General features: G+C 35.9%; 30 protein-coding genes, 2 long non-coding RNA genes and 1 pseudogene across 51 annotated transcripts; 18 read left to right on the top strand and 15 right to left on the bottom strand.

Moving 5' to 3' along the window:
• Positions 1 to 8,626: 8,626 nt before the first annotated feature.
• Positions 8,627 to 10,281, bottom strand: LOC136417802 (uncharacterized). Of its 2 annotated transcripts, XR_010752871.1 has the most exons (2): positions 8,898 to 10,281; positions 8,627 to 8,638 (listed from the first exon to the last, which is right to left on the bottom strand). XR_010752871.1 is itself a non-coding variant. In XM_066403645.1 (1 exon), exon 1 carries the CDS (start codon positions 9,649 to 9,651, stop codon positions 9,244 to 9,246), a length of 408 nt encoding a protein of 135 aa, XP_066259742.1. In that variant the 5' UTR covers positions 9,652 to 10,281; the 3' UTR covers positions 8,704 to 9,243. The 2 variants fall into 2 exon arrangements, 1 of the variants encoding a protein (XP_066259742.1); XM_066403645.1 differs by lacking the exon at positions 8,627 to 8,638 and having other exon boundaries at positions 8,704 to 10,281.
• Positions 10,282 to 10,408: 127 nt separating this feature from the next.
• On the bottom strand, positions 10,409 to 10,810 carry LOC136413546 (uncharacterized). The gene has a single exon (XM_066397166.1). It carries the CDS (start codon positions 10,808 to 10,810, stop codon positions 10,409 to 10,411), a length of 402 nt encoding a protein of 133 aa, XP_066253263.1.
• Positions 10,811 to 12,153: 1,343 nt separating this feature from the next.
• On the top strand, positions 12,154 to 13,524 carry LOC136408925 (polygalacturonase-like). Its single transcript, XM_066390150.1, has 4 exons — positions 12,154 to 12,455; positions 12,515 to 12,726; positions 12,775 to 13,099; positions 13,160 to 13,524. Exons 1-4 carry the CDS (start codon positions 12,155 to 12,157, stop codon positions 13,423 to 13,425), a joined length of 1,104 nt encoding a protein of 367 aa, XP_066246247.1. The 5' UTR covers position 12,154; the 3' UTR covers positions 13,426 to 13,524.
• Positions 13,525 to 15,710: 2,186 nt separating this feature from the next.
• crq (croquemort) lies at positions 15,711 to 26,577 on the bottom strand. Of its 2 annotated transcripts, none has more exons than XM_066392669.1 (9): positions 26,100 to 26,577; positions 24,330 to 24,461; positions 18,833 to 19,141; positions 17,854 to 18,063; positions 17,584 to 17,795; positions 17,288 to 17,449; positions 17,037 to 17,234; positions 16,690 to 16,977; positions 15,711 to 16,632 (listed from the first exon to the last, which is right to left on the bottom strand). In XM_066392669.1, exons 2-8 carry the CDS (start codon positions 24,456 to 24,458, stop codon positions 16,728 to 16,730), a joined length of 1,470 nt encoding a protein of 489 aa, XP_066248766.1. In that variant the 5' UTR covers positions 24,459 to 24,461; positions 26,100 to 26,577; the 3' UTR covers positions 15,711 to 16,632; positions 16,690 to 16,727. The 2 variants fall into 2 exon arrangements, with proteins under 2 accessions (XP_066248766.1, XP_066248770.1); XM_066392673.1 differs by lacking the exon at positions 26,100 to 26,577 and adding an exon at positions 25,501 to 25,656.
• Positions 26,578 to 27,071: 494 nt separating this feature from the next.
• frtz (WD repeat-containing and planar cell polarity effector protein fritz) lies at positions 27,072 to 33,245 on the top strand. The gene is made up of 8 exons (XM_066399543.1): positions 27,072 to 27,269; positions 27,326 to 27,987; positions 28,045 to 28,283; positions 30,773 to 31,043; positions 31,132 to 31,334; positions 31,396 to 31,597; positions 31,651 to 31,886; positions 31,961 to 33,245. Exons 1-8 carry the CDS (start codon positions 27,187 to 27,189, stop codon positions 32,642 to 32,644), a joined length of 2,580 nt encoding a protein of 859 aa, XP_066255640.1. The 5' UTR covers positions 27,072 to 27,186; the 3' UTR covers positions 32,645 to 33,245.
• Positions 33,246 to 34,867: 1,622 nt separating this feature from the next.
• On the bottom strand, positions 34,868 to 40,658 carry LOC136415165 (WD repeat-containing protein 26). Of its 2 annotated transcripts, none has more exons than XM_066399623.1 (10): positions 40,286 to 40,658; positions 38,776 to 38,989; positions 38,500 to 38,656; positions 38,264 to 38,439; positions 37,967 to 38,201; positions 37,748 to 37,907; positions 37,519 to 37,694; positions 37,269 to 37,447; positions 36,966 to 37,182; positions 34,868 to 36,659 (listed from the first exon to the last, which is right to left on the bottom strand). In XM_066399623.1, the coding sequence occupies exons 2-10, from the start codon at positions 38,931 to 38,933 to the stop codon at positions 36,477 to 36,479; spliced, it is 1,641 nt and encodes a 546-aa protein (XP_066255720.1). In that variant the 5' UTR covers positions 38,934 to 38,989; positions 40,286 to 40,658; the 3' UTR covers positions 34,868 to 36,476. The 2 variants fall into 2 exon arrangements, with proteins under 2 accessions (XP_066255720.1, XP_066255713.1); XM_066399616.1 differs by having other exon boundaries at positions 38,264 to 38,448; positions 40,286 to 40,656.
• Positions 40,659 to 41,500: 842 nt separating this feature from the next.
• LOC136411346 (probable phosphorylase b kinase regulatory subunit alpha) lies at positions 41,501 to 49,558 on the top strand. 6 transcript variants are annotated; one of them, XM_066393998.1, is made up of 20 exons: positions 41,501 to 41,870; positions 41,952 to 42,111; positions 42,175 to 42,441; positions 42,495 to 42,683; positions 43,173 to 43,325; positions 43,382 to 43,555; positions 43,607 to 43,777; positions 43,831 to 43,983; positions 44,453 to 44,600; positions 45,548 to 45,712; positions 45,763 to 45,933; positions 46,165 to 46,215; positions 46,738 to 46,940; positions 47,643 to 47,793; positions 47,848 to 48,040; positions 48,110 to 48,393; positions 48,447 to 48,499; positions 48,612 to 48,764; positions 48,888 to 49,145; positions 49,202 to 49,558. In XM_066393998.1, exons 1-20 carry the CDS (start codon positions 41,569 to 41,571, stop codon positions 49,427 to 49,429), a joined length of 3,627 nt encoding a protein of 1,208 aa, XP_066250095.1. In that variant the 5' UTR covers positions 41,501 to 41,568; the 3' UTR covers positions 49,430 to 49,558. The 6 variants fall into 6 exon arrangements, with proteins under 6 accessions (XP_066250095.1, XP_066250335.1, XP_066250014.1 ...); XM_066394238.1 differs by lacking the exon at positions 44,453 to 44,600 and adding an exon at positions 44,119 to 44,266 and having other exon boundaries at positions 46,801 to 46,940; XM_066393917.1 differs by lacking the exon at positions 44,453 to 44,600 and adding an exon at positions 44,119 to 44,266.
• An 8,171-nt stretch (positions 49,559 to 57,729) lies between these two features.
• Positions 57,730 to 71,290, top strand: LOC136415123 (uncharacterized). Of its 3 annotated transcripts, XM_066399574.1 has the most exons (7): positions 65,409 to 65,894; positions 66,804 to 66,936; positions 66,985 to 67,549; positions 67,605 to 67,885; positions 69,888 to 70,337; positions 70,393 to 70,769; positions 70,813 to 71,290. In XM_066399574.1, exons 1-7 carry the CDS (start codon positions 65,885 to 65,887, stop codon positions 70,851 to 70,853), a joined length of 1,857 nt encoding a protein of 618 aa, XP_066255671.1. In that variant the 5' UTR covers positions 65,409 to 65,884; the 3' UTR covers positions 70,854 to 71,290. The 3 variants fall into 3 exon arrangements, with proteins under 3 accessions (XP_066255663.1, XP_066255671.1, XP_066255654.1); XM_066399566.1 differs by lacking the exon at positions 65,409 to 65,894 and adding an exon at positions 57,730 to 58,067 and having other exon boundaries at positions 70,393 to 71,290; XM_066399557.1 differs by having other exon boundaries at positions 65,410 to 65,894; positions 70,393 to 71,290.
• A 122-nt stretch (positions 71,291 to 71,412) lies between these two features.
• On the top strand, positions 71,413 to 72,816 carry LOC136409763 (uncharacterized). Its single transcript, XM_066391518.1, has 4 exons — positions 71,413 to 71,529; positions 71,583 to 71,732; positions 72,218 to 72,350; positions 72,401 to 72,816. Exons 1-4 carry the CDS (start codon positions 71,455 to 71,457, stop codon positions 72,562 to 72,564), a joined length of 522 nt encoding a protein of 173 aa, XP_066247615.1. The 5' UTR covers positions 71,413 to 71,454; the 3' UTR covers positions 72,565 to 72,816.
• A 6,317-nt stretch (positions 72,817 to 79,133) lies between these two features.
• LOC136412752 (bombyxin B-3-like) lies at positions 79,134 to 86,840 on the top strand. Its single transcript, XM_066395933.1, has 3 exons — positions 79,134 to 79,480; positions 85,821 to 86,019; positions 86,354 to 86,840. Exons 2-3 carry the CDS (start codon positions 85,821 to 85,823, stop codon positions 86,581 to 86,583), a joined length of 429 nt encoding a protein of 142 aa, XP_066252030.1. The 5' UTR covers positions 79,134 to 79,480; the 3' UTR covers positions 86,584 to 86,840.
• Positions 80,411 to 82,795, bottom strand: LOC136412757 (uncharacterized). The gene is made up of 4 exons (XR_010752436.1): positions 82,310 to 82,795; positions 82,007 to 82,239; positions 80,888 to 80,997; positions 80,411 to 80,573 (listed from the first exon to the last, which is right to left on the bottom strand). It is a non-coding gene; the product is annotated as an uncharacterized lncRNA (long non-coding RNA).
• Positions 86,841 to 97,844: 11,004 nt separating the features above from the next.
• LOC136415289 (helix-loop-helix protein 1-like) lies at positions 97,845 to 101,163 on the bottom strand. Its single transcript, XM_066399808.1, has 3 exons — positions 100,973 to 101,163; positions 99,211 to 99,338; positions 97,845 to 98,755 (listed from the first exon to the last, which is right to left on the bottom strand). The coding sequence occupies exons 2-3, from the start codon at positions 99,279 to 99,281 to the stop codon at positions 98,509 to 98,511; spliced, it is 318 nt and encodes a 105-aa protein (XP_066255905.1). The 5' UTR covers positions 99,282 to 99,338; positions 100,973 to 101,163; the 3' UTR covers positions 97,845 to 98,508.
• Positions 101,164 to 107,508: 6,345 nt separating this feature from the next.
• Positions 107,509 to 108,613, top strand: MAGE. Its single transcript, XM_066390594.1, has 4 exons — positions 107,509 to 107,857; positions 107,978 to 108,164; positions 108,218 to 108,432; positions 108,492 to 108,613. The coding sequence occupies exons 1-4, from the start codon at positions 107,633 to 107,635 to the stop codon at positions 108,594 to 108,596; spliced, it is 732 nt and encodes a 243-aa protein (XP_066246691.1). The 5' UTR covers positions 107,509 to 107,632; the 3' UTR covers positions 108,597 to 108,613.
• A 100-nt stretch (positions 108,614 to 108,713) lies between these two features.
• On the bottom strand, positions 108,714 to 110,526 carry LOC136415185 (charged multivesicular body protein 7). The gene is made up of 2 exons (XM_066399650.1): positions 109,588 to 110,526; positions 108,714 to 109,280 (listed from the first exon to the last, which is right to left on the bottom strand). Exons 1-2 carry the CDS (start codon positions 110,404 to 110,406, stop codon positions 108,798 to 108,800), a joined length of 1,302 nt encoding a protein of 433 aa, XP_066255747.1. The 5' UTR covers positions 110,407 to 110,526; the 3' UTR covers positions 108,714 to 108,797.
• A 339-nt stretch (positions 110,527 to 110,865) lies between these two features.
• On the top strand, positions 110,866 to 123,433 carry Mekk1 (mitogen-activated protein kinase kinase kinase 4). 2 transcript variants are annotated; one of them, XM_066399503.1, is made up of 18 exons: positions 110,866 to 111,241; positions 112,571 to 112,689; positions 113,039 to 113,213; positions 113,266 to 113,458; positions 118,584 to 118,753; positions 118,806 to 119,031; positions 119,103 to 119,727; positions 119,795 to 120,176; positions 120,227 to 120,371; positions 120,421 to 120,582; positions 120,635 to 120,755; positions 120,815 to 120,952; positions 121,303 to 121,528; positions 121,631 to 121,854; positions 121,982 to 122,169; positions 122,226 to 122,517; positions 122,772 to 122,878; positions 122,932 to 123,433. In XM_066399503.1, the coding sequence occupies exons 1-18, from the start codon at positions 111,126 to 111,128 to the stop codon at positions 123,130 to 123,132; spliced, it is 3,810 nt and encodes a 1,269-aa protein (XP_066255600.1). In that variant the 5' UTR covers positions 110,866 to 111,125; the 3' UTR covers positions 123,133 to 123,433. The 2 variants fall into 2 exon arrangements, with proteins under 2 accessions (XP_066255600.1, XP_066255609.1); XM_066399512.1 differs by having other exon boundaries at positions 120,815 to 120,956; positions 121,307 to 121,528.
• A 142-nt stretch (positions 123,434 to 123,575) lies between these two features.
• Positions 123,576 to 124,417, bottom strand: LOC136415265 (protein Abitram). The gene has a single exon (XM_066399786.1). It carries the CDS (start codon positions 124,379 to 124,381, stop codon positions 123,773 to 123,775), a length of 609 nt encoding a protein of 202 aa, XP_066255883.1. The 5' UTR covers positions 124,382 to 124,417; the 3' UTR covers positions 123,576 to 123,772.
• A 292-nt stretch (positions 124,418 to 124,709) lies between these two features.
• On the top strand, positions 124,710 to 127,507 carry Cog7 (conserved oligomeric Golgi complex subunit 7). The gene is made up of 9 exons (XM_066392593.1): positions 124,710 to 124,801; positions 124,879 to 124,968; positions 125,023 to 125,326; positions 125,377 to 125,577; positions 125,631 to 126,047; positions 126,097 to 126,385; positions 126,443 to 126,905; positions 126,968 to 127,214; positions 127,269 to 127,507. Exons 1-9 carry the CDS (start codon positions 124,799 to 124,801, stop codon positions 127,436 to 127,438), a joined length of 2,184 nt encoding a protein of 727 aa, XP_066248690.1. The 5' UTR covers positions 124,710 to 124,798; the 3' UTR covers positions 127,439 to 127,507.
• Positions 127,508 to 127,838: 331 nt separating this feature from the next.
• Positions 127,839 to 129,980, bottom strand: U4-U6-60K (U4-U6 small nuclear riboprotein factor 60K). The gene is made up of 5 exons (XM_066399636.1): positions 129,351 to 129,980; positions 128,787 to 128,968; positions 128,520 to 128,726; positions 128,248 to 128,466; positions 127,839 to 128,194 (listed from the first exon to the last, which is right to left on the bottom strand). The coding sequence occupies exons 1-5, from the start codon at positions 129,929 to 129,931 to the stop codon at positions 127,857 to 127,859; spliced, it is 1,527 nt and encodes a 508-aa protein (XP_066255733.1). The 5' UTR covers positions 129,932 to 129,980; the 3' UTR covers positions 127,839 to 127,856.
• Positions 129,981 to 130,529: 549 nt separating this feature from the next.
• LOC136411775 (WD and tetratricopeptide repeats protein 1-like) lies at positions 130,530 to 134,651 on the top strand. 2 transcript variants are annotated; one of them, XM_066394490.1, is made up of 12 exons: positions 130,530 to 130,658; positions 131,946 to 132,151; positions 132,205 to 132,316; positions 132,374 to 132,555; positions 132,614 to 132,806; positions 132,867 to 133,163; positions 133,215 to 133,336; positions 133,390 to 133,570; positions 133,624 to 133,819; positions 133,870 to 134,066; positions 134,115 to 134,207; positions 134,293 to 134,651. In XM_066394490.1, the coding sequence occupies exons 2-12, from the start codon at positions 131,949 to 131,951 to the stop codon at positions 134,335 to 134,337; spliced, it is 1,821 nt and encodes a 606-aa protein (XP_066250587.1). In that variant the 5' UTR covers positions 130,530 to 130,658; positions 131,946 to 131,948; the 3' UTR covers positions 134,338 to 134,651. The 2 variants fall into 2 exon arrangements, with proteins under 2 accessions (XP_066250587.1, XP_066250578.1); XM_066394481.1 differs by having other exon boundaries at positions 134,115 to 134,651.
• A 768-nt stretch (positions 134,652 to 135,419) lies between these two features.
• On the top strand, positions 135,420 to 136,154 carry LOC136412828 (dihydroorotate dehydrogenase (quinone), mitochondrial-like). Its single transcript, XM_066396004.1, has 3 exons — positions 135,420 to 135,437; positions 135,497 to 135,706; positions 135,768 to 136,154. The coding sequence occupies exons 1-3, from the start codon at positions 135,420 to 135,422 to the stop codon at positions 136,152 to 136,154; spliced, it is 615 nt and encodes a 204-aa protein (XP_066252101.1).
• A 255-nt stretch (positions 136,155 to 136,409) lies between these two features.
• On the bottom strand, positions 136,410 to 137,662 carry LOC136415257 (cell cycle checkpoint protein RAD1-like). Its single transcript, XM_066399775.1, has 4 exons — positions 137,509 to 137,662; positions 137,217 to 137,458; positions 136,764 to 136,992; positions 136,410 to 136,706 (listed from the first exon to the last, which is right to left on the bottom strand). The coding sequence occupies exons 1-4, from the start codon at positions 137,578 to 137,580 to the stop codon at positions 136,458 to 136,460; spliced, it is 792 nt and encodes a 263-aa protein (XP_066255872.1). The 5' UTR covers positions 137,581 to 137,662; the 3' UTR covers positions 136,410 to 136,457.
• Positions 137,663 to 137,927: 265 nt separating this feature from the next.
• mgr (merry-go-round) lies at positions 137,928 to 139,420 on the top strand. Its single transcript, XM_066399796.1, has 3 exons — positions 137,928 to 138,090; positions 138,680 to 139,077; positions 139,134 to 139,420. The coding sequence occupies exons 1-3, from the start codon at positions 138,016 to 138,018 to the stop codon at positions 139,222 to 139,224; spliced, it is 564 nt and encodes a 187-aa protein (XP_066255893.1). The 5' UTR covers positions 137,928 to 138,015; the 3' UTR covers positions 139,225 to 139,420.
• Positions 139,407 to 141,300, bottom strand: LOC136415283 (c-Myc-binding protein homolog). The gene is made up of 4 exons (XM_066399804.1): positions 141,057 to 141,300; positions 140,888 to 141,009; positions 140,516 to 140,658; positions 139,407 to 140,109 (listed from the first exon to the last, which is right to left on the bottom strand). Exons 1-4 carry the CDS (start codon positions 141,081 to 141,083, stop codon positions 139,967 to 139,969), a joined length of 435 nt encoding a protein of 144 aa, XP_066255901.1. The 5' UTR covers positions 141,084 to 141,300; the 3' UTR covers positions 139,407 to 139,966.
• A 540-nt stretch (positions 141,301 to 141,840) lies between these two features.
• On the top strand, positions 141,841 to 144,083 carry Su(fu) (suppressor of fused). The gene is made up of 6 exons (XM_066399673.1): positions 141,841 to 142,002; positions 142,086 to 142,243; positions 142,553 to 142,824; positions 143,065 to 143,293; positions 143,344 to 143,567; positions 143,622 to 144,083. The coding sequence occupies exons 2-6, from the start codon at positions 142,092 to 142,094 to the stop codon at positions 144,002 to 144,004; spliced, it is 1,260 nt and encodes a 419-aa protein (XP_066255770.1). The 5' UTR covers positions 141,841 to 142,002; positions 142,086 to 142,091; the 3' UTR covers positions 144,005 to 144,083.
• An 8,401-nt stretch (positions 144,084 to 152,484) lies between these two features.
• On the bottom strand, positions 152,485 to 174,326 carry LOC136415239 (dentin sialophosphoprotein). Of its 4 annotated transcripts, none has more exons than XM_066399751.1 (7): positions 174,190 to 174,326; positions 163,246 to 163,387; positions 162,963 to 163,020; positions 162,574 to 162,645; positions 161,335 to 161,465; positions 160,642 to 160,834; positions 152,485 to 156,614 (listed from the first exon to the last, which is right to left on the bottom strand). In XM_066399751.1, exons 2-7 carry the CDS (start codon positions 163,369 to 163,371, stop codon positions 156,421 to 156,423), a joined length of 774 nt encoding a protein of 257 aa, XP_066255848.1. In that variant the 5' UTR covers positions 163,372 to 163,387; positions 174,190 to 174,326; the 3' UTR covers positions 152,485 to 156,420. The 4 variants fall into 4 exon arrangements, with proteins under 4 accessions (XP_066255848.1, XP_066255832.1, XP_066255858.1 ...); XM_066399735.1 differs by lacking the exon at positions 174,190 to 174,326 and adding an exon at positions 169,669 to 169,792; XM_066399761.1 differs by lacking the exon at positions 174,190 to 174,326 and adding an exon at positions 169,618 to 169,741.
• On the bottom strand, positions 157,542 to 159,036 carry LOC136415293 (uncharacterized). Its single transcript, XR_010752597.1, has 2 exons — positions 158,558 to 159,036; positions 157,542 to 157,704 (listed from the first exon to the last, which is right to left on the bottom strand). It is a non-coding gene; the product is annotated as an uncharacterized lncRNA (long non-coding RNA).
• A 1,314-nt stretch (positions 174,327 to 175,640) lies between the features above and the next one.
• LOC136419685 (very long chain fatty acid elongase 4-like) lies at positions 175,641 to 179,986 on the bottom strand. The gene is made up of 8 exons (XM_066406215.1): positions 179,811 to 179,986; positions 178,127 to 178,239; positions 177,886 to 178,073; positions 177,750 to 177,830; positions 177,497 to 177,668; positions 176,148 to 176,275; positions 175,825 to 175,974; positions 175,641 to 175,770 (listed from the first exon to the last, which is right to left on the bottom strand). Exons 2-8 carry the CDS (start codon positions 178,203 to 178,205, stop codon positions 175,675 to 175,677), a joined length of 894 nt encoding a protein of 297 aa, XP_066262312.1. The 5' UTR covers positions 178,206 to 178,239; positions 179,811 to 179,986; the 3' UTR covers positions 175,641 to 175,674.
• Positions 179,987 to 185,569: 5,583 nt separating this feature from the next.
• On the top strand, positions 185,570 to 186,574 carry LOC136413539 (uncharacterized; annotated as a pseudogene).
• A 522-nt stretch (positions 186,575 to 187,096) lies between these two features.
• Pi3K68D (phosphatidylinositol-4-phosphate 3-kinase catalytic subunit Pi3K68D) lies at positions 187,097 to 208,209 on the top strand. 3 transcript variants are annotated; one of them, XM_066399488.1, is made up of 27 exons: positions 187,097 to 187,569; positions 188,091 to 188,331; positions 188,505 to 188,880; positions 194,145 to 194,193; positions 194,274 to 194,515; positions 194,563 to 195,036; positions 195,092 to 195,191; positions 195,326 to 195,537; positions 195,590 to 195,713; positions 195,769 to 195,979; positions 196,031 to 196,204; positions 197,487 to 197,611; positions 197,713 to 197,878; positions 198,205 to 198,375; positions 198,509 to 198,734; positions 198,882 to 198,923; positions 199,402 to 199,563; positions 199,622 to 199,781; positions 200,088 to 200,303; positions 200,573 to 200,728; positions 200,785 to 200,935; positions 200,993 to 201,140; positions 201,196 to 201,443; positions 201,678 to 201,878; positions 206,460 to 206,653; positions 207,032 to 207,267; positions 207,375 to 208,209. In XM_066399488.1, exons 1-27 carry the CDS (start codon positions 187,416 to 187,418, stop codon positions 207,549 to 207,551), a joined length of 5,136 nt encoding a protein of 1,711 aa, XP_066255585.1. In that variant the 5' UTR covers positions 187,097 to 187,415; the 3' UTR covers positions 207,552 to 208,209. The 3 variants fall into 3 exon arrangements, with proteins under 3 accessions (XP_066255585.1, XP_066255568.1, XP_066255577.1); XM_066399471.1 differs by having other exon boundaries at positions 193,896 to 194,193; XM_066399480.1 differs by lacking the exon at positions 198,882 to 198,923 and having other exon boundaries at positions 193,896 to 194,193.
• On the bottom strand, positions 202,071 to 203,752 carry LOC136409412 (uncharacterized). The gene is made up of 2 exons (XM_066390895.1): positions 203,345 to 203,752; positions 202,071 to 203,286 (listed from the first exon to the last, which is right to left on the bottom strand). Exons 1-2 carry the CDS (start codon positions 203,478 to 203,480, stop codon positions 202,391 to 202,393), a joined length of 1,032 nt encoding a protein of 343 aa, XP_066246992.1. The 5' UTR covers positions 203,481 to 203,752; the 3' UTR covers positions 202,071 to 202,390.
• A 4,561-nt stretch (positions 208,210 to 212,770) lies between the features above and the next one.
• CrebA (Cyclic-AMP response element binding protein A) lies at positions 212,771 to 242,213 on the top strand. 2 transcript variants are annotated; one of them, XM_066399714.1, is made up of 8 exons: positions 212,771 to 213,242; positions 221,862 to 221,918; positions 238,169 to 238,382; positions 238,535 to 238,731; positions 238,783 to 238,894; positions 238,961 to 239,148; positions 239,310 to 239,453; positions 240,319 to 242,213. In XM_066399714.1, the coding sequence occupies exons 1-8, from the start codon at positions 213,150 to 213,152 to the stop codon at positions 240,520 to 240,522; spliced, it is 1,209 nt and encodes a 402-aa protein (XP_066255811.1). In that variant the 5' UTR covers positions 212,771 to 213,149; the 3' UTR covers positions 240,523 to 242,213. The 2 variants fall into 2 exon arrangements, with proteins under 2 accessions (XP_066255811.1, XP_066255819.1); XM_066399722.1 differs by lacking the exon at positions 221,862 to 221,918 and having other exon boundaries at positions 212,781 to 213,242.
• An 11,438-nt stretch (positions 242,214 to 253,651) lies between these two features.
• On the top strand, positions 253,652 to 274,430 carry LOC136415141 (uncharacterized). 2 transcript variants are annotated; one of them, XM_066399595.1, is made up of 12 exons: positions 253,652 to 253,786; positions 263,089 to 263,242; positions 263,297 to 263,459; positions 263,511 to 263,696; positions 263,754 to 263,947; positions 264,613 to 264,744; positions 265,626 to 265,826; positions 265,894 to 266,021; positions 266,407 to 266,596; positions 266,729 to 266,788; positions 267,208 to 267,380; positions 270,919 to 274,430. In XM_066399595.1, exons 2-12 carry the CDS (start codon positions 263,131 to 263,133, stop codon positions 271,168 to 271,170), a joined length of 1,791 nt encoding a protein of 596 aa, XP_066255692.1. In that variant the 5' UTR covers positions 253,652 to 253,786; positions 263,089 to 263,130; the 3' UTR covers positions 271,171 to 274,430. The 2 variants fall into 2 exon arrangements, with proteins under 2 accessions (XP_066255692.1, XP_066255684.1); XM_066399587.1 differs by having other exon boundaries at positions 266,392 to 266,596.
• A 4,203-nt stretch (positions 274,431 to 278,633) lies between these two features.
• LOC136408885 (esterase FE4-like) lies at positions 278,634 to 281,359 on the top strand. Its single transcript, XM_066390094.1, has 11 exons — positions 278,634 to 278,751; positions 278,814 to 278,951; positions 279,012 to 279,143; positions 279,198 to 279,360; positions 279,416 to 279,601; positions 279,653 to 279,858; positions 279,906 to 280,089; positions 280,138 to 280,295; positions 280,343 to 280,472; positions 280,525 to 280,684; positions 280,737 to 281,359. Exons 1-11 carry the CDS (start codon positions 278,710 to 278,712, stop codon positions 280,927 to 280,929), a joined length of 1,692 nt encoding a protein of 563 aa, XP_066246191.1. The 5' UTR covers positions 278,634 to 278,709; the 3' UTR covers positions 280,930 to 281,359.
• The last annotated feature ends 348 nt before the right edge of the window (positions 281,360 to 281,707 follow it).

Here is a 281,707-nt window from a genome sequence, read left to right as displayed (position 1 = left end):
TTAGAGAGAAAAGAAATTTTTTATTGGACACCACATATACTTTTATGCCCTTCGGTCCTACAAGTCTTAAAAAAGAGTCAATGTATAGGGCATTAACATGATCATGGTGCAACTTTTGAGGGTAGACATGTCTCAAAAAATTATCAAAAGAATCTAAATAATAAAATGTTTGTAAACGTCTCATTTCCATAATAGAGAATGTGAAAGCTTGGAATTCGATTAACCTTTTTTATTAATTTGTCAAAAAAACTCTGTTACTCAAAATTTGTTGCTCGGTGCTTCGCATTAATTTAAAAAGTGCAATCATTGGTAAAATGGGTCACAAGTCAAGAATTGCCTTTTACACAATTCACTTTTTTACGCATAATTTTTTATTGCACTTAGACATCCTGTATATTATAATGTTTTTCGGTCATTCTACTCTTAACGAATAATCAAGCTATATGTAGTTAAATACCGTTCTTTAGCAGTTTTCGAGACATTATTAAACTTATGCGAATAAAACTTAAAACTACTACGAAGACCTGTTTCAAAATGAAGTTTTTGTAAGACCTTCAAAGCAAATAGAAAAGTTTTCAGACACATGTTGACATCAAGATTTTGTCATAGTTTTAGTGTACTAATTTCGAAATGGAATGTATTGTGCCTAGCTAAACAATTCATCTGTAACACCTGCAACTTTGCAGGATTCCATTGTGCCTACTTTCAAATTAGGATTATAAACTTGTGTTAATGAAGCAGATCAAGGTGAAAACACAATGAAATCAGGATATTGCTGGAACTTCCGCTTTTGATAGATGATTTTAATATGGTACTTATTTTGCATGATTTCAGTGTCATAGATTAGTTTTCATTCAATCCTACTTTGTGCTTACTATTCGATGAAACACCTTATCCCCGTTTGAGTAATCTTTCTGGGAATCATTCAGTAAGGAATTATACTTAAGATTTCTATACAGAGTAATTCCTATGTAATAAATTAAATTGTTATCGTGAAGTTAGCAGATATATAGGGTGGTCCACGCAAGATGGTCCACTACCTTATTTCAAAAACCGGAAGGTTTAGAAAAAAGTTTCGTTTAAAAGTTATTTAGTTTTGCACAGAATTTTATTTTTTAATGTTTACGAAGTGACAGGTTGGTCTAGAAAACCGCGGCGTGAAAAAAATACTTTTTTTAATGGAATACCTTATATTTTGCTACGGACGCTAGTTCTGCTTGTAATTATAAGTATTTTTTGTTGTTACAATAAAATATGAGAAATTTTTACCGGTTTTGAGTTAATTGAATTTAAAGTAAAGATCGAAGAAAAAATAAACTTCTAAAAACTCTTAATAAATTCATAAAGTATTAATTGAATGGTTTGAAAACTTTTTCGGTTAAAAATAAAGGGTTTTTATATTAGAATATACTTTTAGTTTTTGAGAAATTTTGTATAGGGCGTAAAAAAACATCAAAATTTTTCACATTTCAAGCTTTTTCTGCATTAAATCATGTAACATATTCCTATTCTTACATAAAATTTTTTTAAAACTATTTGAATTTAAAATTTCAAAATTTAAAAAAATTCAAAACATACATACTTAACATAAATTGCCTTTTAATCCATACCGTAAATATAAGGGGTCCCATTTGAAGAAAATGATTTCTTGGCATTTTCGTATTGGCTTAGTTCAATTTATTTTGCAGAGAGATAAAAATCGAAATGGAGAAGAATGAAGTGCAATGTTTTACTGGTAAAATTTTGTTGTTCTATCATTGTTCGTTCCACTATAACAAATTGTTTTTACACAGAAGATAGCCAATTTTGACATAAAACAATTATTATCTTCGAAAGTTAAGATTTTAGGGTAGCAGTATGCTACATAAAGTTGACCTGAAATTCAACATAGAATCATAAAAAAAACAAAAAACATCATCGTTCAATTTAAAATAGCGAAGTTGTTATCAATTTCCGGTATTTCTGGAAGTGCCGTCATTTTGAAAATATTTTCAATCAATAGATCTTGGACTCAAATAGCCACATGCCAAATTGGAACTTTCTAGCTTCCGCGATTCTCTAAATACTTCTAATGGGCATTCAGCTAAAGAAACCCTGTATATGTACATTATACATCTAAACCGAAGAGATCTCTCATGCTTAGCTAATTAATATTAATAATCACTTTTTTCCTATTTAAATTACTAATTACACATTTATCTGGTAATTTATTAGTAATGTATCAATCTAGAATGTAGTTAAAGAATGGAATTTTATAATTGTAAATTAATTTAATGGTAAATATGTAATTAGCAATTTAAATAGAAAAAGTAGTGATTAATAATACTAATTAGCTAAATATATAGGAATTCTTCTGATTTTACGCGGACCACCTTGTACATCAACCTGAACTAACCCATCAATTGACAATCTTCCTGCTCGAAAACAAGCAATATTGTAAATATGTATCTTTTTAGTTATTATCAGCATGCTATTGTTTAAAATCGCACGCAACATCATATCGAAAAAACTCATGAAACGAAACTAACATCATAAATTAAATAGTATTGCATGATTTTTCATAACAAGGTCAGACGTTGAGTTTATAACAAAGGACAATGTATTGATTTTCATATTGTGGACGGAAAGACATTATTTCGGAATTATTTCGTGGGAATAACAGGAATTTGCGGCAATTACTGTTAAGTTTTAATAATGCTGATACGAAACTCGCCTCTTTAAGACTTAATTTGTAACGATAGACAAAGAGTTATGTGGTATTAAATTTGCACTTTTGTGGTGAAAACACTTACTTTCGATTCTAAAAATTACCATAACTATGTTAATTGATAAGTCTTCCTATTCCTAACGAGTAGAAAATGGTTTACATTGATGTAAAAGTCATCAACCTTACAAGGTGCTCTTGCCCATTTGCGAAAAAGGAAAAACATGTACAACGCGATATTACACATATCAATATGTTTTCTAGTTTGCGGTCAAATGAAATCTAATACTGTTTGTTGTTATTATTAACCTTATTTGAAACCACGTAATATTGGTTTGATGATCGATGAAAAGTTTTACACCTTGTGAACGTTATTGCTCACTCAATCCCTTAAGAGCGCATATCATCAACAAAAAAACCGTGGTTCAGGCTCTCACTCCATCTAGCCACAGATCCCTTTCTAGTGTTGCTATCCAAGAAACTAATCCATCATATAAATAAGCTATATATAAATATGAAGTCATTTTACCAGGTGAAATCTGGATCAAATAAGACACCCACTGTATCATTTCCTCTGGGCCTGAAGGGTCTGTCAAAGGAGAAACTTTTATGATTTTCATTCCATAACTCTCATCGAACGACCTCAGATTTTTCTAGCCCTTATAGATTTGGACCGATTATCAGCATTAAAATCACTTTATTTCGAACACCCTGTATATACAGGGTATTTTAAAAAGGGTTTAGGAATGAAGGGTGTGATTCCTTGGCCCATTCTAAGAAAAAGGTTCCTATTAACATGAGTCCGCAAACGCACCGTTTTCGAAATACAAAGTGTCAGTCTGGATCCTTTTTTTAAAACACCCTGTATATACCCTGGTATAATAACCTGTATGTTATATATATCCCAGAAAAAACAAAGAGTTATTTATGTATTTATGTAACTATGTAGAAATCTTTACTATAGTTTTAAGTCATTCTGCTGGCGTCTCTCTTGCAGAATATTTAATCGCTCTTTAACAGTGAAGTTTGTTATGTATTAGAATATTTAACCCTTACAGGAACGTCAGAAAATTTAGTTCCGGTACCTCATATCACAATACGTTACCTGTTGAAAAATACCTTCAAAATATTTTCACTGGAAAAGTAATTTACAGGGATTCAAATATTTTTTGACCTGCTAGATCTCCTGACTTAACTCCTATGGATTATTTCTCCTGGGGTTACTTAAAACAGAAAGTCCACCCACACAGGCCGTTTCGATATGTTAATAATTTGGAGATGATAATTTCGGAAGGATGTCAGGAAATGATTCCAAATATGATAGTGAATGTATTCAGGGAATTTGGCAAAAGAACGATTAAATGTTTCGAAAGAGAAAGTGGCTATGTCCAGACACTAACGGAATAACTTAAGCCTAAAATAAATAATCCTACATAGTTACACAAATTATTAACTCTTTATCTTTTCCTATTAGCAAAATAAATTATTGTTATGCATTAGTTACGTGTTTAACTTATGCAATTGTTATGAAAACGTATTAAGAGACGAAAAGTTATCATGTTTCTAATAAACAAAAGATAAATGTGCATTATTGAAACTAGCAATAATAAGAAATGATGCAGATTTTTATAGAAAACGACTTTTTTCGCAAATTAACAATAAAAACATTCCCCATATACTTGCAATTTAAGTAGACGCACTATACATATAAACAAATGGGACCGCAAATACGAGGCAATCTTCAGCTCAATCCGAGCGAAAATTGTACATAATCAAATAAAATCTCTTTCCCAGAATTTACCACTGATAAAAAAATTTGCATATTTCCTTTCTTAAAATTTTCAATGAAATACAGTACAATTTGGAACACAGTCTCTCAAAACAAATGACGTCCACCAATTATAATGTAAACGAATGGTTACCAACTACGTTCGAAACTCAATTTTTGTCTAACCTCGAATCTTAATCAAAAATACGCAGTATTTTTAAAATATAATTCATTATTTTTAATCTTCTAAGTATTTACCTCGGAAATTCTTTCAATTGAAATAATTATCTAAAGGCAGTTTCCTGTTTTCGGTGTTTTTCCACGAAATAAAGGAGTTCTGAATATTCATGGTTTAAAATTCTTGCTATTCAAATAAACTTCAAGTTTATATTATCCTTATCTTGAATGAAAACAGTTTGCATTGTTCAGAAGGCCTTAAGTCACGGCACAAATACACTCAAACAAGCGTAAAACTTTTATGGCTTTCTATAGAAGTGTATATTTACATACACATGTATTTCTATAGAAATCTAGAAATGACCTTATAGGTCATTGGTAACTAAATACCGGCAAAACCGATGAAAATCCGTTGAAATGAAAACATTCTCATGTTTTTCTGTCATTATTCCCAGTATCTAAACCCACTTGTGTATCTTGTTTTTGACTGGAGGTGAAATAAAGTAATATATATGTATATATTTATTTAATAATATATTTAATACTATTTATTCGATTTTCTGCTAAACAAACTAAAATAGCGCCACAGTCAATAAACAGCCATAAAGCATATTTGGTCAATAGAAACATTAAAAAAAAATGTAAATAAACGATAAAAATAAATGCACATAAATTCCGAACTAAAGCAATTTTGGCAAGAATTCGTGTTTCCATTAAAACATTTCGTTCCAAATTCCAATTTACTAAACAAAAAAAAATTCGTTACGTTGTGTTCAGATCATGATGCCCTGGAGGTGGAGTCTTCCTTGTCATACTTCTGATTGAGTTCCTCCTGGAGTAGGTACTGTTGCTCCTCGATTTTGTAGACTGATAGGAAGCCCTTCTGGTCAAAGTCCTTTGGGAGAAATTGGGCAGTTCCGACTCCAAAGACACAGAGAGAACACTTTCCGAAGGTGAAGAACTTCTATTCTTCCTTTGGTCACTTCTTTTGGCATGCTTCATCGGGCGCTTCATCTTGAATATGTCCCAGTTTCTTTTAACTATCGGCATCATAAACGCCATCCTTGATGATCCAATAAGAGATATTTTTAAAACTTCGATATGGAGAACTTGCCGGTTGCTCTGATGGATCAGCACTAATTCACTACGGAAAATTTTTTGGATTGAGCCGGGTTTTTGTGTGACCAATTTAGTAACCGTGGTCGGAAATGAAATAAATTAGAATGTGCCTAACAATAATCATAAAGCACACAGTACTATCGTGATATGATCGTCACACGTTTTGGCTATGAATGAATGAACCGTGATTGCTTTCGGGTTTGTGTAGGTAAACAAACCTACAATGGAGTAAAAAAGTTATTTATTTATGTTGTTAAACACTGTATCTAAAAAAAACCGAGTAAATTCGATAAGTTTGCATTATGTCGATTTTGTCAGTGTGGTGCAGAGAATATTCAATTGATTTACCCTCTGGAAATTGGAAATTTTCAGGAAAACTAGATTTTTTTAAGTCATGTTTCAACAATTTTAAACCTGTACATATGTACAGGATGTAACTTAAGTGATGTCATTCATTTTAAGGAGTGATTCCTTGTCATATTTTGTGAAAAAATGTTCACATAAACATGTGTCCTAACTTGCACCATTTTCGAGATACAGGATGTCAAAGTTCTATTAAAAAATCGATTTTTTATTAATTATTCAAAAAGCTTTGCGCCCATTTTAATGAAACTTGGTATGTTTGTTGGCGTTAATAAGGGGCTACGTTTGATGTTATTACATTTTAAATAATAATTCCAGTGGCGTCGCAAATGGTTAGCTCATTGATATTTATGGTGCGATTACTGTACGCCACCGTGTTTTTCTGAATTTGGTATTTGTATCAATTCAGTCAATCATTAAGTTTCTGTGTATATTTTGGGAAGAACGGTCAAGGAAGAAAACGTTATGGAAAGAAAAAATTTGCGATAAGAATCCATCATTCTTGACCATTCTTCCCGAAACATAAATAACCCTTTAATAAGCAAACAAGGACATATTAGAAAATTTTAAGATGTACGAGTTTCACTTTGGTATACTGTACGTATATGCTAAAATTCAGCAGATAGCGTATTTGAGGAACCTTGAGAAAGCAATTTAAATCAGTTGAGGAATCAAAGTGAATGTAAAATCATAATTGTCATCAGGAAGATTTCTCCGATTACAATTATGCAATTTTAAATTATTCGTACATTTGGCATATGCATAAACACCCGAAGCTAAAATTTAACAAAACGCGCTTAGGAAAACCGATTCACTCATTATAATCTCGACAAATCGAACATTTTTGCCCTTTACCCGGGAGTTTATGCATTTTGATCGAGATCCAAACAACATCATTGTTCCTACGTTGGTTCGACCTTATTTGTGCTTACAAAATATTTAAAATTTGTTCGGTAGGTTAGATTTGGATATCTGACCCTGAACCTAAGCTTGAATGATTCCTGAGGCATCTTCACTAGTGGAATATATACGTAAAAATTTATAAAAGTGGTAATACTAAAGGAGCAGTAGAAGTTATGAAAAGGGGAAGAGTCTCCAAGAAGGAGGCTGCAAAGTTCTTCCAAAGTCTACAGCTTAATTTCGAAAGGGTCATAAGCTCATTAAGAGTTCTATTGGCCCAGAACCTTTTCTTTCAAAGGAAGGAAACGTATGTCTGATTACTTACTGCAGTTGTAAGTCCAAGGAAGAAGGAAGGTCTTCAACAAGCAGCTTAAAATCTAGAAGAAGAGAACTGCGAGTTGCTATCATCTAGTCAATAGGTCTTCTGCCAGCTGCACTCTCTTCACGTGGTGCGATTTCAAACATCCCTGACCACTGTCTTTTCTTCGGTCCTATTGTACTTTTTTCGCTCTTCGTGTAGTTTAGAAGGCTTTCCTTCTTCTGGGGCCTCCATATACTCGATTTTGTCCCTTCAGGTTACTGGGCACTCTTGCTCTTTCCAATCACTCCGTCTAGGTATACTACATTAGGAATTATTTAAATTGCGCATAAATTTGGTACGAAAAAGTTCGTCATAACGTCACTTATTATGCATGATCCTCTGCATTTATGAACTGGTGTAATGGCGCTAAAATGCACACACAAATAAAACTTGGAGGTCGGAACATTAAAATTTTTATTCAAGAAGAAAATATTCGCAAACATAAACATCTTAATATTGCAGCAGTATAGATTAATTATCAACATGTAGGTACCACAAGCATTATATGCAGATTATTACATTATTATATATTATAAATTTTAATACAAAGTCAAAGGAGTCGAGGGCTTATCAAAAATAACAAATCTTCAAATAATACAATAGAAAGTTTATTAAGTCTACATCAAGTGCTGATATAAAGATTCGTTACATTTTAGTCTGGAATGCGATTTATATATTGAGAGCAGTGATGCATGTTTTGGCGGCAAGGCCCGCCAAATCTACTGTATTGTCCCTCATGTTCAGTGACCATAATCAAGCCTTTTTATTATGAATGGTAGATATAATAAATATATTATTTCACTTTTACAATTATTTCTTTTAAAACTTTATTTGAGTTGACAAACACTTTAGAATATTTCGTTATTAATATTAATACTTAAACTACACTTACTGAAAAATCTAACAAGCAAAAATATGTAAAATTAGATCATCTGTTATTAATATCCTCCAACTAACCAGTCTTTCGAAAATTAAGTCAATCTGCCTCGAAAAAACGAGGCGAAAATTTGCATTCAAATAGAGTGACAAAATGTACGTTTCTAATGGAAAAGACAGTTATTATTGCCCAAAAAGTGGAGATCGTCAGCGGAAGCTAGAGTTGAAGCAAACACGCTCGGGAGAGTCGTTTTGCGCCTCGAAATCGAGGGCGATCCAGCGTTTTGGTTCCGTAAGTCGGGATTCATCAATTGCAACAAGAAGCCGAGAACGGCAATTGCGTCCGAATCTTCGGCAACTGCGTCCGAATCTTCGGCCGTTGCTGATGCCGTTCAAAAAAACGTTTTGTTCGGTTATCACAGAAGTAGGTCACCATTACTTTCTGACAACGTTCCTTAATGGTGCTGCCTTCGTTATCAATCGCTCGAATATTTACATTAAAAATTTTGTCACCCTACGTAAATATTAATTAATAAGCTATACACATGACCAGGCGGGACTAAACGACACTCTAATCTAATCTAAAGCATATGTCATGACACGAGTTGAATCGGATCAAGCGCCTAGACCTTCTAGAACATTCTCCGAAACTCAATTTCTACACGAAATTTAACCGAAGAACCTAGTTCGTTGCATGACACGTTTAAGAAACTGAAAAAAATTACACACCTCAAATAAATACATCCAAAGACCTACAATCACAGGTGATATATCATCAATTTCGCTCTCACGTAAAAATACCTCATGTGTGTATTTACCTACAGTCGCTATAATAGACATCTAAAGCTATACACGCCCCCACATATAGTGCCCGGTCAAAAATAAAAGCCCGCTTTAAAATGGAATTACTGGTCCATTCTTCATGTCCCACTAGGAGGTTCCACCACTCTTCCCGTCTTTGGTGCGCTCCTTGCCTCATGAGTTGGTCCTCTCGTCGTCCTTGCCGCTCTTCATGGTCTTCTTCAACTTGTCCAGCAGCCTGTTGTGGAACTTGTTGAGACTTGTCGAGGAATTGTTCTTCGGCGGCGACGAAGAAGCGCTCTTCATCGGGCTCTGAAAGCTTTGAGAGCTCGCTCTGGAATAGCTCGCAGAATTCGAGCGAGTGTACTGTCTCGAGGACATTCGGTCCGGGACAGAGCGATGAGGAGACGTTATGAAATCCGATCCCGGAGACGTTGACATGCTGCTTGGACCCTCTGAACGGCACTCGGAGACCTTTCTAGAACGACAGGAATTCGTGTTGGCACATTCCGATGTTCTGCGAGAACGATTGGACTTGTAGATGTCCCAATCGTTCTTCACTACCGGCATCATAAAGGCCATGTTTGTTTTGAATCGTCCCGAAAATTTGTATGAATCGAACACCACGACCGCTCACGTATGCGCTATCTCTGTCGCGTGCTGCCACTAGAATGAACTTTCCGGCAAGACCGAAATATTTTGTGGTCGTGTCGGACGAGGACAGCGGAGGGAAGGGATTGATGATTCAAGTTATAACTCATAAGTTTGTAGTATTCCATCGGCTTACGTGCAGTTTAAAACATAAGCGCGAAATGATTCGCAATCAAAACAAACAGCACGTGCTTTTGTTGATTCCATTATTTAAATTTTTAGATTGTTTTCGGGTTTTTTAAGTCCAAGAACCCGTGTTGCGCAGACTGGCGTTCCATGTTGGAAATTGCGCTTACACAGGCACGACCTGGAAACTAGATGCCGCTGCAGGGCCGCGTTGATCAATAGGAGCGTCCCGCGCAGTTGAAGAAGAAATCATTCCCGACTTGCGCGGAGATCTTCAATCACTTCACAACTTCTGTCACAGATGGCGCCACAACGGGGGAAGATCTAGAATGTTATCTTCAATTCTCAAAAGTGTGGAATCCAACACCTGCGAAGCTAAACTCACTAAAACTAAAAAAGTACTTATTGTGATCCGTCCTCGTCCGACTTTCTCTCGTTCTTCGTGAACTTCTTGAGGTTATCCATCTGCCACCCAAATTATGGACAGAATCTCCTTATCAATTTACTGTTCAGGCAGATTTGCGTCCAAATCGGAAATTAAACGCCCACTAAGACTGCAACACTATTGCAACCTTTCCTCCTCTGACTTCTTCCTGTTCTTCATAAACCTCTTGAGCTTATCGAGCCACCCTCCACCATTTGTGGGCTTCAGGTTGCTAGCAGAAGCCGACACGTTTCTCTCCGAAGGAATAGAGGTTTTAGCCCTGTTGGGTAAGTGCTCAGAACTAGTCCTGGATCTAGACGTGAAAGCCCTGGATGGCATTCTATCTGGTACGGAATGGTGTTTCGGAATAGGTGCTTCCATCAATCTGTTATTAGAGATACTTCCATGTCCTTCCGAAACACACTCCGATATCTTTCTAGTGCGGCTGGTGCAAGAGGTGTTGCATTCGGAGGTCTTCCTGGATCGATTGGACTTGTAGATATCCCAGTCGTTCTTCACCACAGGCATCATGAACGCCATGACTGGATGCACTTTTGCGATGTTTATCAGCCACGAAACCTCTACGAACTGAAACTTTTGGGAAATTACCGGCTACTTTATGTAATTTTGCCGTCGAGGTGACGTACAGACATGGGGAAGATGCTATTTTGAGATTAAGTTTAGCCACGGACTGAATTAAAACCGTGGAAAATAAAGTCGTAATTTACGACTTGGAAATAATAGCACATGATCTTGTTGACAACATTACGACTCACTATTTACTTAAACCAAACGCCAGAGATATGATTAATTTATACAGTTTTGTTGCAACATTCTTGCAATAACAATTTGGAGGTTAATCTAGATGCAAGGTAAAGAGAGATAATTAAAAAACCTTTAGAAGGGATTCACACATCAAAGGCAAATCGTGGATAACTTCATTTCTTAATCTGTTGCCAGTCTACAGAGGAGGACCTCTCAGTTGGCCAGAACGAAGTCCCGATTTAACCCCATTGGATTTTTTTCTGGAGTTACATCATTTTTCTGGTCTATGAAACCTCTATAGTCACCCACGAGGAGCTGTTAGAAAGAGTGATGGCCACCTGTCTTTTCGTGTAACAAGATCCGCACATGCTACAAAGGGGCACGATTCTATGATTCAACGGATAAGTCTATATAACGAGGCGAAGAGTCACCATTTTGAATTATTATTATAAACTATTGTTTTTGTTTTGTTTTTAATAAAAATAATTAAAATATCGATGTATTTTAGTGTTAATAAGAAAACATTACATTTTTAGCTAAAATTGTCCCAGAATCAAAACGGTTCATTTTCGATTAAAGATTTGTATGCAAAAATGTTCTACGGCAACATGCTCTATAATTTCCTCTAGTTTGGCATCACCTTTTTGAAACATCCTGTACAATACGTGCTTAAAAATATCTAAATCCGATCATTTTCATAAAACACACATAGCACTTCTTGTCATTCTAGAAAAGTTTGCAAATACCGCTCGGAGAGCTCAAATCTCAACGTCGCACCTCCTCAATTGTTGGTCATATTTAGCAAAATAAACTTAGTTACCGAAGTAATGCGTTGTTATTACTTTCTTATACAAGGTGTTCTATCACAACGAGAGGAAGATAAACTCCGATACTGAGCTAATTGCACTTAGGTACCACACTTGTCCTTTATCTCGATTTAAATACTCTAAGTAGTTACACCGTTTTAAGGGATAAATACACGACACGCACTCTTACAAATACTTTACATTGACGTCAATATGAACATTAATAATTTATCTGCCCACGTACCACTCAAACTGGTACTACAAACTCCTTCATAAAGGATAAACATACTTATTTTCAGCCTTGAGCCAGAAAATGACTATTTCACACCTCCTTTTCATTAATACCCTTCTAGCCACTATAGGACTCATTGGTGGGGTCAACGTAGACGCTCAGTGCATTATAAAGCAATACGAAGATGTAGAAGAAATGGTAAAAAGTTGCCAAGATATTGTGATAGACGGCGTTATTGTACCTGGAGGCGAGCAGCTTCAAATTGCCCTTAATGAAGGATCAACATTGACCTTTAGAGGGAGAACCACTTTTACTTTCTACGAATGGAGTGGTCCTCTAGTGTCAATATCGGGGAACGGGATTACAGTTAGAGGGGAATCTGGTGAAATTAAAATTAACTAGTAAGTAAGTAAATAAATACTAAATAAAATCCTATTATAGGATCCTTACTTGATGGACAGGGCCAGTTATGGTGGGACGGCCAAGGGACTTGGGGTAACGTCACCAAACCAAAATTCTTCAGGATCCAGGCCACTAATGCACTGTTTGAAGGGATAGCTCTTCACCATTGCCCTGTAGGATGTACCTCAGTGTCTTCCTCTGAAAATGTTACCATAAGGAACTGGATAATTGATAACCTGGCTGGAGATGAAGTAAGATCGCGTTACAATAGATGAAGACGTATTGTAGTTCCACTCTAGGGGGTAGCTCCTACTGATAAATTTGGGCATAACACTGACGGTTTCGGCATTAGCAGTAGCCGGAATATTGTCATTGAAGACTCTAGTGTGTACAATCAGGATGATTGTGTAGTATTTAACAGTGGAAAAAACATAACAGTGAGAAACATGTTCTGTCACGGCAGCCACGGCTTCTCTATCAGTGTAAATTCTTCTGCAGTGGAAGATACTATTGTTGAAAACTCTATAATTTCCATGTCAGAGAATGGAATTCACGTTAAGACTCATGTGGATGCTGGGGAGGGTTTGATAAGGAACGTTTTGTATAGAAACATTACAATGTTAGGTAAAACTTCCTTCGTCAACCAATTGTATATCTATCTCTCCTAACGAACCTCCTTTTTAGACTGCAAACAGTACGGCATAAGTGTTGAGCAAAATTACAAGAATTTGCCTGCTGGTCAACCCCAGAATGGCCCTCCAAACAACAACATTCCCATCCATAATCTCACATTAGAAAATATTTTCGGCAATGTATTGAATGGAGCCATGCCGGTGTTTGTGTTGTGTGCACAAGAAGGATGTTTCGATTGGATCTGGAAGAATGTCAATATCTTAGGGACAACTGAAAATAACTGTACTAATTATGCGCCGAAAGGATACAAATGTTAATTTTAATCAATTAGATACTTATTATTGGCTTTCCACTGCCCTCTCTACTGAAGTAACTACGACGGATAATATTTGTTTTCACTACTTTAATTCTTATCACCAAACCTATCAATAAATACTTACATTCATTTCTTTGTAAATTAGTCTCATTTTCCAAAAAACGTTGCTCATTTTCGGTTTCTCGCATCTTGGCTCGTTTTTGACTATTCACATTTCTAGTTTTGCAGCTTGTCTTCATCAATGCAGATCAGTGCGTTGAAACTGAGTTTGATCAAGTCGATACCTGAAGCTATCCAGAGTTGTAAGAATATTGTCCTAGATGGGCTCAACATACCTGGAGGAGAGCAGCTGGTGCGGTATCTACCGCCTAAATCTTCAGAGGCAAAGCGACTTTTGGATTTAAGGAGTGGACGGGTCATTTATTGTCTTTAAATGAAATCAACGTTACTGTTAAGGGCGAGGAGGTAGGTATTTTAGAAATAATCATTGTCACAGATACAGAACTATAATGTTTAACAAAGGTTTGATGGTCAAGGGCCATTGTGTATTGGGATGGATAAGGCACCCATTTGAACAACAACAAACCCAGGTTTTTCGAGATATCTGTCCAGGATTCGTGGCTGGAGAACATCAATGTCAAAAACTGTCCAGTTTTATGTGTCCTAATTAGGTCTTCTAACTATGTGATAGTGCGGAGCTGAACTATTAATAATCTGGAGGGGGAAGAGGTATTGTAGAAATTGAAAAAATCCTATTCATCCATTGATATAAACAAACTGTAGGATGTGCACGTCAAGAAATAAAAAATTTTGGCAACTATTGAGGAATACGGCTAAATATAAGTCGAGAAAGATATGTCGTGAATCTTTTAATATTTGCGTCAGCGATTTTTATATTGGAAAACAGTGATGAGGTCATATGCTATCAAAATAAAAATAAACTCAATATGTTGCACTCAAATCCTCAAAATTAACACTCAAATTGTATATTTCCGGAGAGTGGTACCAAAAAACAATTCCGCCCATTGATGGTTTCAACATTGAAAAAACTAACAATACACTTGTAGAACATTCCACAATCAAGACGATTGTGTGGTGGTTGCCAGTGATACACCATTCCAAATACATTGCTAATTCCAAATACGTTTTTTCTATTATACCTGCATATTCCAGGCAAAAATGTTACTGTAAAAAACATTTTTTGCCATGGAAGTCACGGATTTTCAACCAAAGAAATTGGGGCTGTTGTCGAAGATATTTCGCTCTCAGTTTCCACTCTTACAACGGGTGAAAACTGAATTCGCGTTAAAGCCGCTACAAATGGTGGTGCAGGTCTGATTAGAAATGTTACATATCATTTGAAAATGAACTATCCAAAATATCTCTTAACTGGGAGGAACATTCAAAATAATTAAAAAAAGTTTATTTAGGGGAAAGTTTAAAATGACTTATTTGATCTTAATAAGCTGTTTACACTAGTATAAATGTTTCCTTCTAACTTCTGACTCCATTAACCAGCTTTAGTTTTGTTGGTACAGTTACATAGCAATTGAATTCCGCTTGCAATGGTGTATCACTTGATGGGGGGATGCCATTTGAAATATCAAAGTGACGGTAGCTGGAGGTGAGAGAATGACTAATACTAGTACAATTCTCTCTAACGTCAAATTAAACTTCCTAGATTTAGAATTAAAGAGAATTAAGACCTAGAAGAGAATTAAAAACCTAGATACCTAAATAGATAATTTTTTTGTTATTTTAAATTTTCCCCTTAATTAAGAGATATTTCGGGTGGTTCCTTTTGAAATGAACATCCTACATTCCAAAATAACGATATTGAGTGAGGCTTTTTCATAATTTCCTTTAAAACCTCAGTAAACACTTCCATATGTAGACGCTACAAAATACGAGGCAAATATCCGGCGAAATTATCCAGAGGATGGTGCCCTAAGCAGTAACATTCCCATAAGTTACACCTACGCAATATTTATGAGAACGTTCTGGATAGTGCTGTTTCAGTTTTCATTAAGTGTGCCGAAAAGGATGTTTTCGAGGGTGTGACGAAGGGATTTCGAAGAAATTACGATTTTTGGAATGCGCAGTAATAACTACACAAATTACGTTCCCGAAGGCTGTTTTAGTCAATGCTAAAGAAATGTTAATAAACTTTGATTGTAATTTAGCGGTAGGTTTATTAACGCACAAATCATAATTTTGGAAAACTTTTTTCTTCTGAGTCTTTTAATTACGGATGGGATTCAAAAAATTAAAACAAAACTAGAGACATACAAATTACTGCATATTTAGTCAATAAAATAATGATCATTACATAATAATATAAAATTTAATATTTTGCAAAAATTGCATCTACAAACAATAAAACAAATCTTCAAAATCATTCTATCACAGTATCAACGACTTCTTATTGAGAATTCGAAATCAACAATCTCAACAATAATGACGAGATATTTATTAAAATAGGTGCAGAGCGTCAGAGATAAGAAGCCCCTCTCATCAATACACGTCCATCAGCGCGCGCATACACACAGGATAAATACGATGCACGATCTAGTCAATCTGTGATTTCAAATATCGACAGGTGCACAGAAGATCACTTTGTCCATTGTTTTTGGTCATATTCACCGCAGATGTAAACGAATCATCAGGGAGACTTTTCCTTTGACCAGAGCTTCAAAACCTTTAGAATATAATTTGACTCACTGTGAAAGCTTTCATAGTCTAATTTCAATTATAATATGCTGATAAATTAACTATTACACCTGTATAACAAACACCTTACAGTAAAACATTTCCCTCTGCTACTCAGCACTCTTACAATTTTTTTTCAGTATACCAATAAATAGATCAGAAGTTTATTATAACACACAAACATGAGATTTAAAGACATACTAGACATAGGACTAGAAAAAGTACGTCCATATATGGAAGAGGCACAGAGTTTTATTTCTAAGATACTACATGAAGGCTTGTTGATTAATTAGCAAACCTGAATTTGGATACTCTATATAAAGCACACTTTGATCTCTACTGTCGACTCATAATTTAAGAAAATAGGCTAAACACTGGCGAATACCTATCTTACTTAAAATTCATACTAAAAAATACTCTACAACTTAATAACAAATTAAAGACCCTTGAATGGTTTCCTATGAGAACTGGCAAAACTCACCCCAAAAACTTGCAACAACTACATGAAAAATCACGATAATATATCCCTATTAATAGTCTTCTCAAGAATATCTACCTTCCTATAATAGGCAGCTTGAAAAGAAAGGTTTCATGTTAAGAATTATTATCGATCCCGGGTATTAGAAATTCTTCCTCACTACTTCGCCATCCGGCTTTGTATATTAAAACGCCGAATATCAACACAAACAAGACTCCAAGGCCGATCAGCCCGAAGCCCGTATAGGTGCCCAATTTGCTTCCAATGAGCATGAGTTTGACTGCACTAGCAAGATCTGAAGAGAGTTCAGCTTTTTGTTTGAACCACAGGCAAGGCATTAAGGTGGTTTTTATTTGGGAGAACATGCTGAAAATTGGTACAAAATGTCCACAAATTAATGAAGACATGAATAAATTAATACTTACTCTATACCATCTACTTTACTCATTAACAAATTCAACTGGAAACCTACAGAAACCACTAAGGGCAATCCTGTAGTTGGTTCCAGCATTAGTGTAGCCGTATGCTTTTTCGGCTTCGGATTCATTCCATCTACATCGTGCCGATATATCGGATCGGCTAAATAGAAGTGGGGAAAGGACATGTAGGCAGGAGCGTTAAATCTTAAAAAAGTCAATATCTCTGATAATATATAAAGATGTGAAATGAAACGTACTTGCAAGCTGAGACGCTTCTAACCCCTGTGGGCATACCTGAAGCGAAACATTTAGTACTTTCAAAATGTGTCCCATTGTCAAAGGCATCTACCATTCCAATATAATTATTACCCTCGATGCCTTCGTGAATTCCGCTTCCATTTCGCCGTAAAATTACATTACTAAAATTAATTTTCTGGTAAAGTAAAATTTACTTTTAACCTTCATTGGGTGTTTCAGTTTTAAATACATCCTAAATATACAAGGGCAAGCAGCCAAAATGCTGTCCTGAAACACCTTGTATATTTTTCTGTACCTGCACATATCTGAAGAAAATATAGGCACTTTGTCATCATTGTGAGGCGGATACCAAAGCTCTCCAGAGCTTCCGTTTACAATTGCACATTTTCCAGAGTAGTAGGAAGTGACATGCTCATAGTTCCACTCTGTTATTAGACCTAATTTTTCCAAATCATCCCCCCCGTCATACATGTTATACACTCCCTCATAGGTCACGCTATTGTTTCTCTTAAAAATAAGATTCGAGTGAATATAAGGAAGTCATTGGGGTATAAGCTATGCTTACTTCCGAGAACCAGCCAAACTTTTTAAAGGGAATTTTGATGCTAGACATGTTGAGCTTTGACATCATATCTACCAAGGGATCATCATATCCTTCAAACAATAATTCCCGAACCGGTTTTCGGACATAAATCAGTTCGCCTTTCTCTTCAAAGAACATATTAATTGCCTTTTTAACAAGATAATGCTCATCCTTTACAATATTTGCCACCACCTATACACCAAAAAGTTGTCAACTTTTAATTATACAGGGCGTAACATATAATTATGGAGATATTTCGAGGGACGATAGTACTCTGCAAAATAATGAAATAATGCTAATAGACCCATGGTCAAAAACGCACCATTTTTAATGTACAAAGTGGCAAAGTTTCATATTTTTTAAAAGACGTTTCCAACAGTTTTTATAGGTTTATTTTCATTTAAATTCATTTCTATTTTCAGAAATTTCATTAAATGTTATCAATTGCTTCAGATAGTTGATTACTTAGCCGGATAATTATTTTTTTTTTACTTCCTTTACATTCTTAATTTGCATCAATAGATATTTTTGTAAATTCTAGGAAAACGGTGAAAGATACGAAAATTCTTGCAAAAAACCAAAAAGATAAAGAAATGAAGAAGAAATTTAAATTTGGCATCAGAATTAATATAAGGCGTTCCAAAAAAAATAAAAAGCCTAAAATAGTACATGACCAAAAAAAACATAACACCCTGTATATAGTTATCGACGATTTTAGCATTTTTTTGTAGATAGCCTTAAAGAAAATAAGTGTACAAAACTTCAGATTTTAACTCAAGGTACCAGTGAGAAAAACGCAAAATATGAAACTTTGCCACCCTGTATATTGAAAATAGTGCGTTTTTGACCATAGGTCTACTAACATTTTTTATTACTTTACACAGTACTATTGCTCCCTAAACCATCTCTATGACGATATGTTACATCCTGTATATAAACCAAACTGAGGACGAACACTCACAGCGGCAATAGGGTTTAATGTAGTTACTAAGTCGTCCAGGCTACCACGTGACATATCAGGCTCAAACATCCAGGTTCTTTTATTGAAATAAGTTAGAGTGTGGTTATCATTGAAAGTAACGTTCTCTTTTATGTGGTGTTCATAGAACACATACGGCCCCATCTCGACGAAAATGGGTTTAATGCCCGGATATTTGTCAGAAAATCGGGCATTAGTCCAATTGAACATGTAGATCTCCAGGTACATAGCAATTGGAGTCTCTTTCCACATCTTATAGCCCTTGGTGTTTCTGCTTGATACGGATAATTCCTATAAAAGCAATAATGTTTTCCAAAGAAATATTTTTAGAACGCGCGCCTTATGTATATTAAGATTGGCCTAAAATGCAGTGAGACGTTCTCGTTGTCAATTCAAAATTTTTTTGGAAATACACTGCAGTATTATCCTCACTAAAAATCACGATAACATTTAAAGGATGAAGGGTATGAGGTCGATGTTTATATGAAAAAATTTCCTATCATTTGGCATACATATATTCTATATAGGGTGTCCCAGGTCAAAGTGCAAATATTTTAACCATAGATTCTACTAATGAAATTAACAAATACGTATTTTTTGTTTTTGTCCAAAAGTTTGTCATTTCAGCTCGAAGGTTCTTTGAATATGGGGCCTCATTTGGATAAAATAATTTATTTTGGAAGTACCCTTTAACGGATTATTATGAAATTTGGTGTACCAACATTCTCGTACTAACTCACGTCAACGATGTACTAATTCAAAAATAAAAAAATAAAAATTACAGCTTTGTCATAACATAGGTATAAGGACCGGAGTATGAGTATAGGGGCCTCTATTTATTTAACAGTTAAATGTTTTAATCAAGCGGATACATTACTTGGTTCTACATTTCATTTAGAACCTTTTTTGTCTCTTGGTGATTTTTCGTAGAATGCGTCGCTTTCTCGTAGTAGTTACTTTAAAGTATTTATTACATATCTTACTCGAGTTACATTGTGTCTGTCTAAAGTTATTTATTTAATTATTTAAAACAAAATACCATAGAAACCAAGAATGAAATTGTACCCTACAAAAATTGTTCAAAATGACCATGTTGTTCAATACATTGATGAAGACGTATCTCCAAGTGATTAACAGCTGCACGTAGTAAGAAGTTGAATTAGTACGATCAAAAAATGTTGGTACACCAAATTTCATAATAATCCGTTAAAGGGTACTTCCAAAATGAATTATTTTATCCAAATGAGGCCCCATATTCAAAGAGCCTTCGAGCTGAAACGACAGACTTCTGGACAAAAACAAAAAATACGTATTTGTTAATTTCATTAGTAGAATCTATGGTTAAAATATTTGCGCTTTGATCTGGGACACCCTGTATACAGTAGTCTCCCCCTACAACACGGTAGATACGTTCAGTGTTACATGAATCCGTGTTGTACGAGTCATTTAGATTATACGAATTGTTACACACGATCAATGGTGCAAGTTTTATTCATGCAAAAGTCTTAGCCCAATTATTCACAAACCTTCGGTTGCAGGAGTCGCACCGTTAGCAACCTTCGTTATCGGATTCTACGTGTTTTTACGCTCAGAACTGAAGAATGAACTATTTGCTCTGAACCAAATAATATTACATGTATATTAATTACACCTTATTCAATTAAGATAAATAATTTGTGATAATTATTACCAAAGTTAATCATAAAAATAAAGAGAACAATAGTAAACGATAATAAACAATAACTAGGTATTTTATACACTTAATTAACACATTGAGCGCCGGCGGCCTAAGAGATATTTAAAACCCAAACGCCGGCTCCATTCGCTGTTTCTGATCAATGAATAACAAAAAAAATGTTTTATTGCATATTCGACACATAATTTAACGAAAATGAAAAATAGAAACAAAACCGAAATGTTTAATTTATAGCTACAGAAAAAAGACAGTTTTTTATTTCATGGTGAATTATTATACAAATATAACATAAACAGAAAACAAAAATATTAATATTTAAGGCAAGTATGGTATTTCCCGAAACATTATCCAAGATGTAAGGGTACCAAGCGTTCAGCACACATAAAGCCACTCTCGCTTCTTTTCTTACTAGAAGAGTAAACTTTACACGAACGTCGTACATATCTGTTTGTTTTCCCTGATCCAACAATTCTGGTAACTTTATGTTTCTTCATATCACCTGAAAGCCTCTGGGGGCGATCAAATTTTGGTGCGTGACATTTTGACTTTTTCTTCCCCTCACTCATCTTGTCCTTATTTTGCTGATAATAAATGTTGGGTTTATTTACCATAAATTGAAACAAATCATCACCAATAAACAATTCGACGACTTCTTTTATGCTTTTCTTATCAGTAGGAAAAATCTTTGGACCGGGTTCAGCAGTAAAATCTGGTATGTTAGGAATTTTCTCGACATCTGACCATAATTCATTGTAATTATACGATTCTGTGGACATTTCACAATCACCGGAATCATTGGAATCACTTGAATACTGTAATGGGACAGCTCTTGATGTTCTCCTTGAACCCACATCACTATCACTGCCCTCGATTTCTATATCAGAATTTTTTGAATGTATCGATTAATCTGATACAGAGTCAGTAATATATTTATTAATAATTTCATTCATATTATATGGGTAAAAAGCTACAGAATAATAAGACTTGTTATATTGTTCAACCAAAAGCGTAAGCGTACGAAAGATATATTGTCTGAGGAATACACTGATCAAGACTGATTCTTGCTTGGATTGTTTCTGAACCATCGTATACGTTTTGTTTTTAGAGTATAACAAATGAAGATTGACGTAACAATGACAAATGAATGTAAATCGATACTCATACCAGAAAAAAAAAATTCGCATTATCGCGGGGCCGGCACTCAATGTGTTAATTTATAACATAATACAGTAGACCCCCCTACAACGCGGATTCGTATATGATGGATTATTGGAACTTTCATATCGTACGAAATTGACTTTATTTCACTTAAATTTGAGGAAAAAAGTTTTAGGAAAATAAATCTTTGCGAAATTAAACCGGAGTTCATCTATAAGAAATAAACATCGGTACATACTGCGTGACAAAGAAAGGTAAACACCCATTAAAGATAATTTTATTTTGATAATTTTTTTTGTACGTGTTCAGTACCACATACTTATTCAATGATTACATTTTCGGCAAGATCAGAGGAAGAACTTCATTTTTTTTCAATAGTGTGTTGCGCATCCACGGTTCCTTATACACTCATTGATACGCCTGGGCTCGGATCTAATAAGATTGTCAATGTCTTCTTGAGGTATCTCATTCCAGGCAATCTGAACTTCATGAGTAAGGGCTGCTAAAGTCTGTGGAGGGTGCTGTAAATTCAACAGTCTGCGGCCAATCATGTCCCAGACATGTTCAATAGGAGACAGATCCGGCGATCGAGGTGGCCAGGGTAAACGGTTGATTTGATGTTGATCCATGAACGTTATTGTTTGCCTAGCAACATGAGGTCTAGCATTGTCTTGCTGGAAAATAGCGTTCGGGATAGTTCGAAAATATGGAATCACATATGGCTCCAACACTTCTTGGATATAGCGTTGGGCAGTCATGTTGCCTCTAATGAAAACTAGGGGTGACCTGCTACCATATGCGATAGCACCCCATATCATAACGCCTACAGTACGGTGGACATGACGCTCTCTGTCAAATTGTGGATCTCGCCTTTCACCCCGTCGCCTTCTCACCCTTGCCCGACCGTCGTTCATCCCCAGACAGAAGCGGGATTCATCACTAAAGATCACCTGAGTCCATTCTTGGTCCCACTGAATCCTCTCTCTACACCATTGTAAGCGATTAGATCGATGTTCGCGAGTGAGAGGCAGCACCCAATGCGGACGATAGGACAAAAGGCCAAAACTTCGTATTCGGAGATATACTGTAGGCATACCAACCCTATTCCCATGTTCTTCAAACCACTGATTTGCAATAGCTCGACTGCTGTTAAATCGATCTCTAAGAGCCAAAAGTCGCAATCGACGATCTTCGCGCTCTGTGGATCCTCTGAGTCGCCCAGTGCCTCTGGCTCTGTGCCCACGGCCTTCCTGAGTCCACGCCTGGTAACACCGCACTATGGTTCCTAAGGATCTGTTAGTTCTTCTAGACACTTCTCTGACCGACAGACCAGCTTCGCGCAACCCAACAATCCGCCCCCTCTCAAAGTCACTAAGCTGACGGATCTGTTCAATTCTACGCACTCTAGGCATAATGAGTAAAAATTACGACCGATTGCAACACACTTCACAAAAGTTGCGATGGAAATGTGAACAAAAATGTTTAAACAAAATTTTATTTTTTTAAGGAACGACCCATGGAAACTAAACAAAAATTAACAGATAAACTTGAAATTTTGATCATTTCTTTCTTTTTTTAAGATAAGTCAACATGCAAAAAATTATCAAAATAAAATGGTTTTTAATGGGTGTTTACCTTTCTTTGTCACGTAGTATATAAACGGATCATCTATGTACTTATTGCTTCGATTCATTACCGACTTCTGCCTGCGTAAAGATAAAAGTTGCAATTGCAACATCAACAATTATTCTGCTTTAGAAGGGCAGACTCATTTACAGTAAACTTCAACGATAATTATACATAGATTAATAAATTAATTAATCAATGCACTTTTTACCGAACTACCGATTCTGATAATATCTTAAAATGATAAGCTAAAAAAAAAGTTTTATTGTGGAGTAGACATTTCGTAAGTTTCAAAAATGAAAATTTACAAGCTTGTAAGATGTAGAATATTAAAATTAATGTATATGAATAATAATATATGTCGGAGTAACTTGAGAAGTATTCTCCATTTTTTTGTATTTTGTATCTTGCTTATTTTATTAACAGAAAAAGAAAGATAGAAGAGACAGACAAACCAGTTCACTATTCCACGACCGCTCTTCTTCCCATCAATCTATTAACTGCCCGTTCTTTGTCTCTCTTGTCTTAACTTTCCCAGTTCTGGTGAGTCCTTCAGAACCGTGGGAAAAGTACCTGCTAGTCCCTATTACAAAGGAACCAATAGTTTAGTGTCACCCAAATAATTAGCACACATGGCCACTTAAGCGCGCCGTGGCAATAGTGACCTCGTTCGACAGTGCTTTGTCTTCAGATGGCCCTGTCAGCCTGCTCTTCATCTTATTGTCTATCCTAATGTTACTTTTACACATCTTAAAAACTAATAAATCTCCGACATATATATGAATGTAATATATGAATATTAGGCAGGAACATCTCTTAACTATTAAATACTGCGATTCTTTGTTCATAAAAACATGGGCTAATATCATTTTATGGCTTTTATTCCCTTTTAATTTACGAGTTATAATTAACAACAGGTACCATCAGTAAGTTTCAGGACCATTATTCATTGTGTTCCAAACTCACTATCAGCTTTGACGAAGAAAAGTGCATACTTACATGATTCATTATCTTCTGAAACAGTTTATCCCAAAGCACAGCTAATAGAATTCCCAAAACTAGGAAAACTAGAGACAAAGTTAATGTGGTCCATTTGGCACAATTCGGGCTGCAACAACACACACGCATCTTCTGTGAAGAAACAAGCGCTTGTTACTCTGTGCAGGATGCAAATAAAAACATATAAGTATATGTTGCCCAATAAGAGCTATTTCTATTTGGCAGACAGATATAATCTTAACAGATAGTAAAAACAAATAATAAAACACTTGTAAAAAAACAAATTTAAATATAATAATGTTAATAGTAGGTTCGCCTTGCTTCGCATATCTCAAGACATCTGTACATGTAAATGCAACCTGGAAAGGAAGGAAGGCAAAAAAGAAAGAACGACAAGCAGGAATTAGCTCAGTATTTTGTTGAAATTCTCAAAGTTGCCTCAATTCTAGGGATCCATGACAGCTTCGCCATGGGTATCTGTTGTGATTATCACCGTTACGAATGTTCAAAAATGGAAAAGTTTTGGTTCTTTTTTCCTGCCACTTTAAGGTTCAATGAATATAATGTTTTCTAAATTTACATGGAAATATTTCCTGAGGTCAAAAAAATATCTATTGATGCAAATTGAGAATGTAAAAAAAGTAAGGAAAAAAATAAACATCCGGTTCAGTTATCAACTATCTGAAGCAATTGGTAACATTTAATTAAATTTCTAAAAATAGAAATGAATCTAGACGAAAACAAACTTATAAAAACTGTTGAAAATGTCCTTTAAAAAATGTGAAATTGCCACCTTCTACATTAAAAATGGTGCATTTTTGACCATGGGTCTATTAGCATTTTTTAAATTATTTTGCAGAGTGCTATCACCCCCTGAAATATCTCCATGAAGGTATGTTACACTTTGTGTTATAACCATCAGTAAACAAAGTTTTGTTTAATGCTGCTGCTAAAATATCTTCTTTAGTTCACTAAGATGTATGATATCGAGTGTCAAACTCAAACAGAGAAAAAATCTGGAAAGTTCTTATTCCAAAACTATGCTATATATTTTTTGGGATGACATTCTACACCTAAACAACTGTTTGAAATTTACATGGTTAAATTTTGTCCTTATATTACAAAGTTCCCTTCTTAAAATTGTACAGCTAATTCTACCTTAAATACTTACCTCGTGCAGCTCTGAAATAACTATAAAGGGTATTCAAGATTAGGGGTTAAGGTCAGAACTAAAAATTTCTTGCATTAACAATCACCATATCATTATATATAAACAAATATGCCTATCACAACTCCAATATATTATTTTATTTCACTTTTCATATGCCAGAACACACTAATAACCTCACTAATAACTAATACTGAATAGGTCCTCTTTAATTCGCTGTCAATGTGCTAGTTAAACAATGAAGAAATCAGACAATGCACCAAACAACAGACTGAATTGGACTTTGCTATTTTACTATCCAATTATAAAACATATAATCACTTGTGATTAATAATAAAAAAAATACATAGATATTTTCAATTAATTATCAAGTTGAGTCATCTATTTTCTATCACTAATACTTTGACTCAGGAACATGGATTCTTTGTATTTAATAAAGGAAGTTAAAAGTCAATAGGTCACATTTCTTTTTAGCTATATCAAATAGTAATAAAAACTACGCAGTTTTGTGTCCTTTATTGGAAAAAGAATAGACTTTTTGATAAGTATTTCATGTTTAATTAGACTGTACCTAACATATCAAAACAACAAAAAATAATTACCAATCATTTGTTGATGTTACTTTTGCCTCCTTATTTGTTAGGTATGGTACATCTCAATTAGGTATAAGGCTGAGCTCAGGCTTCAAATGGCATAGGTACAAGGCAGACAATGATATAGGTCTCAACAGTAGAGTCAACATAGCATTTTATAAAACTACGATTGATATTCGAAATCAAGCATAAAACTCTGGACAAACCACTGGTATAAGTGCTATTAATAATTGACTTAGGCAAATCCAATTAAGAAGGAAAGTTTCTGACGAAATCTTATGAAGAACGCCACTAATAAATGTATTGAAATGCAAACTTTCTATTCCTAAAAGGAGTCCGAAGAGTTGTTATTATTAGGTAGAAATTATCAAAACACGAAAAATGGTTCTTTTTCTCTGTAAATACAAGAGAATAATGATAAGTAAACCTTCAGAAAAGAAAAAGAAATATCTAAAATTTAAAAATAAAAAAAATATTTGTTATATTTCTGGCACACTGACACTGACAATTCACTCATCTTAATGACGTATATCAAGGATAACAAACAACAAATGAAGAAAATGACAGATCCTACCATCAACTTTGCAAATTATTACCAAAAATTCATTAAATAGATCTAATTATCTAACTAACCATACTAAATTAAAGTAATCAATTAAACATTCATTGACTTATAAATACAGTTCATGTGATACAGAAAATCTAAAGTTTCTAAAAATGTTACAGCAAAGCCCAACTAAATTACGCATCTCAATGACGCAATTTATAAGTCTTCAATTGTAAACGAGTGATTGACTATAATAACTTGTTTTTTTGTATTCAGTTTTTTTTTCTTGATTTTATATATAATTTGAACGTGTTTATTTTTTTTTAAATTTAAAATCTTAAACATTTAGTATCGAATTAGTTAAATCAGTATTATTATTTTCAATTAGTATTCCATCCAATTCTAGTAATCTACAAAATGTTTGCTTTACTAGATTACTTGAATAACTAATTTGTGCCCCTTGAAGATTTCTTATGTTGTCTCTTGCATTAATTGTGCTTTCACCTAGAGTTTCCGCTAATTAATAGATTTCCGTCTGAAAAACTTAAAATGTCCGCCTTTTTAAGTGATATTCACTTTTGGACCACTCAGGAAGACATTCTAATTAAAGAAACTGACTATGGGTCATTCAAGTTAGTACAGTACTAATCCACTGATGTAAAGTACTATCATTGATCTGATCTTGTAGGTATTATCAAAAAAAAGAATCCTGCCTGTCCTCCAATGCCTTGGCAAAACGAACATTCTGTGAACAATCTGGTATTACTTCCATTCCAAATAACAAACGGCCAGATAAGCTGAGAGAAAGATTAAAAGAACTAGAAGAGTATTTGCTCCTCAATAAAATTGTGTATTATTCTTGGGATGACACAAAATTAAAAATCCTAATGTCCACTGGTTTAATTGTTAATTTAACCATTAATTATAAAACTGGCGATCTCACAAACATAACTTTTGATAAGCAATTATTTCTCAAGTTGCAAGTGAACATTATTTCGGATGGCACTATTTTTGGCTCTCAAGTGATCTGTGTTTGCAATGATGGGCATGTGCTGGGTTTTGGAGCTCCATGGAAAGATGGTTGGGTCTTGGATGGGGGTCCTAGGAGAAGGTTACATTACCATAATGACTGGTTAGTGGTTTATGGGAAATCGGAGGTGGAACACCCACAACCTTGGAGCCCTTTAACAAAAGACCATCAAAGAGCCAATCTGCATTTGTATTGGATAGGATGTAGAGACCCTGAACTTTTAGCCTATAGGAAAACAGATGGGGAACCTTTGCTGATTATAGTGAGCAAAGTTTGTAGTAGAACTGTTATTGTAGTGGAACAAAAAGTGTCTCAAAAAGGTTTTTACTGTTACACAAATTAATTAATAATAATATGTCATTACTGACCAATTCTAGGGGCAGTTTCAGTTGAAGTTAGCAATTTTGAATTAATAGGCAACACACTTAAAAGGATGTCAATTACATCAGTGCCATTGCAAACCCAAGTGAGCTGCAGTGCTTTGAGCGAGAGTGAAGAAAGGCTTCTTATAGGTTGTATTGATGGATCTTTGGCTATTTTGGATAGAAATAGAGGGTCTACTAGGATTGTGAAAGCAGCTTTTATAGCAACTTTGGCTGCTTGGCATCCAGAAGGGGTAAGATTGATTGTACTTATAGTTGTGACTGTCTCAGATTGAGGGAATGATTTTATTAAAACTTCATAGGACAAGAGACGGGCCAAATTGTTAATATGCTATCACCTTTAACTATAGAATAATTTCCATAAAAATATTAAAATAGAGCTTACATATTAGAGAGATTACATATTTTTTATTAGCTTGATTTTAAAGTTAATAGCACATTAATAGTTCAGGTCTATGGATATTATACAGGGTGTCCCACAAGTGTTTCATTATATTTCAGTGGGTAATAGTATATTGAAAAATAATATGACTCCCCATATAAATCATATTCCAATAATGCTTCATTAAGAAGGTACAGGGTGTTAAACTTTACTTAAAAAATCCAACTTTTATTGATATATTCAAAACCGTTTGAGATATGTAAGTGAAATTTAACACGTTTTGAGAGTTAATATAGACGCATTTATTTATGTAAAAAGGCTGTTTTTCATTTCACCAGTGGCGTGCGTACAGACACCTCTCAGCACATTTTTAAAGAAAAAAATGGTGCGCCACTGCTTTTTATTAAAATAAAAATTATTTTTAGAAGTTTAATTTCATTTAGAAGAGAAATGCTGACTTGACTCTTTTTCGCCCGACGCATCGTTTGCCAGTAAAAAATTGAATACCGTCTACATGCACAAATACTATGCATATCCGCAAGTTTAACTAATAATAACGATTGACTTAAATCCAGATAGCTGTTGTCAAGTATTTGACGTATTATGATATGCGTTGTTATGACTACCCTACAAATTAATGTATTGTCATTAAGTAACAACTTTTTATAAATATTTTATTGAATGTATCATTTTTTTCAATTGTGTTAATTTGTTTAACTTAATAAATTAATTATAATGGCTCAATTTACATCAGCTGAACTTGCGGATATGCATCTTATTTACGGAATGGCAAATTGTAATGGAAGAAGAGCTTCGCGATTGTATGGAGAAAAATTTCCAAGACGAGTCATTCCGCATGAAAGTATCTTTGCTAGGATTCATAGTCGTGTTAGAGAAACAGGCAGGCTACAACATCGCAGACGTTCAGGTCACTCATTTTCAGCGAGGACTGTTGAGCTTGAAGAAGCTGCTCTTCTACAAGTGGAGGTAAATCCTTCCACCAGTATCCGGGCTATTGCACATAATACGAATACTGCACGATCTACAATTTGGCGTATTCTACGCGAAGAACAACTTTTTCCATACCATCTTCAAAAAGTACAAACTTTAAGCCCAGAGGACTACCCATATCGACGACGTTTTTGCCGATGGTGGTTACAGAAGCATTTGTGGCAACAGAATTTTGGTGAACAAGTTCTCTTTTCGGACGAGGCATGCTTTATGCGAGAAGGCCTTTTTAATAGCCATAATAGTCATATATGGAAAATGGACAACCCTCGTGCTATTGCTTTTCGCAATAATCAACAGCAATTTTCCATAAACATTTGGGCCGGAATTTTAGGTGATAACATAATTGGTCCTTATCTGCTCCCACCTCGTCTAACTAGCCATATTTACGAACAATTTTTAAGAAATATTTTACCAGTGCTTTTGGAGGATGTGTCACTAAATGTTAGACAAAGAATGTGGTTTCAACAGGATGGAGCACCTGCGCATTTTTCCCTGCTTGCTCGACAACATCTTGATCAGGTTTTTCCTAATCACTAGATTGGCCGAGGCGGACCAGTAAATTGGCCGGCGCGATCCCCTGATCTAAACCCTCTGGATTTTTTTTTGGGTCATGTAAAAAGTTTAGTGTATGAAAGACCTATTGACAGTGAAGAGGAATTGCTAGCAAGGGTGTTGGCAGCTTGCACACAAATCCAAAACACAGCTGGAATATTTCAACGTATCAGAGTATCAATGAACAGGCGAGCTAAATTATGTCTTGAACAAAATGGCCACCAATTTGAACAATTTCTGTAATATTACGGCAAATAAATAATATTTAAAACACACTTAATATTATTAAAACCATTTAGAGAATATCGTGCATATAGACGGTATTCAATTTTTTACTGAAAAAAGTTAAGTAAGTATTTCTCTTCTAAATGAAATTAAAATTCTAAAAATAATTTTTATTTTAATAAAAAGCAGTGGCGCACCATTTTTTTCTTTAAAAATGTGCTGAGAGGTGTCTGTACGCACGCCACTGGTGAAATGAAAAACAGCCTTTTTACATAAATAAATGCGTCTATATTAACTCTCAAAACGTGTTAAATTTCACTTACATATCTCAAACGGTTTTGAATATATCAATAAAAGTTGGATTTTTTAAGTAAAGTTTAACACCCTGTACCTTCTTAATGAAGCATTATTGGAATATGATTTATATGGGGAGTCATATTATTTTTCAATATACTATTACCCACTGAAATATAATGAAACACTTGTGGGACACCCTGTATATAATACAATGTTGGATATTACAAAATGAATAGAAATACATTTTTTGTTTAGGTAATAGTTGCAGTGGCCAATGAAAAGGGCTATATCCAGTATTATGATACAGCTCTAAATGCAATTAAGAGTCAACTTACCAGTGAAGATTATACACCTGCTGCATTGCTTGACTTGAGCGGATACTTTAACACCCAGTTTAACGTCGTTTCCTTAAACTGGGGCCCAAAAGACCTAATTATTTCATTTGAGCAAGGCCCACTGGCCATTTTGATTCACACAGAAGGATCTCTGAGCTTCAAAGCTGTCTCACAACGTTATCTCACATCTGGTGAGCAAATTTCTTTCTCTCAAACTAATGATTTCACATCCTTCATAAATTTGTTCTCAAACAGATCTTGTATTAAGGAATTTTTTAGGCAAAATTGAACAGGCAGTTAGGTTACTTCTGAGTTGGGATTTTAGTGATAAAGTATATTTCGTTTTACATCAAATAACAATGCAACTTTTAAGAAAACCTTTAACACAAGATGTTGCTCAATATCTTCAGGAAGCTTTAGGTTCCTTTCACAACTCACCCACACCATTACCATCACAAATCAGGCATAAATTTGGCCACCAAGTAGGTGTAGTATAATTAGCTCGTGAAAGACAGTTAAAAGAATCGCAAACTTTCGTTTTAGGTCATGTGTATCACCAGGCGGTTCTTTCACCAATTGGTGCGAACTGGAATGTTTGAAACTGCATTTTTATTAGCAGTGGATGTGGGACATCATGATTTGTTTATGGATTTGCATTATATAGCTGTTAAATTAGGGGAGACTGAGATGGCTGCTGCTGCACGGGCTCAAGCCTCTGCTTTGTTAAGCAGGTGCTCTAGTGAAGGTAAAGGGGGAAATATTTGCTTCATTATGCAGTTGCTTAAGATTTGTTTTTAGCTTCAAATTGCTCAAGATCTCTGTGTTCTCAATGCTCTGATAGTGAGAGTTGCAGTAGCACCACAAACTATGAAGAAAACGTGAAAACTTCTGCAACTAAAGCGGATTCTGAGAATGTAATGACCACTGATTTTATGCAACCAACAACTTGTAAAATTGAAGAAATTGAAGATAGATATAGTGAGATACCTAGGAAGCCATGTCCACCTCGAGCAACTTATGTTAAAGCTCCACAGGTATTTTTTTCTCTTCACACATTTTTAATAATTTTCTGATAAATTTTAACACTGTTAATTTTTTTTCTTTTTAGGTTCCCTCAGATTTTAGAAATCCAATTCAGGCAGCTCCCTCAGTACCCCCATTACCATTTTACAGGTCCCTGGGAGTTTCATATATCCAACAATACGTAGAAAACATATCACAAAAAAACAGAATTACCTCTTCAGGTGATTTACCCACAAACCAAGACATGGACCATAATATTTCGGGATTACCCCACTTGAACAGTTTTAACCTTTTTAAAAGCTCCACTCACAATTACATGCCGCTGAGCAAAGAATCTCCACCCCTTCCCCGAGTTTCTAACATGTCTTCAAAACTCTCAAAAAGTTGTCACAATCTGGAAAGTGCCTGCAAGACTTTTCCACCGCCCCCAAAATTTCTAAATGTTCAAAATCACACGTCTTTCGACAATCTTATTGACTTTGACGAGCCAATTACCTCAAAGGTGTCTCGGAAAGTGACAACAAAAGTGAAATTTTCCGATACTGTGACTGCGTTTATCGTCCCTGAAGTAAAGAGATCTGTAAAACCGCCTTTACCGTCGCATATAACTGATCCTCAAAGAGAGCTAGCAGAGAGTTTGCCGTTGTGCCATCCGAATGAAGATTATTTGAAAGATTTTACGCCTGTTCGGAAGGACGGGGAGGGAGGGAATAGTAGTGAAGCTAGTGCGCCTCCTAAGATTAAGGTGGTTCATTTTGGAGTGGTTTGAGGGAAAAAGAATAGTGTTAGTGTTACTCACTAACAAAATTGAAGTACTTACTGTTGAGGAAAAAGGTTTCATAATGAACACAAAGACAATGCATGATTTGGGCCATTAATGTTATTAAAACTAATCACAGCTGTTCATTGCATAATTATTTAAGTCTTTTTCTTGTGAGAATAACAAATACATTCAGAAATCAAAATTGTATATCTATCATCATTTATTTCGCATTGAACCTTTGTTGGTTGGTATTTTTGTTTTTGTCGGAAGTAAATGTAGACCTTTGTAAAAAAAGTTATGTAACAAAAAATGGTGTATTGACCGCGTTGAACAGATACGGTTGTTTACTTAGTCAAACAGATACTTTTTACTGCGTCGCACATGCAACAGTGCCCTAGCTAGCAGCACAATGGGAAGATTCTTGGTAATGTGAACAAGGAAATTTCATTTTGTTAATGGATATCAGTTAAGTCGGAATTGTTTTACATAATCCAAGTTTTGATTTTCCTCCTATCTGATAAATTTTTAGATAATTGTTGTAAATAATGTGATATTTTGATCTGATATTTTTATAAGAATTTTATTAATATTTAATGACCATTTGTCATATATCGATAACTTGTATAATCCTACTATGTAGATCCAAATGTAATAAATATATATTTATTTTAATATAATTTATACCTACTATTTCATGTGTGCATGTGAGATGCCTCTAAATTTCCTCAACGCGCCTGAAAAAAACAAAGTTATCCATATATAGGGGGGTTGATTTGAAAATTTCCCACCCATATTATTTCAAAATAGAATAGATTTCTGAAAAATTGGCGGACCAAAATTGAAAAAGCTGTTGCCAAACGATTTTTATTTCGAGCTAACTCGAAGATTAGTTAATTATGTATTTCGAATATCTTGTTTGTCATGCTACCACTCGGCTGAATTATCTAAGAATCGATATCTTTTGCAAAGGTTCGAGTCATAGGACGAATGATAACAGCGACACGATGGCCCCCAAACATTCAAATAACTTTACACTTATCGACTTAATCATGAAAAAGATACTCGAAACGAAATAACATATGGTGTGTGTATGCTTGAGGAAGGACGTACAGGGCGACGAAAATCACTTAGAGTGGTTACCAACACAAAATATAAAATTAAGCGAGGTTAAACTAGGTACAATGATCAAACACCGATCACTTACCACAAATAAACCTTCTAGAATTATGATCCGTTTCGATTCTTATCAACAAAAACTGTCATTCCTCAGCCACTGAGAAGAGTGATTTCAGTTACTATTTATTTCCGACACAGCACGTATTGCACTGTTCGGTCTCACGTCCGACTCTGGCTTTTTTCTTTTAAGTCGCTGAAACTTTTCGACTCAGTTTGAGCTCTTTCCAAATATGCTACTCAGTGATCGTATAGTTTCAGAAACCCGAATGCAACCGAGACGATATTCCCGGAAATGGTAAATAAAATCGGATTTCAAAAGTGCGATTTTTATCCGTTTTCAACCGGGGGCAATCCAGGCAGGATAATATCAACATCTATCAACACAACATTCCATTTGCAAAAAAAACTTCGTGTTCTAATTTTATTAGATTAATAAACATTTGCTTCAGTGATTAATGCATTTTTTCTTTTGATGGTGAATTGATTTATTACAAGAATTTCCTAATCATATGTTTGAATAAAAAAATTAGTTTCAACGTTATCAAAACCCTTAATATAAGATACCAAAATGTAGAGAATGAAGCCATTTAAAATTATGTATAACTAGACTCTCTTTACCATTTAAGGTATTTGAGAGGGTAGCTCTGCGGGGTAGAGGGTTGAAAGAGGCGAGTACATAAAGTTCTTCCTCGATAACAAAATGGACATGTTCCGGCGATTTTTAGAATTCGAAATCTATTTCGTTTCGGCATAATAGGGATTGGGAGTTTTAAATTGTCAGCTTGTATGTAAAACAGTGTTTTCAAGTTCTGCTTCACAACTCGATCGCATTCGATAAAAAATATTTCATAATATACGGACGCTCTTACATGAGCAACAAACTTTTGAACATGTTTAATCGTACAACCGAGCAAGACTTCTGTGCAACCCTTCAAATAAATTTAAATGGGAGCCGATGTAGTTTTTGCTCGGAATTTCAAACGGTTGTGCATCAATTCTACGATTGTTAAATGTAACCTTTTTTGGGCAGTCGAAAAAAGAATAAACAACTAATTATTTCCTCAATCATCGCTTTCTATATTTTCTCTATAACAGACCATGATAAGGACACATTGTATTCGAAAATTACGTAATATAAAATACTTAAATATTATTGCATACGTATCAGCACAAGTCGTGAATTCAAAATCATTATAGGTATACTTAAAAATTTACTCCACATAAGTTAATTATTCCAATTCGTTATAATAGTTACCGTTAGTTTGTATTACATTTTATAAAACTATGGACCCTAAAGAAACTAGAAATATATTTAGGCGAAATTATAAAATTGGGACGTCTAAGGCAAATCGCTGAGTAATACACACATACGACATTTGTTACGGTAATGTGTATTTTGTTAAATCACACGCTTGAATAAGTTTATCTCCGTAAATTATTATTAAAGAACACAATTGTACGCTCTTAATAGTAGAAACTTGGCAGTCTTATATAAAAAGAATATAATTTTCTGTCAGCTACTTTAGTCTAGTGTAAAGCTAACCTGTTGACGCCAAATCTTTCACAAAGAGGATACTGAAACGTCACCGCTATACATACGTGAGACGAAAACTCTACAACTAAATCCGTGTAGGGAAACTCGATCCATACAGTCTACGAATCTAATTTGTACAGACAAAACGATTCCGTTACTTGTCAGACGTTTAAAATTAGCTTGTAAGAGGCACTGATTAAAATCGTATTCGATATATCAAATATAAACAAGTTCAAGAAAGTATGACAGTCCGAGAAGAAATCGAGATGAAGAGGCTTTAGCTGGGTAACGTTTTTCTATAAACTTAATGGAATTTTTAGTGGGTGCCTTGCAATTCATCCTTGTATCAGTTTAAATCTTGATAATTATAGTGATTTCAAAAAATCCTTCAAACTCAGTACTTAACATTTCTCCTCTTCCTGATACGCCTTTATTAATATTTGTGATTATCAAGATTTTATCTTGAGGAATACACATACATTAGACCTCAACATTGACAATTTTCACGGTTCATCGAACACTGTCTTGTCTCTTTGGCTGCTTGTTCTTTATTGAATCGGCTTTAATTGAAAGTAATTACAATCTACTTTAGTTCGAGCGACTTTCGATAACTAGAAGGCACACTGAGGGAGCTATTTTGAATGATCTGAACAAATAATAATGCCACTTGAAACATTTTTGAATAAACTCTGGTGAAACCTGTATACTTAACACAGATGGTTTTCATCCATCTACATGCATAAAACATTGAACTGGCGAATTATCTCTTTCCCATTTGCCGAGTCAATCAAAGCCACCTCTACACAGATTTCTGCAGGAAAACTACACCCAAATCACAGACAACCCAAACCAATAACCTACACCAGGGTTGGCAAAAAGTTTAACGCGATCATTGAAGAATAAAAAATAATAAGAAAGATTTAACTTCGGGGTCATAAATACTATCTATCATACTGTGGGGATAGTCTAAACAAGAAAACACACACCCACCAAAAGAAAAAACATACCTTTCTGTCAACCCTGGACCTACACACCTGACAAGTAAATATTAATCCTGGCCACGGCGACTTACTATCCAGTATTTGAATGCACAATAATGTCCGTTAACACGTCGTCGTCCGGCGTGTATTAGCTGACTCCTGCTGGCTTTGGCACTTTGCTTTTGGGGCCCCACACCCGAATGGTGAAGTCGTCGGAGACGGACACCATCATGTGGGGATATACGGGGTTCCAAGCGACGCAATTTACAGTACGAGTATGGCCTTGAAGGGTGGCGATCGGTTGCTCGTTTCTGATATGCCAAATGTACACCTAAAAATTGAGAAACAAAGCCTAGCGGATAATGCCAAAAGACTACAAAAGCTTTTATTATTATATTCATTATTATTTATTAATATTAAATCTCTATTGTCTATGTCCCTTATTCAATATTTAAATTACAAACTCACGTTATTATAAATAAATTAGCTTTTTAAGTTGAACGCTTCTCCCGTGTTCATCAAGTCTAATTTTTAAATGTATAGAGCATTTGTTTTATCTTATTTAATAACACAAAAAAGTATTTTTACTGTTGAATTTACTTGAGAGTTGAGACCAATATTAAAAAATTTTGCCTACCTGATGATCCTCACTTCCACTAGCAATAAAATCTTGATTAAACCCACCAAAGGTCGAATGGATAGTGAAGTGCCCTTGCGTAACACCTTGGTAACGTCTAACCAAATTTTTATCGTTCAGGTCCCACAGATGCACTCCCTGCGTAGCTACGTTTAAGAGAGCCAACCGATCGTTCTTATCGATGGTGAAGGTCATGATAGGATGGTTCTCTTGAACCCTTAAATGAAATGATCTTATAGTTCAAAAAATATTGGCGGGAGCTCATTTCTGTTAGGATGAGCAAAAAAAGGGAGTTTTTCTTACAGCTCTTGATCAATCATATCGTCAAAATCATAAGCCTTTATCCTATAGTGAGAATCGGCTGCTAAAACAGTTCTTCCATCGCTGCGATACCATAAGCCACTGACTCGAACCCCTTCCCAAGATTCAAGAACTGTGCCCTCCATGTTACATTCATAGAAATGTCCTCTAATTCCGCCTACCTGTAAATCAAACCAAAACATCTTGTCAGATCGATCAAGGGTCTAATGTGAGGTGATAAGAGGGTCCTTACGACAAATTTGCTGCCGTCTTTATGCCACGCACAACATGTTAGTGCGTCTTCCGGAGATTGCGTCACCTTCAAGTATTTCTCAGTCTCCAAATTCCACAACCACACTTCAGGACTATCTTCAGGTCCACATGCTATTAAATGTTTAGAATCGGGGTTCCAGCTAATATAGGCTACACCTGTGTAAACCTCATTCTCAGTCAAAATGCTAATTACCCAATATTTTTAATACCATAATTCTGTCCTTCTAGAACCTTCCTTAAGGTAAGTTTGCAGGTGTCTGGGTTGACATCCCATATAATAACATTTGTATCCTTTGAACCAGTTGCTAATTTTTTACCATCGGGAGAAAATGCGCAAAACCATACTTCATCACAGTGATCATTTAAGACCTAAACAGCGATAATACAGTTTTTTTAATTTCTTGAATTTTAAGGGTATGAGAACTAGCCTGAATTGCGTGTACGGGAAAATCGTCTTTACCGCACATGTGGTCGGATAGCAGAGAAACATTTGCTAAAGTTACTTTATCCTGAGTGTTGTGGTGCGTGCAATAAAGCGTTTGCCGTTCTAAGGCCTGCTCCAAAAGATGCCGCAGGCGATTTGGAGGTAGCATAACATTAGGGGGCAAGAAAGCCTGTAGCTTCTCCATTAGTGCCAGTCGAGATTCTTTGCCTTTGCCCTTCCTTCAATCATTTTACGCGTGCATATTGAGCCTTAATTATGTGTTTATAAATGAAATACTTACCAATTAGTTCTTTCATGTAGTTCTTCATTGTTTGAACACATCATATAACTAGAAAGTTGATGAACCCTGGTGGTGTTATGCTGTAAGGGCGTCAGTTCATTTCTTAAAACATGCAATGCATCTAAAACCCTGCCATCTTCAAGATATTCCAGATATTTCTGTTCAAGAAGCAAAAACTTCATGTCCTAGAAAACATTTTTGACAACACGTTCAATTTATCTTGTAATGCCTTGTACCAAAATATTGTTATTAGCTCCTAATAATGGTCTAAGTTCTTGTAAATCATGATCTGCTTTACTCCAATCTCCATCCATTACGTGAAGTTTGAATTTAGTGGCTGCCGGATGATCCAATCGGCAGCCTGATTCAGTCATTAGAACATCACAAGTGCGACTAAAATTTTATAACATTTCTGGTAATTTATATATTTATTTTCTTTGTGAGACATTTGTTGATTTGAAATTATCTTTACAAAAACGTTAAAAAAGCTAGTAATATTTAAAAAATCTCACTTGAGTCCTTCACTGCTGAGATATTGTCCAATAATCCGCACAATATCTTGCGCGCTACTAGTGAGTGTGACACCATTCGCAGTGACATCACTGCAGTGTCCATTTGAAGAGCAGGAGGCGCCATTTTCTACAACTCCATTGCTGGTGGGTTGCTGCATGTTGTCAGAGGAAGTTTGCAGGGTCCGGGCTTTTTTTTGCGGAGGTTCAGAACCACCTGACCAAAAAAGGTCAATAATAACAATGATGATAACAATAATAATATATGTCTTTGGAATGTACATGGAGGAAACAATTATCTGACATTGCATTCCAGGACAAAAAGTTAACAAGGGTTTTCATTTGAAACCTTAGCAAAAAAGTGCATGTTATACTTATTTAGTTTTAAATGAGAGTAGTATATAATTCCACAATTTCAACAACCCTTACTTGTGTTTGACATGGTCTTCCCAAAGAAAAAGTAAACAATCTGCAGCAAATGCATATATTTACAAAAAAGCATTTTATGACGTATACACCCCTTACATATATCTTTTTGATGGTGAACTAGTGCCAGAAAATTGAGACCTAAGTTAAAGTATATAGGAAAAGACACCCAAGCTCCTTAGAATATGTGGAGGAGCACAAACTGCACTCATTTTGGCTATTTCAGTAAATAATAATAAAGGCACCACATTTAACAACAAAGGACATTTTAGTTTACTACAAAGGTTTTAACAAAAAAGTCAAGGCAGTAAATAACATGAGAAATAAAAGTTGTATAAACATACAGGATGTTCCACTCCACCATATTTATACCAATTTTTGGTTGTTTTATTGGCTGACAAATTCTGACAGCTCAGACTACTTTCACCTACAGTGGAAAATGGTTGAAAATGGAAGACAATGGAAACAATCAACTATTTAATGTTCTCAATTTGATTCATTTAAAATAGATTTCCAGGATACATTCTTTTCTGATTTTAAGGTAAAATGCTACAATCTTGTGAATTTTATGGTAAATTTGGGCATCCATAAAGTGTGCATTAATAGCGGACTTTTTCCACTTTCTTTGTTTTATTATAACATTTTATAAAGTGTCACACTGATACAGATAACTTTTGGTGACCCAATTGCTGCTCTGACTGTCCCTTTTTGGAAGACCAAATATGCCATAAGTAAACATTTTTTTAGCTGTTCAAATAATTTGTTTTCAAAAATATAAATAAATATATAGAGAATCCCTTTAGGGACCCAAGATAATTTATGTCTTAAATAACTGTGAGGTAGTCACTAAAAAATAATAAAAAATTGACCCATAAAGTCTTCTCCTTTGAACAAAGGAAATTGTTGTTGGTTTTCATTTTGAAAAATTACGAAAATTTGAACAAAAAAAAAAAAAAAGCTAGTGCGCATCATCAATAAATAATGAATCTTGAAACTCCATCTTGTTATGTTGAAATACCTACTTACTTATGGGTATGAATTGAAATCAAGACTTTTGGAACTAAACATAGAAAAAAATGTTTCTTACCGTCGTCACCTGACGAGTCACTGTCCAGAGTTATTTTGACAGCGCAATTGGCCCCCTTACTTTCCAGATTTTACCGTTCCTGACTTGCAGAAAGCAAGTTCTTTGTTTTTCTGGCTATGGCTATTGCTATTACGTCATTCGCAATGAGAAAATCGGGGTCTAGGCTAACGCAGCGGATGCTTAATCGAGAACACACATTTCTCTATATTAAACCCAAAAGGAAAAACGTTTTTTAATTAGTCGTGAGCTCTCGTTATGCATGTTACGCGAAAACAAATAACAGCTGAAAAATCTTCGGAAGGTGGAAGCTTGGAGAACAGCTGGAAATGTTTTGTTGACCTCGAAATGTTTTTTTTTGTGAGAGACGTCAATGTCAAAGTCAGGTGTTTTTCTAATGGATTTCGTCATTACCACTAGAGGGTGTCCTAGTTGCTCTGAAAAATTCAAAAATCCAGAAAGTTGGTTTATTCTCTCTATTTCTAATAGGTCATAAATTTCAAAAGAAACATTCATAAAAAAAATCATGTTATATAATAACCAACGTATGCAGTGACGTATAGCCATTATTTAAACTACAGTGTTTTAGTAGCGCCATTAGAGCACACAGAACTATTAAGTCAGAACACAGACCCAACTAACTCCTAAAAATTGGTGCACTGACCCGCCGTCGGCGGTGGTGGAGCGTAGTTGCCGTTCTTGGCGTCGACGCTGTTGTCGAATTTAACCAATTTTCCCTGATAACGTACTCATCCCTATAATCGCGAATAATGGGACGTTTACAGGATCTATTTTGAGGGCTCACTTTATTTAGCCGTTGATAAGATCTCATGAATCTCACTTTTCCCGATGTCTTGGCCAAAAAATTAATAAAATCGCACATTGTGTGAATCGAAAATTGAACTTAAGTTAACCAAATTGGCCAAGGCGCTGTTTAAATTTAAGTTTATAATCATTTGAAAAGAAATAAGGGATGCCAGTTAAGATTTTTCTGCGTATTTTTCATTGCGAAAATAAGTTCATGACCAATTAAACGCGTATCGCGTTACCATACTCATACAATAATCAGTCACGTGATTTTTCATTATAGATATCGAGCAGTTTGTAGGACGAAATGTTAACGTACAGCATTTAATGAAGTCACAACACTATTGACATTGACTTGTCATTGAAATCCTAACCTCAATTTTTCTTAATTAGTTAATTATTAAGATTATTAATTATTTATTTCTCTAGATTTTTAATTCCACCATTATCAGTGAACATTCTCTAGTGAAAAACCAAAAATGCGTAGCCGAAGCAATTCCGGTGTTCGGCTGGACTATTACCAGCGAATTGTTCATAAGATCATAATGTCCAAACAGAACCCCGTAACGGGCCTGTTTCCCTTGAATGACCACAACAATCACGCGTGGATCAGAAATAATGTGTATTGCATAATGTCTGTGTGGGGCCTTGCCATGGCATACAAAAAGATGGCAGATCAAGATGAGGATAGAGCCAAAACTTATGAACTTGAACAGGCTTGTGTGAAACTTATGAGGGGGCTTTTAATGGCCATGATGCAACAGAAAGATAAAGTTGAAAGGTGATAATTTTATGAATAAGAATATTATTGAGTTTTCTGAGACTTCTTCAATAACATGAGAAATCATTCTGTTTTTTTCAGATTTAAACAAACTCAAAACCCTTTAGATTCATTGCATGCAAAGTACTGTTCTGAAACAGGTCAAATTGTAGTTGGTGATAATGAATGGGGTCATCTACAGATTGATGCAATCTCTTTATATCTTCTAGTTTTAGCTCAAATGACTGCATCAGGATTGCAAGTATGATTTCTTTTTTTAACAAAAGCCTTGTCCTACATATAGTTTTCTTTGGTGGTATTACAGATCGTATTTAATTTAGATGAAGTCTCCTTTATACAAAATCTTGTATTTTATATTGAATGTGCATATTGCACTCCAGATTATGGGATATGGGAAAGGGGGGACAAATCTAACCATGGCCTTCCAGAGCTGAATGCAAGCTCAATTGGCATGGCCAAAGCTGCATTGGAAGCCATGAATGAGTTGGATTTATTTGGAGCTAGAGGAGGCCCTTATAGCGTTATACATGTGTTGACTGATGAAGCTCAGAAATGCCAAGCTGTTTTACAGGTCAGTTTGTCCATTTATATTCTCAAAACATTACATCTCAATTTTTTTTTCAGTCAATGTTACCAAGAGAATCAGGTTCCAAGGAAATAGATAGCGGTTTGCTTTCAGTAATTAGTTTTCCAGCTTTTGCAGTTGATGATCCTAATGTTATTAATATGACAAAGGAATGTATTATTGAGAAATTGTTAGGAAAATATGGATGCAAGAGGTTTTTGAGAGATGGTTATAAGACTCCCAAAGAGGTAAGACATACCAAGACTTCATGTTTTTGTTTACACATTATGATTAAAATGAAAATAAATTGAAAAGGTTTAATATTTCATTTATTGTGTAGCTTCTTACATGGACTGTTCCATTGAGTCAAATTATAGTTTTCTTGAAGCATTTGATATGCCTCTTGGCTCTTGGCTCTTGGCGTGCACATTTGAGAGTTGAATTTGATATAAAAAAATGTTTAAAGCCCTTTCAGAGCTGAATAATGCTTTATGGATTCTTATATTAAAATCTATGGACGTCCCTATGGAGATTAAAGAATTTACCGAAGTTTTAAGCATTTTTAGATATTCCAAAGATTGTCATCATATGCTCCTCAAGGTTGAACTAAATTGAATTACTAAAACTGTATAAACGAATACTGAAAGCATTTTGGATGATAAAAAGGATTTCTTAATCTTTTAAATTTAACTGTCACTGTTTATTATCTTAGGATACTTATCTATTCCGCATTTTAGGACCCAAGAAGGCTATATTATGAGCCTTGGGAACTTAGGATGTTTGAAAATATTGAGTGTGAATGGCCAATGTTTTACTGTTATTTAATAATCGACGCTTTGTTTGCCGGCGATAATGAAGCGGCAGAGGAATACACTGAACGTCTAGAGGAGGTAAAACGTTGCCCCGCTGAATATTATTGTGGGAATTAAAGTTTTTCTCTCAATAGGTAATGATAAAGACTGAAGATGGAATGAAACTTGTACCTGAACTATACGCGGTACCTGCTGAATTAGTGGTCGCCGAATATAAAGAACCGGGCTCGCAACATAGAATTCCTTTAGGACAAAGTCCATTTCTGTGGGCCCAGTCATTATACATAATTGGAAAATTATTGCAAGAGGTATGTTAAAGGTTTCTAAAGTTGAGGATATCATTAATGGGGGAATTTAAGAAATTTTTAGCTCCAGGTGAACTTGACCCTCTCAATCGACGCCTTTGCGCCGAGAAGAAACCAGATGTAGTGGTACAAGTTGTTATTTTAGCTGAAGATGTCGAAATTAAAAATAAACTCGCAGAGCATGATATTATGGTGCAAACTGTGGCTGAAGTTGCTCCTATAGAGGTCTGTATTTTTCTATTTTACTGGTTTTTCAAACTTAACAGAGACGGCTGCAGGTACAACCAGCACGAGTTTTATCTCATCTTTATACTTACTTGGGGCGAAACAAGAAGTTGGGCTTAACTGGGAGAAAATCGAAGGATGTAGGGATTTTGAGTACAAGTAAATTATATTCACTTGGGGATAGAATTTTTGCCTTTACACCTCAGGTGAGTTTCTTGTTACATTCGATTAATTTGATACAATAGGCGATGAAAAATTGGGATTAATAATAAAAATCAAGAAAAAAAATCATGTTTATACAGAGTGTAATTGCAGTTTTAACATGTTTTTTATTTCTTTAGTTTACGGACTTATCGCACAATTACATCGCATCCGATTACGAACTAATGATAGATATTTGCAAGAGTGAGATTAATTTTCTGAAATCGAGCTGGCAAAATATGCTCGGTCGGCCGCTCGTCACAATTTTGTGTAGGAGATTCCAACTAGGTATTTATCATGTGTTTTGAGTTTTGCCCACTAACAATCGGCTTTTGTTCTGCCCCAGTAATATCGCCTGTTGTTATAGTGATGTGATTTTTCTGTGTGTAGCGTCTTTAATCGGTAAATAAAAATAATAAAAATTAAATTGTAAATTGAATTTTGTTTTGATCGTGAATATCACCTGACTTTTAGAATATCGATATGAGTGAATACTATACCAGTTATGATCTGGCACTTCTGGCCGACAAGTTAACGACCCACATCGCCTTCTTAACTATCACTTGGCGTAACCTGTTGGGAAGGCCTACGGTCACTCTTGTAGCTACACGTCATTATTTAGGTAAAATGTAAGCTAAAATTTAGGCATGCCCAGTAATGATTCAGCATTTTAATTTTCGGTGCTTACAGCATTTTTCACCTTAAAAGTAGTAATTCATTATACTTATTATTATTCAAGGTGAACGTGGGCTTCAAAGAAAATTATAACATTTACTGTGGTAGCTATTATACAAGATGTCTCTGAAATTATTATACAACGCTTTTTTTTTAAATTCTTGAATCAAAAATAAGGTGTTCTAGGCAAGTTTACCTTTATTTATTGTTACTTCATTTTGCCGTTACAGGGCGTCAAAATTCTCAAATTAATATCATTTTTTGAAATAATTACTAAACGCTTTTATTGATTTTCATTATATTTGGAACTAAAAGTTACTACATAAATTGGCGTATTTTGATATGAGCGGGATCTTTTTTAATGCATGGAATTATTAAAAATGGCTCGTGGTTCGTAAATAAAAGATTGTATTTTTGTTACCCCCTGTACGAATGATTTCAATTTTTTTTTAAGCTACTGTTCCCTGGATCTGTTGTAATTTACGATGTTTTTTTAGCTTGTTTGCATGCAATTTTCGTACGATGTATGTTGTATGTAAATCTAACATTAGCACTAATTAGAATTGTAGAATAGGGGTTCATATCACATTAGAGCTAGAGTATAAAATTGTCAAAACAATGCTTGTGGTCTCTTATAACACCCTCTACGTATTATGGGGGTTAATCAGATAGTTCCTACACAGGGTGTCTCATTTAAGAGTGTAAGAGCGTAATAATTATTTTGTCTTTTGTCTGATTTACATCAAACTGATTCCGTAAATAAACCTTGGGGAACCTATCTTTTGGCGCCAGTTTAATCTAAATCAGACGAAACAAAAATTATTTCTTTGTTCCAATGTTAAATAAGACACTCTGCATAATTTCATCTGAAAAAAACTGTTTCGCATTTTGCAGAAAATGGGAAAATTCCATTAGCAATGATCACCACAATGAAGAAACTGAAATCTGGCTACATAAACGGAACTCGGGTTACTTTAGGACATTTAAGTGAATTCCTGAGCACCAGTTCTATAACGAATTTGAGCTTTTTGGGATGTCACGAAGATGGAATCCCTGATAGTATGAACAATACCTTTAGTTGGAAATAATCACTTCACAAGCAATTTCAGAACTTAATCCTCAAGTGTACCATTACCTAGAAGAGCATTTGCAGAAGTCATTGTCTCATAAATCGTCACTACTGACATCTCCCACTCCCAGAAGCAGGAATCGGCATTTGCTAAAGCGAAGAATGTCAGTTAGAGGCGCGGTCAAGAAAACGCGTTCTATAAACGTTGATGGTGAGCATTTGACTAATTTAGAAATTATGCCAATTAAGACAGTTTATCTAACGCCTGCTGGTCGAGTAAGTTGGGTATAAAAATTTAATAATACCACTATTTTTGAGTTTTTAATTTGGTCTTTTCTTATTTTTTTTTGCACATCTTTGTTACTAATTTCTGAGTTTTTTTAATCAGTATCATAGTTTGGTTTATCATTTCTATTTATTTAATCGCACTTTTTTGGACCAGCTCTGAACACTTGGATACGAAGCCCGTCGGGTTCGAAAGGTAGTCCTTCAGGTAAGCCTCCTTATTACCTTAACGGCTCTGATTTGGTATCTTCATGCGTCAATCAAACCTGGTCTGGATGTTTTAGGTCGGTGGTTTTTGTTTTGGTTTTACTAATTTTCTTCCTCTTCTCAAATTTCTTATGTCTAACAGGTACATTCTTCCTCGCATGTAGTTTAGTGCGAGTTGTGATAAACTTTAGGTTTAACGTTTTGTTACAGGTGCATGTCTTTTTTATCTTCTTTTTGAATTGGAATTAAAACTTGTCTTTTTTGCGTCTTACCCAGTTCTAACAATATCCATATGTCCGCATTCATTTAATGTTATTTACATAACTTTTACTTATTTTTTTATTTACTTCTCATACATGCTTAACTGGATCACGAATGAATCTTGCACATAAAAAGGTAAGTAAGCATCTATTAGCATTGTATCAGATACTGAAGCTTATCTAATATATCATCTTAATTCCTGTTTAATCGAAGAACTTGAAACTCTTGTTATTTCTACTTTTAACAGCAGTTGTGTTTTCAGCTGAAACGTTAGGCATGGAGAGTAATGCCACTCTGGAACGACGCGGGTCTATATTTTTTTCAGCCGACGCCGTGGACGCTTCTGACGCCAAATTAGAGCGAACTTCCAATGTTTCATCTCCGGAAAAAAAGAGCGAAGTGCCGGTTTTAAGTGTTCCGAAACATCGGACTCAAAGCGAAAGTCAGCACTATGCCGATACAGAGGTGCGCAAATAAATTTTTACACTTAACTTTCAAGCATAATTATTTGAGTGCTAATTTGGTCAATTTTAACGCGCTTGGCAGAAATAAAATGCTTATTTCCTTCCAGTTTGAAATCTGACATAAAATTTGAATATATGAAAGTATGCATGATGTAAACAGTATGGAAAGAGAACCACATCAGAAGTTTTAACTGTTAACAATTTAGATTGATTAATCATCATGACTTCCGTGTGATAAGGAAGCACTCATATTCAACCAATTTAGATTCTTTTTCTTACTACTATTATTTCGCTTTACTACAAGTAGATGTTTGAATGTAAACAAATGTGTAACTATTTTTCATGATCTTGTTGCTTTCTAAAATTATAAAAATCAAAACTTATTTTCTGATCAACATGGTGAATGTAAATTTGTCTGCTCTTCTCTGACTTTACCACACAGGAAATATGAGTGGTTAGCTGACTCCCCAGGAAATGTCGCCACATTCATATTTTTTTGTTGCCTTGTTTATTCGCTTAAAGCGATACTTTTTCTGATCAAAATGGTAGCGAGAATTTTGATCTCTAAAGTTCCACCATTGTACATAGGTGTGTACATATAAACAGAAACTAATTGATTTTGAATGTTTTCAAATTATGTTTGTCCTTTTTTCTTCCACCATCTTTGTCTTGAAATAAAATTATAATCACTAAATTCCGTCAGGTCGATGAGCTTTTTGCAATGCTGCGAGAGTCTGACTCGTTAGATGAGCAAGGCGACATCCTCCAATTCTTGGTAGCTTCAAAAGGCCTGGATTCTAACACTGACATGTTAGAAAACGGTCGAGTTGTGACGGTTAGGGACTTACTGAAGGGTGCGTTTAATTATAATTCTGTCTCCAAGCATTGGTTTACTTTTTGATATTAAGGACTCTATGAGAAAGCTTGCCAACAGAAAATGTGGGGTCTGGTGCGACACACTGCAGGCATGCTGGGAAAAAGAGTAGAAGATTTGGCTAAGTCCGTGACTGATCTATTAGTGAGGCAAAAACAGATTACTGTGGGAATGCCTCCTAATAATGAACATACTATTACCGCTCCTTTGCCCGAGAGCGAATTGAGGTCAGTGTTCAAGCTTAAAAATTAATTAGTGCACATTTTGATATTAAAATATGAATTCATTCCCCGTAGATTATTGATTCACGAGGCCTATGGTCAGGACGACAGTACGGCCATGCTAACGCAGGAATTATTGGTATACCTCGCCATGTTCATTCGAACGGAACCTCAGTTGTTTATGGAGATGCTGCGATTGAGAATTGGATTAATCATTCAAGTGATGGCCACTGAACTTTCCAGAACTCTCATTTGCGACGGAGATGAGGCTTCGGAGCATTTGCTCAATCTCAGCCCGTTTGAGATGAAGAACTTGTTGTATCACATAATTAGTGGCAAGGAATTCGCTATTAGCAGCGGTGAGAGGTTATTGAAGGAGTTCAAAATTACATATTATTCTCTTTTATTTTAGTGGGAAGGGGTAATTTTTCGATTGTCAGCAACAAATCCAGTCGTATTAGCAAGGTATATAATGAAATTTTGAAAGAAATATTTTTGTTAACTCTTTGATGCTCGATGTGTTCTTCCTATAATTGATCTGAATTCGATTCGATTGATTCTTTTTGTATTTTTATAGAAAAGTCACATAAGTCTATCAGCTGATGCAGCTGTTGATGATTTGATTGAGCCCGATAGACAGGGTCAGTGGTTGCGCCGAAGAAGACTTGATGGGGCTCTTAATAGAGTACCGAGAGATTTTTATCCCAGAGTGTGGAACGTCCTTGAACGTGTAAGTATAAAAATAAATAGAGAATAAAATTCAGCATAAATAGCCACAAAATGAAGCGAAAAGGATTATAAATACAGATCGTGGGTCAGGTTTTCATTGACTGAACCAAATTGCAATTAATAGTGCCATGGAATAGACATCGCCAGTAAGGTCTTGCCTCAATGTTTGACCCAAGAAATGACCCCGGGAGAGCTTAAATTCGCCCTTGCAGTTGAGACGGTACTAAATACAATTCCCCAACCGGAATATCGTCAACTTATCGTGGAAGCCTTGATGGTACTCACTTTAGTGGCCGAATATAACGTGGCTCCATTTTTGGGCGGTATCATCGAGATTGAGTATTTGGTCCATAGGGCCAACGAATTGTTTTTGGCTGACCAGGTAATTGAAAAACAGATTTAGGGCCCAACTTTTGTGATGACTTATTTTATTTCAAGATGAGTTGTAATGGAGACGCAACTCTATGCTGCGCCAAACCTAAAGAGCAGCGTGAAACCACCAACTCTGGAGGTTTGCTATGTGGCGGAGCTGCTTACATTTGTCAACATTTCTATGACAGCGCTCCCAGTGGGGCCTATGGAACCATGACGTATTTGACTAAAGCCATAGCAATGTACCTCGACTGCGTCCCCAAAACCGGGGAGTTAGAATGCAGCATCTGCTAATCAAAACTGTGAAAAATTATTTTATTGGGTTATAACCTCTTTTAGGCAGCTGATAGACAATTTATTTATTATTCACAGTGTTTCTATATATTAGCTTTATATTATAATTTCAAGGTATATTCAAATAAAGTTTGCGTTATTTAATAGACATTTATTGGTTATTGATAGATCTGTAAGTCAATAGAAGCCTAAAACAGCCTTAAAATTTCAAGAAGGAAATGAATGATATAGCAGAATCATTGCCAATATTCCCACCTACGCTGAACTGGTACTGGTATCTACTTTACCCAACACGCGGGTACTACCCCCTTGTCTCCTCTTCTAACACGTGGTTCGTGCCTTCATATATTTCAGGGACATAGCAAAAATTCATGTCCTCACCCGGTATATTCGTAAAAGGCATATCAGGAATGTAAACTAATGTACTCTGTTAGGTAGATGTTTTCTCGTTCAGAACCGGGGGCGACGTATTCGCGGAGGTGGTGTGTGCTATGTTTGGGCAAAAGGCGAGTCGAGTGGAAAACTGGAAGGTCAGCTGAAGGAATCGCGAAGATTTTTTCATCTTATTTGTTCGTCCACTGAATACCAGAACGATTTTTTGCGCCGTTGTAAAGCGGCTTCTGGTTAGGTGGTTTTTGGCAAAAAAATCTCTACTGGGTGGTCCAGTGTGAGGCTCAGAAATGAAACTATGCAGAGGTGTTTCTTGGTTTATTAAGGCAGTGAAGTTTCAATTATTCTATATACATAAATCATAGTTTTCTATGCATTCGACATGCACATACTACGTACATACACCTCGAAATCCCGATACCGAAAATTTTTCGTTTATTACACGGGCTAAGCTGAAAACAAGAACACTGGTCTTGCTATCTTAAGTAGTAAAAGAGTTCTGGATGCAGTTTGAATGTACGTTGTGTGTTGAGTCTTCGTTTAAGGGGTGTAGCAGAAAAGGACGATTGCACCATGTTACGCAATTAATGGTTGCTTTGAGTTATAATGGAATAACAGTGGTGGCAAATGAGAGTTTAAACAGACAAAATAGGAGATTTCTTTTCATTTTTATAGTTTAATATCGAATAATTTTGGTCATTAATCTTGCCTGTTCGGAAATGATTTTTACTATAAAGTAAATATTTAATGTTAATTTTTTAGCCTTCGCCTTATCAACAAACCTTCTATTACATATTGCAGCTTCGCTTCTGTAAAAAATCAAAGAATGGAAACTTCTCAGCGATAATGTCGTGAACTATTAAAATTTGAGCAGAAATGACCAAAATTCCCCGCATACATACCGGATGATGAATTAACGGATGACTTATCCTATTCGAATGTATTGCACCTAACTCGCGTTAGACCTACGGGTAAAATTCCTCAAATCAGTTTTTACACGGTGCATCTATTTCACCTTTTTCAGTAGATACTGAAAGAAAAAACGTTGAAAACGTTTCTTTTGAGGATTCAGCAAAACAAAATTTCGGACATAAAATTGCATACGTCCATAACATGCAGAGTTCGATTTTCGGGGGTTCACAGTTGCTTCTAAATTTTTACGCCCCCTGTATGATCGTTTAAACTTGACGTTCACATATGGAAATTTATTCCTACAAACAGCTGATGGAATCGTTGCATTAATAATCATTAAATCATGTGCAAATTGTATTAATGACGCGCACCTGCTGGCTAGTCATGTAAATATGTACATACGTAGCAAAGTTCAAAAGTTTTCGTCCTAACATACTTTTAAGAGCGCTAGAATAAAACAATTTTTTTTATTTTCCAATATGATCTCTTTTTATTTCAATCCACTTTTTAGGAAGACTAACTAACATTTCTACGCTCTTAAAACAATAATCAGAAATTTTTGTATTAAAATGTTCTAAAACTGCTGACTTGACTTCTTCATGATTGGAAAATTTCCTGCCATGCCGGTCAAATTTTAGTTTTAAGAAAAAAGAATAATCACTGGAGGTCAGGTTAGGATTGTAGGGTGGATGGTCCAGTTCTTGGAAGCCGCATTCGAACACTGCAGCTTTTGCAACGGAAGTCGTGCATTTGCAAAATTCAATCAGCACGTGGACTTCAAAAATTTCGAACTAAATAACTATTTCCTCGATTTGGCTTATTTCTACCCCTTAAGTAGATAAAGGATTAAAGTATGTGAACAGAGTTTTGTTACTCCCTAAACAAACCGAAAGTGTGTCAAGACTACTACATTCATAGTGAATTGAAATACATGGTTTCATTACTATGGGACATATAACTGCATATCAATAAGACTTAATGATTATATAATGTTTTATTGGTAAATTACAAGTATCTTAAACTAAGTAATCTTTACTGCCTCAAGGCTGTCTAGCATCTACAAAGCTTTGATTGGCTTAACCAATGGCGAAAATCGATGATAAATGATGGAAACATTAATAGCAAATTATCGTTATTAGACATGACACAAATCCTTCAAGCAAAGGCCCCTATTTGGGATATGAATAATGGTAAATTAAATCGAATGATAAGCTTCATCATAGCCAGAAAAACAATTATTATTGAGCGTGGGCGTTACATGTAGAGGTCAATGGTACAAAGCATCAGGTGTAGGTACTACTTAAGTAAATGGTGTTTTATATAGATAAAACACGATGCTCTTGTCCAGTTAATTATTTCTGTATCAGTTTGGAAAATGTTGGGTGATGCCAGAAAAGCCTCCGGCATATAAGTGTGCGATGAACCAAACCCATGAGGCAATCACGCCCATCGTGTTACTTCTTTTCTCTACAACTTCAGACAGTCGATAATTAATTTGCTGACTTGTACAGTTAAACTAAGTATAAATCATAATTAAGTGTTTACTGCCGTTGTCCTTAAAAAAATTGGGAGCGTCTATTAACATTCTTCGCGACATTTAGTTAAATCTTCAACCCACTGATGTATATCCAAAAAGCCTAATCTGTGTGTCATGCAGGTCTTTTAGCTTCGTTTAATAAAAGCTTGTTCTAAGTGGATTAAGGTGTCAAATGTCTCATAATTGAAGTGGTCTCATGAGCATCTTCGCATAAACATCAAAGTAACGGTGTGTTAAAATATTGGATAGACCACTTCGTCATGTACTGGAGTATTACTTGCATTTATTATTAGTTTCTAATCCTACAGGTGACATTCTGCGGAGAATTTATACATTTTCTTCACACTACATTCCATCAGGCTAGAAAAATCTTCACCATTTCAACGTTTTTGTTTAATGACATTTTTCAGGAACGAGCGTTGCTTTCCTTAAATCTCCAATTTGTTATTCCATCCGGCAACGTGGCGTAAAAAATCTTTGAGCATATCTGTCAAAGTCAGCCTCAGTTTGACGTGGGCGTTGAGAAACAAATGCCAAACGCTGCGTTGCCATTTCAATCTATTTTTAAATTACTGCCTGGAAATTATTTTTTTTTAGCTAACCCGAATTAACCTGAACTGAACCTCGAAACTGACCGTTTTTTTTCTAATTGTCAACCATTATGTTAACACAGTGGTTTGTCTAAAGTAGGTGCCCGATTTCGCTTGGAAGGTTCAGATTTATTGGTTTTATTCGATTGATAGACACACTGTCTTGGTGTGCCGCAGCTGTTCCAACATCGAACCTGCTACCGGATTCGATTGATCTGCTAATTGGTATTCACGTAACTGTACAAGTGTACCACTCACTTTCGAATATCGGTACACATATATGTATCAATATTCTAATTCAACACCTCCAGATTTATCAGAATTAATAAATAACCCATAGAAATCGACAATTTATACGTAAATAAAGATCTAAAGCGCTCGTCGCGCGTTTCAGAGGAAAAAGAGAATCCTACGACATTTCTACCTATAAGGACTATCTCCGAAGCATATAAATAATTGCAATTTTAGAACTGGTTTTGCACCGGCCCACACCGAATAATTGTTTACTTTTTGTTATATGTAAAGTGGCTTGGAAAAATCGATCTAGAGAGTGGGCTGAGGATTTCTTGCTTAGGCAGTAATTTAAGTCAGACGTACACTAGTTAACTGGATTAAAAGTGGGTATTCAGATATGGTGGATTGGGCACTTATGGGTTCTGGTACCGCTTAAAATGGTAAAGAATGTACCCGCAGCATAGTCGAGGAAATAATCACTCACTAACGCCTCCAAAATGAAATCCTATACCTCGATTGTGCCTACCACTTACGTTTGAAGAATAAGGCATCTACAGGGTGAATCTTAAGCAGAATCTTTACGTAACATTTTTTGGAAATCTGTAAAACAACCGAACTATACGCGTATGAAAGAAAGTAAAAAAAAGTACGGGACTTCTTAAACAACCAATTTTCTAACAGGTGGATAGGACTCAATGGGCCAGTAAGATGTCCTGCGAGATCACCAGACCTTACATCATGTGATTTTTATCTATGGGTGACATGAAAAGTTTGGTGTTTACGACTGAAGTTAATACAGCGGCAGAGCACCGTGAACGAATAGAAAACGCTATAGAAATAATTCAAAAAAGAAGATCTAACAGCATATACGGAGCTGTAGATGAGGTGAGCGACAATTTGTGGAAATGAAACCAATGGCGACAATTTACAACATTAGTCCCAGAGTGAATCATAATTAAAGGTTTTGATATTTATTAAAACTTTTATACGTGCCCGTTCCGGATGTTTTTGAAATTCCGAAAAAATGTTACATAAAGATTTTGTTCAGTTTTTTGAGATCTATGTCATGTTAAAAGGAAAACCTGTATTTAAGATTCGCCCTGCACAGTTAGCATCACAGGATAACAATGCATTAATTAAATAAACCTACAGGGAATAATCGTGAAGCAATTACTTGGTTTTCAAATTTTTGGGGCCTTTTTATTCTCCTATGTAAAGCATGAGTATTTCTATAAGCAGGGCCGGCTGTAGCAAGTTTGGCGCCCTGAGCCGTCGCCCGACCTCGTCCCCCATAAGACTGGTACTGTCTGTAATTCTAAGAAATTCTTCCAAATCGGTCATTTCCACCTGATTGATTTGTCAGTCAAATTAAGGTAAAAGTACTGTGCGTCCAAGAAAAAAATGCACTCTGCAGTTATTTCAAAATCAATATAAGACCGAGTGATGATGGTGTTCTCGTGAATCACCTCAAGGAAGTATAAGGAATTCAGACTCTCATAGTAGAACTATTGGAATTTGAATAAATCTCTCCATGAGAAATCGGCGAAAGTGAGCCGGAAAAACTATATCCATAAGGTTTTGACTTCTAGTGAAATTGCTGAAGATTTATTTCAGATGTAAATATAGTTAATGTCTGAATACGCGCAGGGTGTCCCATATTAATCATTTTGAATAGAATATACACCCAGTACCAGTCTTCTAAAGGGGGAGAGGGGGAGGCAATGGTCGAGGGCGACGTACTTTCCTGGTCAGCGGTTTTCCTTGGGAGTAGGGAGGCGGTGAATAAAAATTTCACCCAAGGCGCCAGATTTGCTAAGTTCGGTCCTGCACCCTTCATATTATTTTCCCTTTACATTTCGGGTTTAGCATAAAGGGTGTTTCAACTCAATCTTCTAAGGGCAAGTTTTCATCATTTAGTCTTACCCAACAGAGATACATTTTGGATTGACAAGAACATAACGGCCGAAGGCCGAATTTTTTCTTCGATAATTTGATGGAATTACTCGCAACGGTAAAAATAGGGTCAAGTCTATAAGTTATTTAAATTTGAGAAAGCAGGATTTAGGCTGTTTGAAAAATATAGCATGTGATATCTTCAAAATTCCATAATGAACCTCAAAAAAACTGGGGGAGCTACGAGCCACGATAGAAAAATGATTAAACCTTTATACGGTCTTTTCTCTCTCGAGAATGAAATATTTGTTGATGTATCCAGTTTTCTCTCCAGATTTGAGCCCTATCGCCTGCTAAATTTCCTCGATTAAAATCTAGGACATTCTGTAGCATTTTTGTGTGTAAGTCAATACATCTTTGACCTCTGGTGATTACTTTTATTATGCTCATTCAGCCTTTTTTGTCCCTTCATAATAGCTACGTTAAGGCATCTAAGTCTCCCGTTTTCCAGCCTGAAATTTCCCTCATTTCCCAATAGCATCGAATTTTCATCGACACATATTCTGATTAAAACGGACAGAAACATTTCTATAGGAAAAACGCCAGAAAAAAAAAATTAAAACCGTCTTAAGCGTCTACCTAAAAAGTGGCAAAAATTCAATTCTTTTTTAGGACATCATATGTGGTAATGAGCCTCATAAACAAATCATAGCGTTGCATCAATGTACCTTTCAATTTAATGCTAAACCCGTACAATAAGACCAACAATTCATCTTCATGATGATTAGGTCACAGTTGTCTAAAGATATCAAGAAATTCATTAAGTCGCTAATTTTTCACATTCCTAACATACAAGCCAAATATTTGAATTGCCTGCGTGGAGGTATCTGCAATCTGTTCATTCTCAGACAAGCCAAAACCAAGTCCTACGATAACCATAAATGGCACAATTGAATGAAATTAGGATGTTAATCATAATTAGAGGTGCCGACCTACGTTTATTAGGCAGGTACAGGATGTCCCAAATTCGAGCGCGAGCATTCACAGATCGTGAAAATCGTAAGAAACACAAGGACAGTTAAACTGTGGAAAAGTTCTGCGGTTTATTAAATTAAAAATTGCACAATTTTCCCGGAATTTCCCCTATAGTGCGTCTCTACCTGTTTCCAAGATGCCTATAGTGATCCTGGAATTTAGGCGCACTGCTGAGTAATTCCTTACAGATGGTTCTACAAGCATTGGGAGCTCTAAATCTACTTTAAATACCACTCCCTTTGGATGACTCTCATGTGAATGGACTTGCGACTTCCTGCTGATCGTCTCACTGAACCATAAGTAGAGACTTAAAAACGCTCAAATATGTTTTTTTTCTCATCCGTCTGTATGTTCACATATGGAATAATGGCAATAACTTTCCAAATCATTTTTCTATCAAAGAAAGTTTCAAGTAAAAATTAAAAGGCTAATTTATTGTCACCTTTTAATGACCTTTAACTTTTTTTCTTGCCCCATAACATTCCAACGGAGTCCAGTTTTTCAAATATTACCTTCTATTTCTGAACTGTTTTATGGAATCTACGCTTATTTACGCATACGGAGATATCAAATTTTATTGGTGTTTATAAGGAAAATTCCGAGAAAAAAATTACTTTCCTTATTTTATTCAAAAAAATTAAATTCAATCAGAAAAGCACAATAATAAGAACATCCTCTGTACTTTTTAAAAGTCGAGTAAATGGCATTCCGAAAATTCCAATTTTTAATTAAAAGATAAGAGCATTACCAATTTTTCGCTCGGTGAAACAAAGCGGCCAGTCCGGTTACCTGATTTAAATCCCTGCGACTTTTTCTTATTAAATTTTTCTCATATACGTGACGGATCCTGTAATTGAGTGTCTGTAAACCACATCCACAAATCGAGCCAACTTCAATTTTAATAAACCATTCTGTGCAAAATTGCACTTGAACTAGGCAATGCCGACATAAACCTTTTTTTCTGCATACCTAAACTTGTGGAGTTCACCAAATATGGTGGACTATTACCATATGAAAGGTGTGAAGAGACAAGCTCGGTTGGCGCACTGTCTCTGCATCATTACCGCTAAGGAACTCGCGGATATGGGGGGACAAAGTGGGGCCCCGATGGAAGCACTTTGTTGGTCCACCCACGTGCTAGCTGCGATGGGTCCACGCAACTTTTAGGACAGAGGCGGGTGCTCGGGATGGTACTGCAGAACAAGCTTTCTAAATATAATTGATGAAACTTTTATAAAGAGAGCAATAGTATCACTCAAATGGTACGCCATCGTAGTGATTGTCTTTGTTATCGTCTAATTTATCGCAAATTGCGTTGTGTTCTTCAAATGCAGGTACTTGAAACAGCTAATTGGGGATTGTTCAGCTCAACTATCAACATTTTACCCATTGGAAAGTGTTGGTTTTTATTTAGATAAATTAATTTGTATATTTACTCATGATACGCTAATGAAGATCTGCAAGACTAATACCACGCGAAGAATTAGGCTAATAGCAAACTGGACTTACAAACGTGCTGCAGTTGCATATTCACATATATATTTTCCTCTCGAAATTATACAATTTTAATCTCAGTTTCTGACTGTTTATTGGAGACTTTCCCCAAAACACCTCTAACGCTGAGGTTTACTGGTTAATGCAGAGTCCCCCCTCCCCGCGGTTTCTTTGGAGGAATTTGTTGGTACCCGTCTTCAGCCCGCCCTGAATGAAATCCTACACATTCTCAATCTATTTACGTGATTAATACAGTAAATGGAAGCATGTATGCCGAGAAACACTCCTGGTCCTTACGTCTCATATTCCCGACCTAACGCCAGAAAGAAAATGCGGAAAGTCTCCATTCAAACTTTGGTTTGTTGACATGTTCGGTAAACGGAAGTTGAATTTCTTTGTTTTTCAATAAATTTACCTTAAGCCCAACAATCTTTCCTTACTTCAAAGTGTGCCTATACTATGTGATATTAATGAGTAGTGAGTGATTGAAACAGCATAATGATTTAGCGCCTGGCTGCTTAGTTACAATGGATTACCTTCAACCTTTCTTGAGGTAAGAGCTTTGTTCGTTTTTATAAAAAAAATTAAAGTCCTAATTTGCGGGGGATTAATCTAATATTCGCATTTTAAGCTGCATTAAAAAGAACTATTTTCTCCGAAAAAAATCCGAACCTGCAATTTTTTGTTCCATCTGGCAACATTGCCTATCAAGATAACTGTGCATATCTGTCAAAGTCTGACGTCCATCTTTAGAAACAAACACACATCGCGGCGTTGTCACTCTCCCAGTTTAGTTACAACGCAATACATGGGACACTTTTCCGTCCAAATATTTGCAATGTTTAGGCATGTTGATATTCATTTTTCAAAATGCATAGAAAACACTTATAATATAGTAAATTTTCAAATTTGTAAATTTTCTCGCCTTGCCCCCCAACTATGTGTCATTATCCGTTTAACAGCAAACAGTGAGAGTGATCGATACACCAAGAAAAATATGATTTAGTCAAATATTCAAATACCAAACCGCATATTACTCCTTCTGACTAATCATATAGAAAAACAGTTTTGTAAGGATTTACACTGTTCAAGTCCTATAGGCGTCATTTTGTGGAGAATTTATGCATTCTTCACACTACATTTCATCGGGTGAAGATCTTCACCATTTCAATGTTTTCGTTCTCTGAAACCTTTCAGGAATAAACATCGTTTTCCTTGAACCTCCAATTTGTTGTTCCATCTGGCAACGTGGCGGAAAAGTATCGTTGAGCATATCTGCCAAAGACAGCCTAAGTTTAACATGGGTGTTGAGAAACAAATGCTAAACGCTGCGTTGCCATTTCAATCAATTTTTAAATTACTGTCTAGAAAATTATTAACTTTTTAGCTATCCCAAATTAATCTGAACTGAACCTCGAAACTGATGACTTTTTTTCCATTTGTGTGTGTGTGTCTGAAGTAGGTACTTTCGGGTTAAATTGCCAAATACACATATGGTGCCCCAATAGTGTGTGATCGGTAAGTTTGTAGCAAAAAGTCAAATGAATATACAAGGTGTCTGAAAAAAGCGAGGCATTGAGCCCATCGTCATCTACCCAGTTGCAAAAAATAACAGTAAAAAGCCAATGTTCCATTGGTATATGCCGGCTAGTTTCTGGCATATTTCAATAATGCCGCACTGGCCTCTTGCAGGTTTTACTGCACCGGGCCGGCGGCCTATCATAAATCGCTCTCTGGTAGAGACTCTGTACTTATGAGTCTGTTGCGGAGCATTTATTTCATATTTGAAATTTGAGTTGAAATGTTAAAAATGGTCAGTTCTGTGCCGAAATTAATAGAGCGAAATACCGCTGACTGCGTTTCCGGACTCGGAGAAAGGACAAATATTTTGCCCGAAGCGAAATAAATCGAGGGCAAATTTTTTGGAACATTTTTTGGAAATTTTAAAGGTGCGACTTCTCAGCTAAAGTGTGGCAATTTTCTCTCGACGTTTTCCCTGTGGATCGATCACCTAATAAATTCCCCGAGTCCTCCAGTTTTATCTGCCCACAGAACCAATTTCTGCCAAAAGAAAAACTGATCTTTTTCCAAAGTAGGAAATTTAGTCATCGCCGTAGGTTTGATATCACCATCAGTAAAATCACAGATTTATAAACCCGAGGACACGATTAACTTTTAAAGCTAATTATTCTTCGGTTTGAATATTAATAAATTCCTTAAAAGGAAATTCTAAATGATTTACCTGACTGCTGTAAGGTAGATTTGCTTAATATAGGTGTGACATAAAAGAATCCTGTTTTGTTGAGAAGCAAAACGTTCGTGATGGGTTAATTATACGAGGAGCGTTCCAAATACACGGGAAAGGCAAAGCATGCGCTTTCTGGTCTTTATGAATGGGTTTCACGTTAACGCCGCCGCTATTGAAGCCAATATCGATAAATCCTCGTATATCATTCTTGACATCTTCACTATTATTGTTTTACGGCTATCATAAAGTTCATATAAGGAAAATGAAAGACCGAAGCTTCCTACGCGCTTATGCTATAATAATGTGTGTGTATTTGTTAAATAAGTTTGCTATGTTTGAGAGAAAACGTTAGATTTCACTTTGTAACACTTTGCATATCATTGTGAGATAACTAACAACTGCAATTATCATTTTTCGACTTTTCCGTGCGAGCTGATAAGTAGCCCAACTGAGTTATCTTTCCCAACATGCCATCATAGAGAGGTATTTGGGAGAGATAGTACTCCGCAAAATAGTAAAAAAGTATTAATAGACTCATGAACAGAAACCCACCATTTTCGATATACAGGGTGGCAAAGTGCCACATTTTCTCTTATATTTTGCGTTTTTGTCGCGCAAGTCTTGAGTTAAGTCTTTAAAACTTTGAACCAACAAGCGAACCTTCCAGTCCTGCCCGAAGAGGTATCAATTCTTTGCAAAACCCAAATGTGACTTATGCATCATGGTGCGCCAACCTATTTCGCTATGGAGGTGAGGGAGTTCCTGAACCAACATTGTAACAACCGTCGGATAGGTCGAGAGGGACATCAGTCACGGCCTCCTAAATCGCCCAACCTGAATCGTCTGGACTTTTTTTGGGGGGACATCGGAAATTACTGGTATACCAGGCCCCAATTGAAACAGAAGAGGAATTTCGAAATAGAATAGTGGATTCGTGCAACGTCATCCGCAACAATGGAATATTTTAGAAAGTCGGTTCTTTTATGAGGCAAAGAGTGGAGCGCTGTAATTTAGGAGGACATTTTCCACAGTTTTCATCATTTTATTTTTGCTTAGATTTTTTTATTTTATGAAATTTAACTAAATGTTACGGATCGTTTCAGATAGTTGATAACTGAGCGGGATGATTTTTTGTCTTCGCTTCTTTTATATTCTTCATTTGCATCGAGAGATATTTTTGCTAATTCTACGAAAACGGTGAAAGATACGAAAATACTGCAAGAGGCTAGAAAGCTAAAGGATTTAAGACGGAATTTAAATGTGTTGTGGGAATTCATACAGGGAGTTCCACAGAAAGATACAAAGTATAAAATAATATATGACCCAAAAAACATCACACCCAGTATATGGCTATCGGCGATTTCGACATTTTGTTGTAGTGAGTCTTAAAGAACATACGTGTATCAAATTTTAAATATATTACTCAAGGTATATGTAGGTGAGAAAAGTGGAACTTAGTATATAAAAAATGGTGTGTTTTTGACTATGGTCTATTCGAATTTTTTTATTATACTACTTATCATAAAAATTTCAACTCCTAGAAATAATGCACGTATTTTAATGAAACTTTCCAAATGTCTTCACAACACTATATAAAATAAGTAATATAACTTTCGAGTCAACCGAAGTCCAGAAAGTCTTCAAAAATCCTAATAACATGAACCTTGTGAATTTGCACGCTCGGCAACTCGTTTGGGCATGCTTCTAAACAAATAGTTGATGTCCTCTTAAGATAATATATCTCAGGCACGTTAAATTGCATTTGGTAACCCTGCTAAAGGACGTGGTGGGTTCTCCAGGGTGATAACTCTTCTTCCCATTATGTGCCATACGTATTCTATGAGGAACAGTTCAGGAGAGCGTGGAGGCCAAGGGAGAACGTTAACATTGCGATGTTGTAGACGAGTCGTAGTTACTCGAGCAACATAGCTACTGGTTCAAATACTTCCTGTGTTTGTAAAATCTGATCAATTGTAGTACTATTACGAATTTGATGCGTTAATTCTAGGTATTGCAATTTTTGTGGTACGTAGTATATTTTGCCGTATACTATCGTCCCGTGAAATATCTCCGTGGTGATGTGTTACACCCTGTATATTGAGGATGAGCGTTTCAAATTAGGGTTTGATTATTTATAAAACGATTAATTGATGCTGAAAGTGAAACCATGTTGTGTAAGTACCAGGACGATGAGCTGCAGTTGATAATATTGCATTGACTAAAATAAATTGGGTGATAAATATAGAATTTGCGCTATTTCCGGATGTGCTGCCGAAACCAAAAGTAGTGGACATTTTGCCAAAAAATGCCACTTGTTTATCTAGGCGATATTCGGTGTTTCGTCCGCATAAATCATGTTAAACGTGTTAGAGGTTTATCCACTCCACGTGAAACACATTTGGCGTTTTTTCCTTTTAGTGGGGCGGCTATTAATACATTCCGACAATTTGCAAATGTTGTCTAGAACAATGCCCCTTTTCCTGATAAATTTCATACCTCCTTCTCCCTCCTCTCTATATTAAGCCTCTTCCGTCTACCATCGATCTCGTTAATTCTAAAGGATTAACCAGGTTCGGCACTATCAATTTCGGAAACGTAAACAAGTCCGCTTTCGAAATTTTTGCAACTGCTTGCTGGAGAAGTCCGAAAATAGTCCAGATTCCTACAAAAATAAATCCATGTCAATATGAAACACGCAGTTGTAGCTACTTTTAGGTGTTCCTGAGATGCATAACATTTGGATAAAAATCAGTGGCGGATCGAAAAATTGGTCCAAATATTTCCAGGATTTGAATCCCGATCCCTGTCTAGCTAAGTCCATTTTTTGCGTTTAAAATCCCACTAAAAGCCCCTGTAGCTCCTAGAGCTCCTGGTCCATGAGCTACAAGGGTTTTTATAACTACAAAACCCGCAATTCATGTGGTATAGCTTTCGACTTCTTTGGACAACGACTCCTTGCCCTTTTTGATTCTCAGACGGTCACTTCAGGGCCTCGAGATATTTTCAGCTCCATTTTTGGGCATTTTTGGTCCCATATCAGCAATTGCAGTACTAGGACGAATGCCAGTCAAGAACGTGATTTTGGAGTACATTGTTGCAACAATTGCAAGTGCATTGGTCAAAACAAAATTGCTCCAAAATTGCAAAAACGCACGAAAAATCCAAGAAAATGCCAAACAAAACTGTCCCAGTCACGACCTTTCTAATAAAAATAGGGAAGAAAATTTTACTTACTGCCCTTAGTGGGAAGATAGACATGAGTGCCATATTCACTCAGGATCACACGTGTGATTGGACTAAAGTCCAGGGAGCACATGTGTGATCGGACCACACGTGTGCGAATCAACCAGCACTGCAGTATATCTGATAAACCGATCTCCTACCGAGGCAAAACTCCATACGAAATTTCATGTGGGTATAGCCAAATTTGAAACATCTCGGGGTACTTGGATCGAATGCTTAAGCCCGCCTTATGGGGGCGGCGAGGTTAGGAATAGCGGGACGGTAATTAAAAATTTTGCCCAGGACGCCAGACTTCTAAGGCCAGCCCTGGCCTGGTTTCAGATGGGAAATGGCATAACTTTTAATTCAAAAGCAAGAAGCATCTTATTGTGGGGTAATGAGAGGATAGCAAAGCATATACAGGGTGGAACAACCAAATGGAATAAATTCAATATCTGCGTATATCGACGTATGTGAAAGAAATACCGAAACACGTCAATTTCAGATTATGAAATTACATTCTGTAATGGAAAAATTTTATATCTAAATTTCCCTCTTTTTGCGTGACCAACTAATACTATTTCTTTATTGATAATGTAATAAAATAGTAAAACAAATCAGTCTCAGTTTTCTATGAGATGTTAAAAATGCAAGCCTCGAACCTACTGGCAGTAGCTTAAGCGTAAATAAAAATGTCTTTCAACATTAATGAACATCTGAGGCGTAACCGATCTAATCGCAAGCGTTATTCTTCCTTTTAAGCCACCTAGATTGCGTGGTTTAGTTTTGTACACCATACTCTTCACGTATTTCCGGTAAGAAAAACTCTAATAGAGTAAGATCAGGTGATCGTGCTGGCCATTCTAGCGTTCCCTGTCCACCGATTTGGGAAAGTTAAGTCGAGGACATTGAGATTGATTTGTTTTGTTATTTCATTACATTATCAATAACGAAGTGGTATTAATTAATAAGCTTTTGGTTTGTTGTAAAGAATTTCGCCAATTATATCATTTTTTTTATTATTCTTTCAAATAAGGTTTAAAACCGTAGCAGTTTTGAGTAGAGAATGAAAAGACCTTTCAAATGAGTTATAACAAACCCATACTTTTAATTAAAAAATTTGAGGGTTGCAATAGTTACCCAAAAGGAGGGAAATTTAGATATACAATTTTTCCGTCACAAGATGTAATTTCATAATCTGAAATTGACGTGTTTTGGTATTTCTTTCACATATGGCGAAATATGCAGATATTGAATTTATTCTATTTGGCTCTTTCACCCTGCATAGTAATCCATTTAATTCTTCGAAAACAAGACCATCATCTGGCGGATAAAGCACCTGAGATTTCAACTCTAATTCTTCTAGAAGTCACCACAGAGAAGTCTGAAACCGGTGATGAGATTCTAGAAGATAATCTAGAATCAAATACTGATAACGACTTAATGAGTGGCTTTCCAGAGGATACTACCTAGAGTGTATTCCAGAAGGGAATGCAAATCTCGGATTATATAGGGCATCTCGTGGTGCATTGGCCATGGCTTAAGAGTGTGTTGTGAAGCAATTTTAACTAAAATAGTGAATTTTTAATTACTTCTATGTCGTAAGGTATAACAGCTAAAAAGGGTGGATGTGGATTGGGATTATTTATTGCAATAAAGCACAACTTATCAGTAACCATGGCTTATTAATAAATCACGGTTTATCAATAAATAAACACCGTATGTTATTATTAAATTAACAATCAACTAAAAACTAGTTACAAAAGAACCATTTTATTGTATTAATTGTAAATATGTTTTATGTGTGTGAGGAGAATTATGTTTTTTTTATTGAGGAATAACGCCTCACACGCTCCCTCCCACATGCTCCAACAGCCCTTACACCCCCCCCTAGAGCATTACTATAGCACCTACAGTAGGAGTCATATGTGTGTAGGGGCTGTTGGAAGGAGGGTGTAACGAAGGCTTTTGAATACCTCATGGGGGCAAGAGCAACGCTACAGAGGTGGTGAAGACCCTGAGCTACATTATGAGAAGTAAAAGTTAGGAGGAGACGCTAAGTGAGCCAAGACAAGGATGAACTATAATGAAAGCCCTGTAACACACCTCCGACCTGAAGAAATAGTTGTCGGTGGTGAAGGGCAAGAGAAGGGCTGAGGAGTGAAGAGAGGGAGAGGGTGTCTTTTTAGTGGGTCGGTTCTTCAGGTTAGTTCAGGTTGGCGACTCCGACAGGAGTTTCGGATCGTCAACAAATGATGTCGAAAGAAAAGAGGCGCAAATTGAAAATAATAAAATTCCATTGTACAATAAAAATTGCTGGGCATGGACGCACCAAAAATTTCCTTACAAAGTGAATAGTTTTATTTATTTCTTGTAGACGCGGAAGCTTTGGAGAATTTCATACCAAATGAAGGCGCCACTGTAGAAAAGGAAAACCGAAACGAAAACGAAACAAAAATAGAGAGTTTTGAGCTTGCCGCCAACACTGGCGTGCCTAATCAAGAACCATAGAGCGGCGGCAACCTAAGAACGCCCGTACGGGTTAATTATAACTCGGAAACGGGCATCTAGTGCCAAATATGGTTCAATCTCGGGTTTCACGACGGCCTAATCGAGAATAAACCGGGATACACGACGGCGGGAGAGGCGTCCCGACGCCCAAAATAACTGGCCACGACGCCAATATCGGCCTTGTACGGCCAGTACGCGCGGGCTTTTGGCTTTTACTCACTTTTTACACATTTATTTCATGTTGACACTATCAATAAGGTTTTCGGTGGAACCTTCCGATGGCACTTCTTCCTAGTTCACGACTCTGGATTGGATTTTCGGCCGAAGAACCATCAGCAAGTAGTGACGCTTAATGTTGACACCACTGTGATATTAATTAGTTCCGAAATATGATTGAAAGTAAGTTATGGCAGTTTGTGTAATTTGCTTTGAGCTTTTTGTGCATTGACCGAAACTCCCTAGAATTGCTCAAGAGGGGAAGCTGAGGTGCACTTTTGCTGCGGTAGGTGCGCACTGCCTCCTTGGGCTTTGTGGAAATTCTTTATTTTTACGTTTTTCATTTTCCAATTTTGCTTGAGAAATTATGCCAATCCAGATGCGATTTTAACAAAAACTCCCTCCAGAGCTTTCTTGAAACAGAGGCAGAGGAGCAGCTACCCTGAACTAGTCAATTCTCCCGTCGGGCGACTAGAAAAAGCAAATGGGTTCTTCCTCCTTATTAATTTTCTTTCACATGCTTTCGCACAGGATTTTCTTCTCCTTATAGCATAGAGCAGGAGAAGGGACTCTATTTTCATTATGTAACATGCATGTTTGGAGTTCTTTCCCAGCCTATTTCCTCCCTGTTCTCCGGGGAATCTAGAGTGAATGACCCCTTAAAGGGGAGGCTAGAACAGCCTACATTTTGGAGCAATTTTATTCAAGTTTATGAGAGATTTTCAAATGCCGCCCATAACATGTATTTCTTATGCAATTTAATACCTCAAGCCTCGTTGTTATAGTTCGGAAACCATGATAGACATGTACCCAATTAAATTTTGGTGTCAAATTCCTTTGATCTCTCTTCTATTTCCAGCCCATTTTAATGCTTGTTCTATTAAACTACCGTCTCTTAAACTTAAAACAAACCTGTGAATCAGAGTCATTAATGGAAACAGCGTTGCGTAAAATTGTCTTTTATTTTTAGCCTCAACAAGTAACACAAATAGTTTTCGACTGTGAAGATATTTGCATCCAAGGATGCCAAACATATTGTAAACTTTTACCAGGAAGTGCAGTAATATAAATATAATAGGGGATTTCTTGCAGAGACGTCAACGATGCAAGCGGAAGAAACTGAGGAAGCCCTAATTAGCCCAGGAACTCCTTCATCGGATAAAATAATGACCTTCACTAAAGCCAACCCTGTAACGGAGAGTTTGACCAAATCCGAACTTCCTGAGTAAGTATTTCCAGACCTTATTACCTCTTCAGTCAACCTCCAACTTAGGTGCTCCAGCCCTACAAAATTCATCAACTTAGAAGATGACATTGAAAAGGTTGAAGTGGACACCCGAGAATCCTCTCTTTCCTCCTCAGACAATGACGTTGCATTTGAAGACAAACCTGAATTCATCCCCGTACCGGACTTTTCCGCGATTCCTCAGGAGAACCCCACCGAATCGGTTAAAAACTGGCTAAAGAAAATCACCGAAATCCAGAATGGTGCTGTGAAGAAAACCGCTACCCCCACACCCCCTCCATCAAGGGTGATAAAGTATCAAGATTTACCCTATATGGGGGAGATAACGTTAGATAACTCCAAACCTAGACGAGGGAGGAAGCCCAAGAAGGCCGACATTTGCCATTTGATATACAAGAACTATGGCACGATTTTCCCAGGAACTCCCAATGCAAATAGCTACTTGGAGAAGCACAGTTCTACAGCTGCGAAGAAAACTTCGGCTCTGGAGAAGCAGCAGGAGGACTTGGCTCAGAAAAGTGACGTGCAGAATAAGATCATTAGCAGTTTACTTGAGAAGAGGCTTACCCAGGAAAGCAGACGATCTCTAACTGTAAGTTCTTGCCTGTTATGTCTTCCTGGGTAATTTAAAGATTTTTTTGCTCTAGGTTAAAACGAAAGGGGATCAAAATGAGCCCCTAAATCTCTGCATCAGAGACTTGAACCACTTGAACATAAGGCTGATAAGCAAAGATGAGGAGGCTGTTACTCCGGAAATCAAGTCAGAACCCCCTTCAGACGATGACATAGAGCAGATTGTAGAAACCCCTTCGCCCTCCGAGGTTGTTAAGGCTGAATTGAGGTTTCCTTCAGTCACTCCGGAAAGTTTATCCACGTCTAGTCCTTCGGACCCTCCCAATACACCTGAAGGTTCGTCGGGTCAAGGAAGGTACGTAAAACAACTCATTTCTACTTGAACTCTCCTCCCTAAACTACTTGATTTTTCCAACGAGTTCAGTAAACAAAGTCCTTGAAAATCCTACACTATAAGTTAAATGGCAACAACGCGGCATTCTTTTGTTTCAAAGCCCTGCTATTGCGGCGTGGAAAAATATTAAATTACGCAGACACATGTTGCCAAACTTTTATAGTTTTCTTTGGGTTTCCGATATGTGGTGATTCTTAATATCGATTTCTGTTCTTTTCTCTTCAACAAGTGGGTATTACATATCCATCATGTGGATAGGAAACCGTGGGCATTCTTGTTCTGTGATGCCATTAAAATTTCTCTCATCTTTTTCCAGTTGGTTCTAGGAGCATTCTTCTAATAAATGAGGATTTAAATTTCGAAATTTTCCAGGTTCGGACCATAATTAGTAAACACAACAATTGTTTAAAATCTACGACTCTGCAGCAGCTCCGTTTACTTCATCCAGGAAAATAAATCTGCACGTGAAATATGTTTTTTCGAGCTGCTTCTTTAACTGTTTGATGCAAATAGAAGATGTTTTTGCTTCCTCAACGATTACGGAAAATGGAACTTCCCTAATTTTTCCGGCAAAGTCCTAGATTCGAGTCCCCATTCATTAATCAAAACGGTGCATCAGATCAATGCAAAAAATATACTTTTTTCTGTCTGTTTCCAATCTCAATTCCTTCCTTGATTATCACGATTGAGCCGTGATTCCACGTACCTTCAGACCGTATAGTTTGAGATGCAAAAACGAAAACGTGTCAATCCAAGAAAAAGTCCAAAAGCTGTTCTGCTCGTGTTTCACCCTCAAAATGCTCCTAGTAAATGTTGATTAATTAGCTAGCAAAAACCATAATTAATTTTTATATAGATACGATAAGTTGTATTTCCACGTATCTGATTTAGTCACGCGAAATAAGCTCACGCATTTTGTTGAGACCGTTTTTTGTAAAAGAAAAATTGTAGCGGATCCACATTAGCTATTTCTAAAATCAGGCGAGGGCAGAGTCACTTGCTTAGTTAGAGATTTAATAAAAAAGAGGAATGCAGATATGCATTTAATCCTTTGAACAGCATCACGTAAAATATTTAAATGTTATGATTATATAATTTTAAAAATAATATCAGGCTGGTGACGTTCATTATGCCCAATACACTGCGTTAACCTAATTCGGAAGTTTCGTTCAACTCTTTCCAGCACATTGACGGGTATGTTACCTTGACAAATAATGTTCTTCAAGTGAGTCAGGGTCTTAAGACGAACTTCATAAACAAGCGATTTTAGATAACCCCATAAAAAATAGTCACAAGGGGCTAAATTAGGCGAGTGTGCTGGTCAATGCAGATCGCCCTTAAAGGATATAAGGCGTCCTAGGAAGTGTTACCGCAAAACAGTTACTGACAAACGTGTTGTGTATGCTGTCTTATTGGAACTGCACATCTTTCTCAGTGTTGGCGTTGAGGGGATCGCAAAACAGAAAGCTTTACCATGTTAGTTTTAGAGTGACCTTGCTGTTCGTGGAAGCCCAGGTTTTTTTTCTTTACATCATCAGTTTCCTTGAAGTTGTATATTGGAAATAAACAAGTTGCTCTGTCCCACCCTGTATATTGGACCTTTAATATTGACGTTTTCATGTATGAATGATTTTTGAAATGCGGTATTTCGTGGGTGTATTGTATAAGCATCTCAAGTACCCAATTTAAAAAAGCTAAATAAGTAATAGACCTAAGGCTGGCAAATGCAAAATAGCGAAAGTGTGGCGACTAATTAACAAGTGAATAGTGGTTACGTGAGGTTATAATTAGCATACCCATCAACTTAAAACAGTAAGCCCGAGAAAATAATGTATTTTACCAGTTCTAAGAGCGGCCTATTTCTATTAACGTTAGGAAATCTGCATCACCAATGAGTACAGCGCACTTGAATTTAATTGCAATGGAAAATTCTATACGAGAACATTCCCTCATTATCTTACAGTTACGTGTACTGGCCCAACACGAGCCTCTTCATACACCCCATGGCCCTCCAACAGCAACTCATGATGTATCAAAGACTGGCGGGAAACATGAATTACACCCTCCCTAGTCACAGCCCCAGACCTCCCGGTTCTGCCGACTCGAAGTCCGAAAACGCGGAACCATCCAGAAGAATCGCGCCCAAATCTTCGAAATCGCACGAATCTTCATCAGACTCCGCCCGCAGACACCACCATGAAAGTAAATCCAAGAGGAATGCGAGTGGAAGCTCAAGCGACAAGACTCCTGCGAAGAGGAAGAGGTCGGCCATATTTATCCCTCCAATCCCTCCTGAGAACGCCACCAATCCTGCCACTGAGGTCAGCATTTGCAAATTTAAGTTCACCGGTGGGGCCAAGCCTACCTTGCAGGAGAAAAAGATGCTTTCTGTAGACTCAGGAGGAAACTTTAGGTCTTTAAGATTTTTTTTGAATTTGAATGAATTTTTATCCCATTTGTCTCTACAGATACTACAGTGGCACTGGAGATAAGAGTATGAGAGGCTACGAGTTCTTCCCTAGAGAAACCTTGCAGCAACAAGCAACCAACAACCAAGGTTCCAGCACTGGAGCCTTCCTCCAGGCCAGCGGAGAAAAGATCTACCCAGCCCCTCCTTTGGAGTTCACCGGTGGTTCTTCAACTCAAGACTTCCTCCTCACTCCTGAACTGCCAGGATCCAGCATAGCAGCCATTCAGCAGGAGGTCACCAATAGCACAGCCCTCCGAAACAAGAAAAGAAAGTCCAGGAAATCGATCCAGAGAGAAAAACTGGAGCAGACTTTCAAGGAGAAGGGGTTTCTAATCCAGACTCAGCAATTGGAGTCTGCGGAGGGGGCCACTTACTGTAAGTTCAGGCAGCTGAGGAAGTTCACGAGGTATCTGTTTAGGTCTTGGAAGGACTATTTGCCCGGGAATGTCCGGGAGTTAAGTGAGTCTGAGCAGAGGGAGTTGCAGCAAGCTGAAAGGGCACAACTACCCATTGAAAATTTGGATGAAATGTCTGTTAAGTCTGGCGATTTGACCAGAAGCTCATAGCATTTTTTGTCTCAAATTTGGGGTTTGGTGTACGAATCTCTGTAGATATTGATAACACTGTTAACCAAAGAGATGTATTGTAAATATAACCGCTTGGAAGTGCATAAAGACACATTTGACAGGGTCAAAGAGGATGCTAACAATTTGGAAACGAACTACCTAATATTAGCCCTGTGGGCTTAAGTTTTTGTATATTTTCTTTGTTATTGTAGATGAGTACGTCATAGGTTTATTGGTCTAATCTAGTCGGTATTTTAGAGCCTTATTGTTACATGGTACTGTGTACTTTTAATTGTAATTGTTAATTTAATAAATGGCAATTTGTTCTTATACACATTTCCAAGGAATAACCCTTTCCACGATCCCTTTCAAGGCGCCCAGTCGTCTGGCGTCTGAACGTGCCCTCACATTTTCCACTTTCCATGCAGTTTCTCCGTCTCCCTGTGCCGGTCCACATTCGCATTTTTTTGTAATTTACTGCAAAATACAAATAAATGTTCATAAAGCCCAATTGGTCATGTTACATCAGCTCCAAAACCTGGGCCATGATTATGGCCCTAAAAAACATGGTAAGTGTTCAATCGATTCCTTATGATAGGGGACATTTTCAACCACTTTCTAGGCTCTAGGTTTGTCCATTATAGTCGGTGGGAGCATCTATCAAATCAACAACCACGTTATGATTGACTTTAAGACCTACTTTGCTTGTGGGGTTTTTATCGGGATAATAAACCTTGTTGCCGCCACTGTAATGATTTTAGCTCTGGTGAAGGTCAGTAGAAGAAACTCTCCTCGATACAGTGTGCCTCGGCGAAAACGATGCAGAGTCATTTTTGGGGTATCTGCCGATTGAAAATGAAAAATCTTTGAAACGTGAAAAGTGAGTTAGAAAGGGGAAACATGTTCTGATCCCCGTGTTCAACCCCTACGCAGGGGTTTCATTGTGGAAGTAAACTAAGTTTCAGTTTAAGTTGCAATATTTCGTAAACTCTTGGACCAAATTTGCAAAATTAAAGTGATTTGGAAAAAAAGGCTTTAAATACCTTTAAAAAGAGGTACTGTTCGATGGGTTATTTCATTTAAAATTTCAAAAGTTGATTAGAAAACATGCCCAAAATGTTGCCCCCTTCTTAACTAACTTTACGTGATTCGATGATTTTTCATTTTTAATCAGCAAATACCCTAAATTTTCTCCTTCTCTGTTTTGTGTTCGCTGGGACACCCTGTGTGTTGCAACATTCAGAAGTTTCCTTTTAGGGCAAAGAAAACTTAGTTTTGCTCTACATTCTGTTGGAGTTTATAATTTTGTTCACTCTTTCCATATTCACTGCTATGCACACCATCAACCCAGAATTTTCCATAATTTTCCTGATCTCTTTCTTCCTGTGCCGTAAGTATGTTCAGTGCTTAGATTGACCGTGGGGAAAAAATGGGTTTTAGTGTTCATTTGGATCGGACTATACAATATCTACGGATTTTACTTGGAGCTGCAAAATTACAACAACAGTGCAGTGCAGGCTGGATTCGCTGAGATTGCTTGCTATAGCAATCCGAACCCGCTGAACACGTTTCCAGATAAGGCAGTAGATACTACAGTAGTTTAATTAAATTATATTAAATACCATCATTAAATAATGAATTAAACGTAATATGCTACAAAGTATACAGAGTCCTAAACGATTTTTCTCAAAATTTGAAGTCTCAAAAAAAGCCTTATTGTAGAGCATATAAGTATCAATAATATAAAACATAAAAAGCTGAAAGTATTAATAAGTTTTTGATCATTTGCGCCTCACTAGGAACAACACAGAGAAACATCAACTAAGATCTAGCTGGTCACACTCACATTGCGACACATCCATGGTGAATGCCATTACTTTTCTCAGAAATAACCTGAAATGTTGCCATTTGCTTGCTCGATCCCTTACTATATCATGAAACGACTCTCAAGATTTGCCTCATATCACAGACGAGACTTTCAACATTGGAGCTTTTCTTCCTTTTGACTCCCTTACTAAAGCGGCACGATGTGATCCGGCGGTTTTAATGCAACATTGAATCTGCCATGCATCGTTTTATTGAACATCACTCCCTAAATCAATGAGAAATTACTTAGTTGATCTCGAATATTTTTTAGTTTTGACTATCGTGCTAAATTCGCTCCAATCACTTATTAAATCTTGGATTGGGGTTACGTCATTTTCCTTGAAACAAAGAGGAAATTCACTACTCCAGGTTTTTTCTGTTTCAATTGTCATGTAAAGCATATGACTACTTATTAAATCCTTATGTTAAGTATATTGGAAATAGAAAATAAAAATAATTAAACCTTCATGATTCTTTTTGTTGCTTTCCTCCAAAATGTTTGGTTTCTAAGCCGGTACCAAATAGCCTCACTTCACCCAGTCAAAAAAACGGGGAATTTTCAATTTCACTTACTAAATTAACGTAAGTTCTGAATTAACGATAAGCGATTTTATTTTAAAAAACCCTAGAGAGCATTTACTAAGTAAAATTTGTTCGTTTTCGATCCTAAGCGACCTTTTCCATGTAGAATTGTCCAGCCTAATGAGAAAAAATATTTCCGCGAAAAAATGTCAGTGGCGTCCCACTTTTTCGTAGATAATATTGGAACGCATGTATGCAGTGACGCCGCTGGTTGAGCAATAGTACAACTTTTCTTATTAAAATACGACGTTTTATGTCCTATTAACAACATACATCAAAACTGAAAGTCATATCTAAAGCACTTTCTAAGAAATTCAAAATAACAATTTGGAAAAAAAGAATTCAACACCCCGTAGCTAAAAATGTGGGCCGTTGCAGGCATATGTTCATATAAACCTTTCTTCATAAAATGACCTGAGGAATCAGACCCTGAAATATGAGCACGACGTTAAGGGACATCCTGTATACATCTAATCCTTCGTAGAATTTTAGTTATTAACCATGCTGGGGGATTGTTTATCAGCTTATCTTTATGCAAGATATAACTCAACAGTGTTGAAATATCAATAATTCTAACGATTTAGCACAATTGCTTTTGGGTTTGAGTTTCAGGCAACTAAGAGTGAAAACGTAGGAAACCCGTATTGTATCCCAGCTTGGAGTCGATGTGCCCTTTGGCATGGTAATTTAGATATCTACTCGCACCATGGTTGAGAATCCCATCACATATAGAAGGTAAATAATGAGATTATGATAGCAAACCCAGTTTAGTATGCTAAATTTTTTAATATTTAAAATAGCATTGAAAAGGCAGTGCCAGGGTGTTTCAGCATTTTAGAAACTCAAATGATTTTTTTCTGAGGATGCCCTGTGCCGGCCTTACGGGGAGGCGGAGCTGGGCCACTGCCCAGGGCGGCAGACCAGGAAGGGCGGCGGACTTTCCTGGTCGGCGGTTTTTCTTGGCGGCAGGGGGGCGGAGATTAAAAGTTTCATCAGACTTGCCCTGAGGGTACCCAAAGTCCTTTTGATTAAGACCAAAAATGGGGTTTTCTCTCTTTGCTGGTGGTATCTTTAATGCAGTAAAAGTCTTCACTGTTCATGCGCACCCATCTGTAGGTGATTTTACTAGGATACAACGACATGATATTTTAGACTTAGCTGGCCCCATAGTATTCTCAATTTCAATTGGAGCTCTCTAAGCAGCAGCAAAGAACTTCTACTCATAGCATTAATACATTTGGTAAGGTATGCTCATCACTCTCTAACACCAAGCGTATCAACTTCTCTTTACCTCTTCTAGATCCTCACTTTATACGGCATATTCCGGACCATAGACCGGCTTATCAGAGAGAACGATCCGCTAACCCATTACGAAATGACTTATTACAGATACGTAATCATGGCATCCACTTTATGTTGATGGGTTTCCTCATTTTGGGAACATTAAAGGTAAGGTGATCAATTACAATAATAGTTGATAACGAAATTTCTCCAAAAGGCCAAGATCGGGGCAGTGGTAGGGCCATCGAGAAAGTAATCTCTATAAGAGGCCCAGAATACTCTGTTTTATTATTTCCAACAGAAATAAGAAATCTTCAATAATGCTAATTTCAGGCCATTCCATGGAAGTTACTTTTCTAACCGGAATTTTGTTTGAATCCGCATAAATACGATTAACTTAAAAAAATCACATGAACGTGCGTTATGATGGTGATAGTGCCCTTTTTCTTTTAGGCAAACCCCTGGTGGTACACTCCATGGCTAGTAGCCTCTTTTGCAGCATTTACGGCAGTCAGCTACCTTTGGGTGGAGTCTTTACAGCGTGAGATGATAATGCTGTATGCTACATTGTTAAATATTATTGTACTGGGTAAGTTGAAGGAAGATTGGGAAGAAACAGCCCTTAAGAAGTTTCGCCCTTTAAAGTGTTTTTTATCACGAGAAAAATCTTTGAAAGACACCCCGCGGGTTCGGTGTTTTGTCGGAAGGGTAGTGTGGGCTAAAAACCTCGAAAATGGAAAGAGAACCCTTTTCTCCGACCCGCAAAACTGTCCCTGAGGAATATATCGTCCTCAGTGTCGGAGAAGGGAGGGAGTGAGGTGGAGTTCTGTGCCAGGTCTTCCGCTGTTTCATGTTGACCGTTTTTATTGGTCTCTGACTTGAATTTTTTACTCGAGAGCAGGTTGTTTTTTTTGTGGTAATACAGAAGGTCACGGGGGCATTCTTCACCTGTGCAGTCACCCATCCATTTGTCAACCACCCCTGATGTCGCCCTACTTCGGTGATCGGACGGGGACCTGCAGATTAACGTGGTACGCTCCTAGCTACGCTTTTGAGGTCTGCTGGATTAGTAAAATTCTTATATGAGTGTGTAGGTTCTTTAAATTTACAGTTTTCGACTCATAAATCCCACCTGGCTTATAGCAGTTTTAAGACCAAAATTTCTAGAGTACCTAAACAACCTCGAAAACTTCTTAACGTACTTTCGCTGTCTTCAGCCGTTTGCTTTAAAGAAATAGTTTTAGAATTTCCACAAAATTTCAACATATTCTTCAGGTTTTAACAGATCATGGAAAGTTCTTACTTGATCTAATTCACATTCTCAGAAACTTCGTTGCGTTCCAAGATATTTAAAGTTTATATAAAATTAGCTGGTTTATCTAGTATTCTATTGCTCTTCTTTGTATTTTCGCATAATATCTCCAGAGTTCTCGCTGTGGATTAATTATTTTTATCCCTGAATATGGATAATGTCGTCAGGGCTCCATCTCGTAATTTTTTACTCGCCCCATGTTTATCCATGAAGCGTCTGGATCGCTCTGAACAGAGTTTCTTCCCATGAATGAATGGGTCTTTCTGGAAAATGAAATTCTTCCCACTTCTTCCCTCATCTTGGGAATTTCAATTAATTGAAACCCCAAAACGAAGTACCTCTATGTAAAAGTTTGCAGTACTCGAGAATATCGTTTCTGAATTTTGGATCTCTCACTATGATGACTTCACTGTTTCTCAAGGAATTCCCAGTTTCAATCTGCAAAGGTTCTGGAAATGCACGTTGTACTGTTCTTCTAGATAAATATTGCTGCAATCGTATTAATCTTGAACTAACCTTTTCTTCTGAGGTCGAAGGGAATCTGCTAACCAGATATCGTGGCCTTGGTTCAAGGCGGTTTAGTTTGTCCACTGTGTCGGGTTAACTTTTTTTATTCAAGGATCACCGACCCACTAAACCCTCTCTCATGCAGGGCCCCAATGAAGCGTTTCTTTAAATCGAGTTTCGGTTTTTCCATTTCTCAGTTAAGCAGTTCGTGGGCTTGCCCTATCCGCCGCAATGCATTACTTCAAAGAACGTAAGAGTTACTACTTCCTATACGTCCTATCTTCATACTGCATGTGTGGACTCCTCAACTACACTTGTTCCTCCCTTTTCCGTAACTTCCCCCCTTTTTTTTTGGGGCAGACTAGGTCTGTGTGTTTCGCTTCTCCACAGCTTTCCTTCTGATGATATTTTTCACCATCTCCTTGAAATTCCGCCAATCCCCCACACTCTCAGTCAGGTCTCTTCCAATCGCATTTCGCTTCAATTTCAGTCCCTCCCTCTTTTTTCCCAGTCTCTCCATTTCTCACTCTGGACACTCCCGCAGGGTGTGTCCAGAGTAAGATGAGCCCCCCCCTCCCCCCTCCTGACCGAACTAGTAGAGGTCCTCCTTCTCAACCCCTATCTTACTTAGGAATCCCCCCCCCCCCCAATGCCACGTGAGTATCTGCGTTATTTCGTAATTGCTTTGTGTCCTCTCTGCTTCATGCCATTTCCTCAGTTTCAAGATGAAATCTTTTGTCGTACTTCTCCCACATCCTTTTCCATTCACACATTATTCTCTTCCTGGCCTCTCTCTTTCCTTCCGACCCATTCTCCAATGCTTGCCACCTCTTTCCCACCCACGACCTGAACTAACTTGCAGGGAACTGAACCGATTACCTTACTGCTGCTGGGGATGTAGATCTGCTGTCGAAGTTCATAAGAAAATTATCATTCTTAATCCTTATCATATATCACAATTTGTCTTTTTCTCTATAGTTTTGAATAAGGTTTTCCTTCGATCGGACGTGTTCACCTCGCGAGAAATCTAGCGTTTTTGAATTTACCATGTTGGAACTCCTCTAATTTCGATAAACATTTATAGTTAAATTGGGTGCCTCAGTATTACAGTGATACGTAACAGTTATATCGTTTAATATTTCTCAACTGCTTCCAGAGATCCTTCCAAGGCATTTTTGGCATTTTTCTTCCCATGTTCCCTCTACCCAATTGATGGATAATTAACCGTTCATCAGAAGTACAAATTTAGTAGCTACCAAAATCCACCTATTTCCCTTCCAAAGCCCTCTAGAATTTCTCGCTAAATCTAAAAAAGATCTCAGTTGCATTTTTTCATTTTAGTACTCGCCTGGTACAGCTGGTGAATCGTGGCCAAAGCGTTGGTGCCAACGAAGAAAAGGGATTGCCACAATGAGACTAATAAACGAGAGCGAATTGTTGAGAAAGTTTGGTGAAATACCCTTGAACTGGCAGGAAACCGCTTCCACAATATAGCTCTTATAGAACTGATTGCTTATATAACGAAATTCTGTTTTAAAACTTGTGTTTAACGATTTCTGGATCCACAACAATTTTTGCTTATATGTGCACAACTAAATATAGACATGTAATACGTAGATGCCTCCAATATGGAAAGATTATGATAATACTAAAGCAAAAATGATAATGTCTCAGGCCAGTCTGGCGCGTCCATTTTTGTGCTTCTATAAATACCCATACTCTACTTGGTGATTTCTTCTTTCGATTTCTCGAGTTGCCTTCAAATCAACGACCTCATGCACTAATTAAATTTGCTGATAACTTTTATGTCTTTTAATACCCAGCGAATTGATTCTGTGTAATACCGCGAGCGCAACTTCTTTTATAGAATTCTTCAGAGCTAAGAGGCAAAAGTATTGGGAATGCTCTAGGATGTCGCAAGATAGCCAATCAAGTCTGGGTTATTCCTCTGTGACTATATTTATCTTCTAAGTATATTTATATATTATATCGTCAATAATGTGATAATGAATTTATATCTCTTAAAGTATTAAGGTTAACAACTGTACTGTTGATTAAAAGAAATATTTCTTGGCATGCCTAGGAGGAGGAGGAGAAGTGCATAGTAATTTACCCGAGCCCTGCAATAGAGGTTGATTTTGTTGAATTCTTCACATGGCCAATGAGGCCATTGGTAAGCGACTTGCCGGTTGATGGTTCTGGTACTGCGGCTAAAGTCGATTCCCGTACGTCGAGATTTCGCTACAAAAAGCCGCGATATTGACCGGAGTTTTTCAACAGTGACTAAAAAAATAAAAATAGGTGTTTGCGGAACCGTTGACATTTTGGAAAGTTTTAAAAATACATCTGAGGGGTGCCGATGACCATCGCAAATTTATAGTTTAGGCTTACATGAAAGTATTTTTGGCAGTTAGAATGCCAACGGTTCGGTGACGTAAATTCCCAGTAAAAAAAACACTATTATGCAATAATTGGCCATTAGTTTATAAATCTATCTAGTAAAAATAGCGTTGAAATGGCTATCGGAATAGTTCTAGGTCGGCGCGAATCCTTTAGCGCCTCAAACCGCCCGTGGACGTCACAATGACCACCCGCCAAAAATCCGAATCCAACAGATAAAAGAACGACAACATATCTCTTACATTCTAAACCATAAATTATTATACATAACATAATAAAATGGCGATCGATTGTTCAGTTCTTAAATTCCTGTTGAACAGATAACACGTCTGCAGTTTACAAGAATGGTGATACTGAGTCCGTTCATGTATCACAGTCAAACAGTTAGGTCCATGTTAGAAGAGATTTCAAGCATAAAAGTTCGACATTGATCATTTCCGGGGTCATAGTGTCTAGTCTTCGAAACTCGGTACCAGGGCCAGTGTCAGTTTTACTGAAGAAGACTCTCCCTCCTCAGCTTACGTAGAGACACCATTTAGCTCGAATATTTGAACGAGTAGCCTCAAGCCAAAGTAAGTACCCACCTGAGTGTAATCGCATCATTGTCCAGAATCGGCTGCTAATTTTTTCAATAAATCTTACGCCTAATGGCGTGCTAAGGACAAAGAATAGCTTGAGCCATGTTCAGGCCTTGTGTTTTCTGTGTAGCTTCTTGGTTCATTTGGCACTACTGGAGACTACTGGTTAGCCCTCCTGGAAATGTCCCGGGGGCTGCGATTGACTAAGTAGGTGCGGTGAATGTGAAATAAATGGAAATTTTCGAGCAGTTCCTGCTTTGCGGACATTGTTACCGATAGGTAGAGACGAAATCGAGCATAATCCCAAAATAAAGCGGATAATTGATGAAATTTAGTGACAAGTGGGATTGGACCCGCTCCGGCCAAAAATCGGTAATTTTTTTAATCCATTGATCTCACATGTCGACTTTGACTCATATTTCCAAGTCAAACTTAATTTTCTCCTTTACCTTCTCAATCATCTGCGGCATTTCGTGACTGTTTATGCTCAATTTTATTCTTTATCTACCTGAAGTAATCAGTTGCAGCTAATGGAACGGGCCAAAATTTCGTTGCAAACTTCCATTAGGCAAATTTCCATTGCACCTACTCCTTAATGCATAAAAGCTAAAAATTATACGTAACAAAACGTTCCAAAATTAAATTTAATAGAAACTAAATCTTCCAGCCAATTCAGTAACTACTACTAAAGTCCTTTCTTCCTCCTGTCCTCCATGCATTCTGGGGACCCGTGAGGCCGAGTGAAATTTCCGGAAACGTACTGAGTGAATAGGGAAATTCCTGCCTTTCTGGCAAAAAATGCCTACCTTGTCTTCGCCCCTTTTCGATTTGCTTTTATAAGGGAGTTCATTCGGAGTTAGTTCTTATGTAACTTTTAAAAAAATTTAAATTCTACATGGTTTAAGTTGATTTAAGACGCGTCTGGTGGTTCGTTTAATTGAGGGATAATCGCGTGTCCAAAGCAGCAAGTAAGTACTACTTTGAGGGGTGGTACTCGCATACAGAGTAGTTAACAATTTTTTCTACTCAAGATATTTTGTTGTTGTTATTTAGATTCCCTTCTCGCCAATGGGGTGTCCAGAACAACCTAAAAACGATAAAATTGTAGCAAAATTGCACTCTAAAATTAACATGGTAAATTTTCGGTATAATTCTCAGTAGTTGTTTTAAATGTAGCTTAAAGAACATTTTTTATTAATACTTTGGCTCTTGTTCACGGAAGTACTTATTGTGCCATGGGATTTTTAAGTAAAAATTCAATTTTATTAAATTAATAATTATCATCCTAATGATAGGCGAAAGTGTGTGTAGCTAGGACTGGAAAGCACACTTGACCATAATAAAACAATATTTGCAGTAATGATTTTTATACATATTGCAATTAGGTAAATATACACATACCTAAACACCTTTTACTTCACCTTTCAAGTCCGGCTACCTTATATTCCATTTTTTGGCCTTTACTCATGGATATCCTCCAGCATTTTTGCCCAGAGCTCTTCGAACTGTTACTGAAAATATAAAAAGAGTATTTTCTACAGGGTCATTTTTCTACAGGATGAGTCGTAACGGGACCGACAAATTTTGAAGGAGAACGGGAGTTTTAGAATTAAATTTGCTATTAAATTTTGTGGTCCGTTTGGCAGTTACTTTACAAATTAAAAAATCTCAATTACCCCCATTACAAAAAAATTTTTGTAGATCTTACCTCACTTCTAATCCAACCCTCTTTGAGCATCTAGCGATTTCACTAATTAAAAATATTGATGAAAATAAAATATGTTCCAAATTTGATTGCGTTGTAATGACGCATTACTGAAGTATGCCGTTTTTTACAAATTTACAAGCGAATTTAATATTTCCTCAACTATTACCCGTAGAAAAAAAATTTAACAAACTGTCGTATTTTGAGGCCCCCTAAACTCACCATCTGTGTCAATTCTGTTACCATTCACCCTGTATAGAGAAACAGAACCTTAATTCAAACCTAAACTACCCTGACAATTGAGATAAGTTTCCTGAATTCCATGTTAAATTCTAATTTCTTTTATGATAAGACTATCAACGCATACTCGAGCATATTTGTGGTTTCAACATGGATTAGGATTTTTTGCACCAGTTGGCAACGCGGCACTGCTCTTTTGTGTTGACCAAGTCACTGAATTCAGAATTAATAATCTACTAATAAACAGTTTGCTCTATTGGAGAAAATTCAGTTCAGCTCTAATGCCTATATAACACTTATGCCTATGGCCAAAACTAGGGAAACTTTCGATATTGCTGTTCTTTTAATATTCCCATTGAGCTAACGTAGTTTTATATATAATAATATATACAAGTAAATAAAAGAAGCATACTAACATATATTACATATACAATAGTTTGTATTATAAAGAAAACAGTAAATCATTTAATATAATATAAAATAGTTGGAAAAAACTAAATAAGCTCTGGAAAAACTAAAAATAAACAACATTTGTGATAAAATGAAGTCAACAAAATTAGTAATGCGTAGCTTACCCTTTATTCTTAATAACCTCTGTGCATTTTTGGGCATCGATTTAAGAAAAGTATTTATTTTGGACATATCTATATTTCTTCACATGTTTTGACTGGATCGCATTAAATCTTCCTTATTTGTGCCATTGTATTTTTTAATTTGAACTTTTAATTCTTTTCATAAATTTTCAATTGGGTCCAAGTCTGGGCTTTGTGCTGGCCAATCCAAAACAACGATTTTTGATTCATTGAGCCTACAGATTGTTGTTTCATGATTGGTGATGGTAGTCACACTGAAATATCAAACTGAAACTGTCAACCTACCAAATCTGGTCGTGCCCCAGCAATCGTTTTTAAACGCCTGTCTAGGTGTTTGGTCGTTTTTCTTGGCCTGCCACCACAACGTCTGTTAGACATAACATTCCCTCGTGTCGTGCACCTTTACTATGTTTTCCCCAAACAATTTTATTGTTGCTGTTTCCTCTGCTTTTATTATGCATTACTCCTCCGTCCTATTTTCTCCGGTACGATAAGAACTTCAGTGCGGCAAAAATGACTCAAGAAGGTCATCAAAGCAACATAAATCCCACGTGAGGCGAAAATAACATGAGTTTCTCTCTAGAAAACGTAGGCGGTTATCACTCAAGTTGCGTCACTTGGAGATTGTGTCTGTTTTGGACAAAAAGAGAACAACAAGAGTGCGTTTTGATACAAAATAGCAAAAGTATTATGCACTTTCTCGTGATTGGCCCGGAGATATCCGGAAATAAAAAGCCGTTTTTTGGGTCATTCACAGGACACTGGAGCGAACTAATCCCCAGCTATTATTTTGATCTCCTATACGCCTTTGACCCTCGGCTTGTGCCACTCCAAAGCGAAAAAATGATAATGCAGATGCCTGATGGATACCGAAAAATAATTAACTCGTAACCGCGTATTTTGTAATCATTGATAAGCGTCGCTTTACTAAATCGTGGAAATTTGTAGAGCCATTGCGATATCTTATTATTTAACTGGTTACGTAAGTGAATCCTTAAATTGAGCAAAATTTCAAGTAACCAACCGAGGGGTACCTCAGAGCGCTAAAAAAGCTTCTTATAAGTGTCTGATAAAGGAGTATTAAAGTCTACCACGACCTTATCAGGGAAAAATTTAAATTTAGTTCGTATCGTATTTTTTAAACCAAACGAACCGAAACCCTAAATATAAGATACGAAAGCACTAAATTTGTTTAAAAGACTTTTAGCGATAGATAATCTTGTCAAGTGACATCATTCAAATTTACTGCACAGCTTATGCAGACTTAAAGCCGACATGAGTTATTAACACCAGCCTCTGATGCAATCAAAATTTGTCACGAACAGATTTTTCAACAGTGATCAATTTTGAAATTTTATTGCTTTTCATTCAACAGGGCTTACTTTCCTAAATAGCGCAAATGCATTTCATAGAAACGAGATTAGAGCGACAAAGACAGACGGGCGGAACACAGAAAATGACGAGGAATAAGATACAAGAAGAGAATTTTTCAGACAATTTGAAAATGAGGGCAAACGATGCAACTTGAGGTTGAAAATTTAAATCGCTTAAAAGGGCTTTTTTCACGAAGAAAATCTTCAAAAGACATCCGACCTGGTGTTCTGTCGGGCGGATGGTGTGGGATTCACCGGAGCACCTACCCACCAAAATCCTCAGGATTTCTGTGATTCTATCCTATTTCGATCCGGAACTGTCTCTGTAGGATTTATCATCGGAATCGAGAAGTGTCTATGATTTGTCCTACTATTTCTTGCACCCTTGTATCCGACTAATGTCCCTTTGTTTCGCCCTTAATTTCTTTTCCTATAATATACAAGGTACTTCAGGAAGGAAGGATCTTAGGTTGAGGGTGGACAAAACGTAGTTAAATGCAGCCAGAAAAAGGGCCATAGCCGGTCCCTTTTTCAAGCATAGGCATTTTAGTGAATTTTGTCAAAAACCCGATTTTTTATCTAAACCTACTATTTCTCTACTTTTTACCAATCAAAACACACATATAACCAATTTTTAAAATCCACATTTTATTTCCTATAAGAAGGGATGGTTATTGATTATAAATGTGCCTTTTCGAACCCATTGTAGCTGCCTGAAGAACGGAAAAATCTCAAACTCCATATGTCTCAGTATTACTCAATAGTAGCTCACGCAATGAATTTCCTAGTTACCTCTTTAGGATTTCATCAAAGTTGCCCTATTTAATATACGTTTAAACGGCGTACCCACTTTTAAGATTCCAAAATCTTTTCGTTGGAAATACCCCGTGAAACAGCTAAAAACAACAAACACAACACATAAAAGTGGATATATCCATGTTTCTTCAAAAATCATTTGCTTGGATATATGTATCTATATTTTTTGGAAAACGATTTTCAAAATTTGCTAGATGATTTTCCCTTAGATGTTTTTACGCAATTTGAATATTTCCAACAATATGGAGCTTTCGCTCACCGCGGTCGACATTGCGTGACGTTTTTAAGCAACTTTAAATCTAACCGCTCGACAGAAAATAACGGCTCAATATTATGGCCTCCTCGTTCTCCCGATATGACTCCAATGGATTTTTCTATTTGGGGAATAATTAATGACCAAGTTTACAAAACCACACCAGAAAATATTAACGGCTTAAAAAATGAAATTTATCCTTGCCTGTCAAAGCATTACATTCAAATGCTTAGAAGTATCTAGAAAAAACTTATAAATAATGCACGGTTATGTCTAAGGGAGAATGGGAGACACTTTGATCATTTAGGATAATTATAGATTAATAAGAAAGTAAAGCATGTAGTTTAGTTTAAAAGGGTCAATAAAAAATAATCTTATGATTAATTATTCAGGCTAAAACGTTAATAAATGCAAATAAATTATACATGAATCTGTAAGGAATAAAAAACACTTTCGAAATATGAAATAAGAGTTCCAGGTCCGTAATTAAAACAATGAATCCTATAATCAACTGTAAAATATATAATATTGAATATAAAATAATAACTTATAATAAACTCTTAAAGTAAACAAGTTAATTAATAATTATATAATAATTAATTTATATAATTAAATAATTATTTTAATCGACAACGACTCGTCTGACGACAAAATCGTAAGACACCTTTTTTACGTAAAATTAATCAAAAAAAATACTCCCGCGAAAAAACGTCAGTGGCGTACCACTTTTTTCGGAAATAATATCGGAAGACATGTATGCAGGGACACCACTGATTGAGCAACAGGATTATTTTTCTTATTAAAATGCGGAGTTTTACGTCATATTAACACACATCAATATTGAAAGTAATATCAAAAGTACTTTCTGAGAAATTTAAAAATAACGATTTGCAAGGCAAAATTTCAAAACCCTGATATGTTAGCACGACATTAAGGAACACCCTATATATGTTTCATATGGTGCATCAGAGCTCTAGGTTTTTATAAGGTATAAGGCATGATGTAATGTTTAATATGAAAGTACCTTTTATGCAGCTCATAATCCCCCCCCCTCCACGCAGCTGCATAAACAACCCCTACCTGCCTTATTTTTTCTGATTGTTCATGATACATTCGCATCATTCGTTAAACTAGCGCAATTTGAGACTCATTTATACTTTTATTTTTACACTAATCAGTATTTACTTTTCATTATATCTGCAATCAAAAGACATTTATAGTATCCAACCACTGACAATGTTGTAAAGGTCATCGTTGCACCAAAGTCGCGCTATATCTGTGAGCTTGCATTATTGCGCTGAATTTTTTTAACCCCATCAACGGGAATTTAACGTAATTTTTCGTATTATTTCAGATGAATCTTCAAACCCCCATCTGGGTAGCCATTGGTATGCTGGTATATGCCATTTGGGCTTGCGGGGGGGCGCCTACAGACGGGGGAATGAAAACGACCACCGATCCTTCATCGGAAATTCGCAAAGTTTACTGCGGACGTCACTTGATGGATACGTTAACGACTGTGTGCCAAGGGAACTACCATACAGTACGACCAGGTAATGGAGTAACCATTGAAAGTGATTGCGACTTTTTCAAGAATCCCGGGCAGCACTCGTTCCCTAAGTGATATCTAGCGAATATGTAAATATGATAAGGGCACTTTTTAAATTTTGGAGTAAAATAATATACTCCAAAGTACATAGGTTATGTTTTCGATTCTCCAAACCCCAATTAATAAATTGTTTACTTTATGCAAAATTAGAAATATTTTGACCACATTGTTGGGTCGAAATGTTTGGTCTTCGTTGCTAGAAGAATCGCAATTTGCACTTTAGAAAATTCACGAAGAAAACCGAATGTATACAATGTAACCAATACATCCTTTTGCAGTGACCATTTCTCGGCGCTCCAGGACCACATCGATCCACAAGAAGCTCACCGCCACAAACCCTCTACTGCAATCCCTCCCCCAAACCACCCCATTAGATGGTAAACTTAGGAGAAGAAGGGGGGTGTACAATGAATGTTGCGAACGGGCCTGCACCTTTGAAGTGCTCAGGACCTACTGTGGTGAGCCCACTACAGCCTCATCGACATCAACAACTTCAATATCCAAATGATGGTGATCCCTCGTCAAATGATGATATTATGGCGTTGATGGATAAAATTACCACTGAATCAGTTGCAGAGAGTCAACGTTAGGTAATGACTATTGAGACCTTTGGGCCTCACCAGTGTATGAGGGATGATGACTAGTGCGAATCATCAGAATATGTCAATTACTTCATAAAATCTTGTGAATTTAAAGCCTCAGCACCAACTCAAAGTTAGAGTTAATTGGTTGTTTGAATGAGTTTTTGACAATAACTTCCTTCTTTTTAGCGTCGAAACTTACACTGTTTTTCCAATCGACTACCATCTTTAGTTCCTTAAATTTCCAATCAGTTAGTGAATTGGTGCAATACTTATATTTGCAAAATGCGATAACACAAAATCATATTTTTCCTATTTTTGGCTTTGTTTGTTTTGCACAAATTTATCAGCGAAATGTCTTACCTAATTTAAATAGTATTGAGCTATTTGAACTATCTTATAGTTTCTATGCATATCGGACTACTACATGGATTTAATGGTCAACTGAATGTAAATGTTGTTAGAGTGGAACGAAACTTGGGAAATGTCGATTTTTCGATTGAAGGGAATCATTGGGAAAATAACTTGACGCCGCCACTGGAACCCCCAACTGGGGTATAATGTTAGGGGAAGATTAATTTTCTGGAAACATATGTTCCAGTGATGCTTTAGTTACGAATTTGTTTCTTTTTATCAATAAAATTGTGAACAGTCGTTTTTTAAATTGAAAGCGTGAGGAAAATTTATTTGGAGCCGATACTGGAATCCTCACCTGGGGCAAGTTTTTCGCGATTAGTGTTTTTCTTAAGACAAGTGGCATAAATTCCAGTCCAACAAGAGCTTTTATTTCAAATTTATAATTTTCTCTAAATTCAGAGAATTTTAAAAGCTTGGTTTGTTAATTGAAAAATTAGCAAAAATAGCTTGGAGCCGCTACTGGAAATCATAATTATTTTTATAAAAACCCCTTTTTGGCGACATAAATTCTAGTAGCGCAGGTGCTTTCATTTCGAGTTTATATTTTTCTAAACTCAGAAAAATGGAAAGACTAGATTTTCCCATTGAAAAGATGAGTAAAATCAGGTTGAAGCACCCCCTAAAACTCACAAATGGAACATATTTTCATCAAACAAAGTCCTGCTAAAAGCACTACTTTTAGTAATAAAAATTGCATTGATACTAATGTATTAATTTCAAATTTACAATATTTTGGATGCATTGAAATTTTTAATACAGAAAAACGTAGGAAGAAAACTTGGTACCACCACTGGAACCCTCAGCGGAAACATTTTTTTAGCAAAAAAACTTTCTAAAGATTTGATGGTGTAAATTGCACTTTCATTCTAAATTTACCACATTTTTAATTTTGAAATTTAAATGATACAACTAGAAGTTGCCACAACTATAATAGAATTTCCAACTTTTAGGCATTGAAAAAAATTGGAGCTGCCGCTGGAGTCTTCAGCTAAAACATCTTTTTTTTACTTAAAGCCCTTTTTATTCTATAAATTCCAGTGAGGCAGGCGTTTTCAGTGCAAATTTAAAATATTTTAAATCCAGAAAATTGGAAGAATTGTTGACTACAAGCTTTGTAAAAGATAATTTGGGGCCGTTATTGGGGTCCTCAACTTCATTTAACAGTTAAAGTCCTTCTAAAGAACCGCATTCTTTTTGGCGATGTAAATTTCAGGGGCGTACATACAGTCGTCCTAAATTAATTTTTATTTTAAATTTGGAAAATTGGAAAATTTGATTTTTCAACAATTGGAGGCTTAATAGGAAATTGTTGCTACTGGAACGTTCAGCTAAGAGCTGCTCTTAGAAATTAAAGCCCTCTAAAGACTCTTTTTTGCTGATATAAATTCCACTGGTGCGTTGTGGTGCGGTTGGTTCCAGGCGCTTTGCTTTCAAATTTATAATAATTTTAAATCCGGACAAACCTTTTTCTTTCAAAAAAACACTGCTTTGTCGCTGGTTCTGTAGGGTAGTCGTTCTGCAGGGAGTATGCTCTTACCGAATTTCTCTTGCTTGTCCTCTAGCCCGTGTTCATGCCCCTAAAGCTTCATTGGAAAAACGATGTGTTAAACACTTGCTAGTAATAATAGTGATCATCGATTTTTGGTATCCAAAAATCAAAACCTAGAGACATTCATCGACACTAGTGCTAATCTTAAGTCTGTCCCCTTTTTTGGGGACTTAGCGATGTAAGTGAAGGTCACTAGTGATCAGGGCACGTGAACTCGAGAATAGGAGAATGCTGTGAAATGAATGAATATTGAATACGAGTATATTTGTTCGAACATTGTTGCTTATTTTGTTGGGATGTTTATTTGTTAATATCGTTGTTTCGATTTATTGTAGTCAATAAGGGAAAGAAATGGGAAATTTAAGAAATTTATTCGTTTTCGGCAAAGAAACGTTTCTATTTGGATTTTTTGTTCATCTTCTAAAATTGCTGGCAGAATGGGATTATCGTCGTTCAACACGAAAAATACCTCAAAGAACCATTGAACATGAACTCTCTGAGGTCATGATTAATGCACTTTAGCAGATTACTTAATTTTGGAGGCAATTTAAAACAAATTGATCTGTTTTATCTCAATTCCAAAGATGTTCCATTAATGTGTGATATCATTATTATTTCTGCTATATTTAGTACCTATCTACTAGCCACTCCAAAACTCTAAAGGTTCTGGGGTTACGATAATCTAACACTCGGCCCAGTGAAAAATTGTCTAAGAATGATGTAAGAAAATTGTGATAGATCATGTTGTTATCTAACAAACATAAAATAGTTTTGCAATTTCAGAAGGTTTGCATACGTATACAGTGTGGAAGTTTTGGATGGGACAGTCCATATAACTAAGATGCCGAACATATGTGACCAAGATCCTCGGACACGTCGATTTTTATTTTCTCTTGCGGTTTCTTTGATAGTAAATTCATGTATACAAGGTAGTCCAAAAATCAAGTACGACCACCAACTTTGTTTTTTCAAATGGAAACACCTATTTTTTATTTAATTTTTGAATTCTACGCAAAATTCTAAGCGTATTTCATGTACTATGTCTTATACCTAAACGCAACAGGTCTATACTCTACTGTCGCTATCGGGCGCCCCAGAATCCTCATTAGATGATGGAGGCCCACACTCAATTTACAAAGAAGGTAAATGTTGGGGCCGGAATAGTTGGCAACAGAATTTTGGGACCCTATTTCATTGACGAAACATTAACGGGTGAAAAGTGTTTAGAATTGCTCATAGATCTTGTTGAGCTATATCCAAATGAGAATCACCTGATGTTCCCAGTGATGCTTTATGGTTTCAACATGATCGAGCACCCCTCATTACCACGTTGATGTTAGGGCTTATTTAAATGACATTTTTCTGAACGCTGGATTGGGAGACGAGGGGTAATTGAATGGCCGGCACGATCACCTGATTTCAAGCCTTTCGATTATTTTCTAAGGGGTTATCTTAAGAGTAAGGTGTACTTTAACTAACCAGCGACTATCGAAGCCTTAAAAGAAAGAATCCGTAAAGAAATAAGAAGTTTCTATTTGAAAAAACAAAGTTGGTAGTCGTGCCCGATTTTTGGATTATTCTGCATACATGAATTTGCCATAAAAAAACCGCAATAAAAAATAAAAATCGACGTGTCCGAGGATTTTGGCCGCATATGTTCGGCATCTTAGTTATATGGACTGTCCCATCCAAGACTTCCACGCTGTATGTCTTCAGTCCGCGCACGTACGTACACATGATCCGGATCATTGGATTAAATACTAATAATTAACATTTGTGATTTTGCATCGATAATCGGGTATATATTTATTAAATTAGCGTATTTATGTATTGTAATAGTAAGGCGAAATTCTTAAGGCCTCCTTAAGGTTACTCCCCACGTGCGGTAAAGTAAGAGATCTCACTAGGTTTTATATAACTGGAAATAGTTAACCGAACACCAGAATAGGATAATTCAGTCTAGTTTGTAATAGTCTTAGCAATACCAATGCCGTGTGATCTGAAAGAAATATTGTGCTAGTGATATGCAATATTGTGATAGATTTAGATTTTTAACTTAATTTTAGTAAATAAATTATATTTCTTCTACAAGGGGTTTTTCTCAGGAGGCCCACTCCCGGGTCTAGCGTTGCTTTAAGTTCAAAAACTAAGTTGGAGGAGTTGAATCTCACTTATCTAAACAAAGTGAAGAGACCACTGCTCCACTTAATCAATAGAACTTATCCACCATCCGAAGACTCGAGCGCACTCACCATTCTTCCGGGCTTCCTCTATAGCGTTCCTCGCATGGAAGAGTTAGATCTGGCAATCGTATTCATGCTAAGACCTATACCTTCCACCTGAGGATCACTATGCTATCTTGGTGTACCGATGAGGAAATACGCTCTTGGCAGCGAAGCTGAGCGCGTGTCCCTGAAAGTAACGAGTCTTATCCATATCACTCACATGACTGATCATGATACAATTTCTACACGTAAGTTACCTGCGGGTAGATAATATTATTTCAAAATTTTTAACAGCAAAATAAACTCTCATCAGTAAGAAACATGTCACAGTTATCTTATCTTTTGTAGGTTTTAAAAACAAATTCTGAGTATTTAATTAGTGTTTAGCTTAGAAGTATAAAACTTGAGCAAACACTGGCGATGGTTATTTGATTCAATTTTAGAATTTTAGATAAAATGTATTAAAAAGATTAAGTGGCCTTTATTCCAAATGATGATTCATGGCTACACATCTACGTGCGAGCTTCGTTCATATGTACTTTATACGTATAAACGAAATATATATAGTTTATACATATGCGAGAGGACGTTTATAAAAAAATCCAACGTCCCTAATTAAGCTGCAACAGCAATCGATATTTTGGGCTCTAATCGTGGCTAACACTCAGATAGCAAATTAATGTTTGACTTAGATAACGGGAACGTATTAACTAAGGGGTGCGTTTTCATTACCGCACCTGCTGTCGTCATTCAGTTGCCATGTTTTTAGTTGTTGCGAAAGGTAAATAACGCATTAATTCTCGTAGTAATAATAGTTCATATCGATAATAATATATTTCGCCTCAAAAGACGTCAATTTTTGGCCGCTTGGCGACTTCCGAAGCAGGTGATTTTCCAAGGGAAGGCGGACGTCGCTCGGACGTCACAAGAAAACGCAACTTCGTTGTAGTCGATGGGACGTCATATTTAGGTCGGTGTATAAACGAGCCTCAAAAGGCTCTCCGTCAATTGTGCAGTAGTGTGGTAAAATAGGCCACTCTGTATAGTGAGGAAATAATAATTATTGTTCAGAGATCAAGATTAAAAGTAATGAAGGACAAACTACTATGAAGTTTCCATCCACTCACAATGACGCTTTGACGTAATTTTACGTGCTGATCAAGCTTTAAATTGCAGCAAAATTTCTTTAGGTACATTTGAATCACTAATAAGTAGGGGAGGATGGGGCTAAAATAGCATAGTAAGATATTCACTTCAGCGAGGAAATTGGAAGAGTTATCAAAAAACAAAAATACCTGTTAGATAGCTTGATCATTAAGCTACAATTTTGAATCACTGAAATGTGTTTATTTTGGTTTTTTTTAGAAACTGAAGTTTCAATCATAATTTTTTTCCATTTTTACTTGCTTGTCATGTTATTTTTTAAATTTGAATTTCAAAACCACTGTGTTTTACTACCTCAATGACTTTAGATAAAATCTCGTTATCGATTGATCGTATTGTTTGCCTATAATTACGAACCGTCATGCCTGAAGCAAAAAAAATTAACTGCTATTTTTTTCCCACGATCACGTTTTACTCGTTTTCAATGATTTTGACTAATAAACAGATGGTTTAGTGCAAAACAAATATCATAATCATGTTCGGCACCCTATTTTACCGTTTAATTAACTTACTTTACTAAATTTGTAACTTAGATACTAGTGTTAATGGCGCCGTCTTTCGTCTAGCCGTTTAGCTATCAGATTGAATTACCATCTTTGCCTCACTCTCCCTTACTTAATATCACAGAAAGAAACAACGGAGTCAATCGCGGAATGAATGATTTCTGATGACAACAATTAGCAGCTTGATGAACGTTTTTAACGTCGAAACGTCGCTTTGATTTAATGGAAGATTCATAGTAGTTTGTCCTTTATTACCACCACTTTTTAATCTTAAACTTTCTAAGAAACTCACAAGAAATATTAAAATGCGATATCTAACGCCTGCACTTAGAGGTACAGATAATTTTTTTTTTGCTCCTTTAATACCCTGTTAAAATGTTTTTTTAACTTAAATAATATTTCCTGAACACTTTTCGAGGGTTCACTCAATTGGACGGCCTTATCCTTCAAGGCAAAGGCCACAGTGAATCTATCAACTTCATTTCTCCTAATCGTTTCCGTGCCAATTTCAACTTCCTTTTCGTCATGTACCTCTTATTGGCGCTCTAACACACTTTGACCCTAAATCCAGCCTATTGGCTGGTTTCTGGGGCACAAAAATGTATTAAAGACACACTAACAAATAACGCTCCACAAATTTCCTTAGTTTATTCTAATTCAAAATGATGGCACTTGATAAGACCACTCTACCGATCGGGGACTTCGACATATCAGAATTATCGGTCAACGGTGGAATGCTCAGAAAAACCCTTGTGTCAGTACGGTATCGGTGGAGTGAGATATGAGTTGCCTACAGAATCCCTGGGATCAATGTAGAGATGGGGGAACTATCCGAAAAACCCGTGATATCAATGTGTGGGCAAACCTCCCAGAGAGTCCTCAATTTCCACAATAACGTCCTGTACTTCATGCCACACATTTTACAGACCCTTAGTAAGCAGCGAACATAGCTATGGAGTAGTAAGTATTTTCCTCCTAGTAATATCCATTCTATCATTTTTGAGTACGATCTCGCTGAACATTTAGAAAATATTGATTTAAGTACCAAACCAAAGATGCGGTTGATGCAAGATTGTGCACCACCTCACTTCAATTTAGTTGCCCGACAAATCCTGGATAACTTCTCTTCCAACTTTGGGAGAAGAAGAGCCGGGCCGCATGCTTGGCCTCCAAAATCACCCGATATGAGTCCTTTAGATTATTTTTGTGGAGTCGCTTGCAGTCACTAGTCTATAACGCAGTTATCCATCGTGAAGATCCAACGAACGTGATGGTTGAGCCGTGTGCTATTATCAAATATTCACAAGGATATTCGAAGGAATTGGCCAATCAATTTTAAGGAGAATGATGCATGTGTTGCGGAAGGCGGAGGTCACTTTCAACAATTTTATTTAATTACGCTATTTTGATAGTTCTGTTGCTCGATTGATTCTGTTGCTTCAGTTGCTGGTAAAAATTCAAGCTTGAAGGCGGTTTTTCCAAGAACAGCTGCTTTAGAGGAAAAAACTTGAAATCAGTTATCAGTGGAAAAGAATGGAGAATAAGTTTTTTATGTGTAAAAATGACACATGATGAGCTAAAAAAATGCACGACAGCTTAAATTCGGGTATATCATAGAACGCAACACCCTATATGGGTAAACAAGAAACTGAGTAAATATTTGAGTTTCCTATCGCGAAATTCCTGCCACGCAAAATTTCTTAGGAACGTTGCGTCATTGTCCAAAAGCATCCAAAAGTATGGTGAGAACTCAGGCGTTACGGACCTACGTTAATAAGACTTTTTTATTCAGGACTTCTTTGAAGATTTGCCTCTTAAAATTTATCTACATGCGTAATTAACACCCTGTATGTTATCATTGGGTTATTATTGATTTCATATGGAAAGAGCAAAAATGTAGCCTGCGCGATTAAAATGTATACAATTTACAACATTAATAATCCACATACAATTAACTGACTTAACCTTTTATATCAATTTATGGTTGATGTTTCGAATTGTTCATCCAATTATTATTTAGAAAGCGAACTGCAATTAAACACACAAGCGATATCAGATAACATAGGGGGATTTGCACTTAATGATTTGTAACAACTTGTTACATAAATGGTGGCTTTAGACATTTTCAAACTTCGCTGACTTACCCACACTTCTAACGTTAAAGCCGGAAGAAAGCCATCACCAATTAACACCTCACTTCAGAAAACCGTACGAAAACCATAAATAAGTGGATTATCAGTAGTATTTATACCATGCTCTCCTTACCTCTCCCATATTGGTATGAGATAATAGATAACGTTTTTTTGAACTCCGATGTTGACTTACGATATACCTGTGCTACATCAAACAAACTATTCGTCAAAATGCTCAGGTAGGCATAAATAAATAAAAACCATTCATAGTTTTGATAAAAAGTTGCGGCTATTTTTGTACTTCGGCAATGAAGAATGGACCGTTTTAATTTTGGAAAAAAGTCGCAGCAACAACAATTCGCAATTGAATTTTACTTACATAAAGATTTTGCGATGTAAACCCATGCTTGCGAAATGATAAAATTCTTGAGAAACGCAAATATATTCCTGGATTGCGGTATCACTTATTTGAAGAATTTAGGACGTTACGTCAGCGCCTCATACTTAATTCCGCAACTGATTTTTCGGCATTTTTAATGTAGATCTAGCTACCCAAAAAAGCCCCTCTTCCCCCGCTCAAGAATGTACCCAAACTGAGCTCAGGTTGCGCAAGCCTTAACTGGACACGGGATATTTGAGAAGCACCTGAACAGGATAGGGAAACTGCAGAGTCTTTGGCATTGAGAAGATATCACTGAACACACCCTACTTGCCCAGAGTGTCTGCAAATGACGACGAAACATTTTGGGAGATGATTCTAGAGGTTAAAACAATAAAAAAGTTCTTATAAGCATACCTCAAAAATTGCTTCTTAAAAGGGCTAGAACCCCTTAAGTAGGGAAGTCTGAAGATGGTTTTTCGCGATATTTTCGAAACGGCTTGCGCTAAGATTATGAAATTCGGCATACTTTAATAAGTTGGAATGCGATTTTTGTGTTAACAATTGCAGATTTTAGTCAGGGGCGTCACACACAAGGGGTGTCCTACGCGAGTGTTGCCCTAACTTTTTTGTTTGCGATATTTTTGAAAACAAATTACTGAATCGCAAATAGTTTTAAGTAAAAAAGGTCCTATTATTTTATCTCATTAGGATAGACCATTTTCCAGGAAAATGAGTTTTTATAAACCGCTTCAGAACTACATGGGCATCGACATGCATCTTGATAAGCATAGTAAGCATCCTCGTAATAGAATAGTTTTTCATTAGCCAGCAATAACAAGACTAAAGTTATTAAAGATTTATCACTTATTCATAACAAATGTTGAAAATGGCCTATGCTCATCTCTCTGCGTCCTCTAATTCTTTTTCTCATAGCATGTTCATGTAATCGTGCATCGGTTCATAAAAACCCATTTTTCTAGAAAACGGCCTATCCTAACGAAATGAAATAAGAGGACTTTTTTACTTAAAAATATTTACCATTCAACAATTTAATTTCAAAAACTAAGAAATGCCGCAGAGAAAACAGTTAGGGCAACATTCACGTAGGAGACATCCTGTATCTGACGCCTCTGCCTAAAATCTGCAATTATTACCACAAAAAAAAAATCCCATTCCAACTTATTAAAATATACAGGATTTCATAATTTTAATGCAAACCGTTTCGAAAATATTGCGAAAAAACCATCTTCAGAGTTCCCCACTTAAGGGGTTCTAGTTCCATTAAAAAGCAATCTTTGGGATATGTTTATAAGAACGTTTTTTATTATTTTAACCTCTAGAATTACCTCCCAAAATATTTCGACGCATTTCTGAACACCCTGTATGCAAATAATGGGCTGATGAGAGGACAAACGCCGAAAACCAAATCGGTTCTGCAGTGAACAAGGAAACCATTGCGAACCCGTTCTTCAGTGATCCCGGACTGGAACCAAGCGGTACCAAACGGACATAAAAGACTGCATTTTGTAGAAGTCTGTATGCAGATTCCCTCAACCTAAAACTTGTTAGTTCAGGTTCCTCAGAAGTAATGCTTTGCGACAATCTTAGTGGGAGAATGGGGAAACCCGAAGTGTTTTAGTAGGTATGTGCACTCTTGCTTACGTCACACTAGGCCGAAGGCAATGGTGGAGAGTACCCGGGGCAAATCCCACACTACCCGATCGATAGAAGACCCAGCTTAGAAGGACCCCATCTCGTTAGAAAAAAAGGTTAGTTCAAGTTAAGAGCCAGTGGATATATAAGTAGCAGATAAGTATGTAAGATCTCTTATGTTTAGATATGTAACATATACATATCTTTTGAAAAGGAATTATTTTCAAAAAAAATACAGGGTGTCTCATTAAAAAATCGGGTTTGAGGCTCTTGAAATGTGAGAAATTTGGATATTTTTTTCGCACCCTGTATAGAATTTCTCTAAAATTAAAAATATACTGTAGTAGAACCACCTTTTGTTTTTAATCGAACAGGTTTTCAAACGATTCGACTAATACTTTGTGAATTTATTGAGAATTTTCAGAAGCTAGTTTTTCCTCCGATTTTACTTTAAATTGAATTAGCTCAAAAACTGCTAAAATCTTTCATATTTTGTAATGGCAAAAATATTTATACAAGCAAAATTAGTGTCCGGAACACAATACAGGGTATTCCATTTAAAAAAAAGGTATTTTTGTCACGCTACGGTTTTCTGGACCACCCTATAACTTCGAAAATATTAAAAAATATAAATTCATAAAAAAAAACTAAATCGTTTTTAGATTAAACTTTTTTCTCTAAACCTTCCGGTTTTTGTGTGTTCAAATTTTGCAAAATAGAGAACGAGGGCGGAACTGCTGTCCAACGTTCGACCGACAAAGAAGGATATCGCGGAATTTTTATTAAAGGATGCAAAATGCTGGTTACCGATAAGGACACGGAAAAAGGTCATGAAAAGCAAGGAGAACGAAAAGCATAGAAGAGAAAATTTGTAGGGAAGACGAGAAAGCTGTGCAATGCTGACGTGGCTCTAGGAGGGACCTTCCGAGTTAAGAGAGGGGAGGAGTTTTCGGTAAACGTTAGTTCAGGTTAGTCAAGTCACTATTGTACCTTATCACCAAAGCTCACTAAATTGCCCTCATGCGAATTTGAAAAATGTTGTAAGTTGAGCTCGGAAAGCGAAAGTAACTCGTACAAACTAAAGGTTTCCTCAAATTTTTGAAAACTGGAACGAAGGGATTAAGTCGAAAGGTATGTACTTAAGATAAGTAAATCACACGTAATAAAGTTTTTGTCTTCAATTTATTGATGGATTTAATGTTCATGTACAAATGCGTTATCTGATAGATGAAGTGCTGCGGCCTAAAATACAACATTTTAACTCTAAAATTCGAAATAGGTATTAACTAATACTAATAAGTAAAAACAATACTCTATGTATAACGGGCTTGATCTCCTCGAACAGCTCTCGCATGGAGTTTTGCAATATTTGCCCACATGTCTGGAGGTTTTTCCATCACCAAGTGCTCGCATTAGGAACTTAAGTCTAAGCATAATATTTATTTTTCATCGAAAAAACAAACACAATTTGGTGATGAACAACAAGGATTTCGATAAATTCGATACTAAGAAAATTGATTGGTTTATTAGTTCCAAAGATAAGCAAGTAAATGATGTTATTTAGGTGTTCACCTTCGCTCTTATTTGTAGAGGTTTTATCTAAACAAACACCGTGTTTTTGCTCGAGCGTTTTGGCCCATATTCTCGAACTCCATTACCAAACCGATTACCACGTACCCGACTCAAAACTACTTAATCCAGACTAAGGGGTGTGCAATCTCGGCAGCTACATGAGTCAGAATTCAAGCGACTATCCCTAGCAACTAACCCATAGCAATATCACAAAGTAAAGAGATCACTTCAGTGCTCAAATATCTATGAGGAATATTAAGATTTGAGAACGTGGTTGAGATACGCGATGTAGCAAATGGCGAGCCGGAGGATTTCTATCTTGGACAGCTTCTTGTCGGGCGGTAGAGTCGGGAGGAGCTTCCTGAGCTCGGCGAAGGAGACGTTGAACGCCTCCACCCTGATTCTTTCCCTGGTGGCATGTGCCGTCCGGTACTTCTGAGTCGCTCTACGACGGCGCCTCCGTTCCTCCCTGCTGAGCATCGACATGTCGTTGCTTTTCTCTCTGAAAAGTAGTCCGAAAAGGTCTAAAAACCGGTAGGAGGGCGATCAGAGCAAAAAAATCTTTGACATACAGGAACCAAGGTCTAAGCCGAATCGCAGTGCCGTTAACGCACGCTGAAAGCTCTAAGTTGTCAAGGATTCTGAGCCTGTCCCTGCTGATCCCTGCCAACAGGTGAAGAGCACCTTTCGAAATTGGGCAAACAAAAATTAAGTTTTATTGCAGGTGTTTAAGGAATTCTTATCTCTGTCAATAGTCAATAAAGCTCCGCGTATAAATACATTGAAATTGATATCATTGTGTTTGCATTTCTTCTACTTTAAAGCACTTCTCGAAATCGCAACAAAATGATGCGAAAATAAAATAATCGAAATGCGCAATTATTGGCTTTGAATTGCAGAATTTCGCGTTGAGTAAACATGAAGCGATTCGAAGCCCCAAAACGCAGGAGCACTTACTTCCTTTTATTGACTACATTGGTGCAGGAAGTAATGGCCTGAAGGACTTCTCTATTTTCCATGTTCATCATGTCATTATCGCAGGAGTTGGAGGGCGAGTACAAGCTCTCTAAGATCCTAATTTTGCCCTGAAATAAAAGGAAATTGTATTTTAATAAGTTGCCGATAAATAATGCATTGAAAATGCTCAAGTAAGGCCCCATCATGTTCCACAACACAATTATTTTCCCACACAATCGACGACCGCGCTGCAGTAATCAAATTACAATTTTCCTCACGATTGATATGATTGTAATTTGGGGGTGTTAACTTGAGGCACGCGGCCCCCCGACGCCCGAGCTGCGACAACGTTCCCCCTGGGGAGCCGCAGGTCCCCGTTCAATTCGCGGAAAGTGGCCTTATATGTTTCGATTTGGGGGTGTTTTGTAAATTATTCATCAAATATCGATTGCGTCCTGTCAAAGTTTATGAAAATATGATGGTGAGCAGTGAATAAATTATTAGGTATTGCAGTATACTGATAGTATCACCACAATCATGAAGGAAGGAAGGGGAAAGGAGTAATTGCAGATTTGTGTGAGTATTTCAGATTGGAGGTGCAAGGGGAAATATATGGGGAGCATCAATTTCTACGAGCAGTTGCTGAAAATTGAGCCTGGACAGAGCCTTGGAGGTAATGTAAGGGTGAAGTGGCAAGGAAGAGAACCAACAGTGTTTTTTTGGCGTCGGCATAGGTTCTCTGAAACTTGAACTACGTCTTAATTGTCAAAATATTTCTTAAGTATCTTTCGAAGTTGTTAAACAACGTCATTGCCGTTCAATTGAGATTGTCAAAAATCTCAGTTCTATCTCAATCTGTCAAAATACTGCCCTCTTAATAACAACTTTTTGACATTGTCAAATATCTGATTCGCGTCCTTCTCAGAGCGATTTCAGTTAGTGCAAACTGCAGGAAAGAACGTTGGGTGTGTCAAGAACGATCTCTTAATTAAAGAAAAATTATATCTTTTGAAAAATCTTATCAACGTCAACTCGAGTTCTCAGAAATTTCAGTTATATTTGAATCCGTCAAAGTATTTCCCTCTTGATAAGAAATTTTTGGCATCGTCAAATATCTCATTCGCTTCCTTCTCAGAGCGATCCCGGTTAATTTAAAATGCCAAAATTGTTTTGGAAATTATCAAAAGCTTCGTATTAATTAAACAGAGATTGAACCAACCCGGAAAGCTCAGTTATTTAACTATAGAATGTGGAGCGAAGTATTTCAGGAAAGTGCAGATTCTTGACTATATTTTTTGACTATTTAATAACTTACCTAGGCGATATTAGAAGAATGAAAAAATTAGAATTGCAAGAGTTTTCCAACCAAGAAAAAGGTGTTAAAGTTTAGGAAAGGCTCAATTCTTTTTCTCGTAAAATTAAAGAAATCATTTTGTATACAGCGCTTATCAAAAGTCGCAACCAATGTCTACTAAAATTTAATTACAGGGCGAACCGCTTCAAATGAAATTTTTCGTTTTTTAATCATTTTCCTATAGTTTGAGTAATTTTCCTTCTTATTTCCCCCTATATTTTCAGAAATTTCCTTACGAAAAATCTGAAGGAAGTCCCAAAATAAAATAACCTTTGGCCAATTGACCCTGCTAGAGGTGAACGAGTTCAGATAAAATTTCAAAATTCAACAAAACTCTTAATTTAGAGCCACTTAAAAGAATATTACTCTCCCTTTCACTCAAAACTTACTACTAGTTGAACTACCTACCTCAATTCAATCCACAAACCGAAAACAATTTCTGGTTTCACCACTTTACAAATTTCACCCTCAGATCCACCTCGACAGGCAAACTTGCGAACCCAAACTGAGATCTAAATCAGCGATAAGGGCAGATTTCACAAGTTCTCTCCAGGCCCAAAACACACCCCCAAGTCCAATGGCATTTTAGCCTGGTGTAAAATCCTCCCCTAATCAATAGTTCCCTTTGTAGTCGCTGTTAATATTTCGCCAAAGAGGTGGAGTTTCAGATGACAATTTTAAGGGTAGTTTTTTGTGCGGTGTGTTCCGTCAATAATGATTCTTGATTGGGAGAATGGGCAAGGTAAAATAGTAAAATGCTAAGAAAATTTTGACAAAATGTGATATAATTTAGACTATGAGCCTTCTGGCAAATTTCCCTGGACGTTAGGTTCAATGGAAAAATGCAGCCAATCAGTTTCCAGTGAAGTTATAATCCCCCCCAGGTTAGTTACTGTTAATGCTGGTTATAATTATTGCACGCGTAATTCATCAATGGCTAAAAAGACCTTAACTACCTTTCTATAGCCACTAGTTAATTATACTAGCAACTTTACCTGGAAGATAATTTCCATGGAAACCAAGAAACTAACCAATTACCTCATTTCATCGTTTATATGGACATCGTCCCCTCGATAAAGTTATCTAGACTTAGCTTTTCAACACCAACCAGATCTTAAACCCAATTTTTCAGACTCCTGGTAACTTTGCCAGCATGATAATCTCCATAGAAATGCCCAAATCAAAGTAGATCATTGGTCGATTTAGCAATTTCCACCGTAACTACGAAGTCAGAGCATAACATTTAACATTTTTTTCCCACTTCAAATGGAAATGATCTTGCTACCAAAGTTGCAAGGAGTTTGAAAATCCTAAAGGCTCTAAATTCAGAACTGTTATCAGGAAAGTGGCAGGTCGGAAACTGGCCAGTGGCATGAAAGGCTGTTTAAAATTATTGAACGTGGACATGTTATTTCCTGCCATCGTTTAATCAATCAAAACTTTATGACTTTTCATTTGAAAGGCCACCGCACGCGTAAACCCTTCACAAAGGGCTGCTTACGCAATATTGTTCTTACATACAAAGGGTTGACGGCGTCTTTTGTAGCTTTGTCCGGGTGCATGTTGTGGTAAAGGGGGTGGTTTGTTTGTCTGTTTCTTTTGGTAGTAAGTTGGCTCTTTACGAATTAATGAGTAATCGCATAAATCACCCTTCGGTTGAAGTATCTCTAACGGCCTTCAAGATGTTAAAGCACGAGTCTTTATTTCTCTACCCACAAGAAAATTTGCTGCTTTTACTATTAAAATTATCATTTCGTACCCCTGTGTCAATGACACCATATTATAATTAGCCTGTCTATCCTTTTTCATATAGTCGCCTTTGTTCATTATATGAGCTTAGAAGAAGACGAAAGCTTTGACAATGATTACGTCACTGTAGCTACATAGTCAAGTAGATTTTGGATGCAGTGTACATGGACGTTATATCTTCTGCCTTGATTTAGGAGTGTGTACTAGACAAAAATGGTCATATAGTACGCAACATGTAATAATTGAATTGAGTCATAGGTCAATCCGAATAGTGGGGGCTAATGAGGGTTTAAGCGGGCAAAACTACAGATTTTTCTTTAAATTTAGTGCAATATCGAATGGTTGATAATATTTGTGTTTTTAAATATGTTTTTATACAAATTTTTTATTTTCATTTTCTGAGCTATTTATTTCGGAAATAATACATTTTCTGCTTATCAACAATTCACATTCCTACAATTATAGCTTTCACCACTCAGTACACAAAATAATGCATTTCCTAACTGCTTATATAAATAGCTATTATGTGATAAAAGTAGTCAGCATTGCTGCAAAAAATGCGAGTAATTAATTAAATTGAAAGAGAGACGGGTTTTTGATACATTTCTTCCCTGATGCTAAAAACTTAATTTATGCTATACTCAATGCACTTACTAGAAACGCTTTGCTTTCGTATCATTTTATTATTATATAATATTCGTCCAGGGTCGAACTGGAGACCTCTAACTATTATAGAAAAGACGGACGGTTTGCGATCTGAAGGATCTTTGGACACAACAGCAAAATTTAGTTGAAACTCGTTCAAATTCGCAAAAAATATTGAATTATTGCGTAATAGAACTACTTATATCATGGTTAGATACCTTAACTGTTATCAAAAGTCCTCTTACAAATTCTTATAATGTACCCGCTGTATAAACAAAAATTTTATGAAAATCACACTTAGTATTTTCCTAAGTTATAAATGTGATGAATAATGTTGTAATATTTGCTTTAGATCATGGCCATTACTTGGAGTGTTTTGTGTACCAATTTGGCATTGCTACTTTTTTTAGGGCACAGTTTATTTGCAAAACGAAATCTGATTGAATGGGCGAGTATGTGCTTTGTATATAGTTTAGGAACCGGAAATAAATCTTAAATACGTTGCAATACATCTATGATAAAATAAGGTAAAGCGGACACTTTTCACACCTCGTACACCTCTGGTATACTTAGTGACTTACCTTACGTTAAGTCATAGGTGTGCGCCTAATATAGTCAGAAAATGGTGTTTGCTAGTGCTTTATTTGTTGTTATATTATATTTTGATTATATGTATAGAGCGACAATTTAAAAACGAAGAGCATTTAATATTGCTCTAACTGTTGACAATATGAAAATTTGGCAAAACAAACTACAACCCAAGAATTAGAGGATGATGACCCCAAGAGACGTATTGAGTTCTGCGAAATTATGACTAACAAGATTATTTCTCACTTCCAGTTAATAAAAAATAACTGCTTTAGTAATAAATGTACTTTCTACATAAATGGCAAAGACCTTTATCCTCACATATTTATATAGTTAGAGGAGGGCGTGCAAAATGTTCTGAAAAAATATACGTTTGGGCGAGCATATTGAATGATGCCATCATTGATTCTCTTCATAGATGGAAATTTAAATGGTGAAGTTTGATAGATGATAGATACAAGTATAAAGCCTCTTATAATTTATGAAGTGGAAAACTAAAAGAACGTCAATAGAAATCTTACTTTAAATAAACATTTGTCGCACTTGCAACAAGACGGAGTAACACCTCATTGTGTACGTTCAGTGAGAGAGTGGTAGGATTATCATTATCTAAGAAAGTGGATTGGTAGGAGAAGAACTATTGAACGGCCACCTAGATCTCCAGATCTGACCCCACTTGATTTCTTTCTTTCTATAGAATCATTTGCAATCGGCAATGTTTAAACTTTTTCAAGATGAAAATAATAATTACTAATGACGATCAATCCATTTGTTTATTCATGGCAACTGCAATTTGTAAAAATATCCAGATTTTTAAACGCAAATGTCGCGAAACAGCTAAATCAAATGTCATTATGTTATATATTTTCGAAATTTAAAATAAAGGTCTATTCAGTTTTTACAGGGTGTTCCATTATAAATTTGCCGGCTTTGTGTCCTTTTTAAACTTTGCAATATTTATCTGTTGTGGGAAGATTAGACATCTGGAAAATGGTTATAATTTGAACATTTCCCCAATACAACAACTAACTCCTCGTGTCCTGTGTAGTTAACCATATCCTAATACTTAGAAAACCCCTTTGCTTTCCATGAAAACAGGCGAAAGCTGGATACACAAGAATTTCCAGGCGCTTCTGGCTCCAAGCTGTTTAACCGTCAAATTAAATAACTGGCCTTCCCGAACATCTGGGACCTCGCCCGTAAATCTGCATCCCGAGGGAATACCGACTATGCGCCACAGGAAATATTTCTGGATGGCGATTTGCATTATTTGTCTGCTTATTGCAGAATAAAATATGTGGTAGTTACCCGGTGCACAACTAGGTGTGAGTACATTTGAATCTGAGCAGCATCGCTGGTAATAATTTAATCATTGATTGTAGAACACCCTAAGTCACAAATAGCAATTTTTGAGATAACAACAAAAAAATCATTTGATTTTCTAAACCCTGTTTTTATCAACTTAAAAACTGACTGCAATATACAACATACTAACTTATACAGTATGAGAGAATGCATGAAGTTCGCATGTTAAAAAATGCCAGAAGGTTAAATTTCGCATGGACTTGGGTTATTTCTGCATCAAAAGTCGAACAACTCTGCTATGTTTATGAAGATTTTATAACAAAAAGAGAAACCGGAAAGAAACTACAGCAAAATATTGTTAATGCATGTACATATATGTATATAGTATACAGATATCACCAGTTCAAGTGGAAACGTAGGAGTTGTGCAAGTGGGAGAAGGATCGCACAAAGTTTAATGCGTCCGACAAGGACCGACGACTAAATGGGTGGAGTCAGTACCGCCGGCGTCTCCACTTCGGTGTTTAGATTAGTATCGATTCCGCGGCCTTCGTAGCGATAGAATTTTTTTCAAATATCAGAGCAAAAAGCGTTGATGTAAACAAATAAAAAAACATAAACATCTTAACTCCGCTCGTTAAAATCGAAATTTTTTACATGCTTTACCTGCACTGATAAATTTGTTTAATTCTCGTTATTATTCTATTTCTACTACAGCCAGTGTTGGCAGTTTAGGCCCACCAAAAGATCATAAAGAAATATCAGCGAATTCTAACCATCGAATTCGTCAATGACGCACCTAAGTCATGCTATAATGGGAAGATATACAATAATTTATGAATAAGGAAAAATTTGAAATTAATTTAATCCACTAATACTAAATCACTATTAGAGAACTTGTCAGTAAAAATTCTGAAACGGTGAAACATCTGGCAACTGGATCTGGACTAACTCCGCCCACTTTAGGCGCCAGCTCTCAACCCACTTCGTTGATCTTTGTCTCAGGCATACTAAACCTTATGCGGTCCTTCTCCCACTTGCGCAATTCCTATGTTCCGACTCGAACTGGTGGCACCTGTATACGATAATGGTAATTTTTGAAGAAATTGGAACTTTTTCACCGGGTATAAAAAAATGTTCTGGAAACTCAGTGTTCATTATCAGTGATAATAGCAAAGGAAATAAATTAATGCGCAATCCTGCGATGAATTCTTTGGCTACAACATTTTTGACTTTGACTCACAAACAGCTTTGTTTTTGAATTGACTCGGCTTCATCCCGTGTCTAACTTAACTATGTCAAAAAACGGACTTAGGGTGCTTCTGAAATCAGTGCTTCCATGAATTATTAGAACTTTTTTGCCAGAAGATTACGTAAATTTAAAGTTGTTTCAATTCCAAACCAATTGCACGACACCTGTTTAATCCCCTAAACACCCAATGGATAAAGGCGATAACAAATCATGTTAGGGTAATCCCTTTAAACGGCTCCAGTCAGCCCGACAAAAAGGGATGGGACCTGACCAATTAAAAGCGCCCCTCTGTTGCACCCAGGGAGCACGAAAATAACAATACAGACACCGTCTGTTTATATCCAGGGATAAAAGTGCCATATTTCATGGTATTAATAACCATTTCTTGAAACAACCGATGGCTAAATTTAGATTTTGGTCTGGAAGAGGTGCCTCTATGCTCAAATGGATCTATTCCCTCGTTCATCTAGTTAACATCAATTTCTAAAGGAGAAATAACGAGATTAAAAACTAATCCGACTGTGCCCTATTTGCCTCGAACTAACCCCTCTTTGGCGCCCTTAACACTTGTAATGATGCCCGGACACAATTGAATTTCACACTATCACACGTGCTTCTATTATCCACCTCGTCGGTAATGGCACATAAGGGAGGCTGCTCGATGGATCATGAAAAAAACTACTAATGCCCCTTCAATTGTTAGTATCAATTTTCCATGAAAATCGTAATTGAATTCACTCCGACAACGAAAAAATTATTAGATGATTGAAGGTATGGAAGTCCCTAAACTTCTTTTAATCCTTAATATATCCTTTTCAACAAGGGCGTATGGCTTAGAGGGTGGCAAGTGCATAAACTGTACTATTGGTAAAACCATTAATCATGGGGTATTACATGAGTTGTTTTAGATTTGAACAGAAGCTATACTTCCCTGTTGACTTAAAAAAATCTGTATGATTTATATTGTCCCTTAAATCCCTTAATTCCCAGCTTGGACGCTGATTTATAATACTCCATATGGCATAATCCAACCAGGTGTAAGTCTATATTTATACCTTAGTGATTAGTAATATAGCATATAGTTATACATGTGGATTATGTATTAAATATACTTAAAGTAGATACACATATACACATCATGTAATTGAAATTATTGTAATTATTCCTCTAAATCACTTAAGAACGTGAATTATATATGTAAAATTTCAGGACAGATGCAACACTGTGTCAGACATAGTTGTCAGCTCCAATAAAGTGGCTTGGTAAATGCGGAAAGCAGGCATGCAGTTTAAAAAGAATAATTGTGACAGATTGCTCTATCCTTGTCGAAACAATGAGAAAACATAAGAACAACCGCATGCTGTGACGTTAACAAGGAAATTTTCAAATTTCTAACCTCAATCAATATTGTTTTTAAATCTCTTTAAAAAAATTCAAAAGCTTCATTAAATTAGATAAGAATTTACGCTTTTGGTAGTCAATCACGCTTTCAGAAATAGTTATTGTTTTTTCTTGAATTGAGGTCCAGTAATGTCCCAGAGAAGAAGTGGTAACCGAACTCAGAACAACCAATCTCAGTCCCCCAAGGAGACTGTAGACACACAAGAGGTGGCCAATGAAGTTGTCAGATACCTTATTTGTCGAACCGGAGATCATTTAATCATTTCCAAAGCAGAGCTAAATCGAAATGTTATCCATAAAAGTGGAGGAAACTATAACAAGATCATTGAGAAAGCCCAAGACATCTTAAGAAATGTGAGTATTCCAACATTGAAGTATCTTGAATTGGTAGTCTTAATTCTTAACTATTTATTATTCATATTAAAAATTACACTATACAATTAGGTGTCTACTGATATTACTTGCATTCTTCAGGTATATGGATATAATCTGATATTGTGCGATAAAGGTAACAGCAAAGAGAAGTACTATATTCTAAGTACCATACTTCCTTATATTAAGGATTCATCAGAAACAGAAGAAAATCTTGATGATATTCATAGAGTTTTAATACTTCTTGTTCTATCCCATATCTTTATGTCCAACAACAATGTGTCTGATAGTAAGTTCAAATCATGTATGGCAATAAATCTGCAACTGTAGTAATTTTTATAGCTTCTCTCTATGCATTTTTAAATAACTGTGGCATTGATGTTACTTTGAAGCATCCATTGTTTGGGCAAGTTAAAGACTATATTAATAAAGTTATGGTCAAAGAGCAATATTTGATTGTGGAGATTGATAGTATTACTAAAAAATCTATTTTTAAATGGGGGATGAGGGCTGAAAAAGAGATCTCAAAAATGGCTGTCTTAAACTTTGTTTGTGAGGTAAGGACGTTATTTTGTGACTGATTAATTTGTAAGTAAAATTTTAAAAAACGTTCTAGATGTACAAGAATAAGCAACCAGAAAAGTGGGTAGAACAGCATAAAGCAGCTAAGGAACAACCATATGAAAATTATGTGTTGGGCTCTAGTGAGCAAAAAGGATAAGGGCAGAAAAAATAAACCTTGTAAAATAAAATATTTAAAATGTCATGCCTTTTTTATTTCTTCCCAATAAAGATTTGTTTAAAAAATTAACAATAAATAGTAATAGAAATTATCAATTATTTTAAATATTTGGTCATAAAACAACATACTTATTTAAAAGGCATAAGAAATAAGTCATTTCAAAAACCTGTACACCTATCATTAAATGTAATCAAAAGCTTCATGTAATGATACATCAGGACTACTCTCTGGAACCTTAGGCAAATTAATGCTCAATTTTGCAAAACTCTTATCAAGATCATCAGTTCTGCCACTGTTATCATTGGGTGGAGGTTGATCTTGATCCAGATAATCTGACTTCATAAGGTCTTCTAATTCTTGCTCCAATGCTGTGGTGTCTTCTTCTACTGTAGGAGATCGTACTAATGCAGATTGAATATCTTCATGAATATCCAATGCTTCCCCAAGTTTTAGCATGGTATCATCCACTGCCTCTTCGCTAATTCCTGTGCTTTTGTAAGTGGCATTAAAGGCATCTAAGGCATTCTTGTAAGCTTCCCACACATGGGCATTGGTATGAGTCCCTTCAAGTTGTTGCAAGCAGTTCTGTATGTTGTGCAAAGCGCTAACTTTCTTTTCTAACTGTTTTTCTAATTGGTGTTTTTTGACTAGGCAACTTTTGGCCTAAAAGGACACAGGCAACCTTATTCAACAGCTGTTAAAAGTTTATGTAATTGAGAAACACATAGTATATTTATTTTGACATTTTATTTATCTTCTAAAGCAAAAAATAAATAGGGAATAAAATTTTACAAAAATAGCTAGGGACAACCTATCCTACTTATTATCTGAGATATCATTTATCTCATCACAGTATAATAAGAAGTGAGAAGAGGTAAGAATTCAATTTACAATTTAATTCACCAATTGTGTCAATCAACACTACCGTTATTGAAAGTATTGTGGATCAAAAAAATACCATTTTGCTTACCAACTGTTTATGTTTCTTCTTCAAGTTATTTTTTGCTTCCTCAATACAGGTATCAATTTGATTTTCCAAATTCTCAACATGTTTAGAAATCACTTTCTCATTTTGTTCCAAGGTATGAATTCCTACATCTATATCTGTAATTGGAGCCACTGTGACACCATCTCCAATTTTTAGTAATAATGTATCTTGCTCATTGTTCACATTATAATTTGCTAATACCTTCACAGCAATTTGCTGTTGATTTTCTAAATAATGCAGCAGCAACTTTAAATTTTCAACACTTGGGACATTTTTATTATCACTAAGAATGGTTAAAAGTTCTTTGAGGCTTAAAACCTTGTTCTTGCAGTTCTCAGGGATTATAGACAACAATTCAGTGCTTTTTTTTCTAACCACTTCCAAGTGAATGTATTTCCCATTCATAGATGGAAATATAGTCTTCTTCATGGTGTTGTAAGACCAACTTAAAGGCCTTTTAATGACAATGTCTGTTAGCCAACCACTCCAAGTATGCGCAGCCTTCTTTAGGAACACTTCCATGATTTCCACTTCTTTATTCTGTATCATATCGTTCAAGACTTCTCCAATACAAGGAGGAGATCTTCCATGCCGAACAAACGTTTCATTTAATAACGACAAAGTTAAGGAAAACTCATTATTGGCTTCGCAGTACACTTTGATTATGGACTTCCAAGTGGAGATCTTGTCCTGCCAGTCTTTGGGATTGACACTTCTATTTCTTAAGGGAGCGAAGAGGACGTTAAGACGACTTTCGTCTTTTAATACGTCAGGCACTTTGTCTTCAGCTATTCCAAACATTATTGCATTGATTAAAACTGTTTTAAGCGAGAAAAGAGATGTGTGAAGTCTTAAATTTACTAAGGTTTGTTAGATATACGCATTATTTTTTTTGCCATTAAGGGTGAATTAAAAAATGGCAATGATTAACGTTTAAACAAAAACATATGACATCCGTTGTTTTACTAGAAAAATGTCTTACACGCCGTTGAATAAAGTTCTCAAATGAGTTCTAGATACTCCATTCCTTTTATAGAAAAATTATTTAATTATTAATGGCATCAACTATTAACAAAATGTGAATCCTATTTCCGTACTCGTTCCAACAAATTTAATATTTTCCTATTGTTCGTAGTAATTTACTCTCATTTGGTGTTTTGTCCTTACTTTACGTACTCCTAAAGTTCTTAGATAAATGTTCCAATGACGCATCTAAATGCCATTTTTGAAGTTTGTTTTTTGTTTTGTTTTGGTTGCAAATGTGGAAAGTCTGAATTCGTGGAAAACTTTTTTAATGGAAATCGGCTTATCTCCAATATTGGTGATTAATCTCCATAATTTCAAAAGTAAAAAAGTGTTAGTGTCATTTGTAAATACATTCATATTATCTAAATTGCAAAAACAAGGTATCGATCTTCAAGTGGTAAATTTCGTAATTTTTCCCAACCCTTCATTACCAGCACAATTCAGCTAAAATGTATGTAATCATCATAACTTGTAAAAAATAAAAAAAAACTGCCATGGAGGAAGATCTAAGTCCAAATGAAGATATCAGTGTATGGGACATTTATGGAAAAACGCCTCCTAGAACGAAAATATCCAGGAAGACTCGAGAAAAAAAACAAAGATATTCAGGGTAAGATCATTCAGAAACTCTTAGCAAACGCAGACAAATAAATAAGTATTCCTTTGTCGAGAACTTACCATTGAAACTTGAATGTTTTATAACCTTCTTTTAACTATCCTCCTTTGGTTTTTTTTCATAAAGTTACTCAACCTTTGTCAATCACTTACCCAACTATCTGCTGTCTCTTAGTTGTATACATTTGAAATTTTAAGTTCAAGAATAGTACAGAGATTACATGTTGATATCAACTCAGTGATGTAGTTAACATAAACTTTAAAAAAAGGAAATCATTAACATGCATATAGAAGAAACTAGAACTCCCAAAACTCTCTGTAAAATACATATATTAACCCTACCATCATCTGCAGACTCTTTAAAACCTCATTAACTGTGATTCACCATATATCGTTAGATCCTTAAAGCTATAATTCTACAGCTTTCCCAATATTGCCTGATGACACAAATTTGAATGCTTTAGACAAGGCCCAAAACAACTGCCACAAACTCTTCTGATTGAAGGCCAATGTAGGGATCATCAAGGCAAGGGAAAAAATTATCAACAGTACTCTTATAAGCTTAAAAATCATACTGGAAGCCACACACATGCACTATATGACCTGTATTTAAATGTTCCTTGAAGTTGGGCTACCACCATGTAGTTGGTAGTTACATAACTAGTAAAGACTGATAAGAATCGAAGATTTAATTTATCTGTTCCCAAGAGTTTCTCGGGAACAGATAAATTTTGTATAATACCTAATTCTTTATTCCAAAGCTATCTCATACTGAATGTGTACTGGCAGAACTTTTTAAAAGAAAGATATTTAATTTCTCCAATAATACTTGGCTTGGATAAGGATTTATACTTAAATAAAGGGCATATCAAAAATTGCTGGTCAGAGAGAGTGATGTGGGAAAAAAAAAGTAATTATTTATGAGGGAAATGAGTCAGTGTGAAAGTCCAATGTAAAACTGAACTTGACTACGCTACGCATGCAATATGACGTATATGCCAGTAAACAAAATTTGTTTTGAATCATTCTTGACCTGGAATTTTTTGATACACTCGTCACCTGCGTTAAAAGCTTAATGTCTCAATTATTATATTAGAAGAGCAAGGGACTTTACTTACCCATTACTAGTGTATCATTATATTGAATTAATAATAGCCTGTTGGTTATCTTTATACTTACATATAATTTCTATTTGCTTGTAATGGAAGTTGCAAAGGCAATACCATTATAGACAAGTTTCCTAAATTTGGAATTAAAAAATCGAACTTAATAATGTAGAATAAAGGTACATTTGGTGCCATTTTCACATAGGGCTATTATTCAGGTCCGACATGGCCCCATCAAGAGGCCAAAAGGGACGAAGTCCATTAGTGCGAAGAAATACAGAAAGTTCAATGTATGATGAATTCATAGCTAATACTGATAAATCAGATTCAGAACAAGGTAAGCTGCAATGATACTAATTCCTTACACGGTTTCAGTTATAATTTACAGGCGTTCTTAAATTTAAAAAAATCAATAATGAAACTTGAATTCATAATAAAGCGGACTGAAAGCTTTTGCTATTAATAGTGTGTCCTTTCTCAATTTAAAGCTCAATTTAGAAATGCCGTGGTTAATATTTAAACATGAGCCTGGCGCTTGCTCTTCAGTAATTTGGTATTATTGATTTATAGAAAAGCGGAAGAGTCACAACATTAATTATCTTCCTCTTTTTAAATCAGGATAAAGTTATTTCACAGTGAAGAAGCATTTTTTCCCTATTCTTATTATTCCAATTTTTTCATCCTAGGTGGAAGCAAAAGGACTAACAAACGCCATTTAAAACTCCTACGAGGTTCCGAAAGAGACTTAAAACTGGATATAGCAAGCGCCCAAGCGGCTGCGGTGCCTCCCCGCAAACCTGGTGGGTGGCACCATGGTGGGGGGCCCAAAACGCCTAGCTATTCAATTGAAAGTTGCAAAAGGTAAAACTTAAAAATTGTCAACAGTTTGAGTACTTAAAATAGAATTCTGCAGGTTCATGTGTTTAATGGGTCGAACTTTGCCTTGCCACAAACAAATCGAGGGCAAAATTGAGGATGAAGAGCAAGGTATAAATAAGGAGGTTGCAACTGTGGAATGTCCTCAAAGTCGTGTTGATTTTTTTCGGACTTTAAGTATGTTGATTAGGATGGGGGTTGGAAAGGAGGAAAAGAATCCTAGAAGAGGAGTTAGTATTTTTATTACCATTGAATGTTTGCGTTTGTAGGATATCGGCTTTAGAAAATAACACGATTATATAGTTTTATATGATCTATTATCTGCTAAGACCACTCGGAAAGCAAGCCCAAGACGCACTACTATACCATTTTCTATCATCCCTATATGTAAACCATACGACCCCACTAAGGGGACATTAAACCCGTCAACATCACCTTAAATCTCATAAATAGTGTCTATTCTCCACTTTAAACCTAAATATAATAAATCTAAAGCTTTATTTTAGTTATAATATTGATTGAGTTTTTGTCGACTTTAATAGCTTTAGTGTCCATAACTCAACACGCCCCCTCAAAAATTCAATCTTTTTTTTTTTTAATAGTTTTATAACTAAAATAAACTATATAACAAAATAGATCTATCCTTAATATGTACTGATGGTATAGTAGTATGATTAATAGTCAAACTTTCCTTGTGTTTTCTGGGAAAAGTTACAGTAATGGCCCAACATTCGTTGTAAAAGATTAGGGAAAACCCAGAAAAACCTAATCCAGCCATTTAGTTATTAAAATCTACTAGACCTAGTTCTTCTCTGAGCCTTTGAAATTTGACTGTTGGTAGTGGTTTAGTCAATATGTCTGCTATCTGGTTATCTGTGGAAAGATATTCCAGTTTTATTACACCTTTTTCTATCTGTTCTCGAGAGAAATGGTACTTTACACTTATGTGCTTTGATCTTTTGTGACCAGTTGGATTATTTGCAATACTAATACAACCATTATTATCTTCATAAATTAAAATTGGCTCAATAATATTTAAGTTAATACTGGTTGCTAATGACTTTAACCAAAGTGCCTCTTTGACAGCTTCAAATAGAGCCATGTATTCAGCTTCAGTAGACGAAGCTGCTACTGAACTCTGTCTTCTAGTATTCCAACATATTACACTATGATCAAATAGTTTAAATAAATAACCGGTTGTACTTTTCCTGTCTTTGTCATCATCATCCCCCCAATCGGAGTCAACATAACCACACAAAATATTATCAAAATTTCCTCGGCTGTAAGGTAACTTTAAATCCATTGAAGCCTTAAAATACCTAAGAATTCCTTTTAAACTTTGCCAGAGTTCTTTATTATTTTTATTTTGATATCTACTCAAAATATTAACAGCTGTGCTTAGATCAGGTCGAGTACACAACATCACATACATTAAACAGCCGATGAGGCTTCGACAAGGGCTATCATATTTTACTTCAGAATTTAATGCTGTATAATTTAATTTACTTGGTATAGGTGTACTAGCAGGTTTGCAATCATACATTTTAAATTTGTTTAAAATTGTTTTTATGTACGCAGATTAACTCAAAGTTATCATATTATCTGTTCTTTCAATTTTAATACCTAAGAACAGCTTAATGTCTTTTAAATCTACCATATGAAATTTATTTGCTAAATAGTTTTTAAAGTTTTGCATTATTTCATTATTAGCTGTGGCAATGACAACATCATCCACGTAAAGTACAACATAGATATTTTTAGAAATATCTTTATTATCTAAAATATAAATGCAACGATCAACTAGGGAATTTTTAAAACCCTTTTCTTTAAGAGTCCTTTCAAAGACTTCGAACCAACATCTTGCAGATTGTTTTAATCCATATAGAGCCTTATTTAATTTACATACTTGGTTAGGCTCACTCGTGACACCTTCGGAAATTTTCATATAAATTTCTTCTTTTAGTTCTCCATTGAGAAAAGCAGTTTTTATATCCATATGATGGATTAAAAGATTAAACTGATTTGAAAAAGCAATGATGAACCTTAAGCTTGAAATTCTTGCAACTGGTGAAAATGTCTCATTATAATCTTTTAAATATTCCTGACTAAAACCTCGAGCCACAAGTCGAGCTTTGTATTTTGATGGGTTTCCAAATTCGTAATTCTTAAGAGTAAATACCCATTTACAGTCGACTATGTTTTTATTGTCAGATTTTGATACTATAGACTAAGTATTATTAATTAAAAGTGAATTTAGTTCATCTTGAATTGCTTGTTCCCACTTAATTTTATCATCACAACTTTCAATGTCTTGATATGAAGTAGGAATTTTACACATTATAGACTGAGCACACAAAAGACAATCATTTAAGAGACTATCTTCGTTGTTAGAAATAGGTGGGAGATCTTTAATCCTATCACTCCTTCTGGGTTCAGAAGACAACGACAATTTGTAATGAGTATTTCCAGGTAAAAATAAAGGCTCAGAGGGTTTATCTGCTTCAACGACAGATTTATTATTGTTCGAATTATCTGTTTCAATTACAGATTTATCAGTTTCTTTACCTGATTTATCAGTATCTTCACCTAATTTAACCATTTTATTAGGTTTTGCCCCTAACCTGAATTCTAATATATCTGATTTAATACTATCAGATTTCGAGTCAGCTTTACTACTGCCCATATTAGAGGTTTCCAAATTAACCCCTTCAGATTTACCAAGAGGTCTTGTGACTAGAAAATTTGTTTCATCCACAATAACATCCCTCGCTATAGTAAAATTTTCAGTTTCCACGGCCCACACTTTGTAACCATTTGGTTCATATCCAACCAGAATACCTTTCAAGGATTTCTCTTCAAATTTTGTTTTTCTGGTTTTGTTATGTACATAAACAGTAGAACCGAAAACCTTTAAATATTTTATTTGCGGCCTTTTGCCATGCCACAATTCATATGGTGTTTTGAATTGTTTTAAAGCTTTAGTAGGTGTTAAGTTAATTAAGAATGTTGCAGTTAGAACTGCTTCCCCCCAAAATGTCTTGCTTAACTTGGCACCGAATATCATTGCGCGAGCCCTTTCAGTTATTGTCCTGACCATACGTTCTGATACACCATTTAATTGTGGGGTTCGTAGAACTGTCAAATGATAACTAATGCCTTTTTGTACACAATACTCTTTCATTTCAAGGGATAAATATTCCCTTCCATTGTCACAATATAAATTACTCAATTTTAAGTTAAAATGTACTTCGCTTTTTGCAACATAGTCTCGAAACATTGAAAATACATCTGATTTTCGTGTAATTAAATATGTAACACAATAATGTGTATATTGATCAACGAAAAGAACAAAATAATTTTTCTTATTAACCGTTGTAGGAGTGATTGGACCGCAGACATCCGTATGAACGTCGTATGAATGGTCGTTTTACATGACTTTTATCTTTTGCCTTTTGAAATGGTAGACGTGCTTGTTTGCCATTTATGCACGCTTCACATAAACTATTGTCATTTGGTATAATTTGATCGATTTGACAGATATCTTCGACCATTTGTTTGTTTTTCAATTCTAAAAATTTATATTTTCCAATATGGCCTAAACGTTCATGCCACAGTTTATAATTATGTAGATTTGAACTGCAATTTGCTTGAGCAATAGCATTTATTGCATTAGTATTGACCATAAACTCAACGCCAATTAAATTGTTCAAAGACTTACTCCTTATTATGGTATTACCACCTTTGTTTATAGTTACACCCTTTTGATTAAAAGTAATAGTCATTCCAGATTCTTGCATTCTCCGTACGGAAAGCAAATTGTGCAGAACATCTGGACAATGAAATACATTGTCCAGGATACCTTGAACACCCATGTTACTGATCACCTTAATTGTACCCCTTTTGGTCGCACTTATATAAGTTCCATTTTTTGCTACAGAAATTTTTATAGGCACTTGTAACTGGACAAAATTGTCAAACAAGTCATCTCTGTTTACAAGATAGCCAGATGCTCCAGAATCTAGTAGAAACGTTAATCCTTTTTCATCCTTTCTTTGAAAATCTCCAGCCATGAAAGCAAAACCAGTTGTGTTATCCGTATTTGATGCCGATGGCTGGGATAATTGTATATTCTGAACTGTTCTGCTTCTGTCCATATTTTGGTATTTCGAGATCCTTTTATAATAATAACAGTTCTTCCTAATGTGACCTTTTCGGCCACAATGATAACATCTACTATCAAAAGTATTCTTTTGGGTTTTAAACTGCTTATTTTTGTGTCGCCCTTGGTAGTATATCTTCTTTGGGCAAAAGTTCCCTTTTGTTACGTCTTTGACGTTAACATTAAGAACTTTTCCACTGGTATCCCTATTTTCACTTGATATTTTGACTTCATGGTCCAGGAGTCTTGTTTTTACGAAAGCTAGTGTCAGATTATCTTCCGATAATGTCTCTAATGCAGTTATTACGCCATCGTATGATTTTGGAAGAGTTAGCAATAAGTAGGATACCTTATCTGTCTCCTCTAATTTTATGCCTGCTGCTGATAATTCTGAAATTAAATCTTTAAAAGTTTTGAAGTGTTTAATTAGCCGTGTATTGCCTTGAATCTTTAATTGCAGTAATTTCTTTTTAAGAGCCAATCGGGTGACGACACTTTTCCGTTCGTAAACAGCATCCAAGTCACACAGAATGTCTTTTGCACTATTCTCGGGTTTTACGAAACTGAGAAAAGAATCCGATAAATATTTCACAATAGCGTTTTTAGCGATACAATCGGCTTTAGTCCATTCATCGGTCAGTGGTTCCGGAGTCACTTCGTCAATCACTTTTAGTACATTAAGTTCACTTAACAATGCTCTTAGTCTAAATTTCCACACACCATATCTATCACCATCAAAAGGTTTAATGTTTCTTTTGACTTAAATTTTCCATTGTCACTATATAATAAAGAAGAAACGAAAGAGAAAAAAAAAAGTTAAACACGGTAATTAGCTATACGCGATGTATCCTGGGCCCATAACCTGTAGGATATCGGCTTTAGAAAATAACACGATTATATAGTTTTATATGATCTATTATCTGCTAAGATCACTCGGAAAGCAAGCCCAAGCCGCACTACTATACCATTTTCTATCATCCCTATATGTAAACCATACGACCCCACTAAGAGGACATTAAACCCGTCAACATCACTTTAAATCTCATAAATAGTGTCTATCCTCCACTTTAAACCTAAATATAATAAATATAAAGCTTTATCTTAGTTATAATATTGATTGAGTTTTTGTCGACTTTAATAGCTTTAGTGTCCATAACTCAACAGCGTTCACCGATTTACTGAAATTTTTTTTAAAGATGAGTAGGGAAGAATCTTTGTGGCAAACGGAGCTAAAGGATCTAATATGGTTAGAATTGCAAGCATACCATGCTGATCGCACCCCAATCGAAGAGGATGAATATCTCTGCTCCGCTCGAGAAACTGTTGAACCCTTGTTACAAAATATCATGAATTATAGGTTTAAAAGGTCAGTTCTGACGATTGTGTAATTTATGGGTGGCATGAACGAAACCTTTTAGACATAGTAGAAAATACAGTTCGCAAAATAGCGATAGTGGCGTTGAAGACGATTGCCCTGGCTGCAATTCTATTTACTGTTATTCTTGTATGGAAGCTCAAAACGAAGCTTTGAGGGAAATTGAGGGCTTGATGAAACGACTTGAGGACGCAGAGTCGTTGTTTCCGTCATCGAAAGCTTTTGCAGAACTCTACCCGTTATACAATAGTCCGGAGTTTGTGTCTAGGGTACGTACAATAAAATCAATTTTAAATTTGAGAGAAACGATTTTCAGCACTCTGTATTTCTTTGCTTATAGGTAAAAGCCATAAGTTTATGGTTCAACATGACGGCAATGCAAAGACTGAAACTCAACATCCTTGCTCGTTTAGTCCTATGTCTGGAATCTAAATCAGGGAACTGGACTGTAATTTCAGATGACGTGTCGTCAGGCTCATCTTCTGATAGCAATAACAGTGTCGGGTCGTCGATAAGCGACGCAAGTGCTTTGATCAAAAACGACAAATACAACATAGTGCCTTTGGCACTGTTAATCTCGAAGAAAGACCATAATAACATTTCTCCTTATCGAAGATATATCGAGAACATTTTAAAAACCAGGGCATTATACAAAAGTCTGACCTTTTTGGAGGCGCTTCATAATAATGTGCTGCACAAGGTAGAGCTTACCTTGGATAAACCTAAAAGCATGGAGATATTTTCAAAGGTGGTTTGTGACTCTCAAGAAGAGGAGCTGATTCGATTTGGCAGTTGGAGTCCTGAGGCCAAGAATTTGGACTTGCCTTCATATCGGTCAATGTTTTTGTTTCTAGTCAGTGTGCCACTGGAGGTGATCAAGGAATACTTGCAAATGAGGTTGGAACAAAAACCAGAGAATCCATCTCCGCTCAGTGTGAGGCAGCTTATGCGAGAGTTGAAAGAGGGTGAGTTTTTCAGAAGTTTAATAATGTTAGAGAAGAACGTGACCCAGCTACAAAATGCCTTTTACAGGTTTAAGAATAGCAGCAACAGAACGAGAGCGCATCGACAAATACATAGCGGCAGTAAAATCCGGGACGGACGCTCTCCCCGAATGTAATAGCGATATCCTTGGCACCTTTGAAAAATGCATGACCAAAGTTTTCAAAGACTACCTCGATTATCTTGAACAATGGGTGTTGTTTCATCACAACACCTTCCAAAAAAACCTTCTAGAAGAAGAATTTATTTTCTCTAGAACCATCGTTAAGTACATTGAAAGCGGAAACGAATTACTAAGCAACAAATACGCAAATATTCTTGGAAGTATATTGGACCGAAGCGCTTTGAGACTGTTGGAAAAAATCGACGAGTTTTCGCATGAAATTAGCAAAGAAGATGTGAATACTTTGAAGTAAGTTTTGTTACCTGATTGAAGCGTTGTCAAAAGGTGTTTGTTTGCAGACAAACGATGTTCAACGTCTGCAGGGAGTTACAAAGCTTATTTAACGATGAACGGGAGATGAGCATGAAAACAATGGCCTTCGTAAAAATGTTCAAATCAACATGTAACAAGCACATTAGTTTCGAAAGCTCAGTGTTTTTAAAGGTACTTGAATAATGGGTTTAATACTAATACATTTTAAACAAAATTACAGAATTCTGTGGTAGCATTTAAATGTATAATACCTAAGGCAATAGCCAAAGTACAAAGCTTTTTCGATTATACTACAATAGACGCTTTCGATGAGGCTGACAGGCACGCTTTATGCAGTCGGATTAGAGAGATTTTAATGCAGATTTATCGGTTCGGTTTCGAGGTAAATCTCTATTTAATTCAAAACAAAAATGAAATAACTAAGAATTTTTCAGTTTTATAAAGAAATGACTGACGGTTTGCCCGAGGAATTTCGATCCAGACTGGTTTATAGCATGGTCCAATTTGCCAAGTTGTGGATGTTATTCGTGACGGAAAGGTGCGAAAGGGGTAGAGGTATTTTGATATCAAATATTGAAAAAAAGTTGCTATATTGTATTTAATGTTTGATTCAGGGATGAGGCCTAGATGGGCCAATCAAGGAATGGAATTTCTACTTACGGTGTGTGAGCCAGCCAATACAAAGCATTTAACAGAAGAAGAGTTCGAGGATCTGAAGAAGAGTATGGACGAATGTATATCTCATTTAATAGGTAACTTGAGTGATTGCAGAATTTTTGTGTACAAAGCCGTACTTCGAAAATATGTTTAGGAATCTCAATTAATCAAATCTCAATAAAATAGTCCCTTTAATATTTGAAAAACTCAGATTAGTTTAGAGATACGAAGCAGAAATTCCGGAGGAGAAAATTCAGCTAAACGATATTAACATAATGCAAAAAATGTAAAGCAAAAAAGTGTTCTTTAAATTCAAAAATATTGTTTTAAACTTTGTAGGAAAATTATTAGTTGATCCTCATTTCTGCCCTTTTTATATATGTTATATACGTTTAATTCCTTGAAAATTTCAAATGTTCTCTGACAAAATTATACATATCGACAGGCACAACCGCTCCTTCGACACCCGAAAGTGGCTTCTATTCACATTCTGCTTCTCCCAGAATGTCTTTGGAACACATAAGATCGAAATCCAGGGGCTCATCTCCTAGTCCGAGACCCACGTATAAAAGCCAAAGATCGGGACCCAGCAGAAAAACCAGTGTGGAACAACAATCGCCTAGTGGTGACTCTTTAGACAACATAAACAGTAGTTTTACTTCAAGCCCCACGTAAGTTATTTGTTCCCTATTATAATTTAGAAAGAGTAAATGCAGAATATTAAATTGGGTGTTTGTTTTTCTAGGTAATTAATTAATTTCTATTATTTTCAGATTGAAAAAAGACGAAAAAAATTCTAGTTTGGTAAGGATAAAGCTGCCGCCAAGGTCGTATGGAGAACGGGTGCAAGAGGCTATAGAAGCTCTGGAAAATAAAGTTGACGAGCAACTACATAGAGACAATCTTATTGGCAAAATCCTTCAGTTTAATACAGAAAAAAAAAGCCATGTTAGAAGGCGCAATGTTACATTTTCGTGGCAAAGAGGAATTAAAATCGGTAATAACAAATATATAACAAAACATTTCGAGAAATTCCCAATGGCGTATAGTACAAAAAGTTTCCATCATGTATTTTTTGTTCCCCTCTGATAATACATTGATTCGATTTCGATTTATTATTTTAGGCCAAGGCCGTTTTGGCAAGGTTTATACAGCCGTGAATAACAAAACAGGGGAAATGATGGCAGTAAAGGAAATACCCCTTCAACACAACGATGCGGTTACTATAAAACGGGTTTCAGACGAAATGAAAATACTGGAAGGCATTACTCATAAAAATTTGGTGAAATACTATGGCGTTGAGGTTTATATAGTAAGACTCCATATCATTCTTAAACTTTTGCTTGATGAAAATCGACCTTTTATTAGGATAAAATGCTATTATTCATGGAATTCTGTGCTGAAGGCACTTTAGAGAACCTCATTATTGCCACAGAAAATGGTTTGCCCGAGCTGCTAGTACGGAAATATACATTTCAGTTGTTGAGTGGCGTAGCTTGCCTGCACGAACATGGCATAGTCCATAGAGACATTAAGCCGGCAAATATTTTCCTCACCCTTGAAGGAAATTGTCTAAAAATTGGTGATTTTGGATGTGCCGCTAAGATTAAAAGTAACTCGACAATGCCCGGAGAATTGCAGGGTTTTGTTGGAACTCAGGGTTGGTAATCTTTTGAAAATGTTTAAAAGTTGCATTAGGATTCTAGACTATCTAGAGATACAGAGTCGATCTAATGGGGGAGTATTTCATGAAAAACTCGTATAGTTTCTGAAAATTGATGTATCTCTTAACATTTTGTTGAAAATTTTGATATTTTTTACTCAGGTAACCGATTCTGTACTTCTCCATTTGACTCAGACCTAATACATAACAAACTAATTTAGTTCGACTCACTATATATTTATTTATTACAGCATACATGGCCCCGGAAGTATTTACCAAAAACATGAACGAAGGACATGGTCGGGCGGCTGATATTTGGTCAGTCGGATGTGTGGTGATCGAAATGGCCTCTGCAAAGGTCGGTGTAAATACCACTGGCCATTTCACTTAATAATAGAGATTTTTTTGTAGCGTCCTTGGGCTCAGTATGATTCAAACTATCAAATCATGTTCAAAGTGGGCATGGGGCAGAGTCCAGACCCTCCAGAAGACATGATAGATGAAGGACTTGATTTCCTAGATTTGTGTTTCAAACATAACCCCAAAGAGCGTGCGTCTGCCGAGGAATTGTTAGCCCATAACTTTGTTAAAGTAGGAGATGATTTGATATGAAGTAAGTACAATTATTAAGTATTATCTGACAAGATTGTTATATGTGTTAAACTTCTGCAGAGTAGATGCATTACGAGGTTTTAGGCAATTTTAGTTGTCGCGTTAATGATAATCTTGGTTTAAGGTTTACTTAGTTGGTTTAAAGTGCAGTGAAGTACTATTGTGATGTAACTATTGTTATATCACATTTTAAGTATTTTATGTGGTGTTAGTTGAAGTACATTTAGAGCTCAAATTATATAGATATTTTTGTAATTTTAGGAGTAGTCACAAAGATCGTTTATGGCAATTGGATATTTTATGGTACTTTACATTAAAGTGTATTAAATTTTAGAATGATTAGAAAGCTATATAGCTGGTAGTATGTATAGTTGCAAAAAAGTTTTTTTTTGTTAAATGACTTATTTTAATTCATAGTTGTTGGTATTTTATTCCAATATGCAATTACAGAGTGTTTACCTTTATTGAAGACACAATTTTACTTCATAAAATATTGAAAATTTCAATGGCTAAATACCTTCATTTACTATGATACTTGATTGTTAGTGAAATAAAAATTCAATCAATGATATATCTATTTCATTATTCCTCTCCCTTCTGCCAATATAAAAAATATAACAAATTTTTATCTTATGAATTATCAAGCACCTTTGGATTTCAAATAACTTTCATATTCATCCTCAGAAAGCAATTTTAAATTAGAAATCAATTTATCAATGAAATTTGCATTTGATCTGAATCTTTCAGGGTTCAAAACTGCAATGTATCCCAATTTTTGATAATCTGTTACCAGCAGCTGGGGATTTTTATTTATAAGATGGTTCACTTCAATTAACGAGGCAGAGATACATGTATTCACAGGGTATTTTTTGTCATCGTCTTTACACTTAATATAACATAACACTGAGTCTTTGGCAAGCTTCTTTGCGCCAGCCTTTTTCTTTCCTGATATACTGATATCCGACATGTCCTTTCCATTAACACTAAAGTCCACTTTTTCTATGATTTTCTTTTGACGAATGATATCATGGCCTTTGGCAATTGATATAAGGATTAACTTATTTGTGTGGATTCGAAATATAATGTCGTGGTTTTCTGATTCTGTGTTGTATGTAGTGCAATACCAGTTTGTGAAGTATCTTTGATGATAGGGATGGAATTTCTGGATCTCTTCGGAGGAAATGCTTTCCAAAATTGGGATTGAGAGTTTTTCGATTTCCGTATTTATTATAGTTTCCGGAGTTTCCATTTCGGGTAATTTGATTAAAATACTAACGAAACTGTAGTTCTTTAACGTAAATTTCTATGAATTTAATGTAAATTTAGTTTTTTCCTAGATATCTTCAGTATATCTGAACTTGTTTGTTAAATTTATTTTCATATTTGAGGTTATAAATACACGGCAAATTTGAAGCTGACAAATACATGCGTTATTGCCAGATGTTTTTTTTAACCGTTACAATTTTCAAAAAAAGGAGTTTATTCGCATTCTGAATTTAGATTCACGATATTTGGGGAAAGTAATAAATCTCAAAATAAAATAATAAACGCTGCCAAAAGGAGAGGAAATTACTTAAAATCAATTGCTTATTTGGCAACGTTGGAAGCATATGCCCCGCTCCCCTTCGTTTAGGCCAAAACACTAGAGCCGAAAACGTCATCAAAAATGGTAAATTTTCATTATTTTAAATATTTTTTCATTTTCCCGAAGCAAATAATGAAAAACATCCACTTTTCTCTTACTAGGACATTAGTTCATTTTCAAACGACAACTTCGAAATTAAAGAATGGGTGAACGAAACCCTAAAAACTGGAGAGACACAGGATAAAAAGGACGTAAGTAAATTCTCATTTTTAAAGTATTTACACACACAACAAGCTTTATTGCAGGCCAACTACACTATGGGTCTAGTGATGAAGCTTCAGTTGTATGTCCAGCAAGTGAACAATTCTCTAGAAAACAGCAGTCAACAGGTTTTAGCATCTCTTCCAAAAATTATTCGTGATGCCAAATTACTACAACAGGAAGCTCTGGTTTTAAAGGAGAAAATGGGGCAGGTGAAGCAAGAAATTATTCAGATAGAGCAAGATACAAAAAAGAGTATCAATGCTATTGAGAAGTTAGATAAAATGAAAAATAAACTAACAGTAGCAAAGCAAGGCTTGCATGAGAGCGACAATTGGACAATATTAGGTTTTGTTTCAATGGTTTTTAGCACAATTTTTGCAATAAGAATATTTTAGTAAATGATTTGGAAGAAATATTTGACTCAAAGAACATAGAAGCAATTTCAAACAAAATCCTGGGAATGCAAAATTCCTTAAAACTACTGGTAAATGTGGCTGATTATGAGGATAGAAAGCTACAATTGGAAGGGTTAAAAAATCGCTTGGAAGCAATTGCTAGTCCTGTGATAGTTCAAGCCTTCACGTCTTCAGATACAGGTAAGTATTTCCTAAACTGTGTTCATTTAATGATAAGTAAAATTTCCTTTCAGACCAATCTGCCAAATTTGTTTACATCTTTTCATGCATCAGAAGAGTCCCTGAATTGATGAAATATTACCATAATTGCCACAGAGATGTTTTAGTGAAAAAATGGCGAAGCCTGCTTGAGACTGAACAGGATGAAACCATCACCCAATTGCTTTGTAACTACTGCAATATTTTGGTCTCTAATTGGCATACACAGACCAAATGGTTCAATCAAGTGTTTAGTACTGAAAATGCCACTAACACTTTAATAGGGATTTACATAGATGTCCTGGGTTCTTTAGATCCTTCCTTAAATGAATGCATTGATGCAGCTTTAAAACAGGTGCCTGATAAACTGTCACTTTTACAAGATGTTAAGCAAGTTACAAAACAATTTGCTGAAAATATGTTTAATGTTATTAAACAGACTTCCAATGAAGGTAAAATTCATTGCCTAATAAGGGGATGTTATTGTATAATAAATTTCAGAAAAGAAGGTTGAGCAATTGTTGAAAGCAATTTATGATCACATGGTGGTGTATGTCTGCAAATACTCCACATATGAGCAGACAAATTTGATAAAACAGTTAAACTCGTTGAATTGTATGAAAGAGGAGCTTCCAGACACAATCCAGTCCCTGGGCCTTAGCGTAAATCAGATCTTGGATTATGCTTTGCAAGCCAAAAAAAGGTGTCAGCAATTGACTGAAAATTGTGGTGTTTGCGGATTGTTAATTGCCTTAAGGGCATATTTTTCTAGTTATGCAGGACTTTACAGGTATGAACATCTTAATATTGATTGTTGTTTCTTGCTTGAATAATTTTATGGTTTAAGAGTGGCATTACGACAAATTGACCGCTCCAAACGTTTAAAGGAAAACTGGAACACGTTTCAACTTTGTTTTTCCCTTCTGCAATACTCGGGAGAGGTGCTCCTCAAGGTCCAGCAGCTGGAAAAAGAATTAACTCTCATAGTTTTGGAATTGAACAAATCCACTGGTTTAGTAAAATTTAAGAATTTACTGCTGGATAAAGAGAGTTTAAAAGAGTATGAATCCTTAATAAAATGCGTAACAGAAGGCACACAACTGTCGCTTTTGGATTATGTTACCAAGGAATTTAATAAGCTTTGCACGGATATCCATCATACCACTTATCAACTGGTGTTTGCTCCAATTTCCACACATCTAGATACAGTTTCAACAGCAGATACTTGGACTCAGTTTGATGGATCTAGTCTACATAATAATACAGATATGCCCGATTACAGTTTTTCACCACAGGAATATATTACACAAGTAATTATTTATTAGGGTTTGGCAAGTTTCCTGCAGTACTTATAAGATTAATTTTGCTCTAGATTGGTCAATATTTAATGGAATTGCCTCAGCACCTTGAACCATTTTTGTTCAAAGAAAATCCAGCTTTAGCCTGTGCTCTTAAATCTATTGATCAAGAGTATTTCGATGCACCGGACACTGAAGGTGCACTGGCACAGGTTTTTCTACAAATAGTGGCGCGGGGTACCTGTAATAATTTTTGCGATAAAATTTTATCGATGGCTTCGCTAAGTCAGCCTGCTAGTCGTCAGTTGGCGCATGATATAAGTAAAATGAAATTTAAATAAGAACATTGCCTTGTGATTATCAGCTTGATTTTAGATTACCTGAATAATGTGTTACAGGATTTGGGAGTGAGTATATCGGAGAATTTAAGACAGATTTCAGCACTGCTGAAAATTCCTTCTGATCAGTATCAAGTGCAAAGTTTGGGATATTCGGCGAAATATGTATCGACTATTAGACAAATTCGCAATATAACATCAAATTAGGATTAACTGTGCAAAGTATATTTAATGTATGTTTGTAAATAGTAAATAAAATATAATTTACTTATTTGGCGGTGGAAGTGAGTTTCGCCACTTTGGAATTTTCCTTCTATAAATAACCGCAAGTGTTTTAAAATTAAACCAAATCCTTTTTGTATAATCTGTGAGAAGTTGATACTCCTAGACTGTCTCAGATCCTGATATTAACACCCAATGCGGATGTCATCCTCTACAGTTCCAGCCGTGCATTGTACCCCGTTTGTGATTTTCAGTATAATCCGCTTTTCTGTTGGATCCACCAGCCGAAATTTAGCGGATAGTGTTTCCAATGCAGGCTATTTAAAATCGGCCACTGGTCGTTTAGCGACCAGTTTATAAGGTATGGATTAAAAAACAATATATTCAAATTACATTTATTTATTCAATATTCAGGTGCCCACAGTTTAAATGTTCTATCATACGAACTGGTGGCGATATAATTATCATCTGGAGAAATGTCGCATGACATGATTTTCCCGTCATGTCCAGAAAGAGTTTTCAATGGTTGCCAAGTTTTACTGCGCCATATCTTCACTTTCCCATCATATGAGGCAGTCACCATATAACTACCTTCGTCTTTTTGATATTTCACGTCTGAGATTAAATTGTTATGAGCAGGAATGGTGTAAAGAGATGATCGTTTTCGTAGATCCCAAATTTTGCATGTGTCATCCTCGCTTGCTGTGGCTATGTGATAGCCATTGGGAGAAAACTCAATTCCTAAAATATTCTGTTCACAGAAATGTTGCTTGTCATGAAGAAAAAAAACTTGCCATAAATAGACTTCAAGTGGCCCTCCATAAACATGATACAACGACCTGTTCTTAAATCCCACACTCGTCCAAATGAATCCAGCCCTCCTGAAGCACAAACGGATCCGTCGGTTTGGAAAGATATACAATAAACTGGTTTCACATGACCTTCCTGGTGCAGCACTTCAGTACATTGTTGTAAATCCCATAATCTCCAGGAACAGTCAAAACAACATGTACCTAAAGTTAAAGCAATAACAAGGGAGGCTTAATGACAAAGAAAAAAATCATGCCTAAAAATCTTCCTGATGGATGAAAGGCAATTCTAGATACTCGGTGTGGCATATGACCTGCAATATCAGCTATAGGTTCTTCACTTTTTAAATCCCACAGCTTCACAGACCCATCAACTGCACAAGAAGCCATATTGCAAATACTATCTTCATTTGTGATTGTAGCTTTGGGATGAAATACTATGGCGCCTACATTACATGTATGTCCTGAATATATGGATAATAATGAAATCATGAGCAGATATTTAGTGGAAAGTACAATCATACCTTTAAGTGTTTGCTGTAATTTGCAGTCAGGCACAGACCAAACCTTACATAAGCCACTCCAGGATGCAGTTGCTAGGAGCTTTGAATTAGGTGAAAAAGAGCAATAAGATATTGGTCTGTTGTCCCCAACTTGAGAAGAATATATGGACATTTGGTGTATTCTCTTTTGCACCTCCTGTGTCCTGTGAGATTAGTTATTTCTGTTACAAAACCAGAAAGTAGTTTTTGGTGGTATAATGTATAGGGTGTTTCAAATTAAAAATATATCATTAGAATTTTGTGAATAGTAAAAAGTGCAGATTTTTTTAAATAGAGTAAAAACAAAATGTTACTTTCAGAAAAATAAGTTGGACAGAAAATGCATTTGGCTAGTTTTAAAAATAAATAATGAAACAGTCACCCATTCACAGTTGGTACCAGGCATATGCCCAGTGTATCTGGCAAAGCAGTTTGAATAGTTAAGAACTCTTCAGAATGCTTTGGAAACTCAATACATTCTCTGAATGTACTTGGTATATGCCTGATCATGACTGTGAACACAACTCTAATCACTTTTAAACTGACCTCGCTGTTTTTGCTGTTGAAGGCAATTCCTGTAGTCTTTTAGCTTCAGCAAGTCTTTCTTTAACCCTAGGTAAAGAATACTCAGCTATCCACAATCTTGCAATAATCAAAGACTCTGGCCCTTCATGGTACCAAGTTTGCTCTTGGTCTTTTTCAAACTGTTTCCTCTCTTCTTCTGCTTCCCTTCTAATGACTGAATCTTCCCCCAACCGACTTAAAATATCCCTCAAACGACTCCTTCTGTCTGCAGGCCCCTCCCCAAATAAACATATAGGTTCCCCCAATTGTCTTAAGTTACGTTTCACTTCTCCATCGTCAGTGGAAACATTAATGGAACGAGCTTTCTTGCGCCTCTCAAATTCTTCGAGTAATGCTTGTTTGTCCCTAGACATTGCTTCCTCAAGTTCCAGATATTCATTATGCTCTTCTGGGGGAGGCGGCGGAAGAGCCGGCTCAACTTCTGAGTTGTTTGAGTCCTCGTCATCTTCAGCGGCTTCAATGCGGGCTCGTTCCGAGTCTTCCAGAGAACCGTAATGAATGGTTTTCGTCTTTTTAACATAACTTATTTCATCGTCAGACATAGTGAGAGCGGATAAGGTAATACAGAGGTTATGTTAGAGACTTTAGACCACTGAACGTGAGAGAAAAGGGTAATTAAGAGGCCTCAGTATAATAAAAACATTCATATAAATAAATATTAAAAATAAACGAAGGTTAGGTTAGATATGTTTTCTTCCAAGAGCGTACAATTACCTGATTGGGTAGAAACATGAGAGTGAAAAAGAAATTTCTCAACGTTGATTGGTCAAAAATTTAATCGACGACGCTGATTAGTTGAAAAAGTCTATGCGCATTGTCACATTGTTTCTATAGAATTAGGATCTCTCAACTATACTCATTTGTAAGTTGAGTTTGGTACATATGGGAGTCTATTTTTGGATGCTTCCTACATTATTTTTGTTATTTTTTTATTATAATAATAGGTTTTTAATACTTTGTGAAATTTGCCCGTATCTTGTGTCAGATTTTATCCTATTTATTCCAAGAAATAGGGACGATTTCGTAGATCTGGCAGCATTGCACAATTTCCACTGACTTCTTCATCCCTCCTCTTCTTATTTGTTTATGGATTCCATCGAATTGCTTGCATGAATAAAAAGTGTCCAAAAAAGTTTATATTCCTAATCCTTTCCATTAATAGCAAAAAAATGCCTTTTTTATCGAACGCCACGAGCGATCTGGTATGTGTTGAACGTGAAGTCAAGTTTTGGAAGGTTTTTAAAGTGTTTTGTTGCAAAAGAAGGTCCGGTAAGTTTGAAAATTCATAGTCAGCCCGCTTACATCACTATCTTGCGCAATGCTTACTTTTTCAACGCTTTTGCATGGCCCTGATGCTAAATTCGTGACATATCAGGGGTTCCCTCAGGCCTACATATTACATAGGGCGTTTCATAAACGCACGACACAACTTCAAAGTAATATGCCTTAGTTCAAAATAAGAAAAAAAAGATCTTACAAACATGTGCCCGAAAAGGTTTAATTTTCGATATAGAGGGTGAAAAAAACATTCCTCTTTTTTCTAGAGTTCGCCCCGGTGACTTAAAAAGAAAATTGGACTCATGTATTCCATTCATTCTAATTCTTTGATTTATATTGAGCTGGTTTAAAGATGTGCAAGCCTTTATATTTTAATTTTAAACTCGAAAATGAGACATACGCAAAAATATGCCAAACTGGCACTGTGCTGAATTGTCTCGATGCGAGCGCACGTGGAAAGTTCAGAATAAGATACCAGTTTGGCTTAAATATGATAAATTCTATTTCGGCACTGCCAGAATGTGGAGGGCAACTTTGAAAGATTACACATGGATTTAGGTCTAATGATCTTGCGGGTCATCTGATTGGTCCTTTACGACTTATTCATCTGTTAGAAAATTGGTTATTTAAAAAGCTCCGTACTTTTTTCATGCACTCATATTTCGGTTGTTTTTGAGATTTCGAAAAAATGTTTACATAAATATTTTCCTTAGTTTTTGAGGTTTGTGTCATGTTAACAGCAAAAAACTCTACTTCATATTCACCCTGTGTAGAGAGCAATGAGTTCCAGAATATGAAAAGATCCTTGGCATTAGGAAAATTTGCAGAAGTACAGATGTCTGAATAAACTAATAGAGACAAACCTGAAAATTTGATTACCTTTAAATTTTTGCAACAGGAAGAGAAGGGTGCAATAAATTCAGCAGGTCCAAATAACGATCCGCACTTATGCAAAACTCAGGCTAACCAAATTATTAAAAATTCATGCATTAATTAATAATGTACATTAGACCGTAGTTAGGAACTGTAAAGGTCTGATCAACCCGGTGGGATGCTGGAAGAAGCCATCATAATTCTCAAGAAGAAGACGTAAAATAATAAAAATAAATTCATACAATTTATTTAAAAACTGAAACAATACTCAGTTAACAAAACTAAGACAATTTACCAAGCAAAAAAGTTGAAAGAACAAGGATTCAAAAACCTCAAATTTTCAATTAACAACCCTATTTTAATTATCTTCTAATCTTTTTCTTACTAATTATCCTTCACATTCAGCCCATGGAAAAGAAAATAAAAAAATCTAATATACGCAAGAATATTGTGGAGCTCCTACAGCATAGAGAAAGCAATATTGAAGGCCCCAAATATGTGAATAGGCATCGTCAGTTTTCCCACGACTTAATAAGGCGTTTAGGAATTGAATACGAGCTGCGAGGCCATGAGGGCCCTGTTAATTGCCTGCAATGGACTCCTGACGGGAGGTGAGTTAAAACGATCTTGTCCATGACAATAATTAATCTCTACACTTTTTCAGCCTTTTAGTGTCAGGATCTGATGACACTGAAGTGATGATTTGGGACCCCATGAAGCATAAGAGAGTTCAAACCTTGCTTACAAATCACATTGGTAAAATATTTTCGGTTAAGGTATGTAAGGGGATAAGGCGGTTACTTCAATGGCTAAATACAATTGCATTTGAGTAGTTTTTGGGGACAAATAACAGCATTATAGTCACAGCTGCCAATGACAAAAAGGTGAATGTACAATCCATACAAGGGGATCGATTATTAGATTGCACTTGCCATAAAAGTGTTGTTAGAAGTTTGGCCAGTTCGCCAATGGATCCTACAGTATTTTGGTCAGCAGGGGACGATGGAAGAATCATGTTTGTTCTTTTCTCTAAGAGTGTTCCTAACTAGTGAACAAAAATAATTGTTTTGTAGGCAGTATGACCTAAGAGAGCCTCACGAATGTGATTCTGATAATGCAAATGTACTTATTGCCTATCTCGTGATCACCGAAATAAAATGTATTGCAGTAAATCCGACGAAACCCCATTATTTAGCTGTAGGAGTAAATGACAATTTTGTCCGCGTTTACGACAGACGCCGTCTCAAAACTTATCCGTTATCAAAAGTAAGTTTTCTTACTGTTCTCTGTTAGCTACAAAGTACTGGATTAACCCCATAAATTTAGATTTCCGATCACCAGTTTGCATACAATCCAAAAAGCGGTCTGAATGAAATAAATAAATACGCCCAGTACTATGCACCTGGGCATTTGGCCCTTAACAATATAATCGGAAAATATGAAACCAATTATATTGCTTTTAATTCGGCGGGATCGGAGATGCTGGTTAATATAGCAGGTGAGGCAGGTGAGCAGATTTATTTGTTCGATGTTAATAGGGAGAGACAGATTAGTGAGATTCAGATTCCTAACCTTAGGAATTCCAGGAGGAAATTGGAAGGAAATAAATGCGAGTGCACTTTAGTGAGTATCCAGTATTATTATACAATATAAATAATTATCATTTTTAACTAGGATACCTATGATAATTGCTATTTTCCCAATAATTACGACCTTAAAAAGCCTATAAAAATTCCTACTGAATTATGTACTTGTTTCTACATGAGACGCGCTTTTCATTTATACAAAAGAAAATGGTAAGTTCGGGTAATGTCATAAAAAATCAATTCAGTTTTGAGAGATATTCCAGGATAGGCGATTTATATGGAGCCGCTAGAGATTATTTGTCTGTAATTGAGAAATGGCCCAAAGAAACTAAAGCTTTTATTGGGTTGATTAAGTGTTTGGTCGCGTTGGGATGGGCCCGCGAGGCCAAGTTATGGTATGAACACTTTTGTGAAATTATGCCGGAATTTGCCTACCATGAACAGGTATTTTTGCCTAAAGTAAGATTAAAAAAAGGTGTTTAATATTGTTTATTAAGGCAAAAAAAATCTACTCGGGACTTGAAAGTCCTGAAAAAAGAACGATAGAGATACCTAACCGCAGCAAATTTCCATTTGCGAGCGTAACAGCGTTTGAAATTGAAAATGAAAAACGTTTAAGTGCTAGGGATTACGAATTGAGGTTTATGGGACATTGCAACAGAAACACACACAGAATGGAAGCCAATTTCTTGGGTAACTCAATTAAATATTAATTGCTAAACATCCAAGATTGTTCCTTTTAGGAGAAGATGGCAATTTTATTTGCGGGGGATCGAGTGACGGAATAATTTTTTTGTGGGAACGGAAGACTCAATCGATTGTTAATGCTTTGATCGGTGATGAACACCCAGTAAACTGTCTCCAGCCTCATCCGAATACGTGTTTGTTAGCCTCAAGTGGCAAAAATTCGGTGGTCAAGTTGTGGTCTCCCATGGCTGAGGTACGAGAACGATAATTAATATTTGTGTAGGTAACTTTGTTTCTTTAGGATGGAACTGGGAATATTCATATGGCAAAGAATCTTGAGGCAGCAGTGCGACTTAATCAACAGTTGTTGTTGGTTAACCCTGTTGAGAGATTGGTTAGGCGCTTTACTCTTTTCTCAACGTGCATGCATAACACTATTTCGCAACAATAGAGAATTTGGAATTAATATTTTATTCTAGAGCCCATCCGACGACTATAACATTTGCATTTGCGTCTCTTCTTAACAGTCAAACCAGATTGTTTTGCTCAAAACGTTTGAACCGAAGATTAATATCAAGTCTACAGGATTATTGCCGTGTTTGAACTTTGTTCGTTAGTCACCGATTTGGGTGTTGCAGGTATTGTTGTAGAAACTGTGACAAAACTCTATTACTTAGTGTTGCTATAGCTGAATAAGGAATTGCGTTTTATGTGAGTCCATAGTTTTAGTTTATTGCTAACTTAAAGGACTCGTCCAATAATTTAAATATATATGTATATTTTTTTAACTCAAGCTTGTGCATGTTATATATTAATGTTATACTTTAATAAACTGCTATGTATACTGGAAGTTTGTTTTCTGATTCCCACCATTACGACCTTAGTTATCTTCTAGAAAATAGTGATAATGACTTCCCAGATATAAATTTGACTTAAGAATTTGCTGATGCATGACAATTTTGTGAAGCTGATGCATGGCAATTTTGTGAAGTCGCGTAATACAAAGCAGACTCTGCGTGGTCCCTTTCTTGCTGCAAGTGGAGCTATTACTCGAAGCAATTATGTCCGGTACGATTATAGTGGTGTTGGCCATAATAAGTGGTATAAATGAATAAATTACTGAGATGCTATAAATGTAAATCAATATCTCTGTGAAGGGACCTATCATATAGAGAGGAAATAGGTTAAATTTCCAAGAATTCTTGTTTTCCCGGCTAAATTCGACTTTGCCACTGTGTACTTTATTCCCTGATCCCTTTCGACACGAATCGCTTCGTAGCCCCATAAAATAAATGATAAATAGACGACTGAATGGCGTTATTCGTTGACACGGCATAATGGCCCGTTTGTGGAAGCCCGAAAGTTAACTCTGACATTCGATTAGGATTACTGAATTTATTGTGCGGTTAGAGGGCAACTCGTGTACACCATTTCATCAAGAAGAATTTACTGTCGATTTGAGATTCAAGCAAAATGTTTTAATTTTACTATTTATCATTTTCACAAAACTTTTACTTGTTTATTTACTGAATGTGATAATATAACACATATAAATTTTTATTTAGAAAAACAGTAGTTGCTAATAATCTAAGGTTTAATTACAAAAATGGGTCTCTTTTCCCGAGTAGAAAATTCATTTTGTTGTTTCACATTCATATAGAAGTAAAATTGGTCAACTTTCAGGGCAAAACCAAATCTTTACTGTATGTGGTAACTAGCGCAACCGGACTCTATGCTGGAGTGTGCATTTACAATGGGAACTACAAGTTCTATAAGGACATTTTAATGCCCTTAGTCCGCTTACTTAATCTTGAGAGAGCGCACAATTTAACAGTGTTTGTAAGTCAATACAGACTTCTACCAAAAGTTGTCTTCAAGGATCCTGATATTTTGGTAAAAAGCCCAAAAATCGTATTCAAATTCTATTAGCCACACAATATCATTGACATTTTAGCGAGTACATGTGCTTGACAAAGATTTTCCAAATCCTGTAGGCATAGCTGCGAGTTTTGACAAGGATGGCAAGGCTATAATAGGTTTAAAAGATATTGATTTTGGGTTTGTTGAAATAAGTTTAGTTACACCTTTGCCACAATCCAGCAATGATAAACCAAGAGTATTTCGGCTGTTAGAGGACAGAACTGTGATAAATAGGTACGATTTTAATAGCCAAAGGCATGTAGAGGTCTTGCATAGGGTAAAAAATGTTAAACGCAATACTGAAACTCCAGTTATTGTGGGAATCAATTTGGGAAAGAACAAAACCTCTGATGATGCAGTAAAAGACTATGTAGAAGGGATTGAAAGGTTTGGAGGAATTGCAGATTATTTTAATCATTGAAAACGGTTATAAATTAATTACTTACATTTTTTAATATAGCAATTATTTAGGTGAGGGGGGTGTATCCTCAGGAAAAGATGCTTATGAGAAAATTAAAGCTGGAGCAAGTTTGATACAAATTTATTCAGCACTACTTTATGATGGACCACCTTTAATCACCCAAATAAAGAAGGAATTAGCCGATTTAGTTGCTAAAGATGGTTTTAAGAATATAAGTGAAACAATTGGGAGAGATCGGTGATAAATAAAAAAGTCTTTGTAACAAAAATATATTTAAAAAATAAAATGTGTTTTATTTTAACTTTAATCTTGAGTCATGTACTGAGATGTAACATAATGTTCAACATACATCTGATTTTCATCTGCATTAATAACTAATTGTAATCCTAGAAGTCCACTTTCCCCAGTGGAAATAGATACTTTACTGGAATGATGTAAAACTTTAATAATATGCTTTATATTGGAAAAAGTGTATGTGAAATCTGTTTTCTCCTTGCACTGATAATTAGTCACACAATCTGAGTTTTTATTGAGGCTTACTTCAGATTCCCCCTAAAAGCAGCTAAATGCATAAACCTAAGTTACAGAGAATTGTTAACTTTCACTTACAGAGAGACTTCTACTTTGTAATACGAAATAGGGGTACTCTGGGCTGAAAATAATTCGTAGTTCATCTGCCATGTTATCAAGGCTCTGCAGTAGCTCACAAAATATATTTGCATTTATCACAATTTTATTTAAGTTGCATTCTTCGGCCAAACTAAGATTTCCAAATTCCTCCATATTCATAGTTTTAATTTCACAATCCACAGTAATGTTTTCTTCGCTGTGATTCATTCTTAAAATTTTGTTTTCAAAACTACTAAAATCTACAAATGCATAATGTAAGGAATTCATGCAAAGGCCTAAACAAATATAAGAATATACTGATTAAAAGGTGGTTTTGGTAGGCTTGAGCCTTCAATAACACTTGACAAAAAACAGGATATTCCTCATTATTGTAAGTGGCCTAATAAAGTAGTATTGTATATTAAATGATTAAGATAAGACTTGTAAACTTACATAACACATAAAGGTGATCCACTAGCTTTGAATGTTAGTTTCAAGCTGTGGTTACTGTCATCCCCAAATATATTGAGGATATCAGTAAATGTTTTTATGCTTATCTTAAATAAGTTGTCTTTGGTGTTAGTTACATTATAGAGGGAGAACATGGTTCGTGGAATGTATGCCGATGTCTCGATGTATTTCATTTCATCCAGGGTCACTTTGAGACCCTCTTCCATGGGGCGAAAAATTGCGTACTAGAAAAATTACTTTTAATTTCGCTCTTTTGCCGTTAATTAAGTATAACCTCTTTAATTGCTATTGATTTCAGTACGTTATACACCACTTTCACTTCAGTTAATTCCGCACAGAATAACATGATAATGGGGAGTATATAATTGCGTTATTTTACATTGGCAGAAATATAAATATATTTATTATTAGTCCTTAATTATTATTTAACATTGTTGGAGATTTTATGGAAGAAAACTGAACCTCCAAAAATTCAAATCAAGATGACAAATTACAACCCGGTTAAGTATTAATTTCCGAAAGCTCGGAGCTAACTTTTATTTCCTTCTTATCATTATTTTTGGCAAGATGGAGTGAGATGGACTGTTATCCGGAAACACTTGATTAGTCTTTCACCTCAACAGTTCATGTCAATTACCATTTCACTTTTTTAGGTTAGGAATTGGATTTTGCAGACAGACAAACAAGTAAAAAATTTAAAAATAAATATTCAAATACACGAGATTTTTTACTCACAACTGTGGACATTTTTGGAAATAGTGGATAAATATTAAATTACACAATGGAAAATAATAGTGAAACCCTTAGTTTAGGAGATAAGAAATCGTATGCAGGCATACCAGAAGCTGAATTCGTGGTAAGAATAATTTTCTATCCTACAGTTAAATACATATCGTACATTTAATGAAAGCCACCATCTCAAATCCTCTCTTCATTTAGTGATTAACTGCGCCAATTTAAATAATTTTTAATTACGTCTCTGAAATTGCAGGAGTTATGAAATACTCTTAAACTCGACACCTTGTATCTTATGGCATATTCGGCATAACACATTAGTGTGCACAAAGTGTGAATATTACTTAGTGCCAAGCATCATTTTATATTTGATACTAGAAAACTGACACATTGAAGGAGTTTAAGGCAATCCGCAGCCTCACTAATAATTTTATACATATAGCATAGATTTCATATAATCCGTTATTTCTCAAGCCAAAATTATTCAAATATATGCTGCCTTAAAGTTTATAATGCGCTGGAAATCTTCTAAAATATGGCCAATATAGCCAATTTAAGTTTAAAATTTTTAGTACTTAGCAGGAAGTACAATGAGCATGAAGTCTTTAATTAATTTTATTTCAAAACAAGCATTGAACACAATTATATTGTTGTACCACCAAAAAACAAACTGAGTTCTATTTTATCTTATCATTTATCAAATCTCTTAGGACGATGTGGATGCATACATGAGTCGACCAGAAAACAACAGTGGTGTGGAGGAAGTTCTCAAAAAGTTGGACAGTCAACATGCGAAATACAAATTTATGGAATACAATCTTCTGGCAAAAAAGAAACGACTCCAAAACCAAGTCCCGGAATTGAAACGTTCGCTTGCCATGATTGAGAGACTTGAAACTCAAAAGGAAGAGTTTGACACCCAGTTTCTTCTTAGCGAGCAAGTGTTTTCAAAGGCCAAAATACCGCCAACAAAAAACGTATGTCTATGGCTTGGGGCTAATGTCATGTTAGAATATACCTTGGAAGATGCCAAAAAGCTGTTGACTCAGAATATTACCGCTGCAGAAAGGAATTTGGGATATGTAAATCATGATTTAGACTTTCTTAGGTAAGATGTCATTTGGCTAACAAATAACCAATTGATAGAAGTATTTACTACAATAGGGATCAGTTTACTACAACAGAAGTGAACATGGCTCGCGTTTATAATTGGGACGTTAAGAGGCGCCAGGCTTCTAAAGCGGCCGCCAAGTAATTTTTCCTGATTATTGCTTTGTATATGTTAGGTTTATTTCATCACTTATATGTTAGAGCATTTTAGTGAAACTCCTTTTTTATAATTAACTTATGAAATAGAGAACATCCAGGAGTGGCGTTTTCTATTAGAAATAGTTTCTCTTAGTTTAACAAAATTGCTTCCCAAAAGAAATAAAAATATTTATATTTGCCAACTCAGAATTTATTCAAAATATACAGAACCCTTAAAAGCAAACATGCAGTATAAGGGAAAAAAATTAAATTACTACATCTCTTTTAAATAATAATTAAACAAAGGAATTAACAGTACTCTGTGTAATTACATGCTCTTAATGCACATAATATTCCCGGTAATAATTAAAAGAAAATAAAGCAAGTTATAAGAAGCCCAACTTGGCAAGAAATAGTTGGTAATACACCTAAATAGTGTGATTTTGTACTTGAGGACAAAGGCAATATTAACTTGTATTTTTAGTGCAAAACTAGCTTTCATTTACTTGGAATGTAACAATTGAACTTTGCATTTTATTAATAGTTATTATAACATATTAAACGTAAAAAAAACGAAAAGAAGCATTTTCTTGGTATTAATTAAACCCTGTTATTTTTATTCTACAAGCTATAATAAAGGAGAGAAAACAACACCGATCACTACCTTGTCTGAATAGATGCTAAGTTATTATTCAACCTATAGAATATACAACTGATGGAATTCCAACAAATTTGCAAAAAAAGGTAAGTTATTTTTGTGGTTGAACAGCGGCATTTTCGGGATTTTCCTCCGGACTGGGTAATTCAGGGGATGGGGCAGGTTCATTTTCTTCAGTTTTCTCAGGTTGCCCTTGAGCTGGTGTTTCTTCAGCAAGAGGTGATATACTTCCACCTAGCACAGTATGAATGTTCTGTTTTTCACTTTGCTCTTTGGGAAGTTCTAGTGGGGATTTATAAATAGCAAAACAAGAATCTGCATTTTTAACCCCTGCTTCTCCAAGTCATTAAAAATGTCTGTTTCAAAAGAGCCACAAGGGAGAATGTATCAAAGAAATCAGGATTATCATAATTCTAACTAATAAAGGTGTGGAATAGAAAACTTGAATGAATTATGACTTCACAAGGTTAAAAGAAAACAACTTTAGTGGCACTTAGTATGAGACTGAATACCTAGTTATGCAGTTGCATTTTATTTCCATGATTATGGCATGATACTTTGGTTACTCATTTGTTTCAATTTGTTCTCAAGACAGTTCTCTCTTATCAATAATTGACATAATTTTACTGTTTAAGCTTACCTTTTGGTTCTCCTTCTCCAGTTTTCCCAGTTGCTAACTGCGCTTCTAAATCCTTTACCTTACCTTCAGCTTCACCTAATTTTATTTGCAAGTGCTTATTGGTCTCCAAGCCCGCAATGATTGCCAATTTATCACGGATATATCTAAACAATGTTTTAAGAAATTTACCCTTATACAAATAAGTTTTATAAAAAAATCATTTTCATTTTGGGTACTTGAGTTCTCTTGATGAGGTAGAATTTAATTTCAAGGTATATTGATTGCATTTCATCCAAATATTGATTAAACATTTAACTGCCACAGGGTTAGCATAAAATAGGAACATAATACCAGATCTATTTCTACCCCACAAAGGGATAATAAAAAGGATACTCTAAAGCATCTTCAGGCTTTTCAGCTTCTTCATAGAGGTTTACCAAAACTCTCGTTAAGGCATCCATAACACCATTTTTCTCCAGGTATTTGCGAAATTCCTCACGTTTACCTTCGGACGGCTAAAATGTTCCTTAGTAGGGTTTATAGATTGGGAGTTAACACTCACCTTATAAGACGGATTTGCTGCGCTCATTGTGGTTTAATGGAAATATGCTTGTGATGATTAAAAGTGAAAATTTCTAATTATTTTGACTTTGGGTGACAAATTAATACGTGGCCAACTTCCTAAATAAAACTGAACGAAAAGTGATAAAAAAATGAATAATTAATTATTAGAAATTCTCTATTTTTAATTTTTTCTGAATTATGGGGTTATTATTAGGGATGGGGATGGTGTGTTGTTGGCGTAAATTTTCGTAATGGAAAAAGAAAAAAACTAATTTTACTTTCATGTTATTTTTATGGGATTAAAGTTGATCGATTATATTTCTCTTTCTTTAATTTACAGTAAAGTCAATTTACAATAAAGGATAGAACCTAATTGGAGCTGTTGTAGAAGAAATATAACCGAAAATGGTTTATACTTCTTGCAATTAGATTTGGCAATAGCGCGTTAATATACTTAAAGCCGCTTAATCCCCTAAATCTACTTATATATTTAGGGTCTATAGGATATCCAGCATTAATTATGGGTAATCGAATAAACAATCCAAGTTTGGGGTACAAATGATTCCAGTTTCACTTAAATTTTAACCAAACGGCGAGCAAATCAAAGATATAAGTACACCATAATATGTATATTAGTCATGCCACAACGTTGCCACATTTCTAGTTCTATGTTTCGAGCTCGCTGGGTATGATGTCCGAAAACGCACACATGTTTAGACATTTTGCAAGAATTCTAGTCAGTTTGACATTGATATTAAAAGTCTCGGCTAATTAAAGTTTTCTTTTGTTTTATTGTTTTAATATTGTTAATTTTTAGTTTTTAAAACATGATTTAGGGAAAAGGGACGAAAAATAAACTTTAACAACTATCATTAATCAACCGCAATATTTGACGTAGTGCCAATTAAGAATTCATCTGTGATTTTAGATCTTTTCATAGCTAGGTAACCACCTTTTCTTACTATCCCTTGGCAAAATTCTAATTACGAAAGTAAAGCGCTCTAACAGATAATTGTTTTATTCGCAGAATATTATGGACGAAGCAGCAGCCCTTACACATCATCCGCCACCAATTAACATGCTTCCCCCAACCCCTGCAGGTCTGGAAACTTTGTACAACTTATGTCGAAAGATCTACCCTGACCAAGTAAATCCCTTACAAGTAACAGCCTTATTAAAATATTGGTGGGTAGTAAGTTTTATATTCTTTTGTAATATTTAGCTGTTTGGTTTAATAAGTTATGTTGAAATATTCTATTTTTAAACCTACATAAAGTCATTTCCTGTTAGGGGAAGGATGCTATTATTAGATCAGTTCCTGTGTTTTTTCTTGCCCAACATCACTTAAAAGAGAAATGAATGAAAATGTGGCTGCTGTAAAAATCTCAGTCTTATCCATATTATCCAATGACAATTAAAGATATTCCTTATCATCTCTTTAATATATACATTAACTAACCCACATTTATGCTCTGAACCTTCTTACAACCTTAGGTTAGGTGGCCCTGATCCACTAGATTACATTTCCATGTATGCCAACCCAGGGGTGCCCAATGAAAACATTCCTCCTCATTGGCATTACATTACTTTTGGATTATCAGACTTGCATGGAGATGGTCGAGTTCATGATCCAACTGGAAATGAGGGTCCTTCAGGGTTTGGCTTTGAGTTAACATTCAGGCTGAAACGAGAGCCTGAGGAAACTTCACCTCCAACTTGGCCAGCCACTTTAATGCAGTCTCTTGCCAAATATGTGTTTCAGTCAGGTATTTATCATAGGATATAGATGGATACAATTTTTTTGTGTGAAAAAGCAGAACCAGTGCTTTGGATTTTTTAAACAAAGTAACTTAAATGTGTGCTTGTGTCTTAAAACTAATATTATATATGTTGGTTCAATAACTAATATTAAATAATTATTTGTTGAAGCTATAGAAACAACATTAATTGTACAAACTTTGACGCTTTTCTGTAATCTTCTGTTGAAAATGTAACATGTATTTCAGGTAATGCTTTATGTGCAAATGATCATGTTTCTTGGCACTGTGCCTTAGACAATAGTGAGTCGAGAATTCAGCACATGTTAATGACCACCGACCCTCAGTTGAACAGTACTCAAACACCATTTGGCACAGTAGATTTTGTGCAAATTGTGGGAATATGTACTGAGGAGTTAAAAGCCACACAGCAGTGGAATGGTTCTGGGATTTTAGATATTCTTAAAAGATTGCGGGCGTAAGTTGAAAATTTGCGCATTTTCAAAAGTCAATTTATTGTGTTCTTAGTGCGGGCGGCGCCTGGCATATAACCGATATGAGGCGAGGGGAAAGTATTTTTGAGTTAGATCCATATGCACATGAAGAGGTTGAAAGAGGATTTGAACTTCAGGGTTCCAATTTAAGCGGAGTTTCTGGACGGTGTTCCTGGTCAGAACAGGACTATTTCAGTGGAAAGGATTGCAAAGATGTTAGCGCGAGGTTGGATTCGCCTTTTCACCAGAGTTTTATAGGTTTTTTATGTGACTACATTTGTACTTCATCAAGTAATTTATAATATTTTAAAGGTAATTCATTGGAACCCCCAGAACTTCTCCGAGTACGAAAACTAGATGGTGTACATTTGATTTTTAACCTCGAAGCCGGTAGTTTACTTCCCTTAGCCATTAGGGGTCGAGTGAAACACGGTCGGCATTTCACTTTCAAATCAGTGCTTGGCGAAACGGCGATAACTCTGGTAGCTCACTCAGTTACCGGAACTTTAGTGCAACAAGAACAGCCGTACGTGTCTCAGGGGGCGTGGTTGCAGGTGTTGATTCCCGACGATTTGGCTCAGGATATGGCAGTTACATTTCAAGCTTTGGCGAGTCCCGAAGCTTTGTCACTGCCCAAAACTTTTTCTTGGCCTGAAAGAAAGCTCTCAATCACCATTGTGGCTGATAAACCATAGTTTTTTAGTTGGGAATGGTAGCAGGGTTCCTAGTGCCTTGATAAGTTGTTTTCTAGCAGTGAAAACTGCTGCAAATACAGTCAGTTTAGTTTTAGTTATCGTTGTAGAGAGTGTTTAGAAGGCTTTGTGCATTTATTTTAGATTGTAGAGCTCTTAAAGATAAATTATTTTAACAGAACTTTGCTATCATCAGAAATGAATCCGATTGGTTGAAAATCAATTTTTAGGAATCAATTCAATCTACAGGGACTACAATACTAAAATGGACTAAGTTTTATGATTTTTGAAGTCTAAGCTTTTGGTAAAGCCTTCTTTTTTATTAGATACGACTACATAGTAATTCGTATTACTACATCATATAAATTATTGTTTCCTTCGAATCTTTTCAGTCCCTAACTCTCTAACAGTTTCATTTTCATTTTTTTCATTCAATTTCTGATATCATTTTGGAAGTGCAGGCATCCAATCATCTTTTAAATGAGAATCTTCGTAGACGACTCACTTAGTCCCTTACTCTTTTGCATCGTATGGTTCCCAATGTGAATATTCTTTTGAAAGACTAATTAGTATTTGCGTGGCCTTTTCGATAACAGAGCATAAGGCCACCCACCTCTTTTGTACGGAAGATGTGAAGCCGCCAGCCTTCAGTAGAAGAGTCTGCCAATAATCCAAGTTGTGAGGAACATTGACAAAAATGTCAATTAAATTCAACTTTTTTTGTTATATGTGATGAGGAAACAAGAATTTTGTAGAACGAATTCAAGATAAGTCAAAGAAACTATTTTAACGTTTAAAAATAGAATCGGACGTTGATCTAAGTGCTTGGACTTGACTTTGAACAGATGAAAGGTGAGATAGGTTTAAAAAAAAATTTCATATAAACACTTGTCTGGTTTCAACTATTTAAAGAGTAAAGGCATTTCAATATTTTCTACACAGAAGAACAATTTAATTATACATTTATTTATTTGCAGCACCGAAAAATATGCTAATATTATTTTTGTATATTTCACATGGTTATTTACATTTTTACTACGGCTTGTTGCCAGGTAAAGTCCTATAGTCGCTTCGCAAACCTCACAAACAAATTGTTGCCCCTCATTTCTCGCGACTCTCGTTATTATATTTATGTTTGGGGAAATTATTTATTTCACGGTTCTACAATAAAAAAAAAATAAATGTCTCAACCTTGGAAATACCCTGTACATTGCATAATACTCCGCATATTTAAAGAATATGATTTAATCGCGATTGTTCTCAGGAAAAAGTTCATAAAATGGAGAGTCACGAACTTCTAATATTCTTGATTAATTTAATGCAACAAATTTGCATTGTGATATTTTTTTGCACCCCCATCACTTTAGAATATGTATTTTTTTTATTTATTGTTTTTCATATATTTTACATTGATAAAAATTCTGTGTCTTTAATATATTTTCGGCAAGTAAGTTCAGGGCCCCCAACTTTCTGCCAAATTGGCACATATTTTCCAATTATCTTGTAGATTTAAAATAATTTTAATTATTATATATTTTTTCTGCTTTTGACTTCTGTTTAAAATATTCACAGTCCCTCAAAAGCCGGGAAACTGTGTATACACGGGGTGTTTCTGACACATACTCCGCAAGTTTAAGGGGATATTCTTTGGCTTAAATTAAGAAAAAAGTTCAACAAACACGTTCCCGAAATCGCTTCGTTTCCAAACAACAGAGTGTTAAAAAATAGTCCCGCCTTCGAAGGAGTTTTTAGTCGTTTAGAAGGCGACTAAGACGTTCGTGTATCCTAGAGTAGTCTCTCCTTCGCCTCCCCGAAGATGTAGAAAGAAGTGTTAGGTCCTATCTGATTAACTTTGATATGATATACGACCTAATCAAAATTCATTAAATTTCATCAGATGGAAGAAAAGTTATTTAGGTAACACCATTTTCGCTATCAAATTTTGAAAAGCTGTATTTTCATAAGGGTAAGTTTTTGGAAAACAGCTTATAAGCATAAGTACAATATTTTGATGAGAACTTTCCATTTCAGGAATATTGCTCGCATTTTTGGAAACACCCTGTATATCCAAATGCTTCAGAAATACTTTAATAAATGCAAGTTACCTACTTCTGTAGACGACATACACTCCCACATCAGTCCACCTTGCTTCACTTTCAAATTTTTCAAGTTCAGTTCTTTATAAGACTTTCTCCACATCGATATTTTTCCATTCGACCCAAATAAGTTGATTTTGGTTTTATCAGCTAATGTTACTGAATTCCGAAGGTTTAAATGTTTACTAATGTGTTCTCCGGCGAATTCCAATCGTGCCCTCCTCTTTATTTGGCCAATAAACGGTTTATTTCTGGCAGTTCGACCGTGTATGCCATTTTTTCTCAACATCCCTCGAATTGTTTCCCAGTTGCGTCTTTTTCCAAATTATCTTTCCACTTCGGCACACAATTTTAGACAACTTTGTTTAGGATTGTTGATTATTTCTCTTGCAATCCATCGTTCTTCGCGTTTCGTAAATATTTTATCCCAGGCCACCCGGAACTTATTCGCAATTCTATTTTCATTGCGGTAACGCTCAGTGATATATGTTGAACAGTTGATGGACATTATTTACCATTTTGGCTATGTCTCTTTGGCTATATCCATTTTTGTAGCGAAATAGAATTAAATTTCTTTCCCCAAACGTTGTTTGACGATCCATTTTTGTGTAGTTTCGTCTAACTTATTGAAATGCCGCTTTAAAATGTCAAACTAGGTAAAAAACAATTGCCAAATCAATGCCTACTTCGTAAATTAAAATTTCGCATCATTTTCGTTTAAGGCGGGACATTTAAATCGCACCTAAAATTCAATAAATATTTATTGCTACTTAAGGGCGGCACATCTGAGTAAAGTGTTAACTTGTGCGCTTTCAGAACACTCATATTAATTTAATTCCTATATATTGTTTCTTCAAAATAAATATTGTGCCACTGGGGCAAGTTAACTTATCCAATGCGGATTGTATCGTTTAACCTGCGAGTCACTGTATGCTTATACGAACTTTTTTCTTATTTTGGCCCAAAGAATTTCAATGCTTAGAAAAACCTTTAATAATAATATTTACGTACCGCTTAAGTTTATTTATCAATTTCGCGTATTTATACAGGGAATAGTGTGCAAAGTATTTCAGTTCTAAGTAAATATTTATTTAAGGTAATTTTGCGTATATACCTATGACATTCTTTATTACTATTATGTCTGTCAGTTGAGGTAGCTATGTGACATTTATTATATTGTAATACTTATAGTTCGAGATACAGTATGTCCCAAATAAAGATGCTCGGCATGGGCGTCTCGCAAACGGCGACAGAGACTTGATTAAATGGGAAAAAAGTTGCCCCATCAAGAGAGTAGTTTCCCGACCCAAACAAATCCGTAAAATAATTTTTTGGTTTTCCTCAATGCTTTAGTCTCCAGCGGATTGTCCCCTAATGCTTCTGTGTTTCTTAATCAAGACTGATCCCACGTTCTGTCTGCAAAATCTTTCCAGGCTCTCTATGTAGTCTCCTCTAGTTGAGTTAGAAGTGCCGGGTCCCCTGCCCCGGATTGTGTACATGTTCATGGTTTCTTTTTTCATGTTTAATCTTGACGAGTATCGAAATCTGTGCTGCAAGATTTAGAGCTTACCTTAGAATTTTGATGAATTTCACTCAGGGCAGTCTCCCCTTTATCAAGGCCCATGGCTCTTCCCTGAATTAGAATTTGTTAAGGGTTGAGACCCAGCGGTGACAATAGGTGAAGAACGTTTTGCTGATGATGCACGTGGAAATGGGCAGATGATTAAAATTTTCCGCATAAAATCATTTAGTCACGTAACATTCAAGTAGCAAACTATGGATTTTTTATCTTTCACTGCAACTCGAGGAAAAAAGAAAAGTTCTAATTTTTTTCTCATTAACTGGAATAATTAAAATAATTTTTTAGATTTTTTTGCACCGTGAAACTTCTATCTTAAATGCGCAATTTTTCTCCCATTGAATTAAGTCTGTATCTTTTACTGTGTGCGAGGTCTCCTTAGTCGCCATCCTTATCTTCAACACAATAAATATACCTATATATATACATATATTTTTTTTATATTTTTAAATTGGAGTTTCATTTTAATAAGGCCCCTCAATGTATTGCGAACCTGGTACGAACAAATATAAAATGTACCAGCGAGGTTATCCGGTAAGTTCTCGGATGGTACTCGCATTAATATTTCGATTTACGTAAATTCAATTATTTTTTATTCTCATTACGTAAGGAGTCTGTGGTGTAATTGTTAAGACTTGTGTTTCATTAGACCCAAGTTGATGCGACAACCATGCCATCCGAAGGAAACAGTTGTTCCTTATATTTATTGATAAGGATCGGTCGTTCTTCGCCTTTGGTAGAGCCAGCTGGTACGACCGCTCTTGTAAAATCGCGAATCGCTTGCTCTGACTCGTTTTTATCCACAAGCGCCCTAACAACTGTATACAGGGTGTCTGGATACTTCGTGTACAACGCTCTATCAGATATAGTGCAACTCATGATAAGTCGATTTAACTAGACTTGCCTTAGTACAAAAGTTGATAATAACGGAGCTACAGTGTGTCAAAATTGAAAAAGGAAATCAGATTTTCTTTAATATCTTTTGATTTCTTTAAACTAATTTCATGAAATTTTGTGTCCGAAGGTTTCTTAGGATGAAAAATTCAAATTTGTAAACGATTTTGATGTATCTTCTAGAGGGCGCCATAAGCGACCATTAGGACACTTTTAAACCGTCAAAACTTTTTTCTGCCACAGTGTATGTCAATTTCGAGCAAAAAAATCTTTTACCCTATCTTTTCTGCTTAAAAAAGGTATACTTGTTAAATGTCGCTAAAGCCAACTATTTAAAAGATATTTACAATTTTATTAATAGATGCAATTTTTAATTCAAGTACAAGATCTTTTACCGATCGCTCTTTTTGGATATGGAGAGGGTATAATAATTGTTCTTTCAAAACTTCGTGAATTGTGCTTTTAGGAACTGCTAAGTTGTCTTGTAAACGTTTGGTACTAATTCTCGGATTTTCTTGGACTCTATTTAAAATAGCTTCTTCATTACCCATTGTCCTAATTGTCCGGATTCGACCCCCGTCGATTCTTTTCGGTCGATCCATTTTCATGGAGTCGTTTTTCAATATTTGTAAACATTTGATGATTGGGTGTTCGACGATTTGGAAATTTTTCGTGGTAAACTCGAACACTTTCCCGGCCGTTTTTATTGCAAAATCCATAAACCAATAGCATGTCAACTTGCTCACTATAGGTGTAAGTATTCATTGTGAAAAAGTGATAGTTATTGACTTAACAAAACTTCAGTACTTTAATAACGTTAAAAAGGAACTAAGACGTGCAGTGTTATTTTCATTTGTTTACTTAATCGTCTTCATAGAAACGACAAAAAACCTAAGTTACAATACAAATAAAATGGTGCGCATTTTGAACATTTGCTATGAAATTTTTGTAATAAAATGCTTTGAATTAAAAATTGCATCTACACTGACTTTCAAAAAAACCGCAACACCAAGAAGAACGCATTGTATGTATTTGAAATTTTGGTATGATTTTAGACTTCTAAAGAGAAAAAAATGATAAAAATTTCAAGTTCGTATTTTAATGCGATATGAAGTTTTTCTTTACTTTTTTATCTGTGACGATCGTTCTTTTTGCAATTTTTTTTACAGGCGGATAGCGATAAAGGTATTATTGTTAGTACCATATTAAATGTGTGGTAGTGCAAAATGCCTCGTGTACGCCAAAATGCAGTTTATCGGCAGTTAACTCCCTTTGAAAGGGGAAGAATTGTTGGTATGCATGAGGCAGGTTTACCTTTCCGCGAAATTGCACGTAGATTGAATCGAAACGCATCAACAGTGCTAAGAGCTTGGACAGATTGGTCTAACGAAGGGTCAGTAAATCGTCATCGTGGTAGTGGCCGTCTAAGAATGACGAACCAACGCGAAGACCGGCGACTTCGTCGTTCAGCGACAGGCGCCCCGTTTGAAACAATTCCGTCTCTTGGTGTTAACTGGGTAGCCACCCTAAATCGAAGGGTCTCCCTTAGTACGATGTATTGCAGAATTCGAAGTTTTGGACTAAATTCATATCGTCCTATGCGTCGGCTTCCATTATCACGAAACCACAGAGGGGCCCGACTGGAGTGGTGTCGTCCGAGAGTGCAATGGGTGGATGAGTGGAGAAGAATCGTGTTCAGTGATGAGAGCCGATTTTGTTTATGGCGATCTGATGGACGGTTACGTGTTAGAAGGCGCAGAGGAGAGCGATTAAATTTGGACTTTTTGGAAAGGCGTCATTCTGGTTTAACACCAGGTGTCATGGTTTGGGGTGCCATCCAGTATGGTAGTCGGTCTCTTCTTGTTTTCATTTATGATAGATTAAATGCTTAGAGGTACATTAATAGTGTCTTAAAACCGGTTTTTGTACCATACATGCACGACCATCCTGGAAGCACATTTCAACAGCATAATGCGCGACCACATGTAGCCAACGATACTTTGAGGTATTTGCAAGCTGAAAATTTGGCTACTTTGCCTTGGCCAGCTCGGTCTCCAGATTTGTCTCCAATAGAGCATGTATGGGATATAATGGGTCGGAGACTTCAAGGTTTAGCTCGCCCTCCAGAGACCATAGATGAACTCCGCGAGCAGGTGCAGATTGCCTGGGATACAATACCACAGGAAGATATTGACAATTTAATTTTAAGCATGCCACGTTGCTTACAGGAATGTATTAATTTAAGAGGAGATACCACCCATTATTAAATTATTATTAAATTTTTTCACTTATTCACAATAATTTTCTTTTGATATTTTGATCGTTTTTATCTATTACCCGACCCAACGTCATGTCAGAATTTCAAACGTGTACGATGTGTTCTTCTTGGTGTTGCGGTTTTTTTGAGTCAGTGTATTAATACAATTGCAGATATCTTTTAAACAGTTGGCTTTAGCGACATTTAACAAGTATACCTTTTTTAAGCAGAAAAGATATGGTAAAAGATTTTTGTATTCGAAATTGACATACACTGTGGCAGAAAAAAGTTTTGACGGTTTAAAAGTGTCCCAATGGTCGCTTGTGGCGCCCTCTAGAAGATACATCAAAATCGTTTATAAATTTGAATTTCTCATCCCAAAAAACCCCCGGATACAAAATTTCGTGAAATTAGTTTGAAGAAGTCAAAAGATATTTAAGAAAATCTGATTTCCTTTTTCAACTTTGACACCCTGTAGCTCCGTTATTATAAACTTTTGTACTAAGGCAAGTCTAGTTAAATCAACTTATTATGAGTTGTACTAAATCTGATAGAGCGTTGTACACGGAGTATTCGGACACCCTGCATAATTTATAAGCAGTTATTTTTTTAAATAATCTTCTGGACTCAGATTTTTTAGTAAATTTATCTAGTTAAAGTGGAAGTATGTAATTATTGGCAATGTAAAAAACAGTTCTGAAAATGAATTTTTGCTTGATAATTATAAATGCTTCTTTGAGTAACATACAGTCAGTCAAAGTGAAACTCACACGCCTCCACATTATGCATTAATTTTATTCAAAAAATAAAAGTACTTTGCTAGAACAACTGGAAATATGATTATATTTTAATCCAACATTGACTCAAATATAAAGCAAAAACTTCTCTTAATCCGTGACTGGTGAGGTCTTTTTTTGGGATGTATGTGGTGTGGTGGGGTCGTCACGGCCCCCATTTTTGTTTCAGATTTTTGCAAACCAAATTAAAAAGTTTCATTTTAATTTTTTTAAAACAAAGTTTAACTACTTTTAAGTGTATAAAAATCAAAATTAACAAGTAATAATCCGGTTTGTCCTTGATAATACACCAAATACGAAACTACGACGTGCCAAACCAAATAAAAAAATAGTGTCACTGTTTGTACTTGAAAAGGTAACACATTAAAACTATTATATATTAAAAAAAAAAACAGAAAACATAAAACTACATATTCCTATTTAACAAATAAAAAAACAGAATCCTGAAAGTAACACTGAATTTAGTTTGTAGGCGCCTTGGTAAATCCCACACTGCCCGGTTGATAGAATGCCACCACTGGGTCCGGGGGTGGTGTCTTTTGAAGATTTACCTCGTGATGAAAAAATAAATACATATGTCGAAAAGTAGTTTGGGCACATAAGTAACTTTTATGTATAATAAAACATGTTTTGCTGGCCTCATTTGGTTTTGTTGGTTCACTGGAACGTGAAAGAAAATAGCCCCACTACTTTCTCACGAATTACTCAGACTATTCTTGCAATAAAAATAAAAGAAGCACTGGTAAGCAATGTAAGATTTTATTTTTTTCTCTATTGTACTTGGATTCTTTATAATAAAATGCATCCTTTCAGGTGATACAAACGTTGTAATTCCCTCTTGGATATAAAAAGTATTGACACACAAGAAAAAAGTTTATATTTCGAAATTTAACACACCAAAATCAAATAATTGATGTTCAAACAGTTTTTACATAGAATAAAACCAATAAACAACACGCTTTCGAACCAGTTTTCCCATCACATACCTACATGCATACGTTTACATCGGCGACTAGCAGCAATTCCACCTTAGCAATAACGTGGAATCGCTATCGCGAAAACGATCAGTTTTTTGCTTAAAAATTTATCGAAAAACTGGTGTTCAAGGGGCCTTGTCCGTTATGTACGTTCAGACGAATTTCCAGAGATTCATTCCCTAGAGCAGGAGTTCTCAAACTTTTCAGAGATCGGGCCGCGTGTGAATATTTAAAACTACGTGGGTGGGGCGAATTTAAAATTTTATATGAAAATAGTATTGATAAGTTCATGATTTGCAAGAAATTATAATAATAAATTGGTGGTTTTCTGCAATTTTCGCAAGACCGGAAATGTGGAGGATTTTTTTTTGCTGCTGTTGTTTGCAATGATTTAATGTGGAAAAAGAGTTTTCTTGTTCCCTGTAAGTTTACATTAAGAGAGTTGAGAGTTCAGTTATGTCAGTCAAAAATGTTGGACTCCTCGCCCATATGGGATCTGAAAGTTCTGGAATTGGCCTTAATTTTTCCATCATAAATACATCGATTTCGCTTCGTAACTCAAAGAACTTCCGCAACGATTATTGCGATACGTCGACAAAGTATTTCTGAGATTTTTTAAAGTTTTTTCACGCAATTCTCCTCGACGCTTCTCACATTTTTCACCGTGTTTACTTACATGATGTCTCTTCGAATTGCATTTTTTGAAAAATGCCACGGTTTCGTTACGAATAAGGCGAACTCTTGTCTGTACCTTGATGGAAAAAATATTTCATTGTTCATTAAAAGCTCGACGTTTTTTGTCCGCCTCTCTCTTGTTTGATAACATTTTCAAATATGTAAAAATAAGGGATAAAGAAATTTGATGTGCTATATAAAGCACGTGTGTGTATAACGTTAACGAAGCGAGTTAGCTCTTTCAATGTCTTGTTACTGATGGCAGCAGCTTGGTAAATCCCCGAATTTTGTAACCCCTGGGAATCCCCCAAAAACAGTATATTTTACAATTTGATAAAACATTATTTTTAATTTTTCCATACGCTTTTATATGGAATTAGTATTTACTGAGGCGAATATTTGAGAATTATTTTTGGTCAAGGGTCGGACTTAGCCCGCGGGCTGTAGTTTGTTCACCCCTGCCCTAGAGGAAGGAAAGTGTGTTGTCAGCTCCCTTGTAGCAAGATCTTTACGCAGAATCCCTTATTTCAATACACAACTTGACTTAAAAAAAAAATTGTCCAATCGGTTTTTTTTTTAGTATGAGGCGCCTGTTAGCAGCATTCTAGCTAAATTCATTATTTGCTATAGATATGTTCCTCGAAAGCTACTCCTACTCACTACACAAACATTCAGTCTTGATAACTATAAGTTTTTAAGGACTAAGCCCTAAATAACCGGTATGTTAAAATATGTTGGTCAACACATCTTCCTGACATTCGAAACTGGGTTCTACTCGTACACCACACAAGTTAGGCTTGGAATACGCAAATACCACCCTTTTGCCTGCTTCCTACGATTTTTGCTACAACTGATACAAAAATATATTTACTAATACACACAGAACTCTAGGACCGTTCAAAAATACGTAGTTATGTATTATAATATGTTTATGACACGAAGAGGTTCTGTTTTAATACTAAAACTTTAACTTTATAAAATATTACCTTCAAGCTATCATTAAGACACTTTTTAACGATTAAATGTGGGCTTTCTTCTAATTTCTACACTATTTTTTGTATAAATTATGTAGGTAGGTAGGTATATGCCTATACTAAAATCGATAAATGCCGATCCTGTAAAGAAGTGAAAGTGATGAATGTTCCACCTTTATCAAATTTCAACACACAAATAGTTAATTCGCACACAAGAAATAAGCCTTTACGGTCTCCTTATCTTTTGTGCACGTGGGTAGGTACCTACACAATCAGGGAATTAGGAGTTTCGTGGAACTCAATATCAAATTAAGGGTGAACATAATGTAGCGATATTAACCTTTTATCTAGCTCATTATATTCTCATATATCCAAGCTTTTCTCATTGACGATTATCTTGGACGTTGTGCTATACCGAGTGTATGTTGCTACCACCCAGATCTCTAGAAGTTGAAACTAAAGTTAAAACTGCTGAGAAACGTCGATTTTAGAATGGAGGGGGAAAGCGAAGTTTCAAAGAAGTTCATTGATGGAAATTCCTTCGTTTTTTAAATAGGGAATATGGGTCAAGCGACACAAAATTTTGCTTTTTTCCAAATTTTTTCGCAATTCTTAATTTTTCTGAAGACGTTCGAAATGCATTCTCCTCACAAGAATATAAACGCTCTTCAAACTCTCGTCGCACTTCTTCAAATATCTGTTGTGGAATATTACGACAATCTCTCTATAAGTGTTCGACGTAATATTTGAAGATCCTGTACAGGAGTCACACAAATCACGCATCTAACGTTTTCCCAAAAGAAGTCGAGAGGTGTAAGGTCTGAATATCTAGCTGGCCATCTTTTCTGCCAATCCATCTATTAGGAAAATTATTGTCAAGAGCCCGTCGAACCGGTAAAACATAATACGGAGAGGCACTGTCCTGCTGGAAATGTAATAAATATCTATCCAACAGTAGGTGTCCGTTCGTGTTCGTTCTTCTTTTGGTTATTTTACGAGTGATCCATTTTTCCAATTAAATTTGGATTAAAAACCAAAATTTTGGCACGGTTTAGAGAATTCCAAAACCTTTAGAATAGTGCGTCACTTGACCCATGTTACCTATTTAAAAGACTAAAGGGGTTTGCAACCTCTGCGGTATTGTCGATCGGGAATTAGAACTTTTTTGATTCTTCGTTTTTTTCCACATTTTTAAAATATACGGGTCTCAACATTTTCCACTTTAGTTTGGACTTCTAGAAATCTGGGGGGTGGTAAGTTTTACAAAACACACCTGATATATGTTGTCTATGCAGCATTAGTTAATAATACCAAACACAAGAAAGATATCCCTAGGTTCGTTTTAAGATCTATTCTCATGTACCGCGTAGGCAAATTTCGACGTCTATATAGGATATATCGGAAACTGTAGAAGATAAAGAAAAACTAATAAAACACTCGATGTTTTTTTTTGGACACAAGTCTGGTGAGGCAATTAAATATTTTTTATATAAGGTGTTCGTAATCGTGTTGCAGTATATCGAATTTCGTAATTTTAGCACAAACCGTTTCGAAAATATTGCGAAAAAACCACCTTCAGAGTTCCCCTTTAAGAAGTTCTAGCCCCTTTAAGAAGCAATTTTTGGGGTATGTTTATAAAAACTTTTTTTATTACTTTAATCTTTAGAATCAATGTCTAAAATATTTTGACGTTATTTTCGGACACCCTGTATGTTTTGTTTCCGGGTAAAAAAAAACAGAAGTTCGATTCTGGCCATTGTGGATAAAACCTTGTTATTCATTATTATTCTTGTTCTATAAACATAACTGCCGGGTTAATCCAACGCTTTTTTGAGTAGACTGCGATGAGTATACTCCAAAAAAGACATAGAGCGATTTCTACTGGTTTTTCTCTATCTCCTACAGTTACCGAGATTCTTTGTTAAATTTTGACCACCCTCTACTTACCAGATAGACTTTGAAATCTCCAAACGCAGGATTTAAGAGGGATCAATAAAGTCTCTCAGACGAGTCACAGACCATCGCATCCACATGACTCACTCCTTAATACACGCACCATACCTACTCAAGTTATGCAAACTATAACATCAAGTATTAGAATAATTACGAACAGAAATTCGTACAAAAATTCTACAAAACGACATCAGTACTAATGGATAATATTGGGATATTACACATTGTTTGGCACCACTCTTCCCCTAAGCACCGCAACGGTTGTTTGGCATGGATCAGTAGGTGACTCAGAGTCTGAGCTGGTCATGAAATGCGTCTTCTGCTGCTGAATACGTAGGTTACTTGCCGGAGAATTGTCGATAGGATATGTCTTATCTTTGAGGAAGGTGGGAGTTATGTGGGCTGTACGACCTAGAAAGAGGCGAGGTTTTGTTAACGTTTGAAATGTACGCGAAAAGGGAAGATAAAACGGAAATAAAGCCTTGGGAATCCCTATAGGGAGATGCATCATTTGGGAGCTCGCAAGTAGCTCTAAATAAGTATCATGTTAATAAGAAAACTTCCCTATTGTTTCCATTGTAACACTCTTATTCAGTCTTTAGCAAAATATCTCGTTGTGTCCTTTAACTCTGGCGGCATTAATAAGCCCCCCATTCAAGCCCTGCAACAATACTTCAGCCCCACGCAAGTAGGAAAGCCCTAGCTATATTTCTGTTGTCAAAAAACATTCATTTTCAGCACTTTGAATAAACCCATTAACAGATTGTAAAGTCTTCCGGACAATTTCGCAGGGTTTCCATTAGAATATTCTCATTCAGACCATTACACTTCTGCTGATGCAAAAACATGCCCATAAGTGAAATAAAAAGTTCTTTAATTAACAGTGTTCAGTGGGAAAATATCAAGGAAGATTATGCCCAAAATTCATCCTCGGTAATGAGAAACGTGCCATAAAGGTAATACACCGTGATAACTCTCTCTTAAGGGAGCTTGACTTAGTCGTGACTTTTGGATTATTGGTTTTCATGTTCCGTTAGTTTTAGCTAATGGAAAAGAGTTGGTAAATCTGATTTCGATTCCGACTGTGATGAAAATTTAATAGTTCTCCCGTCTCCGATGATTGGTTCAAGTAAGTAAAAATTAACCGAATAATCCCTTAAAGTCCGTATTAATAAACTTGGTGGAAAAAAATCGCAATAGGGCAATTTGGGTTAGTAAAATAATGGCTATCTATCTCCTTTCCCTTAAGATCAGTTCAGGTTCTTCAAGACCCTACGAACATATAGGGTGCGACACTAAAACTTCTTTTTTCCAAAGGTCGATAAAAAGGTACTCGGTATATACAGGGTGAGTCGGGAGGATCGTGCCAAACTTCAGGAGCGTGTTGTACATGAAAAATAAATGTAAAAAAACTCAAATGTTGTTATCCGATTTTCGTTTGTTTACAAGTTATAGCGTAAATAAAATGTTTTAACTAGGATTCTATTTACCATAAACGTACCTTTGGTATTAGTGATATTGATACTGCTTGATGTTTATTTTCGAGTTCAATTAAAGTGTTACAAGATGCCAAACATTTATTCAAATTTAGAATATGCAAATATGGTGTTTGTTTATGGTTTTTGTAATGGGAATGCTAGAGCTGCTGCTGAAGAATATCGTCAACGGTTTCCACATCAAAGACATCCTTCTAAAAACGTATTTATCCGAGTGTTCAACAATTTGTGCGAGACCGGAAAGCTTCCCAGTGCCAACATATCATCTGAACGATCTACTGAACAAAGCTTGGAAGAAGTAGAAAATATCCTGGATCTAGTAGAAGAAGATGCAACGACCAGCTCACGAAGAGTTACTACTCAATTGGGCATTCCACAAAAAAGAGTAATAAACACATTTCACGAGCAAGGCTTATATCCATATCACGTACAGAGAGTACAGCACTTACAACCCGGAGATTATGCTAAACGTAGGGAATTTTGTGGATGGATCAATAATAATCATGGTGTTGTATCAAGCATTCTTTTTACGGATGGAGCAACATTCACCCGTGACGGCATTAATAATACACGTAATTGTCATGTATGGTCAGACGAAAATCCTCACGCAACAGTCGAAAGTAATTTTCAACATAAGTTTTCAGTAAACGTGTAGTGTGGTATGATTGAAAGTTATTTAATTGGCCCTTTTATTTTGGAGAATCGCCTCACGGGAGAACGCTACTTGAATTTCCTTCAAAATGAATTGCAGAGATTTTTTGAGGATGTTCCTTTAAACATTCGAATCCAAATGTACTATCAGCAGGATGGAGCTCCCGCACATTCTGCTCGACAGGTTAAGCAACATTTAGACGAAACGTTTCCTGGACGTTGGATTGGTCGTGGTGGCCCTATTAGTTGGCCTCCAAGGTCTCCAGACCTCACACCACTAGACTATTGTTTGTGGGGTTGGTTTAAAACTGAAGTGTACAGAGTAAAAGTGGACACTCAAGATGCACTAATTCAACGCATTAGAAATGCTGCAGCTGCTATTAAAGAAAGACATGAAACAATCAGGACCGCAACAAATGCTCTTCATAGACGAAGCCGAAAATGTTTAGAAGTTAATGGCAATATTTTTGAACATTTACTATGGTATCCAAACGTTAATTTATGGAATTTCTTATGAAATTTATAAATTTTTTTAATTTTATGTTTTAATTTTATTTACGCTATAACTTGTAAACAAACGAAAATCGGATAACAACATTTGAGTTTTTTTACATTTATTTTTCATGTACAACACGCTCCTGAAGTTTGGCACGATCCTCCCGACTCACCCTGTATATAGATTTTTTTTCTTTGTTAATTAATTGGAATAACGCGGAAGTTTACTTAAGCGGTTTTAAAAAGAATATTTGACAAGTGTCGACCGTTTGTTTTGATGAACTCTTTGAGCAGGATAATCGCGGGATAACTAAATTCTGAACATTATGCGGCAATGATTGATCACTTTTTTGTCGTTACATCACAACATGGATGTAGGCGAAGTATGGAGGGCTCACACACCGAGAATTTCAACGCGTCTTTTGAGGGAAGCTTTTCCCAGGCGGCTGATCTCAAATAAAGGCGACATGCCATGGCTCGTGCACTCTCCAGATTTATGTCCCTGCGATTATTTCCTGTGGGGCTACCTGAAATTGGTTGTTTATGTAGACCGTCTTGAACCGTGAAAGTTTTGAAGAAGAATATTCGTATGCTTTAGGGGCCTGATCTAAGAACGCATCAAAACGAACGGTCGACACTTGTCAAATATTCTTTTTAAAATCACTTAAGTAAATTTCCATGTCATTATAATTAATTAACAAAAAAATATATATATACCGAGTACTTTTTTCTATTGACCTTTGAAAAAAGAAATTTTCAGTACTGCATTCTGTATGTTTAAAACACGTTTCAAAAATGTGAACGTGTTCTCCTGAAACTAGTTCAGATAAGTAAAAAATAACTCTCCTCTTCGTTTAGGTTTACTTCAGGTTAGAGAGGAAGAGAGGTTTGATTGATTTTAGCTTAATCGTTCGTGACATTTTGTATAAATTTATAGAATTATTTGCTATTTCCAAGGTCTCCTCTGGGTGGTTGGAAGTCCTGGGGGACGTCCCTTGATGTAAGGCACGTATAGCGTTAGCAAAAATATTAAAATTAAATTTTCCTTTCCTTCTCCGAGATGGAAGCTAAATAGGCTCACACAGGAGCGGGCATGCCCTCCTGCCTACCTGACCATACTGGTGTGTTTTCACGAGCTGACTTTGTTGAGCGATTAATATTGATCAATGTTGCCGCTCCTGCTGAATTAAAAAATCTTTCAAAATAAGTCGGAGCTGTTGAAAAAGGACTTTAGACTTCAAAATTTCGCCCAGACGCTAACTGGCACCAAAGGATTTTAGCCCCAGGACTCGGTTTCTTGTCCTTTCCGGTCCTTTTTGGAAATAGTTTTTTTAGTTTTTTAAGTTCATCGAAAGGAACTTTGCAAAAGACAAAAGCTGTTTGGAGGCGAATTATTTCTGGGCAAGAACTCTTTTTGTATGCTTAAGCACGCCGCTGCAGCCCGAACATAAAAAAGTAAAGAGTATGGTCATTACAGCCGTTCACCCGCTACACCCTTCACCCAATATTTAAACCAAAACAAGCATTATTAATCACACTTTAAGGCTTGCGAAATTTTTAATTGTTTTTCACCCAACTCCATCATTGTTTACTCAACCGCTGGTCATGGATAAAAAGGCTATGAAAAGCTGATTATATGAGACAAAGATAAATTTTCCGCACTTAAAAGGGCTTTTTCATTTAATGGTACGTTATGAAACTCTATAACTCCTCTGCAATAAATCAAAAATATATGGCCAAAGGCTTAGAACCTTTGTTTCAGACTCAAGCTCGGTTTTCGCTAAATTATCACTTACAGAATTTATTCCCGTTTCCAAGATTGACATTGTCGATTTGATATTTGGCCACTAAAGCTGTGAGCTGGTCGTTTTCTGCTTCGTCGTCTTCTAAGCTTGAGTAACTGCCAGTGGTTCCATCACCTTCAGATGATCCCTTGGAGACCTTGCCACCAACGTCCGCTCCGATCTCTTCCTCTTCTTCCTCAGCGTCCTGTCCCCAAAATAATGAGATTTATTTATTCCCATTTATTTCAGAAATTGCCTTTAGTCAAATTCATCCCTACGGCCATTTACATTTATATAACTGCATACTCTTTTAAAGTATGATATGTTCTTCACGTCCGGAACAAAATGCGAGTCATACTCTTTCAAATTGTGAGATTTGAAATTTTCGGGCGCTGTCGCGTGAGAATAATTCAATGTATAAATATATGTGATCTGTTGAGATTTGTATTCCTGATCCTTAAGCACTTTCCCGTCTTCACTCATTTCCAAAGAGAATGCAAACTTTCCTATAACTAGCACGAAAGGGACAATACCATTCTTGTTCTGAGGAAATAAACACTTCTCGACTGCATGCATAATTTCAGCCTTATGAATTTTAAACGCGTATTTATAGCTAGAATAAGGACTTCTCGTTCTTGTTGTGCTAAATGTGCCAGTTTCCACAATTTTCATAATGGGTTAAACTTGTATGTCATTGATTCTTACTTCTTGTCCTTCGCTGCTCTCTTCACCTGCGCTGCTATCCGAGGCAGATGTCGAGGAACTCGCTTCGCTGTCTTCAGCTTCGCTGTCGTTGCTGCTGCCTTCTTCGTCGTTTCCATTAGGAATGGAAATATCTGAATTACGAAAATTTCCTGTTTACAACATGGCTAAGCTGAGACCTGCATATTGCAGACCTAATTAGGCAAAAGGAGCAGATAATAATCTTCTTGAAATAAGATTGCCTATACGAGTAGGTATGTCCCATCTCCCGGGGAAACTTACGGAATACGAGAGTTTTCAATAGTTTCACCGAACTTTGCGGAAGTTTCAAGTGCGCTTAGGCATTAAAGTTAGTATAATTTTCTAAGTTGAGGAAGCAAATTTTTAATATATCTCAACACGACAAAAAAATTAGATATGACGCATTCGAACGAATGATGAACGATCTTCTTTCAGGCCTTAACGGTCAATAAAAATATATGTGCGATTATGTGAAATATATGAAATATTGCCGGTTTGCAAGACCACTGGCCCGACGTCCATATATTCACATTTCTTGCCGCATGGAGGTTCATCATCTGTGAAATTGTTAGAAAAATGTATTGGGTTTTTAGAAAAAAGATTATATAGAAATTTGTCTTTATAGAAAGAAAGTTTATAGTGGTTGCAACGCAATGCTTTCTCTTTAAGGCTCGAGGGAAACTCTCGTAAAAGCCCGCACTGAAGGCGGAAATTTCCAAGTTCTGGTCCGATTTTCCTTGAATTCTGATTATATTTTACTGACCACTTTCATTGAATCGCTGTAGGTTGTATTCCAGTTTCTGTTTAAGACGTATTTTTCTGTAGATAAAATTAAACCGCCTTTGAGCTTCGATGACCAAAAAATTCTCAATTTTTCAAGACGAGTTGCCAGCATTGAGGAGCCCCATCCTTCACTTCTTTCAATGCGAAAAACATGCAATTTAGTTGTGGAATTTGTAAGATTCCGGGAACGAGGTGGATTTGCCACTGATCGCGAGCGAGCAGATACATATGGGAGCACGAGCGAGCGAGTGCTTTCTACTTTTTTATCTGTCATACTCATTTGCATCATCGTTTCTGGAACACCCTGTATATGCTCTATTGATTAGACAAAGAGTCGCAGTGACTCCAATAATCTTTTGAAGCACTATCGTGCCTATATTTTTTTACGCAGCTTTCTACAAATATATTATTAGCCTCATATGTCTTAGGTATACTTACTCTGTTTCAATTTTTCCAAAATTAGAGGGTAGAATTCTTTGGCGGTGGCATTATTTGGTTCATACTGTAATACTTGAAAAGATCACTGGGTATTAGTCTCACAAAGATCATTTAATGTCAGTCCTTTTAAAGGGGTAGGAGTGGGAATTGGACTTTCAAAAGGCTACAGATAGTAAGGCTTTCTTCGAAGCTCCGACCTCTCGATTATGGTTGTGAATTCGTCCCACGGAACCTGAATTCAGCAACATATCGACGTTCGTGGAGTTCTACGAGAAATCTGGGGGAATTTGGAATTTTTCTACTCTGAACTAACGTTAATACAGAACTTTATGCGATAGGGGCTCGTATATGTAGCTTTTCGATCGTCCAGTGGTTTATTGGGTACTTACTCAGTTTGCAGTATTTCAAAGCCGTGATATAATCTTTCAACATAACCGCTGACAAGAACTGAAAGAGAAATCTTGCTTTAGAGAAAATTGCTTTATCATCTTTTCAGCATCCATAACGAGTTCAATTATTTAGAAGTTCGCCAACTTCCGTTGCATTGAATTTAGTCAGAAAGTGTGTCATTCTGGGGAAGTATTTTTGTTCAACTGCTGCATTATTACCACTGTTCCCTCATAAGTTTTATGAATAATTTACTTATTTAAAAAGACATTTTTAGCCTCCTACCTCTGCCAGAAACTCCGTGGGTGCAGATATGCTCTCATCCGCGTCGGTGTACTCGCTCAAGTCTTCATTGCTGCTGGAAGTTGGCTTCAAAACTCCCGATATATTGCCATTATCTTCCGTTGTCATTTTCGAACTCACAGCACTGGAAAATAATGCATTCAATTTCGTCCTGATATTTCCATACGGATAATTTTGTCGGCTCTTTTAGAAAGTTCAAGCCCTACCTAAGAATTTGTGCATGCATCGGCCATTGACAAAACAGCTACTCAGCTACTGCAGCTACTCAAATTTAATCAAGTTTCCCCAGTTTTATGGCATCATTTTCGTATCGTAAAGGTAAAAGTCACGGTCTAATGCTGCTGGATGCGAGAGCGAACAACACAATAGGTTTTTAATTTTACCTCAATCTTAAAATTTACTATAGATAAATTGTACAACGTTTAGAAATAAGTTGCTAAACTAGAAACAAATTTATTTAAACCGTACCCGATATCCTACCCGTTTTCTTCATGGTAAGATAAGACGCATAAAATAGCTTCCGTCCGTGCATCCGTCATCCGTGCGACTCCGAAATCGCAGTAACTACTTGAAATAAAGCTCCAGCCGGATATATGTTTGCAAGCTCTATGGTGTGTGAAAAGTTGAAATAACTTTAAATTTCGTGCAAGATCGTGACGGATCGCACCAGAGGAAAGTTATAATGATCATTTCAATTTTATCCAGCTATTTTGCGGCTCATCCAGGGCGCTCGTCACGTCGCACTATTGCCGGATGACGGATGCATAGAATGGAAGATGCACTCCGATAAATAATTATTTAGAGGAGGACATTATAATCGACGAGCGGAAGGGAGACGTTAGTCTAAAGTTATGTAGAGGAAGGTCGTAAAAATAACGATCTACATAAGGAAGGAAGAAAGTATTAGTTCAGGTTAGTTCCAGCCAATCTCGTGATATCTTGCGGTTGGAGTCCTCGTTGAATCATCTTATCGCCGGATGACGGATGCATAGGACGGAAATCCTACTCATAGTTATTTAGAGGAGGGCATTAAAGTTGAAAGGGGAAGTGAGACATTATCCTGAAGCAGAGCAGAGGGGTCGTATAAATAGCGAGCTGCACAAAGAGGGAGGAAAGTGTTCCTTTCGGTTAGTTTGCGTTAATTTTATCCAACATTGGACTGTCTTGTGTTTAATCAGAGTGCTCCTTGAATCATCTTCTCGTCGGATGACAGATGCATAGAACGGAGTTTTACTCATAATTATTTAGAGGAGAACATTAACATTGAAGTGAGACATTAGTCTAAGGCTATGTATGGAGGTGGTAAAAACAGCAATCGACCTGATGAAGAAGGAAAGTGTTGGTATTGTTCGCCAATAATGAAGCTGCGCGTTAGATATTCTAATTATTAAAGGAACGAAAAGGTCAGTCACATTAAAACTGATACATTGATCCATCTTTCATGATATTTCTCCACACTATTTGCAGTTTTTTGTTACTCACCATAAGAACATTCCCAACACTTTTTACTTAAGCTTCATGCCGCTCCCGACAAAACTTTATTACCTTCTCCTTGGGCTTCTTTTTCGCTTTGGATTCTTATAGTACTTTAACAAAGAGAAGGCGTTGCCACAATACTTTGAAAACTAATAATTTTCATCCTATGCCCACCGATTGAGATAAATTGGCGACTGCATAAGATCTTGTGACACAAAAGGTGATAATGGAAATTCGGAAATCGCTTGATAGATATTGGAAACCAGAAGTAGGTCCCTTCTTTTCATTTTATATTGCTTGTGCGTTTGAGATATGAGGATGATGATTATGTGTGTCCCAAGAGTGGGTGATAATGGAAATCTCTCGATAGATATTGGAAACGAGGAGTACAAGGTCTTTTCTTTTCGTTTAATATTGTGTCCACGTTTGAGATATGAGGATGATCATGTGAAAGTTGAGAGTTTCCTCCACTTCTTCATTCTAATAAGAAAATTATTTTAAGAGAGAGATAAATCGCGCTATACTGAAATACAGGATGTTTCCTAAGTACAGTCCGTCAGGACATAATTTCTAATAGTATTTCAAGAAAAAAAGTTACCATAAATATGTAGCCGGAAACATTTGGATTCCGAGATACAGGGTGTTAAAAATGAAAAAAAAATTATCTGAAACAAAATTGGAACCATCAATGCCGGGTTCTTAAAATTTTGCAGTAATTGTACGTTGGTAAAGAGCTGCATTTTTAGTATAAAGCCAGTTTTTATCTGTCGCCAGTGGCTTAGTTAGGGGTAAGTCAATCGACGTTATCGTCATAAAATGTGAATTTTTTAACATTTATATTATTTTCGGACTTTGTTAACATTTTACAACAAAAAGGTCTCTTGTTTTTTTGCCTAATATTAACCTATTTTTGCCATGACTTGCTTTAACTTCGTGTCGAAACTGACTACTTCTATGATTTGTAGCTGCCGGTCATTTTTCTAAGAATAAGTTAGTATGGGGCAAAAAATAAAAAGACCTTTTTTGTTGTAAAATATTAGGAAAATAATAAAAATGTTAAAAAATCCACATTTTATGACGAAAACGCCGACTGACTCATGCCTAACTATGCCCCTGGCTACGGATAAAAATTAATTTCATACTAACAATGTATTTATTTACCACATAGAATAACTGCGAAATATTAAGGACCTAGTATTGACGGTTCCAAATTTATTTCAAATAATAATATATGTTTTTAAAATTTCAACACCCCGTATCCCAGCCTAAGCGTTTCAACACCACAAGAAATTGTGTCCTGAAGTTGGACCGCGCCTGGAAAACACCCTGTATGGATCGATTTTTCCTCTCAACGGCTGTAAAAGAACTCTTAAAAAGGAATCCCACGTATTCGAATAAAAACGTGTGCTCATACGATTCACGAAAAAACGCTCGTAATTCTATGAAAAAAATCCAATAAAACGCTCCGGCTCGCATTATCATCATACACGATGCGTATAATATTAGAGCAAACAAAAGAACCTCCTAGTTCCTGAATCCAATATCCGCTCTGAGCTTTCCATTATCAGTTTCCATGTCGTAGAGTCTTATGCGGTAACCAATTTATCTGGATGGATCCTGATTCAATTCAGTGGGTAAGTAGGAAGAGGACTATTAGTTTTCAGTGTATGGTGGCGACAAACCGCTTTATGCCATTCATTCTCATTCTATGTATTAAGAGAATTTCACATTGAAAGGAAATTAATAAAGCTGTGCATGTAGCTAAAGTCGTTTTATTCTTACGGAGTCCTACAGGAGGTTTCAAGTTTAATCCTATTGTCCAAGGTTAAAAGCAATGAAAAAGGTACCATTCATACACAAAATTAATTCAACATGCAACTCTTCCTTGGATTTACTTTTACTCAGAATAAAGTACATACTTTAAACTTTCCCGACTAAAATGCCGGCGATCTCAAAAGAGACAAAGTTATGAATTCAGTGCAAAGCCCTGAGTTATGCACAGGGCTACGAAAACATGAATAATTAAGGGAAATTCCTTTGCAACTGACAGGAGTCCTAGATTGAAACTTTGATGCATTATTTCACAAGCAGGGATGTACCTCAATGCAAAACTTGACAAAGCCGTGCTTTGAAATTGGAGATCAGAGGTTTTGAAAAATCTTTTTTTCAGTCGCATTATTAGTAAAAACGTGTGATATACTGATTTGCTAAAGTAAACGCCATTGGAATTGATGGAGTGGTAAGGCAAAAACGTTCCAGATATGTTTAATCTACAACTCAACATTTTATTGCTGTTATTGGGATTTAAACGCGCATCTCGCTAACTATTCTCAAAACCCCTGTATAAGCCTGTGCCGCCCTGTATAAAGAACTGGCCAAAATGGTTTAGACGTTGAATTTGTATTTAAGAATTTAGTGAATTTGAATAATTAATTTCGAGTGGTAAAACTTAAACTGAAACACAGCCTGATAAGTAAAACACCGGATCTACACTAAAAGCACCTCAGGACCACTGATTTTGCAATTAAAATTCTCATTTGTTATTACTGTGCCAAGGTCATCAAGTCACGTCACATACACTTCAGATCATATAGTCTTCTTTGTTTATTGTGTAACGTCGGACGAAGACAAGTGTTATGACATTAATCCTGACACTCTATATATTAAAGTCGAATCTGGATGGGGTTCAAGTAACATGTAAGTATGCTCTGTCTTCATTTAAGAGCGTGAACTAGAAGAGGCTGGTTATACGCTACGTGGCTTTGAGCCATAAAATTTACGAGCAGTCACGGCGAACGATAGTTTAAACAGACAACATAGAGACTTTTTTGAAATTTCTTATCTTCGATATAAAACCATTTTGCCAATAATTTTTACATTTTTGGAAGTTTCCGCGCGAATAAAGTTGTTTTTCTTTTCGTTTTTGAGCAAATTACCCCAGCTTATGCCTATTTATCCCACATATCAAAAACCACAATCTCTTTGGTTGAGCTCAAGGCATCTGATCCTCAAATTAGGTCGGTTATCTCATAACTACACTTTAAATTAAAAAAGTAACTTGGATCTGAAAATGTAAACTACAGCTTAATCCAATTAAGAATCCCTTGCAGTTGGTTTGCCTTCATAATACAATTAGGAAGTATTAAAACAGATCTGGATTATGCAGCATTGCAGAGGGATGGTTTAATGCATAACTTCCCTAGGACATGGTCCCCCGTATCCAAAACTCTTCAAGATGTTTTATAGTTTTGGTAAGTTTCCAGAATTTGCACCGTCAATGCGTGCAGGCACTGCAGGCACATTTTAAGGCCGGCTTTATGTTAGCCCAATAAAAGTGTCTTGTTTATTCGTTAGACCGATGTATTATCTTGTTATTGCCGAAATGGTGTAGGCACTGCATTGGGTTTGGGACAAGTTAATTGCGGAATTGTGAGTTACCGTGCAACTTATCATACCGAGATTGAAAATTCAGCTGTAGTTACACTAGTGCTGTAAGTTCGTTAGCGTTTTAAAGTTTGCCGAAAATTTAATGGATCCGTACTCGCAAAATCACCGGGGACCATGTAAGGTAGAAAAGGATAGCAGCAGACATTCCAGGCATGCCATCGCTCGTTCTCTATTTCCAATTCATTGTTATTAATGCAATTCTCTGGTTTCAGAGAAGATTAATGCAACATTTGAAATTTTGCCCAGGGGTGATTAATTGCCAGAAATATGGGGAGCCATGATGCAGCATATTCGGCTTGATGGCTTTATTTCGGTTTGCCGCTAAACGGTTTAAAGTATTAATTTTATATGCCCTTATATTAATAAATCTCCAGACTTATTACGCTTCCGCGCCATTCAAACGCGACCGCCGAAGCGAACATCAACGCTGAAGCGTTCTTGTTACTTCTAAGGTCCGATAATGGTAAAAAAGAAGACGCGGCAAATTCCGATTTTCTTCGAATACGATCAAAAGCCAAACAAAGTCCCCACATAAACCCCTCTTCGAAAACACTGCAAATACGAGGAAGAGATTTTATTTGAAGATGGACAGGAAAGGGCGGGTTTATTCCCTTTAGACCCACACGTAACGGCCAAGGCTTTCCTGGCGGAAAACGGACTTTTAACGGATGATTTTCTTAATCCCGAGGCTACAACAACGGGAGTATTTTGGCCAAGCCAATACGGGTGCATTTTCATCTTCAATACGTAATGAATGAAAAATTCACAAAACCCATTAATCTTAAGCTAACGGCTCTGAACTTAAAACGTCTACCTAAGTCGGAGATATTAATCTCTGTATGGTTTTGAGGGATTTTCCCGTGCTCAGGAAACTCGAGCCTTCCAAGGGATTTATCTGGGAATTTCCCAGCGAGCATTTGCAGACGACTTATCAGTTTCATTAAGGCCTAACATTTTCAGTTCTGCGAGTTTTCATCGGAGGAATTTCCCAGTGTTCTTACATAATTATGTTTCCGGGAGATGATTGAAGTGTTCCAAGAGATTTCGACATGCCCGAGAAACTCAGCTCAGTGAGTTCGAGAAGTTTCAACTAATAATTAAACTTCGGAGTATCTTCCGATAAATTTCTTAATTCCCGCATCCTCGACCATTATTGAGACGCGGCACTACCAGGAATTCCAAATGACGAATTTTATATCTGCACATTTGTGATACCATTACGTGTAAGATGTCGAATGTCGCTCCAGAAAATTTATGACTCTTCAACATTTATATGACGCTCGTGGGAAAGGAGGAACGGTCCCAGAAAAGCTTGCCAGATTATATATTTGTCATCGGAATAGAGCGGTAAAACATTTTTAGAAATAAGAATGGTTTATGTCGCAGAAACGTAACAAAAAGTGGAAACCGTACCCATTACATTCGAGTTACAGCTGTTTCGCAAGGTTTAGACGCTGTTTAATTTGGCAGAAAAATTCCTACCAAAATTCTGGACTTTCCACGCTCGATACATTTAACGAAACCCAAAAAATGACTGAATAATTAAGTTTTTGTTTAAAGCGGTTCATCGGACCACATACTGCGGATAATTTAGACAAATGATGATGGCAATTAGCCCGAGTAATTAAGTTCGAAATAAATAGCTGCTCTACGTGGATTACTGCGTTGTGTATATGATGGGCCAATTAATTTAACGACACCAAATATTGCCGGCTTAACTCAAATGAAATTTAAAACTTTAGTCCCTAACCAGAACTAGAATATAAAGTGCGCTTTATGAGAGTGGAAAAACCCTGGGAGTCCGGTCCGAGATGAATGTGAACGCGTGACGTCCTGAGCAGCCAGTCCAGGTCCGGCTCTGTCATGCAGGTTCCTCGGCTATCCACTTCCATAAGGGGCACTCCGTCTGTCCAAGTCCGAAACAGAGACTCCGGTCGTTCAGGTCTAGCCTTCCAGGTACGAAGAAGAGATTCCAGCCGGCTAACTCTGGCCGGGTTAGAGAGCAAAGACTTATCCGCACATCTACGTGATGCCTCTTCCTTCGAATCCGGAGACCCAACTCCGGAGGAGGGAGAGGGAGGTAACGGACCGAATGTGTAACGGGAAATGTATGGGGAGTCCTTGGTCTGCCGAAAGAAGTGCAACATCAGACATCAGCCCTTCGGGGCAAGTAGGAGAGGATTTGCAAGTAGTGGGTAGGGGCTTTTGCGAAACTCACGCTACCCGGCCGCCAGAACACCAGGCCAGAAGATTTTCCTCGCGGCAAAAAGAAAGCTTGTCCGGGCGATTTTCAGAATTTCACACTCACTGTAACAGTTTCTTGACTCGATTGATTGGCCAAAACGAACGTGCCTCTTGCCGTTTTCGAGATCTCTATAGCAGTCACGTGATTCCATGCACGTCACGCGGCCGCTAAGCATTTCCTCTCTGCTCGCACTGACTAAGCCATATTGATAACATTACTAATACTTTAAATGGAAATCATTAACTTCGAAATCTCCCCAAAACGATAATTTCCGGGCAATCTGTGGCAAAGTTAGAACCTGGAGCAAAATTGGATTTTAATTACACTGTAAATGGAGCCAAGAGCAAGAGCGCCCGTATAGTGGAGCTTTGCTAATGATTGTCATGTGAGGGCAAAGTAAACTGAGACTGACATCTAAATTAGCCTGGATGGGTATTTTAATCGGCAACTGGAGGGAGGTTCAGTTTTTGTGAGAGTGTGCTGGAAATTTTGGATGCTTTAGGTGCTTCCAGCAACGCATACGTAAATTCCCCGACCCTAAAAACCGAAACTTCCATTCTCCAGTTCGCAGACCGCTTAAATTGAAAATGTATGAGTTTGTCTTAACAGATTATTTTGGTTTAAATCACTTTTAATAATAATTGCTTCTTCTTAAAGTGTTTTAAATGCAAATTTTCAGTAATAACTTCCATTCAGTTTAAAACGTTAGAATTCAAATTAAAGTTTACCGGGCTTTCTACAAGCAGCCTCGAACCTTTTAATCCTAAGGCGCTTTCAAGCTCGAGAACAATTTCGAAATTTTAGAAGGTAAATTAAATTAAAGAGTATAACAGATAAGTTAGAAATTAGTTTTCTTTCGGTATTAAGGATTGCTCGCATGTGTGTGCGCGTTTTATCGTAAGTATGATAAGTCAAAAAGCTTTGAAAAATTGGTGTTCGCAATTCGTATCTCTAACCGTTTTCAAGATCTTCCCACTTAGATACGAAGTTGATATACCCTGTATAAGAACGAATTTTACAACGAGAAACAAGATTTTTACTGGTAAAACTCTCATTTGCTAACACTGTGCCAAAGTCATCAAATCATATTCAGTACCATCTCATCGCAGCATATAAGCATCTTCGTTCATTACACAAGCTTGGACAAAGACGAATTCATCGAAATTGATCTTGCTACTTTAAGCAGTCAAGTAGCTTCTGGATTCAGTTGACACTTATTTTGTGCCTCCTGTCCTGGTTTAAGAGTATTTGAGAAAAGGACAGATACATGCTACACGACAGTTTAAATTAGCTTGGAGCACCTTAGATTGGCACGGACAGTAGTGGCAAATGAAAGTGTAATCAGACAAAATAAGATTTAATTTAAATTTGTATTTCGATAGAAATTATTTCTGTTTTTAATTTCTGACTGAATTACGCCTGATTGTTTCTGCTGCTAACGTTTTTAGTTATCAATAAATGATTACAGTTTTAATTCCGAAACGAATTTAAATGTAACAAGGGACAAAATTCAGATATAAAATTTCTTAATCTATATAATGCAATTACTATGCAGCTTTCTTAGCAAACAGAATGAAATAAACAATCAATAAAACAACGGATGATTGATCTATCTTACTCAAGTACAGCCACGTCACAGCATTTTTCAAAAGTATGGAAATGGCTTAATAGCTCAAAAAATATCATACTTGCAGTAATAAAAATTTAAGAAGTTTGGCACAAGTTTGCGGTTTTCTACACAGCTGCCAGAACTTTTCGTATTAAATGAAACACCAAAATTATTGCTACATTTTAATTAAGTATTCTGCACGGGAAATGTTTTATACGTATCTTCTATCGTTTTTGAGGTAATGGTGCTTAAAACTTTACATTTACGACAATTAATTTCTTTCCCTAACTCGCCAACACTTTGAGATCATCACTTATATCATCATTCATTTGGTCATTTGTACGTTAACACATTCGGCGCTAGACCCAGCATTGAACGTTCTGTCAAGGCATCGCGCATCAAAGCGGTTAATAGACTTCAGTGTCCGCCATGGCTAAACCTAAAAATATAGCTACAAATTTTAAGAGGTGGTGGGGGACATCAGCATAAACTTTTTTTTAATAACATATGCCCGCAAAACAAAAAAATACTTTAATTTCTCATTTGAAGAACTTATCTATGTAAATGCACCAATGGATTGGAAGAGGAGGTCCTGGCCCGCGCATCCTCCTGATCTTAACACCCTGGATTTTTTTTCCTTTGGGGTTATCTCAAATCTCTGGTTTACGAAACGTGTATTCGTAATGAGGGAGATCTCTTAGCAAGCACAACGACCAGTTGTATACATCTAGAAGGTATTCTCGGAATATTCCACATAGGGTACGCGCGTCAATGAACCGACGGTGCAATCTTTGTATTGAAGCAAATGGTCAATATTTTGAACAATTACTATAAGCCATCGTTTATTTACCAATAAAACAACGTCGAATACGAACAAAAAATGATCATAATGATCAAAACTATATTGCCTTTTTTATGCTCAAACGGCGCATTTGCGGTCATATGTTTATTTAAGAAAAAAGTTTGTATTGACGTCTCCCACCACCCCTTAAAATTTGTCGGTATATTTTTGGGACACCCTGTATTGTAGAAGTTTAGGCGGGTTGATGGGCTGCAGACGTCATGGCAGACATTTAAAGCAGACACTTTCCATCTAGAAGACACGAGTTTGTCCGACGGAAAACGATATGTTTTATTCCTCTGTATCTCTTTCATAATTTTAGCTAGAGTGTTTGCTATGGCTCCGTGATGTGAATAAGGGAAAATTAAATAAATCACAAGGCCGTAGCAGTCACAAGAGTAGTCACTATAGGTACAGAGTTTTATGACCATTTTTTGCCCAACCCATGAGTTATATGGATGTAAATATTTGATTAGGCCACAGCAGACTTTACGAGTTTTAGGCTTAAAATTTGAGTCCATGCGGTGCGATACAAGATAGCAGACATCAGTGTATTGTGACCATATACTAACTTGACACCACTATGGCAGACACCGGTGTCTGTCACAGTGGTCAATATGTTAATTAACTGTTAATTTAACTGATTTAAGTTACAAATTAATGTACAAATACTGTAATACTGCTATCTAGATCCCTAACACCTCTTTTAACGTTGATAGAGTTAACAGTTTTTTGAAAATGGATAACAAGACAGAGTCCTGCATGTTGCCAAGAAGGGGCCTAAAAGCATTTTTATTTGATGCGCATGGGTTAGTTGGGGGTTTGATGGGGATAAGGATTGCTAGGTTCTCACAAAACTGCCCGAAGATCATTATCTAAACACCGCAAGATTGAAAATCTCTTCTAAACACGTTTCATTTAGCAAATCGTATGTCAATATCGCAGTGCTTTCGTGGTGCCACGTGCAATTATTATTACAGGTTGGTGCTTAATAATTACGAAAATAAAAAATCTAAATTCATTGCCACCTGATCTGTCTGTTGAAACTCGGAACTAAGCAAGAATGCGAAACTATTTTCCCCTTCCTGAAACCATCAACTTCTTGTTCCTACCTCCTATTTCCTAGCTATACACAAATTCGCTCGAACTTACCTAGGTCAATCATAATGACTGTTAAAGGTAAACATGTCCCAAACCCAAAAACTCATGTCCAACCCAAGATTCCAGACACCATGTCACCCTCAAATCATGTGTTCAACATGAGCGATACAAACAAACAACTACCCTAATTGCCAAGACAGCCCTTACCTTAAGTTCCCTAGCAGTCGATGTTAAATCGACACACTTTTAAGTTCGTTTCATTAGGCCATAGGAGCACTGATCAAACGTTGTGTTTCACAACACAACAGGTCTCAAACTGATCGGGAAACTGTGCATGGAAATAGTGGAAATGCGCCGGGACGCTCCGTGACATTGGCGTCGGCGTCGCAGTCGCTTTTCTCCCATAACAATCAATATAAGAGTGAGTCCTTAGGCCTTTGATTGTAATACGTACTTCACCAAAAGCTCTGTCTGAATGGTTCAAATGTAAAATGTTGATTTTTTTAGGGAGATGAGGAAAAAATTATGTTTGGTATATCTTGGATCAGTCCCCTAAAGCGCCTCCGAACGCTCTTCAGCATAACTCCCGGTGTGTTGGCTACCGCGTCTTGAATATGTTGTTCAAAACTTCCACGGTTGCGGCACGGTTTATGTAATGTAATGTACTACATATGTAAACAACCGATTTCAGGTAGCTCCACAGGAAATAATCGCAGGGAGCCAAATCTGTAGGGCGCACGGGTCATGAGATGTCACCTCTCTGTGAGATCAGACGACTAAGAAAAGCTTCCCTCAAAAGACGCGGGGAACTTCTTGATGTGTAAGCCGTGGTCCCATGTTGCTGAAACTATACTTGGTCTACATCCATATTGTGAAGTGGTGGCAAGAAAAATGTTAATCATTGACACATAACGTTCAGCATTTACAGTTACCGCACGACTACCCTCCTTAAATAAATTTCCGTGTAATTATAATTAATTAATAAAAAAATTTTTAATATATACCGAGTATTTTTTTTATTGACCTTTGAAAAAAGAATATTTCAGGACCGTATCCTGTATAATTCGCAAAAAAGATTTTTACAAGATTACTGCTCTCGCTTTAAGCTCGTGCGTTAAAAGATACCTTTTTCCCTTATTATGTAAATGATTATAACACGTTTCTTCAGTATACACAAAATCATTAGATGAGCTAATGTTTTGAAAGAGGCGCCAACACAACAGTTTTTTTTATTTGATGGAATTGATTTTATTGATATACTTACAATAATAATTACAAATAACTACAAATAACCAACAATTCCTTATAAACTTATTCCAGGCATCCAGGTACATTGCCAACGCAAATGCCGGAAGACTAAGTTCTTGAAATTTAAGTCTCAGTTTTTTTAATTTTTGTGGTTTAAGTCAGGCAAAAGAATTGTATCTAAAACTTTCTAATGCAAGCGCGTTCTATAATAAATCTCATATCAACAGAGAAATACATCCAATTCATTCACATTAATAAATACTAAAATTAAATTTGGGATAAACAAATAAATAAAAACAGAAGAAATATAGATTAAATTTAGAATTTTGAGTGGTTATGCAGAAGGAGCTACAATGAATATGAAGTAATAAAATAGCGAAATGAAGTCTGTAAGTAAAGAGACATAATGGCAAAAAAAAATAAACGTAAATACTCAAAATCTTCTTATTTAATTTTCTTGGAATGCTGCAATTCTTTTTGGTTGTCGTAGGTGTTGCCTTGACCGCAACCCACGTCCATTCCGAAGAAAACTTGGTTTCCCTTCAAAAAACGTTAATAAACATATCTGTGAACGTTTGATTACCTTTAACTCACTTTATCCATATAAGCTTTAACATAAAAGTTTCCAAAGAGGACGATGAAAGATAACATATAAAATATGAGGGTATAATGCATCCATAGGGGGAATTCGCACCCGGTCCTTATACCGTTCACCCCCAAGATTAGGGCACAAGTAAATTGGATCTAAAGCAATATCATAATTTTTCGTCACTATTCGAAATACAAATTGGGCATTTTTTTAATTATTATAGTATTTCTTTGAGGCGAAAGTACTGAGACCACTATGCCTTGAAAATAATTTCTAAGAAATTTGGTAAACTTAGACTGGTAACTACTCAATATCAGTGGATACTTACGAGTTGCAGAATTGTGAGGTATTTTTTCCACCAGAGGTATCTGGTAACTTTCGGTCCGAAAACGGATAACCCATAGTAGGCATACAACAAAACGTGGATAGAAGAGTTGACCATTGCCGGTAAAAAGGCTACGAAGAAGTAAATATGTAGTTAAAAACACTTTAAATGCTATTTTCTCTGAAAGTATAGGAGATACGAGGTCGCTTAAATTGGGGCAAAGTTGTATAATTTAGTGTCCAAAAAAATGCTACTTTGAACCCGGAAAAATTCCGAATATTTTCAGAGATGTCCAGAAAAAACCGAAATTTTGCTATATCATTTGTATTTTTTCCTGACTTTATTTGAAGAGATATTTCAAAACAAGTGTCATTCCATTATTACCACTTTTCCTCTCCTACAAGATGGCGTTGTAAAATTTGAAATCAGACGTTTCGTCTTTGAACCATCATCAACTTAATTTTTTAAAATACGGACCTGGATTTTTTATCTTGTCTTTTATTATCCTTTGCTCTTCTAAGAACAATGACATACAATAATCACAAAAAAGTAGTAGATATGATAAAAATACCCTCTTAAAAAGTACATATATCTGTCACTTTCCCACGTATCGTTTTTATAATATAGATTTGTCTTCGTTGCAATTTCTCTGCTCGCGTTTTCAATAAATATATGAAAAATTTATTGAAAAAATGGTAATAATGAAGTAACATTTAATTTGAAATATCTCTTCAAATAGTCAGCAAAAAATATGAATGGCATAACAAAATTTCTATTTTTTTCTGGATATCCCCGGAAGTAATCAGAACTTTTCCAGGTTCGAAGTGGCAAATGAGAGTTTTAATGATATTTTTTTTTTTTTTTAATAAGGGGCTACAAATTGGAATGCGGCACCTACTAACGGGAAATATTCTCGAGCTCAGCAATTGCAATACTTCAGTGGAAAGGAACCAATGGAGAAGCAAATTTTGTCTCAATGCGATCTAATTGAACTTAAATAAAAAACTAGAACTAATAGATCAAAGAAGTAGCTATGCTGTAATAATGCAAACTTGTTTACTGCATATCTCAGATCCAGTACAGAGAAAGAAAATATATGTGTAATTGCACTTTCTTTCCATACAAACAGGATGGATTTCTTGATTAAAGCGAAGTGAGAGTCATTTTTATTGAACATAATCTTGTTTGCTTTTCCTATAATTTATTAGCTTATTAAAGACCACTTTCACTGCAGTCCATAAAATAACCAATCGACTATGAAAACGGCATCTCAAGACAAGTATCTCAACGATAATTCTTATTCAATAAGTGGATTATGCTTTTACTTCCTTCGAGGAAATGCAAAAACTTACTTGAACCGCTTGGAACCCATTTAATGCCAATCCACCACAAGACGAACATGGTCGAGTGATGATAAACATGCAGGAAAGACAGTTGATTCTTCTTTTTCCTCAATATGAAGAAAAAAGTATCACAAAACTCCAGCAGTTTTGAAAAGTAGTACCACCAAACAGCGTTAGCGATCTGGAAGAAAATAAACGTTCCCGTTTGATTAGCCTGCGAAAAGTGCATTTTGCGCACGAATTTCAGTGTGCAAAGTCTTACCTGCAATTCATCTGGATCGTGCTTTGGCCGACAAGGTTCGCATATGTAACTGTATTTCAGCCTCGTCGAAGCAGTAAGCAGCTGCAAAAATTGAGTTAACAAACGTTGAATTCTCATTGAAGGGTGCAAAGGGTACCTGTCCCGCTATATAAGCATTTAGCACTGCCATTGATATGTTGTATGGTACTAGTAAGACAGAGAGTTTGAAGGGAGGTCGGTTTTCCATGTACTTGGGACCGATCCATACCAGAAAGAGATATAAAGCTGTAAACAGTAGCGTTGGCACTGGGGAATCTACTAAGGCCCATCCTTTTGTTCTTTCATCTATAAAAGTTCTATAGTACCTTCAGCTCATATTGCAGAAATGGGTGTTTCACCTGAGAGTGTTAAAGTCCATAAGTAATAGTCATAGGCCCACTGGGCCACTGATTTGTTGAAATTTAGGAGTTCAGCCATGTTGGGGACACTATCAGGCAAACTGCTAATTTTTCTGAAACACAGGGTCACATATAGGGCACTAGGATGATATACAGGATGCGTAACGCATGGGAAGCCACGGGATTCCGGTCGCTGGCTCTACTACGAATGATCGTGAAAAGAAAAAGTGAAAGAAGTACCAAAACATAATTACCATCACTGCAACAATTAAATTTAATGTAGTGACCTTAGACACTAACTGGCGGGGAAATTGTGCGAAGGAGAAAGTAGATGTGTCTGATGTGGCGTTACCTTCCCAATGGTACCAGCTACACGATTGCTGTTGGTTGGAACGCTTAAAAGTTGCTTATATGGGTACAATGTATTATTGGCAGTACACATCCCAAGTACATGATTAAGAGGGGCTTCAATTAGTGGTACTAGCACGAAGCGTAGAAAGTTAACATTTTAGTCCTTCGAGTCAGGAAGGTGTTTTTGACTAAGAAAATCAAAGTGAAGAGTTTTGCAGTAGATATGCCTCGAACAAGACGAAACTGCAGATTTTTTGAAGAACTTGACCTACTGAAATGTCCTGTCGTCTGATCCAGGAAGTTGTTTTTTAAATAATAATCGTATTTACTTTTTCACAACAAGAACTTCAACAGAAATATGCGCTTGAATTTGAAGAATCCTCTGGAAGAAACAGATACAAAATTTTTAGGTGCGGAAGAGTCGTTGTGGGCCACACGAAGCGACGGTTCCGGCTAGATATCAACCTGAAGATTTTTGAAAATCTTGCTTTCCCAGTTTTGGAGTTTCAAGACAGGAGTTTGTTAAGAATAATGTGGAAATTTCATTTTTTGTTGCAGGACTTCCAAGAAGATAACATGCAGTTGAAGAAACCCTTAGAAAGGGTCAAAGTGAATATTTTTGAATAGTTCAAAGTACTAAGACAATAATATCTATAGACATTTGGTCCTCTAAGGTAGTTTTCCACGGGATAATGCGCGCGTAAAGAAACCTTTAAAACATCAATCCGGAAGATCTAAAGTGATTTCAGGATTTAGAAAATTTCAAAAGACGAGAAGATGCCATCACGCAGTTTTATCATGGTGAAAACGTACTTTTGATGAAGGCGGACTTAGAACGAATTGCAGATAGAAATTTTCAATTTTGGTCAGTAGTGGCTTTAGTGGTTGGCGGAGACTACATTAGCGTTATTCTGAGAATACCAACTGGCACTTCATTCAGCATCAAAAAACAGGGTGGGAAGGCTTTTAAAGTACTTAAAAAAATTCAAAAACTCCTTCAGTTTTTGAGATTTGTGGCGCAAACTTGAATTATAGAAATTAAGAACTTTTTGAAGTCGAACCAGACAAGTTTCCCCCAGGAAAACTGTGGGACAGTAAACGAGTGAGAACCTTCTGAACTAGGGGGCCACTACGGTTCTAAAGAAGCAGCTGGGGCTGCAGCTTAATGCATGCAGTCACTATTGAGGGCTCTGATAGGTCAATGAAATTTTGGTACGGTCAGGTTAGAACGAGGCTCAGTATGAAACAGTGCTCAAATAATGTTGATACCATAAATTTGATGTTATAGACGTTATCATCGTATTCTCCACTCCCCTGAGAAGAACGTACTTACTCTTGTCTTTCGGATATCAACAAGACATCAGGTACTTCAAAATAAACATCACAATATCCGCTTGTTCCATGGTACTAATGATGTCAGAAATAATGAAGCACTAAGAGCACAGAGTTAAGGTCGGTAGAAACTCCAGAGGTAAACCGTACCGACCACACGAACGAAAGGAGAGGAATGAATGTATGGAAAGCGAGTGTCGTTCAAAGAAGGCATGGTTTAATAGTGAAATGGGTGATAAGTAGGACGATTTGGTCTTTAGCTTGAAGCCATCAAGAGTTGTATTTTTATTTAATAGCATGGCGGTCCATTCTCTGAGAGCTGGCCGGTTCCGCTAAGTGAGAGATACCGTAGAAGGAGCAGCATATGGATTCTCGGAGAACGCCTCCTACTAGGCATTCGAAGTCGAATATGCGACTTTCCAATATTATAGATTCACATTTTATTAAACTTGCGGCGAATCCGCCGTGTGTGTGAAACAGGTCCGTTGTTCAATCGGAAGAAAGAAGAAAGTGGTACTTGCCATTATCATCTTCGTTCAACTGGGCAGGAATTCAGAAATTTCGCCTGTTGAATATTTTTACACTTAATCGTCGGTGATTTTATCTGAATGTAAGAAACATGCTTGTTTCTGACACTAAAACGAACACACATGTGTGTGTTTATGATAATGTTTAGCCGTCAGAAGTAGAAATTTATGTTCTTTGTTTTGTTACCAGATCTGTGCCATACGAAATGATTCATATATTTTACGATTTTGCCGTTTCTTTTTCGTTAAAGAGAATTTTTTTACGAGAATTTGAACCTCAAAAAAGAGGAAGAAAGTCCTTAAAAATATAAAAGTCGCTCAATAAATTGTAGGATTGCATATTATGCAGGATGTACAGAATCCTTCGTAGAAGTCCGGGTACCTCGATATTAAACTTTAACGAAGAGCTTTAAAGGGCATGCAACGGCAACCATTAAAAATAAATTAAATTTTCCTTACCCTGTCCAGGGTGTTATTTACGCAAGTGGCCAAACTTCGAGGGGTGATTCTTTGAGTGATTCTAAGACGAAAAGGCCATATAAATTTTTAAAAAACTCCTAAATTACACAGGAGTCTTTGTCTCCTTTTGTTAGTGGTGTGTACAGGTGTAACGTCGGAAATTTAAAAAAATCAAATAAAAAAAACGCTTTATTAAAACTATACTTAAACAAATGGCATGCAATTTTTTCAATAAAAAAACATTTAACAATAAGTAACGCCAAACTTACAATACTTGCTGAAAATGTTCTTCAACTTCAGTGCAAGTATTAGCTCGTCTTAACATCGATTGCCGAACACGTTCAAATATTCCCGGCATATATCTTATCTGATTACATGAACACCGTATCCTAAGGATTAATTCTTCTTCAGCGTTCACCGAACTTCTATAAATCAATTTACATGTCCCCAAAAGAAAAAATCTAACGGATTTAAATCCGGTAAACTGAGTGGCCACGACTGTGCTTAATGTAAAAAAATATAAAAGTTTTAAGTAAGTCACTGGCGCATAAATAACACTGCTAAATTTCAACAAAATCGGCTAAAGCATTATTAAGATTTTTTACAAAAAAATGATTGTTAAAAAAGGTTTGACACTCAGTATCTTGCAAACGAAGCATTATCTGACCCATGTCTATACAAACTTTTCGTCTTATAATCGCTCAAAGAATCACCCCTTGAAGCTTGGCCAGGTGCTTAAATAACACCCTGTATAACAGGAAATCACCTAATCGTTTGGAGGATAATATCACTATTTAGCTTCTTCAGAACATAAAGAGAAATTACTCCTAGCGGATATACCGGGTGTGCTAGATTTCTGTGACCCTCAACACTGACCGTAAAAAACAGGGCATATTCAAATCCCCGCGCATCCGAACTTTTACTTTAAACGAAAGACCACTTGAATTAGGGCCTATTTATATATTTAAAATATTTTCTACTTCAAATATTCTATACAAATATTTACACAACATGCGAAGTAGGCATTCACAAATCAAGGAAAGAATTTCATTAAGTTCCATTACGTAAATACTGTATTTACTTAATAGAAATGTTGTCAAAATTGCGATGGAAAAATCTACTTTCTCAATTTGATCGTGCTGATATGTGAAATCAAAAACATTCAGTAAAAAACGTTAATATTTAATTAATGCATTTACTTTTTACTGTGAAGGTGCTGCATTTAAAACGACACAAATGTGAAGCCTCGTGCGTTTTTGAGTCACTCGGTATATTTAAAAATATTTCAAATTTTTACTCCTCACCCACCCAGATAGCTTCTCGATTTATGAACTTTTCCGAAATTTCTCCTCTCAGTTTCTGAGATATTTACTGTAAGCAAATAACCGGGTTACACGATCTAGGAAGAAGCTTACGCAATAACTGACTCTTTTTATGTAAATAATGACACAAAATGGTAATGTAAATGAAAGACATCTGCTGACCGCTGAAGAATACTTTCATTTAAGCTTCTTTTCGTGCTCTAAGGTGTTAATACAACATTTAGCGAGAGTTCAAACTTACTAAGAAAATATTATTTTATGTACAGTAGACCACTCTATAACACGCTTGATACGTTCAATGTTATACAGGGTGGCAATTTGAAAACTTTCAATGGCTACATCTGGGGAACAAAAAAATGTATCAAAAATTCCTCGAACTAATTTCTTGTCGGGTTTTTTGTACAAAACAAAAATAGATGCTTCAAAATACATTAAACTTGTAATTTTCCATATACGGATCGCGTCATCGTCCAAAGACGAATTCTATGTTCACATGCGGCCTTATCTCTAAACAGTTTGGGAACCCCTGATCAAGACGAAGTACATTTGGTACATGAACGACTCTTGTACGTACTTCGAACAAGCTTCCTGGAGCCCAAAATTAACGTAAACTTAGTGATGCTCACCTTATTGATTATAAATATGTTCACTAGTCATATCCCTTCAGTAACTCAACACTGATATGTGATGAAGCCAGCATGACCGACTTATGTCGCAAAACTAATTTGCTTACCCAAGTCCTTTAAGTGTCTCACTTTTTAAACATAATCGCACTCTTAGCGAAATGCGAAGTGCTGCGAAATTGAGGAATTCGTTTACGTTGGTATTGTGTCATAAAATGTATACAGAGTTTTTCCGGCCTTAAGAAGACTCAGTCGACAAGAAATCGCATAGGCCAGGAGGGTTCAGGGCTGGCAAGGGTCGGTCCCTTAGCGGAGCCACCCTGTAGCGCAGAGACAACTTTGAGGACTAGGTATTTAGAAGAAAGTTTTTTTGTGAAGATCTTAAGGAAGAAGAGAAATTCTAGAACAGAAGAGAAGAAATCTTTAAAATTATACCATTCCATAGCGGTACTTTCGGTGTTATAGAAGTTAGAAGAAACGCGTAAGATTTCTATTGTAGGTATCTATTATAAAAACGGTTACTATACATTTTCTCTTCTATTTACTACAAATTACATCTCAACTGTAATTGATGATTCCTAAAATCGAGACTTCTGCAATGGGCTGAACTAGAATTTCTAGTTACTACTTATTTCGATGCTAATTTACAACTTCCCATCCGCAATAAGTAGATATTTCCTTGTTTTTCTCATTCTGCGCCGGTAACTTATTTTCCTTTCAAATAACCATTTATACCGAAAAATTGCTATAGCTCTACTAGTTAATGCACTTTCTCTTTATGAAACAAATATCAGATGTTCAGCCATAGTGTGAGATTACAGGGAGATGGCCATCTGATAAATTATCGCGGGGGAATTTATACAGGGTGATTTGTCACGCAACGGGCGTATTGAAATTGCGTGAAAAAGGCCTCAAAACAAGCCGATTTTTCATATGATTTTTTCCAGTGTATACAGTTCCTGAGATATTTTCATGCCATTTTCCTTTAAGGAGCAATTGCCGTTAGACTTGGGGTTTTGCGAGGGAATTGCCGTGGACGAATACCGAAGGACATTTCCTAATCGTACTATTCGAAAATTTCCAAGTTTGAACGAAGAGCTTCGGACAGTCCGTAATCTGTTGCCTCCACGCCATTTTCGAAAGCCTCAAGAACTGTTATCGCAAGATCTCGAGCCAACGATGATTTTTTTAAGATTAAAACATTAATTTTTCACGAGATCATTCTTCTTTTCGATGGAACCTGCTTTACACAGAGAGGAAATGCAAATCTGCAAATCAGTCGTGAATGTTCGAGTCAAAATTTACAAGCTGCATACGCTTCCTGAGCTACATTTGCCCTTACAACTATTTGGAAAATTTGTTTATCTCTAGAATTATACCGCGAAATGTGGTGTATGCACGATGGTGCACCTCTGCATTTCAGAAGAGATGTTCGGGAATCTTCAAACGAAGAGTTTCCGAGTCTATGGATAGGTCGTGGAAATAACTATCCTCAACACTGACTACCACGATGACCAGATTTAAATACACGCGACTTTTTCCTCTGAGGGGATTTTAAACGAATTTATAAATTCCACACTCGTTGCAACTAAGGAAGATTTATGGAATCACGTCAATAATAAAAAGTTATATTCGATTATTGATGATGGAGCAGGCTTTAACTTTCAGCGAGAGGCGCATTTATGCGTAGGAGGAAATGGTCATTTTGAGTACCATCTTCATTGTTCATTTTTTGCGGTTATTTAATTGGTTTCATATACTTAAACGAGAAGTGTTTGATAAGTTTTGTATGGAATGAAATGAAACAAAAAAAGCGACATAGGTTTATTACTTATTCTCAAAACTCTTCTAAATCTAAGTGTCGGCATATTCAACCATGATCAATTCAAAATGATAAAAAAACATTTTTTTAAATTCTTGAATTACCCTGTAGCAAAGGCAACTGATGCCGCGTTAATTAGTGGTTTTTATGTTATGTGTTTAGTTATTAAGAACACAAACTTTTTAGAACGATATGAGGACGAAAACCAACAAAAACGGTGAAGTGCGAGTGCTAATTTTCTTAAAAGAGAAAATAAGTAACATAAACACCTACGCCTTTTGTCGAGAATTTCTTCTAATGCTGAGGTCATATGTGATGGCCAAGGAACATTACCATTAATTTTTTTTAAATTATTAATTGCGGACAAACCTCGCGAATAAACATAATATCCATTTACCTAAATTGACTATGAAACTCATGATCATTGTATAGCGGAGAAAGTAATAATGATTCACTTTGACTATAAAGAATGTATTATAATTAAATGGAACATACTGGATGATCTTTGCCCTTTGAATTATTAATTGAACTTCTGTTATATTTAGATGGGCGCAAATTGGAAAGTTCTGTTGAAAATACGAATAATAACTGTAAGTGGTCAGCCGCTTCTATAAATGGAATATTTCTGACCACGTGGAATAATAGAAAATAGCAGGAAAATCATTTTCAAGTAGGGCAAGCTCACCGGCGAATAACAAGATGTAAGCATTTTTAAGGGAGGAATATAATAAGAAAAGGGAATATAATAAGGAAAAAAACATAATAAAGAAATTCCATAAGAACATAGGAATTTGTTAAATTTGAAGCGTCGATATCTTGGGAGCCCGAAGAGCACTTCCATCAATTTCATTATTGACGATGGAAAGGTATTGAGTTCACTCCATCTAGAATATACGGCCGTCAACGATTGACGCATACTTTAGGTTAAAATTTCAAGTTTTTCATATTTTACCGTGATTTTACATCCCCAAAAATTATTGTTTTTTCAAAAACTACCCCATACAACTATGGGTTCGGACGAAGAAGAATTCTACGATTCCATCGACGACACGAAATTCGGCGAATGCAGAGATCTCTGCAACGACAAACATCGAGATGAAGATTCGGAATTGAGCGAGTTTGACTGCAAGAAACTCCATTCTCCATTCCACGCCAGAAAAATGGCAAATACCGAGATTAATTCCCTCAAAAATGACTCGAAATCCAGTACTGTCACCGCATCTAAGAAAACAAGGCTCAATGGCAAAATGTCGCCGATATCCCTGGCTAACCAGAAGAAGAACCGGTCTTATTTGACTATGTTTTATGCCAGGAATGGACAACCTGTGAAGTTGGAGGCTACGGACTTCAATAGAGCTGTATGTCCAGAATTACCATTCAGAAGCAATTTGTGCAGCAGGTAGTTACTTATTACCACCCTTAGGGCCAATAGATCAAGCTCCTGGCAGCTTTACTGAGAGGATAGTATCCCTGGAAATATTGAAATAAATACCAAGTTTGAGTTAGTTTAAACGAAAACTTGCTAGAACGTTGATCTAGTGACCCTCAGCAATTTAGATAGAAATATTAAACTTCCTAGACCACCCAACAGATTTATGGAAAAAAAGTCGAGCGAGAAAGGCATGCATCCGACTGATTTGGTCCCAATTACCGACCAAAAATGTGAATTTAAAGCCTCCTTAAGGAGTAAACTCTTTAGTGGGTCTGAGATCCCCCTCAATTCCTACATCACCTCCAGGGAGAAGCGTAATCGAGACACGAGCCAAAGCAAACTGAAGTCAAAGCCTGTGAAGTGGGAAAACTTGGGAGGGCCAAACATCGCACCCGAGAAGGTGGTTAATACATTATTGAGCGAGTGGAGAAATTTAACAGCTTTTCTTTGGCAGCTGGAGCTTTTGAGAAGGGGACAAGATTATGGCAATGCTGCGAGCGAGAGGAACAAAATCAAATTACCAGAAAATAAAGTGGTGCGCTAATTAAAGCAGGAAAGTGATGAGTGTAATATATATTAATTATCGCATCTAATATTAAAATCTTTGTTAAACTTTGGATAATTATTCTTGAAAAAATGGCGAACACATTGGAATTAAAACCTTTAATATCCCGTAATCTCAAGTTTCGACTCAACGTTGTGACAGCTTACATTGAAGGAAATTACATCCCATAAATGATAAGGATATTATAGAAACAACTCGTGTAATTCTTCGTTCTTACTGTCTTGAAGGTAATGGGTTAGTGGTGAAGAAAGATGCCTGCTTGCTGAATAAAGCTGTAATAAGCAGAGTAAAACATAAAATATATTGCATCGTTTTTGAATAAAAAATAAAACTGCCATGAACCGCCCTAGTAAGCTAAATAAGAATACTCAATAACCAATATTATTTAAATAAGACATTTATGATATTATCCACATTCTTGAGAATTAATATCAAATATCTTCCGTCTGCGTTGCTCTTGTTCTCTGTTGTGGTACGTTTCAGGTCTGTCGTAGCGTTCGCTCATCAGTCTGTTGTCAGTGTCACAAAAAATTTGATTTTTATTTTATTTTTTATGCAGTGTGTGCTGTTTTTATGCATTTTATACTAAATTGTTGTAATTATTAACTATTGTTTAACAAAATTAATGGAGACAAGATGAAACACGGCCACGTATCGTTTATTATAGTGCAAAGTGTTAGTAGTAAATTAATAAAAATGGGGCTTCTTTCACCGTTTTAACATTGGCAGTGGCAATGTAAATATTTGGCTCAAACAGGATATTGTTTTAATTAATTTCAGCCAGTTTAATAGCGCACTGGGTGTATAAGGTATTTTTGAACAAACAAGTTTCAAAATTGGTGGAAAATTTCGCGAAATGACTGATTACGATAAGAAATTCCAAGAGGATTTGGAGAGGGCCCAAGCTCTCAGTTTAGAGTCCTTAGCCTTAGAGCAATTCAGGACTAAGAGGCAGCAGGAATTAAATAAAAGTACTGGCAGTAATGGGGAAGCAAAGAAAACCCCATCAGGTAATCGGTTCAGAACATGATTCAGGAACTAATCCTTAAAATAACTTAAATGTCCCTCTTATGTTCACTTAAATGTTGACATAAATTGATGTATCAATTTAATTTGGTAAGAACTTGTTAAATACTTTTCAAGACTGGTTCTTCGATGTTCAGTTAAGCTGCAGTTGAAGTAACTTGCAGTTCTTAATCAACTATTAAAGGGTCTCCATCAATTGTGGTGATCTTGGTTGCAGTCTTCAAATTGTTAATATTTATTTAATAATTATTAGCTAAACTGAGCACCAAACATATTTTCTCACTTTTCTCTCAGCCAAACATATTGTCACTAAAAAGTGAAAATTTTAATTTTTTGAAGCTATTTTTAAGCAATTTTAGAGACAAACTAATAAGGCTGCATCCAAAAATTGCTTCAGATGAAGAAGTTGTCTTTCAAAAATCCTATGTCACTGTTGTGAGATCAAACTGGACATAAAGTGTTTTGCATGGTCATGTTCTTTACATGAGTAATTTTCTCTCTTTAGTGACCCGGGCAGCATCAATGACTGAAACTGATTCTCATGTGAAATATGAAAGGCAATGGAGTAAATCTAGACCAAGACCTGGAACATCACTTGGTAATACCAGCAATCCATTAATTGCACCTCCTCCTCCCTCACAAAGAAAAAATAGCAATGCTGCAGAGAAAGAAGCAGAAGACTTAATTTCGTTTTCTAGCCCCCCAGCCAGTACAAGTAACATTATAGATTTTTGCAATCAACAAAGGTCAGTACTCTTCAATCTTCCCTTATTATTTCAATAACCTTTTTCAGCAATTATTTAGTATAATAATGCAAACCTCCTTTTCAAAACATGTTTTATCATTGACAATAAGTTTAGCTCAATAACACTTAATAGTAGATAAGATTTTTATCTAAATATAGGTATTTTCATTTCAGTTATAACACAAATCAACTAGTTCGCGTTTCCACACCATCAGTGGTTTCACAACCCTCTCAAATGAATCCCTATTGGCATCATCATCACCATCCCCACCACATGGGCCCTCCCAGGTACCCTCCAATACCAACAGGGTATCCAGGTCCAAGTGTTTATCCTTCTCCCCCTCCATATGGTTATCATCCACCTAATTCCACATATTATCCTCCCGGTTATTATCCTCCTCCCATGGTAAACCCATCTTTAGGGTATCCCGGAATCAATTCGCCGGTCGTAAATGTTTCCGCGATCGGGTTTAATACAAATGTAACTGGAAACTATCCAGATAATAGTGTGGCTGCACCACCGCCTGTTATGGCTAACCCAGGGTTAGAGGTAAGTCATCGAAATAGGTATGCATGAGTTTTAGTTTGGTTCTTTAGTTATTAAATAAATTAATTATTGGTATGATTAATGTTTTAGTTGATTTAAGTGAGAGTTAATGCGACAATGATGGGCAATTTTTTCTGGTCATAAGAAAGTTTAAATTTCTAGAGATAAGAATTACTTAATGTAATCTATTGATTGAATCTCGCATGTTGTTCAATTGCAAGAGATGGTCAACAATCTTACACAAGTAACATTCAAAAGTATTTTATTGACTGTAACTGTGGTTCATATTTGTTAATGGTTATTGGGCAATAAATTTATTTCATTTGTAATGATATTGATATCTGGTGTCTAGAATTTTTAATTTCTTAGCACTTATTAAGGAAAAAATATGTTATCTTGACATTTTAGTGGATTACAATAAAAATATGATCCAAGGTGCGATAGAAAATTTGGAATTTATTCCTATTCCAAAGTAAACTGTGCGAGAATATTTTCGTGTAAATAGTCCAAATTATGGTGAACGAAGATGATCTTTTTGCTCCAAAATTCTGTTAAAAATATCTCCAAAACATCCAGTTTTTTGTATCTTTTATGATGAATATTGTTTATGTCAGAAATCAAAGTTTGCGCTAAAATCGTTGAAACTGTGAGCCACTATTAAAGACCAATTTTATTAACTAAGATTAGACCAAATATAAATCTTTTAGGATTAATTGAATTAACAGTTTAATATCCTAAATTACACTCCTGATTAAACTCAGTTCTAATTCCTGAGTTTAATTCAATTCTAACTTGTTTCCCCAACCAATAAAATTGACGATTAATGGTTGTGTGTTGTGATTAATTGAACATCCACTTCATTTGTACACTAATTGCCCGTTTAAAACTTCAGAAGACTTTGGGGTATATAAAGAATATAGTTTATAGGAAAAACTTCTCGAATATTATGTTGGACCGAGTAAAATGCGTGCGTAGCAAGAATTTCTGAGAGATTCGGTTTGAATGCGATCATTGGTAAAACTCTCATTATATAAAGATATTTTAGTACTTTAATTTTAATGTACTCACAATAGAAAAATGGCAAACTGCACTGCACCGCAAAATTAACGCATAATTTTTAAAATTGAGAAGATTACCTTCGAAAATATTAACAGAGTGAGTCGTAACGGAACAGACACACAGTAGGTGCGTGTAGCGATTGACGATCACGATTTGTTGAATATTCTACGGTAGATATTAGAGAAGCCTCCGAAGTTGGCTTGTAAATATCTAAAAAACGGCATATCTCAGTAATGCGTCATCGCAACGCAACCAATTTGGAACATGCTTTATTTTTATCGACATTAATTGATAGAAATGTTATATCGATAGATGCTCAATAAGGGTTGGATTAGGAGTAAAGTAAAGTCTAAAAGAGATTTTTTATCTGTAAAGCAACTAACAAACGGAAAATGCCATTTAATAGCATATTTAATTCGAAAACTTTTATGCTTCAAAATTTGTTGAAGACCTTACAATTTTCGATAAAATTAGTTTTGTAGAATAGAACCAAACCATATTTAAAGAGATTATTATTTGTAATTGGCCAAAGTCGTGCAAGCGACAGATATCCTGAATGTGACCAAGTTGATATTTAATCCCTTTAAATTTGGTTTGGTTCTCTTCCACAAAACTTCAGTTTTTTCAAAAGCGATAAGGTTTTCGACAAATTTTGAAGGGGAATAAAAGTTTTCGAATTAAATGTACTATTAAGTGGCATTCTCCGTTTGTTAATTGCTTTACTGATAAAAAAATCTCTTTCAGACCTTACTTTACTCCTAATCCAGCCCTTATTGAGCATTTATCAATTTCACATTTCTACCAATTAAAGATGCTGAAATGAATAAAACATTTTCCAAAGTTGGTTGCGTTGTGATGACGCATTACTGAAATATGATGTTTTTTAGAAATTTACAAGCCAATTTCATAGGTCGATATTTCCTCAATCATTAATCGTAGAAAAAAATCAACAAATCGTCATATTTTTAACTCCCCTACACGCACCTACTCTGTGTCAGTTCCGTTACGACTCACCCTGTGTAATGTGCTTTAGTGGTTTGAAATTATTTTTTCATGACTCTTAAAGCTTTTTCACAGTTTTTTACGTGTTTATTTATAAGCTAACAAGGGTTGTTTACAAACTAGGAATTTGTTATTTCAGCAATTTTGGCATGAAGGTCGCATACCTCATTTAACTTTCTTTATATGGTGTTTTTTGTGAATTTAAATTTTTGTTTCCAAAAAAAATGGCCTAAAATTTCCGTGAGAGAAGGAATCTTTCGCTGGAAGAATGCAGTTGCTGTGGCACTTATGGAAGCAGGTTTGTCAAAAGTTCAAATCGCTCTGCGATTTGGAGTGGCACAATCTACGGTCCTCAGGGCACTAGTACGGTGTCATGAGACTGGTAGCAATCAAAGAAGACCTGGACAAGGTTGACAACGAACAACCAAGTTCGATTTTTGCGGCTTTAAGTTTTACGAAAACGAATCGTTACAAGCACTGCGCTACAACATAAGTTTTCTCATCGATGTCACTTTCGAATCGGTCAAAATACGATGAGAAGGTTGGCACAAAGTACAATTACTCCCTATAAGGCTGCGAGAGGTCTCTTATTGACCGTAAAACATCGAAGACAACGTCTTCAATTTGCCTGAGAGCACCAAGATTGGGGCGATCGACAATGGGGTTACGTACTCTTTATAAATGAGTCTCGATTTTGTCTTTTTAGTAAAGATCGTCGTAGGAGAGTGTATTGACGCCCTGGAAAGCGATACGCCCAGTGCATCATTGTCAGAAGCGTGAGCTCTGAAGGTGAATCTGTTATGATATGGGGAGGCATTCGGAAGGTTGCACGGAGTTAATTATACGTAAGAACGATGATTTGACAGCCAACCGAGATATAACGCACATTTTAAAATCCCATGTAATGCCATATGCCCCATTTACCGGTGAGGAATTTTTATTGATGCACTATAATGCATGTCCACACATTGCACGAGTAGTACTAAATTACCTCCAAGATGTGGAAATTCAATCGTTGCCTTAGCCAGCAAGAAGTCCTGATCTGAACTTCATCGAACATTTATGGGATAACATGGGTCGACAATATGAGCCGTGCAAGTTCCTCCTAGGGACTTAAAGTAGCTGGCATTGCGGATCACGGAAATATGGGATGAAAGCAACCAAGTTGACGCTTAATTTTAAGTATGTCAAGGAGGCGTGAAGCAGTAATCCGAGCAAGAGGGAGCAGTACAGACTGTTAAATATTAATTTGTTTGTACATATTAAAGAATAAAAATTATGTAATTTTTTGGTACATCGTGTATTCATTTAACTATATCCTTTATTAATTCCATTAAGTTAGGTGTATGGAAAATCATAATCATATTTCGTTAGCAAACGTAAAATCTTTACTCTAAAATCACAAAAATGAAAATGCGTAAAAAATTTAGATATGTGTTAATTTTGCAGTGCAATGTATTTAGTAATGTGACGGAAAAAGTCGAGTACTAATTGTATTTTAATTATGTATATTATGCTTTTCGAGTAAAATGAGTGCAGTACTGTGTGTACTCGAATCCTGGTAAGTGGAGGGTGAATTACTCAACCGCATTTTGCTCAGCTTTTTTTTAAGGCCGTTTTCGGCAATTGAATTGATATATCGACGAAGACACTTTATTGAAAGTAATTAGCAAAGTTGATTTCATTATGTTATGAAATACAATTCATAGTAATAGAAGTGCTATGTTCCATCTAATAATCGCTATAAACGATAATTTTTTTAGAGATATTTCTTGTATTCCCCCAATTTCCTGTGTTCTATTTTGTAATGGTAATAGTCATCTTCTTTAGAAGGGTGTTGATCGTTACTCATATTTAAACAAATTTGATTAAAATTAAATACATTTTACTTATAAGAGCTATTGAAGTCTAGATTGAAACTGTTACTGAAAGAAGTATCGGTCAGCTCCTTTCAGATTTTTTTCTCTAAAACTGTTTTATGTGCTTATAGCTTTATGTTAATGGTTTCCAAGCAAGTTTCATTTTTGGACAATTTTAACATTCAAACGTGGTTTATGCTGGCTTAAAGTGATGAAATTGGATACTACTTTCGAGCTTTCTCTGCAAGGTACTGACTCGCAAAAAACGTGTTTGCGACGAAAAATTCATTTGATGTTTATACGAAAATTAGTCTAATATTAGGTTGAAAAATTCACATTTTACTAGAGAAAACATTCTTGGTATTTTGGGCATTTCAGATCTGATTTAGGGCTCAAAAATAACAAATATTCTCTTTTTTTTTATTAATACTCTCTAAATTTTACTTCGAAACTTATCCAAATTGGACGACGGCCATCCTATAATAAAAATTCTACCTTTTTACATATATTCGTATATGTAGGAATATGTATTTCGGAAAATTACTATTCTCTTAAAATTCAAAAACAGCATTAAATAACAAGAAATGTTATCTTTTGAATTAAAAAAAAATGTTACAAAGTTAACCAGGGGAGGGGGTTACTTTAGAGCCACACTGTATTTAGGACTCTTTTCTAAATTTTAGAGCGAACATTATTTAGATATTAGGCTTGTTTCAGAGCACATTCAAGACTCTTGGTATTTGGCGCACATCAACGAACATTTCGATTTAGACGTTCTCAATGTTTAACGGAAAATATTCTGTTTTTCGGTGTTGAAAACAACGATAATCATACTTAATCGTTAGTTCAGGTTAGTCCAGGTTACTTGTTTAGGTGTAAATCACACATAAAGCGCAGAAGATTGAGAATTCGGTATCGTAATATACAGATGATTAATGAATAGTGAGCAATATATAGGGTGTTCCAAAAATTTTCAGCCAGCATAACCAACATTTTACCATTTTTTTGTGTCTTCAAATTAACCATTTCAATTTTTCTTTGAACTGAAACTTACTTGAAAGCAATATGTGACCAAGGGTTTGCGTTTTCTCTTTTTAGCCTCCGCCTGCTTTGCCGCCTAAAAACCAAAAACGAGAGCCGCCCCCCCGCTCGTTACCGCCGAAATCATCCACGACATTTTCAAAATTAAGCACGGTGTCGTCATCAAAACGCACAGACATACGCACAAAAACTAAAATCAATGATGGTAGCGCTAGTAACCTAATCGATTTGGCTCCGGTAGATGATAGAAATAGCGTTAGAGTGAGCATTTTGCAAGAGTTTGATCCTATTTTATCTGATTCACAGAGTTATTACGGGAGCTATTACGGCAGAACTATGAGCCCGGAACAACACGGTGAGTTACTATTGCCTTGTGATTGTTAGTAATTTTAACCCAGATTCACCAATAGATGAGTTTTCTCTTTTTGTCATTAGGGGATGACGCTCTTTCGGTCTCCGGTAGTGTCTATGATGAGTATTATGATTACGACTTTATTTACTCAGGATCCGGAAACAATAGCATTTCGGGGAATACCACGATTTCAGAGCCCCTATATGCCTCTTTAAACGTTAGTTTAAGTAAATTAATAGCGGAAAATGCCCACTCTCCTAGCCCCCCTCTGCCTAATAGAATGAGGGTGTCCACCATCGACAGGAATTTATCGAAGAAAGTGAAGGTGAAGATTCATAACTCGACGATTCGAGCCTAAAGATATATTTCCAGCACAATCTACTGAACGATGTGGTTCAAAACGACGAGAAAGCCCTAGCCAGAGACCCGGACCTAAAATCTTTTTACAACATGGTCTATAGAGTGAGGAATAGCTACAAGTATAACGACCCGAACAGCAACATGGGTTTGGTAATAAGCCCTTTAGTCAACTACAAGTACAACGACGGACTGAGCATTAAATTGCGGGTTCATCCAAAATTCGAAGGAGCAGATTTTAATAAACCTGTTACCTTCACCTGCGATGTAACGAGCAGTGTAGAGCATGTTACCCTGCAGCTTGTGTATGATGCTTTAGCCCCTCCGTATCAGAATTACACCCTGAAAGTGTGGGGCTTCAATGAGTATCTGGTTCCTACTACACTGCTCTCAGATTATGAGTACGTGCACAATTGCATCAAACTGGATGAAGATGTAGTGCTGATTTTGATTCCCGATTCGATGAAGGATAAATCATTTGCGAGGACAGTGAGTTGCTTATTTATGAAGCAAGCGGGGAGGTGAAAAGGGATATTTATTTTAGATTCAGGACGACTACAGGGATAGAGAGTTGACCTTCGAGAAAGTTGTACCCAGTGAGACTGTATCGCATATTACTTATGACAGTCTGAAGATTCTTTTAGGTGGGTGGAGAAATGTAGTTTCAAGAGGGGTAGAAGAGAGCATCACAAGTAAAAAATCCGCATGATATCATTCACGTATCTTCTTTAATGCGGGCTCCTTTAACATCCAGAAAACCAATATTTCTTCATTTTAGACACTGTGGAAAGCGAAATAAGCAAGCTAGAAGATCAAGCCTCTGAAATCGAACGAACAAACAGCTACTCGGCTACTGCCCCTTTGCAGCCATCTATGGTGATACAATCCGTTAAATGCATAGTCAATTTAATGGGAGATTTGTGCACCTTGGATATTATGCAGAGCATTGAAACTCTCATTGATTCGTGCATGAAATTCACGTCTCTCAATGTAAGTTGGAACATCAGCCAAACTCACTGAAACACAAAGGTGACTGTTTCAGGGAAGTTTTGTCGAGAGTATCTCAAATACCTGTAATAAAGTGAGATTAGCTATACAAAACTTAATTGAAATGTACTGCCAAACCTTCTCGGTCAATTTCGAAGTGGTTTCGCCTCAATTCGAACGTGAGTAAATACTAGCAAACTATTAGTATTTTGTATGAAATATCTCACGTTTTAGCATCTCGGAATGTTGGAGAAGTTCTAGATTCAGTAGTAGTTCGAATATGTGCCATTTACAGACCGAACCCCAAGTGGGAACACGTAACTTATTATATCGCTGGACAGATTTATCATGGAACTAGAAAAGTCAGCAAACCGCTGTTTACAAATCCCAATGCGAAGACTGATAGAGATAAAATGTGGCCTTCTAGAATAATTTTTGATGACTGGTAATGCCGCTCACTATTCATCAAGCAAACATAACTTTTCGTGCTATGCAGGTTAGATTTTGAAGACATTCCAATTAGTAATTTAGCAAGGGAATCGAGGCTAGTGTTGCAGATCTTTGGTCGGACCGTAGATACGGAGTCGGAGGAAGCGAAAAATTCTAGTAATCCCATGTACAAAGAGGAGGAGATTGGTTGGGCGGCTATTCAGTTCTTTGATTATGAGGGGTAAGTTACTGGGTTGGCAAATAAAAATTAAAAAAATAATTATAACAACAAATTAATCGATAATGTATTTTCCGTTATTGTTCACTACTTATTCCCACCTCTTGACCAATTCACTGATGCCGTTTTGCCAAAACTCATCAGATCTGCTGTCAAAGAAGTTGTTAAGCCAATTTTCGTGGTTCTCCTTGTTGTCAAAGGTAATGCTCCATATTTAGTTCGACAAGGAGCGAAAAACATGTTAATCGGTTGGCACAAGGTCTGGATAGTACGGCGGATGTTGAAGAATCTCCTATTCAAGCTCCTGGAGAGCGGATTTAACGTGTCGTGAAGCAGTATGACTTGTGCTCGTAAGTCGGGTCTCTTCAGCTGAATTACCTTATTTACGCGGTGCAGTTGGGCAATTATTGAGCATTTTTCTCGAGCATCTCTCAGTGTACGAAATCTTCCTATCCCACTAAATATAGATCATGGTTTTTTTGGATAGAAGTCTTGCTTCGATGCCGGCAAGGCCGGCCTCGGCGTATCTCTTGGAGCTACTCACTCATTTCTTTGCTTAATATTGACGTGTAGGTGTATATATTTCTGATCTTCCATGACGATTCGGTACAGGAAGTATTGATTGTGTCCACGTGTTCCTCGGCGAGGCAAGCGACATGTTGAGAAGCAATTTGAAAGCGATTTGCTTTGTTGTTTTTGGTAAGCTGGAGAGGTACTCATGTCTCTAATTTCCGGCCAAATTCCATTGAGTGAAGATGATTGAGAACTGTCTGATGATTGCAGTTTATTCTTTCAGAAAATTCACGACTTATTTGGCGAACCTCCTCTTTCAGAAGAGATGCTCCTCGTCATGTTGAGGTCAAAGTTGCTATTTTTAAATGTCGCAAACCATTTCTATACGTATAGTAGATATGCTTACGACATCGGTTATTGACCTCGACGAAAAGTAAAGAAAAGCAGGCATCGAAAATGCTGATTTTTGCTTTCTAGATATTCCAGTTCTAAGTTTAAAAAATTATTAAAAATGTATTTATTCAAAACAACAATTGTCACAGTTTTGTAGAGCAGAAAGAGAGAATATACAGGGTGTAGCATATCATTATGAAGGTATTGCAATGTGCGACAGCACTCTGCAAAATAACTTTTAAAAAATGCTAATAGACCTTTGATCAAACACGCACCATTTTCGATATACAGGGTGACAAAGTTTAAGTCTGTGTTATAACTACTGAAACATTAATTATTTTTTACATTTCACTTTAAAAATTACACCAACTTCTTTCAGCACTATGATACAAGGCAGTTCATTGTTGTCAGTCTGGCCCAGAGAACCTGAACATATCAACGATCATATGCACGGACCAGCGCCAGCAATGGGCATCCATCCTATAAATGGACATGCCATGATAGGTTTGTATTTGAATGCAGTAATTTAATTAGTTTGGCATGCAGTTTTAAACAGTTATTTTTTCTAATCAAATAGTTGATTATTTAATTAATATCTTCTGCAGGAATTGAGGTTGTTTCTACCTCGAAAATTGTCTTCCCCAAGATTGAGTCGAACTCGTTGAAAAATATAGCACAAGGGGATTTTTCTAGTTTAGATAAGGAAACTCAGGAGCTTTTAACTGATGCTTGCGAACAGGATTTTCTTTTTATGCTGCCTTCTGATGTACGGTAAGAGATAATTTCAAGAACTGCGGTAGTGCATTGTTCAACTAGTGTAAGAACTTATTTGCAACTTGCGGGCGAAAAGTGATGTTTCATGCCATTCGTAGGAATGACTGGACCATAAAATCACTTCCCTATTATCGAAAAACTAAACTTATCATTATTGGCTCTGGGTGTGCAATATACTATTCAGACGTTCTATTTCCCTTTATGGTTAAGATTTGCTGATATAAATATTGTAACTTTAATGGGATTCCGAACATGAAATCCATGAAAATTGGGAGCCAGGTGAACTGCTTTTACTTACAATTAAAGCGATATTATTTATTAAGGGAAATTTTGTGGGAAAAGCGACATTATCTCAACCACATGCCTAAAGCGTTACCAAAAGTGCTTTTAGCTGCTCATAGCTGGGCCTACACCAACTTACCCGATTTGCATGGCATGTTATATTCCTGGAAAAGACTGGAGTCTAGGCAAGCCTTGGAGCTTTTATTACCAGTGTAGGTAGCTATTTCCCGTTTACTATTTAATCACAAAGCAACATTTATATTTTAAAACTGGATTGATCGGCAATTGAATAGACTATGGGATATACATAAACTGCCTGTTGTAATTTTGTTTTGCATTATCTAGATACCCAGATGTGGAGGTGCGTAAAATGGCAGTTAAATGGATGGTGCAATTTTCTAGTGATGAACTAGTGGATTATCTACCTCAGCTTATAGTGGCTTTAAGACATGAGACTTACGAAAATTCTGCATTGGCCGAATTTATACTGCACAGGGCGCTGCGATCCCCGCGGTTTGCGCATTATTTGTTCTGGTTGTTAAGTCACAACTTGCCAGGATCTATACCTCAGGTACGTAGGAATTATTCATTTTTAAATAATTCAATATTATGATTTGTGGTTGTGTTAGCGTTTTTGGGTTACTTAATTATGGTTAACATGAAAATCAAACCGTTTTTGTCCTGAGGGAAGTGAATATACCTAATATACCTACTTTAGGGACAGCGCGCTTGGGATCTCGAGATTTTCAACGGATATAAGGTCAGTTTATTTGGAATTCTGTTCTGGGAGTATCTAATCTTTGGACATTACCGTAGTTAGTTTTTATTTGTGATTAAGCCATGGGATCGTATTTTTACTGCTTTTACAGCATTTTGGAGAGCTTTTTTACTCTAGTATTCGGATCACCCTTGAGTAGTTAGAAGTAGACAAAACTAGTGCATTGTCTCTCTATCTAGTGCATATTTAATATTTCAGTTACATCTTTATGATGTAGATGTTCAGAGGCATCGGTTAAGCTGCAAATTAGCGCACCACTGGGGCTAGTTCCCGTTCGAGAGTATTTTATGAAGCAGAGGGAAGCACTGTGTTTTAGCTTTTATTAATTTAAAAAATTAATTTATAGAACCCATTTCTACTGTTTAACTTCAATGTTACTTTGTTTACCATCCACGAGTCTGCGTAACATTTTTCATTATTTTTTTAAATTTACAATAAACTTTCAAATTTGCTATTTCAGAACGAAACCTTGGATATCAAAGACGGCAAAAACGATTCACCTGATACCAGCATAAGCGAAGTCAGACATCACCGAAGAATGAAACTGTTACTAAGGGCATTATTGGCCATATGCGGCGAGTCGCTACAAAAATGCTTCATGTCACAGCAACTCTTGGTTAAGGTAATTTTTCATGACCACCGTGATATTGTTTCCCCTCTAAAAGCGGTTTCAATTTTAGCAATTAAGCGATATAGCAGAGAACGTTAAGAAAGCTAAAGATTCGCAAAAATTGCTTCATTTGCATCGAGATTTAGAAACGGTCAACGTTCAGTTAAATGAGGACCCCACTAGCTTGCCTCTTTCTCCTACTCTTAGAGTCAAAGGCATTGATGTCAAAGGTATTTTATAGCGCTCGTATACAAGGTGTTTGCAAAATTAAGGTATCTATTTTAACGATACGTAAAGTATCACTTTCCATACTCGTTTAGCAAATAATTATTTTAAATGTCTAGTACGACCCAATTAATTGGTATGTGCATTCTGCGAACCTTACTCTCTAAGGTTCTTTTGTTGTTTTCCCAAAAATAGTTATGGAAAAGTGAATATTCTTTACAAATCAACATCATGAGAACCAACTCTTAAAATAAATGCCTAAATCCTGAAATTCCCTGTATAAACAGGTCTTACTCTATAGCCTTCTTTAGCTTGCTCGTACTTTGCTTCGAATACCCTGCCGTTAAAAATAAGCTTCAAAATGGACGACGATTCCGATTATCTTGCAATTTATAAGGTCGGAGACGATTTACAGCAGGACATGCTTACACTGCAGATCATAAAACTGATGGATAAGCTGTGGCTCCATGAGGGGTTAGATCTAAAGATGGTCACCTTTACTTGCATTCCTACGTCCCACAAGAAAGGTAGGGGAATTTTCTTTGAATTTTCTCTATAATTTACAAATATGAGATGAACCAATGTCTAAGCTGATCTACTTAAATTTGTGAAGCTGATCATCTTCAGGGAATAATATTTGTTGATATTGTTTACCGAACCATCAATCTAGGCGGATTTTACATTATTTCTTGTTCGAAACAAGCCTCTAAAATTCGAAAATACGACCACTACAGTGCTTGAAATTTCATCCTAATTTCCACCTCAGGATCGTTTTTTTGTATTGCTCATTTATTAGGTATGATTGAAATGGTAACGAAATCTGAGACTCTACGCAAAATACAAACCGAACACGGGCTGACTGGGTCGTTTAAGGACAAACCCATAGCGGAATGGCTGGCCAAGCATAACCCATCGGAACTCGAATATACCAGGGCCGTTCAAAATTTCACTGGTAATTTAACGTTGAAATTTTGGACTCAGAATGCGAGTTAACGAATGCTGTTTTAGCTTCATGTGCAGGGTACTGCGTAGCTACTTACATAATGGGAATCTGCGATAGGCATAACGACAATATTATGTTAAAAACCTCCGGTCACATGTTTCACATCGATTTCGGAAAGTTTTTAGGTGATGCCCAAATGTTCGGAAATTTTAAGAGGTATTTATAATATGCTGCACAAGGGTAATTCTGGAATGAGATCTTAAATTTTCCAAGGGATCGAGCTCCTTTTGTCCTAACTTCGGACATGGCTTATGTCATCAACGGTGGGGATAGACCGACCGAAAAGTTCCATCAGTTTGTGGATTTATGCTGCCAGGCCTTTAATATCATCAGGAATAACCGAAACATGTTCTTATTTTTGGTATGGTTGCCTTTAGCACCCTTTTCTATAAAGCTGTAACTTTCTTTCAATGCAGATGACTTCTTCGGGGATATGCAGTATAACTCCAGAGTCGATAGGGTACATGCACAGGGCGTTACTTCCGGATATATCTAACCCGGAGGCCGCGGCAAATTTCACGAGACTCATCGAAGAATCTCTTAAAACTAAGTTCACCCAGTTCAACTTCTTCCTGCACAATCTTGCTCAAAATCTGGCTCAACTTAAGTTCACCACGGACAATCAGTCTGAGAACACATTGTCATTTGTGCCAAAAACTTATAGGTTTGTTTGTAAATGTTATGATATTCCACCCAAGTTTCTGTAATATTTTAAATTATTTTTAAACAGTGAAGAAGACGCTTTGTTTGAAATAATTTGCTTTTTGTATCTGAGTGACCTCAGAAGACTTGCCGCTTCTTTTACTTATATGTAGAGAAATATTGGAGAATTGTGCTTGGATGGAACATCCTGTATGTTTCTAAAATGCACAAAAAGCGAAAAATTTATATTTTTTAGTGTGTCTACCGATGGTCGATTAACACATGTTGAAGTAGTCGGTTACAGAAAGCGATATGATCCAGACAAATATTACGTTTACGTTCTCCGAGTGTATAGGGAAAACCAAAAACAACCTATGGAGATTCAAAGGACTTATAAGGAGTTTTGTGAATTGCATCAGAAATTGTGCCTAAATTATCCATTGGCCAAATTGCACAGGTGAGTTTACTAGCAAATAAATCCGTTTTCTTGGAATAGTATAAAATTTTCAATCATTTGACGAAACTATAATTAAAGCACCAATATTTTGGGAATTCCTGAAGTAATAAAATGTTTAGAGTAATAATACAGGGTGTCCTAAATGAGGTGAGTTCAGCGGTTTTAGTTGCTCGAAATCTAGAAGACCACGGGTTTACATCCTATTCTAATGTATTTAAAATCGAGCGAAACCGTGGAAATAATTTGTTTTGCTCCTATATAAATAACGGACCATGGCAGCAGCTGAATTTGGCATATAAATGAGTTTAGAAATCAAACTTTTCTTATCTTATTTGTTTATTTCATCATAACCATAAATAATTGTAAACATGGCGATTTAAAAACATAATTAAAATGCAAAACGCAATACGCAATACGCTGTATGTCCTTTGTAAAACCAAAAAAAAGCTTATAAGTCTTCAAATCAAACATGTCTTCAAACGTTGCAATCTCTTTAAACACAAAATTTTCAATCAACACTCTGCACTGTTTTTATTTTTGCCAGGAGTTACCTCGTCATCATCATCATCATCCATTGCAAAAAATAGGTTTGCAGCAAAACTACTAGTGTTCCCTATTCCCCGCATATTTTGACTATAGTCTTTATTTATTGGATTCTCATCTATAGTACTAGTCGCCGAATGTGTTACAGTTTCACTAGACATTGGTACCGATAATGTATTACTCGACTTGGGTTTGGGAGCTTCTTGAAATTCCATCATAGATTTGGCCTTTAAAATTGACTTCGGGGGGGTCTTGCGAACCTCATCTTCGGCTGCAAGTCGGCCATTGGGTGCAGGATTAATGCTGGTTGTTGCACCCTCTACACAAATAGGATCTTCAGTTACATAACTATTTGATTTTGTGCGCCGTTCCGGCTTTTTTATTTCCGGAATAGTGCTGCTAATATACGTCTTATCTTCTTGGCTGAAGGGGATTTCTTTCTTTGGAGCAGAAACATCCTTTGCAGCTTTATTCTTTGGAGGTTTTTTAACCTTTGGGTTTGTAATTATGGAAGTTTCAGCTACATTACTCTGGCTGAGAGTGGCTGTTCTTGGTGCTGGTTTCGGAGAAATACCGTTCTTCTGTTTGGCTTTCGGGTTTGTAACTATGCCGTTTTGCCGTGTTGAAATACTGTCTTCCCGGCTGGAAGGGATCGATATGCTTGAAACATTGCTTCTTAATCGATTTGGAATGTGATTTATTGCTACGGGAGCTTGTTTATTAGGCGCTATTTCAATATTTCGATTTGTGTGTGATGAATTGTGTATTGCAGCTGAGCTACTTACAACATTGTTAGAGTCAGACTTTTGCGATGTAATTTTAATAACGGGAAGTGGTCTCTTTTCTGGAGGAGGTTGATTCGAATCTAGCAAATCAATTCGTTGTGTTATTTTACAGCTGCTGACACTAAAATTGCTACTTACAGTGCGGAGGATCTGCAAACTCCGAATACACCCTGTAGCCTAAACAAACCACTTCCGTGTTCTTGGAACTTTTGCTATTACTTTTGGCCACAGAATCTTTGGAAAATTTAGCCTTAAAGCCACCGAACAAACCCATTTTCGCGATTAATATTTATTGAAATTGAACCTCGATTCAGGATTAGATCATAGTTTGACAGAACTCTTATCTTTCGCAGATAAAATTCAATTGCCCCAAAGTTGGTTACTTATCTTATTATCGGGTATTTTGTTTTTGTCGGATGGATGGACTGATTAGATCTATTTTGTTTAAAGTTGTAAAAACACATTATCTAAAGCAGGAGACGAAACATGTCACTGCTGTGTGAGCTTAAGTGCTGATGATTTTGAGTCACATTGTGATGTTATCTGCGTACTTTGCACTTATCAGTGTGTTGGGATTTGTACAACAGTTACCTTCTATGTACAGGAGATAAAAATTTGTTTTTCGATGTACTGGGTGGCTCGAATTTTCATTCTACAATCGAAAACGAACACCGCGCCCATGGAGGGCACGTATAGACATGCAGCAGAAAATCGTATCTTAACACCATAAATGCAACCAGTGGGGACGACACCGGATAACATGATATCGTAACACTAGTCTTCAACAAGTATCGACGAGACTACGTTAATAGTACGGCGTAACACCTTATAGTAGCATTGTTGAAGCCTCCCATTGATTATCAGTATTTCGATTTCATTTCTCAGAAGCGATACGTGCTGATGTTGCATCATTTCTTTGTATGTTTGAACTCGTCTTCGTAAAATAGAGGCGATTTATTCTCTATATACTTATTTTTCATCCTCAATCAATTATTTGGGCGGAAAGATGTACCATTAATTTCATCAACAGTTATCGTAATAAGAAAATATGGATACATTTGTTCAGGCTCTTTGTTCACCTGACTTCATGCGAATGACAAAATTGCTCCTATCTATGATAATAATACATATCTTGTTCTGCCTATATGATACACGACGAGGTTTTGATCGCATAAATTGTGCGAGACTGTATTGAGATATGATGTTTTCTTGCTGATCTGTACGTGTCTGGAAAACACAGATTCAAAAAGTATGGAAAAATTGTCCCTGCGAAAGTACGATTTTTTTCAGGAAAAATAGCAAATGTATTATTTTGATTTTGCTGGAGCGTTAGTGTTTTATTCGATATTCGGTTGTTCATAAATTCTTAGCATTCCGTAACGTTCCTATTAAGAAAATGGTACGGGACGGTGTTGCTATACACGTTTTTTTTTTTTGCCCCACGTTTTCTTGCACCTGTGTACGGGCTTTTAAATAACTATAAATCCTTTTCAGAGGTTCAAAATACAGTATCAGTCAAAAGTAAAGCAACATATTAAATTATATTAATGTCCTTAAAAGAGGTTAAATGGTTCTCAAAATTTTATTACTAAGTTGAATGAATTTATTAAGCAATAATAATAATCATCAAAATTTAAAAGAAAAGTAACAGTTCTAATTTAAATTATAAAATATTTCTTACAAAGGTTTCAAAACTAGAGCAACATATAACTAAATGCATTTATTTTTAAATTATATTTAATATTTTGTAACATAGCCTTTATTTTTTATCACTTCAGCACATCTACGACTCATAGATTCCAATAATGTCATAAAAGTTGATTCTGATATGGAATTCCAAACTCAAATAATGACGTCAAAAAGCTGGTCACAATTTTGATATTTTTGTGGATTTTCCTGTCTTAGTTTACGGTCAATGATTTCCCAAAGGTTCTCTATGGGGTATAAATCTGGGCTCTGGGCAGGCCATTTCATTACACGAATGGTCCACAAAAAATTGTTTTATCCCCTTAGCAGTATGCTTAGGGTCGTTGTCGTGTTGAAATTCCCACGACAATGGCAAATTTTCTCCGGTGAATGGTATCATTGTGTCTCTTATAATTCGTAAATATTGAAATCGGTCCATTATCCCATCAATTTTAATCAGTGGACCCACCCCAGTTCCCGAAAAACATCTCCACACCATCACATTTCCTCCTCCATATTTTATGGTGCCACGAGTGTATTTTGGATCAAACTTCTTGTTAACAGGACGACGTACCCAGCAAATACCATCACTTGAATGCAAGTTAAATTTGCTTTCGTCCGAAAAAAGCACTGTTTTTCATTTTTCCACTGTCCAATTAATGTGCTCTTTAGCGAATTTCAGCCGAAATTGTCTATTTTTCGCAGAAATAAATGTTTTTTTGGCCGGTTTTCTTCCAAATAGTTTGCGTTCTGTCAGACGTCTTCGAACAGTACTAACAGAAACATCAGCAAGCTTCAACTTTTTTTATATCCATTGCAGAGCGAAACGGATCTTCCCGAGACACACTTTCAATTCTTTGGCCCATTTTTTGGCTGGTTTTTCTTGGCTGTCCAGATTTTGGTCTATTCGCAATAGTTCCTCGAATTGAAAAATGTTTAATTGTACGCGAAACAATACTTCGATTCAGTTGCAATTGGTTTGCAATGGTTATTTGTTTCATACCCAACCGCCACTTTGAAATAATCAAACTTCGGATATCTATTGACAAACTGCGACCAGAAAGCATTATGTACCGTTAAATTAAACAAAAATAAGATGCAGGTTCAGAAATGCACTTGCCACTAATAGAGTGTTAAAATACGATTTTGTTGCTTTACGTTTGGAATGTCTTAAAAGGAATGTAAAAAATTATCGGACAGGTAAGCAAAATCAACTGGGTTTTTGTACATTATTTAGTATATTTACAAGTGTAGAATCAAGATATACTATGTATATCATTCCGAAGAAGACTGCCGATTTTTTAGGGACCTATAATTTTTATTTGTTGGTTTACTTATGACTGACACTGTATTTGACTGAAACTTGTTAACATTGTAACCTTAAAAATTATTCGAAATACCTAGTCTATTTCACTCCCAATTATCGCAACTGAAGCGAAAGGAGAGACCCGTCTACTCAACTATCATGTTTTATAACTCTCTCACCACAAATTTTCTATGGTTCTCAATAACTTAAGTGCATTCTCGTCATGCGAAATTATTAAAAACAAAATCGTTTTTCTTTCAGTTTATCAACAGGCCTTCATATGGGTCGCCAGAACATCAAACAGGTGGCCCAGAAGCGCTACCTCGAGATTAGCATGTTCATAAAATCTTTGTTCCTGTGCGCCCAGGAAATCGCTCATTCTGATTTAGTGTACACATTTTTCCATCCGCTGCTGCGGGATCAGCAGGAAGATGAAGTTTCGCCAGATGTTACAGGTGAAAAGTTTAGTTGCTTAGTTTGTATGAAAAAGTGTCAATGTTGTTATTGCTGACGAAGAAGCCAAGAGTGTAAACACTGAAATTCCTATTCGCAATCGCTGCGGAATTCTAGTTTTTTTCAATAAAATGTTTTACAAAAAAAGCTCACAAGATTGTTCGATATCCAGTGCATTTTTGTGGGATCTACATCTTTTTAGGTTCAACCGGGTTTTTTGTTATTATAATAATATGCGATTGACTCCTTCGCATTTGCTTACAATTTATATTTCTAAAGTTAACCAATGCCATGGTTATTCCTACTTCTAACTGTTATATGCGTATCTTAGATACTTCCTCTAATTTAAAATGTACGAACCACTGACAATAAAATTCCAGATCGGGCCGCCAATGCTGAAGATGTAGGCAGACTGAAAGGTCAACTCAAACTGTCTCTCCTCTACTCTAAAGGGGTATTTAGGGTTATGGTGCAACATGCGCGAGGGTTGCCTAAGTCAAACGGACAGGAACCCTCTACTTACGTGAAAGTCTACCTGCAACCGGACGTCTCCAAGAGCACTAAACGGAAAACGAAAGTTGTGAAGAAGAATTGTCATCCAAGCTTCATGGAAATGGTAGCTATAATAACCTTCCCATCGTGATTTTGGTGCACTTTGAATAAAATATTTCTCAAAAACACATTACATTATAAATTATTGTTCATATTTTGTTTCCATCGTAGTTGGAATATAGAATGGTCTTGGACATAGTAAAATCCAGAACACTGAAAGCGACAATCTGGAACTACGATCCGCTGCAGGAAAACGAGTTTATGGGCGGTGTTGAGCTCGACTTGTCCACTTTAGACCTATTGACTGAAATTACTGAATGGTATCCCTTAGTCAATTTGAGTAGATAGTGATGTTTTCATATCTAGAAATAAACTCATTATTGAGATGCATTTTAGCGTTGAAAATGAGGACGTAGACTGAATGTTTTAGATTTTGTTGTGATAGAAAGTTACAGTTTTGCAGTTTCATACCTTCTCAGTTGATTAAATAACCGTTCATGCAAAGTCACACATTCCAATTAATATTGTTTATTTACTAGTCTTGGAAGGTCTCATTAAAATTCTATTGTTGAATATCTACCTTCAAAATGTTATATTGCATTGATTATTATTATACCAATATCGTTATTGCATTTGACGGACTATCACGTATGCCAAAGTATTGTAATCTTAGCTAATCTTAATTATTTTTTATATCAGTTATTTACAAAAAAATGCAGTGTTATATTGTTTTCTATGTTACTAACTACGAACTTTATTGGTAGTATATGGTTCTTGTGTCAGTATATTTGATCTGAAATTTATACCATTTTTATCAAAATTGATGTATAGCGCGTAATTATTTTTATTTCCCTTTGTAAATATTGTTTGTTATTTATGTTAATTTCCTTTGTAGGGATCGTTCCATAGATCAATTTCTTTATTTTGTAATTTAATAGATCGCCGCATTATTACCATAATATTGTATAAGTCATTTAAATAAAATTATATATTTCGAAAAAACAAATATGTAATACCCTCCAAGTAATTTTCTCAATTTGGGTCGTCTCATCGATTGCTACATCTTATATAGGTTGATTGATCGGTAAGTACATGCTTTACTGCATATGTAGGTCATTTGAGCGTTCTGATATCACTTATCATTAGTGAGTCAATAATCTTTACTTGGCAATGTATAGTGATTTTTGTACTGATTTTGTGTACTTCTGTTTTAGATCATATTTTTAGAACCAGAAGGTTAATTAAAATTCGGCGTGTATGTATTAGACAGTCATATACATTTCTAAATTTGGTGAATGAAAAATACAGGAACGGACTAAAAAGTGGACTTAATTGTCAAAAGTTACAAAAGATCTGGGAAAATCATAAAAGCCTAAAGCAATCAAAGTGCCTCGCTTATTTTTCTAATGAGTAAGCATCTAAAAAAACCTCGCCGTAGGTGATGAACTGTAAACAAATTTTATTTAGTATTAACGTTTTAACTGATAACAGATGAATTTGTCGAAAATATGTATCGGATTTTTCAATGCGTACTTAATGTTTTTTTAATGACCACCCTTTATTTTTTCTAATAACACAAAATTTTATAACATATTAACGGAATCTTAAAAATAATTCATACAACCTCAGATTAATTATTTTTTTAAGATTCAATAAAAGAATAATAAGTTAAAAGTAAAACATTTTGTGAATAAAAATATTTATATCTCGAAATATTGTGGAAAATCACCACTATCCGTTAATTCCTTCTAATTCCTATTCCCAGTTCTTTTCAGCAAACTGTTGACTACTTTTCTAGTTTCCCACGTATTGTGTATTTTTGCAGTTGCTCTTCATTATTAATTTTATTAACATTGCTTTTAGGCTAATTTCCCTATGTAAGCCGCATCCAAATCCGAATTTCTGGATGGCCAACTCATAGATATATGAATCACGTAAGTGTGAAGCAGTGAAACATCCACTATTCGTCAACTACAAACCTGAACTAATTTGAAATTGGTTCATCAGTATGTGAACTGAACTTGATGGCCCTTGTAGGTATTAATTTCAAGATAGTATATTCTGAAAGGATATTAAATCGTTCAACTTTTTCCTATCTAAGCAACTCTGAAGCTGTTACCGTTTCCTTCTTTTATTAGCAATGATGGATATTAGTGTTAACCGACCTTGGAACTCTTACAATTCCCGAGATTCCCCATATGGTGACCCTCAAATTTGTGACACTCTGAATAAAGAATAAATACTGTGTCGCCTGTGTTAATTATTCCATTGTCGGAATCCTGTAGGTGTTTTTATGGTATATCCAAATCCAATTTGATAAACTATACCTTCTCTTTGTTCTTCAGGTGGGTTTGATTCAAATGGAAAAACCGTGAGAGATGCGAAATATGTTCAATTTGCAGGAAAGTCGCTAAATTTCGAGCAATTAATCTGTACCAAAGTAAGTAGGTTTTAAAATCTGGATTATTTCAAAAATGTGTATTTGTTAATAACAGGTAACTGCAACACGTAGGTGTTTAATAACACAAGTAAATGTTTTTGTTCATGAATTGTATATAATTTTGTTTAATCTTTTTGTATAATATTCGTATGCTACATATATTTTAGTCGAAAAATTTTCACCTAATTTATTTATTTTATAAATATTTTTTTGATCCTAACAAGCCGCTATTCTTTGCTGCGCCTATTTATCAAAGGCCGATAATTTATATTATGAAATAGACATTTTTGAAGCAAATAATACTAATATGTATACTGTAGGTACAGCAAATTTATTCCAAATATATGAATACAAAAGTACAAGGTCGGACAAAAATTATATAATTAAAAAAATGATAAGCATAAGCACCAATGTAACCATGTCACGCATTCGCTTTTATCAGCATTCTATGCCGGTGTATTGTTGGAAACAATGATAAATGCTGAGCTTGTAAAATATTGTTCAAATTTTTAACAAACAGCAACGAAATTTTTGACCTAATTTTTGCCATTGCTTTTGAACCTATTAGGATTTCCCTTGCACCATATACCTGCTGATTATCCCCCACTTGATTTATCTCCTTCCATGTAGATTCATGCCTATAAGGTTGAAAACTTATCGCAGTGGCGCCCGCCAAAAGTGATTCATCCAGACGGACGAATACCCGGCAAAAGATGATAACACCGGTTCGGGTATAAAAAAGACATTTCGGTAAGAACCAAGGAGGTACCTGCAGACAAAAATAATAATCCAATTGTGAGGAGATAATGAAACTAAATTCTCACAAGCTGTGACTGACTAAAAGGTTTTTGTATTTTTATTGAATCCACTCATATATCTTTAGGCTTATGGGCTTTTGTATGCTTATTAGATTCTGGGGGTGCGACATTAAAGTCTGAGCAGTAAAGTTAATAGCCGCATTATTATCGAGTTTTAGATGAATTGTGGTTAAAAAATTGAGCAAAAGTAATGAGAATTAACATTTTTTAATTTTACGTCTCTAGGAATTATTGGACAGTGATAATTGCCTGGCTAAACTGAACGCACCACAGGAAATTTGGTTAATAGTTTTCAGATATGGAAGTTCTGACCCGCCTTATGAGGACGATGTTGGGCGATGGACTTTCCCGGTCGGCGGTTTCCTTGGGGGTGGGAGGCGGTGATTAGAAATTTGACCACTGGCGTCAGATTTGCTAAGGCTGTCCATGGTTCTGAGTGCAGATTTCTGACTCTCTTTGAAGCTGATTAAGCACACTTTACAAAACACACAGAGTGGGTATGTTAACTGTTGCCATTTGATAATGATTTTCAAATCTTTCCTGGCACTCTGCAGTGCTCGTCCCAATTATGCAGTAGCATGATGCCACTTTGTAATGAATTCATGAGTGTTTTCTAAAATTCCGATCAATTCGTCATCAATTTCCGATGTTTGATTTGAAATTAGCGATAAAGTCAGTGTTTGTAAAATCTCTTACAACATGGGAAGTAAAGGAAATGTAAAGTTTTGTCCGGAATATTCTGGCCTTGGTCCATGACTACTCTAAAGTAAACCTGTCCAGATCTTACAGATTTGAACAATATGTATTGTAATTTTGGTAAATGTTTTTTAAATAAACGTTAGAAATCTCTTTTTAAACGAATGACGCATTAAAATAACCAATACTGTATTACAAAAGCACCAAATAAGAGCTCTCTTATTTGGTGCTTTTGCACCTTTTCTCTCGAAACTTTTTCAAATATCCTCATGACAACAGGCGTTATTATTATTTCATGTGTACACACATGTAAATTCCGTTATCATGTTTTTTTTGGCGATTCCCTTAAGTCAAAGGATTTCATAAGTGTTTAGTAGTAGGGAAGAAACCGAAGTTGTATCAGATATAAAATATACGTCAGCTATAATTAAACCTGTGCAAATACGATGGTAATTCACAGATATCTACCACGTATTGTTAAATTAAATAAATTCATCCAAAATATCTGGTTCAAGGTATCTGATCGGTACAGCACCATCTGCGCCTTAGGTGTTTGCTTTATTTCGAACTATTCAACATTGAAAAGCTCTCCGGGAAGAAAAGGCGCATCTCTAACCGTTTCCCAGATATTTTCAATTAAGTTGCTCGGTCACACCAAGGACTAATGAATCCCATCAATCTATTAACTACTTGCATTACGTGGTAGGCCATGACGACAATCAAACATCAGACGGGCGCCATTTTTGATATTTCCACTGACAGTTGCAATATCGATAATTAGTCGTAACTATACTAACGCAGGGTTTGTTTCATTCATACTTTCCCAAACTGGCGGAAACTGGTTCTGTGGATCAAAAAAAAGGAAATCTTCGTTCGAACACTGGAAAATCCAGAGATTGCCACCAGACACATGCCTGAAGCGACGGAAGTAAGCAAATCATCAATTTCCAGGCAGAAGCTATTTCCCTATCGTTTTACAGCTCTTCAAAGTTTGTTGTCGAGGAATTTTCAAGCCAGAATTGATTTCTGGAATTTGATAGTCCAAAAGCAATATTTTTTTCTTTAATAAAATATTGTTCACCAACGAGGTAATAGCTAAGAGAAACAGCCATTTAATACACTTATTTAAATGAATTTTACGTACTCAAAAACCTTTCTAAAGCAATTTCAAGTCTGCAAATCAAAAACTGTGAGATTTATTCTCAATTTAAGTATAAAAAATAGTTAAACATTCCGTAGAATGGAAGTAATGTTTTATAGGGCATAGTTAGCTGAATCGTTCTATTTTTTTTAACTTTTAGCACCCAAGACACATTTGTACCAAAGTTCCTGGGCCACCCTACATGGAAATAAGTCTGTAGAGAGCGGGGTCATTATCTTTCCCGTCCGTAAGGCGGACCCACTTTTCCCTTATCGGGAAAAATCCCGTTTCAAAGCGGGCATCCACTAAACAAGTCAGGGGCACTACCGGACATTCTTTGAGTCTCAGCGCAAATCACCACTTAAGCTTTCTTCCTTCGGCTGTCTCTGCCTCTCCTCACCACAAGGCTCTTGCGACCTTTAATTATTGTCTACCTCGAAGCCTTAATTAGTCCTTTCATTAGCGATCATCCTCCTATCGGCTTCAAATGCGCATCCGTTTCGCGTCGAATGTGACTTCAGACCGTACATTCAAGTCCGTATTACGGTATTCGACTTTCAGACCGCACGTTCGCCGATCATTTGTCGGCATTTCGCCGAGTTCGTAATACCGAACATTCTCACAGGAACATCCCATATATTCACCTGTTTCGGGTTATCAACAGGTTACCGGTAAACTTACGGCATATCGGAACATTTGTCGTACACGAACGTCAGTCGAGTTACTCAGGATATGCGTGTGTGCGACTTTCACCATATGGAAAATTAAAGTCGGAAGGTTTAGTGTGGAAATTACTGTTTTTCTTACAGTAACGTTTTGAGTTAGTAAATTAACTGAGTACCAGAAGAAAAATGATGGAGACCTGCTTTGAAGTGGATAAGTCCTTTTACGACATCGACTCTGAGGAGGACCTCAAGCAGTTCTGGGAATCTGAATTGGATCCGGTAAGTTTCTCCTTTAACGTTTGCATAATGCCTTGTTATCGCTTATTTTATAGTAAATACGAGTATTGGTGGAAGGACCTGATCGTTTATTAGCTTGAAAAACCGGTTGATGGGAACGAATAAAATTTATGGTAAAAGTTCAGATTTTGGGCTGAGAGGCCTCTTCCTCGCGAGTGAGAGCGAAACGATTATAGATTCAGGAAATAGCTTATATCACTAAATTTATCAGTTAAAGTGCTGTTATAAAACTAACGTATATTAATAGCAGGGCAATAATTAGGTTTTGCCTTATCAAGAGTGAGTTACCTACACGTAGTGCGGCTTATCGCATGCTATCAAGGCATTTCCATTAATTGGAGTTATTGTGTAACTGGTTCAAACCAAATTCTTAATAGGTACTCATACATGTGCTTTCACTCTCTTGTGTGCAGATTTTGTCACCTCGAATCATCTCATGCGTATCAACCACCAAAAGCTATTTAAAGGGGCTCCAAAGACTACTGAGAGGTTCAGAAATAATTCGACCACAAGAGAGCTTTGCAAATATGAGCTTATCACTAATATTCGCAAAAGAGAAAAACATTTCTAGTGTATTCGTACTAATATTGTTGCCGGAAATAAGCGCATGTTGGAAATTAAGAGTTAATCTCTTATAGAAAAAAACTTGAAAATGAACTGAATCTCTCCCTGTTAGTTATAATCATGTTTTTACCACAAAAAGCGCATGTTTTAGCACCTACTTAAGTAGTACCTACATCGCGATAGCTAGAAGAAAATAATCTAAATAATGCGCATATTGGCAATCCCGCTCAATGGTAAGCAATCAAATCCCTAATAGATCAAATTTAAAGTGGAAGCCACTGTTGATGATTAGTCAAACTAGAGTGCTTAACTTTCACAAAGTTTTAATCAAAAAAAGTCCGTGTATAAACCTGTGCAATATTATAGGAAAAGAAAGATTTGATCAACCGTGTAGTCACGAGAGCGTGGAATAGTGGTAGTTCCAGCTTCTTGAAATGTTATCGCTTGTTGTCACCATAAATTTGAAATAATACGCTTTCAGATTATATCATTATGCAACCGCATGGTAAATCCCGAAACATGGGGAAATTTATGATTCGCTAGTAACATGCGTTTAACGTATAATTAATCCTGTACTCAATATAATATAATTAAACTGAAAGATTATCTCTGCATTATAAGTGAGTAACGAGAAATGTATTTGATGACTCCATTTGCTTACTAAATTCCTAGGATGCGAAAATGTTTCCAACTGGTTTAAAGGAACCAAGCCTATACTTTAATCTAGGCCTCTACTTCCTTTTATTATATGTATCTACACCGAAGAAGCAACATTTTACATACATGGACATTCCCGCTCCATAACAGTTAACTTGTTTAACCATTACGTTCTTATATCAGCATTTTCGATTGCCGGAAACAGGAAGTTTTATTACCGAGTAACTTCTGCCTTGAATAAAACCCAGTTGGTAGGCCTAAGAATTGCCAAGTCTCAACAAGTTAAACACATTGAGGATCGGATATCTGGATTTATAAATAGGTCTTCAGTTATATAGCCTCATAATCACCAGACTTTCGTTTATCTTAGTTTACAACTGTTGAACAAATTAACCTATATGCAACTATGTGGAACATTGCTGTGGCTTAACAGATGCTACTTTCCTATAGATTTTAATCTATGTTTCAAAGATTCAACAATACATGTCAAGAATCTGTTCTTGATACTCGGAGCTTCTTAATGCACATTGCAATTTAAATATGGGTATATTTGAATGCAAATGAAGTCGTATTCTTAACCGTTTCCAGGACATCTATTGTGAAACTAGAATTTGTAGTACCCTGCGCGAAAAAGAAGGTTGCTTTTATTGTTAAAATTCTCATTTACCATAACTGTGCCAATATCCTCAAATTATACTCTGTGCCGCCCACCCTACATCGGATAGCCATCTTTGTTTAAAGAGACTTAAAGAGACAAAACTATAAATGTTTAATTTTTTTTAAATTTTAAGTATTTCAATGCTTCATCTATCCTATTCCAATAGATAATTGAAAAAGAAATGGTAAACCTAAACTAGTTTCTTAGAGAGATTATATGAGCATTTTGATATTTTCAGCCCTTTTTTCTGCATTTTTAGCCGCATTATCATGGAACCAATTTAAAAAAATTATTCTTAGATATGGCGGCAAGAAGTGTCTGCTTTCTAAGGAAATACGGTTTCGTAATGTTTGTTTAAAACGCCGCGCAAATTAACCTATAACACGGTCGAATGCCTTTGTAGGGTCGATGAAACCTTGCGAAATGGTGTTCTCCTGTGAACCTAATGCTGTGGCATAAGAATTGAATTGCGTATAATAAGTTCATCATCAGAATGGTGATTCATGTCTATTCAAAAATAAGTTTATTCCGTAATAAGATATGCGTTGAAGAACTTGGAGATTTAATAAAGTTTATATTTAGATTTTCACGGTTTTTGGCAGTTTCGAGAGAAAAAAAATATATACATTTTGTTTTAACCCAGATTTTGTCTTCCAAGAAACTAGTCGAAACGAAAATGGAACATTGTATGGCACTTATATTAATGAATTCTATCTCGATAATTAAATACAATACCACTCTTACAACATGTGGATAATGTGACCGGCAAATTACATGACACAGATTGCGATCGTGATACATGGTACTGAGTGCCTGATTGCTGCGAGTAGATTTTCTCGTGTTGGTGCAAACGTGCTCTTTTCACATTGAACTATCCAAAACTCAAGTTCAAACCACGATTAACTATTGAAACAAGCCTCCAAGAGAAATGGGTCAAACATCGATTTTGAAGGCAATTTGTTTGTACCGACCTTAACCTGCCTGGTTCGTATTTCAAAATTAATTAGTTATGAGGATTATAATCAGCGAATTTCTCGTTCAGTAAATTTTAGAAAGCTAATAGAGTCCGTCTTCAAGTTATTGTTTCTTAGCACGATTTAAGTGAATATCGGAGGTCGTTCTTTCTCTATATCCATTGGTTGGAGAAAGAATTATTTCAAGTGAATGGAAAGGAAAAAGTGTTTGTTTAAATGTGAAAGGAACCGGGTAATATCAAGCAGAAAGACCTGAGAATGCGCTGATATAATACTGAATTGTCTGCGACCGGCCTCTCTTTGACTGGAAAGTCCAAAATATTTTTACGAAGTACGCTAATACTGTTAAAGTTAGTACGACAAAATGTACATAAATCATTGGTTAGTATCGAATAGTCCCAATAGGATGAATCTTTATCTTGATGACTGATTTTCCAAGTAAAGCCTTTTATTGTGTTGCACACCTATATTGTTGAATCCTTTCCTTAACCGCAGCTCTGTTGTCAGTACAAACCTTATTTTCATTCCGTAAATATAACTCGGGATCAGTTGTATTTTATTGCACACGTGGCATTCGCCAAAATACGCCAAATGTGAGTAAACCCGTCTAAAATTCTTATCAAACAGTAACGGATAAGGCTGAGTTTAACGCATTTTTCAACATAAGCAGACAGACAAGAGCTGATATCAGCTAACACTGCTACAAGTACATAAATGTAAATGATTGGAAAAATTGCCAATGTTAATGTTATCGAAAAATTGACGCAAAAAGTTTTTTTTTAAATCGTAAAATTTATGAAGTGGTGAGCTAAATTTGTTACTGTTGTACGCGATATCAATTAATTTAAGCTGAATTGCATTAAATTTTTTTTTATGGAGAATTTTAAAGGAACATTTTTAACTCTGAGGAAAATTAATAGGTAATCAACCTCTCTCATTTGGGGGAATATTCTTTCCTACACGTATGTGATAAAGTTGTTTTACCGCACGTATTTGCAAGCTAAAAATAAAATTTTACCGTACATCTTGGGCCTTAATTTTTTTTATAAACTTGCCTAAACAATGTTGTAATGTCCCTTGTAGTTTCTGAGATACAGAATGAAGTATTCTGGTGTTGTATGGTTGTAAAACGTATTGAGACGCCATGCTGCTTTTGAGACTGTTCACGTGCTTCAATAAAAACGATAATTAATATTTTCTAAAGTGTTTCCACTAATTTGCAGGTGGTTATTCAATCTGCTGTACAGTGAGTCAAGTTCGTATTAAAGTTCAGATATATTATAATAATTTACTTGTTATCCAATGGTTTCCTTGAATTTCCCCTAAATGTTTTTAATAACATACTTGTTTTGATTCAAGAGTATGTCCAAAGTTGTTTAGAGCTACTAAGTGACCAATTGTAATTTGCAGCTAAAATACGAGATAATTGATCCAAGATGGTCTCTGCCAATTGAGCTAAGTATTTTCACTATGATGAATACTTCCATTAGTAAACAGTTATCGCCATTTTATCTATTTTAATAGAGGCCATAACTAATTCCATTCCAAGAAAACAATCCACTTGTATAAAGGCTTATCAAGCTCCCAGTGTAATCATTATGTCAATAAACATTATTTAATACTCGCGCGTGATAAATATATTGATATTTTTGTATAAAAATTTATTTAAAAAAATCTACTTGCTTTGCTAGTGACAAGTGCATCTGACGGAAGTATATTAAGATTGAAAATGCTATTGTTATATTGATATATACTATATTGATTGCAATTAAAGTGAAAGTCACATGTATGACTATTCCAAATATATGCGGGTTCATTTATTTAGTAATTTAATTACTTCGAAATAATTTTTCCAGTGCGGTTGTTTTACGAACGGCAACTTTCACTGATAACCAGAAATTGTGCTCTAAAATGATTTAGAAATAGCAGAAAAAATGTGGGCGCAAAAGAACATACATTACCCATTAGCCTTGTTACATTTCAAGCAGCATTTTTCCCATATGAAGATGAAGAATAGATTTGTAATAGGAGCAGAGCAGTCTTAAATTTTAAAGTTCAACAACTGTCTGCCCGGAACGACCTCGATTTTACAGAAATGCATTTTTGCTGCTGTTCTCACCGCGAAATAGACCTTTCTCTTTGTCTTAACATACCAAAACCATTCACAACCACATGTAACAGCAATTTATAATATTATAACACCCGTTATTTGCCAAATCGCAAACAGTTCAATAGTTAATTTTCTTTTCAAAACTGTTTTTTCCTTCTTCTCAAGGCGTATTGATCCCGTTAGAAGAACGAAAAAGAAAGCGGACTTGGCCTATTCATTTGTTAAGCGCGCCTCATTATGAAACAGGAACTAATTTTAAAAATACTTAAGATGCAAAAGATATTACGATTTTTTACAAAAGCTCGAAATCGCGGGACAAAACCATTTTGACATGCTCTGATTTCGGTACGCTTTTTATCGTTCGACCATTCAGTCGTATCAAAGCTGAAAGAGTGCATCCGGACCTCCAATCTAATTTTATGTGTATATAGATAAAGTAAACATGCTAGATGGTGAATTATACATATAAAAACACAGCCCAGAGAGTAATTTTTATTTATTGAAAGTTTCAGTAGTTAAGTTCTCTAGGCCTTCAAGCTGGATTTCATGTTCCAATGTAATATTGAATTCAATTTCAATGTAACGGCGTTTTGGTATTTCGAGTTTCTGGGATATTAACGGATATTTACCAAAGGCCGTTCTTCCTTATTTAGGTGCTGAAATTTCAGTTTCGCAGTCCTCTACTTTATGCAAATTTTTTTTTAATTTCCAGATTTTGCCAGAATTTTTCGATTTACACAACCGCGAGCCTTATTTCAGAAGAAAAAAATGTCAATGTGAAAGTGAATGTCATGATAATTCTGCGGTTTATTTGCTTTTTTCCACTGTAACTGCTACCGATAATTGACTTGTTGATGTTTTCGTTCAGGCACGAAAACATCCATTTCATCTCTACTAATTATTTCCTAGGTATTACTTAATCCAAAAATAAAAGTGGGGACAATATTTAGAGGAAATTAATCACTAAATCGAATTCGCTAATAAATACATCAATCCGGACTATCGCTGCAATCTCAAATTGGCATCAAGAAGTTTGTTCTTTTGTGGGGATTAATAATATTGTCCTTATAGCGATCTATGGGCATTTCCAGAAAAATTCAGGTCCTCCACCGCATACTCTCCGTAGGTCCAAGCACAAACTTAAAGTTACAATTCTCCAAAGAATCTGGCAACATAGCTGTCATATATGAATAACTTTCGCTCTAGCGATATCTCTGTCGCACTCATAAGCTTGTCAAACAGTGCCGCCATTTTCTTTTGACAAACCGGCAACACCACGTTAACCTTTGCTACATATTTTGTCCAGTTTTTATAAATTTCCTCAAACGTTGTCTTCATAGTTCAGTTTTCTTCATTCTGATGATTTAGCTACGAGGTGGTCTTGGTTTGACCCACTTTCCTGGCATGTCCACTCTTACATTATTAAGTAAGAAATAACTACAGTAACAAATATTGAAATTTTACCGCGATAAAACTTTTGTCAGCAAATTTCAACATGACTACAAGATCTTGAAAAGTCATCTACAACAGCGTTAGCGTAAAAATACGTAGTTATGATTCACGAAATTCTAATTCAAATATAGCAATCATGCATCGAAAATTCTAGAAAACTCTAGACCAACATGAATTCATGCGATCTGCATATAAGAAAAAGGCAGTTGTGGTGCGTTAAGCGCACTCCTTCCTTTTTAAAAAATTATCGATAACTTTCAATGCCCTTATTACATTATAGATGAAAATCTCATTCATATTTACAAATTTAGTATACGACGCTATTGTTACGCTAAACCAATCGCGGCCAACTACAACAGTAATTTAGATTAGATTAAAGTTTAGATAAAATTGAAAATATTACATACTTATTGGGTTCATAGTTTTTTTTTTCACAGACATAGTATTACAGGGCCTACACAATTGTCATTTTGACCCACTATCCATGTCTGGACAATAAATCTCATCCATGCATACAGGCTTAGTAATTGAATTTACACTTGTTCAGTAATAATTGAGCTCATTTTAGATCGTGTAACACAATAGAGACAACATGTGCTCTCGAATCACTTAGATAGGGAGCGATATTTTAGATTTAGATCTAGCAATTATTATTTGAAACTGGTAACAATGAGTCCAAAAAAAAATTTAACGTAGTTAGATTTGATTTATCAAAAGAGTATTAAGAAATAGTGATTCTGTAAGAAATATGATTTTTATCCCCTTTCAATCGAATTGAGCACAGGTATGGCATATGATGCGAGTTGGTTCCAACAAGCTAACACCTGATTTAGTAAAGATTTTTGGGGTTGAAGTAAAGATACAAAGTGTTTACTGAAGATGGGTCGGTTGAAAACTTAGAAACTAGTCTGGGATCTGCTTTTATGGAAAATTATTCCCCTAGAAAAATGGTCTGGAAATTAATTTTCCTAGATTTAGACAGACTATTTCATATTATTATTTCATAAATATTTATTTTTAATTTCATTCCCTGACAACCAATGGAATGGCCGCAAAACAGATTTGTTTACACGTTTCTGCTTTATAATTATATTATTTACTTCGTACTTATTGTACCTATTTCTGTACTTACGCCAGAAATTTACTTGCTGTCTTAACACAGTCGCTCTAATCTCTTCACCAGTACTTATTTAATCAAAAACTGATGTATTCTAGTAAAAATTCTATATTTACAGAAGATATTCAGACATAGATGATTTAAGCTCACAATGGTTCATCGAAACCATTCGTTCTAGAGTTACAATATTTCAACGGTTTGTTATCTTCGACAATTACTCCGGCTTCTGCTTCACGAACAGATGTTCGAAAATCCTTAAAGTCGCTCAGATTTACCTTAAAAAACCAACTGGAACTATATTATGTTACACAGTGAGTATCTAACAATACGTCGACTAATTCTGCCTAAAGAAGGACACGAAGAATTTTTGCCGTGGGTTAACAGTAACTCAGTGTAATGACCTTAGTGCTATTTGAGCGCCTTTCACGAGTCGCTTGATGAGTTAGAAGAAGCCTGCGATCGGTCATCTTCATTCTTCATCCACTGATTCCATTGCGTTAAGCCTTCGGGTCTTGCTATTAATCGACCATTAGGAGGAATTTCCCATATTGTATTAGCTGAATTGAGAAATAGATAGATTCAGTGTAAAGGCTTGAATAATTCAGCAAAGCCCTAAGAACTGTGAGCAAAAAAAAACGTAATTTACCGAACTCAAAATTTTTATTTTATGATACATTTTATGCTTAAATATATGATATAAAATAAGAATTTTTGAATGTAGGAAATGATGCAATAGGGATTTATCTATGCAACTTATTCAAATGACCCATCGCTACGTTTGTTAAGTAGTATTAAGTATGTTGTTACACATGAATATGATAGGATCTATTTCAATGAGGCTATAATAATGTGGGCGTTAGGAATCCGATGCAATGGGACAACTTCCTGGAAACCCCAGTCAAGTAAAAATTTACGCAGACATACGTGTTTATGTTTTAAATATTGATAGCCTACTTAATCTAAGTGTAAACTAACTGAATGCAACTATCATCGCCTTTTAACAATAATTGTATTTATTTGATGAACTTCATTTGCTGATTGGTAAATATTGTCATTTCGTTTATTCTAGGTAAGTGACCTAATATCCTTACCACGAACTTCGCTCAGAGCACAAATAACATATCAGGTAAGAAAAAAATGAATACTAATTGTTTAGAGGCGGTTCTATGGTTAATTAATTAATTACGTATCATTGTTTGGGTTTAAGCGAATTTATTGTTGCCACTGTTGGAAGCGTTTGTTGCCCTATTTATTATAGGTACTGGCCTTGCAGTATTGGATATCAAAATGGAGATTTATTTTTAGATATGTGTTAACATCAATAAAAATTTTAATTCTGATCTATCATGCGTCTGTACGTTCACTGAAAGAGCCTGCAGCATGTCGTGACGAAAATTTGGCTGGCAAATTGGGTTTCGACAAAAAATTAAAAACTTTCATTGCTATGCATTTAAGTTTTTGCGTGCCAGTTATAGTTAAGGTGTACGTAACTGTGTCTGGCCAGTTGTTCTTCAGCATTTTAAATACAAGTTGTAGAATATTTTGAGAGTTAAAATGAACATTTTGTGCAGTTAAAAAGCGGTTCAGTTTGATGTCAGCATGGAAAAAGACATGTTTTGCCTTTCTCCTAATCTGGATCGACTCGAATTGACCTTAAAAGCGAGGTTTTACAAGTATCCAGAACTTTACGAGAGGTTACAAACAATGGCGTAGGTTAGTTCAGCATCAGTTTTTATTATTATGGTCTTTTCAATATTTCTAACATACCTTAAAACTTTGAAGAGTGAGAATATTAACTTAAGAAGCACTTGCATTTGGCGTATTTAATTTATTGATCTTGAAAGCGATTTTTCGGATTTTCTAATCGGCGCCCATTTCTTAATGGGAAAAATTTTTAAAGTTAAAATAACATTAAAATTTGATTAAAAGAATGTTCGTCAATCGAAATACAGACCCATAGTTTTTATTTCATTATTTTCAAGATCTTTTAAGTAAAACAATTATTTTTCACTTTCAATATCATAAGAAATCTTCAAGGCAAATGAACGAAAGTCGTAAAACAACACAGAATTACTTATGTAAAGAACTCATTGTGCTTTAAACCGCTAAATATATTTTCCATGAACTAGAGATTGAATAACTATTAGAATTTCAATATTTTCCACCTTTTTTTAAATAAAACTCGTAAATATTTTCTATCCGATAACGCGAACGCATTTCTTGATTATTTGTGCAAATATTGTTAATGTTCTCCTGAAAAATCTATATAAAGCATTAAGTGATTAAGCATGTAGGTACTAGTTATATTTTCCTAAAATTCCTGTAAGTGTTTATTGATTAAGCAGTATTTTACATACCGGTGTCTTTGTTTTGTTGTTATTAATGTAAAGTTTATTACAAATTCTAATAATCTTTAAGCAATTATTTATGGAGGAGCACGATTTGTATTGTTCAGAACTCGTGGTTATGTTGTGATTAAATGATGGAAATTTTCTCGGCCAAGGGTGGAGTGATATAGAAAGAATTGTGTAGTACTACAAATCCTTGAAAAGACACTTTTTTACCTCTTGCCCAATGTGCAATTAGTAATTCTATGAGGAATTCGAAAGGTTGCGGTAATTAATTAGTTCCAAGTACGTTGAGCAAAGTAGGTAAACAAATATATACTTTAGGCCACGAGGTACTTACTTTTCTCTGATGATTTCATTCGCCATTGAAATCGTGGTGAGATTAACTGTTATCCATTTAGCAATAACAATTGCCAATAAAGTACCAAACATTTATTTATTAAAGTAAATAGCCTTTAGTTAAATCTTACTTCATTGTATATAACAGAATATTGTTCATAAGAATTGGTTAATGATGTGTTGCGGCTTTTTCAAAGAAAAGGTGCATTTGCTATGATGACATCACGTTGAAAATTACCATTACAAGAAGTTAATTTTATATGCGTTTCACGTGGTGTATTCTGTTAACCTTCCAAGGCCTCGTCGCTGCAACATCCCATAAGTTGCTAATGGTAGATATGGTTAATTTCAAATATAGCAGATACCTACACACAACACTGCTTCCTCCATGCCGATGATTCAACGATAATAACAGAAAGGAAGAAAGTGGAACTGAGAGATATGTTGTTTTTTTAAGGCTAATTAATTTGGATAATGTTTTGCAAAGTTTAAAGGGAATTGTATCGGAAAAGGTGTTGAAGTTGATTTGTAAAGAATAACCCTCTTTCTGAGTGCTCTTGAAACATTTACATCTTGCGAAGCATTCAGTCATCTTGGGATTTGCATACTTTTCAATGAATTAAAACCTACTTTAGCAACTCATCATTTCTGCATTACTTAGTTTTTTACGGAACAAGCCCATCAATTCTTCACTCGTCTGTTGTACACGTCTTTTAATTCTTCAGTAGCTTTTTGCTTTGCCCTCAACCCCCAAAAAAATCCCAAATTCAAAATTACGAAAGCATAGATTGCTCTGTGGTCTATTAGTGCGCCCGCGACGAGTGCTTTTGCATCCGGCAAGCATGGTGCATGCTTTTGAGGTTTTTTAGTCACTCTGTTGCCTCGAACCCAGACACATTATTGAAAATATTGACGTTCTTGCTGAAATCTGGCAGCGACTTGGCAGGGACTGCTTTTTTTAGAGCAATTATAAGCCGGTAAATCGAAACCTGCGAGATTTGTTTTCAATTTACAGAATACAAGAAATACTTAAACATGCTGTGGAATGAAAACGCGCTCCTTTTTTATGCGGCGTGTTTAGCTGGATCGCTCCATTCTTTTTTCCGCCAGCCCGCTTTACTCGTTTGTAGCATTTTTGGGAACGACCGACATAGTACTACCACCATGCTCTACCAAATCCCTGCGATTGGCAACACGGCTGAACTTGACAACGCTGCACATGGTTCTACTGCACCCTACACTTTGCGTTCACTGCATTTGATGGAACAAAGAATGCTGGGACGATCTAACCGTCACAGCTGCATACTTAATACTACGTCACAACGCCATACGTCAGTACTACCATTTTAGTCAGAGTATCACTTGTGGTCCACCCAGTGTGCATTTATTTGACCTTTGAAATACCGATCAATAAGTACTTTAATATAGTGAGTAAACTCAGAAATAAATCTGATGTAAGCCGGGCCATTCATCTCGTACCGTACAGCCTTGTAAATAGGAAAGTGTCTGATTGCACATGTAGGATACACTGTATTCACGCCAGCTTTGTGCAATTTGCAACAATAACAATAGTGCAGTGACTGTAGTTACAAGTGAAACTCTGTCCCGGAAGCTGATTTCTCAGAAAATCGGGCATTTTGGCTATTGTTACTATTGTTCCGTTTCTTCAAAAATATATACGCATATACAGCATGGTAAGATCTTCGATTAAACGTATTTGTGAAGGTTGGTTGAGGTGTGAAATAACCACGCATGTAAATAGGTGGATAGATCTTTATTTATTCCAAGTGTAGTACAAATACATGCATTACACAAAGGCATGCGATGGCATGGAACACGTCAGCAAAAACAGAATTCATTCAAAAATGCCCAGCAAAGTAAATCAATGAGGGCACATAACACTCATTAGGCAACTTCTATCACACATAAAACATTTTTGAATAAATAGAATGCGTGCTTGCAGAAATATTTCCTTAACACTACCTTTAATTTATTCTTGGCAGAGTTCCCACTGCCTCAGGAACGCAGTTATATAGATTGCTTAGAACGCCGTATTTTTCGTTAAGGAATTTTTGATCGAGCGTTGTACAGTTATTTTAGAGACATCCTGTATATTTCTGCAGTCGACACTCTGCGTTCTGTATGTAGATACCTATAGTTGTAATTGTCTGCCTTAAGATTAGTCTTTCGCCTCATCCCAAAGGCATGCCTCCCATGTAGGGACAGAAATCTATCTTCATTAGCTACTACAAACATTGCACAGATATATAAACTAAAGAAAGAAGATTTCTCTCCATAAGAACATTCTTAGGACTATCCTAGGTGTGCATTCTACATGCAGTGTGTCCAAAATGGGGATTTCATAAACTGTAATAAGTATAGATTTGGTTAAATGGGAGAAAAATTGCGCATTCAAGGCAGTAGTTACATGGCACAAATAGATTTACAAAATAATTTTGGGTTTTCAGTTATTTTCAAAAAATGGCCATATACTTTTTATTTTTTCCTAAAATTATGGTAAGAGGCAGATAGAAACTGAAACTACTTTTCCATTACAGTTTTTTATAAGCTTTAATATGACGCTCTTGAGTTCATTGTATCACATTTTGCTCATCAAGAATGATTTTTTTCTCATAAATACGACCCAAATTTTTTTGTCTATTTCAAGATAACTTTTTATTACAAATTCATCAACGTATTACCCTTAATGATGTATGCAATATTTTGGGTTTTATTACTTTTTTATTATTTTACGTAATTATAAACAACTTACTTTTTAATTAATCATACATTACCTAAATTATAAAAAATGTTTAAACAAGTATTCGTTATTTTCTAAGCACAAATGTTGCAGCTAGAGTTGTAACTAACTTTTTTGGTGTCTCCTTTCGTTGTACCAAAAAGAAGTGCTGCATCATCTGCATACAAACAGCAAAGTTTGCTTCCCAGGAATGTCAGGCAACGTGTTTGTCTAAAGAGCATTTAGAAGGGAATCCAGGGTACTCTCTTAATTAAATTTATGTTATTATAGAACACAAATTTTCTTCCCCGAGAATCAAGCTAACGAACCTGGTACCGTTCCACCAAACGCAATGCATTATCTCTAATACTCTATTTTTTCCACTTTGATGTGAGTAATTTATGATTTACTTCATTGAAAATTTTGAAGAGGTCCAGGCGCATGGCCAAAATATACAGTGGCTCACAGTCAAAATGATGCATGCCTAAATTTTCCAATTTTGCTGTGATAATTTACTTTTTATAATATAAGTCTAATAGCAAATAAAAGCTATATAAAAAACTATTCCCTGGGATGTGAAATAATAATATATTATACTAAACCAGATTTTTAAAATACATTTTTTCATAATAGCACGTCACAATAAAAATTATGCATTAAGCGAGTATAGGTAAAAAATATGTTTACTAATGACATTCCAATGTTTCTCGTTGGTAGCAAGTTGTATTTAGTTCAATTTATATTCTGCAGCAGTTTACATATTAAAAGTGCAATGGGTCGCCATACATCCATAGAGATAAGAGAGGCAGTAATTTTGAACTTTCAAAAAGGCACAAGTCAAAGAAAAATTGCGGAAATTCTTAATTTGAGCTCTTCGACAGTTCAACATATAATAGAACGATATAAAAAGGAGGATCGTATTATCAGCAAACCTCGTAAAAGCAGCCGAAAAATTTTTAATCAACACGACGAGCGATGGATTTATAGAAAGATAAGAGAAAACCCCAAATTAAGTGCACCAAAATTGACTGATTTGGTGGAGAAATACTTAAATAAGAAAGTGTGTGTTGAAACGGTACGAAGATGTTTACGTGCCAAAGGTCTTCACGGCAGAATCGCTAGGAAGAAGCCGTACATCAGCCCGAAAAATAAGAACTCCAGGTTACTGTTTGCTAGAGAGTATTTAAAGCAGGATTTAAAATTTTGGAAAACTGTTATTTTTACTGACGAAAGTAAATATAACTTGTCTGGCAGTGACGGAAGAATAAATGTTTGGAGAAAATCAAATGAAGAGTTATTATTCCAACATTTAAAAAACACCGTAAAGCACAGAGGAGGAAACGTGATGGTTTGGGGATGTGTAGCTGCCTCTGGAGTCGGGAATTTACATTTCATCGAAGGAAATATGGACAGATTTATGTATTTAGATATTTTGAAAACAAATCTTGAAGCTAGTACCGAAATATTGGACTTAAGTGGTAATTTTAAATTCTATCAAGACAATGATCCTAAGCATTCCGTAAAAATTGTGAAGGAATGGTTGCTTTGTCATTGTCCATCAGTTATAAAAACTCCTGCTCAATCACCAGACTTGAACATAATTGAAAATGTCTGGAATAAACTCGACGTAGAAGTTAGAAAACATCATATTTCCAACAAACATGACCTGAAGAGAGCTCTATCAGAAGAATGGGCCAAACTAGATCCAGACTTTTTAAAGAAATTAGTTGAATCAATTCCTAATCGTTTAAAAGAAGTAATTAAAGCTAAAGGTGGAGCTACTCGACATTAGTTCGTAATAGAAATTACGTTTTTGAATATTTTTCTTTATGCATCATTTTGATTGTGATCATCATTTTTTTATTAAATTACGTTTGCAGGGGTACCGTACAAGTTAGAATAATTCTTTATATGACTAGTTAATCTTGTATTAATTAAAAATAAGATAATGTAATAAAACAGAAATAAATGTTTCTATTAAAAAAATTAAAACAAAATAATCAGTAAAAATTAGCTGCATCATTTTGACTGTGAGCCACTGTGCCTTTTGTTGTTTAGAGATTTAATTATATTCACTAGCATCTGATATATGGCTCTCAACGTTGACTTTCACTTTTTAAAACTGTTCGGCTTGTCAGATATAATTGACCACTTCTTCATCAAGCCTATATCGCACGCAGAAAACCTGCCATTTTTTCTTCATTCCTTTCCGATTGTTTACAAACTTCGAATATGCGTTTCTTAATTTATCTGGAAATGTACTGGTGTTTATTATTTATACATATATTTATCAAAAATAATAAAACTTCAGCAACAATGTCAACAGCGTCTTTCGGCACAGTAACAGATATCTGATCGTAGACCACAGATTTTACGTTTTTTTTTATTTTGTAAATCTCATTTAGGTCGATTGGGAACAGATGCTGAAGTTCATTCACGACAGGTGGAGGGGTATTGTTGCAATTTATACTTCGACAAAAATTTATGAAATATTTATTTATGCAATTTATAGTTTGAGCTCCATTTGAGTACTTAGCAGAAACATTTTCTATAAGACTACTTCCATTTGATCAGTTGGTTGTAATCTTTCTTACTACGTGCCAAGTAGTCCTTGTTTTGTTTTCTGTATTATAAATGATATTTCTATTATGGATTTTTTTAGCTTCCATTGTCACTTTCCCTAGAACATCACAATATGCCCTGTAGAATTAACGAAACTAATTTTTCTAGAATATAACAAGTGTTTATGTCTACGTGATACTTTTATTCCTTTTGTTATTCGTGTGTTGTCATGTCGGACATGACTCATGTGCTTAACGGAAAATATTTTACGCAATATGTTTTTGAATAATTGCATGAAGATGTTATATGCTGCATTCGCATCAGCTTATTCATATATGTACCTGCAATCAATTAACATAACTAGATTGTATATCAGTATTTCCTGAATATATAGTTTAGTACCTCTTTAAAAGAAACTGTCGATAATTCCAAATCCCTTTCTATATACACAGAAGATCATTATTCTCTGATTACGATCCACGCAATAGGCCAATTCAATAACATTATCCATGAACTCCTGGACAGAATTATCGTATCATTCTTCATAAACCACATCATGTTCTTACATTTCCATTAAATGTCCATTATCATTACATCCTGGGTAACTTAGGTGTTATGCGTTTTTTAGATTTTGGAGTCTCTGTGGATTATGGAAGCGTCTAAAAAATTTTACATTTGAGGTACATTTTTTCTTAACATTTCGTTGTTTGGTTTACTTCGATATCTGATAATAATTAATGGAAAAAATTAACGCCCGTTTTCAATTAATAAAAAAATTAAAATAACAATAACCTGAAGAAACTGGGGATAATAATGCCGGTTGCACTCAGTTTAGATCACCATAATCTGGCTTTTTCATTAAAAAAAATTCTGGCTAGTGAAGAAATATGTAAGTCTTCGGTGGTTTTATGTTTATTGGTATTTTTCAAATTTATATTTCGTGTAAGTGTTATTTTTTCAGATAGTATGATGTATTAGTGTAATGTAACATGTACAAACAGGGCGTTTCCTTATATTTAGTGAAGATGTTATGATCAGGAAATGTTATTTGGTGAAATAAAAGAACTTCGTAAAGTTAGGAAAAAATACAAAAGTCGGTAAGCTTCCCATTGAATACTTTATATTTTTCGGCGATTTGATATATCGTTTTTTCCGAATATAAAAGGACATGTAGATCCGCCGTTTTCCAATTTTTGCATCGGTAAATAATGGTTTTATCCTTTAAGCTGATGTGTAAAAACTGAATCACAAGTATAAAGATGATGTGTTATTAAATGATTACGATGATTAAATGATTAACATTTATAAACGTAAATAATTGGAAAATAACTGAACCAAATCTCTTCATACTTTTCTAAACTTCTCTCGAGCCTCTCTTCGTTTCTTGGTAGGTTCCATATTTCCCCGGAACGAAGAGGAACATTTCCCCAAATTTTCCCTGCTTATTTTGTTTGCGCCTGACTGGTCATACAAGTGTTTGAACATGAATTCTTTTCGTGCTTAATTTGACCTTTTAACAAGTGTCACGGCTTTGATCATAAAGAACTTTTCCCATGGTTCTCGATGACGTTTAAAAACTATACCTGTTGTTTTATCAAGGATGTGCGCGGAATAAACGGGAATATAATCAACTGAAATGAGGTTCTTGTATTGGTACCTACATGTCTCAATCATTCAATAGAACGTTTGATAAAGTGCTTGTAATGATGGCATCTGACCTTCCATGACATTTCAATGATCTTTCCCAACATCCAATAATCATGATATTTAAATGAATCGGGTTTATAGAGCGTAGGATAGAAGAAACCCGTCTCGCAGAATAATCAATGGGTGTGCAAGCCGCATGCCATTACCCTTTTGTCAAAAACCAGGTCCTTTCACTTCAATCCGACTCAATTATGTTGGCAACATATTAATCACCGTGCTGTTGAACTTACTGACCCGATTTCTCGAAAAAATCATGATTAAAAGCTTCTGTTACGTAAGGTAATTAGTCGAAAAGTGGCAGTTGACTTTGGTAAGTACCGCTCGTAATTATTTCTCTTCAATTGGGCATTATGTTGATTTCAAATGCTCATTGAGACTCTTTTCTTCTCTGGTAAACATAAAAAACTTCCATGGTTCATTGACATTTGAGTCGCTTGCGAAAAAGTTGTTGCTAAAGTAGCCAAGCAAAATGTTTAGTCATCTAACGGTACAATATCAGTAATATTCTGGGCTGGTTAGGCGAGTCGAGTGGTATATGGGTGAAGTATGAATGCATGACAAAGTAGCCTTGAATGGTATTGAACCTAGGTAGGTACTTCAATGATGGGAACTTGTTGGATGTTAGCGGTTAATTAGTTTGACATTGAGAGAAGAAAGCCGAGAAACGGTCCATTGTAAGGGCCAAATTAATCAAGTACTGTTAACTTTAATTACAAGCTAATTTCCGTTGAAATGCCCGAATGAAGGATGGTGATTGGTCAGATTTTTGGTTTCTATGGAAACTAGCTTAAAGTTAACTGCACACACCTAAATTGGCCCTAAGGACCGCTTCTTCCACGTTCATGTTAGCTGTCAGTTAAAGACTATTCGGCAGATGTGGCGTCTTTCAAACTTAAGTTAAAGCTCAACCAACAGTTAAAGGAACTGTCTGAAACCACCACAATTGACATAAACACGTTGCCTGATAGTTTCCCTCAACCGTATGTTACTTCACATGCAACTTAGCAAGATGTTGATGAATCTGCGTTTGGTGCCGGTTCCTTTAAAGTCCTGCTAAACTACATGTGAAGTACTCGCAGTCGAGGCTACCATCAGTCAAAGTGTCTGTAAATTACATCGATGTCACATATAGCTATCTTTCCTTCAACTGTTGTTTAAATTTCAGTTTGAAAAACACTTAATCTGCCAGCAAGTTGTTAACTAACAATCTCGCTGACAGCTGTCGATCCCTCACTAAACATTATAGAACCGGTACTCAGTAACAGAAGTCGCAGGATTTTTTAATAGCAGTACCATTATTTTTAAGGAAATAAAAGTTACAGCTGAAAAGCCAATTTGATTTCACTGAATATTTTACTGCCAAATTATCGGTTAAATTTAGTCACTTTACTTTATTAATTTACCTATAGAAAGACCTAAGAAATACCTAACTTAATTAGGCACGGCTTAGCTTCTTAAATGTTCTCTCTAAGTATCTTTCGTTTTCGGATTAGAATTAAAGGGTAAATCATCTACTCTAATGGAAGAGTTTTAACTAGATATACTGGTTATCCGTTTTAAAGTATGTCCAAATGTTTCTATGTAATATTTGAATGTTATTTGTTATTACTGTGCTTGTATACATGTATTAAAAAGTATTAGGGATATTACGTAGTATTTCTGACAAGTTTCAATCCTCCAATCCATTTCCCAATATTTCCAATGGAATAAGAATACCCAGGAAAATACATATTTGCTGTGTACCACATTCCATATATGGTATAGGTTTTTCTGGACGACCATCGCTAATGGTGTCCAGACTCGCTAGGTTGGTTATTCTTGTTGGAACTATCGTCATTCAATAACTTCATGAGGTTTTTTGCCCAGACTCTACTTCAGTATTTCTAAGGAAAAATTATTATAACTGAATTTGACAAGATATTAATAGCTTGACCACAAACGCGTTTTCTTATAGCAATTTTTATCGGTTTTCGAGTAATTTGAGCTAGATAATGAAAATGAAAAAAATATACAAAACAAAAATATGTATGTATTTTCACTATGTTTATCACGGTGACTCTATTTTTTCCAATATAAAAAACTTTTAGAGAACACTTTCTAAACCTTCTTTCGCCGCATTAGGATTTTCAAGCAATTATTTCTACCAGGAAGTGACCAGTTTCCGTAGATTATTTTTGTATTATTATTACCACTAATGCAAACAGCTAATGACTATCCGGATTTTGTATTTTGCAAAGCTTACTGGTTGGTTCTATTCATATTGTCATGAGTACCATATTTACTTACGTAATAAGTATTTATATTTATGGGTTTTCCCATTTTGATCCTTTGTAAGACATCACTTAATTAACGTAATTTATAAATTTCCACTGGGTATACGTTATCGGTTTTGTTTTAGTGATATCAGGTAGTAATGGTTTGAAGGGTTTATAGAAGACAACCTTGGGTTGCATTTTCATGCCATTGCTTAATCTCGACTTGAACAAATATTAGTTATACTTCAAAGATAATATTTCAAATTAGTCGGAACTTTTGTACACGATCCCATCCGACCTAGTTTTGTTAAGTGTTAATTAACTAACTAATAATTAAGAATAGGTTTTTTTCAAAATTCTGAATTTTGAAAGTTCTACATGGTTTAGTCGTTTTTCTCGAAAGTATTTTTTAATAATAAATGACACGCCGTTAATAAGTTAATGGGAAAACAGTAATGTAACGGTATCGCCGGTGTTGTTGCCGCAATCCTTCAACTTTATTCAATAGGCAAGACGACCTCGCATAGGAGTCATTAGCCACATACATCCTATATTTGGGTGTAGAGAAATAGGAATACAAATAGTCAACCAGAAGCGACAATAATTATTATTACTATGACTGTGCAATTACAAAATTGAGAGTGTAAAAATCGGCCACTTTCCATATTTAGGCCGCTCTTTCTCTACTTAAGCGTAGGCGACATAATGGAAACTGTCCTACTTATGTTGGGAAGGCATCCATAATCTATATGACGTCCCACTCGGTAAAACGTGGGAGTACAAAACACCTAAGTAACGCAAATAAAAGAAGTTTTGATGGAAGCTCTAAATTAGATTATGCAGATTCTAAGAAAGTGACGTAAAAGCTGAAATTGGTCTTAAAAAAATTAGCAATATAACGCCAATAAACAATCCAAATATACAGAAACAAATTGGATAAGCGGTGTCGATGACCGTTGGTTATGGTCAGAAAGGTATTCGTCAGCTTGTTCTTGTCTGAATACTAATTGAACACAAATATTCGGGTGAGACACCTTCATAAAGTTCATCATTTCCCGTTCTACAGCTTTTGCGTGAATTTAAATTCCTGAAGAACATTTCAAAACGCTATGGTTGTTTGGTCTATGCAATTTCCTTAATTCCATTTGTCATAGGGATGATTCAGCAATTGGTTATGTAAATCTGCCAATTTCATCAATTTCTAATTTTAACGCCTTTCATTAAAATCAAGTTCTTTGCGCAAATGTCGTGATTATGTGTGTTTGTATTTTTCAAACCCAAACGTAGAAGGAAATGTTCATTAATTTGATGTCTCATAGATAGGACTTTAAGCGCCGCTCTTGGACGCTCTCGGCCACTTCAAGTAATTGAACAATATTCTTTTAATTTAGTTAAACACTAGATATAGATGCACACTGCCTCCAAAAGTCAATCTTCTAGATTGCTGCATTTGGAAGATATAGTTTTTTTCTGACTGTTTTTCCTCGTATTATTTACTTTGCGATTAAATTAAAAAACCGAAAACTGCTCTCATTTAACCGTTTTACTTCGTGATAATTTATCACCATAATTATTACAAAATTTTCCAAATATTATGACTAATCTTGCAGATATGATGAATGAAAAGTCAATATCGATATTAATTATGCGAAACTTTTCTTTTTTGCTTTCAAGTTATCTGGGATTTATCCCCTTGTGACTTTCTAAGAGTGTTGCGTAAGTTCGCGATAACATTGTATAGAGCGAGTTAAATTAAACACAGGGATTATGATTTTAAATCTTTAGTTGATACCACTACTGTTGAAACAATAATTACTTGCTATTAAGGAGTAAGTTGGAGGATTATCAAATTTGTGAGATCTCATAAAAATCGCTTTTAAAATGGTACATTTGGCATCTATTGTTGATTTTGATTAAAAGTGGATCAACACGTAATTTCCGATTCTTAATTATAATCAAATTCGGGGGGCAATTTACTTTTTTATATAGTACAATTAAACTGCTTAACGCCAGAAACTCACCTCAGACCTCCTTCTTGACCTTGAAGGATTTTATTAATCTCATTTATTGATCTATTGAATTATTGGCAAGTGAGGAATAAATTACAGAGATTATTTAAGACACCATTGGAAATTTGTTTCTAAAATTGTTGTAGTGAACCTTTGAACTGCCACTCATCTGAAACCATAATCGCTCACATAATAGTTTATAATTTAGTAATAAGCAAACTCAGATCGATGTTTAGTCTTAACGGCAGAATTAACTATTGCTTTAGTTTTGTTCTAGATAACTCATTTTGCTTACAATACTCATGCAAGACTTGCAACTCAAGGCGCCTTTTCTTCATAATCTTTCTCGTAATCTTGCAAGGTCGTCTAGGTTTCAATCTTGCTTTCTTAGAGCTGGCCTTCTTGTATTTTGTTGTCCAAGGCCATTTTAGGAAGACTTCACTTTTGCCAAAAAGAGACCAAAAAGTCGCTATCGCACTATCTCGACGTCTCTGTCATGCTACCTCGTTTGAATACATACTTAAAAATACCCTTACGATTGTTATGGGATTATCCTAATTACTCATACCGTCTATGCAAGACGAATAGGGTGTCAGTTCTCTTCAGCCTGACCGTTCTCTCTTTGAGCTGCAGTTATACTACTAGTATTGTGAAAATGAGCCTTTACGTGGAGACATCATACTTTGCTAACTCAATTATCATGCTGTTGGTGTTGTATACATGATGACAGTGATCATAATAGTCTCACAACAATCGTGAGAGTATCTTTAACGATGTAGTCAAACGAGAGAGAATGCTGGTGAATTAAAAACTTTAATGCCCTGTATTTTGGTAGGTACGAGGATAAGGAACTATTTTCGGACCTATCTTTTGAACGTGTGATACTTTGTATAAATAAAATATTAAATTTTATAAAATTGATTATTAAAATTGCCATTTGTCATCACAGTACCAATATCATCAACAGTACCACCCACTCCACGTATATAGCCGTCTATCTTTATTGCGTCAAGTGAGACGAAGACGAAAGCCTCGTACCATAGGCCCATTGATTGTGCTATCTTAAGTAGTAAAGTTGTCTCTAAGTACAGTTGACACATACGTTATTTCTTCAGTCTCATTTAACAGCGTGTACTAGAAAATACCGGAAATATGTTACACAACAGTTAACATTGGTTTTACGTCATAAGTCGATAGCAATAGCAGTGGTAAATGAGAGTTTACACAGGTAAAATTAGAGTATCTTCGTTAATTATTAGAGTTTAAAACGAAACGATTTTGTTCATATTTTTCGTGTCTTTGGGCGCATTTCAATAGGACCGATATCTGCTTTTGATTTTATAGCCAGTTGCAGCTTCAATTTTGGATGTAAGAAAATCAAAGTTTGAATATAAATTTGTCATACACAACGATTTACATGGTAAATGGCATGCTGGTCAAGTAACCATCTGTCGGGCAAGAGCATCTAAGTGCTAAATATTCAACTGGTTTGATCAATGCAGACGAAAATAGCCGTTTGTCAAGGACCCTACAGTATTCCCATCACTCTAAAAATGAAATTAAAATTCAATTAAGGAGAAAGCCAATTTGTAGTAATTGTCATTTAAATGAATCGGTAGATAAATGGTTGTTATAGCCACCGAGTCTGGTCTACGCTGATTACCTTGACCATTCTCTTGAGTCAGTCACCAGCTTTGACCGTTAGTCTAGTTGGAAATGTTGCTTTGCTGCATTTTATTACGGACAATTTTGCAAATTTTCTTTATTGTCAGGCTTATTTTGATTATCATACATTTTTTTTTTACTCGAAAAGAAGTGTACTTTACGCCCCCAAAATGTGAACATAACGATACGGGACACCTTGTATATATTGTCGTGTTCTAGAGATTCAAAAATTGTCGCAAGTTTTATCACAAAGATCTTCTCACCCTCAATTCTAGAGCCTTCCAAATAAATTTTATTACTATTAAAACTTTATTCTGAGAGATAACGCGGTAAGGAATAAACTCTAAAATAAACTGTCTGTCGGTGTTGCGTCTGGACTTGCAGATCATTAGTATACTTATCGATATTTCATCTGTGTGATTTACGAATTTTGAATGATGAAATAACTGGCATTTTGTCGGATGCCTAATCTGTAAATTATTCGTCTAATACAATAAAGGGATTTAAATTTAAGTAACTAAATTGAAGGTCGCAATAAATGTTCCTGATATGAGCGTCTTCATTAGAACGATTTCCTCAGGTGAAGGTAAAGCTTAATCTTATGATTCGTGATGAATATTACCTTCAGGAATGCACAGCTTATTATATTTTTAATGTGTCTGCTATTGCTTTTTTCGTTCCATCCATTTATCGGGATGTAAAAAATGTCAATTATCACTACAAAAGCCTCGCCTTACTTAACATATTATTATTACGTCCCATCTGAATTCCTAGCTAAAAGAAGTAATACAAGCTGCTGGGCAGTCATCTATGACGGCCATGACCATAAGTATGTTGGGTCTAGTGCCAGTGGAAGCAGGTTGTTGACTTCGGGGCACAAATAAAATTCACGGATGGTTCTATACTGGTACTGGTTTGAAACGTCTCTAATTAATTAAATTACCATTAGCGTTATATGCGGCAGGTGGAAATGAGGAATGGGGGCAAAGGAATTGGCTATGACAAGGAAATTGGTTAGAGTATTTTGCAATTTTTAATAAAAAGGCATGTAGTTTTTATGAATAGGAGAAGAGTGGTTAGTTCCGGTTAGGGAGGTGTTGAGACAAAATCAGATTTTTGAAGGTCAGTGAAGCCATCGTGGAAAAGTTCACTGGAAAATTGTAGAAAGAACTTAATTGTATTTCCGCATAAACTCTGATCGTTTAGGTAGAAATCAAAAGAGTAAAAGTGACTCAATGCATACCAAAGGCTCCATTCTGATTTTTAGTGATATGTGCACTAATTAATATTAATAATGTCAGGTCCAGCCGCATAAATAATATTAATTGTCCGAAAACATGCTCCGTTTCCTTTACTTCAATAATAATTAAAGGATTTCTCTTTAAAAAGGTTATTGGCCTGTTGATGTTCCTATGGCTATTGCTTTGCAGACAAATATTTGCAGATTCAGCGAATTAGCAAAGCTACTGTTAACTTAACATAAAATAGCACTTCAAGAAGACCTGACTTTGAATATTAAATTACAATGAAATACCCGTTTTAAGATTAGTTACCCTATATCGATAACCTTCAGATACCTTCTTTTCACTAAGTTTTGCGGCCTAAAACTCCATGTTTTCACATAGAACACTCTCTATATTAAAACATTTTTAAATTAACTACCCATTAAGATTAATTTACATGCAGACATCCCTAGACCCATACGAAGAATCTTAGTTTAAAGCACCGAACTTATTTTTGCTTTTTTTCAGGAAATGCGGGAAGTACTGAAAATCCAGTCGAATGAAGAGGGCGTCGAGTGGTCATTTATGGACGCAAAAGACATTCCTGGGCTAATTTTACACGATAAATTAATGACGGATGCCGTTTTAGGCTCGAGACCAATCAAAGTGGAGCACAGCTATAGTTTAAGTTCCGATGGGGATTCTTCACCTAGTTCGCCAAAGTCAAAGCAAAAGGTCGATGGTACGTTCTCTGTTACATGTAACATGAAATTTATTTTAACACTATGGATACTTATTAAGCGTGTGGAAAGTGCACTTTCAACACTCATATGAATGTGAAATGGACTACTAAAAGTGTACTTTCAAAGATAAACATTTTTGTCGTTTTTATAGATATGGAGGAAGAATGTTACCCAAGTATATCCATGAATCCCACCTGTGATAAAATAACAGAGGAAATCTTAGAAATAAAGGAAGAGAGTGACATTAAAGAGGAGTTTAGTGAAACCGAGAGTATGCAAAGTTCGTGTCCATCCTCACCTCAATCTCAGGTTCTTCAAGGGAATGAAATACATTTCGACATGGATATGGTACTATTTAGCACATTTGTTATTATATCGTCTCTATCTTTATTCTTTTAGTCTCAAATACCTCAAGCAGTCTTGCAGCAGGCAGGACAAAGTATTTTTATTACTACACCAAATAGTTTAATACCTCAAAGGATACAAATTCCACAATTAAATATTAAACTTGGTAAGTTTTAATTTAATTAATTCGATTGTTAGTTAATTCATTAATTGATCATTTTTTCATGTTCAGCACCAAGTAATGGTGCATTCCACCTACCACCAACGCCACCTTCTTGCAGCAGCAGCGATGACTCAGAAGATAATGCAACAATTTCTCAACCTTCGTCACCAGCAGGAAGGAAAGTATCAAGGCAGGGTTTAGCTCATCATCCTACCCCGAGGCAGCCCATATACACCCCTTTAATAAGCAATCAACCGGTAAGTTGAGATTGTATCTTACATTTCCTAGCAATTATTTGTTATTTCTCCAAGCATCCAAAAAAATGAACAAAACAAGAAATTTGCATATTAATGTATTAGAGATACCAAAAGCTATTTTTAAGCACTGATATTAAATCGTTTCTATTTTTCTTTTATAGAAAGGATCAACAGGAATACTTGTTCTGACTGAGGAAGAAAAACGAACATTGATAGCTGAGGGGTATCCAGTTCCTACACGATTACCGTTAACGAAAGCCGAAGAAAAGTGCCTTAAAAAGATAAGAAGGAAAATAAAAAATAAGGTATGTGTTAATGACGATTAACAGCAAGTGTGAAGGTTTATTAGGCGTAGACAATTGTTTACTTTAATCATTAAAAGTACAATACAATACTCTTTTTTGACTTATTTAATTGCCCGGATACATGTAGTTTTATCAATTTAATAATGAAAAATAATCCATTCAAACCGAATTTGTCTTTCCAACTATAAATGATTAGTTTTTAATACCGTCTAATTCGCTTTGAATTAACTACGCATACAAATTTCCTGAGTGATTGATTTACTAGTGGCGTACTTATAGACGAGCAGGTTTCGTTAATAATGTGCCTGGGAGCATAATTACCCGTAAATCCATTACTGTTTTTGAGATAAAGTGTTCTTCGACAAAATTCATGGAATTAAAATAATATAAATTCAAGAAAACAATAAATCGAATTTGTTGAAGTTTCCGCTAAATCGTTTTAATATTATGATAAATGAGAGTTTTTATGCCCTTTTCTTCACTTTGATTTAGGTGTAATGACATAAGATTTTGCTGCATCAAATGCCTTTCAAATTATTTTGTCCTGGTGATAAAGACAGTGAAAGAGGATTTATATATTGTTGCATTTTTGTATTGATCCCTTTATCTTTATACGTCAGCGATCGAAAATAATTTTGTTATTTTGAGTCGCACTGTCGCCGTTAGATAAGGAGTATCCAATTATTCCGTATTATTTGAAAGATAAAGAGTATCGTTTTGCAGAATTTATGATATTGAAATAATGTGCACGCAAAAAGACAAAAGTGTGATTTTTTAAGCTTTTCTTGATAATATGGTGACTGCCAATTTTTCGTTGCCTTTCTATTTGCTTTGATTTAGATGCAGTAATGTAACATTCTTCTAGATCTCAGCACAAGAGAGTCGAAGAAAAAAGAAGGAATACATGGACCAGTTAGAGAGGAAAGTGGAAATCCTAGTGAACGAAAATAACGATTTCAAAAAAACCATCGAAACGTTGCATGAATCGAATAACGATTTGCACACAAAGCTGAAGAAATTGCAGGCAATAGTCGCACGATTACAACCCCAACAACACACTGCCAACTAATGGAATGAGAGGTAATTTTTTTCAGTTAAACTGAAGAAAAAGTACAAACTCGGATATGCGAGTTTAACTGTTATTTATTGAAATAATCGACTAATTCATTATAATTAGTGCTCAAAGTCTTCCAGGCAAGTAAGATATAGATAATTGTTTGAAGAGCGTTTTCAAATTAAATATGTATAAGAGAAGTTTCTAACATTCCGTCGAAAAAAAAACCAAAGGAGTATATTGTCCCATGGAGTGTCTTGAATATAGTTAGGTATGTCCAATAAGGTCGTTTTAAAGAATTGTCGAAAACTTAAATGAAATCACTATCCATAGTTTGGGTGCAATTTACGCAAGGCTTTGATAAGATTAGGTAGATTAATTTTTTGTCTGAAAACGTTGTGCCTTATTAACAAGAAATTATTACCCCTTTCAAAAGAGTATTAAGCTATCTAAATAAATCCTAACTGGGAGGATATTTATTTATTTAAATAGGTATATATTTCTATAATTTTGGAATTATTTTACACAGTACTTTTGCTTAAAAACAACAGACTGATTACTGTAAACCTTACTATTATCGATAACGTAAATTAAACGAAGTGTGCAATTAGTTATGAGACCTTTACGTTGTTTAAATTATAAATTTTTTAATCTATTTATTAAAAGTACGCATGGTGCTCCCTAAACATACGGCACGAATTTAAGGGCATATTCTTTGGATCAAAACAAGGAAAAAAAGTTCCTATAAACTCACGTTTGAAATCACTTTATTTCCGAAATACAGAGTGTTAAAATGACATGTGTTTATAAGAACTTTATTTCTTATTATGACTCGAGGATTATCTACAATAATTTGCGCCGTGTATTTAGGAAACACCCTGCTTATTAATGGTATATGTAGTTATAAAAAATGTCTAACTTGAAGAGAATACGGGAGGTTTATAAAAGAATTTATAAACGTTTAGTAATTGCATTTTTTATATTAAAATTTTATTAATTATAATTGTAAAATTTGTTGAAAAATTGTGAGTTGTACTTATAGAGATAGAAAGCGGGTGCGTTTATTATATTTCTACAATTAGAATTAAATTGTAATATATAAATGGGTATGAGAGCTGCAAAAAAACGACTTTTTAACAAGTCCTTTTTATTGATAAAGTTTGTACCTACCTGTAATAATACCTAAATAAAAGTCCGATTCATTTTAAACATTAGGTAGGTAGGTATATTAGAATATATTTAAGTAGGTATATAGCGTGTAGATATTTTAAAAGGAAGCTTTTATAGGCCACAAATCTATTATATAAAATAACTTAGTTCTTATCTGAGGAAGAATATTTAGTGCCTATTTGTTTCATTCCATCTACCGAATAATGATTTCTGTCTTTGTTTCTATTTCATTAATTATTGACGCGTCATTATCTCATTGCTATGGGTAATGTTTTGTAAATATAAGTTTTTTTTCGCACATGACGATTACCAATATGTACTGACTATGCAAAACCTGGCTTTTCTGTACAATACTTATACTTTAAACTTTTAATTCAGTGTTTACTTAATTCGCAGGTATCTTCTCAATGTCAGTAATGCGCTTATTTGTTATATTAAAGAGAAATTGTGGTTTTTTAGATTTGTTAATTTTGTAAGCTGTAATATGTGCTTCTGGTTAACTTTTTGAGAATATAAATTTAAGTTGATGATTGAAATTTTGTCTTATTGAAATTCTTGTGGAATGTTAAATCATATCGAATGATTATTAGATTTATACAAGATGTCTCAATTAAAACAGTGCACCTGAAATATTTTCGATGTAAGAGGTTTTTCCGGAAAACCTCGAAACAGGTCGATTTTTCTTTCAACGGAGACATCTTTTGAACGTAATCATGGATGTAGATTCATTCCCTAATCGGGGTGGCAATCCCTTTCGAGTAACTTGAATGGGGGAAGAAGAAGTCAAATGGTACATTACTTTGAAGGCATTTCAGTTCTCTTTACAAACGTGGTGAAATTTTTTTGTTCTGCGTGAAAAGTAATGCAAAAACCGTGTTGGGAGTGTCGATGAAATAAATCGAAAAAAAGTTTTGAAATAATTTTTAATTATTTAAGTATTCACGTCCTCACAAAATTGTTTTCGGTGATCTGGATTATTTTCTAGTTGTGTAACTCTTGTACGAGATAGCGATATTTTAATTGGGACATTCTGTATAAACCGACACAACTTAAAAAAGAGCTTCAAAATGTTATCGCTTTTTTGTTATGGTAACGCCAACTATAAATCGCTGCAAAAAAATGTTTCAAGTAAAAAACATGTTTACTATCAATATAGAATTTTAATCACCAAAAAAAAAAAAAAAAGTGTTTTATTTGAAAAAAACGAAGTTGACCCCAAACGATAGGCGAAGGTGACCTTGGAGAAGAAACTTATAGCATAAAAAGTTGAGCTCTCGAAAGTAAAAAAGACTTTATTTGAAAATTTTTTTTGTAGATCTTCTCGATTTTAAGATATTCACTAGTCCCAGTTATCTAGAATCATCAGGTATAAAAAGATGCATATGTGTTAATAAGAATATCAAGGATATTATGGTATTTTTAAAATAGTGGCGCCAGCTATAAAATAAGGAAAGTACCAACTGCTACACAAGAACAGATTTCTTCTCACACGAAAACCTCAGTGTGCTTACTCAAGGATAGATAGCGCAATAAAAAAAAAAATTTTAAACATGATTTCTTTACATCGAATGAAATTTTCTTCGTCTATTAGTTTACAGATAGCGCCACATTACAAAAATTTTGATGAAATGGTGGATGCGCTAGGATTCTGCCATCAAAAATTTAAATTGTTATTTAATTTAAATTGTTTAATTACTTATGCATTACAGATGTCTGCACGGGAGCGGCGCTTGGAGTGGGATCGATACAAAAAGTTTTTCCTGCGTTCACAGTTTAATGCTTTTTCTTTTTAGAGGCCCATCACACAGCACCTTCACCATTTCTTCGCAGTTTAGACTGTGAATGTTGAGATTTCGCTTTTATTAAGAAATGAAACAGGGTATGATTGCTTTTTTATTGTTAATAACAACCATTAATTTCTAATGACTACATTCGCTATACGTAACTGCAAGAAATAGTTGGTGGTAGCTATAAATTTGCAGTTAACTCGAGGATTTCCGTAATCGTGACTTATCTTGTTAACATTCAGTAGTAGGTATTCCTGGAGATTTACATATGGATACAAATAAGTTGGAAGTTTAATGATTCAGAAATGTTAGGATTTTGCATCCCACAATTTCTCTGTTGCCTGGAGCTCCCTTTGTTGGGGAACTTGTGTTGGACCAAATTATATCTATTGGAACTCCCTTTCAAATCCCATTTGCCAGGCAAAAGTAAATAATATTTTCCCGGGATTTGAGAGGTGTTCGTGGATATTGTCAGGGCACCATTGTTGAACATCAGCTTTTGAAGTATTCACAAACTTTCCGCGCTTAACACGTAAGTTTCGGCCTAGTTCGCAATGACTTCTCGAGGAAGTTTTCGCTTAACGATTTGTTTAGAGTTTGGTATTAAGAAAGCACAGCTGTGATGACTCGATTTGCAACTTTCCCCGCACTCGAAAAGGACCCCAATGCGAGTTATTATTAAAAAGTTTGGCTGTAATGAAAACCGTTGTGTTCGGAAGGCTGCCGTTTTGTCCAAGCATACTATAGCGATTATAGGGGCAACTAGTATGATCGTGCTTAAAAGGAAAGTAGGAAGTTGCTCTCGGTCATAGCCGCTAATTGGAAACACAGTACTCCTCTCGGCTTACGTACCTAATTGATTCTGCTATTAGTCCCTAATTGCCCTATTGGGTTACATCGCTTTTGTGGTACTGTAATCCAGTGGGGCATTTTGTAGGAATGTATTAATAATTCATCTAGCCAACGAAAGTTCAAAGAGAGTTATTGTCCGGGACTTTCTATTATATTAGGTGAGGACATTAACAAAGGATATTTTTCTGTAAACATTCCCTTGCATGTCATCGTGTAATGACACAAACTTAATCCATTATAAGAAAGTAGGTGTAGATACAGTCGTTCCCTTCTCTTATTATCAATATTGACATCAATGTAAGTTTAGGAAATTAAACTCTCCAACTCCAATATAATCGCAAAAGTCCCCGGAAGGGTTATATGAGATTCGAGAACATGCTACGTTGAAAAAAAAAACATGTTAAAAGAAGATTTATTTAAAATGAATGCTTCATGTGATCGCTGTTGGCGTATTTCTGCTCCGAAACGCATCAACAGATTGCCCTTTTTATCCATTTCACCTCGTGAAAACTTTAAATCATTAACTGTATAGATTTATTCTCGACAAAGTGCAACACTCCCAATGAAATATTCATCAATCTATCTATAGTTTCAAGAGTAATATTTATCGATTATATTTATAACAGGGTTGCGTGCCACTCTCCTACATTGTGGTCCACCTAATAATATAGGAAAAACGTGTTTTCTCTACTGAAATTGCTTTTGATTAACAACCAATTTGTCGGTATTCTTTAAATATATAGGATGAATCTTAAGTAGGGGGTTTTCCTTTAACACGCCATAGACCTCAAAAACTAAGTAAAATATTTATGTGAAATTTTTTTGAAATCTCAGAAACAACCGAAATACTCGCGTATGAAAAAAAGTAAAAAAAGTACGAGGCTTTTTAAATAACCAACTTTCTAACAGGTGGATAGGTCACAATGGCCCGCGGGATCACCAGACCTAAACCTACTAATTTCCTCATAAGTCCTGTAGTGCAACTTAGCAGATTTCTAATACCGCCTATTCTTCACTTGGGGTTCCCAACCGCAAATATATTTACTTCTTTAGAATAAACTACTCTCCCGTAAAAGTAAGCGAAGGTCAACTCTAATGAGTACATTGACAGCAAGGAACCAGATGAATGATGAAGTGAGCGCTAGTTCAAAACTGCTAATGCAGAAAATAGCAATTCCAGCAGGATTTTAATAAAGGCAAGTTTCGTAGTATTCATCCTTTTTACACTTTTTCCGCCACGGCTTGTGTTCCTGTCCCAGTGGCACTGCACCGTCTATTTCTAGCACCATCCAATATCGCAATTTTACCTGATGGATGTCTTTAAACCCACTCAAATCGTTCATCATCCATCATTTATGTACCTGTGGGTTTGATCGGGATCTTATTAGCAAATTCATTAAAATTCGTGTATTTCGTTTTGCACGTTTTAGATATATAACAAAAATACCTTCCCATAAGGGAAATAATAAATCGAAGAAGTCGAGCTCATATTGACTTGAACATATAGGAAAATAACGAGAGAAGTGTTGATTTGCAGTTATTTTTATATAACCACCTAATGTCTGGAAAATGAACTCTTCCTGTATGCAGGGTTGGACTTTTGCAAAATGTTCAAGGGGCCTTTTTTCGCAAAAATATCAAGCACTCAGAAAATAATTTTTACTTTTTTTTATACCAGTGGCGTATCATACTTTTCGTTTGAAACATTCAGAGTGACATTAATGGGGACGCCACTGGTGGAATTAAAAATATTTTTTCCCTTAAAAGAGGTGTCGCCATGTCTGTTTGACGCTCCCCAATTTTTATAAAAATGTTCAAAGCCGAAACGGATGTATCAAGAAAAACTAAAAAAAATTAGATAATTTTTTTATCACTCTATATTTCCGACAGGAAGCGAAAAAGGATCCATGTGCGTACTGAACTTTATTTTTATTTCGGCCACGGGAACTTTCAGTAAAAAGTTGACATGCTTATTCTGAAACACCCTGTATGAGCAAGCACCGATGTTAACTTCTAGAAACGACTCTAACGATTAGAATGCCTTTAGCACCCTCAAATGAAACTATCACAATCTTTCATATTAAGACCGCGATAAAAAATAATTAATTACCTTGTTCCTGCACCAGAGGGTGCCACTCCAAACGTTCCATGGCAGGTTATGCAACCACATATACATACCACAACTAAATATTTTAATTAGCAGGACCAAAATAGGCGGATTTAAGCCTCGTGCAAATGCAGTTCATGAGTTAATCAAAGGATTATTCCGTGGCCAACACCTATAATTCATTATTAGTGTTCAGAGTAGTTACACTATTTACATGAGCGATAAATTCCACCTGGTTTCTCTATTATCCTATGCTCAATCGTTCTATATTTAAATTTCGTTGTTTACTGATGCGAATCGTCATAATTTATTCTGATGGTTACACAGATACATACATTAAAGCAATTTTGAACGACCAATAAAGCCATTCTCTGATGTATGAAACCGAGTTTGCCTTTGAAAAGTTTCTTAACGCCACTGTTTAACAGACCTCCAAACTTGATTATTCAATGTACTTTCTAAATTATTCGGTTCACGTCCGAGGTGGCAACATGATAATCTATAGCACACAACCCTCTCTCATCAAGGTATTGTTTATCAAATCCGCTCATTAATCGCTGAACAGAGACTCGTATAAATACATGTATACGTTTTAGGGTGGATGCTCTGAGATTTCGAGCTTTCTGAGCTTTTGATGGGGAAACCAAATTTCATTACGCAAAATATATATTAATGTAGTGTAGCGTAATGAACTACAGCCTGAGCTGGAATAAACCCAAGAGTGTTATTGTAGTTTTAAGGCCTTTCAGCTCATACGCGATTAAATTACGAAACACATCCCATCGAATTTATATCAAAGAACTTATTAATAACTCAATAGCAACGCAGGCGACGGCGTCGGAGGAAATGAGAACCGGACAATGATGAAAATTTATGAACTCCATGTCTCGATAATTAAGTCCTCAACTTTGTCTTCCAGATCGCTGGAGTTTATATTGGAAACTGTAGCTCATTTTTCGTGCATTAGACCGGAAAATGTTGTTTTATTGTCTCGCCATTTAATTGCCGGATGTGCGCGTACCTCCGCCATTATGTCAAGAAAATTATGGGTTAATCTGAACAGTCTTCCCTCTTTTTTGAACCTGTTCCAGACTGAGTGCCTCGTCCGTATCTCACCTGCATCTCATTGGAAGCGAACTGTCCCACTTTCACTCTTTCATATTTTAAGTGGTTGTTTCAAAAGAGAAATTGGTGATTCTAGCTATTGAGTGGCTCTAAAACAGCCATAAATCTTTATGTCTCTATTTCATTTATATCTTTTGGGAATTTTATACATTCAGTTTTATCGGTATAAGTTAAAACGAAAACTTTGTCTCGGAAATGGGACATTCGAGACGTCGGCTTTCGACACTTCCGCCGGGGTTGCAATTCGACTTCGAATAATCCCCCAAAAGGAAATTGGACCAGTCGGAATTCACGTTTTTGAGGGTTGTTTATCCCACTGAATACGACTCTAGTCCGGTTTTAGTTCACTTTTGCTCACGGAGAAAAATTATGTTCATGTTAAAAGGCGATTTTTCATAAGAAAATAAACGTAAATAAATAAAATTCTTGACTGGCTACGACTGGAAATTTTGTCTCAATGTCCTTTGTTATACTGGACACCAGCACGCTAAAGGGCACTTTCGTGAGTGCACTCGAGGGCCGCATGATTACTTTAGCATAATTTATAATTTCCTTTTACATGTTTTATTGTCCGAAAAACAATCATGAGCCAAAAGCTTTTGTATCCCTAGCAAGATGAGAATCATTGATAAATTTCCTTAATTCTCTCATTAGTCGATTACTTGGTAATCGTAATCGCTTAACGATAAATTCCTCTGGTTCCCGAGATATCGACGCTCAGGAACGAGCGCTAAGGAGAGTGGTCGCAAAAGGTTCATATTCGGCAAATTTTTCTGCAGACCCCTGCCACCCTTATTCCCAGCGAGTTAAATTGGACAATTACGCGATATTAGAGAGGGATTTAACATCGCCAAATACCCATACACACCCCCTTGAAAAACCAATTAAAATCAGCGTAAACCACGAATCCTAATCGAGTTCTCTGTTGTGTTCGTGCTCTGGAACAATATTGCAATAAACCGCCAGTGGAAAGTAGATCCCCATGAAACGAATTTGCGTATCAATTCATCGATTTAATCAATCGACGAAAGCGCACAGACAGCTAATTGAAGTTTGTTGGTGACGGTTTAGTTCCAATTTTGGGCCGAAGTCCCGCTTAAAAACCCTCACCCCCAGCTTACAAAAAAATCTCTGGCAGTGATCACATAACTCTCTACGGCTAAAGCTCTCGTAACCATCAAAATCGATCTGGCGAGGTTCATCATTTTGTAGAGGTCAGTTCAAGGAAAATAGTACGTAAAAGCGAATAGTATGTACAGAGGGTTGCTCGAAGTGCGACATTTTAGTAAACATGAGCGACAAAGAAATACTTCTCATCAAAGTTTTTGGTCCTTAGGAGAATATTATTTTCAAGCGTACAGGGTCCGACATAAAAGCGTGGTAGGACCGAATTATGTTTTTTTTTTTAATAGACATCTCAAATTTTTTTGCCACTTTTGGATTTATCGTCGAATTTCAAGGTCAGTTTGTGTAAAGGGTTTTATGTCAAAAATTTACCGTTTTCGAGTTATTCGAGGAAATTCGAAAATTCTAATAGCTGCGGAAATCGGTGCTAACCGCTGAGGATTCTGGAATCAGTCTTGCGGAACTCCAGGAAGACCTAATAAACTACGTTTTGACGCGTTTTAATTTAAAAAAGAACTTTTCATAATCACCGAAATAAGCCTGGGAAATTGCATCACTTCAAACATCAACAACTGGCTCATTTGGAACGGAATGCCGCAATTTTCTCGACGATATCGTATCCAAAATCTACAACTTTTGTTAACATTACCCTATCTCTAAACAAAGCAGTTTCTAAGTCCCCAAAAATTGCTCCCTTTTGGCTCCTAAATGTCTCATTTGTTACGCCACCATATGTAAATGTTAAGCGATAGTTAGTGACTTATATCGTCATTATGACATTTTTCATGACTATCGATGACCATATCATTACTTTCTTTTCGGAATCGCACGTTAATTCTGATGTGTCTTTCATTAATTTTTTTTTTTAATAATAAGTAAATAGGTCTTTCCTGGCAAGACCGCGCCTGCGCTCTGACCGAAATGGAGGGCGATTTGAGAATTTGCTGTGAATACCTTATTTGCATAAAAATAAAATCGTTTTCCGTAGTTTTACGCATTTTTGGATTCTGACTACTATCGAAAAAATTGGGGCGTTCCATTTGAGATAAGCAAGTTGTTGATGCTTGAAGTCGTGCAACTCCGCAGGCCTATTGCGAGGGTTAGGGACAATTTTTTTTTCAATTAAAACACATTAAAACGTAGCTTATTAGTTCCTCTGGGAGTCCTATAAGACAGATTCCGTAATTCTCAGGGGTTAGGACACAGCGCCGATTTTCGCGAGATCCTGCAGCTAGCAAAATTTTCGAATTTTCTTGAATAACCAAGAGGCGGTAAATTTTTCAAGACTCTTTACATAAAGTGACCTTAAAATTTGACGACGAATCTGAAAGTGGCTAAAAAATCGGGGTTTTGCGTTTAAAAAAACATAATTCGGTCCTACAACACTTTTATGACGGACTCTGTAGATTTGAAAATAACATTCAAATACGCACCTCTTAAGGACTAAAAACTTTGATATGAAACATTTCCTGCTAAAACTCATATTTACTGAGATATCGCACTTTAACACACTAATGAGCAACCTGGTATAAAAGTGAGTTAATCGAACATACCTCATGCGCAAACTCGGCCTGTGCTCTCACTACCGCAAAGTCTGTGAGCAGGATTGTGGGGTTCCCCAAATCCCAGAGAGAGAATTCTTGATCCTCGACGATAGTAGCTGGAAAAAAGGTCTTCCTTGGGGATCCATTGGGAGAAAAGGCGCACGAGGATGAGTTTTCGAAAGCTCATGGTTCGGCAGTGGGATATTTTTGCTTGAAATTCCGCAGTCTTATGTCCTGAAGGGATACTGCGAGCCTCAGTGCACTGCCAAAATGTGTGCTTCCACGGATCTATTTTCCTGGAAGAGCAAACACAATAACTTATAATTCATTTCGAGTTCTACCACTTGACGATATAAAGCTTTTAATAAGATTAATATCGGAAGCCCGAAGCCTTCTCCCTGAGGGACCATTTTGGAAAATGTTAGTTCAAGCCCGACAGAATTAGGTCACTTAAATAATTTACCAGGAAAATCTCGAGCTTGGATATTGTAGTATGAGTAATTCCTTTGTTTCTGTCACGGTTTAATCTAGAGAAAAATGCGTCGAATTCCATAAGAACACGTGGACAAAGGGGGGGAAAAATTGGGCTTCGAGGTGGGTGTGGAAAAAAACACCGCGTTATCCCTATAAAAACAGAACGTGTTTTGAACGTGAAATTGAAGGTTTATGAAGCGGTTGCTAGTTTACAACAATTATGTCGGGGTTTTAAATTAAATTTCCTCCAAAGCAGATTCACAGCCAGAAGGAAACGTAATATGCGACGTCGACCCGCAGGTGTTGGTTCCGGATGCACAGGCGAATATAATAAGAAAGCAAGAGATGTTTTGATATGATAATAATTTTTAAATATGTTTAGTCAGCAACTACGGCTGCAGCAGGAAACTCCATGATCTTTCAAAAACAACGGAGCGTGAGACCCTTTAACAACCTCTCCAGACAATAATTTTGAGTCTTAATAGGAATTTCATACAAGAATCTTCCTTCCAAGAAATAAAATGTGTTTTTAAATCACATACTCGAGTTTCTTCAAATATACTGCAGGAAATAAGCTGCAGTCACGTTTCCATAACAACGACATTAATCTTGAAGTAGGCACAGTCTAAACATAACAAAAATATTGTGCAGTATAAGCGTCTTTTCGACTTTATTCACTCTTTGAAACAGGAGCAAAACAACCGTTTAATCTGGAAGAACCCTTTGTGACTAAAACATCAAAGGCTTAAACGAAGCATCACAACAGGGGCTGATAGTTTATTTCGAGGGCTCGTCAGACAGTAAATATTTATCCAAGAAATCTGCTTTTGAGGTTTGTCAGATCGTCTTAAGCTGCGAATAACAATAAAGAGTATCGAGCAAAATTGCAGATTCATTAGGAATTAAAACTTTCGGCATATTGAGGAATTTATTTTATGGCCAAACTTCCAGAGGTGAGCATTATTACAATGGGAAAATGGCGGTGGGGAATTAAGAACAAAACAATTTATGGGTAGATAAATCACTGGGGCCAATACAGCGTGCTAAATTGGGGCAGCAGCAGCTTATTCTAAGGGTTTTTGGGGACACTTTAGGGCGAAACTTCTTAATTTAGATTTATATCAAATACTTTATTAAATCGGGAAGTTTTAACGATGGGACTCTTCCAGTTGAAACCAGACAATTCCCAGACGAGCTGGCAACGGAGCAGGGGTGGCCTGTTGGGTTCCGCACCCCCGCCGCACATCTAAAAGTCCAACGTCGTCAGTGAACCTTGATTTATTAGACGAAGCTTTGCCGAGTCTCTTATAGTCAATATATTCAAAGTTAAATCGAGCTGTTATCCAGTTTTGACCTTTCATATGCTGTATGCTACATTAAATGTTATTTTAATGGTCGCCATAAAAGGAGAATGAGCCTCTGAGGGAAAAAAGGGAGTGATCGAGCTGAAATAAGCTGCAAAATGGGAAGGAGCATGAGATCTTCACTGCAAGAAGTCGTTATTTTCTGAACGATGTGAGCTTTTGAGGGCGATAAGACCTATGTTAAGTGTCTAAGATTGCGGCCTTTTACGGCTGTAAAGTTAAAGAGTTGTTGCCTGGAACGTTTCGTTTTGAGCAAGGTTACAGGATTTAGTGTTTTATAAAATACCCCTGCAGATCTCCTTTTATGGGCACAAACGGGAAAATTTTAATGTTAAATTGAAAACACAGTTGGAACCTCAAACCATCTTACATCATCCTGAACCCCATCAGCGGCAAAGCATAATGACGTTTTTACGTATGTACTGTTCATTATCCATGCCCTGCACCGGCCCCTTCAGTATTTCCCCATTTAAACTAAACTTACCTGCCTAGAGTAATCCACTGTGAGAAAATAACGAAACCTTTCAGAAAGAGGAAAAGTAACCCCTAAATTTAATGTCCTGTAAAAGTCTGCCTGTATACATTAGGATACCCCCGAAAAGGACGCGAGATTGGTGAAGATATAATTTTAAAAAATCCATTTATTCCCCGAATAATTTTTGGCAAAAACTCGGGGTTTGGTCGTTGTCGAGGGGGCGCGGGCAAATGAACCCCAATTTGATGCTCCCTCAAGCAGTAAAAAGTTTATCCCGAAATTGTGGTATCGGTGGTCGTTTGAGGCAAATAAGTGTCCCTGAAAACTCCTTGGAGTTTTAAAATTAAAACAAGGCAAAGATAACTTTCCTCTCGCCCCTTGAATTCCGGAGGTTCGCCCAGATGGCTTTGCCACTTCCTGAAAATAAAACGGTCTGAGATGTAACGGAACTCAAGAACACTATACACACACATCTATTGCTGCCTTAAACTTAAACGGTCTTCGTTACTCTAATATACCTCGGTCTTTGAATGAGATGAGGCCCATTAAGTCCCCAACAACCGTCTATTGTAAGAATTTCAATTTGCAAACATTACACCATGGAAAGTTTCTATGTATGCAAAAATGCACAGCTTTCCATTACCGCGAGAAATCAAACGACCATAAATACTTTTTCCTGGTATTTCAAAGAAGAAAGTATAGTTGAAGCAGCTTTGATTCGAAAACTCCCGGAAAGTAATATCGCTTCAGGAAGTTTCCCCTTGTCAAAGTCCAAACATATGGAAAAGTCAAGTTGAAATTGCTTTTTTTGAAGCCCACTCAGTTCCCTTCGGGTCCGACTAAGGGACCTCTTTCTGTTGTGCAACACGTGGAAGTCTCCTTAACACAACTAAATTCAGTCTACTCCAGATATAACTGAAAAACCTTTAAGTTTCACGTTTGTTTCTAATGCGATGTTTAGTAGCATCTGCTGACCTTCTCCAAGGAGAAAATTTTGGTGCGCAGAAAGACGCTCAGCGTTGGCCGCAGGCGTCTTCGTTGACCAGGTGACGGCTTTCTCTGTCGTCGAAGAGGACGCTCAAAAATAACGCTCCCGACGTCAGTTGCTCTAAAACCGACGGCTCGGAGAGGCACCGAATAGAGCCTTGCAGGCAACTTTGCGCGGTCGCGTACTAAAGAACTCTTTTTGAACTTTACGGAAGTTGGAATTTTGTATTGAGGTTGTGAAGTTGACGCTTGAGTGAGGCACATTAGAGGTTAGTTGTTGCTTGTGAATCTTGACTTGCGAAGTTCTATTTTTGGCACACACAACGCGTTGAAACTCTAGGGCTTTTGAGTTCTCAAACCCCTAAAATTCTTCGACATAAATCGCTCATATTAAAAAATCTTCATCGAGTGCTCCTGCCTGATATAGGCGCAATAACGATAATCGATACCACCTGCTGACTGACACCCAAAACTCCTTTATTTCCGCTTCACGAAACTTTATACTTTATGTAAGTTTAATTTCCAAAGTAGCTGATTTGGATTGGAGCTCTGTTTGAACACGTTTTGTTAAATTCGATCCACCAACAGTTAAATCACTTTTGAAAGAGACCTTTCTTATTAGAGCTAGAGGAGCATCAAAATTGCTTCTGTCCACAGTTGTCTCAAAGTTCAGTTATATCCCTTTTTGATTAGTATACCTTGTCGCCGGGGCCCTAGAATGGGGGTTTGGGAAACTACAAATTGAGATAAGCACCAGTGTGTTGTTCCCTTGCGATGCATTATTTAAAAACTCCCACCCTTGATCGGTTTAAATGCAATCCCCCCTTCTAGAGAGAATTAGAAGCATTAGCTTTCTTTCACTTTAAACCCTTAATCAAACGGAAAAGGAAGATTCTATTAAGGGCCTTAGGTCACAGACGAGCAAGCCTCTAGAAAAATCCCTTTCGTTTCAAATCGTTCGTGAAATAAAGCTAAATTTGAGGGATTGCCTTAACGCTCCTTTATCCATGTTTCTTTTACCCGAAATCGACTGGTTGATAATAGGAATTTTTTTACTTTTTAGAAAGAAAAAGTTTATTGAGAATAATGCCAAACTAAACGAAATTCCGCAAATAGCGAGATAAAAATGGCTGCTGTGTGCGTCCATTACAAAATTAGATCCAGAATGCTAACGCCTCGTTTGCTTTGTCAGCCATATGATAATTATAGCCTGATGCAGGCAATTTGATTTCCAATAGACCCTATTTATATGATTTTTATGGCTTTAGATATCGGAGATTCCCCCAGGAGATTATACCGGATAGGCGGAGTTTATCATAAATTCCTATTACTGTCTTTCATTCACACCCACATTCATAAGAATCTATAATAAAGATAGCTTTTTGTTGTTGGTGTTACATAGGCAAATTTAAAAATGAAACTAGTAGTATCTTGATCAACAATATCGATTATATTTCGGGGTTTCCCCATGCAACTTCTTCATGGCCAAAATCTCCGAATTTTTCAGGACTACTTCAGAAAATTCTTGTCAGAATGGTGAAGATCAGTCTAGGATTTCTCTCAAGTTCTACCTGAATGAATCCTGAATGTACGAAAGTCAGTTCAGTTGCCCAAACCACGAACGGTGCAAATAAATAGTATTTCGTTTGTGGTACCTGGCATTGGACATGTCATTCTCCTGAGGTGCTTCATGCACCAGTCTTGAATACACTTCCATACTGGAAAATAAAATATAGGAAAATGTACTCCCTAAAGACTTGTACTGATCTATACAATGTAGCTATGAAGCAACTAAACTAAATTTCAGGTACATATTTAACCGCATTCGAATCAGACCTTTAATCATATAAAAATTTCTCTTACCGCTTGACTAAACCTCGTTATATTATGAAAATCACGTTGACAATGCGGCTTTGAGCATTTCCTCATTACAAAAAGGAATTATTTTCTTTTCAAAACCAGATTGCCGCGACTCGAAGTTCCTGCTAAAAAGATTTCGAATTCCTGTGGAATCTTCAGAGCGTGCACTATCGATTTGTCGCTATAATTAAAGTTCTCTAGACCAACGACAGCAATTGAAACTGCTGGGCAATGGGATGAGGTATGCCAGACAGGAAATTATTGAGGGGCAAAATTCGATTTATTGCAGGAGCGTGCTGAATCTTGATAGTTGGGTTAATCCCTGTTAAAGATTAAGTCGCGTTTACAGAAGATACACTATGTATTTATACTGTTTGATAGTCGAAATGTATTACTATGCAAATTCGCTACCGTTAAAAATTCCATCCACTTAAGCTCTGATGAAAACATGCAAAAATTTTAATTTCCAGGGGAAGTAATATAATACCCCGAGTTTTTAGGGGATAATAAAGCTTCGCCTTTCTGGTTGGTTTATTACCTTTTCCCTCGGTAAATTGGCAGGAACAGCTGCAAATTAAAAGAACAGTCTAATGTATTCCTTTTGTAGTTTTGGAGGCACAAATTCAATTTCTAATTCGGCACGAAATGTCTGATATTTATGAGGGCAGTCAGTGACGCGTTCCGCTCTTTCATAAACTAACTGCCGAACAAAAACAAAGAAGTTGACAGAGAGGATTTTTATGGCGGGGCTTTATTAAATTTGGAGACAGGTTTTCGTTGTTGTTTGAAGAACCCGAGTCTATTTAATATCAAGTGTTGAAAAGTGAAATACTGTTGACTGCATTTCCAGTCAATTTCCCTAGCTACCTCTAAGACCTTCTTGGTCTTTTCAAGGGTCGCTTTTCTTGTGAAATAATATTCAGGTAGATAAAAGTTGAAGTAATGAGAAAAACAATGATTTATGATGCCAGATAGGAAATTCCTGACAGGCTGGCAAATACGGATTAGTGTCTTCATAAAATAACTAACCTGCTTGTTGTCCGGATTCCTGACAACATGGTGAATGAAATAAATCTCTAAACCCGTGGGCGTGTAATCTCGTGGGATGTTTCTTTCACTTGTAAAGAGATTGTAGATTTTTTGGTGTTAGTTGTTTGCGTAAATAATTATGAAAATTGAATATTTTTAATTGATGAATGACGGTGAAAATAAATTACTTCCGTTTTAAAATCCTTTTGCTGTTCACATTGTGAACAATATGATGGAGGAGAAAAATTCTGCAAATGTTGCTTCCAAGGGACGTTTCTTCAATGTCTTTCTTGTCTGACTAGGAGTGCCTTTAAACTAAAATTTTTCTTCGTTTAAAATAATCAATTTTCATATTATATATGTCTCGTAGTCTCTCCATGGCTCAACCTCATCAATTTCTCCATCACGCAATTCCCTTTTACACACATATTCGTTGTTAAACCGCTCGCCAAGCACATATACAAGCAAACATGTTTCCATTTCTCTTAATATCAACGTCAGAAGAATGTAATCTCTTACGTGAACAAGATTTTTATGTTTTTCTTACACGGCGTGTATTTTTATTAAAACGACACTATATGTTATATTTCTTCAAGATTGTTTTTCTTCTTTGGAATATATTTGTTGTAGGGCTCTATGATGGGTCCGTTCAAACGAAACGAAAATCATCCTGAAAAATGCCTTTTTCAGAAAATTAATAACAGTGTGAATGTCAAGAGCAACTGTGAGTTTTCAAGCTTGAACTGCCTCAAAGATTGCTTTTTGAGATTGATATTTATTCCTCCAACAAATTTATCAAAAAGCAAAATTGCATCCTAGGAAATGTGGCAGATTTTCGGTGGCACAAAACTTTATTACATTATAACTTAGAAAACGAGCAATGAAATAGTGCTTGCGGTGTGCTTAGAGCTTTACGTGACCAGAATACCTGTAAGAAAAGTCTCAGTCTAGTTTACAGCTATGAGGAAAATACTGAGAAGACATATAGAGATATTCATCACGCATTTAACGTACTCGCAAACTTATTCAGTGCAGCACGTCTAAAGAAAACCGACAAAACATACCCATATCAATTTTTTCGCTATCTGCATGACAAACTTCTATAAAATGTGAATGATATTGCTTTTCCAGCATGAGTGGGAAGTTTTCAATTTTATTGGAAAAGGTACCAAGTGTTTTGTAATGAAAGAAAACTTTCTGGGGGTGAATTTCCGGAAATATATACAACAGCTCTATAGCATGCATATCTCATTTTTTTCCTCATAAAAAACGCAGGATATGATTGTAATACCGTAAAAAATTACTATTTACTAATCCGCCATTATTACTGCCAACGTTCTTCGTAATAACATTTTGGTGCATCCTGGTTAATATGAGAGCAGGCAAATTTTAGATCGCGCTGAAGCGGGACTTAACTAACTTTCCAGGAGGTTTTCCTTTGGCTTTACTAATTAAAAACGGGGCACTAATTAGCCAAATTTACTCAATTTGTGATCCATGTCGTTCAGCCTCTTTTAGCATGAGTGGCGTGTAGATTTTAATGCCGCTTCACCATTTTTTTAATATTCATGTTTAACCTCAACATTCCCGGAGCTACCGAAATTTAACAACACGAATGTCTCACATCGTAAACGGACTTTGTTCCGTTATCTAGAATCCAGATATTCTGGAGTTACAAAAAGTTCGTTGCAACTGAAATTACCACTACGAAGTACAGGGACGACCAACAAACTCTCAGCAAAATTTAAAACCCACTTCGACAAACTTTTTTTTTACTTTTACGAGGAAATTCTGTCTGCCTGATAATATGTTCTATCTGCCTGTTTAACTTCTCACCGGAATTTTTACTAATTAAAAACACCACGGTAACAGATTGCCTTCTTTCGCAAGATTAAACTTTTAACTTTGATATTATAATCAGGTTATTCGTAATATTTCTCACATGGATTCTTCGTTTCATTGTTCTGTACAGCATATATTCAAAATTTAAAGCAGGAAATCTACATAAAGTGCTAGAGGCGGAGTATCATATGAGAATCCTATTTCCATATTTTTCTTGAGCGTTCTTGCACATGATACAATTTACCAGACAATAGGAAAATCCAAAAAGAATATGAGTTGGTAAGTGCAAAATTTAATAATACATGTATTACTGTACAGCAGCCTTAGAAGTTTAGCAGAATATGTATGTGAAATCAATTAAAAGTTAGAGCTACCAAGAGGGATTTAAAGCGCAGTTTAAAGTTTGATTTATGTGACAATAAACGCAATTTAAACCTATCCACAAAAAATACTAAATATAAGGATTACTGTGAGTCATGATGATCATGAACGTACAAATGACGGCATAAGTGGTACTTTAATATTACACCGCACTTTCGAGACAGGTATTTTTCATCAATGAAATTGCGTCACGCCTATCATTTTTATGTTCATGAGGATTCACCATTACTCTTGTACCATTTCAACTGTAAAATGTTGAATTACCAAATATGTACATGTGTATGTTATGTACATTTCAAGAAACCATTGAGGAAAATCGGTTGAGTATCACGCGAATCAGTAATAAATAATTAAAAATACTCGAAATCCGAGCGTTCTCTTTTCATTTTCCTAAGGCCATGTTCATGTCATATGTCCAAATGCCAATAACTAACCAATAAAACGGTTTTCGCGAGGTGCTCTCATAACAAGGAAGATACGGGCACTCGGTACAATTGGCAGACCGACAGAATGCTACAAAATACTGTTAAATCGCTGAAAGTTTGATTTTGACCTCGTGTCATCAATAAAACACTTGACTCATCCTCAAGCGGCAAAACCCGCCATTATTTATCTCCCCTCTTCGCTTCCCTTACCTCGGATCCACCCACCGTATACACATTCTGCATTCCAAACGACCCTTTTAGAATCAATATCCGTTTCAAGTCCTTATACTATAATATATAATCCCTAAATCTGCTCCTATAATTGAGGGCGGTCAAAACCAAGTTACAACTAAAGCATTAGATGCGAAATACCTAGGGTTAATTGCTACAGGGACAAGATGTAGTGTGGGTTTGGTTCTAATAAAGGTTCAATTTGGAATTATTTAAGTTATAAGAAGATTATAAGGTCTTAAATTTAAATTATATTGTAGTACTTTATAAGAATTACTCTCTAGAATTTGGCGCAAATTGACTGAAAGTGCCTTTGAAAATTCGGGTGCTAGGAAAGGCAATATCATTATTAGCATGATGTTCCTTTTATCCGAAGGCCGCATAAAGGTGACTGCTTTTGAGTTATTTTTATGAAGAATACATCCAGAATTTCAATAAATCTTCTTTGAATCTTTTTGCCATCGAACTGAAAAAAGAGAAAAATAAAAAACCCAAGACTATTTAAGGTATTTTCATAACATACGCTTCGGGGGTTTTTCCACAGAATACCTTTTGGAAAGCCTGTTGTTTTATGGAGCTCGAAAAAGGTAAATCAAACATTCCACTTCTCTTATTTTCTGCCTTTTCTAATGGAAAATATCCCGATTTAGTTCTTTCCATACTTAACAAATTACATGATGCACCTCAGGCGCTTCAATTAAGACTCTTAATATTTATGAAGCCTAGTTGGCGTTTCCAAGAGAAGTTTTAACGAAATTCAAACAAGAATAGTTTGCTCAGACCATCGTTAACGACGCATTAAATATTAAAATTTTCTGATGCGGAAAGCGGCAAACTATTCGATTTTCTGTCAGTCTCAGACTCAAAAGAGTGGACAAACGGATTTAAATTTCCGGAACCCGGAAACCGAAAGGTTCAATTTACACAATTCCGAACGCGAAGCGGTCCCCTGCATTAATTGGGAGTTAATTAATATTCAACACTGAAACCACAGGGCTTGCTTTATATGCCTTCGAAAGCTCTCTGGAAGAGGTTGCTTAAAATAAATATATACGTACACGTGTAGGTGTTAGATCAAAAGGTCAGGAGCCAACCGAAAGGTATTAACCACAAGATAAAACATCTGGGGAAAACCTGCCGGTAACTTGTAAACTAACTCCCATCGATTGACGCTTAATTATTCATCTCACAAAAATAATGCCTATAAAAACCTTTAACAGAAAGTTAGGTGATTAATTATCATCTTGTTAAACTAGCATTTCCCCCTAGGGGTTTCGTCATAAAATTCTACCTTCTCCACCGAATTTGTTATTAAACTTCATTTAGGATCGATAAATAAGCAATTACAAATCTATTAGTTTATAAGCAAACTCGTTTTACCACCATTTAAGAACAATTTTTCAAATACAGTTTACAAACCTACGCGAAAATCAATGAAACAGTGCCTATTGTCTATAGTTTCATCAGGCATTTTCCTGCTGCTATATGGTGGTATTTCGTGACTAGCTTTACTTTAAAGATTGTATCGTACCTCCGGAATCGATCGAGAATTAACCTTATTTGATATCATTGGAAGATAGGATTTTCGGCTCAAACAGAAGGCTCTATCATCCTTTAAGGCAAATATTGATCGTCAGTTTTTGCTCTTGAATATTCACAAAACAAATTTAATATCCGATTCACCTTATTGTACAGAATCTGGACGGAAACGATTTGGCCGGCAAGATCAGTTTCTTTTTCGCATGTGTAGTTATGAGATCCAAGACCCAATAAATTCTGGATTCTTATTGAAGGGAAAGTGGATGAAATGCCTCCACATATACACTTATCCGGAATAGAAATCGACGTTTAATCCGACCGAAACGTGGCTTTAAAATAATAATGAAACCTTAGGTAAAGTTATGTCTGTGCCATTGAGTGTTAACAAAGTTTCGCAAATAAAGTTGATCCGAAACGTCAGCTTTACGAGCAAAGTTGACTAATTACCGAGCCAAAGGGACTGGTTTTAATTAGTAAAACCCTCAAAAGTTCGACCCTCGAAAGCGAGCGTTTTAGGTGAACGTCAGCGTAGTTGTAGGCTTGCTTTTTGTGTTTAATTAGAGAAAATAGTGAATATGAAATACCGAGTTATTTGAATTGTAAAACTCCTCGCCTCGATCTGCTTATAACATGATGCTTAATTAACCCTTAAAGGAAATTTGCTTTCCCGCAACGACCAGATACTTACAACACAAAACTAAGGCCAATTGCTTGATTGCCATGAATTCGCGTTTTTAAAGACCCCCAGGGCTTAAAAATTGAACCATTCAAATTATCAATTCATTACGTTTTATACAGCAATTTACGCGTGCAACAATGGTTTTGGTTGTTGCGATAATTGTGCTTTTTGGAACATAAATAAAAATAGCAAAACGCCCCAGGTGGTCCATTAATCATCGGTAATCCTGTTTATAATAGAGAGCAATTAATTACTACATTGCAATTTAATACGTGCAGTAAGGGGAATTCATTATTCATGCAATTATCATAATTTAATGAGTTCAGTGAATTAAAAGTGTTAAACTCTCAGATAAACAGAAAGTTCAGGTGCCTATCCGCGCTTTATTAAGGACAAATTCATCTTTGACCTCAAAGCTAATTCCTAATTAATTCCCGAGCTTCATTTTGAAATTAATTTGAACGGATCCAAAGAACTCACTTTTAAAGGATTCGTTTGAACAAGCCGTTAAGCCCTTTTTGTTTACGACAGATTTAATAAATCTTTTCTTTCCTTAAAATAGGTACGAGTTGTAAAAAATTAATAAATGAGATTCCACCTCAAAAACCGACTTAATTGCCATTTAAATTTGCCTCTCACTGGGGGCGGGCAATTAAGTTGCCTCGCGTGTTTTAAACTTCAGCTCATTAGTTATGTTAGTTATGACAACAAGGGTTATGGTGAAAAACTCCCGCTCGTTTAAACCCAGGAAAAAATTAATCAAACAGGGCGATATTGCTCGTTTTTTCTTTCCAGAAAATACAAGAGTTTTTGTGGAAAATAAATGGTCTATTAGAAGTAGAATTGCTTGAAAAATCTTTTTCAAATTAGTGGAAACTTAATGGTTATGGATCGACGATAAATGTCTCAATCCTCGAAATTTTTGATCGAGCGAGTCATGGAGCGAAAATTCCCCGATTCTCCATCTAATTAATATTTATGTTTTTCGCGCCCGAAGGTGTACCTGCAGCGGAGGAAAATATGCTGGAATTTCCCGATTAAGAGCCCAAAATATTTGGTGAAAAGTGTTCAAATACGCACGTACCTATCCTAATACAAACAAAATTTCAATTTCCACTATTCTGTGGTGGCAAATTTAACTTGGGCATTTTATGTATTTGTGCTGAAAAACTCCAATTTATATGCATGAAAACGAAACCAGTTCAACTTTTGCAGAATGGAAATTTGGTGTCTGGTTCAAATTGTAACTGAGACAAGAGTTTCCTGCTGGATTATTTCTCGTGCATTTGAATATTACTGGTATTTTAAGGGAGTAATACATGTTTTAATTCATCAACTAGATAATATTATTCTCGTTCGGATTTCCTGGAAACTCATTAGCATCGAAACTTTCAAATTATTCGGATCGATGTGGTATCCACATTTGAAACTTGCTGATGCTGAATTAGTTTCAATTACTGCAGCTCTATTCCAAAGTTATTACTAATAACATTACGGTATTGTTCTCTAGGTATAGCATTATTTTCAACTCAATGAATCTGTTATTAATTAAATTCAACCGGTTTTACTCACCTGTTTGTTTCAGAAAATATATCGGAATGGCAACTGAATATTTCCGGATTAGAAGATGTTGAGCAGAACTTCGTCTTCGAGAAGAAGGAGGGCATCCAGGTCTGCTGCCTCTTCTCCCGCCCAAGCCGCCAGGCCCCCTGGCACCAGGTCAGCAGCTACTAGTCCGGGTAGGGTTTTCAGTTTACTTTTTTTCGGGGTGTACATGACAGTCCTCTTTCCAGGACGCAGAGCCAGCATCGCAGTATCTCCCATAGATGGTAACAGGTCAAATGGCTTGGGAGTTCCTGAAATCAATAGAAGCCCTAGACATAGTATCATTCCGGACATAGCATTGATGGAAACCAAAGATGACAAACTGGATTTCGATGACATAATTGAAAAAAGGTTGATCCGTTTCATGTTATTTTACCAAAATTACTAGAGAGCAACTTGCAGAACACCCCGTCATTCCTTGATCCCATCAGACTGCGTTCTAAGCCCTAGAAACAGTTTAGTGCCAGACGGTCAAAGATCTCCAAGGCACAGTTTGGTGCCCAATGACCTGAGAAGTCCCAGAAACAGCTTGGTTCCAGACTCTGCTTTAAGTCCTCGAAACAGCCTAACTCCAGACAATTACAACAGGTCTGTAGTTGCTTTACTGTAGATTTTCTGGTCTACGGTTTGCTTGTCCTCATCCAGAAGTCCCCGTAACAGCCTGGTACCAGACCAAAACAGATCGCTCAGGCATAGTTTAACCCCAGAAACCAACACATATGGTTCCAGATTGAATATAGCGGAGTATAACCGAAGCCCTAGGAATAGTTTGCTGCCAGACGGTACTAGATCTCCAAGACAAACTCCATTGGAGAACAAGCAGTGGATCCCTGATGATGGTGAGGAAAGGGGCTGACGCCTTAATTTTGGTAGTCGAATAAAACATTTTAGTTGTAAATTATTCATTTTCTCTAATAAAAGTAAAAGCACAAAACACCGTTTTCACGTTTTAATATCAGTATTTGTGGTTTAATCCAGTCTTGAAGTTTGCTAAGGAAATATGGCTACATTTTCCGATAAAAACAACCTGAAAGTGTGTTTCTTAAGGCTACTTTTTCAATCAGATAAAATTACATCCACGTCATCTGGAAGGCACGCAAAAACCTATTAAACTTTCCGTCTTTACAGACTCCATAAATACCAGCTTTTTAATGGAAATAGACAACCAACACATCTAATATTTCGTATACGTAAAACTTTTCCGATACTAGAGGACTGGAATACATCATAAAACGCCCGTTTGCCTTATAGAACTTCGTATGCTGCAAGCGTTAGTGCTTCCATATTCCAGTGGCAGCTTTATATAATTTGCCGCCTAACGTGAGGGAACTTTTATGGAAAGCTTCCAAAAGGAAACTCAAAATTTTGCTAACATTATCGTGGAAAAATTATTAGTCACTTTTATTGCGGCCTACATATCTATTAAATCACGAGTAAATCCGGTCCCAAGTATGGATTTCTTATGTCGCAAAATCATTTCCCGAAACTAACTCCCCTTTTGTAGGAGGAGTTCGAAGTCCTAGACATGGCAACTCCCCAGGGGACTCCAATAGGAGCCCCCGAGGCAGCATAGCCCCCGAATCGTTTTCTTACCGGACGAGTCCCAGGGGAAGCATTGCAGGAGGCAGTGTCGCAGGTAATTAAATATTTTAGCAAAGCTAAAGGGTAATTGGGGTTCTAAGAAGGGTTGTCGCCGTTTTAGAGGTTGTAATGTATCACGGTTTTACAACGACGGCGATAAGGAGTTTGTCACTGGGTTTTAAGTGCGCACTTCCAAAGACTGTTTTATGTTTATGAGTCGTAAATGGTTTACTGCAGGTCAAGCTTTTTGTTCAACGAAATGGGATTTTAAGGATTAAGGGCCTGTTTTCTCAACTTGAGTTCTCACTGCTGCCCACACTCTCCTTATTTGCCCTTTATCACTGAATCTTCTTTCTTAGTAAGTTTTGGCCTTTGATCAGGCCCTTGTATTTAGGCGGCACGTGGATTTGTTCCATTATAGTAATTGGCAATTTTTGTGCAAAAAATACACATCGAGGGTTAAAACATTCAGGGCGTTTCTCGCTCAAAGAATGTGGTCAAATATTGTACTTATCATGTAACGGCTGATTTTGGGTCACTCACTACATTCATTAACAGAAAAAATGAGCCCTTTCAAAAGCTACATCTTAAATTGATGATACAGAGCCCAAAATGCACTGTTTTAAACTCAAACCTCTCTTGGACTTTCATTCAATCATTGGTTCCTTCGGAAATTCCTTCAGCTCTCTCCGAGGGAAATGGTTAAATTTATTCAAAAACTGATCGCGTATTTCATTTATTCCAATTATCCATGATATTCCAATTTCAAACGGATAACCCAACCTACATGAAATAGACGTCTTAGAGAGAAAGAGAAAGAGTCCCGGTCATTTTGCGTCAATACAACACTAAAGGCCATTTTGCTTTGTTCCTTCCAAAAATCACTATTTTTGTAACTTCAGATTATATTGTTGCCCTATGTACTCATCCTTCCAGGAGACTATGCTTCAGATTCTCGAACTCCCAGAGGAAGCATCGGCCCCGAAAACGGCTACGACCCCAATAGAAGCCCCCGAGGAAGCATTGCAGCTCGCAACAATTTAGCAAACGACATTCGAAGTTCCAGGGGCAGCCTCACTTTGACTTTCCAGGAGCCTCCAGTAAACGAAAGGAGATCCAGTGCCGATAATCCTTCAAGTAAGTGCGACAAAAAATCTTCCACATACGGTGTGATTGCGGTGAGATGTGCGACCTTAATTTCCAGATTCTCGAGGGAGGAGCTCGTCTCCGTCATATCGGTCCTCATCCAGAGGGAATATAAATGCGGGGTATGGCACAAACAGCGGATTTGAGAGCAGTGGATCCCGAAGGGCCAGCAGTTCGGTTAGTCAGGTGCGAATTAGGAACGAATTTTCAATTAAAATACAAAATGCTTTTAGGATTTTTACACTTCAGCACACAAAATTCTGGAAATATATCTCCAGCGCAAATTTATTCAATTGCCTCAAGTACACTAAACTAAGAAACCTTATTAAATGTCCATATTTTTCTGGAAAACTAAAGAATTGCGGCAACGCTGTCGCACCTCACCTCAAGCGTACTTCACTGGTTGCCGACATCACCCCCATACCCTCATTAAGCCCTGTTGTCAGCTTTACTATTTTTTCGATCGTTATTTTTGTGTAGATTGTCTTTATTTTATTGTCTCAGTAGTTGAAAGTAGATCACATTCACCCTTCCAAATATGCCGTAAATTAAACAGGTGGGGATCTCGCAGGTCTCTGGGGATGAGCAGCGCAGGCTTTGCGGGGATCAGAAGTATTCCAGAGAAATGGGACAAGGGTTAAGCCTGAGCCTCACCCTCACCACCTACGGTTCAGTGGCGTATCAGTTGAAAGACGCCAATTTGGAGGCGACTGGCACCTGCGATTTTGTCTTCAGGGCTTTGAGGATTGTTAATAAGACTGGTAATAAATTATCTAGCTGCATTCAAACTTCATGTACAATTCTGTAAACTTTTGGCAGTATTAAATTTTGGTTTAATTCTCCGTATTTACATGCGAAATGAAGCGAAGTTTAATTAAATAATTTTGTTTTAGTGGTGGTTACCATCCTGCTGGTGTGTCTTTCCATTGTACCACTTATAATGCTCATAATGGGTAAGTTTCCTTGAATCCATTGTTGTCATGTGTGATACACAGCAAGTTTTTAATGCATTTTGCGTGTTTGGAAGCGGAGGAACTTTATGGAAACTGTCAAGAAATTGAAAATTATGTGGGCTAAAATCTCTTGGATATATAGATCAATCATTCGGTGGCAATGACGGCCATTTAACTTATCTTAGCTCCGTGTATAAACGATTTTACCCCTATATTACTATCTAAAATGAGTATCTATTTGCCTTCAAGCCCCGTTTACTTCACCTCTTGGACAGGCACTTTCCGACAACAATTGCGATGAATATAGAGTACAACTTGAGGGCAAGTTTATGAGGAACTCTATTGCTAATAAATCTTGAATGCGGTGGTTAATTCGGATATCTCCGTGATTATTAATTATTTATTTTCCTCCCTTGCAGGAGTTCAGTTCTTAAGGGATTGCCCTCGAGAGCCCAACATACCAATTTACATGGTCGTCGGTGGTACCGTTGGTAGCGTGAAAATGGGTTTATGTCTCTGGAACCAGCTGCATACCCGACACGTGGAGCCTTCGGCTCATAATAATTCGTCTTTGGCTTCGAAATTTGCTTCGGTGAGTACGGAAATTTGATGCGAATGTACCAGCGCATTCACATTGGCAACGTATATTGAGTTTCGACGGTACCCACTTCACAAATTGTGTATTACCAGCCATATTACCCAACTCTCCAACGGCCTCGTGTCTGGAACTTCTAATAATCGATTGAAACTCGAAATATTCCAGACATTGTATTACAAAAGCTATCGTGGGCATTTCACATCTCGGATACGCGAACAAATTCGAAATCCTTGTAATGGAAATTGTTGAAAAGTAATTATCTATCCCAATTTTTTGCTTGTTTACCTGGTTTGAGCCGCCACCGCTAAAAGTAAATAAATTGCTTTGCCTCTTTAAATTCCAGAGAAATACATACAATAATGGAAAATTTTACGCTTCAGTACATAAGGAATCAGTTCTCAGCTTTCTAGGTTGTATTAAAGCCGGATTTCGAAGGATTAAACTACGTCACTACGACCCTATAGCCAGGCAGTTAGGGGCGTAATTTTAAGTAGGGGCTTGGAAGGAAAGGGAGCAAATAACTAAAAAAGTTGCCATTATTTTCCCCGTAATATTCCAAAGGTCATGCTGCTTCTTCCACGAGTTTGATTCTTCATATATGATAGAATATGTTTGTTTGTAGTTGGACCTCGCAATGCAAATAGAACGTCTAAATACACTCACTTTCACATGAAATGCACCACCCAGTAATAATAATAATTAAGTCTTATAATTTTGGCAAAATAATGCTTCATAATAGAATATCAAATGATCAGACTTTCAGTGAAAAAGAAAGAATGCTGGTGGTTTTTTTGTCATCGACCTATTAGATTTTTTATTCAATTGTAAATAAATAAAATAATATTTACATGGAAATATCAGTTTATTTTCTTATTGAACTGTGAACAAGACACTGGGGGGGGCATTTTGAGATCAAAATGCCCCTAGTGAGACAGCGTCGAAATTTTTCCCACGTTTCGGATTTTGATAGAGGGCGAATTATCGGCATGAAGGAGGGTGGACTTTCTTTTCGTGAGATTGCCCGAAGAATGAATCGCAACCACACCACAATTGCGAGAATATGGTCTTTGTGGTCTGAAGAGAGGGTTCAGCGACATCGTCCAGCTGGACGTCCTCCCCGTAGCAGCAACGCACGTGAAGATCGACTTCTTAGACGGATGGCCATTGGTGATCGATTTCAAACAACAATGTCTGTTGCAGTAGATTGGATGGGAGCTCTAAATCGTCGGGTGTCGATGGCAACAATTTACAGAAGAATTTCGTCTTTTGGCCTGCATTCATACCGCCCAAATCTATGACTGCCACTAACCGCCCAACACCAAACTTCCAAATTGGCCTGGTGTCAAGAACGAATTGATTGGAATCATGAGTGGAACAACATCGTCTTCAGTGACGAGTCGCGATTTTGTTTATGGATCAATGATGGTCGTAGAAGAGTCAGACGATACCGAGGTGAAAGAAGAAATTTGCAATTTTCTGAAAGGCGTCACACAGCTTTAACACCTAGTGTTATGGTCTGGGGTGCGATATGTGTTGGCCGAAGATCCTCTCTTGTGTTCGTTCCAGGCACCCAAAACGCACGTCGCTACATTGACAATGTTCTGAGGCCAGTATTAGTACCTTTCATGCAAACTTTACCAAATGGCATTTTCCAACAGGATAATGCAAGACCACATAGTGCGAACATTACTCGACGATACCTGGAAGAAGCACAATTGGAAATACTGCCTTGGCCTGCACGGTCACCGGACCTATCGCCCATCGAACATCTTTGGGATATGATGAGTCGCCGTCTTCGAAATTTACCGAGGCCTCCAAACAATGTGGATGACCTACGACATCATCTTGAGGTAGCATGGAATGAAATACCCCAGGAAGATATTGATCATTTGTTGCAAAGCATATCGCGAAGAGTACGTGCTGCATTGCCGTACGAGGCGATGTCACTTATTATTAATTTTTTCATTATCAAATGTTGTATCTTTTAACTGAAAGTCTGATCATTTGGTACTCTATTATGAAGCATTATTTTGCTAAAATTACAAGACTTAATTATTATTATTACTGGGTGGTGCATTTCATGTGAAAGTGAGTGTAATTATCTATTAGGGTCCAATATATCAATGTTGGGGTAATCTTACCAAGAAGATAATCTCCATGTAGAAATGAAGAAATTAACCATTCTGCTTTGAATTTGTCGCTTTTATAAATATTATCTTCTCGGCAAGGTTATCCAAAGAAATAAATACCAACAATGTGTTGGTACCTGTTCTCTATAAGCAGTGAATCACAAAAGCATTCGTACATCCTACAAAAAGTTGGTTCCGACATCACAACGCTCAGCATTTTTTCAGCTACTCTTATTGCATGGGGTGTATATCAAAGATTTTTGAAATTTGAACACTCTGTAGATAAGTGACGAGGCGTTTGCGAACCTCTTTTTATATAAACTTATAATCATGAAATAAGCTAAAAAAATGAACCTCCTCCGTATGTATACATACTATTTAGGAACACCCTGTGTTATGTGTGGTTGTACCGACAGACTGCTAGGGATAGGAGCATCGGCTCTTAAGATTCCACCTTGGTCTCGAAAGATTACAGACATAAATCCCAACGGTTTCAAAAATTATTTTTTGGACTTTTCGACTTACTTTTTGTTGGATGAGTCGGAGCACGCGTAGAAGGGGGGATTCTGGTCTCTCTCTTCAATAGTCACGAAGGTCACGTAGACAGATAACGACCCTGCACTATTTAGTTAGAACAGCACATGGGACTGATAACACTAGTCGTTATCGAGAAGTAACGTGGACGAGTGATCAACTAAAAATTGAGTTGAAAATGATGAGGAGCATGAAAGGACAGCATTAAGAGGTCGAAAACAGAACATCAACGGCCCCCCTGCGATTACACCATCGGCTTACAGAAGGACCACAGAAGGAAACGCTCCGTGACGCAACACCCTGTATATATTTTTTTAATTTTGTAGGAAATCTTTGTTACACATCCTATGCAATGAGAGTAGCTGAAAAAAATTTTGAGTGTTATTATGTATGGTATGAACCAACTTTTTACAGGGTGTACGAATACTTTTGTGATGTCTCGTATACAGGGCGTAGCTCCAAGGACCGACGACATGAGCCAAATTCTCATCAGCAATATCCATTTTCACTCATTAAACGAGGGTTACACGACACCCACTTTTACTCATTAAAAATCTGTGATACTAGCATCGTATTTCACGAGTCTTTGAAACCAAAGATCATCCGATTATCTCGATTTTATACCGTATGAGGAAGGCTTTTTTTGCCGCCGTGCTAACACCCGATTGAATTATCTAAGATATTCGTTATCGGTAAAAAAATATGCAAAAAAATTTACAGCCTGGTTTAAACGTGCAGCTCATTGGTTTAAAAACCGATACGCGACACGAAATAATATACTATAGTATGTAATAATTTTGCCCAAAAGGCGTAGACAAATGCCCAGTATATGTATTGTACAATCTCAAATCAAAATTTCTTTCTTTCAGATTGCTCTCACCATAGTCCTAATAGCCTGGTTTGGCTTGGGCAATTACTGGATCCTTCACATAAAGTACCCAGATTACGCACCCACGTGGTACGAGCCTAACAAGTGGTGTCATCGCACCCTTTACGTGTTCGCCCTGGTGCATTTGTGCATAGTGTATTCGCTGTTTGGTGTCTTGATAGTGTTGGTGATAGTGCTGGCCCTGTGCCAGATCTTCGGGTGTGAGTGGTTGGGACCCGCCCGATACAAATAGCAAACTCCCCCCGACTACTTTGAGCTATGGGATCAACCTAGGGCCTATCGACGTTAGTTATCTGTTAGAGTAAGTTTATGGTTTACCGTTGTTTGCTATGCAAATGGATTTGAAGTAATTGTTTGTATATAGTACTGTCAATTTGTTGATTTAAACCTTTCTCATGGTTTAAATCCGATTTAATTAACGCGAATTCCTTGAGAACTAACTTGTTGAGTGGATGGTACTGGAATCCCTTTGCGAAAACAAAAGGAATAATTGGAGCAAAAGAATATCGAATTAATTCGCAAGTTACTTTTCGTAATTTTCTTGTTATTTAGTTTCGGATTTAAAAACCAATTTACAGGTTTAAATGAGCGTTTTGTATCGTAAAAAATATTTTCTGTAAATACATACTGCCATATCTTATACAGCAAATAAAATGTAGAAAAATCGCCACACTTAGAGCTTTCAAGGGTGTAAAATGTAAACATTTAGAGAGTAGTAAGTAAGTTTTTAATGTCGAAGACATGTGTACAAACCGACATAAACAGCGAGGTCCAGCTTTAATACCGGTAGAAGGGGTTTTAGAAGAAATTCACCTGCCACATACTGCTTTGGTACAAGAACTTCTCAAATAAGCGGTATTGAATAGGTTTATGTGAATATAGCAGTTTAATCAATTTCTTCTAAGTATCCCCAGTTAGATTTATTGATAAAGTATCTATAGGTGAATATTTATACGTACTTATAACAAATTTTCTATTTTAAGATAGCTCGGATTCTGAACTGTTATCATGAATTTTTCCCCAAAAAGATCGGTTTTTCTGACTTTTGCAGTATGCTAATTTAAGACGAATTAGAGTAAAAAAGTAAATTTGCCTTGGATATCTAAAATTAATAGTTGCATCGCAATTGCTCCAAATTATTCCAAAATCATCCAACGTAATCTCAGTTTATTCCCACTTTCAGCTCAAAAACTATAATTTTATTCATCGACTGAAATAAAAAACCATAATTTGGAATCCAAAAATGCACACTTTCAATTTTGAGGGCTCGTAATTTGCTTTGATGAAACGTTTTATATAGACGTGTAATAGGATATTTTGGGGCAAGATAATTGAGCTTCATTAAGAGCCTTCGTGGAGCTATCCACCTTGAACAGTAACACCATTATGGGTTTAAAAAATTTATCTACATCGCAGGTTTTCTTAGAAACCATAATAATTCGCTCAAACATCTTTTTTAGTCGAATTGTAAGTGTGCCTGATTCTCATGGTTACCCAAATCATACGCATATAGAAAACTGGTTAAGTGTAGAAGCTTACAGGCAAGAAGCTGAAGTTTGAAAATTAGTGGGTTATGAAAATACCGGCGAAAGTTGATCATTTTATTTTTTATATATCATCAGAAAACATGAGAGAAACGTGAAATGCTTCTTCGAGTCTCCTCCAACATCTCGCCCAAGGAGGCAGTTTTAACTTAAATTCATATTCAATTAGGTGACAATATCTCGAAAACGGTCACAGCTACCGACTCAGGGGTTAATATGTCTTACAAAAAACGCACCACATACAGTCAATTTTCAAGGCAGCGAAGTGTTATGAAGTTTTCTTCAATTCCGCTTATTCAAATTTTGTTTAAAATCAGTTCTTAACTGAAAACAAACTTTTAGCTGTAAGTTTTAAATATGATTTATTTCAGAAGCTCTATTCAAAAATACTCATAACTCAAATACTCAACTTTATATTCACCTGTAAAAGATCGTATACAAGAGCTATTCTCCTTCAACAATTTGGATAAACTAACTTTCGAATATGTTCGAAATCGCCTCCAGCTTAAAAATTGGAATTAAAGGACATAAAAATTTAAATATACGAAACCAAGCACTTGAAAACATCAATAATCAGTATTATATATAATTAAATTGTTTAGAAGTTTAACTCACTCAAATACTCAAGAAAAGCCAGTTAGCCCAATTTTCTACCTATTTTCATACGCATTGTTTCAGAAATTGAACTTACTTAAAACTAAATTATAACTAAATTATGCGAATCCTATTTAGCTAATGAAAACTATTGGTAATGGTATATTATTGAACGAGCATATAATGAATGTCAAGTTCTTCTGAGGGGATGACGCTTATTATATGCGAATACAATACTATACTTTGTCCACGGTTAAACATCCGTATTTTTCGAAAAGTAATTAAAAATCTCCTTTAAGAAATTTCGTTATAAGTTTTTTACCTTTTAACGCCAAATCCCAGTGCTTAAACAAGCCATAATTAAAATCACCTTATCTCGATTTTCCAAGGGGTTTCTTACCCCATGGTCTACTTCTAAAACTTCGCTGATTGACACGTAATTGATTTTAGCTAAATCATTTTTTTTTTATTTCTCGCCAAATAGATTTTATGTTGGCAAATCATTAAGAACAAGGTCTACAACATTTTAAATTTTCACGATTGCTGTCGCGTTATCGTGTCGCTACGTCGAATTTAAAGAAATTCAAAGCCTACTGAAATTTGACGTTGAAGGTGTAGAAAATACTCATGCATAAGTGTACATAGGGAAATGCTATTAAGGGTGGATAATGAATTCATTAATAGACCTTATCATGTGTGTACAAACAGATGTAAAATTATTATATATTTACATAGCCGTGGACAAAAATCAATTTTTCTTTCTAAAAAGTTGCTTCTAGGCGACTTGTAATATAATGTAATTATAATCATTACGCTTTTATAAATGTCGCTTGAATTAAGGGCATAATACAATACAGGCTGTTGTGAATTAAATAATACATCAGAGGCATTAAAGGATTTCAGCCATAACGATAATTCGTAAGAGTCTGTATCGAACAAAAATCAAAATGTTAGTTTTAGAATCTTATTATCTATTTCTTGCATAATATTATAAAAGTCTATTATTGCATATCTAATAGCCTTTCATAAAAAATATTACATTGAGCAAAATGTACCATCCAAGTCTTATGGAAAATTAGTGACACCATGTAATAAGCTAAACGAGTTAGTATAATTAACAAATAATATTATATATTATGATGATAAATATGACCAACCCTGAGCTTTGCCCAGAAGAATAACATTTCAGTGTGCAGTTTATTTGAACTTTTATCGAATTTGTATACATCGAACTCCATTGTTTTTGCCACAAGAGATTTTATTAAATGTTTTATCTGTGATATGTATACGTTCATACCTATTGAAGTTTGTTTAAGTTTATGTATGTTGTATTAAAGCCGTACTATATATTGCTCTTATTGCCAGAAAAATTGTTTCATTTTTTTATCACAAAAATTGATCCGTTTTAGGGCCATAATCCACCTTGAGCCTCCGGCAATTGGACCTCATATCCACATTTTGTTTTGCGATTTTCGTTGAAAAGCAAGTTTGCCTTAAGGGCCAACGTATCAAGCCGGATAATCCCATTTTATTTTTGCTATTTTCTCATTATCCGCAAACTCAAAACGCAATAACTTTATTTGCAATAATTTAATATCAAATTTCTCATCAAATTCAAAATATATCTAAAGAAATAGCGATAAAGCTTTGCATTCAACTGGGTGTAACAATAATGAAACTCGTAGTTTTCTATGAGAAAAGCTAAAGGAAAAGAAACACAAAGAGGCAATCCATTAGAATGTGAGGAAACGAGGTCAACGATTAATGCTTCGGGAGAATACTGGATTGCAGCTTTGGAGTTGAGACGACGTTTTTCGAGATGAATGCCCTGGGAACTGGGTAATCTCCATTCTTCTTACTAATTTCTGGATGCAGCTGGATACAGGAAAGGACTTAAAATTGGGGATTTAGTCACCCAAGAGCGAGATAAAAATGAAAATGAAGTAGGGACTAAAAGAGAATGTAAGAAGATTTTTCTTTATTCGTTAGTGGGTCTTCGTTAGTCATTATAGATGAGATTGTAATTTTAAAGGAATTTCAAAAAAATATCATGTTCGAGCATTAGAATTATCATATCCTTCTTCGTTCTGGGCAAAAAAGCAATAATTTCATTTATTTTTTTAATAATACCTCTGTTTCCTCTTTCTAGGCTCAGGTCAGTTGCTGGTAGTCAATATTTGGACAACTTTTTTATACAATATAAATGAAATCATTACTATTTAGTACGGCATCAATAATGAAATTTCTGAACTCCTGTCCTTCATCCGTCTGTAAATTAAAGATACCTATAATTAGTTCATTTATCCTGAATCTCTACCTTGCACAAAAACACAAAATTCCTCGCTCTATGACATGAATCGATACTGAGATTGGAAAAACTCCTTCCTTTTATTCCTTTGTGGAATAAAGTAACCTGCTGTGCAAAGTGTACCTCCATAACATAGAAAATTTATGGCATCGACGTGTAAATTAATATTTAAGTTTCAAAATTCCTAGCCTTAATCGATCTCCACAATAAATCAATTCCATTTATTTCTGAATCTTTGCTCTTGTTTCCTCTTTATAAGTTCGAATGTCTCAATTTATGATTAATTTAAATAGATCACACAATATACATGAAATTAATTTTTTTTTTTAAATGAATCAATATTGAAATTTAAAAACTCATACGTTTCATCTATCTGTGGGATGAAGCAACCTGCTTTTAAGTATTCCCTTTTTATCTTCTTTGTACGTTTAGGTCGATCTGTGATCAATTTCTGGGCACTTACCTGGGCCACTAAATTTAGGCGCATCAATGTTGAAATTCGAAAATTCCCAGCCTTATTCACCCTACACAATAAAGCAATTGTACTTATTTCATAACCAAAATTTAACCCTCAAAGGTCTCTGACGACCCCTTAATGGCCCTGATTTTCACCACAATGCTCAGGTATTTTCGTTTCCTTTCGCTTTATCGAGCCACGTTTTTCATTTAAAAGATAAAAAGTATTCAATTACCCTTACGTTCCAACCCAGGTTGGGAGTAAATATCTCTGAATGATAAATTGGCGCTAATTTCATCAGACGTAAATACCTTAATCTTGTTTTTAGAGGTGTGTTATTTCGGTTTAAATGTTCTGCTGAATTAATGGGCGCAGTGATAAAACCGCCACGGGCTAATCTTGACGGTTAAGTTTCAAATAACGACGGGTGGTTGAGTTTGGATTTCTCTTCTTTTATATTTTTAAAGTGCTGAGGGATGTTATGTGAGAAGTGCTTGCATTTGCCACTCCACCAGAATAAAATACCCGACAATTCCCATACGGTTAATACAAATTTCAGACGTAGCCAGCAGGATTCACGGCAGAAATAAGGGGATTGAATGTTGTGGGAGTTTTTGGTTCTGACACGTTACGTGGGTCGATCCAAATAAGGGAGTTGTTTTATTTTAGCTCGGTCAGGTTTCGGCCAAATAAACACCAGCAGAATTACCTAGAAACTGCCACATTCAGAAATTAAAAGAACGAATTTTGCTGGTATTAATATCGAAAATGTGGTGGCTATAATATTAGCATTTAAAGCGTAGACAACAAAGGAATTTTATCTCTGGAAAATGGCTTTTTCTCTCACCTCTTTTTTAATAAAGTCAGCACATTGTTTTCGCATATACAATATAAATTTCGCAGAAATATCTCTGGCTTTCTTTTTTTTCTTGGGATGCGCAAATGTATTATCCCTGTTCGTTGGGGGCTTAAACTCCCAACCCTATTGTTTTTTCCTGCACACCAAATGAAAAGAGGAGCATTTCTCAATGTCTGTCCGAATCTTCATCAAACGAATTTACCCTTTACATCAGTAAATCACGATGCCAACAAACCAGTTCCAATTTAAATTAACTCCGTCGGCATTGACATCGTTAACACTCCCCTTTGGGGAAACCCTTTTATTCTACCTTTATGTAGGCAAGAACCCTTTGTGTTTAATTCAATCCACATCAAGCTCCACGTTTGACAACGCTTTCCATGAACCCTCGAAATTTTCCATGACAAACTCTTTGGAAATTTAAAAAAGATTCAATACTAGTTCGTTCAGTCAAACTTATTCATGAAAAATTTGTCGAGAACCGGAAAATTAATTAAATTCAATACAAATACCTAATAAAATTATAAAATCCAAGGGCTTTGAGGCAGATGCAGCTATTACCTCAATTCCGGCATTTGTGACTAATTCGGGAAAAAACTCCGCCTAAAAAATCATGTCATTTACTTTTAAAAATATTCTAATATTTCCGGATTATTGAGTTGCCTCCGGGAAATTAAGCCTTCAGACACATTGAAAAGGTGCATTATCGCTGACAAGGGAATTAAATTAGAATTTAAAATTGAATTCTAACGGGTTAAAATCCTTTGGAAATAAACAGGGAACTGCATAATATTAAGACCCTTCGAAAATGTTTTATTCAAATTTTAGTTTCGTCATCAAAAGTATACCTTAAAAATCAATCTTTATAGGCGTTAATTTATCACCCCTGCAAAACTACTGGAAAATCCTAATCACGCTCGCCTATAAATTTACTACCCTTTCCAGGGAGATTCCATCTATTTCTCTTACCGTTACTCTTTATTGTGCTTTAACAGCACTAGATCTTTTCGACTCCGAAACCACAAATTGATGATGATTCTCTTTCGTCTTTTACACCAAATTCGACTGATACAATCACGCAAATTAAGTTTTCTTGGTGTCAACATAAAATTACAATTGCTAATTCTTTCATTTTCAAAGGGAAATTTAATCGGAGGGAACATTTCGTAGGGAGTAATTTATGCGTTGCTGAAAGGTCCTCTGGGACGTATTTTAAAACATGTTAATTGCAGACGTCTTCCTTAAATTCATTAGTGAAATTGTTGCTCTTTGGTTCATTTTTCATCTTTTATTAGCAATTTCATGTTATAGGTTATCTAGATATTAAAAAAAGTCGTAATATTGGAATTCAATTGAAATATATTACTATCAATAAATCATCAAAAAAAGTATAAATATCAATGTGGCAACCATGTATGATATTTGCATATCGAGCATATAAACCGTGTAAACCTCAGAAAACTCAATCTTGTCTAAGGAAATCCCAGTGATTGTGACTTATTAACAGTAAAATTTTTATCTCATTGCTATCATTCTTCTTTGGAAATTTTATGTGATCTAACTTAACGTAAACAAGCGATTAAAACACTTAACAATAAAAAATCTTAGTGTAGGAATTCTCATGGAATAAGTCAACACTAAAATGGCAACGTTGTTCTATGTAATGCACATAAATGTATACAGGGTTGCGCAATTTCACTCCGCTATTTCATTCGGGCTCCACATGCAACGTTGCCAAAAAGTCACAAAATCAATTGAGCTTCAAGATTTTTTAACGCATATCGTTAGAGATGTGAAGCATAACAATTTCTGCATTGTTCGCAATCCTTTTAAACATGTACTGTTAGTGAAAGATGATTCAATGAAATTAATCAATACCTTTACTAAGCGCAATCTAATCTAAGGAAATCCCAGTGTTTTCGTTTTATATTCAACTTTAAATCTACAGTACGTGATCTACATGATAAAAATCCCAGTTTCGACCAAACCTGCGCGCTTAAAACCGCAATATGTTGCAAGTCTTCGAAATTACTGTCATTTACCTCCTAACTGTAAGTGTTTTCTATAATAATTAGTTTTTTATATGGAAAATGCATTAAATGTGAATCTTCAGGTGGTAAGTGCAATAGTAGTAGATCTTCCTAGCGGAAAAGTCGAAGGACTCACCAATACAACCCTGAATGGTACGCAGTTCCATAGTTTCTTGGCCCTTAGGTATGCAGAGCCTCCCATTGGGTCTCTTCGATATAAAGTAGGTACTTTTTACCATCACCCGGAGTTTCCCTAAAACTATTTTTTAAATGCCTTCTAGCCACCTGAACCTATAAAACCTTGGGATCACACTTATGATGCTACTACGGAAAAAAATATATGCTATCAAATGGCCAGAAATAGCGATCTTGAAAGCGAAGATTGCCTCTTCCTCAATGTGTTCACCCCTAAGGTATAAAACTGTCTTTCATCCCTTAATAAATTAATTACACTTTCTTTCTAACAGAACTTGACCTCGTTCGCACCCGATCTTGCAGTCTTAGTTTGGATCCACGGGGGCGGTTTTTTATCAGGCTCCGGATATATGAGTTTTGGTGGATTTGGCCCTAAATTTTTCATGGACTCTAATGTGATCCTTGTGACCCTAAATTACCGCTTAGGGGCTTTTGGTAAATACAAAAAAGCTAAATTAACAGACACCTACCAAAAAATTCTCAATCATAGGGTTTTTATCTACTGGGGATGAAATAATTCCTGGTAATTTCGGTTTGAAAGATCAAGTTTTGGCATTGAAATGGGTTCAAAAAAACATAGAATATTTTGGAGGAGACCCTGAGAAGGTCACAATATTTGGACAGAGCTCCGGAGGATCTTCAGTGGGTTATCATTTGCTGAGCCCTTTATCTAAAGGTCTAAATTCCCTTAAGTAATTATCACCTATTGAAACTTTCTTTGAATTAGGTCTCTATCGCGCTGCAATCTTGCAGAGTGGTTCTTCTTTATCTCCAATGGCCTACCAACGAAACCAAACCGACTACACATACAAAACCATCAAATTATTAGACCCTGAATTCAATTCTACCAATTCGACTGAAATTCTGGAATATTTGCAAAGTTTACCAGCATCAAAGATCTGTAAAGCCGCCTCTACATTAACTTCTGAAACTGTATGTTTTTAACATTTTTGTATATCAAATTTTATTTTGTTCTTTAGGAAACTCCGGCTACTTATCAACTTTCCAAAGGATTTTTTTACTCAGTAACTAAAGAGGTGTGTCATGATGGGGCGTTTTTGACCAAATTGCAATACCAATCAGTCTTAAATGGAGAATACAACAAAGTCCCAATTTTAATTGGAAATACTGATGAAGAATCATTAGCCCTTTTGAGATTAGGAGGTGACTATGACATTTTAAGTATTGATTTTTTTTAATTATATTTCTTAGATCTATCCTTCTTGTGGAACGCCTACGACTCAGACCCTTCAATATTAGTCCCTTTTGACATGAACATAACTTCTAATTCTACTTTAAAAGACTCAGTTGGAGGAGAGATTTTGGGATATTTTGGTAGATTTACCAAAAATCCCGCTAAGCTTATAAAGGTTAGTACGTATTAGGGCACTACTGTTAAGTTGATTTTCTTTGTTAGCATCATAGTGTGCACGATTTGGAAAAGGGGAACATCAAACTAGCCTCTTTGATGGCAGCATTTAGTACTGTTTATTTCTACCAATTTTCTTATAGTGGCAAAATGGGCAATAACCCCTATGCGGTACCCGGTAAGTGATGTTTTTATTTTTTTTAAATATCTAATATTTTAAGGTAACGTAGGGATAGGAAAGGTGGCTCACTCTGAAGACTTAAACTACATCTTTAGCAGATCATACAGCGAGGACATTCCTGACAATTCAGATCTGTCGAAATTTAACCAAACTGATCAAACGGTGCATTTTAGGATAATGGAATTATGGACTAATTTCGCCAAATATTTGTGAGCTAATAATAGCTAATTTATACCACTTTTACCTAAATTGCCAAAACAGAAATCCTACCCCTGAGGGAGCAAACCAGGAACTGCTACAGAATACCACTTGGTTCCCAATTGACCAGACTTTTAGGTATTTGAAAATCGACCAAAATTTAAGCATGCAAACCGGTTTACCTAAAACAGAAGCCTTTATGTTTTGGAACAATTTATATGGCAAATACGCAGTTCCACCATTGGATACTTTTTAGTTTTCAGCGCAACAGTATAATCTCAGAAATTACAGCTTTTGCCAACAAGAGAGCTTTCAAGTTTATTGCGATGAGACCATTAAATTAAGGAGTTTCAGTGCAGATTAAGCCAAAAGTTTACTAAAACTCAGTTTCATGTATATCTTTAATATTTTTGTTGTACATCACTATTTGTTACATTTTCCAGATTATTCAGCAATACCAAAAATAAATTTTGTTTCAGTATAAATCAAAATTTTCCAACAGCAGAGGCTTTAAATTAATGCTTTATTTGCAAACCCAAAATTCAACTCTGTGGCAATTTTAATTCTATTCAGCCATGAGCATTCGACTATAGTGTAATTTAATTGGGTCTAATGAGTTAATTTACTAGTCAATTTGATTGGATAATTTACTGTGTGAATAAATGTTGCACAATTTACTTTGTTGATGTCTCCTCGTATATTTCTCTTACATCTGTGGGAAAGTCACAGACGCCTGAAACCTGAAATGATTTAAGTAAACCGAATTGAACTACAGTTCAATTCGGTATAAATCAAAATAAAATCATGTAACTTTTTGATACCCATATGTGATGTTACTTTTATCGATCATAGAGTTACCAATACAATTTTGAAATAAAACGCCACATTTCCATTTATAAATCCGATTTCCACTTCTATCGCTGTGTATAATTTATTTCCATACAAGAACATTTTCCATCCGGCAGACAGATCAATGTCGTGTCGAGTATTTTTCGCAATTTATTATTCAGGAAATTTATTATATCGTCTGTACT

Source organism: Euwallacea similis, chromosome 1, assembly GCF_039881205.1.
Source record: "Euwallacea similis isolate ESF13 chromosome 1, ESF131.1, whole genome shotgun sequence".
In the NCBI taxonomy this organism is placed as follows: Eukaryota; Metazoa; Arthropoda; class Insecta; order Coleoptera; family Curculionidae; genus Euwallacea; species Euwallacea similis.
Note: the sequence above shows the minus strand (reverse complement) of the source record. Positions and strands in the feature narration are given on the sequence as shown.

Bases quoted from the DNA above. Each gene is read 5' to 3' on its own strand.
- frtz (XM_066399543.1), top strand. From the start codon at position 27,187: ATGTCCGCCTTTTTAAGTGATATTCACTTTTGGACCACTCAGGAAGAC. The intron at 27,988-28,044 runs GTTTTTACTGTT...GACCAATTCTAG, and splicing joins ACAAAAAGTGTCTCAAAAAG to GGGCAGTTTCAGTTGAAGTT. The intron at 31,335-31,395 runs GTAGGTGTAGTA...CTTTCGTTTTAG, and splicing joins GGCATAAATTTGGCCACCAA to GTCATGTGTATCACCAGGCG.
- Cog7 (XM_066392593.1), top strand. The intron at 125,327-125,376 runs GTTTTGTTTCAA...AGAATATTTTAG, and splicing joins CGACAATTGGACAATATTAG to TAAATGATTTGGAAGAAATA. The intron at 126,386-126,442 runs GTATGAACATCT...TTATGGTTTAAG, and splicing joins AGTTATGCAGGACTTTACAG to AGTGGCATTACGACAAATTG.
- LOC136415165 (XM_066399616.1), bottom strand. From the start codon at position 38,933: ATGCAGCAACCCACCAGCAATGGAGTTGTAGAAAATGGCGCCTCCTGC. The intron at 38,657-38,775 runs GTGAGATTTTTT...ATAAAATTTTAG, and splicing joins CTCAGCAGTGAAGGACTCAA to TCGCACTTGTGATGTTCTAA. The intron at 37,908-37,966 runs GCTAGTTCTCAT...ATCGCTGTTTAG, and splicing joins TTCCCGTACACGCAATTCAG to GTCTTAAATGATCACTGTGA.
- LOC136408885 (XM_066390094.1), top strand. From the start codon at position 278,710: ATGTTGCAAGTCTTCGAAATTACTGTCATTTACCTCCTAACT. The intron at 279,602-279,652 runs GTCTAAATTCCC...TCTTTGAATTAG, and splicing joins GCTGAGCCCTTTATCTAAAG to GTCTCTATCGCGCTGCAATC. The intron at 280,090-280,137 runs GTGACTATGACA...TATATTTCTTAG, and splicing joins AGCCCTTTTGAGATTAGGAG to ATCTATCCTTCTTGTGGAAC.
- Pi3K68D (XM_066399471.1), top strand. From the start codon at position 187,416: ATGACTGATTACGATAAGAAATTCCAAGAGGATTTGGAGAGGGCCCAA. The intron at 187,570-188,090 runs GTAATCGGTTCA...TTCTCTCTTTAG, and splicing joins AGCAAAGAAAACCCCATCAG to TGACCCGGGCAGCATCAATG. The intron at 200,729-200,784 runs GTAATTTAACGT...ATGCTGTTTTAG, and splicing joins GGCCGTTCAAAATTTCACTG to CTTCATGTGCAGGGTACTGC.
- LOC136415257 (XM_066399775.1), bottom strand. From the start codon at position 137,580: ATGTTATTCTGTGCGGAATTAACTGAAGTGAAAGTGGTGTATAACGTA. The intron at 136,993-137,216 runs GTAAGTTTACAA...CAAAATTTTAAG, and splicing joins GGATCACCTTTATGTGTTAT to AATGAATCACAGCGAAGAAA. The intron at 136,707-136,763 runs GTAAGTGAAAGT...AGCTGCTTTTAG, and splicing joins TACAAAGTAGAAGTCTCTCT to GGGGAATCTGAAGTAAGCCT.
- LOC136409412 (XM_066390895.1), bottom strand. From the start codon at position 203,480: ATGGGTTTGTTCGGTGGCTTTAAGGCTAAATTTTCCAAAGATTCTGTG. The intron at 203,287-203,344 runs GTAAGTAGCAAT...TTGATTTGCTAG, and splicing joins GTTTGCAGATCCTCCGCACT to ATTCGAATCAACCTCCTCCA.
- LOC136415239 (XM_066399735.1), bottom strand. From the start codon at position 169,754: ATGAACCGCTTTAAACAAAAACTTAATTATTCAGTCATTTTTTGGGTT. The intron at 163,388-169,668 runs GTAGGAATTTTT...ATTATTTTCCAG, and splicing joins GTGGAAAGTCCAGAATTTTG to TGCTGTGAGTTCGAAAATGA. The intron at 156,615-160,641 runs GTAAGTGATAAT...GCCTCTTTCTAG, and splicing joins TGGAAACGGGAATAAATTCT to GTCGTACAGCCCACATAACT.
- CrebA (XM_066399714.1), top strand. From the start codon at position 213,150: ATGATGGAGACCTGCTTTGAAGTGGATAAGTCCTTTTACGACATCGAC. The intron at 238,383-238,534 runs GTACGTTCTCTG...TCGTTTTTATAG, and splicing joins GTCAAAGCAAAAGGTCGATG to ATATGGAGGAAGAATGTTAC. The intron at 239,454-240,318 runs GTATGTGTTAAT...ACATTCTTCTAG, and splicing joins GAAGGAAAATAAAAAATAAG to ATCTCAGCACAAGAGAGTCG.
- LOC136415141 (XM_066399587.1), top strand. From the start codon at position 263,131: ATGTTGAGCAGAACTTCGTCTTCGAGAAGAAGGAGGGCATCCAGGTCT. The intron at 263,948-264,612 runs GTGAGGAAAGGG...CCCCTTTTGTAG, and splicing joins GCAGTGGATCCCTGATGATG to GAGGAGTTCGAAGTCCTAGA. The intron at 264,745-265,625 runs GTAATTAAATAT...TCATCCTTCCAG, and splicing joins TGCAGGAGGCAGTGTCGCAG to GAGACTATGCTTCAGATTCT.
- mgr (XM_066399796.1), top strand. From the start codon at position 138,016: ATGGAAAATAATAGTGAAACCCTTAGTTTAGGAGATAAGAAATCGTAT. The intron at 138,091-138,679 runs GTAAGAATAATT...CAAATCTCTTAG, and splicing joins TACCAGAAGCTGAATTCGTG to GACGATGTGGATGCATACAT. The intron at 139,078-139,133 runs GTAAGATGTCAT...TTACTACAATAG, and splicing joins CATGATTTAGACTTTCTTAG to GGATCAGTTTACTACAACAG.
- LOC136417802 (XM_066403645.1), bottom strand. From the start codon at position 9,651: ATGGCCTTTATGATGCCGGTAGTGAAGAACGATTGGGACATCTACAAG.
- LOC136415283 (XM_066399804.1), bottom strand. From the start codon at position 141,083: ATGAGCGCAGCAAATCCGTCTTATAAG. The intron at 141,010-141,056 runs GTGAGTGTTAAC...GGAACATTTTAG, and splicing joins CAGCAAATCCGTCTTATAAG to CCGTCCGAAGGTAAACGTGA. The intron at 140,110-140,515 runs GTAAGCTTAAAC...ATACTGTGCTAG, and splicing joins TGGAGAAGGAGAACCAAAAG to GTGGAAGTATATCACCTCTT.
- LOC136415289 (XM_066399808.1), bottom strand. From the start codon at position 99,281: ATGATGAACATGGAAAATAGAGAAGTCCTTCAGGCCATTACTTCCTGC. The intron at 98,756-99,210 runs GTAAGTGCTCCT...ACTACTTTTCAG, and splicing joins AATGTAGTCAATAAAAGGAA to AGAGAAAAGCAACGACATGT.
- LOC136412828 (XM_066396004.1), top strand. The intron at 135,707-135,767 runs GTAAAAAGCCCA...TTGACATTTTAG, and splicing joins TCAAGGATCCTGATATTTTG to CGAGTACATGTGCTTGACAA.
- LOC136412752 (XM_066395933.1), top strand. From the start codon at position 85,821: ATGAATCTTCAAACCCCCATCTGGGTAGCCATTGGTATGCTGGTATAT. The intron at 86,020-86,353 runs GTAATGGAGTAA...ATCCTTTTGCAG, and splicing joins CTACCATACAGTACGACCAG to TGACCATTTCTCGGCGCTCC.
- LOC136413546 (XM_066397166.1), bottom strand. From the start codon at position 10,810: ATGGCGTTCATGATGCCTGTGGTGAAGAACGACTGGGATATCTACAAG.
- crq (XM_066392669.1), bottom strand. From the start codon at position 24,458: ATGCGTGTGTGTTGTTGCAGCCCGAATTGTGCCAAATGGACCACATTA. The intron at 17,450-17,583 runs GTACAGAAAAAT...AATTAATTTTAG, and splicing joins TTTTCTTCAGATATGTGCAG to TAATGTAATTTTACGGCGAA. The intron at 17,235-17,287 runs GTACGTTTCATT...GACTTTTTTAAG, and splicing joins AGAAGCGTCTCAGCTTGCAA to ATTTAACGCTCCTGCCTACA.
- LOC136419685 (XM_066406215.1), bottom strand. From the start codon at position 178,205: ATGGCTGAACTCCTAAATTTCAACAAATCAGTGGCCCAGTGGGCCTAT. The intron at 177,831-177,885 runs GTACCCTTTGCA...CAATTTTTGCAG, and splicing joins ATGCTTATATAGCGGGACAG to CTGCTTACTGCTTCGACGAG. The intron at 175,771-175,824 runs GTGAGTTAAAGG...CGTTTTTTGAAG, and splicing joins TTAAAGCTTATATGGATAAA to GGAAACCAAGTTTTCTTCGG.
- U4-U6-60K (XM_066399636.1), bottom strand. From the start codon at position 129,931: ATGTCTGACGATGAAATAAGTTATGTTAAAAAGACGAAAACCATTCAT. The intron at 128,969-129,350 runs GTCAGTTTAAAA...CTAATCTCACAG, and splicing joins TCAACAGCAAAAACAGCGAG to GACACAGGAGGTGCAAAAGA. The intron at 128,727-128,786 runs GTATGATTGTAC...CCATATATTCAG, and splicing joins ATTACAGCAAACACTTAAAG to GACATACATGTAATGTAGGC.
- LOC136415265 (XM_066399786.1), bottom strand. From the start codon at position 124,381: ATGGAAACTCCGGAAACTATAATAAATACGGAAATCGAAAAACTCTCA.
- MAGE (XM_066390594.1), top strand. From the start codon at position 107,633: ATGTCCCAGAGAAGAAGTGGTAACCGAACTCAGAACAACCAATCTCAG. The intron at 107,858-107,977 runs GTGAGTATTCCA...TGCATTCTTCAG, and splicing joins CCCAAGACATCTTAAGAAAT to GTATATGGATATAATCTGAT. The intron at 108,165-108,217 runs GTAAGTTCAAAT...TAATTTTTATAG, and splicing joins CAACAACAATGTGTCTGATA to CTTCTCTCTATGCATTTTTA.
- Mekk1 (XM_066399503.1), top strand. From the start codon at position 111,126: ATGGAGGAAGATCTAAGTCCAAATGAAGATATCAGTGTATGGGACATT. The intron at 120,583-120,634 runs GTAAATCTCTAT...AGAATTTTTCAG, and splicing joins TTTATCGGTTCGGTTTCGAG to TTTTATAAAGAAATGACTGA. The intron at 121,529-121,630 runs GTAAGTTATTTG...TATTATTTTCAG, and splicing joins AGTTTTACTTCAAGCCCCAC to ATTGAAAAAAGACGAAAAAA.
- LOC136415123 (XM_066399557.1), top strand. The intron at 67,886-69,887 runs GTACGTAAAACA...ATTATCTTACAG, and splicing joins GGTTCGTCGGGTCAAGGAAG to TTACGTGTACTGGCCCAACA. The intron at 70,338-70,392 runs GTCTTTAAGATT...TTGTCTCTACAG, and splicing joins GACTCAGGAGGAAACTTTAG to ATACTACAGTGGCACTGGAG.
- LOC136411775 (XM_066394481.1), top strand. From the start codon at position 131,949: ATGGAAAAGAAAATAAAAAAATCTAATATACGCAAGAATATTGTGGAG. The intron at 133,164-133,214 runs GTGAGTATCCAG...ATTTTTAACTAG, and splicing joins ATAAATGCGAGTGCACTTTA to GATACCTATGATAATTGCTA. The intron at 133,820-133,869 runs GTAACTCAATTA...TGTTCCTTTTAG, and splicing joins AATGGAAGCCAATTTCTTGG to GAGAAGATGGCAATTTTATT.
- LOC136411346 (XM_066393998.1), top strand. From the start codon at position 41,569: ATGCGTAGCCGAAGCAATTCCGGTGTTCGGCTGGACTATTACCAGCGA. The intron at 41,871-41,951 runs GTGATAATTTTA...TGTTTTTTTCAG, and splicing joins CAGAAAGATAAAGTTGAAAG to ATTTAAACAAACTCAAAACC. The intron at 42,442-42,494 runs GTCAGTTTGTCC...TTTTTTTTTCAG, and splicing joins AATGCCAAGCTGTTTTACAG to TCAATGTTACCAAGAGAATC.
- LOC136415185 (XM_066399650.1), bottom strand. From the start codon at position 110,406: ATGTTTGGAATAGCTGAAGACAAAGTGCCTGACGTATTAAAAGACGAA. The intron at 109,281-109,587 runs GTAAGCAAAATG...GTGTCCTTTTAG, and splicing joins AGAAGAAACATAAACAGTTG to GCCAAAAGTTGCCTAGTCAA.
- LOC136408925 (XM_066390150.1), top strand. From the start codon at position 12,155: ATGACTATTTCACACCTCCTTTTCATTAATACCCTTCTAGCCACTATA. The intron at 12,456-12,514 runs GTGAAATTAAAA...ATCCTATTATAG, and splicing joins TACAGTTAGAGGGGAATCTG to GATCCTTACTTGATGGACAG. The intron at 13,100-13,159 runs GTAAAACTTCCT...CCTCCTTTTTAG, and splicing joins TAGAAACATTACAATGTTAG to ACTGCAAACAGTACGGCATA.
- LOC136409763 (XM_066391518.1), top strand. From the start codon at position 71,455: ATGTTCATAAAGCCCAATTGGTCATGTTACATCAGCTCCAAAACCTGG. The intron at 71,733-72,217 runs GTCAGTAGAAGA...GTTTCCTTTTAG, and splicing joins TGATTTTAGCTCTGGTGAAG to GGCAAAGAAAACTTAGTTTT. The intron at 72,351-72,400 runs GTAAGTATGTTC...AATGGGTTTTAG, and splicing joins GATCTCTTTCTTCCTGTGCC to TGTTCATTTGGATCGGACTA.